We start from the raw sequence: 288358 nt of genomic DNA, 5'->3' as shown, positions 1-288358 counted from the left end.
AAGACAGTGATAACAAACTATGTTAAAACTCCTGCTTAGCAAAAGTCAGCATAAATAGCTGAAGAGATGAGTCAGTAATGTGTTTGTAATGAATCAAGTGATAAAGATATAGCACATATAGAGAATTTCTACAAATGAATAAGAAAACGACCTCATAGATAACTGGGCAAAAGACTTGAACGTGTGCCTCACAAAAGAGCAGACACGACTGACTGATAAACATGAAGAGATGCTTAACCGTACTGAAAATCAGAGAATTTAAGAAATCAGAAAAAGATAACATTTCACATCCTCTATATTGCCAAAATTTGAAACGCCCAAGAAAACCTAGAACTAGAAAGAATATGGGGCAACTGGAACACACACACACTGCCGGTGGCTGGAGGACGACTGGACACTATTCGGGATATTGACGACGTGCAAACTGCATGGCCCAGCAGGAATACATCCCCGGAGAAACTCCTGCCAGATTCCCCGGGATTAGGTACAGTCACATTCAAGGCAGAACTGTGTGCAATTGCAAAACATGGGGGTCAATCCAAAAATTGTTCAAGAGGACAATGGCTAAGTACACTTCAGTAGAGTCTAACAATGAAATACCACACAGCACTGAAAATGCATTGAGCCATGCATGTTGACACGGGTGGATACCGCAAGCGTGTGGAATGAAAGAAGCTGCAGAATAATGCATACACTATAACACCATTTTCATAAAGCTCAAATAAAAAGCTGAGCAGGACAGTTGAAGGATACAACTCATGGAGGTGAGCCACGTGCTAAAAAAAAGGCGAGGATCAATAAACACCGTGTTCAGTACAGAACGAACGTCAGGAAGGAGGGAGCAGAACTTGAATCGGGGAAGGAGCGCACAGAGGCCTCTGGTGGTGTGGACAGCGTTCTTTTTCCTAGCCTGTGTTTTAGTACACATGTGCTTATCTTCTTCTTCTGCCTACTGTAAACTTCATATGCACTCTTCGAATGCACCACTTAAAAATACGAAGAAATAGTATTAAAGGCTTAGAAATGCAGTTGCTTCAGTAGGAACCTTACTAACTTCCCCTCCCCTAATCAGCTAATATTCATCAAACACTTACTTTGCCTTAATGACTCCCTTTGGAATGGAATTTACAGTGGATAAGAGGATTAGACAGCAGAGGTAAAATTGTTAACTGTTGGTAGATCTGCAGTTTTCTTTTGACATTTAAAAAGCAAAAGTTAAACTTCAGGTTTGATTGACCCCTAAATGTTCCATGAACATTTCAGTAGTGCTGCCATTCGTGAAGAAGATTTTTTCTGAAAATCCCTTTGTTGATAGAAAGAAACCTTGTTTCCAGAGACAGAAATCATGTTGGCAGCTTGGGGTTGCGGCTCAGCGCCACGGATTCCTCTCCTAGATCCCAGACCAGGCGCCACAGCCAGACCCGCCCTCTCTCCCCTGAGATAAGCCTTGAGTCTCCTGGACTGTCGGGCACCCAGGGGTAACTTCCTTCTGCCCACCGATGGGGAGGTCCCCCATGAGGGCCTCCCAGCCCCTGCTCTGCCCTTCCTTCAGCCGGGGCGTGTGCCTGCGTGACTGCCATTGCTCCGTTCCCTCAGCTGCCGAAGTCCCAGCACTGGAGAAGACAGGACTCTTCCAACTTCCCCCATCAGACTGACTGGTGTCTGGAGACCAGCTGCCTGAATAAGTCATCGGACTCAAGTTCTCACAGCTCCCGGCGACGCCTGCCGTACCTGCAGAATCATTAGCTTCTTGTCACTTGTCTGATTTCTCAAATTTGGGATTTATAGTGTCACTCTTGAGCGTTTTCTCTTGGGAAGTAATTTTTCAATTTACCTAATATTCTGAATGTCTTTACTCGCTGTAGTGGCCAGTGAGAGGTAGTGGGGGAGGAGTGGAATAAGTAGAAATCTTACCACGAAGAGGTCAGAAGAATCTTCACCATTAATTACTGTACATGCACTTGCTGCCGACAGAGGCCCACCTACAACATGGCAGGCTGTGTTGGCTTATCTTTTCTGTTTGCACGGAACCTTCACAGCAAGTGTAATTGAGGTTTAAATACCTATTGGTCCAGGTCACGTAACTTGTAAAAACCTAAATTCATTGCTGACTTCATCCCTCTGCAAAGCTGCTCCCACTTGGAAATGCAAATGCCTTTAAGGGCGGGAACAGCTCCAGTGCCCGGTGGGAGCGCAGGGCAGAATGCGCAGTAAGGTTGGATTCCACTCGCTTCCAATGCCCTTCTTCCGTGGTTAGAAAATCCGTAGTTCTGGAAAACAATATTTCTGGTGGAACAATAGCTGCCTCTTGTATGTGTCCGGACTGGAAACCAGACCCACAACCCAGGTGTGTGCCCCGACCGGGAACTGCACCGGTGACCTTTTGCTTTGCAGGCCAACACCCAACCAGCTGAGCCACACTGGCCAGGGCCTTAGAGACGCATTTTTACGGCATGAAGTTTTTGGGGTGCTTATTGAAGTCCCCAAGATGTCTCAAACTATAAATGTCTCCATTTTTTTTTTAGCCCACAGCTTAAGCACAGCTAAGAGACTGGAGGCCAAGCTTCAGCCCGGAGTCAATTTTTATGACTTGAGCTGTAAGCCTATGAAATTAGGAGTTTAAAATGGAAATGCTGACACAATCTTTGCACTTCGTAGAACGCTGAGTGCTGGTGGGGGTAGTGCTCTCCTCCCGCTGCGCCGGCCTCTGCGGTGCTGGGGAACTTCCTGTCCAGCTTTCTTCACTTTGGGGCCTCTTGTTCTCTCAGATCTCCCCAGGCCTCCCTCTGGCCCGACTAGGAAAAGCAGCTCAGATACAGGTCCATCTGGAGACGTTCAGCTTGAGGCTGGACTGGCTGCACAGCCCAGCCTGTGGAAGCCTCACTGGTCTCAAAGCTCTCCAGTGCCGCCCTGGACCGCTGTCTACCAGGCCCTCCAAGTCTCAAATCTCTCACGTGAGAGGCACGTGCACTGAGCCCTCATCTTTCTAGGGCCACCCACCACCTTCCTGTGAATCCATGCCGGCACCATCCATGAGATATCCAGGGCAGCCCCTTGGATCGACCAACAGCTTTTGGCTAGTGCTGAGTTTGCATCCTCCTGAGAGAAAACCTCTTTCAGAATCTTCTTCCTTCGTGCCACCAAGAGTGGCAGGTATCTTCGGCTGCCTGAAAGCTAGCTCAGATCAGCATGGCTTAGAGAAGGTTGACTTTGTCAGACTGCCTGGCTTCAAAGCCTCACAGTACCCACTCACAGGATTGTTTTGAAGATTAAATGAGGTAATACACACAGAGTGTTTGACACTCATGAGGGGAGTCCGAGGTGAGGGTGGTCCTCTTCTGCCCGGAACCAAGAGGCAGGGTCAGAACTAAGAGGACTGGCCCTGAGAGGGCTGCACCTGAGTGAACCCAAGCAAGAGGAGGATGGAAATTGATGACTTCAAAATGCAACTTTCTTTGCATGGTGCTTTACAGTTTATGGTGTTACAATTGAATCAGACTATCCTTATGAGGTCAGTTATCTCCATTTTACAGACTGTGGTTCAGAGAGGTTAAGTGACTTGGCCAAGGTCATACAGCTGGAAAGTGAAAAGCCAGGGCTTGAACCATGTTCTGATCATAAGTTTGGTAATTTTTTCACGATTCCATGGATTTTATGAAGCTGGAAGGAATGGATGGTGGTGAGAGTAGAGTCCTCACCACCTTATGGGATCTTAACTGATTAAGGTAATCTTAATCACTTAAGGTAATCTTAAATTAAGGTAATCTTAACTTAAAGACTGATTTTATCCCTTTAAAAAAGACTCACTGTCTAAAGAAAGATACCTTACATTTTCATCACTGAGAACCCCAGAAAAGTACTTTGGAATTTGTACAAACCAGGTCATAAATGAATGTCTAAGTTTTTAAGTGGAATTAAATTGAGTTGCCCAAATTAATTCCGCTTTCTCTTGTATTTTTCCAATTTTAGCTTTAGTAATTTTCTTTTCCTCAGATGTTGTGTTATAAAGCCTTTTGATCCATGATTACAATTTAATTAGAAAACAATAGAGTAAAATGACATAAAAACAAAAAAACACATCTAGGAATTTTTTTCGTAATTCAGTAACGTGCTTAGATATTTGATGTCCACATAGATATGGGCCTGAAATAATTAAGCAACAAAACTCCAGTTTGCTGCAGTCAGAAAAAATATCTGGTGTGACACCAGGACTATTATTTCTTCTGCACAGAAGACAAGACTTTTAGGTTGCTTTTTCCTTAAGAAAAGACACAGAGAGAGACAGAGAAAGGGGGAGAACACGAACAAGGCGGGGAGCAGGAGGCAGCAGAGCCGTGCCAGAGAGAGCGGGTGGTCGTGGCGCGCACGTCGCAGGGTGCGCGGCGGAAGAAACAGAACCTGCGTACATCACAGCTTTAAATGCTTCTGTCCGGAGCAGATGGGCAACAGTTTTGCCAGTGCTATGGAAATACAGTTCCGAAGACTGTAATTAAAGACAATTTTGAGCAACTGCAGTCAGAGAAGCTGAAAATTCTCTGCCGTTAGTTAAAAGCATTTGAACAAGGCAGAACAGTGAGGACTCGAAGACAGCGTGGGATCCAGAAGATGGGCACACGGTGACCCACCAGGCAACGCACAGGACCCGGAAAGAGCCGCCCCCAGTGCTCATCCATGTCAGACTGCATTATTTACGACTATAGATGTGTTTACAGATTTATGTTTAAATTAACTATTTAATAAAATATAGTTCGTTCTATAACATATATTTAGTCACTATCAAAAAATCCTCTTAAAAGTCTTTATGAAGTTCAAACTGACAAAACCCTTAACTGTTGATGATACTTGAAACAACTGGGTTCCATCTTACAAATACAGTCAAGATTTTATGTTGAAAATTGGTCAACAAGATAAACAGCTCAGAATGGTAGTGCCTGATTAAGGATGACCACACTTGCAACTGTATATGTTGTATTAATGTTTGTTATTGCTTTTTAATGCTATAGTCTTCATATAATTGCCTTATCATCTTGGCATTTATCTTCCTTTTTTATTTTATGGGTGGAAAATTACAGTCATACTTCACCTCTCAGCTTCTTATAGTCTCAGTTTTCTATGGTATCAGTCCACCCCTATCAGAACAAACTCCAAAACTGATACCATTAGAGGAGGATATATCTCACCTGAGGCAGTTATAACCTAACCAGCCAGAAACACAGTGAAAAATTAGGAGGAAAATTAAAAAATGAAGGGCAAAGTAAAAAAAGAGAATAAAACTTTTAAAAAGTTTAAAAAAAGATTTTATTTATTTATTTTTAGAGAGGGAAGGGAGAAAGAGAGAAAGAGAAAGAAACATCAATGTGCGGTTGCTGGGGGCTGTGGCCTGCAAACCTGGCATGTGCCCTGACTGGGAATCAAACCTGCAATGCTTTGGTTTGCAGCCCGCACTCAATCCACTGAGCTATGCCAGCCAGGGCTGAGAATAAAACTTTATGTATGGCCTACTATGTGTCCTGGACTCCATTGTAGACTTTATATATATTTCCTCATTTAATCATTGTCATTTTGTGATACAGGTTTTATTTTCTCTATTTTAGAGATGAGAAATCTGAGGTTCAGAGAGGTCAAGTAACTTGCCCAAAGTCACACAGCTAACAAGTAAAGGAGTTAAGATTCAGACGGAGATTTGTCTAATTCCCAAACTCATATTCTTTCCACTGTACCATACTATTTTGTGAAAGGGTCACTGAATAACCAAGACTTATGTTTCAAAGTGTAAGCCCAAAGTACGAGATCATGTATTTTATTCACATGCATAGTCTAAAACCCTCCTGCAGGACTTGGTTGCTCTCACACAGAGTTTTAAGTCATGGTCATCCAGTTTCTAAGTCCAGAGCAGATTACAAAGAGGTAGCAAATGACAAGATGGGAGAAGGGTTTTAGTGAGCAAGCATAGTGATTACAGCGGGGAGAGACAAGTGACACCTTGACTGAAGACTGAAAACCACATTAAAAAGCAGATATGAGAATGAAAGCATAAATATGAATAAAAGCTTCACATTAAGTGATGCTAAAACTAAAGAGCTGTCATTTAAATAGTATCTACTAAGCGCCAGGCTTAGTGCTAGATGCAACGATTTAAAAAACTCAGAGTATTTCCACTTTTACTTCTTCACAATGGGGCTCTGCATGCAATTTCATCTGGAGGAAAAATTTTGGGGTGAAAAACACTTAAAAACCACTGTGTTATATCACTTATTCTTTAAATCATCACTGCTAAATTGGATTCCACCATTCCCATTTTAGAGATGAGAAAACCTTAAGCAACCTGCCCAAGGTCACCCAGCTACTGAGAGCAGGAGCCAGTTCTCAAACGCAGGTCTGCTGACGCCAGAGCCTGTGTTTTCTCCACTGTCATCCTGCCCCCACATTCATGGGCATGGCTCTGAGTCATTAAAAGAAGCTTAACTTAAAACGTTTAAAAAGCCAGGGGTATTGCACTGGTTCCACTAATGGAAAAGTGTACTTAAATGGCAAGTCCCCAGCTACCTGGAAAACAGCTTTCTGGAATGAGCAGGTATATAATAACAGGAGCTACTACATAATAAGGATCCCGACACCTCTCCCAACTTGATCTCTACATTAGTGCGGTTTTGTAATTTGCACATCTCTCTTCCTCATCGATGATCTTACGCAGGCATTGCAGTGGGCATTCTGAAGGAATTCCAACTCAATGGATTTTGTCATGGTAATCACAAGACCTGTACACTTTTCAGTGGGGGGGTGTTTTCCTGCGTTCTTGGCAATTACTTTATCGAACCGCTATTTATTAGTAGAATATGTACAGACACATAAATATAATTTAGGAATTGTTATTAATAAAAAGATCTTTGTGAATAACAATCTGTGAACTGCATTATCTTTCATGACATCTTTCTAATGATATTGTTGGAGGGAAAAGGAGTGCTTATAAATCATTCCTCAAATCCCCTAAAGGGTGAAAGGCAAGTAGTAACTAGTCATCTTCAGAACTCATTGGATTTACAAGTTTATCCTTGAATAGGTTCACGACTGAAAGTAAGCCTCATTAATCTTAATCATATCAGAGCACCCAGTAAAGTCGGGTCAGAAACGGCTGCTATCAGAGGCAGTCAGGACAGACTTCAGACAAGAATGCACTCACTCCTTAGACTCGCATACCCAGGCCAGATAACAGCCAGGGATTTAGGAGAGATTCACTGGAGACACAAATAGTCTCAGTAACGACAATAGCTACAGAGAGCATCCCAGAGCCAAACACACAGCTAATAAAACCACTGAGCTGCAGGGTCAGACCAGAGTTAACCGCAGAGTCATCCAGAACACTGACTCTATTTAAAAAAAAAAAAGGCAACGGAAACCTCGTGCACAACAAGTGGCCTGTTTGCAGCACCAATGGGTAAACTCTGAGTGTCCCAGCAGACAGGGCTGGCCACCATCAAGGTCAGGAAGAACTGTGCTCCGAGTCTTCCATTTAGATGTGGAAGATCAACACAAGATGATTAAAAAGATTAAAAAGGGAGAAAGGAGAACCACATAATATAAGCAGATGTTTTCATGTGTCGGAGGATCTAAACTCCGCCAGTTTAGATGGACCTAACCAGAGAAGTGGAAAAGAGTCATAACCCAAACATAACAAGTCGGGTTAGCATTTTTGATTTTTTTTTTTAACCTTGTGAAACATACAAATTTGCCAAGAAACTCCAGGATATTCTCTTCTCCCTGTCTCTTCAGCCCAAATGGCTTGGTCACTTGCTCTATCAAATTTCTCCTAGATATAAACTCTTTTATTTTAAAACCTGTTTTATTGATTATGATATTATAGTTGTCCAATTCCCCCCCTTAACTCCCCTCCACCCTGCACACCCCCTCCCACCCACATCCTCCCCTTTAGTTCATGTCCATGTGTCGTAAATTCTTTAGATTCTACATTTCCCACACCATTCCTGCCCTCCCCCTGTCTATTTTCTACCTACCATCTATGCTACTTATTCTCCATACCTTTTCCCCCTCTCTCCCCCTCCCACTCCCCTGTTGATAACCCTCCATGTGATCTTATGAAATGTTAAAGGGATTTATTTAAGAAAAAGAAGATAAAAAATATGAACAGTAAAATGACAGCAAACTCAATTATTAACAACCACACCTAAAACAAAAACAAAAGCAAACTAAGCAAATCTGGAACAGGAACAGAACCACAGAAATAGATGTAAACTCTTTATGAACAAGAAAATCATACTTTATTCATCTTTGTTTCCCTTGAGAAGTCTAGCATAAAGCACACAGTGGGCTCTCAGTAACTGGATTTTAACCACCTCGCCAATCCCCTCCTCCTTCATTGTTATCATTGACCTTTACCTCTCAGTCCTAATTTTTAGAAGAAGTGTAAAGAAACACAGGACTTGAAAGTGACAGTGGATGCTCTTGTGATATAGAGAAAGGTCCCAACACATCAGATCTTGGGTGATTTGATTCTGGCCAGTCTGGACTTTCTGAGCTTTCAGATTTGTACTGCACTTAACTATTATTATTGTTTGTTTTTTAATTTTATTTTTCAATTACAGTTTACATTCAATATCATTTTGTATTCATTTCAGGCGTACAGCATAGTGGTTAGACAATCATGCACTTTACAAAGTGTCCTACCCAGTATTCCAGTCCTGCCCGGCACCGCACGTGGTTATTGCAGTGTTACTGGCCGACTAGATCCCCTACGCTGCACTTCACGTCCCCAGGACTATTCTGTACCTACCGATCTGTACTTCTTCACCCCGTCACCTTTCCCACTCAGCCCCCCACCCGCCTCCCCTCTGGCAGCCATCAGTCTGTTCTCTGCATCCGCGAGTCTGTTTCTATTCTGTTCATTTATATAGAAGCTTCCTATTTTGCTTTATTCTTTTTAAACACTTGGAGAATTTTTATTTGATGCTTCTTTGTAACAACAGGAGTAAGTGCTCTAATGATAACATTCCCTGCCTCTGATGCATTTTTTAACAGCTTTGCCTAGATATAATACATGTACCATACAACTCACCTATTTAAAGAGTACCACTCAGTGATTTTTCATATATTCACACAGCTGTACAACTATTACCATATTCAATTTTAGAATATTTTTATCATCTCGAAAATAGACCCTGTGCCCTGGCTTGTGTGGCTCAGTGGTTTGAGTGCTGGGCTGCGAACCAAAGGGTCACCAGTTCGATTCCAAGTCAGGGCAGGTGCCTGGGGTTATAGCACAGGTCCCCAGTTGGGGGCATATGAGAGGCAACCATACATTGATGTTTTTTCTCCTTTTCTCTCTCCTTTCCCCTCTCTCTAAAAATGAATAAATAAAATCTTTTTAAAAAGTAAAATAAATCCTTAAAAAAATAAACCCTGTATCCTTTAGCTGTCACCCCCTCAATCCTCACACACCCCAGCCCTAGGCAACCATTAACTGCTTTCTGACTCTATATTTGCCTCTTCTGGACTCTGCATGTAAATGCATCATACAATGCATGGTCTTTTGTGACTGGCTTCTTTCACTTAGTGTAATGTTTTCAAGTTTCTCCCATGTTGTAGCGTGCGTCAGTATGTCATCCCTTTTATGGCCAAATGATATTCCACTGTATGCATAGATTGTTTTTATTTAACCATTTATCAGTTAATAAGACATCTGAGTTGTTTCCACCTTTTGGCTATTAGAAATAATATTGCTATAAACACTTAAGTACAAGTTTTTGTGAGGATACATGTTTTCATTTCTCTTGGGTATATACCTTGTACTAGAATTACTGGGTTATATACTAACCTAACGGTTTGAGAAACTTCCAGTTTGCCAAAGCGGCTGCACCATTTTATTCCCACTGGCAGTGTACAGGGTTCCAATTTATCCACATACTTTGCCAACCCAGCACTGGTTATCATCTGACTTTTTTGATTCTAGCTATCCTTGCTGATGGAAAGTGCTGTCCCATCGTGGTTTTGATTTGCATTTCCCTGATGGCAACGATGTGGATCATTTTCAATGTGCTTCTTGGCCATTTGTACATCTTCTTTGTAGAAATGCCTATTCAGACACTTTGCTCATTTTTAAATTGGGGTATTTATCTTTTTATTGTTGAGTTGTACAAATTCTTTATATATTCTAGATATAAGTGCCTTATCAGAAATATGGTTGCAACTATATACTCCCATTCTGTCACTTAGCTTTTTATTTTCTTGACAGTGTTGTTTGAAGCACAAAAATTTTTAGTTTTGATGAGGTCCAATTTATTTACTTTTTTCTTTGTAGCTTGTGCTTTTGGCACCATCTGAGAATCCATGGCTAAATCTGAGTTCATAAAGATTTACCCCTATGTTTTCTTCTCAGAGTTTTATAGTTTAAGCTCTTACATTTAGGTCTTGACCCTTTTGAGTTATTTTTTGTATGGTAAGGGCCCAACCTTACCATGTATTTTTTGTATTGTAAGGGCCCAACCTCATTCTTTTGCACGTGGGTATCGTACAGTTGTCTCAGCCTACTTCTTGAAAAGACAACTATTTTTCTATTGAATGGCCTTGATGCTCCTGTCCAAAGGCGTGTGAGTTTATTTCTGGACTTTCCATTCCGTCCCATTGATCTGGATGTGCGTCGTTATGCCAGTAGCACACTGTCTTGATGACTGTGGCTTTGCGGTAAGTTTTGGGTTTGGGAAGTGTGAGTCTTCCAATTTCATTCTATTTTTTCAAAATTGATTCAGCTATTTCAGGCTCCATAGAATTTTGATATGTATTTTAGGATTAGTTTGTTGATTTCTAACAAGAAGCCAGGTGAGGCTCTGATAGAGATCGCACTGAATCTGTACATCAGTTTGGTGCTGCCATCTTAACGATGTGTCTCCTGGCCTGTGAACATGAGAAATGTTTCCATTTATTTAAGTCTTCTTTAATTTCTTTCAACAATTTTTTATAGTTTCCACAGTATAAGTTTTGTACTTCTTTTTAAACAATTCATTCCTAAGTATTTTATTCTTTTTGGTGCTGTTGTAAATGTAATTTTTTTGATTCTTATTTTTTAATTGCTCATTGAAAATGTATAGAAATACAATTGATTTTTGTATGCTATTATATGAAAATGACATACAGTTGATTTTTGTATATTGATCATGTCTCCTGAAACCATGCTGAACACATTTATTAGTTCTAATAACTGAAGAATCTTCAGTGGATTCTCCAGAATTTTCTACGTAGACCCTATCATTAGCAAATAGACATTTTTCTTCCTTTATAATCTATGTCTTTTATATCTTTTTCTTGCAATTCCCTGCCTAGAACCACCAGTACAATGTTGAATAGAAGTGTCCAGAGTGGACATTCTTGTCTTGATCCTAGTCTAAGGTAAAAAGCTTTCAATCACTCACTATTAAGTAAGGATGTTAACTGTGGCTATTTTGTAGATGCTGTTTATCAGGTCAAGGTACTTTCCTTATATTACTAGTTTGTTGAGTGTTTTATCATGAAAGTGTGTTGGATTTTGTCAAATGCTTTTTATGTATCTATTGAGATTGTCATGTAGTAGTATTTTTTACTCTATCGATATGATGTATTATGTTAATTGATTTTCCAATGTTAAACCAACCTTGAATTCCTGGAGTAAATTCCCACTTGATTGTGATCCATAATGCTTTTTATAAGTTGATGGATTCAATTTCCTTGAATTTTGTTACAGATTTTTATGTCTATATTCATAAAAGATACTGGTCCATAGTTTTCTTGATATGTCGTTGTCTGGTTGTGGTGTCAGGCTAATAGTGGCTTTATACAATGATTTGGGAAGTGTTCCTTCCTATTCTATTATTTGGAAGAGTTGCTGAAGAATTGGTATTAATTCTTTTTTAATATCCTTGATAGAATTTATCAGAGAAGACATCTGGTCCTGGGCTTTTCTTTGTGGGTAGTTTTTTGATTACTAATTCAATCTCTGTCAGTTCTATGATTTGTGTGTCTCTTGGCATCTGTCCATTTCATTTAGATTATCTAATTAAGTGGCATATGATTCATAGTTCATAGTATTCGTTTATAATCCCTTTTTCCCTATAATGTTGGTATGATATCCCCCTCTTTCCTTTCAGATTCTAGTAATTTGAGTCTTCTTTTTCCTTTTATTTCCCCCCTCTTTTGCCTTTTCAATCTAGGTAAAGGTTTGTTAATTTTGTTGAACTTTAAAAAGACTTTTGGTTTCATTGGTTATTTTCTATTGCTTTCCTATTCTTTAATTGCTCTAATTTTTATTATTTCCTTCCTTCTTGCTTTAGGTTTAGTTGCTCTTTTTTTCTTGTCATAATATGGAAGGTTAGGTTATTGATTTGAGATCATTCTTTCTTTAAAAAGATATAGCTATTGGCTGGATTGGGAGTAAAAAGGAGAAAACTGTATTTGAACAATGATTAAAATAAAATTAAAAAAAAGATATAGCTATTTTAGAGCTATAAATTTCCCTCTAAGTATTGCTTTAGCTGCATCCCACATGTTGCTACGTTGTGTCTTTACTTTCATTAATCACAAAATATTTTCTAATTTCCCTTTAGATTTCTTCTTTGACCCATTGGTCACTAAGGAATGTGTTAATTTCCACATACCTGTGAGTTGCCCAAATTTCTCTGTGTTATTGATCTCTAATTTCATTTCATTGTAGTAGGAGAACATACTTTGTATTATTTCTTCTCTTTTAAATGTATTGAAGTTTGTTTTACGGCCTACCATATGGTCCTCCTTGGTCCTCTTTTCTTAAGCTGTAGCTAAAAAATCCTTAGATCATGGAGAATCTGAATATGAGGGAAAAAGCACCATCCAACTGGGTTCTAAGCCCAGCTTCTCAAGTTGCCAACAATATGGACTTGGAGAGTCCATTTCTTTCTCAGGGATTCAGTTTCCTTGTTTGTATAAAGGGGACTGGTTTAGACTAGAGGGCTCATAAGGCCATATGATTGCTTTTAAATTCCAGTTTTCTCACTAGCTTGAATAAACCCCTTAATCTCTCTGAAGCAAGTTTCCCTATTTCTAAAACGGAGACAATAATATCTTAATTTGCTGAGTTGTCTTAAGAATCAAATAACATATGCATAATTACTGGTACATGGTAGGCCCTAAATAAATGAGGGGTATGTGTGTGTGTGTGTGTGTGTGTGTGTGTGTGTGTGTGTGTCTAATGATGATAATTGTTGACTTTTTTCTATGGTTCAGGTGAAGGGCCTGAGAGATTCATCCTGGCAGCAAAGAAGCAAGTTCTCTGAAGCTGTTTTAGGAGTTGGTTTGGAGTCACTTGTCTCTCAGTGGTTCAGGCCTACTGTGACCCAACAGACTGAGTTCATCTGACACACAACTTCTCTGGCTTTTGCCCTCTGAAGCCACTAACTAGAAGTGAGCCTTCTCATGGCAGAATCGATGTGACCCTCAGTGAGAGTTTTTTTTTTACATAGTGATGTTTACTATTTTATACTCAATGTCTATTTTCCTCCTTGGAGATCATGATGTCTCATAATTGTTTTCTTTATACTTACTTAGGCAGAACTTCTCTCTTAGCTGGTGTGCAATTACTTTTTTTAAGATGTGGACAGGCAGCCAGAGAAACCTGGAACTCAGAGAAGTACTGGGACATACTAGGCCGTACTCCAGAAAAAAAAACAACCCTCTCATTTTAATGGCTTTAACAGCCAAGTTTGTATCAGCTCCTTGTCTTTAGTCAATCCAACTCAGCCTGAGGCAAACAAGGTTGAAATCCAGCAGAAAGAAAGAAGAAATACCTGATCAGAACCCTACACTGCATGTAGAGATAAAATTTACCATACTACACAGCACATGTACATACAAGGGGTTAAACCTCACAATAGAAGTTACAGCACCAGACGGAGAGATCTCATAAATATAAAGTAAAAAAGGAAAGGTCGTTGTTGTCTGATGCTTGCTGAGATTACCCAGATACTGATAAAAGAAAAATCAACTCAAGTTTGAAGAGTGATTGTGGTTTACAGTTCTTGGGTAGAAAACCTGAAACTCCCTACTGTGGGATACTACAGTAGGGAATGACCAGGGGAGTGGAAGGCATCCTCTCGGCATTTAAAATATGTTTTTCTGAAGAAACCTGGCTATCAGATGTGCCAAAAAATATGAATTTGCTACCAACCTCATTTGGGTGGTGAAGAGGGAAGAGGAAGGAACTGGAAAAAGAAGTTATCTCCACACTCTCTTTCTTTCCTAAAATTAAGTCTGTTAACAACTCCAGTATTTCAATAATTCCAAGTTTTGTTAACACAGGAACACAGTCAAGTATAATTTATTCCTGGACGAAAACCTGCCAGGAGTCTACCAGGTGCCCAATCCCACATCCCAGAGAACAGCAACTGCACTAGAGGAACTGGCAGCTCTTCCAAACCTCTCCACCGGACCAGGCCTCCGAATGTGCCGCAGCCACAATGCTTTCCTTGGACCGGCCTCCAAGCTTTCATTAGCTTTTTGCTGTTTTTCTAGGTTAAACCCATTGGAAATTGGATTCCCTTTAAAAAGAAGTCCATTTTGATTGAGAATACAGAGTATATGGTATAAGCAAGTCAGGTAATCTCTGGGGTTTTGGATTAAGAATTCTCTGTCCTTAATGTATCATATTAAGTTTTTTTTTTTTTTTTGGTGAGTGGCTAGTCTAAGAAATTGTATAGAAAAATAAGCAATGATAAATTTGGAAGAATAGAAATGATGCCTGACTTAAGTGTTCAGTAAATCTTGAGGATTCTGGCTTTGTCCTTTCTGCTTGTTTCACGTTGACAGGTGTTTCCAGAAAAATAAGTCATATTGTTTAAGGCCAGTATTGGAAGCCAATAAAAAAGGCTGGACTTTTTGGCTCTCAGGTACAGTGTGATTTGAGGTTTTTCTCTCTAGTACATTAACTATGCATTCCTTAAAGAGTACTTGGAGTCCCGCAATGAATGTAAAATGTCAACACTGAACTAAGATCACAAAACTCCTGGAATCATAGCAAACATGTTATTAAGGATCACACTGAGGATGTGCAAATCAAAAACAGTAATTTAAATATACTCTCAGCTTTTCAGCTCATCCTAAAAACTCAACTGTTGCTCCCGATACAGGGCAATGGCCCCGCCTTCCTCTTCTACGTACTTCTCTGAAGAGCTCAGAGCACTTCCAGACGTGACTTCATTCATTCTCCCAGTAACTAAGAGTGCAGGAGGGGAGAGCAAGAGTAATTCTCTCTGTTACATGTTGAGGAAAATGTGGCTTAGAAAAGAAATTATGTTGGCGTTTCATAGGAGGTCAGGTGGAAGTCTGTGAGCCTCTCATGTCTCCTGACTTGGAAAGGCAAGTCTACAGAATGTGGAAGTTGGGCAGTAACTTCGATGCCACCCAGCACAGTGGTTTCCAATGTTTTGAATTCTATGTACAAGTAAAATTTCACAATAACTTAAAGGATTAACTATAATTTTTTTTCCAAAAAAAAGACATCTGAAGAACAATACCTGTCATCTCATGAAAAACGGGGTATTATAACACCCTGAGACCAAATTGATAACACCTGGTATAGAGGGAGAAGAAACTTTGTGCTCTAAAGAAGAAAGTAATGGAATTCAGAATAATAAAATTAGAATTAGAAGTGATGTTGAAGATGGTAGGTACCCCAGTTATCCATTAGTATAGTAGAAGAACCATCTCAAAGTAAAGAACAGTCTCTCTCAATGAAGGACCTTTGCAACTTTATGTCAACACATGCACACAAACACACTATATATTCCTAATTTTTATCATTTTACCTTCAAAGATCAGCATCAGCACAAGGGGAGATACAGGAATCTAGCCTACATCTATTTTACTAATGAGAAAATTCATACCTGAGAAAGGAAGTGGGGCTGCTAGATAAAACACAGGACACCCAGTTAAATTTGGATCCCATGCAACATTTGGGACATACTTATACTAATTATCTATTGTTTATCTGAAATTCAAAATTACAGGGCATCCTGTATTATTTTTATTTGCTACATCTGGCAACTCTAAAAGAAAGTGGCTTCTTGTTACTTGACTTGAAGTAACTGTTGCTTAGTGGTAGAATTAGGAGAAATTAGTTCTGACTCCAGTGATTTAAAAAATACACGGTGTTATCTTTTAATACATCATAGTCCTGCCCTGATTCAACACGACCAACCAACTGTACTAACTCATAGTTTTCATGCCTCCTGTCTTCAACCCCCACCTCTAACCCTAATAGTTATTCCAAATTCTGTTACTTCAGCCTTTAAACCCCACAGTTTTGCCCTGGCTGGTGTGGCTCAGTGGATTGAGTGCTGGCCTGCAAACCAAGGGGTCGCTGGTTCGATTCGGAGTCAGGGCGCATGCCTGGGTTGTGGGCCAGGTCCCTGGTGGGGGGCGTGGGGGAGGCAACCATACACTGATGATTCTCTCCCTCTCTTTCTTTCTCCTCCCCCCCTATCTAAAAATAAATAAATAAAATCTTAAAAAAAATAATAAACCCCAAAGTTTCTTCTCCCTCTTGACCCACCCACAGTTCTCAAATTTTTGTGTCAGGATCCTTTACTTTTAAAAATAACTGAGAACTCCAAGGAGTTCTTATGTATGTGGCTATGTCTATCAGTGTTTCTTACACTAATACTAACATTGAGAAAATTATGTATATTTATTATTTAAAAATAATTAGCCCATTACATGTTAATATGAGTACCATTCTACTTAAAAACTATATTTTTCAAAACAAAAAATAACAGGAAGAGTGGGAATGCTTTATATTTTTGCAAATCTCTTTAATGTCTGGTTTTAATAGAAGACAGAGGATTCTAATATCTGCTTTTGTGTATGATTTACTTGAAATAATTTGGTTGAGGCATAGGAAGAAAAAGCAATCTCACGCAAACACACAATTGAAAAAGAGAAAAGTGTTTTAAGTAAGCTTTGAGATAATTTTGGCTGTTTTTCTTTGATGATATACTAAAAATGAATAAGTGGGAGTTTCTTAAATGTTAGTTGCAAAATAGAATCTGAAATCTTATGAATAAACATTTGGTTTATTGATAAACCAACAATAAGGCTCTGCTACATTAAGATCACTGGTCTCTCACGCAACTATGAATGGTTCATTTACCCATGAATGATTTCGTACCATCACTCATTGGTAATTTGGAAAATACTTGTTCACTGAGTTATGCAGAGCTTCTAAATGTTGGCACATTGAATTACACAACACCAAAAAAACACACGTTACTATCATTATTGATATGATAAAAAAAGTCTTAAAGTTTTCCAAAATTCTCTTTTTGCTTAGAAGCTGTACTTCAATCATTGGCAACAAGTACTGTATTAGTTGCTGGCTCCCTTTTTTCATCATTGAAAAAAAAAATGTCTTCCAAATCTGAGTAACCATAACTTTTCTCGAAGTAGTTTTTTCAAGCAAAAATAAGGTTTTGTGAAAGAAATAGCTAGTTCAACTTGCAACTCAAACAACTGCCCAGTAACTTCCCTTGAGGCAGCCATTGTGCGCTGGTGCAGAGCAGAAGCGCTTTACGTACTTTTTGTTACACAGACCATTTAAATGGTGCTGTCGTCAAGAGCCGAGATTTAATAAAAGTAATAATTTTCACTGCTTCATCAAGATATTCTTGAGTGAAAGTGGGTGTTTCCATCTGTTGTTTTGTCCTCCTATTCACTGTGAGAGTGTGTTGATGAAGAATGCAATGATCACTATTTTATCTATCATTGCTTTAGATCATCAGTGCAAATGTCAACATAGTGAAAAAGCAAACAATGTCTTAGTATTGTTTTAACAAGTTGTTCTGCTTTACGGACTCCCTAAAAGGATCTTGGGAATTCCCAGGGGTCCCTCCAAGTTGAGATCCACTGCTCTATATCACCTTTGTTCTCACACACCCACAGCCAATTGAAATCCTGAACAAGAGACTCAGTAAGTCCAAAACTCATCAGGAGGGCCAACCCCTTTGTTCCCACTCGTTAACAAAGTACATAGCCTGCAGAGAAGCCTCAGAAGCCACTTTCTTTCTAACTTATCCAAAGACAGCTGTGGCCTACATGGAGGAAACTAGACTGTGAACTGCTCCCAAACACATACTGTTTCTTGGGCCGAGAATATTCCTTGACCCTTTCCTACCCCTAATAACTACACATGATCTTCAGTTTCAGTGGAGGCATTCTCTTCTGGGAAGTTTTCTCACATCCCCTAAGACAGTATTCCCAAAGCATCATGTTTACCATCAAGGGGAAGGGTTAGGATGCAGGCAGGGAGAGAACAGCATTGTGAAGTGCCTACCATATTTCAGTCACCATGCAGGACATTTAACATCGAATACTTACAAAAAGTTTCTGAAATAATCTCATGGGTGAGGAAACCAAAGTTTAGCGAGGCTGAGCACTGTGGCCAGCAAGAGGAAGAACCGTCTGACTCCAAAGCGTATGTTCTTTGCATTTGGTCATGGCTCAGTGTTTCCTGCTTAGAGAAATTGGATTTCATTAACAAAATTTCCCATCTAATCATTTATGAAATGATTTAAATCAATAATCTCTGATTCCTTTTAATATTACAATTATCAAATTTAAAATTTGCATTAAAGGTTTATAAATCTTGGCTTTTTAAAGAGGAACTGATCTTTTATTTGGCAGTCTCTATAGAGATAATCATAATTTTTTACATTTTGCTGAAAACCAGAGAGGCCGGAAGAAAGGCCGAAATGGAGGTGGGGTAGGGGAGGAGGAGAGAAAGGAAAGACGTATTCAGTCCATTTGTTGAAATCACCAGATGGCCGAGACTGAAATTAAAGTAAAGTCACACTATTAGAAAAGCCAGAAATAACTACACTATCCAAGGGCATAATTTTGAAAATCAAGGTGGAGAAATTTGTCTTACCAAAAAATCAAGATCTATTATAAAGCTATAGTAATTAAGGCACAAAAAGCATAGACTACAAAGAAAAAAATAATAAATGTGATTATTTTGAATATTAATACTTCAGTTTATCAAATGACACGCCACAGAAAAGCTGAACAGGCAAGATACCAACTAGAAAAAGAGACTTGTAGTACACAGAACCAACACAGGTATGTGGTCCAGATATGCAAAGAATTTCTGTAAATCTGTATAAAAAAGACAAATAATCCCTTTGTTCTCCAAAAGGACATAAGCTATAAGCCTATATTTCACAGAGGATGAAACACGAATGGTCAATCAGTAAACAACTATTAAGCCTCCTTACATAATCAGAGAAATGAGATCTCACACCCACCAGGCTAACAAGAACTACAAGTGTCGGGACGCCAAGTGTTGATGAGACAGTGACACAGTGCCGGCGGTGGAAGTGTAATTTGGTTAAACCACTTTGAAGAATAAATTGGTAGTAAGCAGGAAAAGTGAATATTCGTTTACTTTTGATATATGACCCAGCAAACTCTTGCACGTGCGCACAAACGGATATGCACGAGAATGTTCCCAGCAGCCAGGTTACTAAGAGCAGACAGTAATAAACAAGCTAAATGTCCCTCAACCTGACATTCATAAATATGGTGTAACCATGCGCTGTCATACCAGACAGCAGTGAAAATGAACAAATTGGAGCTAAATTTATCAACGTGGATGAGTCTCAGATATAAATTTTGAGAGAAAAAGCAAGTTCCATGACAATACTCATGGTATAATAACATTTACATAAAGCTTAAAAAAATGGATCCCACTCCTATATATTGTTTCGGGATACACACATGTGTATTAAAAATGCACAGAGTTGCCTGCAAATGATAAGCACCAGGAGGAAGCAGACGGGGAGGCAGGCACACAGAGGGCTTCGATTTTATGGCAAATGTTTCATTTCTTAAGATAGGAAGTGAGTAGAGGTGTTTGTTGCATAGTTTTTTACAGGGGTTTGTATATGTCATAGCACATTTTTAAAAACCCAAAGGCAAACGTCTAAAAAGTCATTCTTTCGGTATAACAATAAATATATTCTCTAGGCAGCCAAGAACTTTTTTTCTATATTCAGAATATTGGATTTTAACTATTGAATTGCCCTCAAGAATAGTTTTAGGCAAAATAACACAAAACCTCATTCTCACTAGTTAAGTTTCACATTATGTGCCTTCTGGATTAAACTAATGCAATGCGGAATCCAGCTTATGTCACGTGAGGTCAGGGGAAGAAAAAATAATGATACCTGGAAAATAGCGTGGGGAAACAGACCCTGTGTGCACAGTTTATTTGTTCAGGCTTGTAGCAAGGAGTAAGGGAAACATGAAAATACCTGGTCATAAATTGTCATGTAAAAGACAAAGAGAAACTCTGGAATATTATGAAACTATAAATTACTTCTGCTGAAAGGGTAGAATTTGCAGTATCCCCTTAACCGAGGTTTCACCTCCCCACTTTTGACAGAACAACTCCTGTTCTTTGGAGAAAAACACATGAAATAAATGTAAAACCCGAGAGGGAAATCATCTAATGTGTACACCACCTGCCTAATAAAATGAGAATAAATTTGACTGTTTGGCTAAGTAGATTTACTTATGTTTTAACTTAGTTAGAGGCACACGCCATCTAAATTACATATATATTTTTATTTCAAAAAGCCAACGTGAAGGGACAAAAAATAACTTCAGAATTTTTAAATGGGTTCTTTCAAAGCAGACACCATACAATAGAATTCATACTTCTCAAATAAGCCACAATCAGCTCTTAGCTTAACATGGAACGATGTCCATTTATTAATACCACTAATGGGATTCTGAAACAGCACAGTTTGGGGACGCCAGCTCAGTCCTGGGATCTCCAACCCGTAAATGCTGAGGTCCATGCAGGGCTCCACCGCCATATACTTTTGCTCCAGACACTGCCAGCAGCTTAGTTATGGAGCTAATGGCTGCAGGTACCAAACAATGACTCTTAAAAGTAAACATCTCTACTCTTTTAAAACTCTCTTTCTCCCCAATCCTAGAAGGTGGCAGTCCTCGTGAAGAGCTACCTGCAAAATCCTTCCTTTGAAGAAATACACAAATGAGTCAATCCCTGTTAAAGGATTTGCTAAAAACGAAGTTCCAGGAAACCACGTAAAAATGATTTGTGAGGGTGCTTGATGCCTGACATTTAAAAAAAAAATACCCCTTCTATGCCCCATTTCAAAAAAATGCATCTGCAGGCAACTTGACTGCTATTTAAAGCTAAATGCTGGTCTCAGATGTGTATTTGAGGCGTCTACTCAATCTGGAGTTTACTATAGCCAAGACCTAAACCATAAAAATAGAGTTGGTAATGAAAACAGGGAAAACTTCAGAGCCAGAGCCAGATCCCTATCCTGACTCCTCCAGCACCTTTCACTTATGAGTCGTTGCTGCCAACCGGGAGCGTGCCTCTTCCCTGGCCAGTGTGATTCGCTCCACTGGAACCCTGCAGCAGCTGGGAGCTGCTGGTTTTTGCAGTTGTGTTTGGTAAGACATGAAGCTAGAACTTCAAAAACCCATGCGGAAGGTGTCGCTTTGGCTCAATTCACTATATTAGATGACACAAGCAAGTATATATTTTCCAACGTTCTGTATTCTGTACAAGAGAGAGAATGGCCAGTATTTGAGTGTCAAAATAGAACCTCTTTTTGGTACCGACTGGTTCTTATTTTGATTGTTGGGAAGAAAAATTACAAGCAAATTAATTCGACAAGCATTTACTCTGAAAAATCATAACCATCATTTTTTTTTGAGGGTTTACAAGTTAGCCACTCTGCTTAGTGCTTTTCTGACCCTGAATTGTGTGATCCTCCTTAACATTTCCAACAACAAGACTATCATCTCTGTTTTATAAGTGAGGAAAGTGGGGCTCTGACATTAAGTAATGAGATCTAGATCACGAATTTACTAGGCGGCAAATGTTAAAACCATTTGCGCTACACTATAATGCTTCTTCAGAGTTGTTCTGTACGTGAGCTACTAAGTAACGCTTGGATCCGTTACAACACATCTTGTTTCCCTAAATAATGCACTGTGTAGTGGCAGGTTCCGAAAGCTCCGTTCTGCAGTGGGGATAAAGTGCGAGGCAGTTGGTTATTTAGTTTAACATTACACTGTAAGGAAGAGCTGTGGGCTTGACTTGACCCTTTGACTCTACTGCTCTAAGAAAGTTATAAAATACTCCTTATATGACTCTTTATTCTACCCCTGTGTTTGATCTGACAGCAATAGTTTACAAAGCCTCCTTTGTTTCAAAACAATGTTAAGTCATAGAAGGGAGAAAATTAGTCCCCACCCCACCCCCAAAGTCATGTACAAATAAAGTGGCTAAAAATACCAAAAAAAAAAGTATGAGCTCTTTTTGGAATTCATTGAAAGAATTATTACAGTATCTATATCCCTTTCCATCAACCTTCCCATCTGGAATTTATTTTTTAGGCACTCATTGCTTCTCACAGGTTCAATGTTACCCATTTCACACCATTTAACTATTGAAAGCACTTGAAATTCCGGACCCTAGAAGCAGAGCCCGTGTCTTTCCCAGTGATGCAGCTAATGTGTCAGACTTGTAAAATAGCTCTTAGTGGCGGGCCTCCATTTAGAGAAAGACGGAAACTAGCTTTAAATACTTAGAGCTTTAATATCTAGTCCATTATACTGAAGCAGGGTCTTGTAAAGAGTCAATTATGGGATACTTCTGATTTGATCCACATGCAAGGGAAATCCGCTTCTTTGCCTTTAAATCCCTGTTATAAGTGTCTTGTTTAAATAATTAGTGACACTTTTTCTTTGATCAAATTGATTCATATTGTTACTCTTCTATGCTAACTTAAAACTTAATCCATGTAAAAGTCTAAGGCAGATTTTAATCTCTCATGGAGGAAGCTTTCCCCCAAGATGGAGTTTTCCAGAAAATATTAACTGATTGAAAATAAATTTACTTTTCTATTAGGGACTTGTGAGTCAATGACAAGCCAAGATGGAAATGTTATTTTTTTTGTATGTGATGTATTTCATACATATGCACATACGCAATACATAATATATGCTTACTAGCATGTTAAACTACTAATATTACACAGAACTCTTAAGGCAATCAAAGTAATCTCATATTATGGCTTCGGACTAAAAACTTCATGTGGATTTGCAACAAACTGTCAAAGGGTTAACATCCTTAGTATTAATTTATTCACAAGCAAAGAATTGATAAGTACAAATAAAAACAAAATGCCAGACTTCACTTAGCAGATTCATATCTTTAAAAATTGCAGTTGGTCAGGGCCCTGGGAAACTGATCCTCTCATGAGCTACTGCTGGTTATTAAATAATAATTTACTGAAAGGCTTTTGGAAATAACTTACCAAAGACCTAGGAAATGCACACCTGTGAAGTGCTGTTTGATCCAGCAACAGTACTAGCAATTTAGGAATCTAGTCTCAGGAAATAATCACAATAAGAATTTTGTTAGAGAGGTATTTCAACACTGAGAAATATTGGGAAAAATTTTTAAGTATAACAAAAGATTGATTAAATACATTATATTTTTATTCACTATTGTATCCCTAGTATTTCCCTAGTATTTATTGAACAAATGAAGGAACATATATCCTTTTAAAAAGGATAGTGTACACAATATTTTTACGGTAGGGAAGATGATCACAAAATAAAATGCCATTTTTACTTTTAAAATGCACATATGAGAATTTAAAAATTGGCAGGTTATATATCAAAATATTAATAATATTTTGGGGGGCTTATAGGCTAATTTTTATTTTCTTTTTTCCTCCTTTGAATCTTCTGGATTTTCTATAATAAACATGATTGCTTTTATAAGGGTGTCATTACAAACATTTATGTAAATTTTAAAGTATTTACACAAGAAATATATTCTCACGAAAATTTTAAAAATATGTAAGTAGGTAACATAAATATTGAAAAGTTCTTTCTTCTTTTTTCTATCCCCAATTCTACTCCCATTCCAAGATGTAACTACTATTAATAGTTTGGTATATCCTTCTTGACCATTTTCCTACATATTTAATCTTATATATGTGTGTATATTTTTGATTTTTCAAATTATGTTTATAAATGAGATTGCATTTCATGAATCCACAGAACCAAAGTCTACTTAACTCCATGAATAGTTATACTTCTCTTGTGTATTTTGCTATTATAAACAATGCTTCAATAAACACCCTTATACATATTTCAACATATGCTGGCTCAAGTATTAATCTCGCATAACAACCAAGAAACTGCAGTGGTAGGGTGATGAAAATGGTTAAAGAGAACTTAAAGTCAGGCTCAATGATTCATGTGAGTGCCTGCCTGCTGCTTACACTCACTAACAGTGGACATCACCTCATTTTTTTTTCTTGGCCAATCAGATGAGCAAAAAAGTTGCATCTCATTTTGCTTTTCCTGATTGCTAGTGCAATGAACATCTTTTCAGATCTTAATTGGTCTTTTTTATTTGTCCTGTCAATTGCCCTTTTTACTCTTAGTCTACGATTTCTCCAACTGCTTTATGGTACTCTTTATATTTTGAACATTCTCATTATTTATTACATATGTTGCAAATACTTTCTCCCTGCCATTTTTTCATTCCCTTTCATAAAAAATTAAGGTATAATTTACATATGGTAAGTATACAGTTCAATTTTATAAAAGCTCACTTTTGTGTCATTTGTAAACACTGTGTTTTCAGTTGTACAGAAGTTTTTATTTACTATCTATTTTATGGTTTCTAAATTTTCATCATGCTTAGGAGGGACTTCAACAGATCAATTTTAAAATATTCTTTTAGTTTTGGCTGGTGTGGCTCAGCGGATTGAATGCTGGCCTGAGAACCAAAGGGCAGCCAGTTCGATTCCCAGTCAGGGCACATGCTTAGGCTACTGGCCAAGTCCCCAGTAGGGGGCACACAAGAGACAACCACATACTGATGTTTCTCTCCCTCTCTTTCTCTTCCCCTATCTCTCTAAAAATAAATAAATTAAATTTAAAAATTAAATTTAATTTAAAAAGAATATTCTCATATATTTTCTGATATTTTTATTTTCTATATTTAGCTTTCTAATCTATTTAAATTTAGTTTTGTATTTGATGTGAGATTGTGATATGCTTTTATCTTTCTAAATTGACAGTTAATTACCTCAGCAGTATTTGCTCACACATTTAAATAAATTTTTATCATAAACTAAGTTTCTTTGTATGAATGTGTCAGTTTCTGAGCTCTTTATTTGTTCCCTTAACCTAATTGTCTATCCTTGCACAAGTGTCCAATGTTTTACTTATCATAGGTTTACACTATACTTTCATATCTGGCAAGGCTATCCCCTCTCATGTAATCAAATAGTTTTCTTACAGTCTTATTCTGTTTCTCTTCAATAAATAATTGATAATCAGCTTCCACAAAAAAATACTTACTGGGATTGCACTGAACGTATGGGGCAGCTGAGGATAACTGGCATCTTTATAATGTTGGGTCTGCTAATCCAAGAATGTGGTATTTATCTTCACTGATTCTTTTTTTTAAATTACTTTCATTGAAGCTCAGTAGTTTATATAGGTCATTCACATTTCTTGTTAGGTTTATTCCTAGGAATTTATTTCATGTAATTGCCAGAATATGAGAAATCTATTGACTTTCTATATTGATCTTTAATTAGCTATTTTGCTAAATTAATTTCTCTTATTAGTTTTAGATCTATTGATTTTTCTAAGCACACTATCATGTGGTCTGCAAACAATGCAATTTTTGTCTGTTTCCAATATTTATCATTCCCATTTTTTTCCTTTTCATATTGCATTGGCTTTCAATATAACATTACAGCAGTTATTGTGGGCATCCTATCTTGTTCCTGATTTTTTAAAAAAGATTTTACTGATTTTCAGAGAGGGGAAAAGGGAGGGAGTAAGAGGGAGAGAGAAACATCAACGTGTGGTTGCCTCTTGTGTGCCCCCAGCCGGGGTCCAGGCATGGGCCCTGACTGGGAATTGAACTGGCTGCCCTTGAATTCAGGGCCCCTTTGGTTCCCAGGCCGGCAATCAGTCCACTGAGCCACACCAGCCAGGACTCTTGTTCTTGATTTTGAAGGAGATGCTTACATGTTTGCTGTGGATTTCTAATTGATAAACTTTATTAAGTTAAGGATATTTACTTCTATTCCTAACTTACTAAAAATGGTTATTTTTGTGTGTTTAGTGAGGAATGGTGCTGAGTTACATGAAATGTTCTTCTTTGAGGTGGGGACTGTTGCAATTACCTTCTTCTCCTCTGTTAATCTGATGGTTTGTAGAATATTAAGTTATATTTGCATTCCTGAGATAGATCCTAATTAGACATAATCACTCATCTTTCAATATATCACTGGGTTTGCTTTTTAAATATATTATTTAAAGTTTCAAATTTTACATAAATGACACTGGCCTATATCTAAGTGTATACTGCCCTTGTCTAGTTTTGGTTTTAGCTTAGGAGGCTGGGTTAGAAAGGTTTAATCCATTCCCTATGGTCCAGAGCACTTTATTTATCAAAAGAAATAGTGATGCCTTTAAGGTTTAGTAGAATTCATCTATTAAGAAACTAGGTTTGGAGTTCTGGCCAAGATGGGGGCATAGGTAGAAACTCTTTGCTTCGTCACACAACCAAAAGGAGGATAACAACCAATCTAAAATCAAGAAACAACCAGAAGTGCCAGAAAATCAAATTGCATGGAACTCCGACAACAAAGGAATTAAAGAAAAAATCTATCAGAGCTGCCCGACTGGTAAGGCGGCGGACCACGAGGGCCAGCTTGTGGAGAAAAACCACGGCGACGCTGCGGACTGGGCAGGCGGGGCTGCTTGCGGCCTGTAGGTAAAAGGCTGCATTGGCAGAGCTGACTGAAGAGGAAACTGAGACTCAGAGTTGATTCGGTGGTTGCTCCGGTGGGAGAAACTCCCAGTCTCACCCATTGGAAAGTGTGATAGAGAGGAGCAGGTGAGTTGCCTTGTTCCTTCTCTGGCCCCTCCCCCACAGGCAGTGCCTGCAGCACAGCAAGGAGATTGCCCAGCTGAATTCCTAAGGTCCCATCCCCTTAGAAGTTATCAGCTGTGCCAAGACAAAGAAATACATCCCAAATGAAAGAACAGATCATAACCTCAGAAAGATACCTAAATGATGAGGACATAGCCAACCTGCCTGATGGAGAATTTAAAGCCCTGGTCATCAAAATGCTCACAGAACTGATCGAGTTTAGTCGAAACATGAAAAAACAAAGGAAAGACACCCAAAATGAAATAAAGCAAAATATTCAGGGAACCAACAGTGACAGGAAGGAAACCAGGACTCAAAGCAACAATTTGGAACAAAAGGAGAAAATAAACATCCAGTGGAAACAGAACGAAGAAACAAGAATTCATAAAAGTGGAGACAGTCTTACAAACCTCTGGGATAATCTGAAACGTTCTAATATCTGAATTATAGGGGTGCCAGAAGGAGAAGAACAACAGCAAGAAATTGAAAACTTATTTGAACAAATAATGAAGGAAAACTTTCCTAATCTGGTGAAGGAAATAGACTTTTAGGAAGTCCAGGAAGCCCAGAGAGTCCCAAAGAAGTTGGACCCAAAGAGGAATACACCAAGGCACATCATCATTAAGTTACCCAAGATTAAAGATAAAGAGAAAATTCTAAAACAAGCAAGGGAAAAGAGAGTTATTTACAAAGGAGTTCCCATAAGACTGTCAGTTGATTTCTCAAAAGAAACCTTGCAGGCAAGAAGGGGCTGGAAAGAAGTATTTGAAGTCATGAAAGTCAAGGACCTACATCCAAGACTACTCTATCCAGCAAAACTTTTATTTAGAATGGAAGGGCAGATAAAGTGCTTCCTAGATAAGGTCAAGTTAAAGGAGTTCATCATCCCCAAGCCACTATTGTATTAAAGGGACTTATCTAAGAAAAAGAAGATGATCAAAAATATGAACAGTAAAATGACAACAAACTCACAACTATCAACAACTGAACCTAAAAGAAAAGAAAAACAATGAAAACAAAAACTAAGCAGACAACTAGAACAGAAACAGAATCAGAGAAATGGAGATCACATGGAGGGATTTCAGTGGAGAGGGGGAAGGTAGGAATAGGGAGAAAAAGGTACAGGGAAGAAGCATAATTGGTAGGCATGAAACAGATGAGGAGAGATACAAATGGTATAGGAAACAGAGGACTCAAAGAACTTATATGTACAACCCATGGACATGAACTAAGGGAGGGGAATGCTGGAGGGTTGAGGGGTGCAGGGCGGAGGGGGGATAAAGAGAGAAAAAATTGGGAAAACGGTAAATAGCATAATCAATAAAAATACTTTAAAAAACAAAACAAAAAATAGATATGATGTTTTCTTACAGGATGACTTCTTCCCACTTTTAAAATTTATTTTATTGTTGATATATTAAATTGTTTATCTTGTGGAATAGATCTTGCTAAATTATACTTTTCTAAAAAGACTTCTGTTTCATTTAGACTTTCAATTTTTGGTATTTAAGCACAACTTTAAATCTTTTCTAATGTGTTTATCTGTATTTTTTTTCTGGATCAGATTTGCCAAAGCTTTATATATTTTATTGGTCTTTAAAAACCCTCCAATTTTTTGTTTTATTGACTGGATCCATTAATTTGATCAGCACATTAATTTCTGCTTTCATTATGACAAATTATTTCCTCCTTTTAGGGCTTATTTTCACCCCTACTTCTCTGAGTTGAATGCCTAGTTAATTCATTTTAAATCTTTCTTATTTTCCTGTTTTGAAATAGTTTTCTTTTATTTTATTTGAGAGAGAGGAGAAAGAAAGGAGAAAGAGAGGGAGAGAAACATTGATGTGAAGGAGAAACATGGACTGGTTGCCTCCTGCAAGCGACCAGGTACGGAGCATGAAGCCTGAAACTCAGGCATGTGCCCTGACTGGGAATCGAACTGGACACCTCTCTGTTTGAGGGATGATGCCTAACCAACTGAGCCATGCCAGCCATGGCAATCTTTCTTATCCTCTAATAAATGCAGCTAAGGCTCTAAAATTTCCTTCAAATTTCACTTCGTAACTACTAGATAAGTTTTGCCTTTATTGGTTTCCATTTCTAGATAATCTGTGATTTGATACAATAGCAGTGTTTAATTTTTTTTTGCACAGAGATTTTGGGGGGATACCCTTTAATGATTAATTTCTAGTCACTGCTTTTACTGCACTTTTGTCAGAGATTTGTGGAATGAATGATTTTTGTTATTCTAGTATTTCTTAAAATTTCCATTATAGTTTACTACTTGGCTAAATTCTAAGAATTTTCTATGACTATGAAAATAGGTGCATTTTGTCCTTGTTGGGTATAATATTCTATCTGTATCTTTTAGAACAGGCTTGCTTGACTGTGTAATTTAAATTCTTCTCTGTATCTTTTCTTTTTGTGTGTGTACTTGATTATCTGATTTTTGAGACAGGTTGTTAGAATCTCCCACTCAATAGATTTGTGAATTTCTCCTTGTATTTCTATCTATTTTTAAAAAGATTGTATTTATTTATTTTTAGAGAGAGCAGGAGGGAGGGAGAAAGAGAGGGAGAGAAGCATCAATGTGTGGCTGCCTCCAACACACCCTCAACTGTGGGGACCTGGCCGACAACCTAGGCATGTACCCTGACTGGGAATCGAACCGGGGACCCTTTGATTTGCAGGCTCAATCCATTGAGCTACACCAGCCAGGGTCAATTTTTAATTAATACTGTGTATTTAAAAATTATGTTTTTAGTTGATAAAAGTTCAAAATTCTTATTTCTTTTTGGTGCATTGTAGTTTTCATCAATATGAAAAATCCTTCTTTGTCCTTTTGGTTACTTCTCATTTTTAGAATGAAACTAATATTTTGTCTGAAATTATAGTTGCTATATCTACTTTCTTTCTGTTAGCATTTACAGGGATATATTTTTGCATTTATTTATTTTAAACTATCTTTACTATTTTATATTATACATGTTTCTTGTAAATAGCATATGGTAAAATTTTTGAAAAACCCAACTGGATTTTTCTATCCTTTAATTGGAGAATTCAACTTATTTACATTAATTGCTATTGCTGGTATATTTAGGCTTAATCCTGCTGTCCGTATTTTATGTTTTCTATTTACTATGATTTCTTAGTTTTTCTTTCTTCTTCTTTATTGTCTTTGTTGGATCAATTCAGTTTTTCTTTTTCCCTTTATTTTCTGGGAAAATATATATTACATTTTTCTAACGGTTACTCTTACATATATAACATTGATTTAAAATGATCTGAATAGACATTTCTCCAAGGAGGACATACAGAGGGCCCATAGACACATGAAAAGATGCTCAACATCACTAGCCATCAGAGAGATGCAAATTAAAACCATATTGAGATATCACCTCACACCTGTCAGAATGGCCACCATTAATAAATCAACAAACAAGTATTGGCGAAGATGTGGAGAAAAGGGAACCCTAGTGCACTGTTGGTGGGAATGCAGACTGGTGTGGACACTGTGGAAACAGCATGGAATTGCCTCAAAAAACTAAAGATGGAACTGCCTTTTGACCCAGTGATTCCATTGCTGAGCATATACCCTAAGAATCGCAAGTCACCAATCGCTATTTACAATAGCCAAGTGCTAGAAACAGCATAAGTGCCCATCAGTAAATGAGTGGATCAAAAAACTGTGGTAAAAAAATAAAAATTAAAATTAAAATAAAAAAATAAAAATAAAAATAAATAACTGGTACATTTACACAGTGGAATACTGTGCAGCAGAAAGAAAGAAGGAACTCCTACCCTTTGTGACAGCATGGATGGAACTGGAGACTATTATGCTAAGTGAAATAAGCCAGTCGGTGAAAGACAAATACCACATGATCTCACTTATATGTGGAATCTAATGAACAATAAACTAACAAACAAAATAGAACCACAGGCATGGAAACATGGAACAGACTGAAAATGACCAGAGGGAGGGAGGGGCATAACGGTGGAAAGAAGGGGAAGGCCTAGACAAAGAACGTGTATGAATGACCCACGGATACGGACAACGGTGTGGGGACTGACTGTGGGAGTAGGGGTGGGCTGTGCAGAGGAGGGCAAAGGGAGAAAATTGGGACAACTGTAATAGAACGACAATAAAGAAGGATTTAAAAATTTTTTAAATAAAAAAAGTAAAAGTACTCTGGAAAAATAAAATAAAATAAAAACCCACAGCTCAAAATCTAAATAAATATGTTTTTCTGTCATTTTTCTCTCAATTAGTTTATATATCCACATACTTTCTGTCCCCAACAACACAAGAATCTTAACAAGCATTCATTCACTTCTCTCCACTTTCATCTCTCCCCTTCTTTGTCCATCCTAAAATTATCTGTTACGTTAGTGCCTGGTTGTAGTTAGTTATTTTTCATCATCCATGAACATCATTAGACTTACTTCAGGTTTGTTTCTTTGCTTACCACTTTTTAAAAAATATTTTTTACATTCCTTTGAATTCCTTTGGTGGAGAAGCTGAGTTACATCATTTAGTAATTTTCTAAAGAGAAGGTTTGTGGGTGAGAAGCTAGCTTCCAAGTCTTATCATGTCTAAGAATGTCTTAATTTTGCCCTCTCCCTCCACTTAGATGTGAACTTAGCTGGAAATAAGATTTTAGCTTTAAAATAATTTTCCTTCATTGTATTCAGATATTGTTTCATTGTCTTTGGCATCAAGTTGATATCTAGTCCTTTGTAGATTGTTTTTCCTCACCTTATCCTCGGTATTCTGAGCTTTTTCTTTATCCTTGGTGTTCTGATGTAGGCCCTTTCGATCTGAAAGCTTCCACTTTCCTTTAGATCTAGGGAACTTCCTTCGATTATTTCTTGGATTATTTTCTTTTATCCTTTGTATTCTCTTTCAGGGATTCTTCAAAACGGGTAATCTGGTTAACTTTTCCTTCTTTTTAATATGTTTTCTTACATTTTATAATTTTGTGGGGAGGAGAAGTAGGCTCATAATCAGATCACAATTTTAATCCAATCTCTCTGTGCATTATGAAGGAAATTTTAAAATAAATTTCAAATTACACCTTTAAATGTGATTGAATCGGGCTCTGGCTATTTCCTCAAAGAATCTTACTTGTCTACCTTTGGACGGATTCTCCCTCCAGAGACTCTTACAATATTTCTCACTCATTGAACCAGTGTTTATTTAGTGCCAAAGTGTTGTCTGGCATTGTTCCAGGTCTTGAGGGTCCTAAGCTGAAAAAGAGGCACAAGTTTATGGTCTGGCATAGTTTCTCAATCTTGGTATTTATTTATTTATTTATCTACTTACTTACTTACTTACTTATTTACTTATGCATTTCTAACCATGCATCAGTTACTCCACAACAAAGCAGTGCCGCACGGTGGTTGCATGCTGGCTCTGAAAGTCAGACCATACAGGTTTGAATTCTGGTTCTATTATTTATTGGGTCATCTTGGGCAAGTTACTTAATTTCCCTGTGCCTTAGTTTTCTATCTATAAAATGAGGATAATAACAGTACCTTCCTCATGGGTTGTTGTATTAAATAATACTTTCACAGCACTTAGCACTCAATGGATTTTAAACATTCTCAATAAATGTTACTTCTATCCTTCCACACATCGCCATCAGCCTTAGGTTTTTTAACACATGCTTTGTCAATTTTTTTTCCTTATTAATTCTTGTTCCCAATGATCTTGGAGACAATGACTGTTAAAGATTATGAGAAGCTGAAGACACCCCTCCAAGCCACCTTCATGGTATTTTGACCAACTTTAAATAGATCTTACCGAGACAAGGTGTCAGTAGCAAATAGCAAAGTATCAATAGCAGATTGAAAACATACTTAAAGTAATTGTTATCCGTCTCAGCTTCAGAAATTAAAAAAAATAGAAAATAGAAGATAAGTGACAGTGTTGAATGTAAGGGAAAAGCTGAGAAATAAGCACAGAGTCTGAGCAGACTGTAATTGTTTTAAAGAAAGTATGCTCCTTCTCATCGGATTCATATGGGGAGAAACCAACATATGTGAAAGCAATTTAGATTTACTTTGGATATAATTACACAATTTCACAGTATTATTTTTGCCATCAATTGCTCTCCCAACACCCCTTTTCTGTTACAATCACAAGAGGGAAGCAGACGCGACTGAAGAGTTAGGAGAGGGGGAACAGCCAACTCTCCCGCAGCGTGCTCACATGGAAGCATTTCCCGCGGCTCTGTGTGCCTGCCTTTGTCTCGGAAAGGGAGAACAGGCTAGAAACTTGGCTTTGCAAGCCTCGGCAACCTGGGGATTTCTAGCCTGTAAATAGATCAGGAGGGAATCTTGAGTCTGCTTAATTTGGTGAAAGTTTCTTCCATTTCTGCCCAGCAAAGGCAGCCAATTGCCCAAACAAAAGGCCGAGTATCTCAGGCTGTCATACTCGGCATCTCATACAGTCCTGGTCTGAAAAGCATGCCTATGAGGAAGGAGCCCTGACCTTTCTCTTGGATCTTGCCTGGGCTGATGGTCAGTCTCCATATTCTCGTGGATGACTTCAGAACTCATGGAATCATACCAGCCATGTACCAGCGGGTCTAGGACGATGTTCTTATATTTTCTCACCTTGTTGGTGTTCTCCCAGGCCATAGCTCCCAGGCCTCTCATCATGATGTAACACTTTTTAGCACGGGGGTCCCAGCTCTTTCTGCCAAGATGGAAAAACACATTCTTCAGAGGCTCCAGCTTCTGGAACCTCAGTTTCTAAGAGACCTTAGGAAAAAAGACACCATCGACGTCCTTTACTTCTTGCGCCAGGAGGTGGGGATGGAAAGGGGCTGTCCCAGGACTCCTCTGCCTTTGGTCCATGGAATTAGATTCTCTTGCTCGGAGCTCCAGTGCTGAGGCAGCAGCTTGAAAGGTGCCAGCAATATATAGGGAGGAACTGAATTGTCTGGCTTCAGGGTGAGAGCTGGGTGGCAGCTTTCTCCCAGACAGAAGTGCAGGCAGAGGCCACTGTTCCTTTGCTGAGCCCTCCCCAAGAGCCAGCAGGCGGGCGCCATATCTGAGTCCCCATTGCCCTCAACCTTGGCACTATTGACATTTTTGACTGAATGATTCTTTGTTATGGGAGACTGTCCTAGGAATTATAGAATGTTTAGCAGCATCTCTGGTTTCTACCCACTAGACACCAGTAGCACTCCCCTGTGTGATAATCAAAAACATCTCCAAACATTGCCAAATGTTCCCTGATGGGCAAAATTGCCCCCTCTCTCCCCAAATCACTGGCCTAGCAGGAGAAATACCTAATCTAATATGGGGAGTATGTTAATGGAAAAATATACACAGCACAGTATTCACACAAAAAGGTTAAGAGCTAACCCTGCCTGGAAGAGATAGGTGCTTGACCAGCAAACAGGGAGAGACAGAAGAATTAACAGTAGTATTAGAGAGAAAACCAGCATGTAAAAACAGGAAGGTTGATTGTTTGACGTGTTTGAAGAACTCTAGTTCCGTTGGAACACGGATTTGGGAGCTGTGCTGAGGGAGAAGGAAGCAACAAAGATAAAGAGGTAGAGACAAGTTATAAAAGAACTCGCAGACTATGCTAGGAAAATTTGGGCTTTATCGAGTCATGATAGTAAACCACTGAAAGTATTAAGCAGGGACATGGCATTTGAGAAAGGTAATTTTTTTAAAGAGGCGGGGAGTGGTTTAGAAGGAGATAAGATTGGAAATAGAGAGCTCAGTTAGGGAACAGTTGCAATAGCTCAGTGAAGGGTCTAAACTGGTGCCGTGGGGCCTAAAGAGATGGGACATGGCACAGTCAACACAGAGGGGGTAGAATCGATAAGATTTAGTGGTTGCTTAGCTAGGGAGAGGAAGGAATTGAGAGGAGTTAAGGACAATGTCAGATGCCGGTGGAAAGAGATGGTAAGTGGGAATGTTCTTAGTGAACTGTGTTCACAGGCAGATAATTCAAATAGAATAAAAAACAAAGCCCACCCTAAGTATCTTTCAGATCCATAGTTCTAAACATAATAGACAGCAAGTAAATTGGCTGTTATTACAAAACTGGAACTGACCCCCAAGACTCCCCCAAAATCTTTGCTGTTCTTCATCTTGAAAAACTTCAAAGCATTTTTAAACATTTCCTCATGGTCTTCTTATTTCAAAATTTCAAGAGAATGGCATATATATATTTTTCAATGTCCCACTGTTGAATTAACTCATTTTTGACACATTATTTTGGCTATCCACAAGATTGTAAAATTTTAAGCCAAGATAAAACAAGGACTATTTTTTTCATTTATTAATGACTTATGAGTAGACAATTACAACCATAAAATGACTAAGTTCTTCAAGTACCATGAATGTCAAATAATTCAAGGATGGGATACTTTTTCAGCATCTTAGTGGAAGAACTGTGGTACTGAGGACCTCTACTGGTGAGAATATGAATAGCTTCAATATTAAGATCAAACGTTCAGCAAATCGTCAGCCAGGCACGGGCAATCTACAGTCCGCCCAAAGCTCAGGAATTACTTTCAGAGGCTCACGGGTAGTTGTACCACTGGAGCCCGTAGGGTAGAATGGAGGTCTCCTCCCATCCCTAGGATTACTTCTTCACCTCCGAGCGCCCAGCACCCTAGTGCTGTCTTCTGGCACCAGAAGAATCCTTATTGGGCCTGATTCCTATTGGGGTGGGTTTGTTTGTTTTGTTTTGTTTATTTTGCAGCTTTTTTCTGGGGGCTTTTTGGAGGTACAATTGCAAAGCAAATTTAATGTTTATGCGATTTAAATCCACTGATGCTAAGAGCTGGAAGTAATCTATTATCTAACTTCTCCCAGTCTGTGCTTAGCTCCATTTAGAAAGGGAAGAGAGCGTTCCTTCTGCCCAAGCCCTGCCTCTAGAAAAAAGAGTTCCACCTAAAATGGTTAGTGATTAGAAATGCAAAAACGGTTAACAGAAATATTCTCTTTTCTAGGTAATTTTTCCTTTACGTAGTCTACCCAGATGCTGATATGTTGGCTAAAAGCACCAGCTTTTCCTACCAGCTACTCCCCCACAAAGTCTGAATCCAAAAGATGTCCGATTCTGCCAAGAGACAGAGCCTAGGACACATATTTTCCTTCGGACTTCCTCACCGTTGTCACAATAGATGTTGAAACAGTACAATTATTTTTAAAGTGTTTTCTTCTTTTTAGTGAAAAGCTTTTCTCAAGTGTCACACAAGCTATAGGATTGGGAAAGACTTCTACTGTAATTATATTTAATATATGCCTGGATATGGCCCTTTACATAGGGAGTCTTCCCTTTAAGGGAGACTTAGTTCCATTATTTACATGATACTCATTGATAGCAACTGAATGGACCCCAGGGCCTCCCCAGGTATAGTCTGGCTAATAAATTTCAGACATACTAGGGTTTGAATTTGGGCTCTGCTATTTATTAATTTACTGTTTGAGTTACTTAACCACTCTGACTCTCAATTTTCTCCTGTGTTAAATGGGAGAAAATAATATTTATCTTGCAGGTTTTATGAGGTTTGAATAAGTTAACATGTATGAAAAATATATGACAGAGACTAGCACAAAATCACTGCTGAGTGTACCTAAGTTTCCCTTCCTTTTCTTTTCCTTTATAAAGAACACGATAAATAATCACTTCAAAGTGAGAGCAATCTTTGCTACAAAAACATGCCTGGGTGAGGTCCTTAATCAACATCAGGTTTTCAAGCCAAATGTGAGTCAAATCAAATTCTTCTTTTTATCAGGCTGTGTTTTTACCACAAGAAAAGCAGTCAAATTAGGCTGATACTGACAAAAGAAACTGCGTATTAGAGGGTTTGGTTGCGCACACAAAGTCCCAAAGACATAATGCGTTTTGTGTAAGGAATTCAATAGAATGACGAAAGAGTGTAGCCAGCCTCAACGCTCACACGTGAACATGTCGTTTGGTGCAGGGGCTGCTGAGGGAAAATGCCCGATGGACGTTCGGAATGAGGCACCGAAGCCCCAAACGCAGAGGAGGCTCACGCCAGCCCCGGCGCCGTTCAATCCCATTCACGACATACGACATGGGCATGTACGCAGTCTCTACAAGGGAAGTTCAACATGCCCATGACATTTGTCACACACTTTTCTGTTAAAAGGATATCTCAAACCACATGCAGAGAACCAGAGGCAATAATAAGTATTCAGGCTAGCACATAAATGTATTTTCACACTGCCAGGAGATTTAGTTGTTTTTAATGCTTGGGGTGAAGTGTGAAAGCTAATGGCTCCTATTCATTCTGAAAATGAGGAAGGGGCAGCGATCGGGTTGGAGGAGTAGTGGGTCCGCAGTCAGGAGGTCGAGGGTCTAAACCTTCCTCTGTCGCTGCCTGTCCGTGGGCCCCGGGACCAGTCCTCTGAAGGCAGTGCTTCGGTTTCCCCACCAGAACGCTCTAAGTAACAACTCCGGCCTGACCTCAGAGGGAAAAGATAATAAGCACGGAACACTTTGCAATCGTCCTTAAGACAGTGTTACACAAATCCCGGTCATTACCACTGCTAATACGCTGGGATGATAGTACCTGTGGGGAGGTAATCGTCACCCTGGAGAGAGCGAGTAAGCTATTAATCACCTCAAAGCCCTCAAGTCGTGTGTCAAGTCAAGGACAAGTGAGAGATAGGCAAACTGTAGTACTGGTGTCAGAACGATTTTCTGTCAGCCTCGAGCCTTCCCTGCAAACGTGCCGCTTCTGAGAAAATGATTCCGAGTTCGAAGTAACCTCATTTCTGTAAGAAGACATAATCTTGACTAGTTCACCTCTCTCGAGGCTTTACATGTCGGCAACAGCGCCGTGCCTCCCACTTAAGCCGAAGTCCATGGGCAGGGATGTGCTGTCAACATGACCAGGAGGGAAGAGGCTGACGTTCACTAAGAGCACCACACGCAGTTTAGGGTTAGAAAGTGTCTTTCTAAATCCAAATTGTAACTGGTAACTTAGATTTTGCCTGTAGTTAATGTGGTCACTGCAGATCAAATATTGAGATTGATAAACGTGACTTACTTGTGCAAGGGACCCAGGGGTGACTGACTAATCGGCTGGAGAGGGAAGACGAGCCGGGGCAGCCTGGTCTGTCCCTGTGCCACTCAATCACACTAATCCCTTAAGGAGCAGGGCATCTGCACAGCAGGAAGTTAAACACGGACAAAAATAAAACCAAAGCTCCCAAATCAGTTTAGACACCTGTTTCAGAGAGTAAGTGTGATAAGATTGTCTGTGGGGAGCAATTTTTTTCTGTAAACATTCTTCAGATTTTTTGACCCAAATAAGTTAGGGCTCATTTTCATAAAGGTTCTGGGTTTTCTATAATGTAGATAAATGTTACATCCCAGGTAAAAAGCTGACCAGATTCTACCTGAAAGCAAGGGGTATCCTCTAACTGTGGTGACTAAACCATAAGCAATATACTTCCTGTTTCAGAAGGAAACCAATTTAGAGATTTCTCCTAGCTGCACCAAAACCACTAAATGTGATTCACGTTTCTATGCATACACTTAACCTATCTGATTCTGATCAATTTTCCCTCACAATCCTTACACTGTTTAAATGAACTTTCTGTAAGGCAGACTCTAACCTTTTAAAGTCCTAGTATATGAGAGGATTATTTAAAGATTTTTTTATCTATATGAAATATACCAATTTAAAGACTTTTATTTTTTCTTAAAAAATACAGCCAGTCTTATGCCGTCATTTGATGACTCTTTTTCCCCTGTGTTCCATTTCTAATTAAAATTACAGATATAAAAACACGTACAAATCTATTAAACATTTGGAAAAATATTAGTGAAAAAGTAAAGTAGAAAATGCTCTCTTCCGAGAAAAACCTACCGTTTACAGGCAGTGCTAATTAAAATGCTTTTACATTTAAAAATAATTTAAAATGGAAGATCTTTCACTAGAGTTAACTTTAAGCAGAATTTAGTTGTCCTTTAACAATGCAAATGTCCAGAAAATCCCGGAGATACCCGAATGCATGAGGCACCTATAGAGTAGCCGCACCCCAGCGGACACACTGGGAGAGGACCCGTGGAGGGGTTCCGTGACTACTGGGCAGACGCAGCCCAGAGCGCCACAACTCTTCACAACACACCAGAGTGGGGAATAAAGCATTCAGACACGAAATGGGCACTCAGCGAGAGCTGCAAGAGTCTTTTACCTAATTAAAAGCTTAAATTTACAGAACTTCAGAGCATTGCCGGTTCAGCTTAACTTTGCCAAAATAATCAAGCAGAATAAAGCAAAACAAATAGGGGAACAACAAGCCTACCACTCTGGTTTTGATTTGCTGCCCATTACAGTTGAGTCGTTTGGCCTGCTTAGGCTAGACTGCTTTCAAACGTCTTCCAAATGCCCTATAATGACACCTAATTTTACATTTAACTCTTGGAGGAAGAAGTTGTTTTCCTTGTGATAGTATTTGTTCTATTTGACCATTATCAAACTGTTTGTTCTAAGCTGTTGGAAAAAAACATAATATATTAGGCTCATCTAAAGGCTTTTCCTAGTTAGGAAGGTGACAGAAAAGATTTAGCTCTTTAGGCTGTCTTTAAATCTTCTAAATGAAAGATGATTTACAATTAAGCTATGAAAACGTGAACACTCTCAAGTCTGGAAAGTTTCAGTCTGAATCCAATGCAAAGGACTCTGTCTCACCAAACCAAATCTTACAAAAATCAGCCTCTATGGTCAAATCTTGTTAATAAATTATAAAGGGTTTACATACCGTGTCTAATTCAGCTGGTTCCAGCTGCAACATTATCAGTATTTCCCTATAATGTGCCATGGAAAAATAATGGGCTTATAGTTAAAGACAAAATGGCAAAAGTACTAGGAAATTGTCACACGAAAATCATTTTCCTGCTCTTGAAACCTATATGACCCGATTAACCAAAGCCACCCCAATAAATCTAACACAAATCCTTTTCCTTAAGAAAAAATGATTACATTTCTCATAATTTGATAAAGCAGAACAGAAAGATAAGGTTTGGTAGGCTCTTCAGAAGACCTCTCCAGGTTTAGTTGCAAATTAAGGTAAATTTTTACAAACAGAATCTTCAAACGGTTTAAATTTTTAACAGGTTTAGGATAATCAAGTCTGGGGGGTTCATTAGCATAAATTCCTTGCTTTTCCTTCTTTGCACTCAGTCAACATCCTTGCCCTTGTCCTGAGAACTTTTTCATTCAACAGGCAATACCAGTAGCACGGTAGAAAGTGGTTAGAACCCTGGGTTTGGAGCCAGGCTATACACATTCTTGTCACCAGAGCTCATTTTCCTCATCTGGAAAACCATGGAATTAGACTAAGCGTCTCTAAGAATTCATTCCAGTTTAAAACTCTGAGTTCTCGGCAAAGGAAGAGTACCAAGCAACGGCACCCACCTCTCACATCATCCAGGTCTCTCTGTAGACCTTTGAGTAAATGCTAAAAAATGACCCAACTAACTGAATATTGAAAACAAGAATGAAAGATCAAGAAACCTGGAGATTGGGGGGTGAGGCGAAGAGGGTTAATAAGTTAGACAAATAAAATCTAGAGAGAGAGAACATTGCATAGGAAAAGTTGTTGTACACAGTATGAGTACACGTAAGTTCCACTTCAGAGAGTAGGAGGAGAAAAAAGAGAATATAAATCCAGAAAGAAGACTTTGACAAGAATGAGATTTACAAAACGGTGTCAGAAATGACACTTCCCAAAAGTGAACACATAGAATTTCTCGATGCAATTTACTGGGGTGATGCTGGTGAATACAGATCGCACAGGCTTCAGGTGCACAGTCCTGTGAAGTACCGCCTGTGTGCCTCCCTGTGTGCGCACCACCCAGAGTCTGACCTCCGTCCGTCACCACACGTCTGACCCCCTTTCTCCAAAATGAGGCTGAGGCACTCACACTTTTTTGTCCCAGACACAATGGATGTGGTGGCTAGAACACGGAGCTAGCACTCAGAAGAAAGACTCTATTGCAGTTTAGACTTCTACTGTTCATTAAGAACTAAGTTACTTCACCCATCCAGACTATCATTTTACTTACCTGTTAAGAGGAATAGGTGGGGCTCAATCTTTAAAGTCCCTTAGAGATCCTAAATTATATAAACTGACATAATTAAACAAAAGCATTCTCTTTTTTTAATTTTATTTATTTATTTTTAGAGAGGGAAGGGGGGGAGGGGGGGAGAGAGAGAGAGAGAGAGAGAGAGAGAGAGAGAGAGAGAGAAACATCAATGTGCGGTTGCTGGGGGTTATGGCCTGCAACCCAGGAATGTACTCTGGCTGGGAATCGAACCTGGGACACTTTGGTTCCCAGCCCGTGCTCAATCCACTGAGCTATGCCAGCCAGGGCAACAAAAGCATTCTTAATGAAAGTTAGCCAAGATTCTAAGACTTAAAAGTTGAGATAATAATAGTATTCACTTCATACATTTTGGAAAACTTAATGAAATGGTGACTGTGAAAGTGTCTTGTAGGCTGCAAAACGCTGTATAAACTATGGCAGTGAATATTATTACTTATCAGCATTTTAAATAAATGAGGAGTAAAAGTTGATAAAATTTTGGCAACATGACAGTAGGTAGTCAACACGTGCTTTCTGAGTACATAATGGATTCAAAGTAACGTGTCTACTGTCATGATGAGAACAGCTGATGAACAGATTTGCAGATATCAGGGGAGGGAAGCTCACAGAAACGCTGTGGAGAATGCGGGAAAATAGGGAGTCTAGTTCCATAACAAAGCAGGAGAATGTCTGGAAGAATTTTAGGGGGTTGGTTGGTTGGTTTCTTTTCCCCACATTAGACTTTACCTTGAAGATCCTTTGGTTTCAAAAAACACTGTGTCAACTATGTGCAAGACTTGAGGTTAACTTCTTAAACTAGACAGTAGGTGTTTGGGATAAATAAGACAGTTCCTGCCCTGAAGCAGCTTACAATCAATTCCGAAGAATGGCAAATACATACTAACTATAATATAATGTTACAAGTACTATAATGGATTATTACACATGTAAGACCTTTCACTTCTACTTTTAAAAAGTCATGTGCAGTATAAAGACCTTTAGGTCAACTGCTGACCTAGGTTTGTCCCATAAGATTCCAATGGAGCTAAAATTTCCTACCAACTAGTGACATTGTAACTGTTGCAACACAGTAGTGCAGCACATTACGTCTGAGTTTGTGGTGATGCTGGTATAAACAAAACTGTTGAGCGGCGAGTCATATAAAAGCACAGACCATACAATTATGTATAGTACGTAACCCTTGATAATCATAAAAGTAATTGTCACTGGTTTATGTATGTACTACACTATCATTTTTATCATTATTTTAGAGTATACTCTTCATACACATATTAAAAAGTTTGCCGTAAAGCAGTAGGCTGTGTTACTCCAGCATCAACTCCATCCATCCTGTGTTTACCGCATCTCCTGACGGCATCATTTTCTCTTGTGCTTCATTTAATCTTGTGTTGTTTTGGACAGTGGCATGCTGTACACTTGTAGCCTGGGAGTAATAGGCTGTATCATATACCATAGGCGTGTAGAAGGCTATAGCATTTGGGTTTGTGTAAGTAACTGTGATATTCACACAATGATGAAACTGCCTAACAACCTGTTGGGAACCGCCCTGACTGGTATTAGAAGCTGAAACCCCCGCCTAGGCTAAGGCTAAGGGAACGCCCTTGGAACCGTGAGCCGGCAAGGAGACAAAAGCTTATCTTCCTGGCAGGAATGCTGTTTCTGCTGCTGAACCCCAAAAAGCTTGGTCGGTTAGCCAAAGGCGGGTAAGATTCCCCACGAGGGGAACAACCCAAGCCAGGCACGATCACTTTGGGAGGCCCCCCAAAAGAAGGACTTGGGGGGGCTGCAGCAAAAGGGGGTGATGGACCCTCACTCCTCGGCTTTGACAAAGTCTGAGTTCTCAGCGTCCGGAAGAAAATCTCCTTATCTCTCGGTGGCCTTAGTTCCCGCGCTCCACCTAAGCCTGAAACAATGACGGGGAAGTACAGCTCGGTACTGGGAAGTGCGGATTTCCCGGGGTGATCAGGCCTAAGAAAGAACATGTAAATTACTGTGAAACCTTCTTTGTTCAAGAATGCTCTCAGTTGAATGAGGAGGGTCTTAGGAGGAAGCTAGTTTGTTCCTCAGCCTTACAGCTCTTTGACCCCCCAACTCAATAGACCGGCAGAGTTCTTTGTTACTTCCCCCTAATGAGTATTGTACGTTACCTGAGTTATTATGTAGCATGAGCCCAATAAAAGCAGGTATGGACTGTAAATCGGCGCGCTCCCCACTAGGGGGGGGTGGCCATTCTGTCCCTACTTCCCCACAGAAACTAGTCTGTCTCTGTGCATGTTGTTATTTCTCGCGTGTTTATTGTCGAGCCATCCACAGTGTTCCGTGGTCACTGCTGGCCGGTGACCCACGCGCAACAACAACCCATTTCTCAGGACACATCCCTGTGTTAAGAGGCACACGACTGTACTAGAACCTATGGAACCATAAATTAGGGAAAATAATTCTGCTTGGGAAGAATGAAGGGTAGGGAATGGAGAACAATTTCTTTAGGTGATAATAATTAATATTCCTTGAAGGATAGAATAGGATTTCTTTAAGCTAAAAAAGTAAGATGGCTGAAAGAGAGTACCAGAGTGGAAATATAAGTGAGAACCAAAATCCAAAAGGCAAAAATTGAGTATGAGGGTGACTACGCTAAGGCTAAAGTTTTCATTGTTTGAGACATGACAGAAGTCACCCTCCTCACAATCATGATGCGTTTTCTAAGGGGGGCTGTTCTTGGGCAGATTTTTAAAAAATCTAACAGCATTGTTAACTCCAAAAAGCGTTGATATGAACACATGTGTTTTGCTGGGTATTTTACAAGGGAAATTACAAAGATAAAAAAAAATAATCTCTTCAGAGCTTAAATTTAGACTAAGGCAGTTGTGAGGACATCATATAGCTTTTTTCTTCTTCTTCAAGATTTCATGTTTTAATTCAAACTCTAAAATGGGCTTACAGGCAACATTGCCTGTAATAAACTGCACCAAAAACTATATAGCTAAATACGTGTAGTTAGGGCTTGGACTCTCAGTTTAACTCAAATCACATTTAAGCACTCTCAAGTCTATTTTGAAAAAGCAGGAGGCATGCAGTGGAGCTAACTTTTCTCCCTATGGCTCAAGCACATTACCTTACTTATTTCCATTTGTCCCTCCAGTGCATTCTTTCAGCTCCTTTCCGGCGAGGTGGCATGTACTTTACTCACTTTGCCGTCACATCTGACTGCCTGCTAACTAGCCAGGTTGAAATATCTTTTCAAACTTATCCTCACCATGAGTTCATCGTGACTTTTGAGGGCTGCAATGTAAGGCATACTATCCCTGACACGTTCTCAGATCCTGCTGGTTTGGGTCCAGAGTTTGGGGCTGGAAATTCAGTCAGAACAATGCTTTCCTATGGAATTTGACCTTTATATGATTTTTAACACATACAGTCCAACAGAAACAAACAGCATGAAAAGAGCTTCATCTATTAAGCACATGGAAAGCTGAGCGGTAAACATCCCATACCATGCCAAGTATATAGCTGCTGTGGGTAACGTTATCCAGCAGGTCTCTCGTGCGGCAGGTTCACTCAGCATTTTTGTCGTTGGAAGACATAAGCCTGCCCACCTGAATATGGCTGAGCTACACTAACACAGGTGGTCTGCTGGGGGTCCTTTGGAGAAGATGGTTCTAGTGAGACTCAGAAAAAACCCTGGGCTTTTCTTCAGTCCTTCTGCGTGTTCCACTAAGGTCAATCAACCTTTATAAGTGGAAATGAAAAGTGAAAAATCAGCACAAAAATTAAATCACCCCATTTTCTCACCTCACCCCACCAAAGTCAGGGTAGTTAGAACTCATATCTCCCCATTTCAACTAAAAAGTGGATCCCAATTTAGGATTTTATAAAAAAAATCTCTATTTCATATGCAGTAATTCTTCAGAAGAGGATATAATGCCGGTATTATTTTAAAAGAAGTAATGAATTAGATGATAATGAATAATAAAGAAAACAAAGGATACTTTGATTATTGAATCATTATTCAATTTTTCATTGATTTCCTTTACTGACTGTAACATATGTGTAAGTACATTCAGTGTATGTGTGGTTCTATCTTTAAATACACACCTATTAAAGAGGCAAACACATTATTTCTAGGTGCCAATCCTGAAAGTCCTCACTCGTATGACAGGTATGTCTTGTTCTGTAACACTTCCTTTTGCTGCCAGATGGAATAAATGCACTTTGTTTAAAGCATGTATAGTTTCAGATATGTACAATGTAATGGGAAGATTTATGTGGCAAAATTCACCTGTAGGGAGCACACAGTAACTATATTATACGAATTAATATTTGGGAGGCAGCATAGCATTGTGGGTAAGCAGGCTGGCTACAGATTCAGACCGCTGTGCTTGAATTCAGGCTCTCCCACCTACTATACTGTACAATCTTTCTTTGCCCTGGTTGTCTTATCTTCAGCGGAGATTACAACAGTACCAAGTATTAAATTAATTAATATGTATAAACTACTTGGCACTATGTACAACACACACCAGTGCTCCAAAAAGATAATTATTATTATTTGCATAATATTATGTGCTTTATTTTAAAATTTTTATTTATTCTTAGTAAGAGAGAGAGGAAGGGAGGGAGAAAAAGAGGAAGAGAAATGAAACATTAATGTGTGGTTGCCTCCTGGGCACCCCCAACTGGTGACCTGGCCTACAACCCAGGCTTGTGCCCTGACAGGGAATCAAACCGCCAACCCTTTGGTTTGCAGGCCGGCACTCAATCCACTGAGCCACACCAGCCAGAGCAATACTGTGTGCTTTACAACTGTCCTCACTAGCACCTCACTTGGTCCTCCTGATAACCTTGCTCCTGTGATGCAGCAGAGTGCAGTCATTAGAAGTATGGATTCTAGAGTCTGACTACTTAGACTAGAAGTCTACCTTTCCCACCTACTAACTAAGCAAAATAGCTGGATTTCTTTTCTAAAGCTTCAGTCTTTTTATCTGTAAAACAGGGATGATAATAGTAGCTACTTCATAGCATCATTGTGCAAACATGCAAAGTACTTTGAAGAATACCTGTAATATAGCAGGTGTTTAATAAATATTAGCAATTATTATCTTCATCTTAAGATGGAAAAAACTATATCAAAGAGGCAACTGCTTTGCCTAAGGGCAATTAGCTTAAAAAGTAATAAAGCCATAAACAAGAAAACAATACCTAGTAAACTCTTATAAATGTTTATGTTTACTCTAGAAAACATACAAACATAAGCATTAAGGTTAGGGTTAGGCACTCATGACATAAAAAGAGGACCTATCCTCTGTATACACAGAAATGATTTGAATACAATACGCTAAATGGAGATTTGCAGAGATCATTATGGGATCACAGAGAAAGGGACTTTTAAAGTACAACCTGGGACCTCAGGAGAGTAAAAGGTGGGTAATGATTAGCCAGGCAAAGATTCATGGGAAGGGCAATCCAGGTAGAGGAAACATAATGAGAAAAAAAGAAATCCGGTCTTACTAGAGCATAACTTTCCAGATGGAGCGAGGGATGCAGAAAATAAGAATGAGCCAGGAAGGGCCAGAGGTCTCAGGTGCATATATGTGAAAGAACTTGGGCTTTATCTAGGTGGCAATGAGGAACTACTGAAGCTGTAAGCAGGAAGTGGTAGGCAGATCACTCAGGACCCATTACGTGGGGCGGACTTAGAGGGCAAGATTAGAGAGAGGCGAGAAACTGGCTAGGAGGCAAGATGTGAAGCAGGGCTGAACTAGCAGATGAGCAGCAGAAATGGATGGGCTGCATCGACAGAGCATCGCAAAACTTGGGAAACAGGGAGCCTGGTCAAAACATTTTGTAGCAGTGATACCATCGTAACACGCTAATATATCACCAATATTGCAGTTTTTAAAAAATGACTTTTCTAATTGTTGACAGTTTGCCTGGCTATTATTTCGGTGTCATGTATATCTGGAACCCTATTCACACTGTACTAGTATATGTTTAGGTCGTTTCCTCAGCTAGACTGCGAGCTCCCCGAAGGCACTAACCTTTTCTAACACAGTACCTAGTCCATCACTAAATACGTAATGGGTGTACTGTAAATACTTGATTAGTGAACCTTAATTATTATATTAATATAGTGTGATCTTACAAGGAAAGCATCATTCTTACTATAATAAAGCCTAATATCAGGTAAGTAGTTATTAACTTACCTAAATATGAGACATTCTAAAAGTAAAACATATTCTCAGAATGGCCAATAATTAATTTTCAAATTACTTTAATGGGAGCTATTTTTAAAAAATAAATAATAATAATAATATTAAGAATTTCCAGCAAGGGAAGCTATACCTTTAAGAAAAGTTGCTGTGACATATCTGGGAAAGAAAACCTTTTCGCAGACATGATCAAAGGATGACCATGTTCAGTTTAGAAAGCAACTTGCACACCTGCTGAAATATTACTTTTCTATTAATGTTTACAGGGTACTAGACTCTTTAGTGGTTTCCTTACAGCTCTTCTATGGGATGGAGAGTTGACAAAAAGTTATTTCTTTGTACCTTTTGAAAATTCTACTTTTATTGAGAGGCTGAAACTTCTTTTGTCCCTCTCTTTTGTTCTGTTGTACCCACTGGTGAATTTTAATTGAAGTGACTCACCATTGAGGCAACTTGTGAAAAGTTCAACATAACTGGTAATTAAATGGAGGCATTTTGGAAAACATTACAACTTTTGTGTTAATGGGCGTAACCCAGAAGATGGGCCTCGTGAATATTCCCTTTTATGTATTATGACTCCACCACATTAAACCAGATGATAAGTAAACACCAAATACACTTTAAAGTGCAAGGTATTATCAAGCAGAAATCATTGATCTTGTACCTAACATGTTAACAATGACCAAACAATATCACCTGTGAGTAAGAGAGTACTGTATTCTATATAAATTGTAAAATGTTTGAGCTCATTCAAAAGTATTTTCAATTTGCCTTGAACTTCTTTTCACTGCCAACAGGTATTACTAGGAACTATTGTCTCCATGAAAATTAATGATGAAAATGAAGCAAAAGCAAACTGAAAATTCCTTAACAAACACTTATTTTCCTATAGAGCTGGAAGGTTGAATGTTTTAAAGCTAAAAGAAGTTTCAAGTACCTAGAACATTGAAATTGCCTTCTTTGTCTGGTTTTAAAACCTGTTGGTCTCCAGGACAAGAAACTGTATGGTAATTAACACAGGTTTCATTTCAAGTCAAAGGTCAAGAAAGAAACACGCTTTGGAAGGTGTTACAAAATTATGGTGACTAATTCTACATAAGAACTATTAGGTAGCTTTGTTTAAAATGTTTTATGTGCATTTTGGTTACTCAAAGCTAACTTACTTTAGATGTTCTGGGGAGCTCCTGGTGGGAAGCATTCCCTGCTTACCTCCACCTGTCTCCATTTTTTTTTAAACTTCCAGACTCAGTCACAGTGAAAAGAAGCCAGGAAAAAATATTACAAATGTGCAAGTCATTACTATACGCACTGAAAATAGAATGCTTCTACAGGCTCAGATTAGCTCATTTATCTCCTCTGCATTTACCTAACTACCACGCCTATGTTGACATAATGATTCACGGAATAAAATAAGAACCCATATTTAAGCATAAAGATCAACAGCAAAAATACCACGCAGGGAAAATATTGTTATGGAGTCAAATCACGAGTCAATCAGTAGGATGTATTAATGATTTGACAACCTCATGGCTCTGGTACCAGAGGATACTAATTGGAGCCAAACCTCTGGTCCATCTTTGAGTTCTGGCAGCGGACACTGTGAGCACGAAAAAGGGGCGGAGTGGGAGAAGGGAGGGGAGGACCAAGGACTTGCACCGGACTCCAGGCCAGAACAAGTGCCTTTCCTGAGTCAAAGGAGAGGTCTCTTCGTCACATACACAAGGTATGAAAAGTGGCCAGACTGGGGCAGAGCACACAGGTACCTGAGGGATGTATAAAACCACTGCACGCCAACGTCCACCCTCTGATAAAATTCATTTCTCACAGAAAATACGGTCAAAGATTAAGTTCGACCTGTTGCAAGTTCTCAATCTAAAAATATGTCACCTGAATAAGTTTAATTAACACTTAGAAAAAGATATAAACACACAGAGCCATGTGTAGATATTAAATGCAGTTATGATCTAGCCCATAGTTTTGACTTTATATGGTTATCTAGATAGATTTGTCCCTAAATTATCTGAATATTTTGAATGTACTTGGACTTCTCAATAGCGTTAATTTTTACAAAATGCTTGGGTTACATACATGGCTAATGTTCCCCAGAAAATGAAATATAATTAAACAAAAATTCTTGGGTATTTATTGTACATTATGATTTTCTTTGAATGCTTTGTCTTATAGCATAAATTCTGCCAGTTGGAACAGAAAAATATGTAGACCATAATGAGACTCAAATATCCACCAACTGGTGAGTGGTTTTCACTTTTTGCTATTTGTGAATAGTGTTCCCATGGACATCTGTATACAAGGTTTTGTGAGAATTACAGGTTTTCAATTCTTGAGTGTGTAGCGGGGAGTGGAATTGCTGGGTCATATGGTGATTCTGTAACTTTCTGAAGGACCACTAAACTTCTTACCACAGTAATTGCACCATTTTATATTCACCCTAGCCATGCACAAGGGTTCCAGTTTTTCATGTCCTCACCAACACTTGTTATTCTCCTTTTAAAAAAATTACTATAGCTCTCCTAGTGGATGTGAAGTGATATTTCACTGTGGTTTTGCTTTGCGTTTCCCTAGTGAGAAATGATATTTAGCATCTTTTCATGTGCTCACAGGCCACTATTTTAGTCCTTTACCCATTTTTAAACTGGATTGTTTGTATTTTTGTTGTTGGATTGTAAGAGTTCTTTATACATCCTGGGCACTAGACCTTTATCAGATACATGATTCGCAACCATTACCTCCCACTCTTGAGGCTGTTCTTTCATTTTCTTGACAGTGTCCTGTGATGTACAAATGTTTTAGATTCAATGAGGTAAATTGATCAGTTCTTTCTTTTGTTGCCTGTGCTTTTGGTGTCATGTCTGAGAATCCATTGCCAAGTCCAAGGCATAAAGATCGACACCTAAGCTTTCTTCAAAGACTTTTATAGTTTACATTAAGGTTGTTGATCCATTTTGAACTAATTTCTGTGTATGGTTTGAGGTAGGAGCCCAACGTCATTCTTTTGCATCTGGCTAGCCCCTTGTCCCAGCACCATTTGTTGAAGAGATCATTTTTTCCTCGTCTTGGCCCTCTTATAAAAAATATGACCATGGACACATGTATTTCAACACACTCAACCCTGTTCCATTGCTCTCTCTGTCCGTCCTTACGCCACCTCGCTTTCTTAATCACACCACAGAAGACAAATGGTAAACGCTTCCACAATGACATGGGATCCTTACTGCTAGTCTCACTTCGCCTTCAGGGTGCACTGCACAGCAATAACACCAGACTGGTATTTTGAGTAATTTGTATTCTATATGGTTTTCTATCTTCCCCTTGCCAAGAGGTGCCATTTTTCCTTTTTGCTATAACAGGGGGCTGGTCATAACTTAAAATCTCATTGTTTCCTTCCTAACTCATTATTTTTAATGCCTCTGTGAATTCAGATAACTGAGCTTTATCCATTCAATAAACATCTGAGCATCCACTATTTTCATTTTTGAGGGACTCCTAATGACTTTCATACTCTACGGTGAATATGAACATGTCCACAATTTGACAGACATGTATGTACGCAGCTCATTGTAACATAAAATGCTAAGTGTACTAATAAAGGTAAGAATAGTGTTGTGGGAGTATAAAGAAGAAAGTATGAATTTAACTCAGGAAGACGGGAAAGTTTCACAGGGTTGGTCACGTTGAAAGTATGATTTGAAAGATGAATTGGATTTTGTCAGATTTTATGAGATAGAAAAAGATGGGAAGTACATTTTAGGGAACAGGAGAACATACTATGTTTAGGGAACAATGAGTATTTTAGGGTGACTTCAGTCATGGTAAAAGGGAGGAGAATGAGAGGGACAGAGGTGGGGAGGAGAGGGAATGAGAGAAGGAGAAGGAGAAGAAGAAGCAGGAGAAGGCAACGGAGGAGGAGGAAGTATTCACTATAACCCCTTAGCATAGTGAATATTTTAAGTTGAAAAAATTTGAGAAACAGCATGTGCAGGAAGAATTTTCTGACCGTCCCTTGAAGAAGGTCATAAGACCATGCCTGACGTGAGAGGTGCCCTCAGTAAACCTGGGAGGAAGGAGAATCCTTATCTCCAAAGACGGGGGACACAGAGAGGAATCTGAGTAACAGGCCTTACTAACTTCCCCCCAGTTCACTACACTTAGCTTCTGCTATTTTTGTCCTATCACATTTTCCACAACTTTCCGCTCTTCATCACACCAAGCATAAAATCACTCAGATTTAATCGTTTCTATAGATCTTCATTTTCTTAGGAAGGCTCCCATGTCATGTAAAATTTATGTTAAATAAATCTGTACGATTGTCTCTTGTTAATCTGCCTTTTGTTAGAGGAGCCCCAGGTGAGATCTTGGAATGGTAGGGGGAAGGACAACTTTTCCTCCCCTGCAAAGGCATAAAAAGAGCACAGGCTTCCCGGTCACTAGAACCCCAGCTCGGGCTCTCCCAGCCCTGATTTGCCACGGGCAAGTTCCTAGCATGTTTAGGCCGTCATACAACAGATGCATTCACGGTAACATCACGGAGTTAGTGTGAAGTACTGAGAAAGCATGAGTGCTATTTAACAGAGGTCACTTTTCTTATCCTTCCCTTCCCAGGTTCTTCACTATATTTTTGATGGTTGAGATTGTCATTTAATTAATTGTCCTTGAGATTTAGTATGATCCAACGATTTCCTAGGTTATAGTTAAGGGCTGGTGAGAAAATAGGGATCCTGTCTCTTCGTTTTGAACTCACTTTTTTTTCTAAAATTTTCACTGTAGTATTAGAGCTAAATTATATTATTTAATGCACATAACATGCTTTGGTTTATGCTGCAGCTCTGTTTGGAACACCCTTCCTTTATCCCTTCCACTTGGCTAGTCTAGCCCATAAGATAAAACTGAAATATCATTTCCTTCGGGAAGACTCTGCCCCTCTACCCTGGGTAGGTTTGCCTCCTCTGGGTTCCAGTATGACCACATCATACAATGCAGTCAACGCAGTGATAGAGCACGCTGCTGCAGTGATCCGTGTGCACGCTGGTTTCCCCTAAACACCGGCGAAGGGCAGGAACTGTATATCACAGACCATGTCAGTGTTTCCTCAGTTCCTTCCTCCACTGGCTCCGGTACACAGCAGACATTTCATAAATATTTATTGAATAAAGAAAACACATTTTAAAAATCACCCACCACCCATTCTAAGTGCTTGCAAATTATATCCATTTTTCTGTCTTAAATCTCCCATGTCCTACCCACCAGTGTGTCTTTCTCCTTAGAGAAGCAGTTACAATTGCTCTGGAGAAACTGATCTTAGAATAAAAGAGACCCTGCATTACAGCCTGGCCCCACCTCTGTCAGCTGTGAAATGTTGGGCAAGTCATTGAATCTCTTTGCCGTTGCTTCTCCTTGTGCAAAGTAAGAACGGCTACGGGTTTGTAACAAGGGTTAAATATTATAGGGTATAAAAGAGCCTGACATTGTATCTGTCACATAGTGAGTTTTCATCTCTTATTACCTATGTTTTCCTTTCGTTAAAAATTTAAGTTAGAATATAGCTGGATGTAAAAAATGACTTTTTGTGAAAAACTGGGGTCTTTCATGCAGTTAACTGGATTATTCCGATCATCCAGAGAAGCCTGTAAAACCGCTTTTATTTTTGGTTCTAACTGTTATCACTAGCACCAGGATGAACCTGTTAACAAAAATAAAACAAAGTAAAACACCCAACCTCAAAGTCATTGCCAGTCATAAATATCTTGAAAGTTATTTAAATGAAGATATATTGCCTCTGTAATGGGGTGCTGTCTATAAATCAGGAAGAAAAGCAAACAAATAAAAGACCCATTAATGTGAAACGCTGACAAATCTGTGTTTTCAAAAGCCCTGCGATTGGTATTTTTAGACGTTCTAATAAAATACACATTCGTGGTGTCTTCCAAACACCACAACAAAAGGAACGCGCTCAACGCTTTCCGAGTGCGGCGAATTTGGAGGTGGACGCTCGCAGAGCAAAGGAAAGTTTATACCCTCGACAAAGGAGAACGGTGGCTGGTTTTCAGCGAAAGAACTGTGGTCCTCCGGGAACCAAAGAGCACTTCAGCTCTCCTTCAAATTCAACTTGGGAGGCTGTAGCGAGGACGCGCCAGTGTGATGCTGCCACCTACAGCCAGAACTTCCCATCTGCTTCCATAAAACGATGAAAAATAGCAATTCTAGGCCTGTCCGGAGAGCACACACTTTAAATAATCTTTTAGCCTGCTTAATTGAGTAAGGGAGTACTCATCAGCTCCAAAAGAATTTTTGGCTGAGGTTTCTTCCGATTAACAAGGAACCTATCTCAGTTTCACTTCAAAAGAAATCTCATCCAGAAGACACTTCCACTTCATACGAGTTTTCCTCAATTTCCACGGCACACCTTTCTTTCAGAGGGCATAAGTACAGAAATGCTTTTTAAAGAATTATGTCTGAGCACTCTAATGAGTATGTAAACTCAACTGAGGGTGAAGTTATAAAACAGTCAGGACAGGCAGCCCACGGGGGCGCGGACTCCCGAACATCCCAGCGCCGCTCCCTGACCACCGAGGTGGGCTCTCCTTTCCCCTCGCGCTGTGACAGCGAGCAGAAGGAAGAAGGTGACAGCAGAGGGCATCGGTCTTTTTCCTGGAGAACACCACCGCCTCACTCAGTAGCGTCCAGCTAATATATAAATCACATTTATAAAACACAGAACATTCACAGAAATAGCCAATCAATTTTACAAAAACGAAAATCACGCCCACTATTTCTAGCCTTTACCTTGTTAACAAGTTTGGTTGTTTTTAGGTAAGTAATTTGTGCTGACTGTCCCACATTTTTTTTCTGATTTTTCTCTTATGGCTCATTATGAGTCCTCTTATTTTCCTCAAACTACATTTGCTTCTCGTGTATCTCAATGCTCAGTTAAAAACAAAATAACGAAAATCAATAATCTCTCTCAAAAATACTAACATGAGTTAGCTTATCTATACCCTTGCAGTGTTTCAGTGTATTTTAGATTAAAACTTCAACTGGTTTCCCAAATGTGAACCAAGGTATCATAAAGAAACATGTATGTCATATCAAAAATATTAGTTTGTTGATGTCTTTCCAAGGCACAGATTACATGCAGTTACTTGATGTTATACAACTACTTTTGGTCATCATTAGCAGCCGTGTAACTAGACCATTCTTTACTCTCATTTGGCAGAAAAATTAGACAGGTAAAGGTTAAATGACTTACTCAAGATCATTTCAAGTAATTCGTGTAAACACTTAGAGAAGAGGGTCTTATCATTAAGGTCTGTACCGAAGTCCTAGCAAGAATGTTAGGCCTCTGCTTTTTTACTTCAAATTTCCCACCTGTAAAATAGGTTATCAACTTATCAAACTGACAGTGAGAAGAAAATTTATGACAGCCCATATGATTCCTAAGAGATAGAAGGGAGGAAAAATGATGCCATGTTGGAGAGTTCAAATTGGAATGTTAAAGAGAACAGGTTTTATCTAAACTTATGATGATAGTGTTTTATTTTCATACCTTCAGTAGTACAAATCACTAAAAAGTCATTCAGTGCAGGAATAAGTTATTCACTGTCTTTATAAAACAGTTTCAAAAAGATTACTAGGAAGCCCATTGCAAAGACTTAAGTAGGAAAATCCAGTCGACTCTCCCAAAATCATGAAATCCTTAGGATAAAACATAAATGTCTCAGTTATAATTTTTCAATTATACCTATGCTTTCTCAAAACATAAGCAGTTTTTTTTTATAGCTTGAAGAGAAAAGACAACCATTACCCCTCTGTCACCTTCAGATTTTTTTGTCTGGCCATGATATGCAATCATCTGTTTGAACTGTAAGTCAATGAAGGGAGGCAAATTTTTAAATTACTCTGAATATGTAAAACAAGTTCAGAGACATCTGAATTCTTCCTGGCCTCTTATTCATCTTTCATTGTGTTGCAAAACCATCAAACACACAGACTTTTAACTTTTCTACATGATGTAAACAAACAAGTAGGATTTGGTAGATGGCAGATTTCAAATTAAAGTGAAGATGTGCCCATAACACAGACAGTTATTTTATTAACTCTGAATAGTTCAAATTCTTACAACAGAACAACATCTTGAGTGAAAAAAAATCTCTATACATAATATCAAATCTGCTGAAGAGGGACAAGCAATTGGTATATTGTCCTCACATTTTCATTTTGTTTTTAAAATACAATCTATAGTGATGTTTGTACAACTCTGTGAATATACTAAAAACCACTAAATTACACTTGAAAGGGGTTAATTTTAAGATATATGAATTCTCTCAATAAAAACTTATTTTTTAAAAGTATAACCAAATGTGCCAAAGGAAAATCCTGCTAGGAAATAATATATGATTTTCCCCCTATTAGCATCACATTTAAGCATGTATATAAAAGGGAAATAAGCAAGAGAACTGTTCACTGCAGCTCAGATAAGGTGAGACTATCACCTTACCATTTACAGTAGGGTATCTTCTGCACTGTAGTTACGAACCCAAATTCTAACCTCAGAGATCTGTGTGAAATTCCCACTGAAACCAGTGACCATTACACTACAAAGCTTAAGGCATAATTTGGCACATTCTGCCATATACTTATATTTTTAAAGGATTCTTTGTTATAACTTTCATCTGTTTTTGTTTAACTGACAAAAGGATCAAGCAAAAGTTATGCTTTCGTCATGATATTTCTTTAAAGTAAATCTGGATAGAAACATGAAAGTTAACCCAGTATAGCCATATAGATTTCAACTCACTGAAAGTTTTTGGAAATAAATATTGCAGGCACTTTCCATTTGGATTTTGGAAGAAGTAGTTAGAAGGGTCATTCTTTTGTGGGAAAAATAGTTTTGATAGCATCAAAGAATCTTAGAGTCAGAAGCACTTCAGAGATAATCTGGTTAAATCCACTGTCCTCCTTGATGAAGAAATAGAGACCCTATGAGGTTAAGTGCCCTTGTGTGCAAGGTCACGCAGTATGCACGCAGAAAGAGTAAAATAAAGAATGGATCTCTCGATTCCCTCACCAAAGCTTTTCATCCTTTCATGCCCTAGACTACTATCATCTGGGGAAAATAAAAATGTGTTAGGTGTTTCCAGTTTTTTAAAAAATGTATGTAGACTAAGTCCATGTATAGAAGGAGCTTATTTTTAAATTATGAGTAATTTTTTTCTTTATTTTTACTGTTTTTTTACATAAAGTTTTGTGAGATATTTTGCAATTCATCTCAAAATACAGAAAAGTATACAGGGAGAGCTTGGGGGGGTGTTAAGGAGAGGGTCAAACAGCAATCACATTTTTTCTAAATATCACTATGCTTCATGAAATGCAGGAGAGTTTTAAAAATCAGCCATTTGAATGAACCATGAAATGAACACTGTCACACTCTGCTAGAGAGAATGTAAATTGAAACAATCATTCTGGAAAACAATTTCACAATTTCTATCAAAATCCTTTCAAAAGTTTTTATAGTCTAACCTAATAATTCTATACATGGGAACTAATTTTATAAATATAAACCAAAATCCAGAGATACAGCTTTTCAGAGAAATGTTCATTGCAGTATTACTTATCATGATAAGATGTGATAACAATCAGTGAGGCAATTGTTAAGAATACCATAATAGCCTTGGCTGGATGGCTCAGTGGATTGAGCACCTGATTGCAAATCAAAGGGTCGCCAGTTCGATTCCCAGTCAGGGCACATGCCTGGGTTGTGGGCCAGGTTCCCAGTTGGGGGTGCTTGAGAGGCAACCACACATTGATATTTCTCTCCTTCTCTTTCTCAGTCCCTTCCCTTCTCTAAAAATAAATAAATAAAATCTTAAAAAAAGAACATCATAATACACTCATTTGATGATTACCATTATGGCTAATAAAAAGAAAATTTAGAATAATTTAACATAAAAATTAAAATGATATGTTAAGTTTAAATAGCAAAATATAAAATTTTATATATGGTATATTTTTAAAATATAAAAACCTATGTTTAAGAAAATGATTGTTTGCCTTTGGGAGTAATAATATAGTTGGTTTTTCTTATATTACTCAATTTTTAAATAAAAATATGCATTGCTTTTATAGTTTAAAAAATCTTTAATAGATGCTATTATTAAATGTAAAATGAACCAAGCAGTCAAAAACCAAATCAGAAAATGCAGTTAGATTCAGAAAAATACAGTTCACTCACTTGAATGAAATATTTACAGGCTGTGGGTTCAGATGCCTTTTGACTACATCACATTATCCAGGGCGTCACTTCTCATGTCGTGGCCCAATGCTGTTCCATACAGAATCACGTACAATTACTACCTAATATAATACGCAGTCTGTTGAGATTCTAAGGAATGCCAGTCACTCCAGAACTTATAAATACTTCATTCCTTTGATGTGCTTGATCAGACTGCGCCAGTTAAAACCAAACTGCACGTCTCTCCCAAACTTAGTTCAGGTGGAGATGCTCCTGTGGTTTCTTAATTCAAGTCGCTCCCCTCTTTTGCTGTCCGTGGTAAAGTCGTGTTTTCTCTTTGTACTATGACAGCAACCAAACTCACACAAAAGCAGGAGGGGTCATCATTCCTCATTTCCCAAAATCCCAAGTTAACCAAAGTTGTCACACACTGGTCTGGAAGGATGCCGAACACTTTAAAGGTAAAAGCAACCGTCTAAAAAGACAGTAGGACATTGTTTTAAACAAGAAAAGGGCTTCTAATGAACTGTTAAGTAAAAATGTTCTTCATTTAAAGAAGACAACTTGTTCAAGGGGATTTCAAAATTCGTGAGTCTCACACTCGGAAAAACTCCCCCTGTTGCTCACACTTTGGAATTATAAGGCCAGATGGGAGAACCTTTTACTTCTGTCAGCGTGACTCACGCCCCAGCATTTGAAACGGAGAAGATCCCTTCCTGACCAGATCTCAATGGGACAACCAGGAAGGCAAGCTGACAACCTGGGTTTCTGCTGTCAGAGATTTGCACGTCAATCAATGAGACTCCATATGGCATCTGTTTTCAGTGATCATGTCACTTACCATCAACATCACATTAAGTCCTTGCGGTAAAAATGGGTTCTTTCCCCCCTATTCACAAGCAGATGAGCTGTGATTTCATCCTCAGGCCTCCAGGGTTGGGGAGAAAACAGTGCAACAGTGTCTCCTGCTGCCCATTATCACGGTGACTTGACCCAGTGCAAGGGAGGGACTCTTCCTGATGAAAAATGATGAAGACTTAATCCTTGGCAGTGCTGGGCTTCATTCCAGGGTATACTTTCTCTACATTCAATTAAGCTGTGTTTTGAATTGTGCGCTGCTCATTTCAAAGTGTAAGAATACCGTGATCTCTGGTATCAGAACTCTTCTATTATTGAGCGATTTCTCACATTCATTTAATTTTGTGCATGTTTATTTCCATACTTGCCTATCGGCACTCCTACTCTCATGTCACAAAAGTAATACAAAGTAGCTCGTTAAATCTGGAGAGCAGCTCTATTGACAGAAGGACCCGCATTTTAGATGCCCGAGAGAGAATGACTGGTGTCAGGACATATCCTCACAGTTCCGCAGGTTTGGCATAACATGAGTGGGAAATCATTCTGGATGAGTGCCAGGAAAACCCACACAAATACAAGCTGGCTCTTTAGTATTATTTTAGATCCTTGATGGAGGAAAAATACATGTCTGGGAATAATCACACTCAAGCATATATCTTCCTCTGATGCAATTTTGTGAATCCAACGTGATAAAAAGAAGTTGTGACTTCTGACATTACTAAATAAATTCCGAGGTACTGTTTGAATCAATCAGGTTACTTCTTCCCCTAAAATAAATCCAGTATGTTTACACTTACCATATGTTAAAAGAATGCATTTGGAAATCTCAGGAGTTGATTTATTTTTTAAAAAGGTGGTGGCAAGGGGGAGACCTCATGTAGAAAACTGCACGGTGTTGCCCCAGCTTTTTTTTTTTTTTTCTTCCATCAAATTTCCAGGCCTTTTCTAATTTTGAAGATCTGCTCCTGGGGAATGGCTAGTTGTTTTTTTCTTATATTATTATTATTTCTTGCTTTGGGAAAATTTGACAGGCAGGGTCGCACCCATTTTAGATGCTAATGTAACTGCCTTTGACCGTAAGGGTAGTATGTTCCAGATGTGTTCAGCGTTAGCTGAGGAAGGGCAATTGCCTTCCCCGGTCTCAGAGTAACTACTGGAGTAGTTAGGGTGCAACAAAATCACGGTGCTTTCATGGCTCCCGTTTCTAAGCAGCAAAACAGCCCCTCTGCTTTAAGATCAACGATAGATCTGGTTTTCTACCTTTCTACTATGATCTAGAGCACTTATTGTCTATTTTGGCACATAATCACATCCAACCTATTTTCCTTCCAAAAATGGGTTTACTTAAGGGTATCTTGAACGTGCTGTGGTCCCTCCAGCCCTAAGCACACTCGTTGAAACAATCTCTTCTTTCTTTGCCTTAGAAATCTCAGTGACAACGCTAGCAGACTTTAAAGAGTGTCATTGAATCAATCTGTTAATATTAGTACAGCACTTAAATAAAGTACTAGTATTGCAGTGGGTAGCAACTTAATAAGATAATTATCCAACCATTTCTAACTTGAAACTAAGTATGGACATGTTTTACTTCTGAATATTTCATTCTTTCTTCCTTTTATTGGCTTAAGCATAAGACTGCACATTCTGATGACTCAGTTTGAGGGGAAAAAAGAGACATTTTTAGTTTGAATAAGAATTACCTTACCATACACCAACATCATTTTCTCTCAGTATACAGAATGGGCTTTTTCTTTTTCATTTTAACATGCCATTTTCTAATGCCCAGAGTACAAAGACCGTTAAAGGTAAACACCTGAGTTAATCTCTAGTTAGAAAAGCATTTGATCACTGGCTTTGCTTTACATTGGAACAAGGACACTCTTTACAAAGACAACCAATCCCTCCCAGGTAGAAAGTGACTACTCATTCCTGCTGTATATACAGTTAAGCCTTCTATTATGTGTCCTGCTCATAATTATATTTGCTTTTGCAGTATGTATGGTGTCCTGATCTCTGAGCTCATACCTATTATAACCCTCCCTAAATAAATAGCATTTGAGTTCCAATCTCCTGGCAGAGACCATTTCCCTCCATTTTTTTCAAGCACTCTAGGGTCCAAGCATATAATGAGAATCTAAAATTATTTTAAAGCAAAAAATTGAGTGAAATGACAATCAGGAGCCACTACAAATTCATAAAATGTTTAAATGCATTCATCAATATTTTTTTGGCAAGGTATGATGTTTAAACAGTAAGACACTCTTAGTTTAAAGCATATTGAAAACAGGTAAGCAAAAAATAAATGAAACAATAATTCCAAATCAATAATAGAAAAAATAAAGAAAATCATTAGAAATAAATATTTTAAAATAAAAATTATAGTCTCATTCATCTTGATGAACATCAGGGTTAATGCTTTCATTACTGTAATATTACTCTTAAGAGAGAGTTCATCTTATTTTGTATCCTCAAATGCTTAACACAATGTCTAGAGCAATGAAGGCACTTAATAAATATTTGACAAGTGAGAAAATGAATAAATAAATGGATAAATGGCCAACATACTCTAAATATACACTGCAGTTTATACATATGCCTGTACCTTACCACAGATGTTGTTTATAGATGTTTCTCAGAGAGAGGAGAAGGGAGGGAGAAAGAGAGGGAGAGAAACATCAGTGTGTGAGAGAAACTGATTGGTTGCCTCTTGCTTGTCCCCAACTGGGGACCTGGCCCACAACCCAGGCATTGTCCTGAGTGGGAATTGAACCAGCAACCTTTCAGTTCACAGGCCAGTGCTCAATCCACTGAGCCACACCAGCCAGGGTAATTTATAGATGTTTCTGAAACAAAGATAAAAGAGGCAAACATAAAGAATCAGAAAAGGCATAATCCTAGGTATTTGGAAGGCCTTAAGTAAATTCTTAGGTTAAAGTTGGTGAACTTTATTGCTAAAAATTCTTCAAATTTTGTTTTGAATAACTTTTAATACTATTTCACAACTTCATTCAATCTTATACTATATGCAGATAATGTTTATACAGGTAAAGGATCATATTTCCCCAAAGTATACTTAATTTTCAAAGTCATAACCACATGGGAAAAAGCACAGGGAAGCTGAACAACATTTGGAGTCCTCACTGAGATCAGGGTCAAGAATACCCCCAGAAGTGTGTTTATTGAGGGCAATACGGAAAACCTTGGCATATGTTATCAATTTGGGAACAAGTACATGTATCTACTTTGGCATCAGGCAATTTGTTAGACCCAGAGGCAGGATTCTAAGTGATGTACTAACAAGGCAGAAATAAGAAAACCATTTAAAAAGTACATCATTAGATTCAGAATAAAAACACTACCCCAAATAGTTTATACATAAAACATACCACCTTGTGGAATAAAAGATAAATGCTTTACTATGTTCTGCCACTTGTGAATGATGTCATCACTGTGATTACATGGAGAAGTAACTTCTTAGCTCCAGATGTTCACCATTTGCTCTCTCTGGTAGCCCTGGTATTCCTAAGTCAGTATAATCTTTGTTCAATTCAATTGTGTAAAAAACACTCTGCCTTTCTCACTGATGAGGGTGGATGAGCACCTTGTCTTATCTTATTATTCTCTTCAGTCTTTGCTGATGTGTTTTTCTATCTGATTTATTCCGTTAGTATAGTGATTATAAGCTTTTCCTAGATAACCAGAATGGACTTTTTAAAACCTCCTTTCTGTTAGTTTCTAAGGGGATCAGAGATTTTGTGGGGGGGTTTTAAAGTGTTTATTAAACTCTCTTGCATTCAAGCAAAGATACTGCTTTACTTCCTACCTAGATGATGAGAGGTACCCACTAATTAATGTGGAAAGAAAAGAGTATGTAATTCTTGTTTGTTAACATTTATATACTAAATAACTATCTCAAACCTATTTCCAAGATGCCACAGAATTGAGAAACCACGTGGTTTAATATCATCATTTTTGAAACTAGGAAACTGAAGTTAAGCAAATCCCCCAGAGTCGCACTATCGGTTAGTGACCGAGAGCAGCTCCGCGCTCTTCCGCGCGCTTCCTGCCGCGCTTCCTGCCGCACGGCACACACTGCCGCTCGGGAGCAGAGCGGGTTTGAAATGGGCTCTGCAGACAGCGAAGTTCATTTGGTTTAGCAACTGTGCAACTTATGCAAAAGCTATTGATCTCTTCCGATTTTTATATTTCATGTCTTAAATGTAATGCTAAAGTTTCACTGTGGTTACTAGCTATTTTATTTATTTCTAAGTTGCAGTTTTTAAAAAACATGCATTTATTTTGAGACTTGCTTTGTTGTATGTTCATTTTAAAAACAAAGAAAACGGAAACACTTCTGATTTTTCCATTAGCTGTAAAAGCAATGTATTTGCTTCAAGACGAGAAAACATTGTAGGTATTTACTCTATTGCACATACGGATTCTGCCAGATGCTTGGCTGATCCACATTACATAAGTTTGATGACAGCTATCTTGCAATTTCTAATTGAAGGAGCTTTAGGTAATTGTGCTAAAGCCATGTTCAGTGTGTGCAGTGATGAAGAAGCCCAGACACTGGCGAGGAACCTTTCACTGGAGCCGTTAATAGAATCCAAATTCCAGTTTGCAAAGCAGCCAGCTGCAACCCACTTGTGATACACCATATGAAGAGGAACAGATGAATTTGATAAAAATGATTTATTTATGAAAGCAAAAATCTGCTATTTAAAATTCACACTAGTTGATTAAAAAAATACATCTTTGCTTTCGGACTATTTGAAATAAGAACAAGCAAACTAAGTAAAAATTCTTCGGCATCCTAAAATATGCAACACTGAGCACATATAATTTCCTTCTTTCAAAAAGTTTTTTTAAAAATATGGAATTAGAATATCAGTTGTATTGTTTCCTTTGTTTTAAAAAATGGGCATAAAATTCAGAAAAGACGGTTCTTGTATGATTTATATCTGGTAAACAAAATGTACATTCCCAGTTGAGTCTTACAATGAAATATGAATTCAAATACACTAGAAAATGTACATATTTGTCAGGAGAAAGAAGGATCATGTTAAATAACCTCTCTTATTACACTTGACTTGGATAGCTTATGTCATCATTTTCCCTTCCTTCCCCTTCACCTTGTTCTTCTTATTCTGGTAACTGTTGACAATTCAAAGCAGTAATTTTCTAATGATAAAATTTGTCCATCTTATCGGGTCCTGACCAGAATTTCTAAAAATGAAATAAAAATAGCGTCAAAGGGCATTATGCACACTGGGCATGGCCACGCTGAGTCTGAAGATAACAGGTATTTCTGAACTCGCAGGGAGCTGAGGAAGAGCAAACACGTGGCAGAGAGTTCTGGCTGAGATCAGGGTGTAGGTAGAAACCTTTTGCTTCCTTGCACAACCAAAAGGAGGATAACAACCAATCTAAAAATCAATAAACAACCAGAAACACCAGAAAATCAAATTTCATGGAACTCCAACAACCAAGGAATTAAAGAAAAAATCAACCAGAACAACCAGGCCGGTAGCAGCAAGGAGGGTTGCCCTGCCCGGGTGAATACCTAAGGCCCCGTCCCCTTACAACCTATCGGCTGCAACAAGACAAAGAAATACATCCAAATGAAAGAACAGATCATAACCTCAGAAAGAGAGTTAAGGGATGATGGATCAGATAGATCAGATAGCCAACCTATCTGATGGAGAATTTAAAGCCCTGGCCATCAAAATCCTCACAGAACTGATTGAGCTTGGTCAAAACATGAAAAAACAAAGGAAAGATACCCAAAATGAAATAAAGCAAAATATTAAGGGAACCAACAGTGACAAGAAAGAGACCAAAACTCAAAGCAACAATTTGGAACAAAAGGAGAAAATAAACATCCAATGTGAACAGAATGAGGAAACAAGAATTCAAAAAAGTGAAGACAGTCTTACAAATGTCTGGGATAATCTGAAACGTTCCAATATCTGAATGATAGGGGTGCCAGAAGGAGAAGAACAACAGCAAGAAATCGAAAACTTATTTGAACAAATAATGAAAGAAAACTTCCCCAATCTGGCAAAGGACATAGACTTCTAGGAAGTCCAGGAAGTCCATAGGGTCCCAAAGAAGTTGGACCCAAAGAGGAATACACTAAAGCACATCATTATTAAGTTACCCAAGATTAAAGATAAGGAGAGAATCTTAAAAGAAGCAAGAGAAAAGAGGAGAGTTATTTACAAAGGAGTTCCCATAAGACTGTCAGCTGATTTCTCAAAAGAAACCTTGCAGGTAGTATGGGGCTGGAAAGAAGTATTTGAAGTCATGAAAGGCAAGAACCTACATCCAAGATTACTCTATCCAGCAAAGCTTTCATTTAGAATGGAAGGGCAATAAAGTGCTTCCCAAATAAGGTTCAAGGAGTTCATCATCACCAAGCCATTATTATATGAAATGTTAAAGGGACTTATCTAAGAAAAAGATGACCAAAAATATGAACAATAAAATGAGAACAAACTCACAACTATCAACAAATGAACCTAAAAGAAAAGAAAAACAATGAAATAAAAAACTAAGCAAACACCTAGAACAGGAACAGAATCAGAGAAATGGACATCACGTTGAGGGATTTCAGTGGGCGGGGGGGAGACTATGGGGGGAAAGGTACAGGGAAGAAGAACATAAGTAGTAGACATAAAATAGATGGGGAGAGGTCAAAAATGGTGTAGGAAACAGAGAACTCAAAGAACTTACATGTACAACCCATGGGCATGAACTAAGTGGGGGATGCTGGAGGGTTGGGGGGGCAGGGTGGAGGAGGGATAAAGGGGGAAAATTGGGAAAACTGTTATAGCATAATCAATAAAAATACTTAAGAAAAGATAAAATGTATTTCCTACTATGGGTCATGGTTTACAAAGTTTCAAAGGCACTGATTTAGAGTAAAATGTTGCTAGCTTTCTTCAACATTTTGTGCATCATTTTTTTAGTTTCCTTCTTGGTAACCCTTGACTATTTTATCATTAATTGTCATATTCTGGAATTTACTTTCCACACGTAAAACTTTGCGGAAGGAAGAAGCATGTACACTCATAGATAACACATACAGCAGGTCCTCAAATAACATCATTTCATTCAATGTCATTTCACTGTAACATTGAGGAAATGTCATAGGAAGTAAACTCTTGTTTATATCAATTAGCCTATGGTAAAACTGGTTTTGTTGTATGTCAATTTGCTTAAGGTTGCAGCACCTGTATGAACATTGTTAAGTGAAGACTTACTGTACTGACATACATATTAGTATTCTAATGTAGACTAAGATAACTAAGGAACATGGAGCTAAACCCCCCTAGAAGTCAACTTATTTTTAGTAAATAACTAACTAGGAGTCAGGATATCTAAATATTGCTGCTATAATTGTCATAAGACTTTGTACAAGTCCTTTTGTGACATAGTTCCCTTCTATATTTGGTGAGAATAATTCCTGTTGGTAAATTACTTCTGAGAACCTTTGGAGAATTAGTACTAGCAGACTAGTCGTACTGCAGGCTGCTCTGAGCAAGACGTAGGATGAATACACGGACGGAGAGCCCTGCTAGAAGAGCAATTTAAGGACCCCTATTAATTCTTTCCATTGAATATCTTTTCTAATTGTTCCTTATATCCTTAAAATATTTCTCTTAAGAGTTTTTTTTTTCATGTGTTTAATCTTCTCATTACAATCTACGAAGCTTTTTCCTGGAATGTAGAGCATGACTTAGAGGGCTCAATAGGGTACTAAGACTCAGAAAAAAGCACTATGAAGAGATGTAAGAGATGTTTATAATGAATAATTAAATCATGATGAAGAATGAAGGACAGGTGAAAAGTTAAAATTCATGAGGAGCTAGAGGCAGACTCTACCCTCTTTAAAACAAACACCATGAAATCAGTCAGGAATAGACACAAGAGGAAAACACAAAGAAGTGTGGAGAAAGCATGCTAGTTTGTAAACAAGTTGAAAAAACTGATTTATAATTTGGCACGTATTTTAATGTAATGCTGATTTTATGACACACAGATTTAGTTATTTATTTCTAGTTTCTTTTAGTTGGATGTTTCCCTGCCATTGGGGATTAAAGGCTCTTGCATCACAGTATAACGTGTCCACCTACCTACCTGAGACAAGTCATGCTTCCCTCCAAGAGCCTCATCAAGGTCATCAAGTTTAAAGTGGTAATTAGATTCAGTTCCATCTACGTAATGGCACATTCAAGATGGAGAAGTGGCATAAACATTATGATGGTCAATGCATTCCTTGGGAGACTGACTGACAGAGCCTGGTAGCGTGGGTCTCACCCGAACTGGAGTCTGTGCTTTGAGACAAGGTATGGGTACCAGATTCAGTAACTGGAAATGTTTCACCGACACTCCCTTCTCCCACCCTTTTGTCCATATAAGGCTCATGGTCAAATGACAAGAAAAGTTCCCCATAGAGAAGGATCAGTGCACTGCCATTCTGTTGGAGGCAAAGGTCATGGGTAGTTGGTTTCCAGAGGGCAGGCAGTCAGAGGAAGGATCTGGGCCTCAGTAATGACTTTTTAGGCAATGAGGTGAGAAGTTGGGCATAATTCTTCAAGGATGGTTGAGAACACCACGAGAAGATGCTCCATGTTATAGTAAAAAGTTGAAGAAAAAATACTTAACAGAAAATTCTTGAGGCTCATTTTGAAGAGAGTAAAGCTGCCAGCATACTGTGACACTGGTGAGAAGATGGGCACAAGAAGAATTAGAGTGACAGAAATGGTTTGAAATGTGCCACCTTTGTACATGATGAAGGCCTGGCTTTAGTCCATTGTGCACTCTGAGTACAGTGGGAAGAACTTGGCGTTTGGGATCATGTAGACCAGGAGTCCTCAGTCTAGCTCTTCCAATTGCTAGCTGTATGACACTGGGAAAATTAACTAATCTCTCTTAGCTTTGGTTTCTGAAATGAAAAAACATTACTTGCATATTAAGTACTTAGCATAATTTCTGGCACATAGTGCAGGATCTAATGGGAAGATGGATTTATTTCTGTAGTTCAGTTCTTATCCATGATTTCCCTTGTGACCAGTGATACGTATTTGTGAGATGTCTGACCAGAGTCCGAAGGTACCATCTGTGGCAGCTGGACTCACTCATTAGCTTCATTAAACTGAGCCAATCTGATCTCACGGTAGTTGGTACCCTTGAGAGCTATCTCAGTCCGCAAAGGGTTATTCTATGTTTCACTATTTTTGCTGGGGGAGGTATTTAAAGGAGGTGTGCTAAAGGCACTTTACTTTGTGGTGATGTGTGGTCAAATTGCAATGATAATATGCAAGTGCTTTGCACATCATTAAATTCTCAATAATGATGATGATAATATTTACTAAACATTTCTGGGCTCTTTAACTATATCATGCTCTCCCTGAAGCTTTTCACAAGGCTTATGTGTATGTAGAAATTGTGTCTAAAGAAAACAAGAATTATTAAGCCAAACCAAACCAAACCAAACATTTCTGACTGTACACTCCTAAATGAGCAGTACCTCCGCAATGGAGCTCCCTTGAGAAGGCATGCAAACATCCCAACAGTCCTGCCGTTGCGTAAATGCACCGTCTGAACTTCTCTTCTGAACCTGCCGTAGGAGCCAGTTTATGAGATACATGGAAAAGTCAGAGTCATTAGTTCATAATCTCACATATTCTTGCACCTCTCATAGTACTACACAGCTTGATTTTCCATCTGGGCTCTGAGTGCTTTTGCTGCTTCCAAAGCAAAATCTAACCTCAAGGGGTGAATATGTGTCACCATCTAGGGCATTTAGAAGAATATGGAAAATGTTTTGAAGGCAATCTCAAAAAGAATTCCAGATGTTTGAATAACATTTCTCATGGCAATGAGATTGCTGAGCACAATTCTTCTCTGAATAGAAAGTTATAGTGTATTTTTTAACAGAATGTTTCATTCAACAAACTGTTATTGAATGCTATTGCCAGTTTGTTCATTCATTCAACAAGCATTTATTGAATACCTACTATGTGATGATAAGCATCAGGCTGTGGATCCAGTGGTGAACAGGACAGACATGATCACTTACTCTTACAGAAACTTCCTATAGTCAAGAAGGTAAATATTAAACAAGTAATTTCAGTAATGGGAGGTGTAATGGGAGAATGTTTCAGAGAAATCTAAGCTAGTTTAGGGTTCAGGGTTAACTCTCCTAAGGAAATGACTTTAAAGCTGAAATTTAAAAGATGAGTAGGAGTGTTCTAGATAGAACAAATAGCATTTAAAAGCTTGAGGACAAGGAAGAAGGATGTTGCAAAAACTGAAAGAAACCCAGTAGGACTAGACATCTGGGGACAATAACAAGAGAAGGCTGGTGGAGGCCAGAATGTGCAAGTCCTAATAAGCCATATTAAGGAACACAGACTAATTCAGCTGTAGAACAGATACACAACTCTGGTTGCCGAAAGGATAGTGAGAAGAGAGACTCAAAGTAGGGAAATCATGTAGTAGATTATTATACAAACTAGGAGAGAATAATGGCAGTGTGGATGGGGAGAAGTACATGAATTTGAGAAGTGCTCAGGGGAAAGCAACAGAACTTGAAGATTTATGGAATGTCACAGACAAGGACAGGGAAGAGTTTAGGATGATTATCAGGTTGTTGTCTTGGAAATTAGGGATACGACACTGTCACTCACTGACACCATCATTCAGTGGGGGAGGAGTAATCACTTCTCCTTTGGATATGTGTGTCTGGGTGTCAGACATTTATCCAAGTAAAGGTGTTAAGTAGGCAGCTGGACATACAAGTGCGTGTCTCAGAACAGAGATTGAACTTGGAATTATAGGTTTGTGAGTCATCAGCAGCAGGAATGGATCAGATCATCTAAGATTAGTATACAGAGTAAAAACCCTGTCCAGTGGAAACCCTTCTATTTAATGTGTTGTGAGTAGGAACTCCTAAAACTCAATAACAAAAACCCAAACAACCCAATTCAAAAATTGGCAAAGAACTTGAATAGACATTTCCCCAAAGAAGATATACAAATGGCATTTAAACACATGAAAAGATGCTCAATATCACTAATAATCAGGGAAATGCAAATCAAAACTACAATGAGATACCACCCCACATCCATTTAAGATGACAACCTTCAAAAAAATAGAAAACAACAGGTGCTGATGAGGATGTAGAGAAATTGGAACTCTGACACACTATTGGTGAAAATGTGAAATGGTACAGCCACTATGGTAAACAGTTTGATGGTTCCTCAAAAAAATTAAAAATAGAATTACCACATGATCCAGCAATCCCACTTCTCCGTACATAACCCAAAGAGTTGAAAGCAGTGTCTCAAAGAGACATCTGTACACACACATTCATAGCAGCATTATTCACAATGGCTAAAACATGGGAGCAATCTGAATGTCCATTGATGGGTAAATGAGTAAGTAAATGTGTTATATAAATGCAATGGATTATTATTCACACTTAAAAAGAAATAAAATTCTGACATAGACAAAGAGAGACAAACAACATGGACAAATCTTGAGGATATTATCCTAAGTGAAACAGGCTAGTCACACAAAGATACTGTATGATTCCTCTTAGATTATACAGAATTACAGAGACAGAAAATAGAATGGTGGTCGCCAGGGGCTGAGGGGAAGGAGAAAATGGGGAATCACTGTTTACTGGGTACAGAGTTTCAGCTTTACAAGATGAAGAGAGTTCTGGAAACGGGTGGTAGTGATGGTGGCACAACATTGTGAACGTGTTTAATACCACTAAAGTGTACACTGTAGTTACACTTAAATAGTTAAGATGGCAAATTTTATGTTATGTGTTTTTCACCACAATAAAAAAAGGAAAGAAAAAGTACTCACAAGGTGATCTGGGCACAGAACCCGACATATTTATGATCTTCCACAACCTTTTCTTGCTCAGCCCAATCCAACGAAAAAAATTAAAGCTGTTTTCCTTTTTTGAATTTTCCCAAAATGTTTGATTTAATTTCACAAAAACAACCATTTTCTTTTTCCTATTTTTATTTCATATAACAATTATGTAATGGTTTACTTACTAGTCAGCTAAATGATGTAATTTCTTTACCCAGCATAGAAGGCTGAAAACACAACTGATCCTTGGTAAGTCTACCGGTATCCAGTGGGAACAAAACTCCACGTGTATTCTAGGCAGCAGCACATCACTCACATGCGTTCAGTGTGTTGTGGGCGTCGGCCAGGATGTCTTACACAGGTAATGGAGAGTACCTGTTAGTTTGTGTAATGTTGGTTAAACAGAGGTTAGTTATAAGAGTTTCTACTTTAGTTCCAGAGGATGACCAAGAGGAAGTCAGAGTGCAGTGTAGACAGTAAGTAGAATTTGAAAGAATAAAAAGATTGAATTAGACCATTCTTTCAAGAAGCATGATTGTGAGGGATAAGAGAATGTAACATCTGAAGATATAACTATCATTGGTGGATAGATAAGTACACATTTTTCTTTCTTTTTAAAAAAGATTTCATTTATTTCTAGAGAGAGGAAGGGAGGGAGAAAGAGAAGGAGAGAAATACCAATGTGTAATAGATACATTGGTAGGTTGCCCCTCACATGGCCCCAACTGGGGATCTGGCCCACAGCCCAGGCATGCACCCTGACTGGGAATCGAACCAGCAATCATTCAGTTCGCAGGCTGGCACTCAATCCACTGAGCCACACCAGCCAGGGTAGTACACGTTTTTCTTAAGACAGATGAGCAAGTTTAAATACTAGAAGGAGTAGCTAAGTACAAAGGAGAGAGAGAACATAGTCAATAAATGCTCTGAGAATTAGGCAAGAATGGAATCCATTGCATACACAGAAAAATTCATCTTGAATAATAGGAAAGGCATTGTAACACAGAGACAAATGTCTTTTTCACTGTAAGAAGAGGGGAGGAGGAAAAGATGAATATGGGGGTGCAGGTAGGTTTTAGGTTTAGTGGCACAGTCAAAGGACTTCACGTCTGATAACTTCTACTTTTTTCCCCTGAGAAGTCAGAAGAGCTATCTGCTGACAGGAGGGGAAGACAAGAGAATTTAATGTTTATGGACAATGGAAAATATTTTACATAGTTGTTGTAGAGGATGAAGAAAATGATCCCTAAAAAGCCCAGTAGGATTTTAACTCTGTTGAAGTCCTAGTTGACAGGTAAGCACTGTGTTTTATGTTGGGTTGAAGAGAGTTGGAATGGGAGGAGTATGCAAAAATAAATGACATTGTTCCTGTTAATCAAATGGGGAAGACAGACACATAAACACACAGTTTAAAAGAATATATAAATTATGGCATATTGTTAAATTTAGTGAACTATGGCTTCCACAGCAACATGAATGAATCATAAAAATTTCATGTTGAGTGAAAGATACATGGCACAAAAGACACATACAGTAAAATTCCATTTCTGTAAAGTTCAAAAACAGATAAAGACAAGCTATATATTGTAGGAATCCATGTACAAACATGTGATAAAATACAAGGAAAAGTAAGGGAGTAGTTACCATGAAAGTCGGGTCATGGTTACCTGTGGGGGAAAAAAGAGGGCGATAAGGAAGGGAAGTATGGGAGACTGCTGGGGTGCTAGTGATATGCTATTTCTGAACCTGGATGATGGTGCATTGATTCATAGTCTCATCACTCTGAATTACGAAGAGAGATTTATTACAGGAATTCAACCTTGGTAATTATGGGAGGAGCTGGGGAAGTGAACTTCTTCGAAAGGGATGTGGAGGACCAGAGGAGTTACCAGCCAATCTGTCCGAGAAGCCAAGCAAATCCAGCTGCTGCAGTATGACTGCAAGGGAATAACTAATGAAGAAGTCTACGGGAAGTGATGGCCTCTGTAGGTCTGCAGCCAAACATCTGGGAATAGGCATGGGGTTGCTGCAGGGAAGAAGAGCTGCGCGAGAGCAGAGAAGAGCAAGGACAGGTTGGAACCAATGAGAAATAGATGCTGCTTCACCTCGGACTCCCAAATCTCACATAAGCTTCTCTTTAGGCCAGCTCTATAGCAGAGCCACACAGGCAGGGAGATTCTGGGAAACACAGTTCCCAGATTAATCAATTTAAAAATAAAATGATCCAACACAGGTGGTCACATGAGTTTCACTTTGTAATTATCCATTACATACATCTATGGTAAGTACTTTTCTGGCATTATTATAAATCACAATGAAAAGACTGTCAATCAATCAATAAAAGAACAAAAATGCCATTTCAAAGGCCCTTTATGACATAGTCCCATGTGATATTAGATTATATATAAAAGTTCTATGAAGCTAAAGGAATAACTCTGCCTGATAGTGTCAGGAAAGGTTTCACAGAAAAACAAACATTTAAAAATAGGAATAAAATAAATAGCTACCATTCATTGACTGCTTACAATGTGTCACACATTATAATATGCTCTTTACTTATATCACTTTGTATGATTTTCACAATAATCCTATGAGATAGATATTATACTTCCCATTTTCTTTATAAACTAAGGAAAAGGGAAATAAATTAATTTGCCCAAAGCCACATTACCTAATAAGAAACAGAGTAGTAACTTGAACCCACCTTTGGTTTAGCACAACTACCCTTAACCACTGTGCTCTACAGCCTTCCCTGAGGCTAGGCAGGTAAACACCCGGCAAGCGAAGGGGATGGCCTGCGCGAAGAACTGGGGATGTGAGGGAGTGTGGTTTGCTTGCAGGACACTGAGGAGGTCGATGTGGCTGGTGGATGTCTGTGCGGGTTAGTGAAAGAAGTGCAAGGGAAGAGTTGTAAAGTTTGTTTCAGGTTTTTTCCCAATGCCATGATAAAGTGTTCTAAACTTATGGGAAACAGAGTTTCACTGGAGTTTAATTAGTGGAGAAATTGCATCATTAGACTTATGTTTTAAAATTCAGGCAGTAATTACTTAATAGTTATATATACCTTTGTATATAAAAATAACCTCTTTCATCTGGACACTTCTTTATTCTTTACACAGAGCTTTCATGCACATTTCCTTTGCTTCTCCTAATTAGCTTATGAGGCTCAGTTATGTTAAATAATTTGCCCAGCGTCACTTGGCCAATAAGTGGCAAACTCTGGATGAGAAACCAGGTTTCTCTGACTCCTTGTTTTTTCCTCTTCTTCCTACCTCATACTGCCAAGCTTGACCTAGGCAAGTGCAAAAATAAGAAAAAACCAAATGAATCTAAATCCCCAAGCATATTCCAGTGAGTTGCAGCCAGATCTGGTGAATTTTCTATTTCTTGAATTCTAGAAGCTGAAAACTAATTGGCATCATCATGTTTTGAGAAATTGAATTTTACTCATGAAATTTCTATTTGAACTAAAATTATATGATTCATAAATATATTTCCAGAAAACTAAAAATGAAACTGCCTTTTGACCCAGCAATTCCACTGCTGGGATTACATCCTAAGACCCCTGAAACACCAATCCAAAAGAACCTATGCACTCCAATGTTCATAGCAGCACAATTTACAATAGCCAAGTGCTGGAAGCAACCTAAGTGCCCATCAGCAAATGAGTGGATCAAAACACTATGCTACATTTACACAATGGAATTCTACGCAGCAGAGAGAAAGAAGGAACTCCTACCCTTTGTGACAGCATGGATGGAATTGGAGGGTATTATGCTAAGTGAAATAAGCCAGGAGGTGAGGGACAAATACCATATGATCTCGCCTTTAACTGGAACATAATCAACAAAAGAAAAATACAAACAAAATATAGCCAGAGACACTGAAATTAAGAACAATCTAACAATAGCCAGAGGGGAGGGGGAAAGAGACAAAGAGGAGAAGGGTTTTCAGGGACTGCTATAAAGGACACATGGACAAAACCAAGGGGGAGGGTGGAAGCAAGGGAGGGAGGTGGGTTTGGCTGGGGTGGGAGAAATGGTGGGGAGAAAATGCAGACAACTGTAATTGAACAACAATAAAGTAATTTTAAAAATAAAATAAAAATAAATAAATTTTGATTTAAACCTAATGACAGCACATTGGTTTGTGGTGGCAATATAGTAATTCTGAATAAACATAAATTGTATGTTTCAAAATGGAATAAAGTTTTCTAATTGTAATGAGCAAGAGAATGTAATTAGTGCCAACTGACTAATGAGACACTGTGTCGGGAATTTCAAGAACAGAAACAAAAATTGTATTCGACACGCACGCAGGGGAAAGAACGCTTCCAGGGGACTCTGAGACTCTCCGTGGGGAGTGAGTTCCTTCAGTTCCTTTAATCTGCCTATCTGCTCCTTTCATCAGCATCAAGAATCTCCTCAATTTTCAAATTTCTGGTTTAATATTCTATGTTCCTTTATTAAAGTTTCTGGCATTGCCCTGAAATCTCCTCAGTTTATAAAGCCTAAATTTACCAAGGTCTTGAGGATGTTGTTTTCCGATAGTATGAAGTTTTTTCTTTTAATGTAACCAGTGAGGAAGAATACAAACAAGGACTGGACAGGGCCCACTGGCAAACAAAGAAATTGCACCTTTTTCTTTATCTCTTGCTTATCGTCTAAGAAAATGCCACAGTGTACGTCCCGGTAACTTGCTGTGACTGCTGAAGCATCCCCCTAATCCTGAGAATGATTATGTTGCAACTCAGAATCCCACCCCAAGACAACTTCTCTCAACTCATCACCCTTTCAAGAACATTACAACTGCATCACTTTCCGGAGAAATCAACAGCAAAGCAATGCAGAAAGTGACACCTCAGGTTTCTGTCTATTCCAGTGTATATTCCTGGCTCTCTGAACTGGCTTTTTAGCTACTATAAGTATGCATTCATACTGTCTCTTTGCCAAGCTGCTTAAGTCTAAAGGTTTAAAAACAAAAACAAAGAAGAATACATATATATTCTCCAAGATAATGAAATTTTCTTCTCATGCACTCGGAAACTGGGGATAGGTGTCAAAACATCATGTAATTCTAGCATCTTATTAAAATTGGTGGGGTTTTTTTTTTACCTACAAAGGCTTTCTCTCTTTCATTATTCTCACTAGGCTTGAAAGACACTGCTTTACACCCAGCCAAAAATATGAAAGACTCAAGTACCAAGCACTGAAGCAGTGAGTATATTGCAATGTGTGGTGGTGGCTTCAGCAGCCTGTTGGCTCCCATCCATCAGAACTCAAAATGGAAAATGTACCTAATGAAGGTTTACACATAACTTCTGGGAAACCTCTCTAGATTTAATTTTAAAAAATTTAACCCTATTATTCATTTCATATAAGTGGTCCCAGAGAGATCTGTGCTAAGTGGCCTGCTTTAATTTATACGCCTCAGGGATTCACAGCGCTATAGATGGAAGGGCTGGCCCTGGGCTTAAAATAACAGCTCCCTTGGTACAGGCACCATCCAGTAGTTTGAAATTAACCAAAATTAACAGAGCTGTATATTTTACCCCTGCTTCTTTAGCTACCTGAAAGGTTATTCTAACTGCATCTGGTCAAACATATTAGTTGAATTAGATTTAATCCATTGTTCAATACCAGTTCCTTTAGTGGTATTAGACAAATTGCCTAAATGTCCTGTCTTCTCTCAGTGTATAAATGGAGATTACACTCTTGCATTCTGTGGTGACATACTAAACCCCTGCTTTTGTTGCCACCACCCAAGGGCTTCGAGTTTCTTCCTGTGTTCGTGGCTTGGGAAAGTAGCCCTTCCTTTCTCTCGTACTTCTCGTCTTAAATTGTCCATAGCATCGCACCCTCAAAATACTTATCTTCTTTGAATGGGAAGAAGTCCTTTACTATTTATTGAGATTTATAAATAAGAAAAGTAAGACTAGATTAACATCACAGCAGATAAAGTCCCTCTATAATCCAGCATTTTGCAGCACAGGGAATACACCTAGGAAGAGATCTTGTTTCTGGGCACCTTTATTCAGACACATGGTCAACCTCTCCACTTAGTCTAATCTAGATCCTTTTCTGGTCAATTTGAAAATGAGATAACATTAGTCCAACCTTTTTTTTTTTTAACTTATGAGTAGGGCTTTTGTGCTTTGACTTATGCTCTTCCCTCTGCAGTTACACATTAAAAAGTTACTTAGAAGTTTAAAAATGAGTTAACACATTTAAAGCAGTTAGAACAGTACCTAGTACACAGCACTACATTGACATTTACTCTTATTAATATACTTCTATTTCAACTCCTTCGTGAAAGTCTTCCCTGTCCTCATCTGACCTCTCCTCCCTGTGCAACCATATGCTTCAGGGGCTTATCTTCTATTTAAACTTATATTGAACTTAATTGTTTGTGTTTCCCTCCCCCTCACTGGGCAGTAAGCTATTTGAGAGCAAGAACCATGGATCTTCTTTGTACTGGCATCCTCCCTGGCGCCCAGCATATTGCTTTTCAGGCATTGCATCCTTTATAAAAAGTGTTTTTTGATTTAATTGTTATGATGACCTTCAAAACCAGTGGGAGAACATATTTGCTGATACATCTGATAAGGGGTTAATATCCAAAATTTATAAAGAACTTATAAAACTTAACACCAAAAAAACACCAAACAATCCAATTAAAAAATGGGCAAAGGACCTGAATAAATGCTTCTCCAAAGAGGACAAACAGATGGCCAATAGACATATGAAAGGATGCTCAACGCCACTAATCATCAGAGAGATGCAAAATAAAACCACAACAAGATAGCACCTCACTCCTGACAGGATGCCTATCATCAATAAATCAGCAAACAACAAGTGTTGGAGAGGATGTAGAGAAAGGGGAACCTTTTGCACTGTTGAAGAGAATGCAGACTGGTGCAGCAACTGTGGAGAACAGTATGTAGTTACTTCAAAATATTAAAAATAAAACTGCCTTATGGTTCAGCAATTCCACCTCTGGCAATTTATCCAGAGAAACCCAAAACAATAACTCAAGAGAATATATATGCACCCCTATGTTCACTGCAGCATTATTTACAATAGCCCGGAGATGGAAGTGTCCAAGTGTCCATCAGTAGATGAGTGCATAAAGCAGCTATGATAATACTTAGTGTAAAAAGGAAAAATATTTTCCCCTTTGCAACAGCATGGATGGACATGGAGAACATTATGCTAAGTGAAATAAACCAGTCAGAAAAAAACAAACACCATATGATTTCACTCATATGTAGAATCTAATGAACAGACTGAACTAAGTAGCAAAATAGAGACAGGCTGACAGCTGTCAGGTCATGCGAGTGGGTGGAGAGGGGAGAGGGTTTGAGCAAAAGAGAGAGAGAGAGAGAGAGAGAGAGAGAGAGAGGAAGAATTAGGGACACAATGCGTGACTGGCAGGGGTGGGGGCGGGAGTAGGTGGAAGAGGGTATGGGGGGATTAGTGGTGATTAATGGTGATGGATGGAGACTTGACTTGGGGTGGTAAACACACAGTACAGTGTGCAGATTGATGTGTTGTAGAATTGTATATCTGAAACCTGTATAATTTTGTTAACCAGTGTCATCCCAATAAATTCAATGAAAAGGGATAAATAAATAAATAAATAAATTTAAAATGACTTAAATCATACATATGTTTTCTGACCACATTGCACTTTAATCAGAAATCAATAACAGAAAGATATCTTTAAAATCCCCAGATATTTGAAAATAAACAATATATTTGAAGTATAGAAATAATTCATTGGTCAAAGAAGAAATCACAAGGGAAATTAGAAAGTATTTTGATTAGAGAGAAGTTTTTAGTACTAATATCCTACATTAGAAAAGAAGAAAGGTCTCAAATAATTGACTTATCAACTAATATGTTAAGAAACTAGAAAAGGAAGAACAGATTAAACCCCAAATAAGCAGAAGACAGGAAATAATAAAGAACATGAGAACTCAAAAAATAAAAGAGAACAATAGAGAAAAATCAATAAGATCAAAATTGGTACTTTATCAAAATCAATATAATTACTAAACCCATAACTAGACTAACTGGAAAAATAAAAGAAGTAGAGACACAAAATACTAGTTATCAGGAGTAAAAGAGAGTGTGTTGCTACAGATCCTACAGATATTGAAAGGAAAACAGGGGTGAGGAAGACCTTTCTTAGCATGCACTAAATCTAGAAACTATCAACAAAAAAGACTAATAAAATTGGCTACATAATTGACACATAACATAAATTAAAGGACACAATTTAATAAGATACACAAAAGGTTAATATCTTCACTAAAATCCTGTTAGAAATCAATCAAGAAAAAGATAAATACTTAATACAGAAAAATGAAAAATAAACATGCACCTCCTGGTATTTCAAAAATGAATAAATCTAAAATTGTCAACAAATATATAAGATGCACTACTCTGTCATATTGAATTGGCAAATATTAGAAACATGGATCACACACAGAGTAGATGAGAGTGTGGAGTCCTCTTACACACTGTCGGTGGCACTGTAAATTTGTATATTGATTCGCTTAACTCAGAGTAATTTGAAAACATACATAAAAATTTAAAATATCTAAATATTTAATCCAATAATTTGAATTTTAAAAAGTTTATCCAAGGAAATCCTTAAATAAATGCAATGTTGTGTATAAAAGCCCCAAATTGAAAACAACCTAAATGTCCATCAGTGGAGAGATTTATTAAATAAATTGTCAATTACCTACATGGAGTTGACTATGACCAGAATACTATATCATCACTAAAAATTATCACTGATATCTACATGTATTGATATGGAAAGATATCCATGATATATCAAGTGAAAAAAATCAGTTTGCAAAGTATTATGCATAATATAACTAAATTTTAAAAAGTATTTTATAAATTTAAAAAACTAGAAGAATATACAGCAGAGTATTAACAATGGTTTTCTCTGAGAGGTAAGATTATAGATAGAATTTCCAATTTTGAGATTTTTGTATGGCTTGATTTTCACAACAAATATATATTTTAAGTGTTAAATATCAGTAAAAGATTTCCATTTTGAAAAATTCTGTTCTAGTGTTATTTAATAAGAATTTCATAAAATTATGAATAAAACTCACTCTAACTTAGGTTTTAAAATATTCTAACTGGTTCATTGAAAGCTTTTAGAAACTGTTTCTTCTACTGAAAGATCATAAACAATTTTCTTGAATTGTGATTTTTAAACATTTACAAGCAATGGTTCTTAACCAAATAGTTTTGAGCATGAAAAGTACACGATGTTGGACGTGTATAACCAGCTCTGAGTAAAATACATCTATCATCACTTTGTGAGATGACTTCCCACTAAACAAACACCTGGGCTAAGAAAATTAATGGATAAACCAATATTGCAAGCCTGGGCTACATTCATATATATTGGATTAGTTTTCATTCACATCATTACCACTTGTTGAAAAGTATTCCTCTTAAAGCAGTTTAAAAATTCACTTTTCCCAAAATATTGTCACATTTAAATATACACTAAACTACTCTGGATAATGTTATACAAAAACTACAAAACCCTGAAATTATTTTTGAAAAGATACTATATAATAATCATCCTTTCTAAATATTTGTATATGAAAACAAAGTACTATGAGAAAAACTAGTTATTAGGATAATGTGCCTCTAAATGAACTATCTTCAAATTTAAAAACTTCACATCAGGGAAAGTTGGCAAAATCAAGGCATGATTAAAGATAATAATAAGTTATACATCAAATGTGAATTGCATCACTACTCTGCACCAAATTTTATCACTGCTGCCCATGACAATTTAAACAAAAAAACCTAAACACATTATAAATCATGCACCCTCACACACACTCTCTTAAGCAAAAACACCTACCAGGTATACAATCAAATTAAAACTGTAGGAGAGATTTATTAGCTTGTAGATGTTCCTAATTATTTGAAAAACGTGTCTTATGTTCAATAGCAACATCTTTCAAGAGCATATTTCAGTCTTAGGAAAGGGGATCAAATCACCGTAAGAGTGATCAGAGAGTGTTTATTAAATCAACATTTCAGGGCAAAGCACATTTTTGGCAAGTATTGTGGGTTATTTTCTATAATACACACCATAGCATTCTGCCTTTGTCTTTTCTAGAAAACCTGCTATGTATAGGAGATACAATAATATAGAAGGTATATGGGGTGGGGGCAACATAGAGGGAAAGGGGGAAAGATTTATTACCTTCAATTATTTTTGTTAAAAATGCTCCTCAGGGCACAGGCACATAATATATTGTACTTTCCATTACTTAGTGCAAATGTAAAACATATCTAAAAAACACATTTCATTCTTATAACATATTAAAATAACAAGTAGGATGTCATGACGTTAATTTGACAGATGGACTGTCATTTAGCAATGTTGTACAACATTAGTTAACAGCAAATTAATATCATCATACCCAATTTTTCTTAACATCTAGAAGGTATCAGATTGAAAAAACTTTCCTAGTAAGGTATCTTTGATTTGCTTACTAATCTAACGAGGCAAAATAGCTAGCTAAAAATATGCAAATGTAATCCACATGTAATTTAAAAATGGCTTTCAAAAAATTTTAAAACAAATGGTAGAATAATCTAAAAACTCTGCTCTTAGCCACTATCCCCCAACTTTATCCCTCACGAAGGTAGTGATTTCTTTTTGACAAGTTCACATGTACATTATGAATCGACTCATAAAAATTTTCAGCATATCGTACTAGGTTTATTATAACCACCCTTACTATATATTAAGACCAGTATCTTTTCATCAACACCAGCTGTTAAGCAAACTCAAGTGACATAGTAGATTAATGATTAGTCAATAGAAAAGAAAGCAAAAATAGAGTGACATAAATTTCATTTCATTACACTTTGGCATCTAAAGCCACAATTTATGCCCCACTGACCACAAATGACCTCTCTATTGTAAAACAGTCTCGATATATACAATTCTAGTAGCAACAACATTCACCAAACGTAGGTTAATTTTCAAGTCTTCATAGCAAATATTGATGTTTTCTCAAATAATTGTAATAGCATTGGAATAACATGGGAAAATTATTTCTTGCAAATTTATCCCCATTGATAACTCAAATGTTTCTAAAGATGCTCTCTGTTAATATTCTTTCATTATCTAATATACAAAGGGGAAGGGGCAAAAGAGGAAGGAGAACTTCCAGCCTAGTATCAGGGTTTGAGTGAAAACATCAGCTTAGCTTGAGCTGGCTCTTGGAGCAGGAACAGGAAGAGTTGCAAAAACAAGGCTTTAAATCTTTAGAGCTACATTCTAGAAAAACATAAAAGAGTGATGTTATAGCATTAAAATAGGCCTGCTTCTCTGTTAAAAAGAATGGTAGTAACCATGCAGAGAAACCTATAATTTCCTAATGGAAACAAAGAAGACTTGATTTCAGGAATGACTGTATCAAACCTAAGGGAAGAATTGCATGCTGTTTATTTAAAAGTTGCAAATTTTACTGCCTTCAAGAAATTAACTCATTCCATACCAGTACCATATAACTTATGCCTCTAGTTGTCTTATGCATGTTAATTCAGTCACTCCCATTGGATTTTATTAGTACATTCTTTGTGCCCTGGCTGGTGTGGCTCGGTGGATTGAGCTCAGGCCTGCAAACCACAGGATCGCCAGTTTGATTCTCAGTCAGAGCACAGGCCTGGGTTGTGGGTCAGGTCCCCCAGTAGGGGGAGTGAGAGAGGCAACCATACATTGATATCTCTCCCTCTCTTTCTCCTTCTCTTCCCCTGTCTAAAAAGAAAATAAATAAAACCTTAAAAAAAAAAAAAGAAAGAAAACAGGGACCATGTCTTAAACTTCCCATCTTTCCCTTTATTAGCATAGTGTTAAGCACAGGATACGTACTCAATAAATACTTGACTATGAAATTTTAGCAATGTTTATCTGTTAAAATATCTAGATGTATTGTTTTACCCCAAGTCCAATTTTATTAGATAAGTATGTCTTCCTTTTTCTGCTTATGACTTATTTTAACATTTCCTTCATTTTATCTATTCATTACTCCTGATCTTTCCTTTTTCTTTTTCCTCCCACTCCCGGGATATAGACATAGATGGATACAGATATAGATCGAAGTATGCACACAGACACAATACTAAGCACATAACACTCTCACAAAATTATATATAAAATATATTATAATTTTATGTAATTGATTTAATCATAATGAGTATACTTTGTTTCTATCTTATTGCTTCAAAAAAAATCTAGAAAACTAAATAAGGATGATTTTTTTAGGTTATCTTAAATTGACTTTTCCCACCAAAATCATTGGTCCGCTCTTCTAACGGTTGGTTTTTATAATCCCAAAATACAGCAATGGTTTCACTCAAATGTTATTATTCCCTTCTTAAAATATTTAATTTTATTAATTTCTTTAAAAATATTTTAATGTGTTTTTTGATTTGAGAGAGAGAGGAAGGGAGAAAGAGAGAAACATCAATGTAAGAGAGAAACATCAACCGGTTGGTGCCTCTCACAGGCACCCCGACTGGGGAGCAAACCCACAACCCAGGTTTGTGCCCTGACTGGGGACGGAACCCCCATCCGTTTGGTATACGGGATGACGTTCCAACCAACTGAGCTGCACCAGCCAGGGCAGTTTTATTAATTTCTTGATACCTGTGTGTTTTGCTGCATTTGCTGATTCCATTGGAAGAAAGTGATGGTTGTTATTAATAAAAGAGGATTAAAAAATAATTCTCAATTTCTTCTCATGGTGGTGTTAGCAATTTTATGTCAGCTTTAATGCTCAGTCTTTTCTAGATTATACAATAAATCCTCATATCTTTCGTGATTTATGATCACTTTAGGATAAAGGAGGTACATTTAGTATAGTAATTGATACACAGACCTAGAACTTATTAGGAAATCTAAACTCAATTCCTACTCTTCTAATAACACAAACTGTGGTTGCTCAGTTTCTGTGTCTATTCAATTTGAACACTATCGTTCATTAGTCATAAGAAAATCTATTGTGTCAACTGGAAGTGATATCAATAAAAGGACAAATAAGATCTAGTAATGCAATCATTATTATATTATGCTATCACTGGAACATCAAAATATTTTACAGAAAATTATATTTAGTGATTTGAGTCACACTAGGAATAAGTGGGTTGAGTGTACAGGCTAATGGAAAGTTAGTATTCAGATTTGAGATTCTGGCACTAACAATGTGTGGCTGAAGAAATAAATTGATCTTTATTACAAGTTGGCTTATGATAAATAAGAAAATTTTCAGTGGGTAGAAACTGCATATTTCAAGTAACCTAAATGGTGTTTGGCATTTACTTTGTGAAGTTTAAGTTTTCTTAAAATATAAAACTGGAACCAGAACATCATTTTCATGATTCTTTCAAAGATCCATAATAACTGGTTACTTATTTCTGTAACATAGAATTTAAAACATTGCAACTCCCAGAAGAAACTGTCTAGTACATGTTGCCATTAATTAGCTGATTATCTCTGCATGTGAAATTCCATCAGAATTATCTTTTGAAATATCTCTTTGTTTTTTATCTCAATGACAAGTTTCTATAATTATAACCATTATGATAGGCAACTGTGGTATAATTAAAAACTGTATTTGTAGGGGGCGGAGGGATGGAGTAAAAAGGAAAAAGGACTCTGGACATGGATGACAGTGTGGTGATTCCAGGGGGAAAGGCAGGTCTACGGGGGGTTAGATGGTGATGGAAAAAATACAATAAAAAATAAAACTATCTTTGACCTTTGTCCCTGGTTCATGGTATAGAGCCTCAAAAGCCTTGGAATTTCCTGAGCTACAGGAGTGTCTTTATTATACTAGTGAGGTGACTTCAGCCTGGGCCCTAGACAGTTTTAAGACGAGGGCTAGTTACCACAAAGACCAATCACATTTATTAGGGAGTTGGAACTTCGGGCCAGCTCACCTTCAGGGAAAGGAGGAAGGCGGATAGTTCGATCACAGGGTCCTATGATTTAATCAGTCATGACTGTGTAATAAAACTACCTGGACACCCAGGCCCAGGGGAGCTTCCTGGTCGGAGAGCATTTCAGTACACCAGTGGCGCACTCGGAGGCCACAAGGACAGAAGCTGCGGTACTCAGGACCCTTCCAGACCTTGCTATGTGTCTCTCCATCTGACTGTGCATTTGTATCCATTATAATAGAATGGTAGTCATAAGTATAGTACTTTCCCACATTCTGAGAGTTACTCTAATTAATTATTGAACCTGAGGATGTTGTGGGAAGTTCTGCCTGAATTTGGAGTAGGCCAGGCAGAAGTGTGGGTGTTTGGGTGAGACCCAAAACTTGCGACTGGCATCTGGAGGGGGGCACCCCTGTGAAGGACTCTCTGTCCTAAACCTGAGGAGTCTGACTCGAATGTTGGGTAATTGGTGTCAGGACTGAATTGAACTGTAGGACACCCACTTGGTGTCAGAGATTTGGTGTTGGAGCATAACAACAAACATTTTTATCTTAAGAATTATAAACTTTTGGATTTACTTCTATTCTGCCCCTGCAATATGTAACCAAGAAATTTAAAGAGCCTTTAAAGGAAGTATGTCAGAGTGATGTCATAGCTATTCCTCTAGTTGCTTTTTCTAAATGTTTGAATCTTAAATAACAAAACACAATAAAAAACCCAATCTACTTATAATACATATGCTGAATGCACAGAGGATGAGAATAAAGTCCATTGTGTATATATTCAATGGTCTTTATTACAATGATTTTTATAAATGTCATAACTGAAGCCCATAGACTTTGATTTAATGGAAAAGAGCTAAAATGCCAAAACCTCAAAACACTAGCAATATAAAAATACAAAATACATTGCAGTTGAAACATTCTGTTTCATAAATGCCTTTGTAAACATGTCCTTGTTAACTATAGAATATTAATTATGTAATTTAAAATAAAGTTTATGTTAAACCTTCGATAAAAAAACACTTTGCTAACTTGTTTTGCTATAAAAGATGCACTTCACTGAAACAATTGAATTACAAATTAAGAGAGCCCTTGTATATGAGGCTATACTAAGAGTTAAAAAATCTTTGTAAACATTGGTGAATGCCATGTGTTTTAAAGAATTATCAATTTTAGAGACTGACGAGAAACAGATGAAGTACACAGTCAAGTTGTCACAAGGGCTAAGTAAAATCCTGGCCACTATTTTTACCAACATTTAATAATAATAGTCAACAACTCTAAAAACATTTGCTAAATTTACTCAGTAGAAACTGAGGGATGTGGAGAGTTAGTTATAAAGAAGAAATGCCAAAGATTAAGGGAAAACGTCAGCTTCTTTATGATACAACGCATGTCACAATTAAAATAATCCCTCTGGTGGCAGAATCTGAAAAACACATTTCCCAGCACACCTTAGGCACTTATCATAGTATAGAAAAATACATGGATTTCAGTTTGGTGATTTAACCTATAGCTTTAAATCTTTAATAAATAAATTTGAAATTCCAAACTTTAATAATGAAAGGGCCATAGCTGAAATGATGTCAACCCTGGATATGAATCTCGAACCAACACGATGAAAGCCCCACTCGTGGGGCTGCACTTCTGGTCGCAGCTGCATTCTCGCTGTAATGAAAGGGGAAAGGGTGCCGGCACGCCAGTGCAGTCCAAGACACGGCTGCTCCATAAGCAGCAGGATTAATTGCTTTTCCAGAAAGCTGGAATAAGCTCTCCTTCCACCGTCCCATCAGGATCAGCCTCCATAAAATAAGTGTAATAAGATAATGTATTACATACGCCAGTAACTCCTACCACCAGTATTCAGCTGAACAAAGCCATCCGTATTTATATCAGTCAATAAAAACTTCATTGCTACATATATTTCAGACATCACATTTTAGCTATGTCTTTTAGGTGGAGATAAGGGAGGCTGTAAAGACGCAAAAGTATACATCCTTACTCCCTAAAGGATCTGCCCACCTTTCTTCCAATATCTTCTTTGGCTAATGAGATGAGAAAAAAGAAACATGTATTAGGGATTTTGAAAAACAGCTCTACCAATATGAAGGATCTTATTTACAAAAATAAGAACTACAGATGTTTTAATTGGCACCAAAATGGCCATACTGATCATAATCAGCATGATTCCATGATTGATGAGATTTGGAGACATCATTTGATTATCCCATATACAGCCATGAGAAGGTACATTTAGGTTATGATGTACCTTGATGATTCCAGAGGCTCACCTTATCCTTTGGAAGTAAACATAAATGAAAAAATTATGTCTAATTAAAAATAGCACAGAAGGAAGCAAGACAAAGGCCACACTCCAATCAGAAAAAGAACTCTTTTCTTCTGGTTCCACAGTCTGGATGGAGCTTATCCACTAAGTCATTTGGATTTCCAGACCAGAACCGAAATATACCTTCTTGTGGTTATATATAAGATAATCAAATAATCTCTCCAAAATCCATCAATCATTTTGTAAACGATTGGAGAGCCTAAAAACCATAGTTTACTTTGTGTATACAAAAGTTCTGAGACAATTTTTGAAATTCTGGCCCATTTATGAAAATGACATGATGTAATATATTAGAAACTGCAGTCTTCCCATGATAGCTTTACGTAAAATAATGTGTAGAATAATACTATTTTCAAAGTAAGCTATAAGCTACTTTAAATGTTTTAGTAGTGTCAACCCAGCATTTTCTAAATTCTTGATAAAATTACTTTTTGTTGTAGCCTTTACCTACCCTGAAAAAATATACAATACTACCATCCTCTATTACAATGTCCTTGATGGTTTCCAAATGTTTCCTTGCTATGCAGTAGAAGTATATGATTTCTGATCCAGATGCTTTAAAAAGCAATTCTAACAAAGAAACTTAATCTGAGCTGAACTTGGCACAGACTCTAAAACCTATAGGATGATGTTTTGGAAGCTGCTCAAACAAAAACTGAAACAGAAATATGCATCCACAATCATATATCCCTGGCTGATAGCAATAAATGAAGGATACAGACTTTTTCCGTAAGTATGGGTGAAAAGAAGTTAATGCTTACAAAATACAATGTAAGTACCAAAACAGTATTTGAGATCGATGCGTCTTTTTTTAAAGCCGAAATATCCATTTATTTCACAAGAAGGTATAAATCAAAGAAAGATTATACTTATTCTTTTGAAAGCCAGTCAGAAGTTTTGCTGTTCTTCTTAAGAAATTATTTTCATTATAATATTTCACAAAGTCATAGTATAATATTCTAAAAAATGCTAACATAGATGAGGGCACTTTGAGCCAATTTATTCCAGTGAAAATGGAATACCTCCGGTACAGAAGTTCTGAGACTCCTTTTGAGTACCAGAAGAAGAGGAAAGGGAGAATGAGACAGAAAATATTTGATAAGATGGTACCTAAGGATTTTTCCAAACTCACAAGAGATATCAAGCTACACATTCAAGAAGTGCAAATACTTCAGGAGCAATATGTACAAAGAAAAGTATACTAGGAGCATCATCATTAAAGAGCTGAAAACCAAAGACAAAATCTTAGAAATAGCCAGATGAAAGTTCCTATATTTCAATGAAAACAATGGAAGTGAGAAGACAAAAAAACCATCATTTTCCAAGTAGTTATAGACAATAACTCCAACCTAGAATTCTATACCCAGTGAAAATACTCTTCAAAGATGAATGCAGCCCTGGCTGGTGTAGCTCAGTGGATTGAGCGCAGGCTGCGAACCAAAGCATCGCAGGTTCGATTCCTGGTCAGGGCACATGCCTGGGTTGCAGGCCAAGGCCCCCAGCAACTGCACATTGATGTTTCTCTCTCTCTTTCTCCCTCCCTTCCCTCTCTAAAAATAAATAAATAAAATATTTTTTTTAAAAGATGAATGCAATAGAAGAGATTTTCAGACAATTAAATATGAAAAGAATTCATCAACAGCAGACAAAAACTAAAAGAAATGCTACCAAGTAAAATATAATTTAAATAAAAACAATACATTATATTTTTGATGTTGTATTGTGAGATGTTGTGAAAGACACTGTATTAGTTCTAGTAGCCTTTTTGTAGATTCTTCATGATGTCCCACATAGGTGACATGTTGTCTGTGAAAAAGAAAAAAGCTTTACTTATTCCTTTACCTTCTGATGCTTTACTCCCTCCCCGCCACCTTTGCACTGGCAAGGGCATCTAGCACAGTGCAGAGGATGATAGTATCGTGTAAGTGGTTGGAGCGTATATCCTTATTTTGTTCCTATTCTTGGGTAAAACTATTTGATCTTTTGCTGTAATTAAGTGTATTACTGATGGTAGTTAATCATAATTACACAAAATCCATAAGTTACCTTAGGGTTTACTCTTGGTGTTGCACACTTTATGGGTTTGGATAATTATATAATGACATGTATCTTTCGTTATAATATCAACAGTGTATTTTTTTTTCCTGTTCTAAAAATCCTCTGTGCTCTGCCTTTCCATCCCCCATCCCAGTCCTGACAATCACTGATCTTTTTACTGTTTCCATAGTTATGCCCTTTCCGGAATGTCATACAGTTAGCTGGATTCAGAGCATGTAGCCTTTTCAGACTGGTTTCTTTTACTTAGTAACGTGCCTTTAGGGTTCCTCCACGTCTTTACATGGCTTGATAGTTCATTTCTTTTAGTGCTGAATAATATTCCATTATCATATTTCACGGACTGGATGTACCACCATTTATTTATCCATTCACCCACTGAAGGGATACCGAAGGCTTCCTTCGGTATCTCTCTTCGTTATTTCTTGGTTGCTTCCTACTCCTGGCAATTATGAATAAAGTTGCTATAAACATCCACGTGGAGGTTTTTGTGTGGACATATATTTTTCAGCTCCTTTGAGTAAATATCAAGCAGTGTACTTGCTGGATTGTATAGTAGAGTATGTTTAGATGTGTGATAAACTGTCAGACTTCTCCCAAACTGGCTGTACCATTTTGCATTCCACCAGCAGTGAATGGGGTCCTGTGTGCCACATCCTTGCCAGCATTTGACACTGTCAGTGTTCCTGATTCGGGTAATCTAACAGGTGTACGGTGGTATCGTATTGTTGTTTAATATGCATTTCCTGGATGACAGGATGTTAAGCATCTTTTCATACGCTATCTGAAACCTGTATACCTGCTTTGGTGAAGTGTCAAGGTCTTTGGCCTATTTTTTAATTGGATTGTTTGTTTTCTTGTTGAGTTTTGAGAGCTGTTGGTACATCTTCCATAACAGTTCTTTATCAGATGTGTCTTTGGCAATTGTTTTCTCCCAGCCTATGGCTTGCTTCTCATTCACTTGACACTCTCTTTTACAGAGGAGAATTTTTTAATTTCAATGAAGTCTAGCTTATTAGTTATTTCTTTCATGGTGTTGTATCTAAAAAGTCATTGCCATACCCAAGGTCTTCTAGGTTTTTCTCCTATGCTATCCTAGGAATTTTGTACTTCTGTGTTACATTTAGGTCTGCAGTCCATTTTGAATACTTTTTTTGTAGAGAGTGTAAGGTCTGTGTCTAGTTTCTTTGTGTGTGTGTGTGTGTGCGTGTGTGTGTGTGTGAGTGAATGTCTGGTTGTTCCAGCACCATTTGTTGAAGAGTCTACCTTTGCTCCATCATACTGCTTCTGCTCTTTGGGAAGTATTCATGTAAATGGTATTGTTTTTAATTTCAGTTTCCACTTGTTCACTGATGGTATATAGGGCAGAAATTAAATTTTGTATACTAAACTCATTTACTACAACCTTGCTATAATCACTTATTAGTTCCAGGAGAACTTTTTTGTTTTGATTGTTTTTAAAATTTCTACATGATGATCCTGTCACCTGTGAACAGGAAAATTTTATTCCTTTCAGATCTGTCTACCTTTTATTTCCATTTATTTTCTTTTTCATTAACCAGAACTTCTAGCACAAAGTTGAAAGGAAATGGTGAGAGGGGACATCCTCGCTTTGTGCTTCATTTTAGTGGGAAAGAGTTGAGTTTAAAGACTATTCTTTTTTTTTTTAAATATTTTATTTATTTATTTTTAGAGAGGGAGGGGAGGGAGAGAGAGAGAGAGAGAGAGAGAGAAACATCAGTGTGCGGTTGCTGGGGGCCATGGCCTGCAACCTAGGCATATGCCCTGACTGGGAATTGAACCTGCAATGCTTGGTTTGCAGCCCGCGCTCAATTCACTGAGCTACACCAGCCAGGGCTAAAGACTATTCTTAACCCAGTTGAGGAAGTTTCCTTGTCTTTCTAGTCTACTATGAGTTTTTTTCAAAATTATAAATAGCTATTGGATTTTGTTTACTGTTTTTCTGCACCTATTGATACGATCATGTGATTTTTTTTTTAGCTTGTTGGTGTGAGAAATTACATTAATGATTTTCAAGAGTTGGACCAGCTTGCAAATAGGGACAAATCCCACTTGGATGTGGCATATAGTTCTTTTTATACATTATTGAGTTTGATAATAATATTTTGTTGAGGATTTTTCATCTGTGTTCATAAGAGATATTGGTCTACAATTTCTTTTCCTTGTAATGTTTTTTAATTTGGTTTTATCAGATATTAGAGTAATGCTGGTTTACAGAATAAGTTAGCAGCTTCTCTCTTCTCCTATCCTCTGACACAGATTGTGGAGAACTGGTATAGTTGACTCCTTCAATGTTTGGTAGGATTCACCAGTGGGCTTGGTGTTTTCTGATTTGAAAGTTATTAATTATTAACTTAATTTATTTAACAGATATAGGCCTATTCATATTGTGCAAGTTATGGCAGGTTATGTATTTCCAGGAATTGCTTCATCTTGTAGGTTTTTCATAGATACCCTTCCTCAACTTGTTTATTGAGAATAAATGAATGGTGGATTTCTCCAAATGGTTTTTCTGCATCTATTGAGATATCATGAATTTTCCTTTTTAGTCTATTAATGGGGTATTTACATAAATTGACTTTTTAAAGCCATTTAAAAATAAGTAAAGATTCACAAGAAGTTGCAGTGATAGTATACAGGGGTCCTGTATATTCATTCCCCTGTTAGGTACATCTTACATAATTATAGTACAATATCAAATCAGAAAATTGACATTAGTGTAAAGTGTATATATTGTTCTATGTTGGTTACAGCAAGTATAGATTTATAATGCCACTACCACAATCCAGATCCAGAACTATTCTTCTCAATGGACTGAGCTTTTAGTGTCAAGAGCTGTTTCTTTAGGTCTGGATTCTAACTCCTGTGTTTTTTTTTTTCTGAAACTTTATGGCTTCATGTTTTACTTTTTTAAAAAAAAAGATTTTATTTATTTATCTTTAAAGAGAGGGGAAGTGAGGGAGAAAGAGACAGTGAGAAACGTCTATGTGCAAGAGATACATTGATTGGTTGCTTGTTGCATGCCCCCAACTGGGGACCTGGCCTGCAACCCAGGCACATGCTCTGACTGGGAATCAAACAGCAATTTGGTTCACAGGCCAGCGCTCAATCCACTGAGCCATACCAGCCAGGGTCTGTGCTTTACATTTAAGTCCATGATCCATTTTGAGTTAATTTTTGAATAATGTTTGAGGTTTAGGTCAAGGTTTGTGTTTTGGCCTGTGGATTTCCAAAAGCTCCAGCACCATTTATGGAAGAGACTATATTTCCTCCACTGGATTTCTTTTGCACCTTTGTGAAAAATCAGTTGAACATATGTGAGTGTATTTCTGGATTCTTTATTTTGTTGCATTGATCTATGTGTCTGTACCTCCAGCAATATCACTGTCTTAATTATTGTAATTATATAATAAGCCTTAATATAGCCTAGAGCACAGGTAGCAAACACAAGGCCTGCAGGCTGAAGGTGAGGGCTCGGGCCCTCCACCTTGTTTTATCCAGCCCAGCACCTCGTTTCTACCTAGAGGCAACACCGAGCTCCTTGCCCCTAGTTAAGAAGTTACGTTTACACAGTCTTAAAACTACATGCGGCCCTTTGAAGGCAACCATGAAGCTGATGTCCCCCACAGTGAAAATGAGTTTGACACCCCTGGCCCTAGAGTGACTCTTAAACCACTGTATATTCTTCTTTGTCAAGATTGTTATAGTTATTCTAGTTCCTTTGCTTTTCTACATAAATTTTAGAATGATCTTGTATATATCTCCAAAAACTCTTGCTGCTATATTGATAGGTATCACATTAAACCTGTATATCAATTTGTGGTGAATTGACATCTTTACTATAGTGAGTCTTCCAATCCATGCACATGATGTGTCTCACCATTTATTTAGATCTGCTTTTACTTCTCTCATGATTATTTTTTTTTACTTTTCAATATACAAGTCCTATACCTGTTTTGTTAGATTTGAATGTATTTCATTTTCAAAGCAATTTTAAATGGTATTACATTTTCTATATAAACTTTATAACTGCTTTTTTTTGATATCTACAAAATAGTTTTCTGGGATATTGATTTAGATTGCATTGAATCTATAGATTAGGTTTGAAAAGAAATGACATCTTAATAATATTGACTTTCCATCCGTGAACATGGACTATCTCTCCATCTAGATCATCTTAAACGTCTTTCATAAGAGTGTTGTAATTTTCTGCATACAGATTTTATATGTATTTTGTTAGATTTACATCTAAGTAATTCATTATTTTTGGAACTACAGAAAATAGTATTATTCAAAATTTCAAATTCCAATTGCACATTGCTGATATAGAAAAACAGTTAATGATTACATATTAACCTTGAATCCTTCAACTTTGTTATACTCACTGAATTAGTTCTTTTTTTTCAATTTTGGGGATTTTCTACATAGAAAACCATGTAATTAGTTAATAAAGACAGATTTATTTCTTCCTTTCCAATCTTCATATCTTTTATTTCCTTATCTTGTCTTATTGAACTGCGGTGTCCAGTATGAATTTAGGAATGGCTAGAGAAGATCTGATCTCATGGGGAAAACACCCAGTTTCTCATTCTTACATCTGATGTCAAATGTAGGGTCATTGTTCAGTGTTCTTCATCAAGCTGGGGAAGATTGCTGAGAGGTTTTAATCATGAATGGGTATTGAACTTTGTCAAATGCTTTTTATGCTTCAAATGCAATCATCATATGATTTTTCTTCTTTAGACTGTTGATGTGGTGGATTGCATTGATTTTCAGATGTTGACCAAGTCTTGCATACTTGGGCATGATGTATACTTCTTTCATACATTATTGGATTTGACTTGCTGGTATTTTCTTAGGATTTTTGCATCTATGTGCATGAGAGATAATGGTGTATAGTTTTCTTTTTTATAGTGACTTTGTCTGGTTTTGGTATCAGGGTAATACTAACTCCATAAAATGAATTGGAAGTGTTCATTCCTCTTTTGTTTTCTGGAAGAGACTGTGTAGACTTGGTGTTGATTCTTATTTAAATGTTGGATAAAACTCTCCAGTAAAACCATCTGTATCAGTAGATATCTTTTTCTGGAGTTCTTAAATTATAAATTTAACTATCTTAGTAGTTACAGTGCTATTTAAATTATTTATTCCTTATTGATTGAGTTGCAATAATTTTTGGTTTTTAAAGAATTGTTCTATTTAACTTAACAGGTTCACATGTAGAGTTGTTTGTAGTATTCTCTTATTTTCCTCTGCAGACTCTATGTGATATCCGTCTCCTTATTGACATTGGTAATTTGTGTCTCCTCTCTTTATCTCTGTGTCAGTCTTTCTAAATGTTTGTCAATTTTATTGATCTTTTCAAAGGAGGTTCTGCTTGGTTACTTTTACTATTGTTTTTCTGCTTGCAATTTCATTGATATTTGCTCTTATGTTAATTGCTTATTTCTTCTACTTGCTTTGGGGGTATATCGTTCCTCTTTTTTCTAGTTTCTTGAGGTGGAGCTTTGATCACTGATTTGAGGCTTTCCTTCTTTTTTTATTGAGGTATAATTGACATAACATTATGCTAGCTTTGTGTGTACAAAATGATTTAATATTTGTATGCATTGTGAAATGAATACCACAATAAGTCTAGTTAACACCCATTACCACACACGGTTACAAAATATTTATCTCATGATGAGAACTTTTAAATCTCCTCTTAGTAACTTTCAAATATGTAATACAGTATTATTAACTATAGTATGATGTACATTACATTCCCATGATTTATTTATTTGATAAATTGCAAGTTTGTACCTTTTGACCACCCTCACCCACTTTGTCTGTCCTCCCCAGCACCTGCCTCTGGTAACCACCAGTCTGTTCTTGGTAACCTATGAGTTTGCTTTCTGTTGTTTTTCAGATTCCACATATAAATGAGATCATACAGTATTTGTCTCTTTTGGCCTGACTTGTTTTACTTAGCATAATGCCCTCATGGTCCATACATATTGTCACAAACGATAAGACTTTCTTCTTTTTCATGGCTGAATAATTTGGTGAGATATATCTGTCCAGAAAGTATCCAGCCATTCATTATGAAAAATACAGGCATTTATTGAAGAAGATACAAGAAACATTGCACACAGGACAATGACACCTCAGTTACCTTCAAAGCAGGTACCTTGGGACCTCACACAGTTCTCCCAGCAGAAGAACCATGTTCCTTCTGCTCTGGTAGCAGAAACCTTGGAACAAATTTTGCCACAACACATTTCATGCCAAGATCTTGTGTCAAAATCTCGGACACAGTTCTTGGAATTCCGAGATCAGCTTCTAGTTCTCACACTCTCAGTCACTGATCTTTGTTGATTGCAGCCTGTACATACTTAACATTCTCAGGTGTTCTGCTCATTGCAGAACGTGGATCACTTGCAACAGATTCTCGACCATATTTGAAGCATTTGTGCCACTTTTATTTGTGCTGCACAAATTTCATCATCCTCAAAAGCCTTCTGAATTACACTAGTTCTCATAGAGAAATGTTCAAGCTTAAGGCAAAATTTGATGCAGATTGGTTGCTCTGCTCACTCAGTCATTTTTAATATATTTTATTGATTATGCTATTACAGTTGTCCCATTACCCTCTCTTCATTCTCCTCCACCCTGCACACCCTCTCCCACCCACATTCCCCCACTTTAGTTCATGTCCATGTGTCATAGGTTTTTAGCTTCTACATTTTCCATACTATTCTTGCCGTCCCCCATTTTCTTCCTACCATCTATGCTACTTATTCTCCGTACCTTTTCACCCTCTCTCCTCCTCCCACTCCCCGTTGCTAACCCTCCATGTGTTCTCCATTCTGTGATTCTGTTCCTGTTCTACTTGTTTGCTTAGTTTATTTTTGTTTTTGTTTTAGATGTGGTTGTTAATAATTGTGAGTTTGCTGTCATTTTACTGTACATGTTTTTTTATCTTCTTTTTCTTAGATAAGTCCCTTTAACATTTCATATAATAAGGGCTTGGAGATGATGAACTCCTTTAACTTGACCTTATCTGAGAAGCACTGTATCTGCCCTCCCATTCTAAATGAAAGCTTTGCTGGATAGAGCAATCTTGGATGGAGATCCTTGCCTTTCATGACTTGGAATACTTCTTTCCAGCCCCTTCTTGCCTATAAGGTCTCTTTTGAGAAATCAGCTGACAGTCTGATGGGAACTCCTTTGTAGGTGACTGTCCCCTTAGCTCTTGCTGCTTCTAGAATTCTCTCCTTCATTTTAATCTTGGGAAATGTAATTATGATGTGCCTTGGTGTGTTCCTCCTTGGGTCCAACCTCTTTGGGACTCTCTGAGCTTCCTGGACTTCCTGGAAGTCTATTTCCTTTGCCAGAATGGGGAAGTTCTCCTTTATTATTTGTTCAAATAAGTTTTCCACTTGTTGCTCTTCCTCTTCTCCTTCTGGTACTCCTATAATTTGGATGTTGGAACATTTAAAGATGTCCTGGAGGTTCCTAAGTTTCTCCTTATTTTTTTGAATTCTTATTTCTCTATTCTTTTCTGTTTGTTTGTTTGGTTCTTTCTTCCTTCTGATCCACTCTGTTGTTTTGAGTCCCAGTTTCCTTCCCATTACTATTGGTTCCCTGTGCATTTTCCTTCATTTCTCTTATTGTAGCCTGCATTTGTTCATCTAATTTGTGACCAGAATCAACCAATTCTGTGAGCACCTTGATCACCAGTGCTTTGAACTGTGCATCTGATAGGTTGGCTGTCTCTCAGTTGCTTAAAAGTACTGGCTCTGGGGCTTTCATCCTGTTTGAGCCATCTTTTTTTTTCCTTTGGTCTGGTCGCGCCCGTTAAGCATGAGGGGCGGAGCCTTAGGTGTTCACCAGGGTGGGGCACCTCATTCGCTGGGTTGTGACGTTGTATGTGGGGGCGGGGTCCGAGAGGGAACAAGGGTGCTTGCTCCGCTCCCCATCAGACCTCAGTCCCTTCTGCCACTTCCCCCAAGCAAACTGGGCCCCTCTGGTGCCAATTCCCATGTGGGTGGCCTTTGCATGCAGTGGGTCTTTCCAAGGGCCTCTCCTGTGAGACTGGGAGTCTCTCCCTGCACCTCAACCCCTACAGGTGTTTTCAATCAATTTCTGAGGCTCTACTTCCCAGCACTGTGATTCTGGGTTGTGCACAGTGCCTTGCTTCACAATTCCCACCTCACTGGGTCTGCCAGCTGCCGCTTGCGTGCTCAGGGTCCACCCACTGCAGACTTGCACACCCCAGATGCCTCACGTGCCCAGTCCCAACGTTCTCTGCTGTCCATGCTGGGACCCGTGCCCAGGTATCCGACTCCACCCCTCCTACCAGTCTGGATGAACGGGTCTATTTTAACTTCTTGGTTGTCCAACTTCCATACAGTTCAATTTTCTGTCAGTTCTGGTTGTTATTCTGCTTCTAAATTACTGTTGTCCCTATCTTGGTTGTGGGAGGAGGCACAGTGTGTCTACCTATGCCTCCATCTTGCCTGGAAGTCCTCACTCACTCAGTCATTTTGAATGCAACAGCCACACAGTACATACACATGCTCACTCAACAGCATCTATTGTCCCCCTGACTAGTACTGAAGTCATCATTATTCACACATGTGCATTCCAGCCCACTCTCCTTGGCTGCCAGGTCACATCAATGTCGCTCAAGCCATTCTCCTTATATTAACAATGGGTGGACTTTTCCCCAGTTGTGGGTGTGTGTGCACACCACTCTTTCTTTATTCATTCATCTGTCAATGGACAGTTAGGTTGCTTCCATATCTAGGCTATTGTAAATATAGAGGTGCATATATCTTTTCAAGTTAACATTTTCATTTCCTCTGAATAAATATCCAGAAGGGAATATTTGCTAGATCATGTGTTTTTCATAGTAGCTGCACCAAGTTACATTTCAACCAATAATCCATAAGGTTCCCTTCTCTTTCCATCTTCACCAATACTTGTTGTTTCTTGGCTTTCTTTTTAAAGGATTTTATATTTTTAGAGAGAGGGGAAGGGAGGGAGAAAGAGAGGGAGAGAAACATCAATGTGTGTGGTTGCTTCTCGTGTGCCCCCAACTGGGGACTTGGCCTGCAACTCAGGCATGTGCCCTGACTGGGAATCAAACCAGTGATCTTTTGGTTCACAGGCCAATGCTCAATCCACTGAGCCATACTACCCAGGGCGTTTATTGGCTTTTTGATAAAAGTTCTAACAGGTATGAGGTGCTATCTGACTGTGGTTTTCATCTGCATTTTCCTGATGATTAGTGATGTTCGGTACCTTTTCATGCACCTGTTGGCCATCTGCATGTCTTTTTGAAAAAATGTCTATTCAGATGTTCTGCCCATTCTTAAATCAGATTTTTTTTTGGGGGGGGGTTGTTATGAGTTGTATGAGTTACTTATAAATATTTAAATATTAACTTCTTATCAGATATGTGGCTTGCAAATATTTTCTCCCATTCAGTAAGTTGCCTTTCAATTTCAATGATGGTTTCCTTTCCTGTGCTAAGTTTCTTAATATATTAATATATGCTAACAAATTGAATTTAACCTAGTAAATCATTCAAACTGTTGTTAAAAGCAATTCATTTTTCTGATAAGCTATGTAAGTAACATTCTTGGCACAAATACATTTGCAACTTTAAAAATTCTAAAACTTTATTTAATGCCCTTGATATTTAAAAGTTAGGATGGCTGTTTCCAAAAACAACTTTAACAACAACAACAACAACACAAGTGCTAGCACGGATGTGGGAGAAAAAGAACCTTTGTACTCTAAGTGAGAATGTGAACTGTTACAGCCATTGTGGGAAAAAGTATGGTAGTTCTTAAAAATTTTAAAATAGATTCCTGGGTATATATCTAAAGAAAATAAAACCACTATCTTGAGGGGACTAGTACACTCCAAGTTTATTGTAGCATTATTCACAATAGCCAAGATTTTAAACAGACTAAATGCTGTCAATGGATAAATGGATAAATGGATGACATATACAATGGAATATTATTTAACCTTAAAAAATAAGGAAATCCTGCCATTTACAACAACATGGATGAACCGGGAGGACCCTAAGCTAAGTGAAATAGGCCAGACACAAAAGACAAATACTGCATGATCTCACGTACGTGTGGAATCTAAAAAAGTCTGACTGGCTGAACTAGAGAAGAGCATGGTGGTTGGTTACCAGGAGCGGGGGAATGGGAAAGTGCGGGTCAAAGGGTACAAACTTTCAGGTAAGAGATAAATAAGTTCCAGAGACCTGATGTACAACAAAGGGACTATATTTAATAATAATTTATTGCATGCTTGAAATTTGCTGAGAATAGATCTTAATTGTCTCACCACATATAAAATAAGGTAACTATGTGAGGTGATTGATACATTAATTAGGTTGCTTGTGGTAATCATTTCATAATATGTCAAATATCGAAACACCATGTTGTATATCTTAAGTAAATGTAACTTTTATTTGTCAATTTTATCTTATAAAACTGGAAAAATCCCAGATGTACCGTAAATCTAAATGAGAACAGTTAAACATAAAGGTACTAGAGAGCCCTGGCCTAGTGGTTTGGCTGGAGCATCATCCCGTAGACCACAATGTTATGGGCTTGATTCCCCATCAGGAAACAAACCTAGGTTGTGGGTTCAATCCCGGTCAGGGTGTATATGGGAGGCAACTGATGGATGTTTCTTTCTCACTTAAGTTTTTCTCTCTTTCCCTCTTCCTCTATCTTTAAAATCAACAAACATATCCTCGGGTGAAGATTAAAAAGAAAGGTACTAAAGAATGTTTTAAAAAGTGAATATTTTCACTCTTAAATAGAAATAATTATGACAGCCCATAGTAATCACTTCATTTATAAAATGTTGAACAATTAACTCATTCCTAATATAATTTGCAATATATAAATTTGAGAAGTTCAGTTCCTTAATAAAATATAGAACAATTAATATTTCCTCGCTAAAACTCCCTGGTCAGAAAACAAAAAGGACAATAACCATCTAATTCCATCTACTCAAAACTTTTAAACCAGATTAAAAAGCTAAATCCACCTTAACCCTTAACTGGTGAGGATTTCATTTCTAAGGCTGCAATAATTTCATTTGTAGCCAAGTCTCAATTCCAGGAGCAGACAGATTACCAAAGACATCCTGAGATCAGTATGAAGCACATTCTGCTCAATCCAATTATGATGAAATTGTCAGAGTGCACAGGACAGCCAGTATCATGCATTTTCATAGCCATTAAACTTATTTGATCACTAATATTATAAATTAAACAAGAAAGATGTCACACATACAAATCTTTTGAAAAATCAAAACCTCAGATGAAGGTTTTACAAACAAAATTCTGTGGGTCAGCAAGTATGATTTTAAGAAAATATGTTGTTGGAAAAATGTAAATTGATAAATATATTATTTAAAAATACTTTTATGATTAGTTTCTGCTTATTTCTATCTCATTGATTAATTTTAAGAGAAAACTAACATGCAAGTTTAATTAATGCATTTAGTATTTTCCCTGTTTCATTTCATCAATAAAAGCAGAAAATAAAATATATCAAGGTAGAAGAGCAATACTTATAAAATTCTTACTTTTGTACACTTTTAATACATAGATTCTGCATGCTGTTCTATAATATACACACAAAGAAACAAATAAATATAAATAGCAATTATTTCATGAATCCTTCAATATAAAAGCCTGTTTTGAACTCAGAGAAGAGGAATTCATATGTGCTTTTTCTAAGTACTTTATAGTGTGTTTGCATAATAATAAGATCCAATCTGTTAGAAAACAAGTAAAGGACAAATTAATAAGGTCATAATTTGGACTCATGGTGCTTAATACAGTTTTAGCAATCTGCTCAAGACAAAGGTGGCCACCCAGACATAGACAATTATGCATTTGTGAGGCAGATGAAATCTTTAATGATGAAGCTGATTAACATTCAATAATAAACACACAGCCTGAGAAAATGGCCAAGCACCTCCTGCAGACATCAACTGAGGCTTTGTTCAGATTGAGGTCAGACTGGTATTCCAGAAAGGCGCATTAGGATAGAAAGTTTATCAAATGTGTTAACATGGGTTCCCCTAAAATAACACAAAATCCCTATTACGCTAAGGTCACCTTTTAAATTTGTCTGATCAGTTAGGAAAATAATAGACCAAACTTCTTCATGAGTTATATGTATATAATTTTTTAGAGAAGTTTTAGTTTGGTTTGATCTCCAAACACTGGAAATATGATAAAATCATGTCATAGGACATTTTGCAGTTTCATTGCTTAAGTTTTTCTATCAATGATCGATCCTTCTGAGTAACTTGAAGTGATTCAGTTTTGCTTATACTTATATATTCCTAAAAATGCCTTCAATCCAATTAGGTTTGATAATTGTTTGTTATCTAAGTAAGTACTAATTAATAAAGTATGAAAGAAATTAGATGAGGATACCACAAATTACATTTTAAAAGTGTTGTATTAAAGAATAGCACATGTATAGAAAAGTACACAAATAAGAAGAGCTCACTAAGTTTTCACAGTGAACACACCCACTAACCAATAACTGGATTTAAAAGACTAAACATCAAGAAACAGCATCCTAGAAGACCCTTCCAGCCACCAGATCCCTCCCTGCCAGCACGCTAACCTGACTTTCAACAACATACATTAGTTTGGCCTATTTATGAACTTGTGTCTGTTTTTTCTCTCTCAACATTACGTTTGTGAGATTCTTTCAAAGTTTTTGAGCACAGTTATAGTTCATTCATTCTCTTTGTGCAAATATACCACAATATATACCCATTCTGTTGCTGATGGTGAAAATCTGAAAGCTCTTCCCCTAAGATCTGGAACAAGACAAGGATGCCCACTCTCATCATTTTTATTCAACATAGTATTGGAAGTCCTAGCCACAGCAGACAAGACAAAGAAATAAAAGGCATCCAAATTGGAGAAGAAGTAAACCTGCAACTATTTGCAGATAATATGACACTGTATATACAAAACCCTAAAAGCACTACCAAAGACAACTATTAGACTAATAAATGAATCCGGTAAAGTAGCAAGATAAAAAATTAATATTTAGAAATTGCTTGCATTTTTATATGCCAATAACAAACAGAAAGAAAAATTAAGAAAACAATCCCATTTACAACTGCATTAAAAATACCTAGAAATAACTTTAATCAAGGAGGCAAAATGCCTCTACTCTTAAAACTATAAGACATTAATGAAAGAAATTGGAGAAGACACAAATAAGTGGAAGGCTATACCATGCTCATAGATTGGAAAAATTAATGTTAAAATGTCCATATTGCCTCAAACAATCTACAAGTTCAATAAAATTCTACAAAAATACCAATGCCACTTTCCAGAAGTAGAGCAAATAATCCTAAAATTAACATAGGACCACAAAAGACCCCAAATACTTAAAGCAATGTTGAGAAAGGACAAAGTTGGAGGTATCACATGCCCTAATTTCAAACTATACTACAAAGCTAAATGAATCAAAACAGTATGGTACTGGCATAAGAACAGACACATAGATAAATGGAACAGAATAGAAAGGCCAGAAATGAACCCACATTTCTTAGTTAATTAATCTATGACAAATGAGGCAGAAATTTAGTGAGAGGACAATGAACGGATAAGACAGTCTCTTTAATAAATGGTGCTGGGAAAACTGGACAGATAATATGCAAAAAAGTTGAAGCTGGACCACTTTCTGATATTGTGTATAAAAACAAACTCAAAATGGATTAGAGACTTACATGTAAGACCTGAAACCATAAATCTCCCAGAATAAAACAGGACTAAACTTTTTGACATCTGTCTTAGCAATATTTTTTTTTGGATGTTTTCACAGGCAAAGGAAACAAAAGCAAAAATAAACAAATGGGACTACCTCGATCAAAAAGAACTTTTGCACAACAAAACAACCAAACCAAAAAGCAACCTATGGCATGGGAGAACAATATCTCCAACAACAGGTTAATACCAAAAATATATATGGAACACAACTCAACATAAAAAAAAAAACAAATAATTCCCTGGCTGGTGTAGCTCGGTGGACTGAGTGCAGGCTGCGAACCAGGCATTGCAAGTTTGATTCCCAGTCAGGGTACATGCCTGGGTTGCAGGCCATGTCCCCCAGCAACCGCACATTGATGTTTCTCTCTCTCTCTCTCCCTTCCCGCTCTAAAAATCTAAAAATAAATAAATAAAATCTTAACAAAACAAAACAAATAATCCAATTAAAAGGTAGGTAGGGGACCTGAATAGACATTTCCCCAAAGAAAATATATCAATGGCCAACAGGCATGTGAAAAGATGTTCAACATCAGTAATCATCAGGAAAATGCAAATCAAAACCACAGTGAGATATCACCTCATGCCTGTCAGAATGGTTATTATTAAAAAGAAATAACAAGTTTTGGCAAGGATGTAGAGAAAAGGGAACCCTCATGAACTGTTGGTGAGATTGTAAAGTGGTGCAGCCACTGTGAAAAACAATATGGCAGTTCCTCAAAAAATTAAAAATAGAATTGCCATACAACACAGCAATTCTACTTCTGGGCATTTATCCAAAGAAAATAAAAACACTAATTCAAAAAGGTAGCCCAGGCTGGATAGCTGAGTTGGTTAGAGCATCATCTGATACACCAAGGTTGATCCCCAGTCTGGGCACATACAAGGAGCAACCAATGAATGCATAAATAAGTGGAACAACAAATCTATGTTTCTCTCTGTTTCTCTCTCTCTCCCTCTAATCAATTTACAAAATTAAAGAGAGCATTTTAAAATCATAGAAGTGAAAGAAAGCAAGTTTTTACAAATTCCCTATTGAACCATTACTCTTGTTGATCTTAGGATACAATCCATGATTTTTAGTTCATCCCTCTTCATGCTTCAGAGATACTGTTATGGCCGTGACATAAAGATCCCAGCGTGTGACTAGTTACGAGGCAGAAGTGCTCTCTTAACAGAGGAGGGTTTGTTTTGGATTGACACAGTGTTCTCTTTTAATAGTTGCTAAATAGGATGCAAGTGCTTTCTATAATATTTTGGGTTTGGTGTGTGTGTGTGTGTGTGTTTGGTTTTTTTTTTGTCAGATTTTCTTCCTTGGTATGGATTTATTCTTGGTCTTCTAGCACGGTTTCCACTAAAATGAAAGCATCAAACAATTTATACATAGGTACATCATCAAGCCACATGTATAAAATGTGAAAATATTCCTACTGCCTTTACTACTGAAGAGTGTTACACTACCTACAACAGACAAAATATTTTTATGGAGTAACATAATTTTTACTGATGCAGTCATTGAAGGAACACTAGTAAGCAAACCCTAATTTGCCATAAATAGTAAGCAGCAAAAATAATTAAAAAATAGAACTATAAATAGGCAAAATGAGAGAAATAAGACAAGAAAACAAATTTACAGAAAATATAAAATTAATACTTAATGGATGTATTTAAGCTAAAAGGAAAAGGGGATAGGTTAAGAACTATAAGTCAGAAAAAATGTAGTTTGTTTCCCTCAGCCTGGTAATAAAAATATAAAGAAATATTTTCCACAAGCTATTAAATTATATATGATGTATCTGGGTTAAAAATATTAGTATCTCTGGAGCACACCTTATTTTCATCGATAAGTTGTCAACAAAAGCTATAAAAACCACTTTCATGAAGTCAGAAACAGCACAATTAACCCTTCATTTGCGAAGTACATTTGCATGTACGGTCACTTCAGACTTTAGATTTCCAAATAAATTCAATATTTAAAAAGAATCATTATATTAAAACAAGTAAGAAGGTAATATCTGAATTTTGTTGTGCCACTGTTAGGGAAGATTGAAAAAGAGAATAAAAAGTAAGTTATCTCCAGTAACACATGATGCTTCTATTCAGTTAACACGTAAGATGTAATTCCCTAACTCACTGATAAAAGTGTGTGATATGGATGGATATGATATGGACATAACTATAAAAGAGAAAGTTATATTTTAAAGCTAATTTCTACTTGTCCCAACCAAAATAAGGTTATGCTTACTCTCCTGCCTAAACTTCTTATCAGGCAAGACAACGGAACAAAACCTTGTTACAAAACTTTTATTACATTTTCAGTTGGGAAGAGTAAATTTAAAAAATAAAATACATAACCCTGCCAGAACTTTTCAATGATCCCTTACTGCCAATTTTACCTTCCATGGAAGAAAGACAAGTTTTATTTTTTTTTCCCCCACAGAGAAGTATTCATTGTAAGGCATAACTCACCAGCCCACAAAGGAACAGTACTCTTCCTGTGAGCATTCAATTAACTGCATGCTTATAAATGGCATTTCCTCTAAATGTGTATTGAAACTCACCTTATAAAATCCACAACAGTAGAGCAGTTCTTGTTGCTGAGGGACTATGATACTATTTCATGACACTAAACCAGGAATATTAAGAGTTTAAACAGTTCATGTGCCTAGCCATCATCAGACAATTTAAGTACTAAAACATAAATATTCTAACCTCTAATTACATTATTTAATGTTGGGATAATGAATAATTCTGCACTTTTTAAAAACTAAAGACTTTTATAGTAATATCAATAATAATAATAAGGCATTATTATCAATATGCTTATAGTTGCAAGAGCTCTTATGTCATGCCAGGCACTATTCTATGTGGTTTATAGGAATTAACTCATTTAATCCTTGTAACAACTCTACTGGTTAGGTATTACTACTTCCCCAGTTTTGCACAAAAGGAAACTAAAGCTCAGAGAAGTAACTTACTCTAGGTCAGGGAGCTAATAAAGAGGCAGAAGTAGAATTTGATATCTAACCAATCCATTGCAATGTTTACATTCTTACTGTCACACTATATTGCTAAAAAAAAATTTTAAAAATCTTATATTCAGTTACCTGGGATTTGATGTTTTTTTTAGAGTGACAGTATTCATAGTTCTTTAAGAACTTACCTAGTCTAATTCATAGAACATATTTGCTGAAAGTACTTTCATCCTTTGGTGGAACTGTATTTATACCCAAATTGTTTACATTATCACAATACACTGTGAATTTCCTTGGTTTAGGGCTGTGCAACAGCAGTTTACGTGGAGTGGAAATCCGATCCTGATTTTACAAGGCTAATCTTTGGCTCACGTCTTTGTCTCCAAAGTGTATTTTAATCCTGATTAGGCTTACATGCACAGATTAAAAAACACACAAAGAGGTAAAACAGAATGGCTTTAACAATGCAAGTTTTTAAAGTGTAATTTCACTGTCACGTGGAAACATAATATATCTAATTTTTCTATGCAGCTGCACTAAATGGCCTTTTAGTTTTGGCTTTAATGCCAAATTTACTAAAGTACTATATCTAGGGATAGTGCATCTTTAGTAGTATATCACACTTATTTTTTTTTTAGTTTAAAAGAAAGAATGGGCCTTATTAATATACTTATCTGCAGCACAGCAGTAGTTCATATATCTTAATCATAATGTAAGTATAGATATGCACAAGCAAGTTCCGCATTAAATTTCAAGAACAAACATATATAAACTTACCCTTGATTCAGCAATGTTTTTAGGGTCACTGATTTCAGCACCAATTAAAGGACATGAGAATAGAGACTGGTTGATACAATTTCTACACTGTAAGTAGCTGGTTAAAGAACATTCTTTCATATTCCAGATGGCATTTAAAGATAAACCTGTCTCCATGCCTACAAAAAACATAAAAAAAGGCCTTTCATAAACCCTGAACTACCAGATTCAATCTCAATTTCACTTATAAAAGTCTAACAGAAAATGAAGTGGATGTTAAGATTGGATAAAACTTTTGAAAACCATTAGTTTAACATATTTAACTTTTATAATCTTTGATCTAACATAGAAGAGTACAGAAAATAAGTTTAAAAACAGTAATAGCTTACATTTGCTCATGCCTATTATGCAAATTCATTACTTTATTCTCATGGCAACTCTGTGAGGTATCACTGTCCTCATTTTGCAGGTGAGGAAACATTTTCGGAGAGTATAAATTAAAGTTAGAAAGCAGTAGGCTGGGATTTAAAATGTCCAAAACTCATGCTCCAGTTTCTTTGGCTTGGTGCCTTCCTAAGAATCAAAATTGTTTTCGAGAGAAAAATGTAATTCTTTGTTTTCAAATAAAACTACATATAATTGGAAACACTATAAATAAATCTCCATATTCTACAATAAGAAAATCTGTCTATATGAATTGTGAAATGGTACTTTTCGGACATTTAACAGCAGTTTTATTTTTTTCTGTGACTGCATGACTTTATTTAATTTTTTAAATCTAATCTTCATTGTATTTTTTTTCCATTACCATTTAGTCCCCATCTACCTCACTCCCCCCAGCAACCAGTTAGTTTTAAAACAGAAATTTGTTTGCCCTACACATCTATGAGAATGTAACTTCCCACAATTAGAAAAGCAAAGCGCCTCTGCTCAAGCTTCCACACTGTGACACATCTGCGGGAGCAGGGTTCCTTTTACAGAACATTCATAACCATAATAGATGTCACTAGTACGTCTCCGGTTTCAGGACAGAGTTTTCCTACATCCTTTAGTTGAACAATCCACCAAACAAATCTCAAATGTGCAAGGACAATCTTCTTTGTGTTGGACTGCCTTTTGTGTAAAGTGAGGAAAACTCAAGTTTTTATGGGGCAAATGAGAGTTCCAGGTGTTGCACGAGCACCGCCACCTTCTTTCTGCACGGATTCGTGGTTAGACAACAAAGGTGTACAGTTCTGGCAGAGAAGAGACAACAGACCCAGAGAGAACCTCTCTCGCGCATTGCACTCCCCCAACCTCCTTTGCGACTGAATTACATTCGTGTCTGGAAGTCACTGTAACAACAGGAGTGGAAACTCAGAATGAGGAGACATTAGAAGATGTAGTTCAGAAAAAAATGAACAGAGCTTTTTTCTTGAAGCTCAAGTGTCTGCAGTTGAAATGGAAGAATTTGTGTAAAAGATGACTATGAATCTATGCAGAGTTGTAGCTCCCTCAGAAAACTTCTTACAATCTTCCATATTACACTAAGCCAAGAAATTTTAACAACCACATATTCATTTTTTGATAAATGAGTACATTCCCACAAGAAAGAATTTCCAATTCCAGAAAAAATATTGAAATTGGTCAAAGCTGCAAAGTACTAACGGGAACATTATTAGAACCATATGATCTGACCATATGTTTCTGCAGACATTTGTAACCAAAGTAAACACACAGACTTGTATGAATGGTCCACCTTTGAGGGGGTAGCTGAATGGTCCACCTTCGAGGGGGTAGCAACAAGAAAAATCCCAAGTTTTAGTTTTAAGGTTCTTTTATAGTAAAGTACTGAATGAGTGGGTGTTATCATAGAGCTTGTTACCTTCAGATATTAAATGGGTAGAAAAGTTTCGATAAATTAATTCATTGATGTTGAAAACGGGTAAATAATAGATGCCTGTATTATTTGAAGCCAGCATTTTGGAATACAAGTAATATACTTCTCCTTGTCCCTACTGCTTCTAGGAAGAGTGGAGCTTAGACTTATTTCTCAGTGAGTGGGATATATTTGGCCTAGTCCCTTTCTACCCAACATTAGAAACATGTATTGGCAGAATTAAAATGAACACGACGAGCAGACTTGAAAGTAGCTGGGAAGTTGTAAAAGGGCAGTAAGCAACCTGAGACATAGTTATGCAAAGGAAAAAGAGCTCGGGTTTATGGGCCATTTGTGCGTAAGCATCGATCCCACTGTTTTCCAGGGACAGCTGGTGGAAGCCAGTTGCTTTCATCCTGGCGGCTGCTCGCATGAATAGCTGCCCACCCTGCACCCAGCTCAGGCCTGCCAAAGCGTGCGTGGGATCTGGGCACGTGCGCCTTGTGATGCTTTTTGGGGAGTGACCATCAGACACAGACCCTGCCTCATCTGTCCTAATGGGACATTTCCCATTTACACACTTCGTTGTTTTGAACAGAGTTTGAAATTCTGTTTTATTGTTTCCTCTGCAATTCTTAAAACAGTGAAATATATTTTTAAAAGCAATTTAAAAATTGCCTTTCATTTGAGAATTCACATGAAAATAAAAAGGTGCTTTATGAACATTTGAAGGATTTAGAAAGCGACAAGAAAACTGTGTAGCTATTAAACAAGTTTACCTTCATTCTTTACTGAAGTCTGATAAACCACTAATGTGGTTTTTAAGTGGTTAAGGGCAGCACTGTCACCGATGACATAAAATACATTTTCTCCTTCTGAACTGTACTTGGACTCAGTTAAGCAATGGCAAGGAGACTTTGTGCAACTTAATTTAATATTCAGGAAGATTCTTTGGATTTTTATCAGCACGGCATTCTTGGAAAAAACTTTTTTAAAAATTCCTATAAAAATGAAGTAAAAAAAGATTTAGGAAAGGCATATCAAACTAACAATTCTATTAATTTCCTAGAAAGATACTGCTGGTTGCAGTAGTTTATTAAAGTCTGTTTGTATATGTATGTTAGTCAATCAAAAACAACTCAATGGAGAATAATTACTGTACATAGTGGTAACAATCAAACAACTAATATATTGTCATTAAAATCTATCATCACTTCTCATAGTAAACTCTATGGTTAGATGTAGTTACAAAGAATATGATTGAGTGGCTTTTTAATTTGTTACCTTCTTGGTCATTTACAATTATACCTTTCTCTACGAATGCTGTGAGAAAGGCTAAGTGAAGTTAGTACGAACTAAACTACATTAAAAAGAGTGTAGTGTGTCTCCATCAATGACTTTGGTCTGAGTAGTAAATCTCTCTGGAAACCAGTTACTTCATGTTTAATATAAGAAAAGGAAATGATATCTAAAGTTCTGGCCTACTCTAAAATATTAAAACAGTAATAAACAATATAATGACAAACCAAAGCAACACCTAAATAAAAGTAGCCAGTCTCAAAACAGCATGGGTCGGTTCAGTTGGCCATAAATTTGGTGCTTACTATTTTAAAGCGTGTACCAGATACAAGAGTGACAAAGACAACCCTGGTCTCACTTTGCACAAGTGTGTAAGTCCAAACCAGAAGAGAGCAAACATGTAAACAACACAGTGTTGACAATACTATCTTGAAGTCATGAACTGAGGGGCTGAGAAAGCTAGATGACGTTCACTCAATCAGCTGGGAGGTCCAGGGGGACGTGTTCAGAGGGATGACTTAGTTGAACTCCTCAGAGTGAGCAGGGGTTTGCCAGATAAAGAAGGAAACTCTGCGTGGGCGAAAGAGCATTAGCAAAGGCAATGGGGATAAAACGGCAGGATCTGGTTTTAAAACTGTTAAGTATAAAGTTAGCAAAGGCTGGCACATGAGGCTGGCGACGTTGGCAAAGACCAGATCACAAAAGGCCTGGCATGTCCTCATTGGGAATTTGACTTGGTCTTCTACAGGGTGGGGGAAAGTAGGTTTACAGTTCTGAGTATGTGAAACACAGTGTTTATTCTTGTATTTTTATTAATTATTGTATTGTTTTCATATGAACAACTGTAAATCTACTTTTTCTCCACCCTGTAAAAAGAAGGGTTTTAAACAGGTGAGTGACATAGTCAGATTTGCATTTGAGATTGGCTACTTGGCAACAAAGTGGAAAGTGAACTTTGGGGAAAGGACTGGTGACAAAGTAGCTAGTTAAGAACAACTGGATTTCCGGTCGAGATGGTGGTGTAGGTAGACATGGCTCACCTACTGGCACAACAACCACCACACATCAAAATTACAACTAAAATATAGACCAACCATCACTCAGAAGCGTCAGAAATCGAGTTAAATGGAAGTCTAACAACTACGAAATTAAAGAAACCACATCCGTCCAGACGGGCAGGAGGGGCACAGATGCAGAACAGGCTGGCCTCACACCCCCGTGGATAAAAATTCTGGAGGGATATCTCGGGAGCGAGGGGTCCTAGCCCCACACCCGGCCCCCCAGCCGGGGTTCCAGTACTAGGAAAATAAGTCCCCACAACTTCTGGCTACAAAAATCAGTGGAAATTGAGTTGGAGGAAGAAACTTCCAGGGTCCTAAGCAGTGTCTCTTAAAGAATGCATGCACAGATTTAGATCACTCCTTATGAGCTTCATCACCAGGGTAGCAGCTTGAAAGGCACCAGTGGCATATGGGGAGGAACTGAAGAGTCTGGCATCAAGGTAAACAGTGGCCATTGTTCTTCCCCCACAGAGCCACAGAGCGAGCAGGCTGGTGCCACATCTCAGACTTCATCAACCTGGATAACACTATCAGAGCTCCCCTAATCTCCTGAGATCTTCTGAGATTCTGCCCCACCCAACTTACAGGCCCACCGAAGCTGTACTGAGTGGCTGCTCTTGGCTCATGTTTCATAACTTCCTAAATCCTCTCAAACAAGCAACAGCTAGCCTCAGTGAGCCCCCAGCCCCCATACCGCTTGTTAAGTGGCCTCAGGCCTGGCACTAGCAGCAGCCAGCCTAGGTACACAGCTTGGCTTCACCTGGGAATCTTCTAGTCCAGAAAAAGTAGCAGCCATCTCATATTACTTTACAGCTCAGGCAAGGTGGCCCTGGGCAAAACACAGGTGGGGGTTGATCTTGGCTTGTACCACCCAGGAAACCTCAGGGCCAGCGCAACCAATGGGCAGCTATAGACCACGTCAGGACACCACTACCCTGTCCCCCCAACACACAGCTGATCCTCCATGAAGGGTGGAGGTTAGTGGTCAGTGGTCACAGTCAGTCCTTGCAGCTGACCAGCCTGGATAAATCTCTCGCACTGACCTGCCAACAGGAATCAAGGCTCAACTACAGGAGGAAGGTGTATTCAGCCTACAAGAAGGGTGCATCTAGAGTACCCAGCTTGAGTGATAGGGGAGGCTGTGCCACTACCTACAGGACACCTACTGTATTAGACCACGCTACCAAGACAGGGAGTCATAGCAGCTCTACCTAATACATAGAAACAAACACAGGGAGGCTGCCAAAATGAGGAGACAAAGAAACATGGACCAAATGAAAGAACAGATCAAAACTCCAGAAAAAGAACTAAATGATGGAGATAAGCAATCTATCAGATGCAGAGTTCAAAATACTGGTTATAAGGATGCTCAATGAACTTAGTGAGGACCTCAATGGTATTAAAAAAAAGTCAGAAATCAAAGGTGCACTAATTGAAATAAAAAACGATTTACAGGGAAACAACAGTAAAGTGGATGAAAATGAGAAATCAATGATTTGGAATACAAGGAAGCCAAAAACAACCAATCAGAACAAGAAAAAAGAATCCAAAAATGAGGATAGTATAAGCAGCATCTGGAACAACTTCAGGAGGTCCAACATACGGATCATAGCGGGGTACAAGGAGAAGAAAAAGAGTGAGAAATTGGAAACCTATTTGAAAAAATAGTGAAAGGAAACTTCCCTAATTTGGTGAAGGAAATAGACCTGCAAGTCCGGGAAGCACAGAGAGTCCCAAACAGGATGGATACAAAGAGGTTCACTCTAAGACATTATAATTAAAAGGCCAAAGGTTAAAGATAAAGAGAGAAGCAGTTAGTTACCTACAGGGGAGTTCTCATTAGACCATCAGCTGATTTCTCAAAAAAACTTTGCAGGCTAGAAGGGATTATCAAGAAATTTTTGAAGTCATGAAAAGCAGGGACTTGCAGCCGAGATTGCTCTACCCCATAAAGCTATCATTTAGAGTCAAAGGGCAGATAAAGAGCTTCCCAGGCAGCAAAGAACTAAAGGAGTTCATTGCCTCTGAACAACTATTACATAAAGTGTTAAAGGGACTTATTTAAGAAAAAGATGATCAAAACTATGAACAATAAAATGGCAAAAAATACAAATCTATCAACAATTGAATCTAAAAAACATACTAAGCAAACAAGAATAATAGAGAGTGAATCATGGATACGGAGAGTGCTTTGATGGTTGCCAGATTGGGGAGGGTGTGTGGGGGAATGGGTAAAGAGGTGAGGGGATTAAGAAGTACAAATAGGCAGTTACAGAATAGCCATGGGGGTGTAAAGTACAGTATAGTAACTGGAGTAGCCAAAGAACCTAGACACAAGACCCATGGACATGAACAACGGTGATTGCCTGAGGGAGTGGAGGTTGCTGGGTGGACAGGGGCAAAGGGGGACAACTGTAATATCATAATCAACAAAATATAATAAAAAAAGAATCATTACACTAGTAATATATTCTGAGGGTCTAAATTAACATAATCATAATGAAGATGGAAAGTAGGAGAGTTGAGCAATATTTCTCAACTCTAAAACTCAGATGGTTTGTTAGTTTAAGATTTGAAGAACGAGATGCATGATGATGTCACCAGCTGAAACAGCAAAGACCAGATTTCAGAAAAGACTTGTTTTGTGCAAATTAAGTTTGAGATGCGACAGGACTTCCAAGGTGTTGCGCAGTCAGATGGATGACAGGTCAGGAATCATCAGCACACAGTTCAAAGGAGGATAAGATCAGCCAGGGGAAGCACATCAACTAGAGAGGGAAGTGGCTAAGAAAAGAAGTCATATGTAAGTCTTGTCCACTAATGGTGGGTGAGGGGAGAACGAGAGAACTAGTCAGGGAGAATACATGAGATGAAAAAAAGTGTTAAGAATCCAATTAAGTCTAGAAGCCGTGACGCTGTACTTTATCCACACTACTACACAACCTTCATCAGCAGTGGCTCAACTTTCCAGAAGTAGTAACAGCAAAGGCAGACTGTGATTAAAGTAGGTTTGGCAATTTTCCAGGACTGAGATAGTAGAACGACCAAGGTACACAGGAGTTCAGGACACCAGTGAGAGAATAGTTCCAGTGACTATGAAGTACTTAGATACAAACTTGGCAGGAAGGAAGCGAAGACTGAAGGCGGATGACAAACTCGGAGAGAAGTGAGGGAGTAAGTGTATAAGGAGGAATGGAGTAAAAGCTAGAACAGAGGATTAAAAAGATAATCAGAGAGAAGGATATTAGTTTCAAGGTTACATAAGCAAGAAAGCCTTAGGGTCTAGTCAGTGGAAGTAGGTGGATGAAATGGGAGTGAGTTCATAAGAGGTGAAGTCAAGAAACAGAGGCTTTGGTATTACATAAGTTACTAAGTTGTTAAGAATCTGGAATTGGAACTTAAAAACCTGGGCACTATTTCTGGCTCTAATGTCACTAGTTAGCAACTTTATCTAAAGTGATGTTATCTAAAGCAACCAATTTTGGGGTTGTTTTGAGAAGATTTCTTCTCATAAAAAAGTATTTCCTGCCCTGGCCTGTGTGGTTTGGTTGTTTGGAGCATTGCCCTGTAACCAAAAGGTTGCAAGTTTGATTTCAGGTCAGGATACCTAGGCTGTGGGTTCGATCCCTAGGCCAGGCGAAACGGGAGGCAACCAATTGATGCTTCTCTCTCACATCAGTGTTTCTCTTTGTCCCTTCCCCTCTCTCTAAAAGTGATGAAAAAATGTCATCGGGTGAGGATAAAAATTTTTTTAAAATAGATTTACTAAGCACTCACTCTGTGTCAAGTATTATGCTATGCTCCAGGACTGTGTCTACCTTCAGAGTTTATATTCCTCAATGGATGTTAACATATTTTTTATTTATGTTATTAAAATACTAGGATTCTAGAAAGTACTCCTTTGCAAAAAAAGTAAGAGGATGAGGCTTGCTTTCAGAATTCTAAGACTATGCCTTTCACAAAGAGATTCTGGCAAACAAAGGTGAACTAAAATCAATATAAAAGTACAAAAATCGATCAAAACAGTGGATGCCCTTGATTGTGGTCTCATTACAATGTTCCCTTTTCCTCAGTCGGATAATACCAACTGTACTGCTGACTTTGACGGGCTACTTTGAAAACCTAATGAGTTAATGGTTGTGAAAGCTCCATGGTGCACTACACGGCACACTCAAAACCACCACAGAAGATGTACCTGCTATGTCCTTGCCCTGCTTTCCATCTTTTATTTAATTAAGTAAATAATACAGAGTAGACAGGCTAGGAGATCTGAAGATGGGATCATCAGTGGGAAAAAGCCTATCTTGAATTTCCTCAAGGATATATTTTAAAATTCTCAGTATATTTTCATTAAAAATTTAAAAGAAAATCTGTCCAGATATTTCCAATTAAACAAATTTTGCTGTTAACTTACAGACCCTCTAACTAGAAGCATAACTGCACTTATCAGTATGCATACACTCAGCAAACACTGCTGCGTGCCTTGCCTCTATTATAGACCTTACCACACTGTGCCGTGTGTTTACTATTATGCGAATTAGGCTATGAATTCCTGGTGAGTATGATCCTTGTACTACTCACCTTTGGTATCCCTAGAGCACAGCACAGCTCCTATTGCAAAGCATGCTCTCAAAATGTTAGCTGAATGGGCAGATGGATGAATAAATGCTAGGTAATATGGAAAGTTGTCCATATTCAGTATGCCAGAAATACAGACTTCTACACAATTAACTGCAATATCATATAATAAGTATTATACTGGGAACAAGCAGGAAAAAATAATTTCTCCCACAGTGGTAATGGGCTTCAAAGGCTCATGAAATAGTGACAATTTGGCTAATCAATTAGTTAATACAAAATTCATTTTTAGAATCCAGTTTATGGACATCTTATACAGAATTTGCAAAAGCCCAACATTCTTTTTTAGGTAAAGTTGGTAAATGTACACCCTTCAGAGTAAAAAAGAGAGAAAAGAGAATCTCTGGTCCACAATGGATAGAATAGAAAAAGTACGAGGCATTTCATGCTGGTAAGGCAATAAGAATAAAAAATTTGGAAAGAGAAGGGTCACTAGAGTTTAGAAATTGGTCAAATGAAAAAGGTATTTACAAGACCCGAGTGTCATATAACAAAGTCCTGACAGAAATACACACATTAATATAATGTTCCATTCAAGTCACAGTCAGTTAACACAGTGTTGGAAGTACAGGGGTAAACAACAGAGACCTCACCCCCCACAAAAAAAATCCCTGCCTTGCCCCATAGACTTACATAGAATGTTCTCAATGGATTTCAGTGTTCCTTTGGTAACTTGTTTTGTTTGCAATGTACATATACTTTGCAATATAAACATGAAATGTAAAAAACAAAATAAATTTTCACAATATTTAAGTCTTGCTAAGTAAAAGAATCACTACATCAAATTATTTTTTCAAAGAAGCTTTACATGCTTCTCAGCCACATGAACAAATTTTGAAGGTGCAGTACCAGGATGCTGAGGTAATAATTGCAGTAGATTACTGTTTCCATTTCTGAACAACTAATAACATCGAGGCAATGCTCCACAAATTATAGAGCACTTCCATATATTGTATATCATCTCATTTAATCCTCACAATAATTTTCTTAGGTTGGTATTGCTCAGCTATTCCCCCCTAGAAAATAAAGCTGAGGCTCAATGAAGTAAAATCCTATGACCAAGGCCGCTCAATAAACAGTAGGACCAAAACTCAAACTCATCCCTTTGACTGCAAATTGTTATCTTTCCCTTTGCCTGATGTTTTTTTAAAAAGCTTTTATGTACTCTATGGCATTGCAATTCATAATGTTTAATTTATTTCTTAAGTGATTCATTTCCATTTTAAAATGAAAAGACAGAAATTCTGAGAAGTTAAGTAACTTGCCCCCAGTCAGTCAGCAGGCAGACCCAGACACACGTTTCCCAGTCTGAGAGCAGAGTCCACGTGTGCTGTTAGTCACCTTTAATGACTGATACGGGGAAACAGTAACACATCAATCTACTTTACTGCTATTTAGGTGAGCCCGTACTAAGGATGGCACAAAGTAATTTTTTTGTATTTCCTACCTCCTTCTGCTTTAGGTAATAATTCAGTTCCACAAGCAATACAATAAAGTCCTGACTGGCAAGGCAGGTTACTTGGGTCCTTTTACAACAGATAAGAGAGATCAATGTTTGAAAGAATGGTTAATATTTAAATATGAATACCATAGGACAGTTTGGAAAAAAAATATATCAAGATAATACTTGATGCAAAATACTAACAATGGGGTGGGGGAAACAGGAGGGAGGTAGGGAGGGCTGGGGGGGGTGGGCTGGGATGGGGTAAAAGGCAGAAAACTGTACTTGAACAACAGTTAAAATATAAAAAAGCAAAAAAAAACCCCCCACAAAATAATAATCAGTATTTAATATCCTTAAATCTTTTCAACTACTATGAATCATATATAAATGATGACACCTAACTTAGTTTGCATTAATGATATTCTACTTATATAATCTCAAACTTCATAATAGCAAGAAACCAAATGAAACATTTTAACATCAAGTTTTGTAAATAGTGGAGTAAAATAATTTAATGTGAAATGATGACATTTTTGGGAAAAAAATTGAGAATCAAAATCATATAAACTGCTTAGAAAAGAAAGACCAAGATTTAAAAAAAAATAGAAATCTATTATGAAGAACACTAAGACATCTATATGACTTTGCCTTGTTAACAAATACTCCCTTTCATCAGTATTTACCATTAGATTTTCAAAGGTCAATTTCTAGAAACAGTAGGTTTCATACAACTTTTCTTTTCCTTCTAAAACATTGAATCTGTTTATTATAGTGTAGAATTTGGTATAAGATGGGTTGTTTTGGACCCAGTCCAAGAGTTTAGCTACTGAAAGCACTTCATTATTAGAAGGTTTCACCCATAAGGAGATCCACTGGCTCGGATCCCTTGGACATTGTAACAAGGCTCTTTTGTAGAGCACAGGAAGCCAGGCGGTTAATGGTTTGTTCTATCAAGCGAAAGCTTAAGAAACAAAATTCCTTTTTTTTTTTTGGCAGGCATGAAAATCATTTAGGGCTAGATAATCAATAAGCCTAGGTCATCTGTCTAAATTTCCATGTCCTGAGGGATGTTCTTTTTTTGCATGTTTAATAGCTGCACGGATACTTCATGTTACGGTTTTAGCTTCCTCAGACATTCGCTGTCTGATGCAGTTTTAAATTTACTTATTATTAAAAATTTCAGAATATTGACTTTCTACTTAACAAAAGATTGACTGCATTTGTCTATGTAGATAAAAAAACTACCAAGAATTCATAAAAGTTAAAGTAAAATCTTTTTGAGCTCACTAATAAATCTGAGATTAAGAAGAGCATGAGCGAGAGAGAGTGTGTGGTAATCACATACAAAAAAAATGACATCGCTGAGATCAAGGGACTCCAATAACGAGTCTTTCAAGCGATTTTACATCAGGCACTTTGATTTCATGAAATTTTATCAGCAATCCTAAGGAGTGAAAATTTCGATGTATTTTATTATAGGGAAATAACATGACAAAGTCTTACTGCAGAAAAAAAACATGGGAAAGCCTTTTAAAAAATTAATGTCTTGGAAGATCATAAGGAAAACTAAAAACAAAGCCTTATGTGAACTTTGAAACAGTGCCAAATAAAAAACCACGTAATAATTAAATGCATAGTAGTAGCACAGTAAGAGTGGTCATTAATTACCAACACAGCTATAACAAGTTTTAAATAATTCATCTAAATTTCAAAAGTCAAAACAGGAAACATCTACTCTTTACATTGTACCTTTCTTCCATGAATAAAGCCCTTTGTCCAACTGGTAGTTTTCCTGGTTCGTGGCCTGTATGCTCTACATACTTTCAGCCCTTGAATAAATTCAGTATTAGATAATTATTTCATATGAATAAAATGGGTAAAGCAAATTATCTGATAAGCAGTTTCTATCTTAAATATCTCAAAAGTCTTAAAGAATAAACCAAATAAATTTTCCTTCCTAGCACACAATGATTTTTTATTGTTGGTTTATCTATATCTATCTTCCTCATCAGCATCAGGAAAAGCTGTATATAAAGCAAGCATGCACTCCAGATATGTGATTGATTTACTAGCTAATAACTGATGGCTTACCACGTGCCAGATAGTCTTTTAAATGCTTTTACCTGTTTTAATTTAACTCTTTCAAATATCTCTTTAAAAAGCATGCAATCACTAATGGGCCCTGGCTGGTGTAGCTCAGTGGATTAAGCATAGGCCTGCGAACCAAAGCATCGCCGGTTTGATTCCCAGTCAGGGCACATGCCTGGGTTGCAGGCCATATCCCCAGTATGGGGTGTGCTAGAGGCAACCATGCATTGGTGTTTCACTCCCTCTTTCTCCCTAAATAATTTCTTCCCCATCTCTCTAAAATAAATAAATAAAATTTTTTTAAAAAAGTTTAAAAAGCATGTAATCACGAATGAAAATATTTTACCTCCTACGCTATTATAAAGACTAGTACTTCTTGCAATATCACCTTGGTCAAAGTTATGATATAAAGAGATACTTGTAAGTAGATACCTATTTCAAAAATTTTCAAACACCTCTTAGATTTACTAAAAGCTGTGGCACATCTCTACATACAAGTAACAGAAATTTTTAGCCTTAGGCAGAATTTGGAAGGAATATATATATATATTATCTAGGGAAACAGGATGGTATTTGAGATTAAGTTGAATAATAACACTAAGGTATGACTACAAAATAATGTGCTTGGTTTTTCTCATGTAGTTTACCAATTCTTCTAAAGGCAATCTTAAGGGCACGAAATGTTTTAACCACAGCATTGTTAAAGTAAATATCTTGGTTCCCAAGTTATTATGTATATATTCATAAAATTATTTCCTAAAGGCAGATGAGTATTATTTCACCTAGTCTATAAAATGATTTGCTTTACTTTACTCATTTTAGAACCAAAACAATTGAAAATTAAATGAGGATAAAATAACATATACTCCTTGAAATTATAGATTTTTAAAGCTAAAAGGGATTTGCATGATTTTATAGTACTAAATTCCGCATTCCACAGTTAAAACATTACCCAAAAGGCATAGTAATTGTCAACATGAGTAAGTGATTATGGGCAGGGCCAAGAAGAGCTGAAGTCTCTTTCCCTCCTCCACCTGGTATCTCTCTATGACCCCACTAACCTTATCTGTGAATTAAAAACTATACCAGACAAGAGAAATGATTATATCCTTTCAAAGCAACTTAGAAATGACCTTCTAATATAATGCTTTACAGCTCATTACTACAAAACTGAAAAAATATGTAATATTAGGTGGGCTATAATACATCCCAATCTATAGATAAATTCTTTAACTGATAAATTATCAATTTAAATTTCTTTGAATTATGCTTAGAATTGTAACATCTTGGCCTGTGGAAAGAGTTAAGCTGTATTCAATCTAAACACCATCAAAATAAAAGTAAACATATGCATATATAATAATTCATTTATCCAAATAAATAAAAGAAACCTGATTGCTGGGAATTTTGACTTAAACATAATAAACCACATCCACAACTTGAATGCATAAATTTTCTATTTACATTACTCACAAGAAGTCTAAATGCCCACAAGATAACAGATGCTTCTTAGAAAAAGATCAGTGAATGTAACTTTGGATTGGTGTCAGAGAAGAACATGTTTTATAACCATTTTTGATAAGAAATATAGCTTCATTAACAAAAAATATAAAGTCAAAACTTACAGAAAGGCGTACTGAGCTTTAAAGAAGCATTTTTTTCAGCAACAGTTACATGATTACATGTGTTTACCAAACTTACATGAGGTTTCCTACCTTAACAGTTGCAAAATTACAACCTTCATGCCAATGTCAGAACATGTCACTTTCCCCCCAATGATTATGAAGCTAGCTACTTAGGACTGAAAATTTGGAGTCCTTCATTTGCCATAACTTTACATAGGTTTGCTTAAAACATGCTTGATTTGAGTTTATTAAACAAACAAATGTAAAATAATGTCAATTTAAAAAATGTATGCAGTTTTCTTCCTTAATTCTTAATTATTAATGACTAGGCAGCTTAATAGAGGAAACTTTTCAAGAGAACTTTAATTTCTAAAAAAAAAAAAATGTCAGACCAATTTGAGGTAAAAAAATCTATAGTGAAACATAGCTAAATTAGACTGCTATTAATTTTTAGGTATGATATGAAAACAAATGGATGAAGACAACTACAAAATACAAATATTTATGTAAAATTTAAAATGCCCTAGACAACTGTATATCTTTTAGATTGATTTTGAATTGCACTTAGGTAAAGAAAACATTTTGTATGAATTGCTTTATCAAGACCCAAGGATAGTAAAACTTGCATTTCCAAACGTAATACTTTTAAAACTCTAATAACAATGAATTAAAGTAAAAACTATACCTCAAATTACAAAAAACCATACCACTTAGCCAATGTATAAAGTATCATTTATAATGGAGTTTAATGTAAGTCCAACAACATATATTTATAGCTTGACAGTTAAGTATTACTATCTAACACCAGGGAACACACCTTTATTTTTGGAAGGAGACTGTTTAAAGTTCTTTATCTCCATTTCATGAGTTTCCTCCAGTTCCAATTCATTTTTGTGAGTTGTTTCTATATTACTACCAATGTCATCAACTGCACTTTCTTTAATACGCACGGCTCCATCTGACTTTGTGTCTGGGCAGTCCTCAGCTTTCCTTTCCCTGACTGCAACTGCTTCTTTCACGGTCCTGATTTCAGTGAGATCTTCAGCTAAAATACAATTTGAATTATTTCCACCAGTTTCAGCTGGTTCATTTTTTTCTCCATTTGCATCTGCAGGATCATAAAGTTCAGGTGTAAAATAGATAGATTCATCTTCTGCTTCTGCTTCAAAAGCTCCATCTGAAGTAGAAAGTCCGTCTTCTTCACTTACTGGAGACAATTCAACGTCTGGATCCAGGGCTTCTTCACAGCAGAGTGGCTGCTTGGAATGATCGTTTTTAAGAAGAGCAGCATCGATCTTTATTGATGGAATAACCGTTTCTGACTGAGGGCCTGGTTCAAACCATGTGTTTACTCTTAGAGATGGGGACTCAGATTTATCAGTGAGTGGCAAGCCAGGTTTACAACCCTTTTCTATTTTGAAAGTGGAAGAACGAGAGACACAGTCCTCTGATGGCCTAAACTTAGGTGTTGTGGTCAGAATTTTACCAGTGAGATACTGTCCCGAAGAATTAAAGCTAGAGCAGCTGACTCTGTTTGTTTGTTTGCTGAACGTTGGACTTGAGGATCTGGAAATCACAATGTTTTCTTCTTGCACTGCCTGGCCAGCGTCCTCCAACAATACGGGATCATCTATGAATACAAAAATTCAAAAATGTTAACTTTCTGTTCCTAACATAATTGTTCTATTAAAATGATTTTGTTAGAAATACAGTAACTGTATAGAATCCATGATTTTGAGCCTACAAACAGTAGTAGCAAGATTTCTATTTTAGAATGTAAAGCACAAAATATTAACTCTGAGAAAAGTCTAGGTCTCCGGTGATTCCTAACCCAAGTTATAATGCTGTATGGTACATTTTCAAATTCCACACTGTGAACCTCAGGAGTGAATGAGAAAAGGTGGGGTAAAAAGAAAGAGGAAGAGGATGGAGTAAAGGAGGGAAGAAGTTGTAAAAATTTGCCTTGAAATTCCACTAACTAGTGACTGAGCTAGACTAATTCCCTCAAGGAAACTGACAACTACATAAACTAAGACATAGAACTGGTTAGTAATCAGACCTGGCCTAGAACCTAGGTTTCCTGATCACCAATATAATGACCTTGAATTCACTATAACATTTATTGCGGATAGAAGAATATACTACAAAATAAGTGTTTAAAACTTGATATACTATTATATATTGATTAAAACAATTGAAATATCCCATGATATAAACCACAGTTTGGCAAACTGTTTCTATCACAGGCCAGACAGTAAATATTTTAGGTTTTGAGGGTCATGTTGTATTTGCTGCAACTACTCAACTGTGCTGGTCCAGCGTAATACATGCCACCACTCAACTCTGTCTTCGTATATAATATGCAAATGAATGGGTGTGGCCATGTTACATTAAACTTAATTTATAAAAACAGATAGTAGGCCAAATTTGGTCCACAGGCCATAGTTTACCAATCCCTGATATGGGCCATTATACTTAATGTATTTTAAAATATTATTTTTTATTGTTTAGAATAAATGACTTTCATTACCCTACACTACGAAATTCATGTAAAAGGATTCTCTATAAACTAGACACTATCAAATGTGAATGGACAGAACTTTTCATACTTCTGTCCTTTCTGGAGCTGATGTCACCTGCTAGTAAAGGACTTTCAGTTACTCATTTTGGGACATCATGGTTCTTGGATACACAGGTTTGCTTTACCTTCCCTGGCATTTTCTGGTGATAGATGACTTGCTGCTTCTGATAAATAAACTGAGGTGCTGTCCTTCAAACACGCCATTTCAAGTGCAGACTCACTGCACTGAACAGACTTTCTGTTCTCTTTGGGTCCATCAATGACCTTCTGGTGCTTTTTGGAAAACTCAGCCAAAGACTCCAGCGCACTTTCAAAGGTTGAATGGTGCTGAATTTGCTGCCGTACCCATTTAGAAAGTCCTAAGAAAAAAGTAAACCCAGGGAAAAACTTTGGTTATTTCATTATTAAGATATTATGTACCGAGAAAAAACTTGGATAATTTTTCTAATAAAGTAACCTAGAATTTAGAACATATGGAATGGTTCTCAATACTCTTCCTGCCTTTTTACCCTCACACGTACAAGGTGCTCATACTCCAGTAGCATTTCCCTCCGTACGCAAAGATCGTCAGCTGGAGAGAGAGAGGCAATGGGAACAGAGTGGGGAGGGGGAGATTTTTATTTGTCAGTTTAGAGTAACTGGGGAATAAGAACTTATTCAAATTTAATTTCACAACTGCCCACAAAAATTGCCTGTCTTTTAATTGTAGGGAAACTAGAAGTTGTAAACAACACAATTTTGCATTCTGAATTTCTAAATTTGACTCCTTTTGCAAAAATAAGTTCGAGATTCCTGTCTCACAGTTTTTTTGTTCCTCTTTTCCCTGGATTCCAAATATGCCTTAAACTATTCTGGAGGGTAAACGGAATAACTCTTTTTTATGGGCAAATCGTGTCCCCTCTAAATATTACATTGTTTTTAAAATATATAAATGATCAAGTTGCAAGGGACAAAATTTGACCAGTGACATATGAAAACTGCATACAAATGAACTATACTGAATATAAGGTGTTTATTTTTGTAGTGATTTTAAAGAGAAAAACATGGATTTGCTATTCCACCTATTTATGCAATCACTGGTTGATTCTTATATGTGCCCTGACCAGGGATCAAACCTGCAATCTTGGCGTATGGGGATGAAGCTCTAACCAGCTGAGCTACCTGGCCAGGGCTAACGTGTTTTATAGACTCACTGCAGAATGAAATTCAAAATCAGATATTTGAACTTTTAGAAACTAAATGTTCTCTGCTAATATTGCTAAAATTATCCCCTTTTCCAGTAATTAAAAAAGTTACTGTGATGTTTTAAGTTCAAAGAAAGGTAAGACCACTATCTTATCTTCAAACAACTTGAACTACCTACTATATTTCTATTTCAAATACATTCCTTTAGTTTGTTGTTTTAATGGAGTTTTTCTATCAATCTATATTTAGAAAAATTGAATTTAAACAGAAATCAGTCATCAGAAGAAATCTGTATGTTGTGCTTTTTATTGCCTAGATAAGGTTTCACACTTTGAGTCTCAGAAAAAATAAAACAAAACCATACAGAAATAATAAAAAAATTTAATGAAAAAATTAACAAATCTGAACTGTAAGGTAAAAGTTTAAGTTCTAGATTTTAAAATAAGAAAAAAAGTAAATAGTAATTTCCCTTAAAGTTCTTTAGTTTGGGTTGCTAGAAGAAAATTATTACACCACATAAAAATATGAAATTTTCCAAAATTGAAAAATTTTTGTATTATAGTTACCTCTTCCATTTCGAGTATTTTGTAATCAAAGTAAGCCTTTTCAGTGTAAAATGTCAGTTTGCTTTTGAGACTTGAAAGGCTCTGAGCTCCACCTGCTGACTAAACATTAGCACTTAATATTTTGCTTTTAATTATGTCTTGACCTAAGCACAATGGCCTGCTTTACATCTAAGGGAAGAAGACTAATAAAGCAGTATTTGCTGCTTTAATCCAGGTAGATATGTTTTAATATCAAGCTAAATATAGTAATTAAGCTCTGAAGTGGAAAAAGTATAGTCCATACCATACCCATAGATAGCTAATTTGAAACAAATTTAAAATTTAGCATCTTTTCATTATGGTATGGTATGAACTTTATAACAGTAAAAATAATAATAAAGATGCAAATAATTCCAACAGTTCTTTAACAACTGATGGATTCCTGGTATCGTCTCTAAAGGGACTGTTTTACTGCAAAAAAACACAACAGATGCTCCTTGACTCATGATGGGGTCATTTCTCAATTAACCCACACTAAGTTGAAAATCTGGTTAAGTAGAAAATGCATTTAATATACCTAACCTACCAAAGATCACAGCTTAGCCCAGCCCACCTTTAATGTGCTCAGAACACTTACACTAGTCTACAGTTGGGTAAAATCATCTAACATGAAGCTATTTTATAATTCTCAGCATCACCACAGAGTATCCTACCGCACATCACTATCCCAGGAAAAGATCAAAATTCAAAGTGTGTTTTCTACTAAATGCGTATAACTTTTGTACCATTGTTCAAGTGGAGGAAAAACGACCACCTATTTGATTTTGCAGCATGCAATGGTGTTTTTCCATTTATAAAATATTAGCTCTGACTAACATAAACTCTAGAGTAACTGAAGCATTTCTAAACAAACCAACAAACACAGCAACAACTTCAACATAACCCAGAATGAGAGAATATAGAACCCTAAGCAGCCAAAGCAGATGTGCTTGTATGTTTAAATGTAAAAAGTTAAGATTTCTTAGAAAATTCATTTCTGTAGAACAGCCTTTTCCCTGACATGCTAAATAAATTATTATGTTACTGAGTCAGATCTCACATTCTATAAAATTGAAGTATCCTAAGTGTAAATACTATTTTGATAACTAACCAAATTCTCCTCTATAAAGACTTTTTTGCAATCGCATAAGCATTAAAAGGCTAGATTTTCAGTCAATATTAATTTTCCATGTTTGATCTAAGTATTCAAATTCTCACAATGCAATATACAGATGTCCTATGGTAGAATTGCGCACTTGAAACCTATATAATTTTATTAACCAATGTCACCCCAATAAATTCAATTTAAAAATTCTCTAATTTTTTGTCTTTAAAAGTAGAAGTCACTAAAGATTGTTATTTATTGTTACTTTAACCCCAGCTGAGAATCTTACCAGATATATATCGAGTTGGATTACTCCTGAAGCGGTCATCCACTAGAATAAGAGCTCCCCAATCATTTTTATGTCGAATACATCTATAAAAAAATAGGAAGAAAGAAAAATAGACATAACTTTGAAAATAAAGCTAAATTTCTAATAGGACAAATAAAATACTGAGAAAATCAATGATATGTCTTTGATTTATATTCCTTTCATCAATCATTATTATGAACAAGGTTATAGAAACTACTAGTTTGCTACTACTACTACGACCACTACCACTACATGGTTTTTGACGTTTATAAATTACGTATTGACTCTATTTATCTTATATTACTGATTTGTCATCACCTCTCTATTCCAATGGAGGTATCACAATTCTTAGATAAATCAATATTCAGGGTATTACCATTTATAAAGGTGAGTTACATGGTGCACTATGATTTTATTTCCTTTCTTATACAAGATTTGTTGTCTTCCTTGGAGTTAATAACCATCTCCATTTTTTTTGCTAATTTCTATGTTTTCTATCATTAATTAGTTCCCAAGCTTTGCCACAGTTGTAAAAATTCTTCTCAATATGGTCAAGCCCTCCACCCTCATAAACCGATCTAGACTGGTGCGGACGGGACTAGGGGACTGCTTGCTGCACAGCTGTCATCGCAGGCTTCCCTTCCTGATCGGTTTTGTGAATTCTCCTCCTTTCTTCTGGGTTTAAACTCCAGTTTCCAAGCATCCTTGATATTCTTCTTTCTGAATTTTCTCTTATTCCATGGAGCGTATCTTCCAGTAGCATCTTGAGAAAGTGTGCATTTTAAGCAAATGCTTCAGCATCCTTGCACACTGTCTTAGGATTTATTCTGTCTTACAGTTTATGAATCAACTGGGTTGTATAGAACTTAGATTGCAAGTCTAAACTTACTCTAAAAAAAAGCCCTGGCTGGTGTGGCTCAGTGGATTGAGTGCCAGCCTGCAAACCAAAAGGTCCGGTTCGATTCCTGGTCAGGGCACATGCCTGGGTTGCAGGCCAAGTACCCAGTTAGGGGGTGTGTGCAAGAGGCAACCAATCGATGTATCCCTCATACATCTACGTTTCTCTCTCTTCTTTCTCTCTCCCTCCCTTCCCCTTTCTCTAAAAATAAATTGATTAAATATTTTTAAAAATTACCCTAAAAAAATTGGAGATAATGTTCAACTGTCTTTTAGTTTCTACTGTTGGTTTCAAGAAGTCTGTTTTAATTGTGATTCCATATCTTTTGTATGAGACCTGTCTTTTTCTCTTTGGAAAGTTTTAAGACCTTTTTCTTGACCTCAGGTAATTTTAAACTACACAGTGCTGTGTTCTGTATCTTTTTCTACTTTACTGGTGCTTGAGTGAGCCCCTTCAATTAGAAAATTATGTCCTTAATTCTGAGCATTTGTCTTAAATTATTTCTCTGATATGTTTCTTTCCTCTACTTTCTCTAGTCTCTTCACGTGGATCATATCAGAGGTTGGCTCTTGCATACCGATCTTCTTTTAGTTCTTCTTTCCAATTTTGGCTTTGTTTTCTTTAATCTGGGAAATTTCAATTTTATCTTTTAAGCCCAATTCTGCATTTAAAATTTGTTGCTGTCATGTGCCTGGCTGGTGTAGCTCAGTGGATTGAGCTGGACTGCGAACCAAAGGGTTGCCAGTTCGATTCCCAGTCAGGACACATGCCTATGTTGCAGGCCAGGTCCCCAGTGGGGGCCGCATGAGAGGCAGCCACACATTGATGTTTCTCTCTCTCCTCTTCCCTTCTCCTCTCTCTAAATAAATAAATAAATAAAATTTGTTGCTGTCATGCTAATGTCTAGGAGCTTTTTCTTATTTTGTTCTTTTATGAAGTCACTATCTTACCTCTCACTTTTAAAACATTTATTTTATTGATGATGCTTCTACAGCTGTCCCATTTTTTTCTCCCTTTTATCCCCCTCTGCTCTGCACCCCTGTCCACCAGCATCCTCCCCCTTAGTACATGTCCATGGGTCGTACACATAAGTTCTTTGGCTTCTCCATTTCCCATACTATTCTCACGCTCCCCCTGTCTATTTTGTTCCTACCATTTATGCTTCTTATTCCCTGTACCTTTTCCCCCATTCTTCCCCCACACCTCCTGGGTGATAACCCTCCAATGATCTCCATTTCTGTGATTCTATTCTTGTTCTAGTTGTTTGCTTTGTTTGTTGTTTTTGTTAGGTTTAGTTGTTGATAGTGGTGAGTTTGTTGTCATTTTACTGTTCATATTTTTGATCATCCTCTTTTTCTTAGATAAGTCCCTTTAACATTTTATATAATAAGGGCTTGGTGATGATGAACACCTTTAACTTGACCTTATCTGGGAAGCAGTTTATCTGCCCTTCCATTCTAAATGAAAGCTTTGCTGGATAGAGTAATCTTGGATGTATATTCAACCTTTTGTGACTTTGAATACTTCTTTCCAGCCCCTTCTTGCCTGTAAGATTTCTTTTGAGAAATCAGCTAATAGTCTTATGGAAACTCCTTTGTAGGTAACTGTCTCCTTTTCTCTTGCTGCTTTTAAAATCTCCTTATCTTTAATCTTGGCTAATGTAATTATGTTATGCCTTGGTGTGTGCTTCCTTGGGTCCAACTTCTTTAGGACTCTGTGAGCTTCCTGGACTTCCTGGAAGTCTATTTCCTTTGCCAGATTGGGAAAGTTCTCCTTCATTATTTTTTCAAACAAATTTTCAATTTCTTTCTCTTCCTCTTCTTCTGGCACCCCTATGATTCAGATATTGGAATGTTTAAAGTTGTCCTTGAGGGTCCTAAGCCTCTCATTTTTTTGAATCTTTATTTCTTCCTTCTGCTCCAAATCATTTGAGTCCCAGTTTCCTTCCCTTCACTGTTGGTTCCCTGTATATTTTTCTTTATTTCACTTTGCATAGCCTTCACTTCTTCCTCTATTTTGTGTCCACTCTCAATTGTTTCTGCGAACATCCTGAATACCAGTGTTTTGAACTCTGTATCTGATAGGTTGGCTATCTTCTTGTCACTTAGTTCTTTTTCTGGAGTTTTGATCTGTTCTTTCACTTGGGCCATATTTCTTTGTCTTCGTGTAGCTGTTGTGTTGTAAGGGGTGGAGCCTTAGGTATTTGCCAGGGTAGGGCAACCCACTTTGCTGCGCTGTATGTGGGGGAGGGGTCAGAGAGGGAACAATGCCACTTGTCCAGCCCTCTACCTGCTTCTAGTCACTTCCCCTGCTACTTACAAGCAAATGGGGCCCTTCTGTTGCTGATTCCTGGATGGATGGGTTTGTGTACCTTCTAGGACCCTGTGGATGTCTCCAATGAACTCTCCTGTGGGGCTGGGAGTTTCTGCCACCACCACAACTCCCACAGATTTTTACAGGCAGAGGATTTAGTTTCCCACACTGGAACCCTGGGTTGCATGGTCTGCCTCGCACCCCAGTTGTTTCTCTTCATCCGCACACAAACGTGGGACTGCCTGGTCCTCCACCCACTGCCTTCCTGGGCATCCTCTCCACCACAACTGCCTGTCTCTTCCCTTCCTACCAGTCTGTATGAATGTTTCTTCTTTAACTCCTTGGCATCAGACTTCTATACAGTTCAATTTTTCTGGAAGTTCTGGTTATTTTTTGTTTTTAAATTTGCTGTTGCCCTTCCTTTGGTTGTGTGAGAAGGCAAAGTACAGCTACTTATGCCTCCATCTTGGCCGGAAGTTTTTACCTCTCACTTTTTTATTAAGTTTTCTTTTACCCGGAGGTCAGCCAACTATAACCCATAGGGAAAATCTGGTTCATATCTCGTTTTTATACAGTCTGCATGGTAAAAGTGGTATTTACACTTTAAAGATGTTATTTATTTTCAGAGAAAGGGGAAGGGTGGGGAGGAAGAGAGGGAGAAAAACATCACAGTGAGAGACAACAATGGGCTGCCTCTCGCACGCACCCAAACTGGGGACCCACCCACAACCCAGGCATGTGCCCTAAGCAGGAATCGAACCAGCATCCTTTTGCTTCATGGGGATGACACCCAACAAACTGAGCCATGCCAGCCAGGGCAGTATTTATACTTTTAAAGGGTGAAAGAAGAAACAAAGAAGATGGATGCAGACTGTATATGGCATGAAGAACCTAAAATATATACTATCTGATCCTTTGTAGAAAAAGTTTGCTAACCACTGTTCTATTGTACTGTTTCTGTTTTCTTCCATCCTGTTTTTATTTTATTGGTATCATTTTGTATTGTTTTGGTTTCTACTTTTCATGTTGAGATATTCTTTGAATATCTCAAGACTCTTTGGACTTATGTAAGAGTAAGGCACTAAAATGATCACTGGCAGCTTGGCATACAAGGTGGGGACTTAGAAGCTGGGAGGCTTTGCAGTAAGGTAATCTGGTAGGAATAGGGCCACTCTGTTACTATCTGCACACCCTTACTCCACGGAGTGGTCCGTTTCCCTGAAGAGAAATACTGTACCTTCCTGCCTCAGAGATACAAGATTGTCAGCCTACTCAGAGCTGAGAATAAAAAGGAGATGGAGTTCTCACATTCAGTAGGTAGACTTTCTTAACCCTCATCTTTTTTTTTAATGTTTTTTTTTAAAGATCTTATTTATTTTTAGAAAGGGAAGGGAGGGAGAGAGAGAGAGAGAGAGAGAGAGAGAGAGAGAGAGAGAGAGAGAGAAACATCAATGTGCGGTTGCTGGGGGTTATGGCCTGCAACCCAGGCATGTACCCTGGCTGAGAATCGAACCTGAGACACTTTGGTTCATAGCCCACGCTCAATCCACTGAGCTACACCAGCCAGGGCTAACCCTCATCTTTAATACATCCTTAGCTGTACCTGGAGTTGAAGAATATATAGACTCTAGTTTAATCTCTCCAGAGAGTAAGCCTGGGTAGGGAAAGGGGCTGTCCAACTATTTTTTTATACGAACTTACAACTGATCCTCTTGTGTTTAACCCCACTTTAACTGAAACTTTAGAGAGCCCCCAGGCCCTAAGCTTTTCCATGCCTGAATCTGGAGGATCTTACTAGCTTTCATGACTACAGATTAAATTTCAGGTTTTTTTGCTTGCTAAGTCATGTCACTATTCATCTGTTTTCCAGTGTTCAAAATTTGTTGACATCTCATCTGCTGTTGTCCCTTCTATCATGCTTTTTAATTTTGTAGGTTTTGCATTTTTATTCCTTTATCATCATGGGGTTTAGAGAGGGGGTGAAAATTAACATGTTTGATTTTTTTCCCCACAGAGATTTTTTTTTAAATCTAACTTTTATATGACATTCTTTTTTGATATAACTTTTAAGTAGTCCATGGGTTCCAAGGTGTCAGACCCTACACTTGGGCAGGACGGGAAGGTGGATGCTGCCAATATTATAGAATGGTGTTGAAAATTGACAGAAAGGCAGGATGTCACTCTGTTTGGATCTCACTACGGGTTATCTTTAAAGTGCCCTATGAAAGAAAGGCATTTAACAAAGCAGTTCAGAAACAAAGGTTTCACCTTTTCATTTTCCCATGGTTTTCATACTGTCGTCCTCAAGTGAATTATGCCCACTTGAGACAAAGATTATACTTTTAGTAAAGCAGACCTGTTAGGAAATTCATAGTGCAGTTGTAACCTAGTCACAAAACCATCTGGTCCATTCCCAAAGGCTGTTATTACATTTCATGGACTTATATTACTTCAAATACGCTAATAGTCCCACGTGGCCTTAAAAAAAAGACAACACTTTTTAAACACAAATTGTTTCTGTTTACTTTAGACCCTCTGGACAGATTCCTTGTAAGGGGAGTGCCTGAATATAAGCACCTTTTATGTCAATCAATACACATTATGAGTTTTATCAAATGAAGTAAAATATTTACTTGATTTTTAAATGGACACATATCTTTGTAAGTTGTTACTTGTGGATACTGTTTCCCTTCAAATCAGTACAGTGACAGTTGAGCTAACCATTTTTAATTAATAAAATACTAAAACTACAGTATCATATATCAATATTACAAACACATGCTTTTCATTAAATTTAGAAAAGTATGTTTTGAGGCTCTAGAAGCTCTCTGACCTACGTGGTATAATGAAAACATGCACGGAGCCTGGCATTGTTTAACAAGCATTAATTGAGCATCTATGCCCCAAGCTGGGACATGGTTATGGAGAATCCAAAAACATATAATACATGTGTAGGGAAGGAGGCAGAGAAATAACAGGCTATTATAATACAACGAGATATATGCTATAATAGAGATAATATAGAAAATGCTATGGGTTTCCTAAAGAATAAATAACTTTAGTTTTAGAAGTAAAAAGAATCTTCATAAAGGACATGATTTTCAACTAGGTTTTGACTGGCATACTTGCCAAATGAATTGTATGGTAGCTTGTACACTAAGGCAGAGAGTAATGAAAGGACACGGTACATTTAATAGTTTAATAGTGAGAACTTCAGTGGATGGAAGTAAGGAATAAAGATGAGAAAAACAGGTGTTGAGGTTTTAAAAAGAGGCAGAGTCAAGGTATTAAGATCCATTTAGTAGCTATGTGAAGTTAGATAAGTATGGTAATTTCATCTTTCACAACAGTATACGTAAAAAGGTTTACAAATGACAAAGATACAAATGTAGAGTCACGCACCCCTTAACGATGAGGACACGTTCTGAGAAATCCATCAGTAGGTGATTTTGTCATTCTGCACACGTCAGAGAGGACACTTGTGCAAATCCTGGCTATACGGTCTAGCCTATCGCTCCTAGACCACAAACATGCACTGAATACTATGGCAACTGTGACACAAATACTTATGTATTGTGTATGTAAACAAAAAAAGATACAGTAAAAACATGGTATCAAAGATAAGATGATACGCCTATACGGGGCACTTACCATGCGTGGAACTGGTAGGACCGGAAGTTGCTCTGAGTGGGCGGATGACTGAGTAGTGAGTCAATTATGAAGCCTGGGACACTACTGTGCACTACTGTGCACTTCGTAAACACTGTCCTTCCGACAGGGACAGAAATAGAATATCGAAGCTGTCCATGCTGCTTCATGGACAGGGATGTGGCTTGGACTGACTGTAATTATCCAGGACAAACTGGCTGGGTAAGGTGTGTATCACCTTAATGGTAACTGTCAGGAGGGAGCGAAAGGTGGCCTGAGAGTCAGTAGGAATGAGAAATCAAGATGGAGAGAGGAGGAACACAGGGGACTGCCATGGCCATGCAGTTTGGGCTATTGCACCTTGGAGCAGAAGTCAGATTAGAAACTTCTTGGTTTTCATAAAAAAAAAAAAAAAAAGAGGGTATAAACATGGAGAGGGTATAGAACTGAGAACTCAGTATTTTGACTTTGGAAAATTATTTGTGGTTCCACTGAGCATATCTGGCATAAAGGGCTCTTTCTGGCATTGAATTGATGGAAGAAATAAAACTTATCTATACTTTACATTATTACAACCTGAAAATACTTCTAAAATACAGGCACAGGCTGGTTCCACACTGCCACAGAAAGATTTACTAAAGTGGCAGTGACACTTACTTCCTATTCAATAGCTCCTGCGGACCTGTGTCCTAGTCCAGGCTCCCAGGTCCTCAACAAACAATTTATACCAATGAACTCTGAAGACCATCAAGCTAGATCTGGGAGGGCTGTGACACCCTCTGGTACACAGTGGTGGAGGGACAGGCTCCTCTGTGCTAAAACAGGTCAGGGGCTGACCCACTGGGATGTATGTAATCTGTGCACTTAAAATTGAGGTACTGTGAGTGTGAGGGAATCTATTCTAAGCCCCACAGATTTGCTCCCATTAGAGAAAAAAAAAGTCCTCCTGAACTACATATCCTCCCATTTCTGACAGGAAATCTCCACTCTACTCTCATGGGACCACCCTCGTATATGTGCTCCATTGTTGACCAAAAGGCTGTCCTTTTACTTCAGACAGTTTCTTGAAATTTAAGGCATTGCTTATATTACAAGGAAAAATAATCAACTGAGTAAGAATATTTTTCTAAAATTAAGTTGGTAATTTTACACAAGTATTTATTCTCCCCTCAAAACTATTTGCTGAACATTAAAATTCCAACAAAACAAAACAAAACAAAACAAAACAAGTCAATGAACAGGAAGAGACAAAGTAAGCAGATGAAATGCTTCAAGAACAACTTGTGGTGCAACTTGATGCCAAGTATCAGTGGAATTCCTAGGCAGAGGAGGGAAACAGCTTAACGAAGTCAGCACATTAACGACAGAGCTAGAGCATTCAGCTTGAAGTGAAACACCGACAGAACATCCATCTGAAATAATGGGGAGGGGAGGGGCAATGTGCCCTGGGACTTACATCCAGCAGGTGCAGTCCTATGTCATCAGCCACATGTAAATCTGAACTTAAACGCATTCTGCTCTGCTGATGTGTAAATGGGCTAATGTGAGTGAACAAGACACTTGAAAAAAAATCTGCGTTCTGAATTTGGCTAGGTCAGATAATGGTTAGCAATGGGTCTTCTGAATGAACTGAAAATATGTCAGATGGTCATGTTTTCATGATTTTACTTTTAACCTGTATTCTTTCATTCGATGTATCTAAAAGCCTTTTAGCCTCACAGGAAAAAAATTACTAAACAGTTGAACTAATTAGAATTTCATAAACAGAAAATATAAAATATTAAATTGGATTATTTAAAAATCTAATAATTATAGTGTTTAAAAATTAAATGTTGGTATCCTGTAATATGGAATTATGACATAAATGGTGATTTTAAAACCAGTTCCACAAAGTACAAATCTCAATGAATCAGAATCCTTAGGAAAAGGAGTATTATAATTACATTTTATTGTTAATTGGTGGTAATTCTTTAGGGTCACAAGCATGGTTTGGTTTAACCCTTCTTGAGGGGTTTACTTTTTACCCATAAAACCATCATGAGTCTGATGGCCATAAGATAAAAATTTTATTGTTTGGTGGTAACTTAAATAAATATTTACTGAACACCTTTGTGTGACATTCATTGTCTGAATAATCAAAAATCTTCTTTAAACTTTAGCAAGTTGAGTTTTGTTTTGGTTTTCATTTACTTCACTGATTCTTTTCAACTTTCACTTGGGCCATCTATCATTGAAGGATACCAGTTCCTGGGGTTCTAGTGAAATGAACCGGAAGGGTCGTCAAGGAACATGTACAAAGGACCCACGGACAAAGCCAAGGGGGACAGATTTATGATAAGGAGTAAAGCAGTAAGACAAGCTCTACGCAGAGCCCTGCTCACAGATAATGTTGCAGTAACACTGTGTTAAACTGCACTTCACTTACCTACCCAGGGCCTGGTTTAAGGCCCTGTATGCTTGGATTTCGTACCATTGACGACCGGGTAAAAGACCTCTCAATTTTGAATGCTGGTCATTATACTGGCGTTTTAGTTCAACCTAATAATTTTAAAATATAATAAAAATAGAGTAGATAATTAAAGTTCATTTTAAAACATCATATTAATTTCAAACATTTCAAACATCATTTTAGTAAGGTAGAGAGATTTTGTCTTTCAGTACTAAATTTGTTTCAGTTCATTTAAATATTTCTAATTTTTAAACTTTTTATTGAATTTATTGGGGTGACATTGGTTAATAAAATTACACAGGTTTCAGGTGTACAATTCTATAATACATCATCTATATATTATGTTATATGCTCACCATCCTAAGGCATCTACTCATCCTCACATTCCCTAAATTCCTAAATGCACATAAATAATTCTGTGTGATGATATAAGTTATATTGAGAAATATGCATACGATAAAATCCACAAACATTCAATGTACATGGAAATAAGTTTTGACAAATATGTATAGTCATAGAATCACCATCAGATTCAAGAATGTAGAACATTTTCAACGCCCTCAAATGTCCCTCCTATCCCTTTTCTGTTAATTGCCAGTACTGCTGACCCTGTTAACTAAAATAATCTGCAGTTTTGTGTTTGCTAGAATTCCATGTAAAAGTTATACAGCATGTAATTATGTCTGTCTTTTTTCATTTAACATAATGATTTTGGAATTCATTCATCAGTAGTTCATTCTTTCATGTTTATCCAGTCTGATAATCTCTGCTTTTTCTTTAGGATGTTTAGGCCATTCACGTGTAATGTGATTACTGCTATAACCTGGCTTAAATCTATAGCAGCAGAATCCACAGTCTTCTCAAGCACACATGTAACATTTTCCAGGACAGATTATGTGTTAGGTCACAAAACTAGTTTTAGAACTTTAAGAAGGTTGAAATCATACCAAGTATCTATTTCAACCACTAAAGCATGAAATTAAAAATCAGTAGCATGAGGAAAATGAATATTCATAAACATGTGGAAATTATCAAACACCTAAGCAACCAATGGGTCAAAGAAGAAATTTGAAAAATCAGTATCTTGGTACAAATGAAAATGGAAATCAAAATTATGGAATGCAGCAAAGTCAGTTCTAAAAGAAATGTTTAAAGCAATAAATGACCTAACTTTATACCTTAAGAAGACAAACTAAAGTCAAAGTTAGCAGAAGGAAGAAAACAACTAAGATGGGAACAGAAATAAATGAAATATAAACTAGAAAAAAATCATTGAAATTAACAATTCGTTTTAAAAAAATAAACAAAACTGACAAACTTTTGCTTAATAAAAAAACCTCAAATAAAATTATAACTGAAAGAGCTGATACTACCAAAATGCAAAGGATCCTAAGAGAGTTCTAGGAACAATTATATGCCCCAAAATTGAATAAACTCAAAATAAATAAATTCCAAGAAACATATAACCTACCAAATAAATAAATCATGAAGAAATAGAAAATCTGAATAGACCTAAAATAAGTAAAACAGATTGTAGTACTAATAAAAAAATCTCTATACAAAGAAAATTCCAGGACCAGACAGCTTCATTGGTGAATTCTACAAGCATTTAAGGAAGAACTAACACCAACCCTTCTCAAATGCTTCTGAAACATTGAAGAAGAGGGAACACATCCCAACTCATTTTAGGAGACCAGGAGTGCTCTCTTGCCAAAGCCAGATAAAGACAATATTCCTGATAAACATAGTTACAAAAATCCTCAACAAAATACAAGCAAACTGAATTGAACAGCACAGTAAAAGAACCATACACCGTGATTAAGTGGGATTTATCCCAGCAATGCAAGACTGGTTCAACATACATAAATCAATAAATGTAATACACCACAGTAACAGAATGAAGGATAAAAATCATATGATCATCTCAATAAATGAAGAAAAAGCATTTGACAAATTTAACACCATTTTATAGTAGAAAACGATTTTAAAAATTCAGTATAGAAGGAATGTACCTCAACATAATAAAGACCATGTAGACAAGCCTACATATAATATCATAGATGATTGTGAAGAGCTGAAAATTTTTCCTCTAAGATCCAGAACAAGACAAAGGTGCCCACTCCCTCCATTTCTATTCAACAAAGTACTGAAAGTCTTAGCCTGAGCAATTAAGCAAGGAAAAAAAAAAACATAAAAGGCATCCAAATCAGAAAGGAAGAAGTAAAATTATCTGTGTTTGCAAATGGCCTGATCTATATGTAGAAAACCCTAAAGACTCTATCAAAACAAAACAAAACAAAACAAAAACAAACAAAAAACCCTATTAGAACTAACAAACAAATTTAGTAAAGTTGCAAGACATAAAATCAGTAAGACCAAAAACTATAAAACTCATAGAAGGAAACCCAAACAGTAAACTCTGACATCACTCTTAGTCATATTTTTAAAATATACCTCCTCCAGCAAGATAAACAAAAGAAAAAAACAAATGGGACCACATGAAACTAAAAAGGTTTTGCACAGCAAAAAACCATCAACAAAAGGAAAAGACAACTTACCGAATGGGAAAAGATATTCGCCAATGATACATACAATAAGTGTTAATATCCAAAATACAGGGATGAGCAAAAGTAGTTTTATAGTTTGTTATATGGAAAAAGACATACAGGTTATAATTATTACAATAGCTTTAGAAACTCAAAAGAATATCACCATGGCACTTACGAGATTATACATAAGTATACTATGACATTGTGACATTCTTTTGAGTTAATAAAGCTTTTGAAATAATTATAACCTGTATGTCTTTATCCACAGGAATGAACTGTAAACCTACTTTTGTCTACCCCTCTATGTAAGGACCTCATACAACTTAACATCAAAAAAACAAAATATAATTAAAAAATGGACAGAAGACCTGAACAGACATTTTTCCAAAGAGGATATACAGTTAATGGATATACAGAAAAAATGCTCAACATCACTAATCATCAGAGAGATGCAAATTAAAAACAAAATGAATATTACTTCATACCTGTCAGAATGGCTATCATCAATAAATCAATAAACAACAAATTTTGGCGAGGAGATAGAGAAAAGGGAACCCTTGTGCACTGTTGATGGGTTGCAAATTTGTGCAGCCACTATGACAAATATGGAGGTTCTTCAAAAAATTAAAAGTAGAACTACCATATGACCCAGCACTCCCACTTCTGAATATTTATCCGAGGAGACCCAAAACACTAATTCAAAAAGGTATATATGCACCCCTGTTGGTTGCAGCATTATTTATAATACCTAACATATGGAAGCAACTTAAGCATCCATCAGTAGACGATTGGATAAAGATGACGTGGTACATATATATACAATGGAATATATTTCCCCTATGAAAAAGAAGGAATTTTTACCATTTGTGACAACACAGATGGACCTGGAGGGTGTTATGCTAACTGAAATAAGTCAGACACAGAAAGACAAATACCATGTGATTTCACTTGTATGCGAAATTTAAAAAACAAAATAAATGAACAAACAAAACTGAAACTCAGATTAAAAAACAAACTGATGGTTGCCAAGTGGGAGGAAAGTTGAGGAGCTGGGTGAAAAAGTCAAAGGAATGAAGAAGTAGAAATTGGTGATTCCAAAACAGTCATGGGGATGCAAAGTAGAGAACACAGAATATAGCCAATAATACGGTAATAACTACATGGTGTCAGGTGAGTACGAGATTTACTGGGTGGATCACTCTGTAAGTTATGTAAATGTCTAGTGACTATACTGTACACCTGAAACTAATATAATATTGAATGTCAACTAATTACAAAATTAAAATCTTTTAAAAACATACAAAATTCAGTTGTATTTCTATTCACTAACAACAAACTAGCCCCCGAAATTAGAAAAACAAACCCATTTTACAACAGCATCAAAGACAATTAAATACTTTGAATAAATTTAACAAAAGAGATAAAAGATCTTTACACTGAAAACTGTAAGATGATGAAAGGAATTAAAGAAACACAATTAAATGAAAAGATACTACATTTATTTATGGATTAGAAGAATTAATATTGTTAAAATGTCTTTAGTATCCAAAGTGATCTAAAGACTCAATGCAAGCCCTGTCAAAATTCAAACAGCATTTTTTATAGAAATGGAAAAATAATCCTAAAATTTCTGTGAAACCACAAGAGATCCTGAACAGCCAAATATTGAGATATCGAGAAACCTGGAAGCATCACAATTCCTTGTGTTAAACTACATTATGAAACTTTAGTAATTAAAACTAAAATTTGTATGGTATTTCCCTGGCTGGTGTGGTTCAGTTGGTTGGAGCATCATCCCATAAACCAAAAAAGATCACAGATTCTAGTCATTGAATTAGATATTATAATCATATCCCTTTTCAATGAGACCCAGAATTAACTATAGGGCATAAAACTACATTCCTATTAAAAGCAATGTCACACCAAAGGATATTACAAACCCAGCTTTCATCTGGTCTTCACAAAAGTCCCACAAGTGAACTACTTTTATACAAAGTCAGAATATATGCTATACATATTCAGACTGAGCTATTCAGATATATAATAAGCTTTTTTCCTGTAAAAAGCTCTCCTATAAAAAGTAAAATGCAAGTTCTGAGTGAAAGGAATTTCTGTTATGATTTTAATTTTTCATACACTAATTGAATGAAAAAAAGGGACTTATATTTTAAGCAGCTCTCAAGAATACTAGAGTTAACTATACCTTAAAGCTTAAAAAAGAAAACTAAATAAAAATGCTGTTAAGACATTAAAAATATAACATTTAAAGTAGAAAACTGATATAATGGGAAGACATTTTTGGTAGCTTAAAGAAACACTCTATTCAGTTCAATATTTACAGTTTTGGCTGTGTGTAAGGCATCTGTGAAAGGCACTGGATATACAAAGATAAGTTAAAGATATTTTCTGCCTAGTAAGAGTTTACAAAGATCAGGAAAAGATATGAGTATAAATGGCCACCAAGTAAATATTGGTGTTAAAATATTAACTTGGTTACAGTACACAGAAGTAAGAGAAGCTGAGAAATGATGAGACACTATGATTCTGGTGCAAGAGTAGACAGAGGGCCCTTCCTGGAAAGGCAAAGTAATGAAAAAGAGGCCCAGTTTGTAACACTGTGGAGCTACAGAATTTAAGTGACAAAGTAGATGTGGGGCTTATTGAAGAGAGAAAAGAAAAAAAATTACTCCAAAGCTTCCAGGCACTGAGAGAAGCAATCCAGAAATCCACTAAGAGAAGACAAGAATAGAAGTTCAAGGAAGAAGATAATTTGGATTGTTCTGTGTTAAAGGAATAATTTATAAACCAAGAACATAAATTGACAATGAGCAAGCTAAACAGAAAGTCAAAATTAAAAAGTTTCAAACCAAAGATCTTATTAATAATAAATGATAAATAATATATATTGAGTTCCTATAATGTTCCATGTGCAGTGCAGTGCTTACTACATATTACCTCATTAAATCCTCACAACAATGAAAAGGTAGATGTTACTACCCCATTTTACAGTTTAGAAAAATAAGGTTTAAAAGACTAAGTAGCATGTTGAATGTCACCAGACTGTAAGGTATAGAGCTGGGATTTTAATCTAGGTCTGCCTATCTCTAGAGCTTTTCTCTTAAAACTGAAAATTCTAGAGTCAACACACTAAATTGCTTCGTCGAGTAATCTGAAGTAGTCAGTTCTGTTAGGCTTATTTTTTGTATTTAAAAATGGGATGAGCCCTGGCTGGTGTGGCTCAGTGGACTGAGTGCCGGCCTATGAACCAAAGGGTCACCAGTTCCATTCCCGGTCAGAGCACATGCCTGGGTTGCAGGCCAGGACCCCAGTAGGGGGCGTGTGAGAGGTGACCACACACTGATATTTCTCTCCCATGCCTTCTCCCTCCTTCCCCTTTCCAAAATAAAGAAATAAATAAATTTTTTTAAAAAAATGGGATGAGTAAGAAAATCTAATTACAATAAAATAAAAAATAGTTCTCAAATTCAATGACCAATAACAGTTAGTATATAAACTCAAAGAAATTGACTATAATTCCTAGCAACTAGTTAATCCAATGAGAAGCAGCATGAATTGCCACTTTCAGTTTAGCTTTTAAAGATTCCCCTATGCAGTTTCCTGATAAGCCTAATTAAAGTTATGAGAAATTTTGTTGGAAAAAATTTTAGATTTTGAAGATAAGTGAACTTATTGTTTTAAGAAGTTGCATAACTACTCAAAAAAACAGTCTTCTGAAATCTATAATACTAATAACCTTTATACACAAAGGGCATGCTTTAGGAGAGAAAGCAGAAGAGTACACTTCTAACAAGTAACTTTCAAATTGGTAGGAAAGAAATTTTATTATATCCACTCACAAGAACCTGTCACATTTCCAAATTAAAACTTTATTAACTAGAATATAAAGAAAATTAACCTTTATTTGTGTCATAAACTGTGTTTTTAAAAGCAATATAAATAGTAAATAATCTTTTAAAAATATTTTAGAAAATATGCTTTAAAAATTCTACCCAACTGGGAAAAATAAACATTTCCTACTGTCTCTCAAAATCTAACTAAGCAGTTTCTCTACATTCTATAAGAGTATTCCTCCACTTCTCTTAACCTGGCAATTAATTATCCTTTGTCATATGTAATAACTTGAGGATTTTCAAAATTCCCTAAACCATATTCAGACAAATACCTTCTAATACTCACCGTGCCCAATGACAACAGTTGCTCTAGGTAGTATTAGTTATAAATAAAATAGACATGATGTAGCAACTATTAGATTAAATAAACAAAATTATATTATCTTTTCTTGGTCTTTTGTTTTTCATTAAAATGAATCAACTTATATATAAATATATCACATCAATTTCTTATAAATTTTCAAATACTCTTTAAAATCCAAATGGTAAGGAGTAAATGAGGTCCTGGTCAAGATGTGGGCACAGGCAAACACGGCTCACCTACTCGCACAACCACAGCAAAAATTACAACTAAACTACAAAATAACTATCACCCAGACTTGTAAGCAAATAAATAACTTATACGCATAACCATGGACATGAACTAAGGGGTGGATTGCCGGAGGGAATGGGGGTACTGGGGTGAGGGGGACGAAGAGGGAAAAATCGGGACAACTGTAATAGCATAATCAATAAAATATATTTAAAAAATAAAATCCAAATGGCTTTAAAAATACTACCAATATTTTACCTATTGAAATTAATTTAGGTGAGAAGAAGAAAGCTTTTGAAAGTAAATATATATAAAGGTTAACTTTAAAATACTTTTTATTATTCAAGAAATTGATTTTAAAAAATTAACAAATTATCATTGGGGGAATACATCTAATCAGGGAAAAAGCAAAACTAAGGATTTGGAAAAGGAGGGAGCCAGCATACCTCCTTTCACTCAGGAAGCATGAAAACCACTGCCCATTTTAAAATGACATAAAGCATATGTGAAAAAGCCAGTTTCTCCTGCCAGCAAATAGCCTAAATGTTAAGTAAACCAAAGGCTGGAAGGGATTAGTTGAAATGTCAAAGACAACCTTTTACTTTTACCTGCTCATCCTTATAAACTCATTCTCATCCCTCGGGCATGCTTTCCAAACAAATAGTTTCAATGTGCAGCAGCAAAAGGCCGATGGCAAGCTCTGCCATCTTGTAACTGTCAAAGAGATTAGTCTTTGATCTATTTGGGAGGTCATGTCCACATTCACATTAGCTGTGCAGTCCAACGATATTATACCTGTTGACCAATGCTTCTTAAATGCCTAATGAGGCAGACAGTTTAAAGTATTGGAAGTTAACTGTGAATGTTTTTTTCTAAGTTTTGGCAGAAAGTAAACAGCATAAACTGAGCAAGTGTGGTTTAGAAAAATGATCTTTTAGACCAGTTAACATTACTTTTCAAATACATTTTACAAGGCTTTCCCAAAATAGAAAGCTATATTTAATTGTACTCTCTGGAAGAGATTTAAACCAGTTGGTGCCCACCCCTCCCCAATAAATTAGTGTATGTGTAATTTTGGAGGAGTTTGTGAACAGCAGAGAGACGGCAAATTATTTTATCAGAGGTTGCAAACTGACGGGCCAAAGTTTGTTTTGCAAGGCCCTTACTGTAGCTTAAAATAATGTGAGCTGTTTGCCAACCCTCAATTAGTTCATTCATTTAAATAATCTGTTTAACTTCCATAGTGGCTTCAGTTTTGCAACCTATTGATTCAGATGTTGCATTAATTCATAAAATACTTTTTTTCATAACTGGAGTTCAAAGTTCACACAGAATAAAAAAAAATACTCTTAATGTGGTAGATTCTAGACAACTGAAAATACTTCTGCATCAAAAGCTAACCTGATATAAGTAGAGATGAGATCCTGAATAGCAAAAAAGAGATGAAGCAATACTGAAGTGGTACTCAGAGAATTATGTAAAAGTACCCATATAGCATATAGGCAGGAGTTATATGGTTTTGAATTCTGATTTTACCATTACATTACAATATACATGAGATCAAACAATATGCTCCTGAAGTCCCTCAATGACTCAGTTTTACTGGAGACAGTATAAGTAGTGTACTACTGATAGTAGTAGTACATATGAAATAACCAAAAACATTATATTATATACGTCAACAAGAAACTGAAATCATGATTTTGAATATTAGATTTTTTCAACATAGTCAAACCCAACAGTATCGGGCTTAAATAGCTCTCTTCAAGAGTAGCCTTTTATAAATTTTATAAGTAGCTTCTGAAGAAATAAAGGGTGTGATACACATAATTGGAACTATAAATGCATCTCTTCACTTTACTACTGCCTCATGTCCCAATTCATATAAATATGCATTATTATTTCAGTAATAAATGCCTCCCTAAAAGCAATCAATATAGGCAGACTACATATTTTTTCTTGTATGTCAGCTCTACCACAAGAGTTCAAGCCTTAAAATAAGACTAAGAACAAATAATCAGCTAAACTTAGTAATTAAAAATATTAAGAAAACTTTGCTTCAGAAAAATAAACACATTTGTCTAGCAAACACTCAAGAAGAATAGTTTTATCCTGAGCCAAGATACAGAACCTAAAACATAAACATTTATAGCAAACCAAATCTGGAAGACAGAGACTGTGCATTAGAGGCATTTACCGCTCCATAGCCTCACAGTGTAAACACTTTTATCAGGGTATCACAATATAAATTCCAATGGTTAGAGTTGTAACTCAGCATAAGATCTTGTATGTGAAATAATTTAGCTAGATAAAAGGAATATAACTGGTTTTATTTCATCTGGCACATTTTCAAGATTTCTGAAACACCAAGTTAACCAAATATAGTATACATTTTTTTAAATGGGGAAAAATGGGTTTCTGCCAAGAGTTAAGAAGCCAGGCTCCCTTTTAGATTTAAATTTTTTTTTAAAAAGGCACAGTAGAAATGGTTTTCAATTGTTATGTACTTTCCTTGTTATGTTAGGAATTGACCAAAATAATCTACCAAGAAATAAAAATCAAGAAATAGTAACAGACATAGTAACAGTAATATAACTTAACTCACATATGCTTTCGGGCTGCTTTGAATAAATTTTTTTCTTTTTTGCAGAAAAGTCTGTATTAAACTTTGTATTATAAATTGTCAGTAATGAAAAAAATAGCCTAAAATTTTCAAATACAAGAAAAAGAGCCAAATATATCCCCCTTAAATAGGCATCTCTTGTTTTCAACATACATACAGGGTGGGGCCAAAGCAGATTTATGGTTGTGAGGCATGAAACACAACAGAGCTACTGTAAAAATCATCACCTGCATGTCTTTTTCCGCACGAACAACTGTAACCCTACTTTTGCCCCTCCCTGTATGTATTGAACACATTCAGCCTCACCTGGTTATAATTTAACTACTACCCAGAATAGTTTAGTAACACTTAAACAATCTTAAATAAATGCTGTAGATAATAATAATGCAAAATCAGCATTAGATTTCATTTTTTTAACCATAAAAACAATTTGTCAAGATAAGAAAAGAACACAGGGATAAAAAAACAGAAATTAGTATGTTTCTATTAAAAGGTAAAAAAAGACAGTTAATACTTTAAGACATGCAAAAAACCTTAATTTTAATATGCTTATTCTATAGAGGGCTAAATTAAAAAAATCTTAAAAAGAGTAATAGGCTTTGTGGCAATTTAGTTGGGCTATCTACAATAAAATATTGTCTAAATAAATCTGAAAATGCTTAAATTATCTACCATCTGTAGTAAATGCCATATGTACATATATGTCCCCTCTTATTCTATAGCCCAGGGGTGTCAAACTCATTTTCACCAGGGGCCACATCAGCCTCATGATTGCCTTCAAAGGCCTGAATGTATTTTCAGCTCCTTAACAGTTAAGGAGTAGTTAGTTACATTTATACAGTCCTAAAATTATGCCAGCCCTTTGAAGGCAGCCACCAGGCTGGTGCGGCCCCTGGTGAAACTCAGTTTGACACCCCTGCTCTAGCCCATTTTAAGGGAAGGAGGTATAATGAAAAAAGCACATGGCACAGAGACAAGGCTTTGAGGCTTAGTAATTGTCTGACCTTGAACAAATCACAATACGCCTGATTTAGCTTCTTTTCTCCATTTATTCCTCTGTAAATGAAAGAAAACACTCCTGCCAAGCTTATCTCATAGAGTTGGTTGAAGAAATAAATGACAATGGACATGAAACAGTAAAGCATCATATATTAGAGGTAAGTGGGGAGTCATTATTTATCCCCCATTTCTAAAACCCACTGTAGGTTTGGGTGGGTTTTACGTTCTGTCATCATGTGTTGCTGCATATATGGGGGGGGGCAAAAATTTATAGTTGTTAGTATGTGAAACAGAGTTTATTCTTGTATCATTATTTATCAACCGTATTTATTTGTATTATAAATGTAAACCTACTTTGCTCACCCTTGTATCTGAAAAACAAAAAACAAAAAACAAAAAACGATAGAGGCAATGTAGGCCATCTAGCCAGTGCTGGCCATCCACTTCAGGCTGTTCACCTCAAATTAGGGTTTTCACATTTGTATCAACTCTCTCTGAAACTGTTTAACCTAGTTACTCTCTATATAGACACATTATTTTACGTGACTTATAAAGTAAGTTTCTTCGGCTTATGGAATGGCTACTTTTTTGCCAAGTATCAATGAAAGGACATATGTATACTAGCAGGATACACAGAGTTCAGTATTTAGTTTTGAGACACTTTTTTCTAAATGACTTCTGCAATTGATATTATTTTTTCTGAGAAATTGTAACACTGGCACTCTTTAATATCCTTCATAATGTTTTTTAAAGATTTTATTTGTTGATTTTTAGATAGAGGGGAAGGGAAGGAGAAAGAGTGGGAGAGAAACATCAATGTGTGGTTGTCTCTCATGCGCCCCCCACAGGGGACCTGGCTGCAACCCAGGCATGTGCCTTGACCAGGAATTGAACCAGTAACTCTTTGGTTCACAGGCCGGTGCTCAATCCACTGAGCCATACCAGTCAGGGCTCCTTCGTGGTATTTTTTTTTTTATCACTTTGCAACCTATGAGCTGTATTTAAAGCAGAACTATATAAAATATGTAAGTGGTGTAATCTATAGAGTGAGTACACGATTGGTCCTCTATTAGTCTAAATATGATTCATATCTTATAATCTAGAACTTCCTTTGTTAAAGTCATGAGACTTTTAACATTATGAGAGCCAAATAACTATGAATAAACCCTTTTAGCAAAAAAAAAAACCCACATAATGAAATATTATCTTACATAACAGAGCAAGTTGAGGCTGTAAATGGAAACCTAGGCTCTTAAAGGAATGAACCAATATTAAAAGGCTTTGTTAGTGCTGCATTCAGCAAGTGACAGAGACCTCCACCTTCTCCTCCATAACCAACCCTAGAGGATGGCAAGATCTCTCACAGAAGAGGCTTACGGATGCTAGAAGATACAATAAGTACTGTGCCTTGAGGAGGTTGCACACAAGCTTGGAGGCAATGGCAGGCATAGACAGTGGAAGATAACCCCAGTGAGAGGAAGCTCAGATTCAGAATTACATGATTACATTAAATGCTGTGACATTTAAAAATGAACATAAGCAAGAGAAAGTATACAAGTAAAAAAAAGATTACATGAATACTTGAAATACACTTAAAACTATAAAATTCTGTTTATCATCTCCATGGCTCAACAAATGAGGCATCTTGCCATCTACATTTTTATTAATACATTCGAATGTATCTTTCAAACATAGATACTCTTTTTTAAAAAAAAATCACTTTCTAACTCAACAATATTGTTACGAATGTTTGATGCAGAGCTTCACAAATGTAAATGTAGAGATAAAGAATATAGGATCATAATACTTTAAAATACTTGATCTTAGAAAGTAATGAAAAATTCTGGTTTCAGGAAGGCCAAAAAAAAAAAAAAAGACAGTTCTTCTTCCCTTGCCTCTTAAAAACTAACCCAAAATTAAAAGACAAATGAGAAAGCGAAATACAGTCTCCATCTTCAATTAAACCAAGGGACATCTGTAACCTCAAACCCCTGTACCTGAACGTGAAAAGCAGGTGGGCCAATGGTAAATGACAAAGAAGGGAGGTAAACGGTCAAACTGAAGTAGCCACAGAACTATTGATGGGAAATAAGCCAGTTAGGCCAGCCGGAGTCTAGAGAGAGTCAGGAAATAGATGCACAGGGAAACCTTTGGGAGATGTACACTACACAGATGAAACAGTAAACAAAAATCGGAAGAAGATCTGAGACCCAAGAAACTTGGGATCTAGCACAGAAGACATGCAAATCAAGACCCTCGGATGACAGCCAAGGGGAAACCTCGGGATGCTGGCAGTTAAGTGGGCTGAAAGAGTGACTTACTTAGTCCTGATTGAAGGAGGGGATCAGGAGGGACTGAAGGAGGGATGCCTTCAGGAGGAAAAGAAGAAGAACTGACCTGCTATCTGTCAGGTCTGATAATAAAATTACATTGAGAGGCATTGCACAGATTTACTAAAGGAAGACAGAAGACTTATTTAAAGATCTTTTGTAAAAAAAGAAAAGACATAAAAAAATCCAAGGAAAGAAAGCAATCATTTGACTATAGTGAACAATATTTTCATAGTTATCATAATGTATGTTGGCTATAAATTTAATACAAACTTTTGATAACATTATCTGGGAGTATAAAAAAAGAGAAAGGTAAAGTAAGCTAAATTATTATCGCATATAGGAAGTAAATAAAGTCTAAACCTGATTAAACAAAGATAAAATATGGAGGTAAAAATACCAGATAAAATAGGTAAAAGAAGTAAAAGTCACTGCTCCTCAGAAGCAGGGGCTGGGAATGGGGTAGAAGCCAAGGGCTGTTGCTATAAGAAGCAATCTGCTGTATTTAGCATAAATTAGGCCCTTAGGAAAAGCTTTATTGGACTTCTTTCAACTTGACAAAAATAATTTTAAAAGATTCATTTTAATTCATGACACGCGCTTGTATATCTTACTATAAAGCAATGGTGTTAAACCAGAAGATGCTGGCATGGCAAAGTCTAAAGACATTTTTTGTTGTCACAGCTGGTGGAAGAAGGGTTTGCTACTGGCATCTAAACATCCTACCACACCCAGGATACCACTCACAGCAAAGAATTATCCTGCCCAAAGTGTCATTAGTGCCAAGCTTGAAAAACCGTGCTATAAAGTAATTTCAGGCAACAAATTTGGAAATTTTGATGTGATAGGGAAATAAGTTGTGCAGCTTATTATATTCCCAGGCACCTCGAGGCTATTTGGCCCTCAGTCGAAAGCAGAAACCGAACTCATTCCCAAGGCATCAAAAGTTTACTCTCCGTGAAAAGCAAGAAAGACACGTTAGAAACAACAGGCAGTGATGTCTAATACAGCTTATGTTCTCTGAGACCCTGAAGTTTTACAGTTGGAAAAATATCTAATGACACACTCACTTGAAGTCCATCTGCATATCTACACCCTCAAGAGTGGCCTTTAGGGGGATCTAAGTAAATATATTAAAATCTACTACAACCAAAATTCTACTCTGGAAAGAAAAATTAAAGTTATTTCAAGAGAAGTTTAAAAACAACTCTACTGCTTCTCTTGAATCAGTGCTGCTGATTATGGCCTGGGCCAGCGGAAGTAGTTAAGTGTCAAACAACCTTACAAGCCCCAAGGTGGTAATTTCACTTTTAAGGCCTTCCACCTATTACGAGAGCCAAAGTGAAATACAAAGGTCAACAAAGTTCTTGTTCTCTCTCCAAAAATAAATAAAGAAATAAAAAGAACACAAGAACATAACTGCAGAATTTTTCAAAAACAAAAGTTTTTGTTGGTTTCATGACTTTTTTCCTAATGAAATACAATGACATGAGTATTGAGAGAAAAAGAAAGAGGCTATTAACCAAACTTTTAAAATTTTGTTAACTTTTAAAAATTTTTATTTTTCAATGACAGTTTACATTCAATACTATTTTGTTATTTAGTTTCAGGTGTACAGCATAGCGGTTAGACAATCATATCCTTTACAAAGCAATCCCCCCAATATTTCAAGCACCCACTGACACCACACACACTTATGATGATATTATGGACTATATTCCCTACGCTGTACTTTATATTTTGTAACTACCAATTTGTACTTCTTAATCATTTTACCTTTTTCACCTAGTCCCCCAACCTCCCTCCCTTCTGGCAACCATCAATCTGTGAGTCTGTTTCAATTTTGTTTGTTCGTTTATTTTGTCCTTTAGATTCCACATATAAGTCATATGGTATTTGACTAAAGTTTTGTGATTTTACGTGCTTCCTCCCCTGATCCCAAAACATTCCTTTAAGATATATGGGATCTTTAAAAAATTTATAAATTAAAAATATCTCAGCAATTCATCCATTTATTTTATTTTTATGTTTGTTTTTCAGGAGGGATAGGAACAAAGGATTTAGTTATTCTCATTTTTCACTTTAAAGGAATATTACAAATTATCAACCTAGATGGCATACTTAGATTTAAATAATATTTTAATTTTAGTTCATGGATTGGAAGAATTAATATCATCAAAATGTCCATACTACCCAAAGCAATTTACACATTCAATGCAATTCCTATTAAAGTACCAATGGCATATTTCACAGACATAGAACAAACACTTCAAAAATTTATATGGAATTATAAACGACCCCGAATAGCTGCTGCAATATTGAGAAAGAAGAGTAAAGTAGGAGGGATCACAATACCCGACACTAAACTATATTACAAGGCTACTGTAATCAAAACAGCCTGGTACTGGCATAAAAACAGGCACATAGACCAATGGAACAGAACAGAGAGCCCAGAAATAAGCCCAAGTCTCTATGGTCAATTAATATTTGACAAAGGAGGCAGCAATATAAAATGGAATAAAAATAGCCTCTTCAACAAATGGTGTTGGGAGAACTGGACAGCCACGTGCAAAAAAAATGAAACTTGAGCACCAACTTACACCATATACAAAAATTAATTCAAGGTGGATAAAAGACTTAAATATAAAACATGACACCATTAAAGTCCTAGAGGAGAACGTAGGTAAGAAAATCTCAGATATTTCACGAAGAGACTTTTTTACTGACGTGTCCCCTAGAGCAAGGGACATAAAGGAAAGAATAAACAAATGGGACCTCATCAAAATTAAAAGCTTCTGCACAGCTAAAGAAAACAGTATGAAAATTAAAAGAGAACCAACTGTATGGGAAAACATATTTGCCAATGACACCTCAGACAAGGGTCTAATCTCCAAAATATATAGAGAACTTACACGAGTGTACTCTAAGAAGACAAGGAATCCAATTAAAAAGTGGGCAAAGGACTTGAATAGACACTTCTCCAAGGAGGACATACAGAGGATCCAAAGACACATGAAACGATGTTCAATATCACTAGCTATCAGAGAGATGCAAATTAAAACCACAGTGAGATACCACTTCACACCAGACAGAATGGCCATCATAAACAAAGCAACAAACAACAAGTGTTGGAGAGGTTGTGGAGAAAAGGGGGACCCTAGTGCACTGTTGGTGGGACTGCAGACTGGTACAACCACTATGGAAAGCAATATGGAACTTCCTCAGAAAACTAAAAATGGATCTGCCTTTTGACCCTGCAATTCCACTACTGGGACTCTATCCTAAGAATACTAAAACACCAATTCAAAAGAACCTATGCATCCCAATGTTCATAGCAGCACAATTTACAATAGCTAGATGCTGGAAGCAACCTAGATGCCCATCAGTAAATGAATGGATCAAAAAAACTATGGTACATTTACACGATGGAATTCTATGCAGCAGAAAGAAAGAAGGAGCTCCTACCCTATGCAACAGCGTGGATGGAGCTGGAAAACATTATGCTAAGCGAAACAAGCCAGGCAGTGAAAGACAAATACCATATGATCTCACCTTTAACAGGAACCTAAATAACAAAACAAAGAAACAAGCAAAATGTAACCAAAGACACTGAAATAGAGGACAGGCTGATGGTGACCGGAGGGGAGAGAAGAGGGAATTTAAGGGGAAAGTGGGAAGGGTTCACAGGAACAAACTTAAAGGACACATGGTCATAGACTAAGGGGAGAGTGGTAATGGGAGGGAAGGGGGGTGGGTGGGAGGGGGAACTGGATTGGGAGTAAAAAGGAGAAAACTGTATATGAACAATGATTAATAAAATAAAATAAAATAAAATAAAATAAAAAAATAAATAAAAATAAAGGAGTATTACAAATTATCAACCTAGATGGCATACTTAGATTTAAATAATATTTTAATTTTAGAATGTCAAAATGTACTTAGAACCTGATTTAATCATACTTTTGGCCAAACTATTATTATTATTATTATTATTATTACTATTACTATTACTACTATTACTACTATTTTTATCCTCACTTGAGGGCATGCTTATTGGTTTTAGAGACAGGGCAAGAGAGGGAGAGACAGAGAGAAAGATGTGACACTGATGTGAGAGAAACATCAATCAGTTGCCTGGCTGCCTCTCCTACACACCCCGTCCAGGGACCAAACCCACAGCCTGGGCATGTGCCCTGACCAGGAACTGAGCCTGCAACCTTTTTTTGGTTTATAGGCCAACGCCAAACAACTGAGCCACACTGGCCAGGGCCCAGACTATCTTTTTAAAAATAAAGCTAAAAAAAGAAAGTTTTCTGAGAAAGAAAAAAAGGTTTAAATAATTGAAGATAAACTCATTCTAGATTTTCAGAGGCAACCGGTTTTTCTTTCATATCTGTGATTTGGCCTAAGTGTTTCCAACAATTTCAACAGCAAATTGCTGGACTCACAAATGTCGGAGTTCAGTGTTGTGGCCCTTTAAGTTTACGTGCACGGCCGTCTGTTCCCCTGGAGCCACATGTTATTATCCAGGCAGGTTTCTGTATCAGATGCTACACTGTAACAAGAACTCCGCTACACTCTGCCTCAGGCTCTATTCCTGGATTTGGTTTCCCATAATTTACAATAAAATCTCAAATCCTTAAAATGACATACAGGGGCCCTAAATGACTTGACTTCTTAATACCTCTCTCAACCTCTATTCACATGTCACCCTCCCCAAACTCATTCTCGACCTCAGCTTCTTTCAGTCCTTGGAAACTGCTATCCTCCTTCACACCATAGGGCCTTAGCATATGCTGTTCTCTCGGCTGAAAACACTCTTATCCATTCTTTGCACCCATATAACTCCCAGCCTTCTTCCCACTGTCAGCTGAGATATCACTTCCTCAGGAAGTCTTTCTTATCCCCCCAAAAGAGGACAGGATCCTGTTATACACTCTCTGAGTTCCTGTGGCTTTCTCTTACAGCTTTCATCACAACTGTGAGTAACTGTTTCTTCTTATATTAATGTTCATATTCTTCACCAGACTGTAAGCTCCATGAGACAAGGGGCTATAACTAGGGCAACACTATGTCACCAAAGTCTATTAAGTTACTGGTAGTCTAGCCAGATATTCAGAAAATAGTTGTTTAAGAATAGTTAAGATTATTCTGAATAATCTTAATAATCTGTATAGGTTTATAATCTGGCCTTTGATGAGGCCATTCCACTTCATCAAATGTTTGTATGTTTGAATCTCAATGTACACAACATTCATATCTTATCTTTCTGGCTCCTCCATCTATTTTAGGAAAATCTGTAAAGGTAAATGAATATTTGGATGGAAAGTGAAAGGTGTTGCTCAACCTCACCTTCCCTAAGCAACTGAACACCCAGATTATAACCCACCAAAACATTCTGTTAAATGTTTGAGTCCTTTACTAAATGATGGATATCAGACTTCCAGCCAAGATGGAGGTGTAGGTAGATACACTTTGCCTCCTTGCACAACCAAAAGAAGGACAGCAAATTTAAAAAACAAAAAATAACCAGAAGAGCCAGAAAGTAAAACTGTATGGAAGTCCAACAGCTGAGGAGTGAAAGAAGAAACATTCATTCAGACTGGTAGGATGGGTGGACACAGGCAGCCAGGGCGGAGAGAACGCCCAGCAAGGCAGCAGATGGAGGACTGGGAGGGCAAGGCGAAGGCTGGCTACTGGGTGCTCCCACATTTGCGTACAGATAAACTGGGGGGAACAACTGGGGAGCCAGACAGATCATGCAATCCAGGGTTCCAGTTCAGGGAAATAAAGCCTCAAAACCTCTGGCTGTAAAAATATGTGGGAGTTGTGGTGGCAGGAGAAACTCCCAGCCTCACAAGAGAGTTTCTTGGAGAGACCCACAGGGTCCTAGAATGTACACAAGCTCACCCACCTGGAATCAGCACCAGAAGGGCCCAATTCACTTGTGGGTAGCAGGGGAAGTGACTGAAAGCCAGCAGAGAACCAGCAAGCAGCATTGTTCCATCTCAGACCCCTCCCCCACATAAAGCACTATAACACAGCAAAGTGGGTTGCTGTGCCTTGGCAAATACCTAAGGCTCCACCCCTTACAATGGAACAGACACACTGAGACAAAGAAATATGGCCTAAATGAAAGAACAGATCAAAGCTCAAAAAAAAAAAAAAAAACCTAAGCGATGAAGAGATAGCCAGCCTATCAGATGCAGAGTTCAAAACACTGGTAATCAGGATGCTCACAGAAATGGCTGAGTATGGTTACAAAATAGAGGGAAAAGTAAAGGCTATGCAAACTGAAGTAAAGCAAAATGTACAAGGAACCAACAGTGAAGGGAAGGGAGCTGGACTCAAATCAACAATATGGAGCAGAAGGAAGAAATAAACATTCAACAGAACAGAACGAATAAACAAGAATTCGAAAAATGAGAAGAGGCTTAGGAACCTCTGGGACAACCTTAAATTTTTCAACATCTGAATCATAGGGGTGCCAGAAGGAGAAGTGGAAGAGTAAGAAATTGAAAACTTATTTAAAAAAATCATGGAGAACTTCCCCAATCTGGTGAAGGAAATAGATTTCCAGGAAGTCCAGGAAGCTCAGAGTCCCAAAGAAGTTGGACCCAAGGAAGCACACACCAAGGCACAACATAATTACATTACCCAAACTTAAAGATATGGAGATCCTAAAAGCAGCAAGAGAAAAGGAGACAGTTACCTACAAAGGAGTTCCTATAAGACTTCCAGCTGATTTCTGAAAAGAAACCTTGCAAGCTAAAAGGAGCTGGAAAGAAATATCTGAAATTATGAACGGCAAGGACTTACATCCAAGATTACTCTATCCAGCAAAGCTATCATTTAGAATGGAAGGGCAGATAAAGTGCTTCCCAGATAAGGTCAAGTTATATGAAATTTATATGAAATATAAATGAAATTTATATGAAATATAAAAGAAACTTATCTAAGAAAAAGATGATAAAAAATATGAACAGTAAAATGACAATAAATTTACAACGATCAACAACTGAACCAAAAAAACCCCCCAAAAACTCCAAAACAAAAAACAAACTAAGCAAACAATTAGAACAGGACCGGAATCACAGAAATGGAGACCATATGGAGGGTTATCAGCTGAGAGAGGGTGGGGGGAAAGGGGAAAAGGTACAGGGAATAAGAAGCATAAATGGTAGGTACAAAATAGACAGGGGGAGGTTAACAATAGTATAGGAAATGGAGAAGCCAAAGAACTTACATATATGACCCATGGACGAACTAAGGGGTGGGAGGGGAATGCTGGTGGGAGGGAGGTACAGGGCAGAGGGTAATAAAGGGGAGGAAAACATGGGACAACTGTAATGGCATAATCAATAAAATATATTTAAAAGTATTAAAAAAATTATACATATCACTAGTACAGAGAGAGCATCTTGTTTATTTTTGCACCTACTATACTTAGTACAAATTAAGCACTTAGTAAAAGTCTGTTAAATAAATTAAAAAATTAATGCTAAAATACTCAAAATCATTAACACAATTATGAAAGTGGTTCAAAAGAAATACATAAACTTACTCAGAATTATTAGATTGTTTTTGAAATCGTTCGTTTTGATATACCATAGCCCCTTGCATCCCTGCCTTCACTCACCTACTTGTGAATATTTACACTGCTGTAAATGCAACAAGAAAGATGAGCAATATCACTTTCCTTAAAATGAAATGCTGGATTTAAGAATTCTAATACTGCTATCATCTAATAATATTCTGACACTAGAAAGCACTGGTTTAATGTACACTCTCTTTTATTAATGATGTTAACCTTTGGGGCAAGCAAAGGCCTTTTTCTGAGGTATATAAAACCCCAAGAATTCATGGAAGGCTATAAATTAATGTATTTGTTATAAAGTCAATCACTAATTTAACAGAACTAAAATAGATGCCTATAGTTTCAATCATGAATGTAATTTTTCAAAATTAAAATAATATACTCAAATAATAGTTCAGTACCTTCAGAGCTAAGAGGTTTTCCTAAAAAAAGAATTCATAATGGTTATTATATGTCAATACTAAGACAACTAATCAGATCACTATCTGAATTTTAAATAGTTTCTAAATGAAATTATTTTGGTAACTCAATATACTATATTATTAAAGAAATATAGTACAAAAATATGAAATTATCTTAATAAATTATTTTAATAACTTACGTGCCCTTCAGATATTGAATATTACCATCAAATTTTATTAAACCAATTACAGTATTTAAAATTATAGTATATAATTTCAATTATAAAAATCAAACAAAATGTAGCCATATTCCATGTTTTCATAATTTTTTCCTCAGAAAAGTAAAGGCACAATACCCATGAAGGGAGAATATTTCTCTGTGCTCCTAAACTAAACTATGCCAAGAAATACAAATAAAATGCTATTTTTAAAATCTAAGTATTGTACTTTATAATGCCTCATAAATTATGGCCATGCTACCAATTTGAGATGTATGTCTGAATTATGAAGTTGAAGGCTTTTGTAGTTTTCAGATTATACTAATTGGCTACAGGATTTGCTTTAGATATCCACTAAAAGGGAAACCTTGTTATACTGTGACTTAATTATATTGTAAGAAAACAACTTTTCTTTTAGTTATACTTTTCCACCAGCATCTGATCATATAAAATCCTTGGTTCACTCTTCTGCCCCTCAAATACTTTGGCTTAGTACATAGAAAGTTTTCTTTTTAATTATCACATGATTAAGAATATCCTTATAGAATGATCAGGCGCATCTGGAAAAGGTGGATGTGAAAAAAATCCTCACTGGGAAAGTTAGCTTAATGCTTGCCCTTCAGAGTGGCCCATTATCAACATTTCATAGTGGGTTTCTTTATTTCAGGTCCCTGAGGTACGTGCAATAAATTATGACTTGAACTAAACAAGTCACACTTGGCTCCAAAATGAAATTTTCCTACCTCTACTTTCTAGTCCCCAAGGTGGGAAGAGGAAATCCTGGTCACAGCCAAAGAAGTCATATTTTTGGCTCTAACATACATTTTCCTGCTTCTCTAAAAGCCAAACTCCGCAATTGAGACTACAAAAGTCTTAAGTTAGTACTTTAAACTGTACTTTAATTTTTACTTCCATAACCTGCGCCTCAAATTTAAGAAAAAATTTTAGTATCATAAAATTAACGTCATTGCCTTCTTTTCCCCACTCAAATCACTTTTCCAACTCAGACACTAATCTTAACCATTCAAAACAAGAATTCAGTGCTCGCTTCAGCACCACATATACTGAAATTAGAATGACCAGAATCATTGAAATTAAGAACAATCTAACAATGGCCAGAGGGGAGGGGGGAGGGGACAGTGGGGAGAAGGGTTTTCAGGAACTATTATAAAGGACTCCTGGACAAATCCAAGGGGGAGGGTGGAAGCAAGGGAAGGAGGTGGGTTTGGAGGGGGTGGGGAGAAAATACAAACAACTGTAATTGAACAACAATAAAATAATTTAAAGAAAAAGAATAAGATCATCAATCTTAAAAAAAAAAAAGAATGATACAGAGAAATTAGCCCCTGTGGAAAGATGACACGTAAAAGAAAAATTCAAATGAAACAAGAAAATAATGCAGAAATAAATTGTTTCATTTTTATAAGATAGAATGTTTAAGGTTTGCACTTATAAATAACTTCTACTTATTCTTGCATGACAGACTGAATATTAATGCAGAAGGAGACAATAAATCCTAATCTGTGGCCCACTAATTTCAGGCACTGTGATAGTTTTGGAAAAGCCATTTACAGAAATCATTTAATTCACCATCCCATTTTACAGAAGACAAGAATATGGCAGACAGACCCAGAGAGTCGTGAGTTCTTGTATAACCCCCTCACCTTGAGTGAGAGAAGAACCTGTGACTTACTTCGAGGGTGATGGACAGTCACTCCCTTGGTTAGGTTATATTACACAGAGAAGGTACAGGGAAGTTAATTTGTGATTAAGTTATGTGGCTCCATTTTAGTAGGCTGGAGCTAGAGAATAGCTTGTTGACCCTGAAGAAATAACCTACTATGCTGTGAGAGGGTCTGGGAGAAGGCCCCATGGCAAGGAACTCTGAGTAGCCTCTAAAACATAAGAGCAGTCCTGGCTGGATCAGCCAAACCACCTTAAGGAACTGCATCCTGCCGACATCCTGAATGAGCCTGGCAGGAGACCCCAAGACCCAGATGAGACCGCGGCCCAGCCAACACCTTGGCTGCAGCTTTGTGGGACCCTGAGCAGAGGATCCAGCTAAGCCAAGCCCAGCCTCCTAACCCATGGAAACTGACGTAAGAAATGTGCATTGTCTTAAGCCAATTTGTTTGTGGTAATTTAAAACACAGCAATAGAAAACTCATATAAAATTGAGTGAAAGCCAGTATAATCAATATAAGATACCTTACCCCCTGTATTCATTATGTTCTACTATGCATTATACTCAGTGTAAATGCTATTGGGATTGAGCATTTCCCTTCCGCAGCGCCTTTAATGATTTACGATTATAACAATGCACTGTATTGCCTCATTATGTCATATTAATATTTACTTCTGTCCTTATTATCATCACCTAATCATGATTACTACCATTATTATGCCTTCATGAAGTGCCTAGATATGAAGGGTTGTTGTTTTTTAACAATATCAAGTAAAACAAACAAAACCAAATACTATTCTAATAACATATTAAATATAAGTATATTAAATGTATATTTAACTTTCACTTAAAATATTCAATATATATTTCATACTTAAATATAATACATTTAAACATATAACTGTGTATATTTGAGACTTAAATAATAAACTTATATTTAATCATTAATTAAACCAACATTTATTGAACACTCATTATATTACAAGGCAGTATTTTAACTACAGAAATGCAAAGATGTTTAAGAAATTGTCCAAACTTCAAGGGACACCATCTAACAGATTATAAAACAAACCTGTAAACACTAAAATATAGTATAATGAAGGCAGTGCAGAATGTGCCTGAAGAAGTAATAAAAGACACTGGTAAACAGGTAAATATAAAATCTAGTGGTTTTGTTTTATAACTCTCCTTTTTTTCCCTATATGATTTTAAAAGGTAAATGCATAAAACAATAAGTATAAATTACACTTATGAGCATACAATGGAATAAGATGCAATCTATGATAATAACAATATAAAAAAGGTACAGAGGTTAAAATATTACTTGTAATCCCCAAGGTAACATTTAAAAAAATTAAAATATACGCTAAAAGAAAGAAGGGAATCAAAACAGAAACAACAAATATCAACTTACTACAATAAAGGTCAGGGGGCAATAATGAAGGAATTAAGGAACAGAAGCACACAGGACACTTAGAAAAACAAATAGCTAAATGCAGAAGTCAGTCTTTCCTTATCAGAAATTACCTTAAACGCTCCAAATGAAAGGCGGAGATTGGCATAATTAATTATGAAAACATGATATAACTAAATGATGTCTACAAGAGTTGAAAGGAATAAGAATGTTGGACACACATCTTATGTCACAGACAAAAGTTTATTCAAAATAGATCAAATATCTAAATTTGCTACAGCATGGATGGACCTAAAGAGTATTATGCTAAGTGAAATAAGCCAGTCAGAGAAAGACAAATACCATATGATTTCACTTACATGTGGTATCTCATGAACAAAATAAACTAACAAACAAAATAGAAACAGACTCGTAGATACAGAGAACAGGCTGCCCCCTGCCAGAGAGGAGCAGGGTTGGAGGGCTGGGTGGGAAGGTGAAGGGAGTGAGCAAACAGAGAAAACCCTCCCAGACACAGACAACAGTACGGGATTACCAGAGGGAAAGGGGGTGAGGGAGGTAGAGGAGGGTGAAGGGGGATAAATGGTGATGGAAGGAGACTTGACTTCGGGTGGTGAACACAGTATACTACATACAGATGATGTGTTATAGAACTGTACACTTGAAACCTATGTAATTTTATTAACCAATGTCACACCAATTTAAATAAATAAACAAATTTAAGAGCTAAGACTATATGAAACTCCTCAAAAAAAAAACACATTAGGGGCAAATCTGCATGATCTTGAATTTGGCAATGGTTTTCTAAATATGACACCAAAAGCACAAACAACAACAAAAAAATAAATAAAGTAAACTTCATTAAAATTTCAGACCTTTAGCCCTGGCTGGTGTGGCTCAGTGGACTGAGACCGGCCTGTGAACCAAAGGGTTTGATTCCCAGTCAGGGCACATGCCTGGGTTATGGGCCAGGTCCCCAGTAGGGGGCACGTGAGAGACAACCACACACTGATGTTTCTCTCCTTCTCTTTCTCCCTCCCTTCTCCTCTCTAGAAATAAATAAAATCTTTTAAAATTTCAGATCTTTATATGTGTTTTATATTCCACTATAGTATACAAATAAATATTTTCAATAACTTGGTTGGTCATGCATGAATTTTAAGAAACCATTCATAATGATGCTCTAATTTACTTCAGATATTAGATATTTCAGGCATTAACTTCTATACTCTGGTCAATTCCAAATTTCTATTAAGAAGGAAAAAAGGACTTCCTAATTATTAGAAAAAATGCATACCTACACTGGTAAAGGTTATAAACATTAGTCTTTTGGATGGATGTCTTACAAATATCCTTTAGTTATTAAAAAAAATACATGCCAGGATATTTTGAAAGTCTTAATTCTAAATCTTTTGCCAAGTGTGGTGGAGAATTACTACCCCACCCCACCACCCTCATGTTCCTGACTTTGGCTTGGGCATAAGTGACATGCTTTGGGCAAAGGTTAGTAAATGTGCAAGTCCTTATACAGTCAAGTCTGCCCTCTTGTATTTCTGCCATTGCAACAATATGTTCTGGCTACTCTGCTGGTCCATGAAGTATGAGATACATATGAAGGACAGACCTTACCCAGGTGAATCCAATCTAAAATGGTCAAACCACTGCAGGGTAACTAAACCCAGCCAAAATTACCAAACTGCCCAGCCACACCCAGCCTAGATCATCTACTGCCCAAGCACCCGCCAGCCTTAGACATGCGTCTCCTAGTAAATGGTTGTTGTTTTAACTCATAGAGTTCTAAAATTATTTGCTACATAAGAACTGATAACAAGAAATACACTTGCCTTACATCTGGTATTGCCAGTAAAGAATTTCTCTTATCTGTCCCTTGTCCCTGCAACCTGGACTACTTTTGGGTCTATCTTATTTGGCCCTTTCAGGAACCACAGGGAATACTAGGCAAACTAGTAAACCTCTTTAGAATAGCCCTCCTCCCCCCAATCCAGACCTCACTGAATCTTCTTCTGTTGTTTTGCTGTTTTGCACAATTGGGATGCAGTTAAGTAGAACTATGACACGCAGGAAGATTACTGAGGAATGTCAGAGCAGGCTACTGGGCGTCATTTTTTTTTTGTATGACAGAATGACATGCTGCCTGGGAAGAACTTATTATGAGGAAGTAAAGTGTTAAAAACCCAAGACTGGCATAACAACAATGCCCAGAATCACAGCTGTTGGGAGAGAGGGTGGAGAAAATAGAAGGTAAATGTAATGTTTTTTTCTTCACAAGTAGCATTTTATTCAATTTTAAGTATCTAGAAAGAATAACATAACAAATGTCTATATTCTCCCCATACTTTCTTTTTTATTATTTTTTAATTTCTATTGAATTTATTGGGGTGACATTGGTTAATAAAATTACATAGTATTCAGGTGTACAATTCTATAATACATCCTCTGTTTATTATATTGTGTGTTTACCCTTTTCTTGATGCTTGCTTTTTACTAAAATAAACAAGCATTATAGAAAAAGCTAAAGTCCCTTTGGTAACTACCCTCAACAGCATTTCTCTCGTTCTCTATTATAATCACTATTAAACTCATAGTCACTATTATGAGTTTAAAACGAATCCCTTCAGGTCTTGTTACTTTGTACTTAGTACAAACTAGTATTCACTATAAAGTTGTCTTCTTTTCCCCACTTTCAAGAACTCATGTATAGGTCCAAAAAAAGAGAGAAGATTCAAGCCCAAATTGGAAGAGTTAGTTTTAGGGAGGAAACCGTATTTCAGGCATTGGGAGAATGTATGGTTCAGAAAGAAGGGGAAAGGAGTTCTTTCCACTCTAACAAAGCAGCATCAGTGCAATAAGCTGGGCCAAGGTACAAAATAAGACAAAAGAGACAAAAAAAGAGACAGTACCACTGCCAACAGCAGTGCCATCAGCAGCACGCAGCTTCAGTGGGCTGTAGCACTAAGACTGTTGACGGTGAACACAACAGCTCTCGTGTGGGTGTCAACTCTTTCATCAGCAGCGACAGCCAGAGGCAGCACTGGCCACTTTAGAACTGGAACCCGGGCGTGGCCATCAGCGTTCTCAATGGTAGCGCTGGTAGCTGCAGAAAGGTGCTGGAAGCCACAAGTGACTATAGGCTGAAAGGATTATACATCCCTTGAAGACTTTCGGAAATTTTGAGGAGGTCCAGAGGTTAGGAAAGAGTAGGAACTAACCAGAGAAACACTGATTATTATTGTTAATATTATAGAATTCAAAGTGTCTAGTAAAATATTAACAATAAAGATAACTGCTTATAGAAAGTAAACAAAAATCCTCCCTGATCGAAGATAATATCATCTTTGGCTTCAAATTATTGCTACAAATAATTTTTCAAATATAATGTTTAGCAAACAATCAGTGATAATGAAGCAAAACTCCTGTTTCTGGCCAAGACCAGAATAAATGGTTTGGGAATATCCCTCCCACTATAATTAACTGTAAAACTGGACACGATAGATAAAGCAACAACTTCCAGGGGCCAGGCACCAGGCAGCAGGGGACCAATCTCAGAGATAAGGGAAATCCATTAGGTGAACTCCGTGATTCTCAGCTCTCTTCCTGAGTGAAATGTCCTGACAAAGTACCGAACACTGAGGAGTAAGCAGCATACAGTTGTCCTGCCGAGCTGAAGTGAAAGAGAGAAGAATTTGGAGAAGCTAACTGGAGAGAAGGCAGCTGGATAGGAAAAGGGCCCCACAACTCTGGGGGACCCGTGTGAGTCTGTGGCTAAGAGCTTCACAGAACACATAGCTGGGCTCTGCCTCCATCATTTCTGATTCAGTAGGTCTGGATGGAGCCTGAAAACATGCATTTCTATCAAGTGCCTAGGTAATGCTGATGTTCCCGACCTGGAGCCACACTTTGAAAATAGCTCTTGCTGAACAAAACACAGGGTAAGTTAAAAATATTAAACCTTTCTCACTCATTGAGTGAACACAGAATTACAATAAAATTTCTGAAGACACAAGAAAAAGATATAACTAACTTTACGCAAAATCAACAACTTCTATGATAAGTAAAATTTCTTAAGACTCTGAAGGCCTACCTGAAGATCTTTCACATTTGGAAAAGGAATTCCTATGGTTATGACAGCGCGGGCATTGTCGTCTGAGAAATCCAGCCCCTCACTCACTTTCCCACGGCAAACCGCTACCAGGAGGGCTCCATCTTAAGCAACAAAATATAACATTTTTCAATGCATGCTCAAAATTCTCCCAAATTGCTTATTATCATTTTGAAAAGCTGTGATTTTTAAGTAATCATAGTAGCAAACTTAAAAGAATCAAAATTAAGACTATTATGAGATAGAATGTAAAAAGTTCAGTATCTTTAAATAGACAAGGAATACAAAATTACACTTAGGTGCAATGTGGCAGGAACCCTACCTTACAAGCTGTGTATCACCCAGAAACTTAAATGGTAAAACCACATAAGAGCAGCAACTTGCACATGAACTGAGCAGTTGTGAACCAACCGTTTTACCTTTAAAAACTGAAATTGCAATCATTACCATTACCACCAGCATGCAAAGTTCTCAGAACTATTTAAATTACTCTTAATTCATACAATATATCATACTGAGTCAATATTATATTGAAAACTATGTAAAATACACACAGAACACTCTATTATACAGGGATATTGACAATCATGTTATAAGATCTTTACGATCTTGCATTGTTCATAAATTATTACTATTAGTTCTTCCTGTCAACCTCCTTGTGGACATTCTCTAACTTTGATATTGAGTCTTCAGTTATGTTTTGAAAACTTGAGTTCACTTTATGTAACAGAATATAAGCAGGGCTCATTGGCTAGTAAGATACTTGAATTTATGCATGCTCTCTCTGCCTTCTTTCGCAACACATTGTAGGTAATATAGGGAAGACTATAGAATAATAGCTGAATATTTGCCCAAGTGAAAACATTTATAGGAGACAGCTCCAAATAAAGAATTTCTTTAACTTATTTTCTCTTTACTCAGGAGTATAAAATACAATTCTTTTAAGTTCAATTCATTTAGAAAGATAATACCGATAAAGTTCTAACAGCACCAACTTATTTTATAGTACAAAATATTTTTTCATTGATCATCCAGTAATTTCCAACTACCTTTCTCTCCTTTGTGCTTGATTGCATCATAGTACACCTGCAGTAATTCATCGAAATTAGTTTTTTCTCCTCCCTGTGGTTCTGCAATGACTGTCTTCACCAACTCCAGATTATGCCATAAACCAGTGGAGAGCCAACGTTCTTTTAACTTTTCTAGTAACTGAAAATGAAAGGGAAAATTAATTTTTGTGTGTCCAACTGAATAAACTTACCTTGATTTGTTTAAAGCCAATGTGGCTACAACACGACTATGGCAACCATATTAACACATTCCTGCGTATTACATGTCTCCCCTACAAAATGAGGAAAATGATAATATGTCACACAGTCATGACCGGGTTAAATTCATTAACTGATTTAGGTAGCTTTGCACAATGTCTGGCACCATGAATGTTAACTGCTGCTGCCGCTGCTGCCATTACTATTACTAGTAACACTGCTGCTGCTGCTGCTGCTGCTACGACTACTTCTATGGTTGCTATCTTGGGAATTTCAAAAGCAGGAAAAAAATGACTTCTATCAAAGTTGACAAATTTTAAGTTACCTTTTTAAACTTAAGGTGAAGTTCTTTAATATTCTTAACTAAACATTCTTTACATGAAAATTCTTTAAGACCATTTTACCTAATCCATAGGCAGCTAAGCTGTTTGAAAATTTGTCATATACAAAAAAAAAACCAAATAGATATATGAACAGAGACTGAGATAACCAACAAGCACAAAATACATAGACAAATAGAATATTCACAAAAATAGCCATGTGTTAGACTACAAAAGGATCTTCAAGAAATTTCAAAGAATCTTTATCAGATTAACCACATAGTCTAACAACAGTGCAACTCTGATTAAGAGTCAAGCCCCGAACATTGTGGCTTAGCTGGTTGAGTGTCAGCCTGCAAAGGGAAAGGTTGCTGGTTGGATTCCCCGCCAGGGTTCAGGCCTGGGTGGTGCTTTTGGCCCCAGGTCGGGGCATGTATGAGAGGCAGCTGATCAATGTTTCTCTCTCACATGGATGTTTCTATGTGAGAAACATCCCTCCCTTCCCCTCTCTTTCTCCCTCCCTTCCCCCTCTCTAAAAATAAATAGATGGAATCTTAAAAAAAAAGTCAATAATACAAAGTTAGTGGGGAAAAAATAAAAGCCCCCTGGCATTTCTCATATCCAATCTATTAAACTTGTTAATTTTTGTTTTCTTCTAAATATCTCTTCATATCCAAAGCCACCAACCCAGTCCTAGCTATCATAATCTCTTGAAGATCTACTCCTAAACGGGTTTCTTGGGTCTTACCTATCACTTTTAGGTCATTTCAACTGAAGCAATATTTTCAAAATATGAACTCACTCACATCTCCACTTTAAAAATTCAACAGGGGGTACATCAACGGGCCCTCCTTGCCCCTGATAGAAATATTGGTTCAAAAACAATAAACAAACCAAATATTTTTATAAAAAATCCTGAAACACCAATTCAAAATAACCTATGCACCCAATGTTCACAGCAGCACAATTTACAATAACCAAGTGCTGGAAGCAACCTAAATGCCCACAAGTAAATGAATGGAAGGGGAAAAAAAACCCCAACAACAGTACAGTTACACAATGGAATACTACACAGCAGAAAGAAAGAAGGAGCCCCTACCCTTCGTGACAGCATGGATGGAACTGGAGAGCATTAAGCTAAGTGAAATAAGCCAGGCAGTGAAAGACAAATACCATATGATCTAACCTATAAGTGGAACCTAATCAACAACAAAAAAAATAAGCAAGCAAAATGTAACCAGAAACACTGAAATAAAGCACAAACTAACAGTAACCAGAGGGGAAGGGGGAGAGGGATAATGGGGGAAAGTAGGGGAAGGTCCATCAAGGAACATGTATAAAGGACACCTGGACAAAGCCAAAAGGGGTAAGTTTGAGGGTGGGAGGCAGGGATGGGTGGCGCAGGGCCGAGGTGGGGTGAAAATGGAGACAATTTTACTTGAACAATAAAAAAAAAATTGAAAAAGTTAAGAGGTTCCTCCCTCCCAGATGAGCAGGAAACCAACTGCCTTAAAGATGGTAGGAAAATTAGTAGCACAGCTTAGTCCCTCCCCTCCAGCTCAGCATGGTGCAAATAGGAAAAAATTTCCAACGCCTGGATTCTCCCTGAGTAGAGAAAGGGAAGACTGCAACATATGTCCAATGTGTAGACTTTTAGGGAAGCCACTCAAGGGACTGGTTTCTCTCTTGCCTGAATCTAAACACTCATAAGAAATAGCACAAAAATTAACAGGATATAATGGAGAGACAGGCAATTCTACAATAATGGTAAAAGACCCCAACACCCCAATTTAGATAACGACCAGACGGAGTTCAATAAGGAAAAAGAGAACTTGAAAAACACTGTAAACTAATTAGACCTAACAGGCACGTATAGAACACACCTCCCAACAAAGCAGAATATGCATTCTTCCCAAGTGCACACCGAACATCCTCTAGGACAGGTAACAGGTTACACCACAATACAAGTCATAACACATTTTAAAAGGACTGCGTGGTTTTTCTGACTATAATGAAATGAAACTAGAAATGAATAATAGAAGGAAAAGTGTAAAATTCACACATATAGGGAAATCGAGCAATACATTCTTATTGCTTAACTGGCTCTAATTAGAAATCACAAGGGAAATTTTAAAATATTTTACTAAAAATATTTTTGCATTTTACTAAACTGCAAACAAAAAACAAACAAAACCAAAAGATATTTATAGCCATAAACACATAATTAAAAACAAGATCTCAAATTAAAACTAACTGTATTCCAGTTGTCTTACACACTGGAAGCATCTTCTTACACATTGGAAGATGCTTAGCAGCACCCCCTGGTCTCTATCCACTAGAAGCCCATAGTGAGAGAGAGTGTTAAAAAAAAACAACTATGCAAACTTGAGAGGAAGGAAAAATATGCAGCAAAACCTCTCAATTTCATATGCAGGCAAAAACCTATCCAAGCATTATATAGGGAAATGGACTTGACCAAACTCACTATACACTGTTAAGATCCACACTTAATGAAATTATTTGAACTTACATATTTTGTTTAGTAGAAATGCAAATAATTTCTATCTAGGAGAACAGATAACCCCAAAGGTTACAGTTTATTAGCCTGTAGTACATTAACCAGTTTTGTATCCAGGCCGGCAATCTTATATTCCATTCCTTTATTTAATTGCCTGTAAGAACATAGCTCCTTTCAATATTCTCTGAATCACCCTTAATTAACATCTATTCATCCTGTTAATCAATTAATTGAATAAACTCTTTGACAGATGTTCCCCTTATATTTATATGTAAGTCATGATCGCACCTTTTTGAAAATAATGTTGTAGAGAAAGTGAGCAGTTTATAAAATACTGGATTGGCCAAAAAGTTCATTTGGTTTTTCTCCATAAGATGGCGAGTAGTGCTGAGTTGTCTTTATTTCATTTGAAATAATTTTGTTAGACTGTATTGTGACAGCTGTCATATCAGCATGCATTTAAAAAGAAACTTATCAAAATTGGTGAATTTTTTAAACTTTTCTTGTTGTTCAAGTACAGTTTTCTGCCTTTTCCCACCACCCCTCCCCACCACTCCAGCCCTCCCCACCTCTTTTCCCTGTTTCCACCCCCCCTTGTTATTGTCCATGTGTCCTTTATAATTGTTCCTGTAAAGGAAAAAGGGTGAAGGGTTTACAGGAAAATTGGTAAATTTTTATGTAGCCATTTCAACATTGAAGATGGAAGAAAATACACAACATTTTTGACGTATTATGCTTTATTACTTCAGGAAAGGTAAAAACGTTAACTGAAACATAAAAAAAGATTCATGCAGTGTATGGAGAAGGTGCTGTGACTGATCAAATGTGTCAAAAGTGGTTTAAGAAGTTTTGTGCTGGAGATTTCTCTCTGGACAATGTTCTGCATTTGGGTAGACCAGTTGAAGTTGATAGCAATCAAATCAAGACATTAACTGAGAACAGTCAATGTTATACCACATGGAAGAGAGCCAACATACCCAAAATATCCAAATCAATAAAGTTGTTGGTGAAAGTGAAAAACGTGCCTTTTATTTTACAGAAAAAAAATGTAACAGACTTTTTGGCCAACCCGATATCAAAATTCAAATGATCTTGCCCTCTGGTTATCAGATCAATCCAAACACAGATTGTGGTACCATTCACTCATAAAGGCAACAGAGGAAAACAGCCAAGATCGGGAGGAAAGTTTACAAATGTGTTGCTTTTCAGACTCTCAGATACGTTGATCTGACATTGAGTGTATGACTGAAAGTGATATTGTGATTGATACTAAGAAATATATACTTGGTCTTTATCCCTACTCTGTAACGGAGCTCCTAAAACCCTCAGGATTTCCTGAGCAATAAGAGCTGTAGGGACATCTTTTGTTCCCAGATCCTAAAATAGCCTCAGAGCCATAACGGCGAAATTATTTATAAGAAGTCTCTTTCAACCACATCTGAGAGTATGTTAAATAGACTTTTAGACAGTCCTCAAGTAACCTAAGGATGGTGGCTTGCTGTCAGGAGAATCAACCACGTTATTAGAGGGTTGGAACTCTCAGCCCCACACCTGACTGCCAGGGAGGGAAGAAGGGCTAGAGGTTGAACCAATCACCAACGGCCAATGATTTCATCAATCATGCCCACGTAAGGAAACCTCCATAAAAACTCAAAAGTGCAGAGTTCAGAAGGCTTCCTCCACATGCTTGGGGGAAGAGGGGAAACACTCCATTCCACGGGGACAGAAGCTCCCATGCTTGAGATCCCTCCAGACCTCACCCCATATGCTTCTTCATCTGGCTGTTCATCTGTATCCTTTATAATACCCTTTATAATAAACTGGTAGATGTAAGCCAATGCTTCTCTGAGTTTTGTGAACCATCCTAGCAAATTAACTGAGCCCAAGGCAGGGGTAGTGGGAACCTCCAATCTGGAGCCAGTCAGTTAGAAGCAGAGATACAATCTGAATCTGAGATTGGCATTGGAAGTGGAGGCAGTCTTGTGGTTGTGGGACTGAGTCCTTAATCTGTGGGATCCAATACTACCTCTAGGTGGGTAGTGTCAGAATTAAGTTAAATTGCAGCTGGGGTCAAAGAATTGGTTGATGGGTAAAAACCCACACATCTAGTCATAAGTGAAGTTGTGTTGCAGTACATTGCTGAGAATAGAGAAGACACACACAAGTGATTTTTTCCCTCAGAAACTGGAAACCAAGACAATAAATGTTACTGAAAGAATGTACATAGGCCATGGCTGGTGCAGCTCAGTGGATTGAGTGCTGGCCTGTGAATCAAAGAGTTGCTGATTCAATTCCAAGTCCAGTCCAGGTCCCCAGTGGGGGCATTCAAGAGGCAACCACACATTGATGTTTCTCTCCCTTTCTTTCTCTCTCCCTTCCCTTCTCTCTAAAAATAAGTAAATAACATCTTTTTAAAAAATGTACATAGGTGAGATTGACCTGCAGTGACTACATACACAGAAAAAAGCCCGCTAAGAAAACCTTACTCCTTCTTTCTATCATACTGCACATCCAATCTATCAGCAAATCCTGCTAGCACTACATTCAAATACACCTAGACTCCAAAAATACTGCTGCCACAGTGGTCCCAGGCAGTGCTTCTCTCACACGACATATCGCAGTGGACTCTTACACAGTCATCTCACTCTCCACAGTCCATTTCCATACCAAAGCCAGCATAACCCCTTTAAATTAAGTCTAAAGCCTCAAATGGTTTCCTACTGCATTTAGAAAGTGTAGCAAAAAATATTGATTATGTTGATGACAATAGTCTACAGCAAATCTTCAGTCTGAGCTAACAAATATGTTTATGACTACAGCCTTTCCATTACCGCCACAGGTGGTACTCAGATGCCACACTTACACATCCTAATTACTCCCCTTGCCGGAGAAATCACACAAATAACTTAAACACACACAAAATTCAAGAGATTTTTAAATTCTCTTAAGTATCCCAACTAGGTACCTAAATGTCAAATACCTTAGAGGGAAGTACCGTGACACAGAGCCATCGCTTGGGTTTGATGACTTACCGTGCATGAGAAATGTGGAGTATGTCTGTTATAAAATCGCTTAGCTCATAAAGAACAAATATTACTCACAGACTGAGAGACTAGCCCTCATATAGTGACAGATGATTTAACCTACGATTTGGTGTTCACATCATTTCACTTGGATTCGGTAAACTCAGAGACTTTTTTTTTTTAAGTCAGATCTCACAAATTAAAAGACACTTTGGAATGTTATTTCCTTATCTGGTTATTGTCATTTTACTTTTTCAAACTTCTTAAACCCGGGATCTCACTAGGGAGGCAGAGCGTTAGAATGCAGCCTAGCGGGGAAGCCCTGCACTTGCTCACTGTCTGCGGCTTCTGCACAGTTCCAGATGTTCGGCGCATTAATAACGCACTGACTCAAAGCCTCTTTTTGAAACTTTAGAAAGTGCAAATTGCATTAAAACCTCTTTGCCCTCATTAATGGTATTGTTACAATCCTAGTCCTCTGGAAAATGTTTTTTGGCATGTGTTTAACTTTATAATATTGCCATTTACTTACTTTAATAGCCAGTACTCAAGTCTTAATGCTTTTAATAGGCCTGCCTAAACAGACTACCATCTTTTGTAATCTTTTTCACATAACTTACTTACACGTAAAACCTGTTAGATTTTTCCATCCATAGATGATTCTTCACTATTCATTTCATGAGGTACTAGTATTTAAGAAATGTTTACTTCTTTTATTCAGTTACATGTACCTATAGATGATACATGTTAGGAATAAAATATAGTTCCTTATAAATAATAATAATTGAAAATAAAGTAGTAAGGTTTTTATATAACTTTTTAATTATAGTAAAAATGAATATACCCTTAATTCTTGCTATATTCAAACATAAAATATAAGAAAACCAAAAGTATGAATTTCTATTGAAGCAACTTCCTAACTCTCACTATTTAGTGATATCTGATTCAACACTTTCACCTTAAGAGGCTCAGCCATATTTCAGGATCAAACTTTCAACAAATTTGGATGCAGTCAGTAAAGCACTAGGAAGAATGCTATGGAGGAATACCATATGAAGTGAAAGTAAGATCCCTTTTACTTGTTGCCAATCTAAATAAAAATGAAAGGTTCTACAGTTCTCTCTCGTAAGGAAAATTCCCTCGAATAATTTTGTTAAAAGAACAAGGACTCTGAAAAGGTTAAAAGCTGCACTACTGAAACTGATATGCTTATTTACAGTCATTTATTGATATAGTCTGATAAAAATGCACAATGATACTTACAATGTAAAAAATTCAAATAAAATAGAAATTCAAAAATAACATACATTTCCTCATGATAATCTACTTTGTTGAAATCTCTTGGACAGAAAACAATAAAGATCCAATAGCTATTTACATATGGAACACATTCCTGATTCTTTAAAACATAAAATCTGAATTTCTTTTGATTGATCAACATAGTTAAGTTCATCAATGTCTGAAGAAAACATGGTTAAATGCATATATCTGACCAGTTTTGCTACTTTAGAATTAAGAAGTGTTGGCTTACTAAATGTTGGCAGAAATCTGAACAAATGCCCTGGCTGGCGTAGCTCAGTGGATTGAGCGCGGGCTGGGAACCAAAGTGTCCCAGGTTCGATTCCCAGCCAGGGTACATTCCTGGGTTGCAGGCCATAACCCCCAGCAACCACACATTGATGTTTCTCTCTCTCTCTCTCTCTCTCTCTCTCTCTCTCTCTCTCTCTCTCTCTCTCTCTCCCTCCCTCCCTTCCCTCTCTAAAAATAAATAAATAAAATCTTAAAAAAAAAAAAAGAAATCTGAACAAATAAATTTAGTCACACATTCATCTATATGTTTCATTCCTTACCTGAGTAGATTAATTGTATGCAAAAAAAAAAAATAGCCAACTCATTTTCTTTCTATTCTTCTATTAAAAGACTAATAATTAAGTAAACTATGATGAGGTCAATGCACCTGTATTATAATTGAGTTGGCCCAAAAATTCTTTTGTTTTTTTCCATAAGATGGTTCTAGTAGCACTTAGTTTTCTTTAAAGTTGTAACATGAAAACAACCCATTTATTCTATCGAAGTTCCTGTAGATCACAGGAGTAGGCACAGCACAACTGGATTCCCTGCTCAGGGTCTCACTGGGCTGAAGTTAAGCTGTCTTCTGGGGCTGCAGTTCTCACCTGGGATTTGGGGTTCTCTTTCAAGGTCTGGTGGGTGATAGAATTCACTTCCTACTAACTATAGGACTATTGTTCCTTTTTCTCCACTAGCTATTGGCTAGAACTGCTCTCAGCTCCTATAGGCCACCTGCACTTTCTTGCCACATGCCCCACCTCTCCTACCAGTCAGTTTACAACACAAACATCTGGTTTCTTCCAGGACAGCTAGATCATGTCTCTCCGACCTCATCTTCTGCAAAAATCATCACCTGTGATTAGATCAGGACTAACTAGAAATCTCTTCCTATCTTAAGGTCAACTAATTCATTCCTTCCTTCCTCCCTCCCTTTCTTCCTTTTATTTAATCTTTATTATATTTTTTCCATTACCATTTAGTCACCTTATAACCCCCAGATTTCTTATACCTTCACAGCAGTACCCAGATTAGTATTTGATTGAATAAATGGGAGGAGTGTGCACACCAGAGGTCAGGAATATTGGGGGGCCATCCTAGAATTCTGCCTACCACACATAGGTAGATATGAAAATGCATGGCGGTTCAAGGCATTCATAATGCAATGTGCCTTTAAAAGGCACATTTATACATAGGATAGGGGCGTGCTAGTAGTAAAGCCAAAAAATACCGATGCTTTTAGGCAATGCAAAAGATTTCAGGCTTTATCTTTCAGAAAACAAAGAAATACTAAATGTTTTTAAACCATGGTACACTATTAGGGTCTGATGGACCCACTTTTCAATTTTAAACATTTCTAACTATTTGTAAAGATTGATATATCACCATTTTTCCTTAGAAACCCCCCCAAAACAAGCAAAAATTTACTGTAAAAATTGGATAAAACTCAATTGTATTTTGCAATGACCATGTAGTTTAACGAAATTCATTTATAATTCTAAGATTAATTATGGGATCTTAATGACATTATTTTTCTTATATTAAAACATTCAACTGTTTCAATATCTTACAAATTATTCCATAATTAGCCATTATTACTCATCAATTATTTCTAATAATGCTAAAAAAACTAAAATAAGAAAACAAGAAAGATGGAATCAGCTAGGATAATGGAATAATAAAGCAGAAAGCCCTGCACACGGATGTTCACAGCACGTTTACCAATAACGTAGAAACAACCAAGACGTCCTCCAGTAGGTAAATGAAGAAACTGTGGTGCATCCAGACAATAAGGTAATATTCAGCACTAAAAAGAAAGAGCTATGAAGCTGAGAAAAGACATGGAGGAACTTAAAATTCATAATACTAAGTGAGAGAAGCTAATGTGAAATGGCTACATATTGTATGATTCCAACCATATGAAGACAGTAAAAGACGAGTGGTTGCTGAGGATTGGTGACAGGGAGGAATGAATAGATGGAGCACAGAGAATTTTTTAGGCCAGTGAAATTACTGTGTGTGATCCTGTAGTGGTGTATACCTGTCAGTATACATTTACAAGAACTCATAGAATGTATAACACCAAGGGCAACCCTAATGTAAACGAAGGGCTTAGGTGATATAAATTCATCGAATATAATAAATGTACCGCTCTGGAGAGTGGCAGTGAAAATGTCAGAAAAATGCACGTGTTGGGGTAGGGGGCAGATGGGAGCTCTCTCTACTGACCACTCAATTGTACTGTGAACCTAAAACTGCTCTAAAAAATAAAGTTTTTTTTTTTAAAGAAACAGACATGACCTATAGCCTTTTCTACATGGAACTGCTATCTGTAGAACCTTTCCCTTGATGATATTTTTCCCTTTACTATCTGTCATGTTACTCTGACTTCCGAGTTATACCATCTTCAAGCTAACATTATCTCAACCAGGCAAGTGAGGCTAACTTTACATCTAAAAACTCTTCAGAAATAGTACTTTGTACCAAGGCAAATACGGATGCATTGGTATGAGTTCTATCCATTCATTCACCATTTCCTGTAGAAAGTTCTGCCTCTTTTGAAAGTTTAAAAATGTGGTAATCATAAGTATGAGGAACCTTAAAATTGAAGGCAAGAGACTTCACATCTATAATTTGCATATTTGTGATTATTCAAATTCTATTATAAAAGATAAGAAGCTAAATGGATAGGTAAAACTCATAAGATGTTTACACCATAGCTAGAAGCTGAAAACCTGTAAGATACATTAAACAGATAAAATAAGTATAGCATGTCCTTATAAACACAGAAAGAAATGGATGAATCAAGGAAACACTTAGTATTCAAGATATACTATATATGCACGGATCACCAAAAATTCAAGACATAGTAAACACATCTGATAAACTCTCAATATTCATGAAATATTAATTTAGCCACCTGCCGTGGTCCATGTATACTCTGCACAAGTAAGGCACATAAAATCTACAGTTGCTCAGCAGGCCAACTGGTGAACCACAGGGGTGGCCAATGCACTTGACCCTACTTTTCCCTAATAGAAGTGTGTGTCACTAGTCTTGAGCACTTTCCATCTATTGGGTCACCTTGCTCAAACCTCATTTCTAGTCTCTATAAACACACTACCTACAAGGAAATCTCATGTAACAAAGAAAGAAATCCATAACTCAGGATTTAGGTAATGTGACCCTTCTATCCACTTGGAATCTATCCTAAATGTGTTCCCTCAACTCTTCCCCTTTACTCAGTGTGTGTTTTAAATTTATTCAATAAACTATGTGATTCAAGCATCTTAATTTTTGGCTTGCCAGCTTCTCTCTGTCCCATTGCTTCTAAGATACCCTGATAAGAGTGTTTGGAGGCTACCATTGCATCAAGGTTATTTTCCACTAGACAATACCCCAAATTATTTAAATTCAAAAACTGCCAATCTGAAATGTCAAGCCAAAAAGAAAGTCCATTGGTCACTATTATGAAGATTAACTATACAAGAACATTAACGATTGTAACCAAGGCCCTAGCCAGGTAGCTTAGTTGTTTAGAGCATTGTCCCAACACTCCAAGGTTGCGTGTTTGATCCCCAATCATAGCACATACAAGAGTCAACTGATGAATGCATAAACAACTGAGTAGAACAACAAATTAATATCTGTCTGTCTCTCTCCCTTCTCCCCCCCTCTAAAATCAGCAAATAAAAATTAAAATAAATTGTTTTTTAAAAGAAGGTGGTAACCAAGCCCTGGCCAACTGGCTCAGTTAGTTGGAGCATAGTCTTTTACACCAAAAGGTTGTGAGTTTGATTCCTGGTCAGGGCACATACCTAGGCTGTGGGTTCGATCACCAGTCAGGGTGCATATGGGAGGTAACTGATCCATTCATTGATGGGTCAGTTTCTCACTCACATTGATGTTTCTCCTTCACATCAATATTTTTCTGCTCTCTCTCCCCATTTCCTCCCTCCCTTTTCCTCTCTCTCTCTAAAAATCAATAAAACACATAAGTTTGATAATCCTCACATAAGTGAGGATTAAAAAATGGTTTAAACAATAAGTTTTATGTTATGCATATTTTACAACAATAAAAATAAATAATGAGAGGAATAGATCACAGATTCAAGGAGCCTCTGTGGAACTGGAAAGGAGGAAGAATGAGGCAGGGAATTATTGTTTTTCACTATAATCATTTTATTATTATTTAATTATGTATGAGAATCAATTTGATAACAAAAGCTTCAAAAATTACAATAATGAATTCCATAACTGAAAAACTGGGGAAATTTTGTATGTATTATAGAGTTAATATCCAAGCAATATACTAAAAAATCTGTTAAAAAGTATATTTAAATGTTATAGTCTCTAAAGTCACCCAATATGCAATAGTCAATTTCAATAACTATAAAATTAATATTGTGTTATATCTGTTCCAAAAAATCAAAGTAGGAGGTGACATTCCATTTATTTACAGAGTATTACTTTGCTTCTATCAAGTGATAGTATTTTACCCCAATATGTCAATAATTAGAATACATTTTAAACTCCTAAGCTGGCTCATGAAAATTAAATCACTTGAGAGCACTGGCACCAGAAGGTAAGGTGGTAGGTATGGTGTGTTGTTCAACAAACAGGCTGTTTTCTTTTCAACTGTAACTTTTTCACTGACAATTATATTATTGTCCATTTAAATAACTTACATAAGATGTGGTTCTCCTCTATACATACTGAGAAAAAAACAAACCAAGATGGTTCCTTGCATATAAAGAATCATTCTTATCATGTCTTTGAAGCCTAGCAAAAAAATGAAATTGTTCATTTAGTCAACTGGGCATTTCCTGGCTCACTTTTTACAACTGTGATTGGAAAATATAAAAGGTTTTATTAATGTGTTGAAATTTTGCTTTACTTTAGTTCCAGGCTTAATTATTGGTTTTCTTTAATATAACTATTGAGTGTAGATGTTCACAGGAATAAATACTGCTTTCTATTAAGAATTTTTAAGATGTTTATGTCCATTTTATTTTGAGAAATTCTAATAAAAAACAATCTGATAAAATTTCTTCTAAAAGCAATTCCTTTAGTTTATCTACAGGAGGACTAATTACTGCATCTCGAGCTAACAAAGTATGTCTCTTAGCCCCATTCAGGCTGCTATAACAAAATACTCCTGACTAGGGAGCTTACAAACAACAGAAATTTACTGCTTACAGTTCTGGAGGCTGGAAAGTCTAAGACCAAGGCACTAGTGGTGGTCACATTTGGTGAGGGCCCTCTTCCTCGTTCACTGCTGGCGCCTTCTTGCTGTGTCCTCACATGGCAGAAGGGGCAAGGGGTCTCTCTGGAGCCTCTTTTACAGGACATTAGCCTTAATCATAAGGATTTTTTTCTCATGACTTAAGCACCTCCAAAAGGCCCCACCACCTAAGGTCATCATCACCTTTGGGATTAGGACTTTAACATATAAAATTGGGGGGGGGGGCACACTCAGACCACAGCAGTATGTATATAGATGGAGAGACAGCAGAAAAGCCAAACCCGATGTTTACATTCAAATATATTGCTTATACTTTGTCCTAATATATATAACTTCATATGAGAATCAAAATTGCCACTTCTCTACATTAGAACTCACTTTGATTTTTTTATTAAAGATTTTATCTATTTATTTTTAGAGAAAGGGGAAGGGTGAGAGAAAGACAGGAAGAGAAACATCAATGTGTGCTTGCCTCTCGCACAACCCTTACTGGGGATCTGGCCTGCAAACCAGGCATGTGCCCCAACTGGGAATCAAACCAGTGACCCTTTGGTTCGCAGGCTGGCACTCCATCCACTGAGCCACATGAGCCAGGGCTTAGCTTTGATTTTGCTAAATATATCATTGTCAGAAATTATATGTGGTCTTAATTCTTTGAATATTAGGACTAAAATATATTATATAACTCAATTTAACTGAAGAAAATATTAAGAATCAGAGTGAGTCTAAAAACAAGAAAGAAAATCATTTCTTCTAGCCAGATACATGAAGTACACAGGCAACAAAGAAAGTTGATTTTAGATTCAGATTACTGAAACTTTCAAAAGTGTAATTTATGATAGTAGGAAAGAATGCTACTTTTCTCTTAAACTATGAGAATATCAAGCTGCCCCTAAAAATAAAAATCCCATATGCATAAATTGTCCTCTTACGAGGGTATATAACTAACATTGCTTGTAAACTTTTTTAGTCTTTTAGACTGTCAAGTAAAACAGTGAGAGAACAACCAGTACCACAATCAATAAATAAGGAAAACAATATATGATGTTTAGGAAACTGTAATTCCCCTGCCTTGCTTCTGACCCTAGGAAGCTCATCAGGGTAATCCCACATGATTTTTTAAAGGCAAAATATGGCAGGAATGCAGACTGGTACAGCTACTGTGGAAAGCAGTATGCAGTTACCTCAAAAAATTAAAAAAGGAACTCCCTTATGACCTAGGGATTCCACTTCTGGGGAATTTATCCAAAGAAACACAAAACACTAATTCAAAAGAATATAAGCACCCCTATGTTCATTGCAGTATTATTTATAATAGCCAAGATTTGGAAGCAGCCCAAGTATCTATCAGTAATGAGTGGATAAAACAGCTGTGGTAGATTTACACAATGGAACACTACTCAGCTGTAAAAACAAAGAAAATTTTTCCCTTTGCAACAGCATGGATGGACCTGGAGAACATTATGCTAAGTGAAATAAGCCAGTCAGAGAAAGACAAGCACCATATGATTTCACTCATCTGTGCAATATAATGAACAAGCTGAACTAACAAGCAAAATAGAGACAGGCTCATAGACAGAGAGCACAGCTGGGTGACAGCCCGGGATAGGTGAGGGGGTTGGGGAGTGGAAGGATCAAGCAAAAAAGAAAAGAACTCATGGACACAGACATGACTGTGGTGATTGCCGGGGCGGGGGTGGCGGGCACGCAGCGGAGGTGGAAGACAGTATAAGGGTGATAAATGGCAGTGGAAAAAAAAACAATCCAAATAAACTATTAAAAATGATAATATAAAATTAAAAAATAAATATTCCCCTACCTTGTAAGATGGCAAGAAACACAAAATGCCTTGGCTCACAGTCTGGCACACAGACAACACCAGCGCTCCCACCTCATCCTGGAACTCGAACGTTTCTGTGTGCTGGAAGGTAGCACAGAGATTCCGACCCTTGGGGCCTGAGCCAATGGTGCCAACCCAAACCTAGAATATAAATACATCAGTATTAAAGTTATGCCTAGACCAGGCAGGCAAAATAGGATTTAGATGGGAGCTTTAATTACCTACATGTCAAAAGAAAATCAAACAACAAGTTTAAAGGAACTTTACTTCTAAGTTGTTGGAGTTTTTTCTATTACTTTTATATAATTATATATAGATTTCATTTATAGAAGTTTTACTTTTAGGCAGATCATTGAATTCTCCTATGATGAAAGCAAAAAGGGTTTCACTTACCTATCCCCTAAATAGTTTTACACGACTAAACATGTAACAGAATTTTGTTGGGTGATGTGGACAAATGAAATGGATAAATTAGAAAGAGTTACAAAATATTAGAGGTGAGGGCTGGGATGAACTCATATAAGCAAGTTTCTAAGACTCAACCAGGAAAGAAACTGCTCTTTCACAAATCCACTGATGCTCAGTGACCTGCAGTCATAAAACGTCGAGCCCACCAAATTTTACAGTTCTATGCAATTCTTTTAACTCATACAGTTCTAGTCTTAGTGTAGTTAATTTGATCAAGAGAAAGAACAAACTTTAGCAGTAATCTACAGGCAATACGAACACTTCAGGTTGCTGAAAACTATAATAGTACTGTATTTTGAAATGATGTATGAGGCTTCCGGCCAAGATGGAAGCATAGGTAAATAACCTTTGCTTCCTTGCACAACCAAAAGAAGGACACCAACAAATTTAAAAACAAAAAATAACCAGAACTGCCAGAAAATCGAACTGTATGGAAGCCCAACAACCAAGGAGTTAAAGAAAGAACATTCATACAGACTGGTAGGAAGGGCGGACATGGGCAGCCGGGCGGAGAGGACAAGCAGCAAGGCAGTGCCTGGAGGACCAGGGAGTTCCACATTTGTGTGCGGATAAGCAAGGAAGAACAACTGGGGAGTAAGACAGACCACACAACCCAGAGTTCCAGCCCAGGAAACTAAAGCCTCGAAACCTCTGGCTGTAAAAATCTGTGGGGGTTGTGATGGTGGCAGAAATTCCCAGTCTCACAGGAGATTTTGCTGGAGAGACCCACGAGGTCCTAGAACATACACAAACCCATCCACCCAGGAATCAGCACCAGAAGGGTACAATTTGCTTGTGGGTAGCAAGGGAAGTGACTGAAAGTGGGCCAAGAGCTGAGCAAGGGGCATTGTTCCTTCTCTGACCCCTCCCCCACATACAGCACCACAACTCAGAGATTTGGGTTGCCCCCGCCCCAGTGAACACTTAAGGCTCCACCCCTTACAACATAACTGGCACCCGGAGACAAAGAAATATGGCCCAAAGGAAAGAACAGATCAAAACTCCAGAAAAAGAACAAAGTGATGAGGAGATAGCCAACCTAACAGATTCGGAGTTCAAAACACTGGTATTCAGGATGCTCAAAGAAACAATTGAGTACGGATGCAAAATAGAGGAAGAAGTCAAGGCTATGCAAAGTGAAATAAAGAAAACTATACAGGGAAACAGCAGTGAAGGGAAGGAAACTGGGACTCAAATGAAAGATTTGGAACAGAAGGAAGAAATAAATATTCAACCAGAACAGAATAAAGAAACACGAATTCAAAAAAATAAGAAGCAGCTTAGGAACCTCTGGGACAACTTTAAATGTCCCAACATCTGAATCATAGGGGTGCCAGAAGGAGAAGAGAAAGAGAAAGAAATTGAAAACTTATTTGAAAAAGTAATGAAAGAAAACTTTCCCAATCTGGCAAAGGAAACAGTCTTCCAGAAGTCCAGGAAGTTCAGACAGTCCCCCAAAAATTGGACCACAGGAGGAACACATCAAGACACATCATAGTAAAATTAACCAAAATTAAGATAAGGAAAGAATCTTAAAAGCAGCAAGAGAAAAGGAGACCGTTACCTACAAAGAAGTTCCCATAAGACTATCAGCTAATCTCTCAAAAGAAACCTTGCAGGCAAGAAGGGGCTGGAAAGAAGTATCTGAAGTCACAAAAGGTTGGATATACATCCAAGATTACTCTATCCAGCAAAGCTATCATTTAGAATGGAAGGGCAGATAAAGTGCTTCCCAGATAAGGTCAAGTTAAAGGAGTTCATCATCACCAAGCCCTTATTATATGAAATGTCAAAGGGACTTAGTCTAAGAAAAAGAAGATGATCAAAAATATGAACAGTAAAATGACAACAAACTCACAACTATCAACAACTGAGCCTAAAAAACAAAAACAAAGCAAACAACTAGAACAGGAACAGAATCACAGAAAAATGAAGATCACATGGAGGGTTATCATCCGGGAGGGGTGGGGGAAGAATGGGGGAAAAGGTACAGGGAATAAGAAGCATAAATGGTAGGAACAAAATAGACAGGGGGAGGGTGAGAATAGTATGGGAAATGGAAAAGCCAAAGAACTACGTGTACGACCCATGGACATGAACTAAGGGGTGGGAGGGGAATGCTGGTGGGAGGCGGGTGCAGAGCAAAGGGGGATAAAGGGGAGAAAAAATGGGACAACTGTTATAGCATAATCAATAAAATATACTAAAAAAATGAAATGATATATGAAGTTGAAGTACATTTTACAAGATGACATCTAATAAATACCATAACCAACTAATTAAATGATCAACTAGTAATATGAAAAACTGATACTATGTTTCCTGATATAATGCAATGAAAAGTAACAATACAACAAGTATAGTATTCTTATCAAACTGTTTAACCTGAATCTTATCATGAGGAAACAATCAGATAAACCCAGATTATAAGCCATTCCTCAAGACACCTGGTGATTTAAATTCTTAATGAAATGTCAGAAAGACCAGAAAAAAGGGCAAGAAAACTGTTTTAAAGACTAAAGAGACACAAAAACCAAATGCAGTATGTAGTATTTATTTGGACCCTGGGTTAAGAATAAGAAAAATAAACAGGTTAAAAGGCATTTTGAGAGTAACTGGAGAAATGTAAATATTGATTCCATTGTATCAATATTAAATTTCCTGGGCACGGTCATGGTATTGTGGTTACGTAAGACTATGCACTTATTCCTAGAACAGATGTGCTAAACTAATTAAAGGCAAGGTGTCATGATGTTTCCACGTTACTTTTTAACAGTTTATCCAGAAATGTGCCATATATGTATCACATACATATTACACATATGTAATTTTTAACATTTTGCATTATTTCTCCTCTCTCTCATATATATGTATGTATATATATTTTCATATATATACACACACACACACAAAATGTTAACAATCAATGAATCTAGGTGAAGAGTATAAAATGTTCACTATATGAATATTGTTTTCTATTTTTCTAAAGTTTATAATTTTTAAAATAAAAATCTGGGGAATCAAATGAATGAACATACAGGCTCATATACAATGCATTTATTAATAACTTCCAATATTTATTTGAGCCTTTAAAGACAGCAGCTTTAAAATGTGAAACACATACTTTTCCTTCACTACAGTTTACAGCAATGTTTGTAAACAGGAGCACTCTGGCCTTCTGGAAAGCACAATTCTTAGTGATATAGGAGCTTATTCGGGCTCTCAACTACTAAATGCCAATAGTCCCACCCAAGTAACTGTGAGAAACAAAAATGTCCCCACAAATATACCTTGGTTGAAAACTACATCTTCATGAAGTATTAGAACACTGTTAGACACAGAGGTGGTGTTAAACATGTAGCTAACTGCTTTAAATTACTTCTTAAAAAACAAACAAACAAACAGAAGACAGATCGACAAATGATAATTAAAGCATTCCTAGGAAAACTAAAATAACATTTATATGGCATTGTTATAAAAATTAAAATCTTAAGTCACAGGACTCACAAGAGTACTTCTAATTCATTTCAGATATCGAACATGTGCTGAACAACTGCTAGCTAAGGCCAGGTATGCATCTAGGTGCAGTGGGAGAATGTGGACATAAGGAGAAGGAAAAGGATACACTATAGTCTAATGGAAAAGAGAAACACATCAACAAATCATTAACAATAGGAACTATAATAAAGAAGTTGAATTTTTTTGTTTTTAATTTTCACTTAAAAACAGTAAAACATTTAAATTAGGAAACTGTAATACAGTCTTTGCATCCAAAGTGTATTTTTTACTCACTGGGTTGAAGGAATGCATTTATTAGTAATTCCTTTTTGTTGACACTAGCAAGACAGATTTTCTTTTATTCCAAAACTGAAATGTTGAATTTCCTATCAGGATCTGTTTGCTAGTACTTAGGTACCTTCCAGTGTGTTTATGTAGCATTATACTAAGATCAAAAAAAGACGGAAAGCCTTCAAAAAAAATCCTAACCTGTGAATTATTAATAACATGATTAGCTTCCAGTTGGATAGTAAATGTAACACCAAGTTCTGATGAAAAGGATTTCATTGGTGATAATGTCCCAGATGTCAAAACAATCGTCCACACTTTGCCATTAATATCCGAAAAGGCCTAGAAGGAAACAACATTTGATATATAAAATCATCTTTAAAGAAGTCGAATATGTTTATTTAATTGTTTGTATTGAGTTAGAAGACAGAATTTTCGTATGTAACGATCAGCTTACCACAGCTGGATTTAAGCACCAAAAGTTTAGCACATGAACTGCAGTTTTCTGTCGTGAACGTTTCTTATTTTTTGGTACAGCAAACAACCCATTTTTATCTGAAGTATCAGTCAGATTTATCCAAGTATATGTCTGTTGAATAGCAACTTTAAAATCATCTGCAAACCTAAATGAAAGTAAAATAGTAATTAAATGGCATAACTTTATAAAACATAAAATGTCCCAGCTACATACAACATAAAAACTGGTAACATTAAAACTATAGTGAGAATCCTGCTATCTTCCCACTCAAAGATAATATTCTCCCCACCACACAACCACTATTAATTAAATTCAGTAATTCTGACAGAAAATAAGCCATTGTCTTAGAAGCAACCCCTCTTACAGGGACTGGGCATCATCGAATGACTCGCCCTCCACCACTGCCCCTCCCTATGTTCAAACACTACACACCTCCTGGCAGAATCGGAATTTAAATCCAAGCCTCCCAACTCCTAGTCCAGAGATCCCTGACCTCTGCCCGCACCTTAGTACCTGTCCATGGGTCGTACATATAAGCTCTTTGGCTTCTCCATTTGTTATACTATTCTTAACCTAACACTGTTCTACTTTGTGCCTAATTTACTTCTTATTCCCTGTACATTTTCGCCACTCATTCTCCCTCTTCCCCTCCCCACTGATAGCCCTCCATGTGATCTCCATTTCTGCGATTCTGTTCCTGTTCTAGTTGTTTGGTTAGTTTTTGTTTTTTAAGTTCAGTTGTTGATAGTTGTGAGTTTGTTGTCATTTTACTGTTCACAGTTTTTGATCTTGTATTTTTTTTAGCGTTATTGTTGTTTGAGTACAGTTGTCTGCATTTGTCCCCACCACTCCCCCTGCCCCAGACAACCCCACCTTCTTCCCCTGATTCCACTTCCCCTTGGTTATGTCCATGTGGATCTACTTAATGCTACTGAAATGTGCACTTAAAAATAGTTAAAATGATAAATTTATGTTATATACATATTACCACAATTAAAAAAAGCAAAAATCCTAGACCCATGCAGCACTATAACTTAACAAGGGGTAGTGTGAGGGAAGGTGATTGCTTTCATTTTCTATAATTCACTAAACAGAGGCTTCATGCAATAAGAAAAAGACTTCCTAATACTGGAAGCAACATATGTAAACTATATTTAAGAAAAAACATAAATGCTTAAGGTTAGTCCTAGAGGACTATAAATTTCATGTGTCTTAGTATATTTACTGATTTTAATATTCATGTCCATTAATAAAGACTAATTTTCAATTAATCTTAATCTGTGCCAATAAGAGTAATATTTATATGACTTATTTATGATTATCCCATGTACTCATAAAAAGAATGCATTAAACACATGCTAACACTCAATAAGGCTGATATTTTTACGAGAAAATATACAGATCAGATATCTTCATTTACCTGCTGTTTTGCCTAAAAAGATAGTCAAGTACCATAAAAAGTCCTTTGAGCATTATTTGAGTTGAAGCACTAATAATAGGCACTTCTATTGCCTCCTCTTTACCATGAATTGATAAAACTTTTTCTTCTTTTTGAAGGACAGCAGATAAATGTCCCTATAAGAAATTATAATAGTAAACATACTGGGGGGAGTGGTGAAGGAGTAAAACAAACTTTTCAAAACTACAATGAAACCCAAATAAAATATACATTGAAATTATAGGCAAACATTATTAATACACAAGTGCTAACAATATGCTATAGATTCCCACATGGTCCTAAATTCTCTTCAAAGACCTTTAATAAAATTATACATTTACTTCTTCAGGCAATTCAGGTATTATTTAGTGCCCTTCAAAAGTAATCAACTACATAAAAATGTACTTACCAAATGGTTTCTCCAAGGAACTTAAAAGAGTTGATAAGTCTCCTAAATAACAGAATTATTTCCAGAGTACTCTGATGCTTAGAATAATATGACTACTTATAGTATAAGAAAAGTTAAAAGAGCCCTGGCTGGCACAGCTCAGTGGATTGAGCACAGGCTGCGAACCAGTGTCCCAGGTTCGATTCCCAGTCAGGGCACATGCCTAGGTTGCAGGCCACAACCCCCAGCAACCACACATTGATGTTTCTCTCTCTCTCTTTCTCCCTCCCTTCCCTCTCTAAAAATAAATAAATAAAATCTTAAAAAAAAAAAAGTTAAAAGAATGACTCAAACCTAATTCTAAAATTCAAATGGCAGAGTAAGGCCAAGATAGCCAAGATGATTCCAAAGGAAAAGAACGAAGTGAGAATATATGCCCTAGCAGATATGAGCATTTTTCTAACAGTATTAACAAATATGACAGTGTAGATAAACAGATTTATAGGATAGAGTCTAGAAATAAATTCACACATGAATGAAAATTACATATGCAAGAGAAATGGTATTACAAACAGAGGGAAATGATGGACTGTTTAGTAAAAAATTGTAAGAAAATTCACTATCGATACAGGAAATAAAATGGATTCCTTACCTCACAAGATAAACAAAACTGAATTACAGACTGATTGAAAACCTTTATAAAAAATACTTTAACACTTTTAGAAGAAAATGTAGAACAGGATAAGGAAAGACTGCTAAAACTAAACTCAATCACGACAATTCATTTAAAAAACACTGATAATTGTGAACACACTAAAATTAAAAAATCTTTTGAAAAATACACCATAAATAAACCATAGACACAAGAATATACACATTCATTGCAATAGCAACAAAAAATTAGTACTTAGAATATATAAAAGAAATAATGAGTGATATATACAAAGATATATTTACAAGGATGTTCAAATCAGAATTGTTCCTTATTCTGGGAAAACTGGAAACAACCTATATTTCAAATGCAAGATTAATCAAATAGTTTATACTAAATGCACTGACAAAAATGTTACACTGAAGCTAATATGCAAAATAATATTTTTCTTAGGAAAATACTCATAATTTATTGTTAATGAGAAGAGGCTACAAGTAAAAATGTATCATATTGGAAATATATTTGTGCTGAGCTAATATACGCACAGAAGAAAGCATAGGTGGACATAAATCCAAAATAATAACCATCTTTAAGATGAGTATTTTTTCTTTTGTACTATTCTGTATTTTCCAATTTTTTTTCTTTGGCATATATTCATACATTTTTAATTCAAGAATAATATATAGAGTGCCCTAATTTTGTATACACAGTCCACTAAACACACATACACACACACACATGTAACTAACACTCATTCAGGATACAAAATGTTCCTTGATCCCAGATAGTTCCCCCTTACTCCTTCTCAGCCCAAACTGCTCCTTTCCTCTACACAGTGGTAACCAGTATTCTGATTTCTATTAGCCTAATTATGTTTATCTGTTCTTGAAATTCATAAAAATGAAATCATACAGTTTATACTATTTATTTATTTATTTATTTATTTATTTATTTATTTATTTATTTATTGAGCGACGGGAAGGGAGGGAGAAAAAGAGGGAAGGAAACATGGATGTAAGAGAGAGACATCAATCGGTTGCCCCGACTGCAGACTGAACCTACAACCTAGGCATGTGCCCTGACCGGGCATGGAACCGGAGAACTTCAGCTTTGCAGAATGATGTCCAACCAACTGAGCCATACCAGTCAGGGTCAGTTTGTGCTCTTCCTGTCTGGTTTCCTTTTATTCAACATTATGCCTGTAAGATTCACTCACACGGTTGTGGCAGCAGCGGTTCATTTTTTAATTGCAATGTAGTAGTCTACTATATGAATATCCCACAATGAACTTATCTATTTTACTGTTGATGTAAATAATCTTTAAAATGTACAACTTTTATGAAAAAAAAATCATAAAAAGATGTCACAATATTGCCCTGGCCAATGTGGCTCGGTGGTTGGAGCATTGTCCTGTAACCAAAGGTTTTCGGTTTGATTCCCAGTCAGGACATATTCCTAGGTTGCAGGTTCATTCCTGGTCCAGGCACAAGTGCACACGACCTCCAGTCCAGATGTGATCCCCGGTCCCAGCATGGATCCCCAATCTGGGTGTGTACAAAGGCAACCAACCAACGCTTCTCTTACACTGATGTTTCTCTCTCTCTCTCTCTCTCTCTCTCTCTCTCTCTCTCTCTCTCTCTCTCTCTCTCTCTCTCCCTCCTCCTTTCTCTCTCTCAAAAAAAGCAAATGTCTGTTTCCCTTTCTTTCTCTCTCTCTCTCCCTCTTTCTCTAAAAAAAAGCAAATGTCCTTAAGTGAGGATTTTAAAAAAAGATGTCACAATATGGAAAAACACTTATAATACTATATTGCATTTTTTAAATGCAGGGCAAAATTATAAGTAAAGTTTGATTAAAACATTTTTTGAATACTCATATGCCCAAAATGTTAGCAGTAATCATGTTGTCAATAGTTGTTACTTTCTTGGGTTCAAAAACTTTTTAAATCAATAAGGAAAACTACAAAACTCTAATTTAAAAAATCAAAGAAAATCTAAGTAAATGGAGAGATACTCCATGTTCATGGATAAAAAAATTTGGTACTATTCAGATGTCAGTTCTTCTCAGCTTGATCTATAGGTTCAGTACAATCCCAATCAAAATCCAAGCAAGTCCTTTTGTGGATACTAACAAACTGATCAAAGTTTATACAGAAAGATAGAAGACCCAGAAGAGCCAAAACAGTTATTGTAGAACAAAGTCAGGGGGCTGACACTCCCCAACTTCAAGACTTACTGTCAAGTACAGTAATTGAGACAGTGTGATATTGGGGAAGGAGCAGACAGAAAGATCTGTTCCTTGTTTCTGGGCTTCACAGAGAAAAGAACAGGGAGCCCAGAAACATATCCACATAAATACTGTCAACTGACCTTCAATAAAGGAGCAAAGGCAATGAAAGGGATCAAAATTAGTCTTTTCCACAAATGGTGCTGGAAGAACTGAACACCCATATGCAAAGAAATGAATCTAGACACAGACCTTACACCCTTCACAAAAATTAACTCAAAATGGATTAGACTTAAATATAAAATGCAAAACTATGAAACTGCTAGAAGAAAAGATAGAAGAAAATCTAGGTGACTTTAGGTTTGGTGATGAGTTTTTAGATGCAATAACAAAATCATGATCCGAAGGAAAAAAAACTGGTAAGTTGAACTTTACGAAAATGAAAAACTTATGCTCCATGAAAGATGTTAACAGAAATAAAAAGACAAGTCACAGGCTGGGAGAATATATTTGTAACACACATGTGAAGAAGGACATATATACAAATATACAAAGAAGTCTTAAAACTCAGCAAGAAAACAAACTACTCAATTGAAACACAGGCAAAAGATCGGAAAGAACAACAGGAACTTGCATTCGCTGCCCGTGGGAATGTAAAATGGTACAGCCACTTTGGAAGACAGCAGCAGTTGCTTGCGAAGCTAAACTCATTCTAACTGTATAATCCAGCAAACATGCTCCGGTCTATCCCAATGAGAAGTAAGCATGTCCACAAAAACAATGTACAAAAATGTTTACAATAGCTTTATTCATAACTGCCAAAACTTGGAAACCACTAATATGTCCTTTAGTAGTAGAATGGATAAACAATTGTGGTATAGACATACAACGCATATGGTTCAGCAAGAAAAAGAAACAAGCTATCAAGCCACGAAAAGACATGGAGGATCCTTAAATGCGTACTGCTCAGTGAAAGAAGCCAGTCAGTAAAGACCACATACTGTATGATTTCAAATACATGACATTCTGGAAAAGGTAAAATATGAAGTCAGCATAACAAAAAAAATCCGAGGTTGCCAGGGGGGTTCAGCGAGGGAAGTGAGATGTAGTGAAGGAATGAGTAAGTGCAGCACAGAAGACTTTTAACGCAGTGAAAAACTCCTGTATATTGTACTGGTAGATAGATGACTATGTTTTTTTATCAAAACTCACAGAACTATACAACACAAAGTATAAACTATAGACTTTAGTTAACAGTAATGTAGCAATATTGGTTCAATTGTATCAATGCACCATACTACTGCATGATATTAATGGGAGAAATAGTAACATCTGTGTTGGGGGCGGGGTTTGGGGAGGCTAGTGTATGAGTAATGTCCTCACTGCTAAATTTTTCTGTAAACCTACAATGACCACTCTAAAATGTAAAGTTTTTTAATTTAAATAATTAAGAACAAAAATGAAAACATCCTTTTTTTTGGGGGGTGGGGGCGGAAGCCTCTCTGAGAATATATGTCACGAAGCTTCTATTCAGAAAATGTACAAAAGTACACAGTCACAAAATTTTACATAGAATTTCATAATGTTCACAGTATCCCATGTTCCACTCAGGATCTCCATTCACCCAGGTTTATAACCTCTAAATTAAGGAGAACAAAATATAAGTCTATCCTTTTTTCCCCAAATTTTTAACTTTTACAATTAACAAAATAAACTTACAACCTAAAAATAGGTTGTAAACCTATTTTTAGGTTGTAAGTTTATAACTTTCTTTTGTCTTTGAATAAGCAATTAATTCCTTTAAGTCTTATTTCCTTCAAAGTAAATAATGCTACTTTTTCATCCATAATTTATGCCATCACACACAAGATTATAGAAATTTTAAAACAATTAAATTGTTACTGTTTTTACTCTAGATAAACTTATTCACTAAATGAATTTCCACAGGTGGGAAAAAAATCTTACCTGCAAAATGGGAAAAGTAGCAGTGGTAATACCCATTTTATGTAAATCTAAGAGCATTTCCCTTCCACTCCATATTTTACAGGATGATTCATAATCCCGTTCCACAAGATGTTCAGAGTTTCCTTCTAACCAACTGGAATGAAATAAAACAATTCCATCATCCAGTATTGTCCTATGTGCACCATTTTCATAGAACAGAGAATTGAGATACCTTAAGTCTGTATTCCTTGAAGCTCTTAGGACACAAAAGTGTCCTAAATTAAGACATATTTTTAAAAGCATGCATATCTCAATTTGCAAAAAAAAAAAAAACACAAAAAAAATTTACATAGCTAAAAAGCAAGCTTTTATCCAAAAAAGAAAAACATGCATGTCATTTCCCAGTTGTGTTTTGTGGATTTACACTGCTTTACTTGGCTGTCTCTCCAGAAGAGAGCCGTGTCTTAGGGCTCATCCCAAATGCTAAAAGGAAATATAAAACAACCTAATAAAAATTACATTTAGCCCTGGCTGGTGTGACACGGTGGAATGAGCACAGGCTGCGAACCAAAGGGTCACCAGTTTGATTCCCAGTCAGGGCACATGCCTGGGTTGCAGGCCAGGTCCCCAGTAGGGGGTGACAGAGGGGCAACCACACATTGATGTTTCTCTCCCTCTCTCCTTCCTTTCCCCTCTCTCTAAAAATAAATAACTAAATAAATAATCTTTTTTAAAAAATTAAATTTACATATTAACACAAAAAAGAGAATTACTTAGAAAATATATATATTTATTAATATATATACACATATATTCAATAAGGGCTTAAATGTCTATTATTATGCCAGACACTATACTAGGTCATAGAAATACAGCAGTAAATAAAATAGACAAGGCCCTTATATCATGGATATTACATTCCACTAAAGGGAGAAAGAAATTTAGAAGCAAATATATAAACAAGAAAATATCAGGTAGTAATAAGACATATGAGGTTAATGTAATCTAATTGCTACTTTAATTTGAATATCAAGAAAACTCTACCTAAGGTGACATTTATTTTAACAGTTGAAGGCAAAATGTACCCAGTCATGGGAAGATCAGAACAAACCATGCAAAGATCCTGAGGTGGTTAACAAGTTATCCTCATTGAAGGGCCTGAGAGAAAACCAATGCAGCTGCAGCACAATGGGCAAAAAGGAATAAAGGTATAAACAATGTTCAAGTGATAAGCAAAAATCAGATCATATTAGGCCAGGATAAGAAATTTGAATTCTATTCAAAGTACAATGGGAAGGTTTTAAATAGAGGATTGTAAATAAGAGAGAGACCAACTATTTTAGTGTTAAAAGATGATTCCTGCCCTGGCTGGCGTAGCTCAGTGGATTGAGCGTGGGCTGCGAACCAAAGTGTCGCAGGTTCAATTCCCAGCCAGGGTACATGCCTGGGTTGCAGGCCATAACCCCTAGCAACCGCACATTGATGTTTCTCTCTCTCTCTCTCTCTCTCTCTCTCTCTCTCTCTCTCTCTATCTATCTATCTATCTATCTCCCTCCCATCCCTCTCTAAAAATAAAAAAAAATGAATAAAATCTTAAAAAAAAGACCAAGATATATTAAAAAAAAAAAAAGATGATTCCTGCTTCAAAGTCAGAATGGGTTACAGGAGAAAGGCAAAAGTGAAAGCAGAGACCTGTTAGGAGGCTGTTACAGTGTTCTAGTTGGGAAATGATTGTGGGATGGTAGATATGAAACTGAAGGATTTCAGATATATTGTGCAAGTGGCATTTACAAAACTTACTGATAAATTGAATGAGGTGAGGCAGTAATCAAGAATAATGCTTAAATTTTTTATTTGAGGAACTGGTTAGTACTGTTTGCTTAAACAAGAAAGACAGGAAGAGTAGGTAGTGGAAAGGAATAAGCTTTGTTTTGGAAAGCTGAAATTCGATAACCAAAGGAAGATATAAAGTAGAGTGGGATATATGAAAATAGTATTCCAGGGAGAGTTGGGGCTAGCTACAAGTTCAGGCTTCAGCAGTACTGCCACAGTACATGTAATTCAGGGAAAGTGCATGGCTAGGGATGAAATGAGGTCCTAGGACAAGTCCTGAAGCACGTCAATATTTAGACAGCAAATAAAATAAGAGCTATCAAAAAAATGAGAAAGAATAAGTTGTGAGGAGGAGGAAAACCAGGAGATGTCATAGAAACTGCCTAGAAAAAACATTCCTGTATGTCTCCTCTACTCTTACTACTTCATTTCCGAAATCTCTGGTCACTAAATGTGGGGTTTTTCTCCTTACACCAAGCAATTCGAGACACCAGCTGGCTGTCTTATACAGGCATGTGTCACTTAGTGACAGGGATACATTCTGAGAAACATGTCCATAGGTTATTTTGTCACTGTGCAGAAGGAAACTTCCAGAGGTGAGGGGTATGTTTATGGCATAGATTGTGGTGACAGTTTCACGGACGTATACTTATCTACAAACTCATCAAGGTGCATACATTAAATATTTACAGCACTGTGTATGTCAGTTATACCAAAACAAAATGGTTTTAAAAAACATAAAATGTATTTTTATGTTTAAAATGGGGCTGACAAAAATGTATATATAGTATGCCATCACTTGGATAAAAAAGAAGGGACAAGAGCAAGTATTTCCCGTGACTCATAGATGCATAAACATGCACTGAATGGTAAACTTGTGTAGGAGGACAAGAACTACGCATATGGAGGATGGGGCGAGAAGGTTGTTACAACACAAATCTGTGTATGCCTTTTCTATTCACACAGGTGACTGTATAACTTTCAAATTTTTTGAAAAGTATACTGTAAAGGGAACAAAAAATGCTGCAGTACATGAAATGGGATTTAGAGTCGGGGATGTTTTTTTCTAAGATAAACAGATAAAAAACCTAATGTCTAATGAAAGAGAAATTATTCAATGTAAATTTTATTTTATCATTGTTTTTTATGGATTGTAAATTTTAATAAAATTCCTACTAAATATGATTTTACAGTATTAAAATCTTGATTAACTGAAACTCATTAAACCAAAATCCTACTCAAACTGGAGGATAAAGAGATTAATTAAAGCCATGATCCAGAACTTTAAAATGTTAAATGAGACCATTAGTTTATGTTCAGCCCAGAGTCTTATACATAGCCTATGGGGGTGTTAAAGTATCTATCCTGTTCAATTAGGATTAAGATTCACAATGATCAATTTAAAAGATTGATTCTGCCCATTATATTCTTTTGAATAAGACAAAAGTTTTGGACTAGCCAATTTTTAAAAGTTTAACTGTCAAGGAACAATCCATTTCCAAAGTGCCTGGTCAGTTTACTAACTGCAAATACTCTGGCCTAACAGAACATGTTCTTAACTCAAAGGCAGCACAAATGACACGGACAGACAAAGGTTCTCACTTAATGAGGCTGCAGCACACAGCCTGCAGGGGCGCATGGTCTTTCCTCCTTATGTTACTGTTGACCATACTATCCAGTTCGTCTCGCGCAAACCGCAGCTGAACTTCCGTTATGCTGTAACTCGCTGACTCCCGGGCACAGTCCTCAATGTTATGAGCTTCATCTAAAATGACAACCTGTTCCTTCAGATTGATATCCATCTATAAGATTAAAAAAATTTCCTGTAAAACTTTCAAGAAAAAATGGATTTAACAGCAGTAGGCATGACATTTCATTTTAAAAAATCACACTATAGGCCAATATTGCAAGTGCAATTACATAAGCAACTGATCCTAGGTCTTAAAACTTCTAAAGTACTAAAGCCAACCAAATAATCAGCTCAACATTATAGAGTTTGCCACGTTTCATTCTCAAAATACTTTGCAAACTTATTACAACCAAAATAATGTGTTAAGTGAAACAGGATCAAAGTACAGCTGACTACACAAAGGAGTATACAAATCCCACTATAAAGGAGTCTCCAACATCATTTAAAAAGCAGAGTAAAAAAACCTTCAAAACTAAAGCAACAATACAAAATTCAAAAGACTCTGGAAATAATATTGTAATATGATATGTATCTTTTGTTTAGTCTGTCCTGCAACATTTCATTCTGACAAGCGCTCTTCCCCAGCCCCCATGTGATGTTGGCAGGACTGTTAATCTATTCATCAAGGACATCTCCACTCTGACAACATGGGCAGGCTCAGAGGCCAGGCGTGTCAATTAAATCAAGTATCCCATCCCTCCATGGTCACAGCGACTGGTTCAAGAATGGATATGAGATCTAAACTAGGACAATCAGGGTAATCTGGAGATCAAACACTTTTTTCCAGGTTAGCTAGCTACCTATCTTTACCTTTGTTCCCATCAGAAAGAACTTGCCTTGAGCTAAAGCCATCACGAGGCTGAGTTAGTAGTTTTTCTTAAGCTTTACTGAAGCTGAGTTTATGACACTTGCAATTGGGAGAGTCCTGACTTAAGAAATGTCGCAAAGCAACTGTCAATGAGTTACTCTGAGGAAATAACACCACATGGAGGGTTGAAGATGACCACACAAGAGCTGGGAATACACCAGGGTTTAAAGAGGACTAGGATTTGGATTTGGATAGACAGAGAGGAGGGCATTTCAACACAACTGCCACCAAAACCAGAGATAGGGGAAAGAACCAGGAACCCTCAGGGGACTCTGACGTAATGTGTGAGGGGTTCCAGTAGGAGGTTTGCAACTGAGAAGGCTGAAAGGGTAGATTCAGGTCAGACTATTGAGCAACTTGAAGTAAGCTTAAGAAATATAGACTTTCCCCCATGAGCAAAGGGCAGTAAGAGATTTTTATGCAAAGGAAAAATTAATAAAAGTAATTTTAGAAGACTGACCTGTCATTGATCTGCAATCACTCAAGAAAGAGACCTAGCTAAGAGATAACCAATTAAGAGGTAGGACAGTAGGGATAGTAAACAATATCTATTAATTCCAAACTTAAGAAAATAGCTAATGAAAGTTTTGCAGTCAGATCTAAAGAGAGAAATAACAATTCAATATAGCAAGTTACTCACTTTTTTTGGTCTTATACTGTAACAACTAGAATGTTTCTAAGAAAAACCAGGCAAATATACACAAATGCTGTATACAAAGTTCACTTCTCAAAAGCTCAGAAAGCATAATTTGCAGTCTGCATATTCTCCCAAAATAACTTCTTCAAAACAGATTCTTCAGATAAATGTTTTAAAATAACTCTTTCTGCCCTGGATGGTGTGGCTCAGTGGGTTGAGTGCTGGCACACGTCTGGGTTTCGGGCCAGGTCCCCAGCAGGGGGCGTGTGAGAGGCAACTGCACATTGATATTTCTCCCTCTCTTCCCCTCTCTCTAAAAATAGGCAACTAAAATGTTTTAAAAAATAAAATAATTTTTTCTGACTATCCATAAATGGAAAGAGTGACAGCTATAAATGGGTCTCAGCTGGGGGCAATCTTGCCTCCCCAGGTATATTTGGCAAAGTCTGGAGACATTTTTGATTGTTACAACGTGAAGGTGCTGGTGGCATCTAGTGGATTAGGATGTTGTTACTACAAATGCACAAGATAACCCATCACAACAAAGAATTATCCAGCCCAAAATGTCATCACTATCAAGGTTATGAAAAACCCTCCTATAATCCTACTTCAGTATTGGTCCTTAAAAGTACAATAGTTATTATTTTGGGAATTAAAGTGACAAGGTCTAAAATTCAGTTTTTATTATACCTTAGAATGATTTCAGTATTCTAATCTGTTTATACACTTACATAAATTAACTATAAAACAAAAAATAAAGTAAAAGACATTAAAACATCTAAAAGCTTTTACATTCACCCTTATATCCCAATAAGTAGGAAAAATGTTCTAATTTTTATATATCTACTCACACTTTCCCTTATTTGTGCATCTAGAAGATAGTTGTAGGGACAAAATACTATATCAGCATCTTCCATTAGTTCTCGTGCTGTGTAGTACGGACATGCCTTTAGTTTTTTGCCCAAGCTGACGAGTTCTTCGATATCCCAGGCCTTGCACATCCCCTGCAGGGTCTGGAACGTCTGCTGACCACTAATTTTATGAACACCATGATAAAAATGGCAGGATTTTCCCTAAAAACAAATATGCACAACTGAAATGTGAATCCATACTGGAAAAGAAGAAATAAAACAAGTTTATCTCACAACTTCAGGAACATTAATGCCAGAAAGCGAAGATTTTATAAAGGAGACAAATTATACCATACCTACAATCCCAACCTTTTAAAAGACACTATATTTATTAGTTGACTCAATAGAGCTCCAGAACAGTATAGTTCCAGATACCCCAAATTAATTTGAGAAATATATTTTTAAGATTATGCTTGTTGTGGCTTTGTTCTGATCAAAGTGATATTAGGCAAAAATATTTCTGTAAGGATACACAAGAGCAATGGTATCACTAGTTGCTTTCAAAGATGAAATTCCTAGTGACTTAGGGACAGGAGAGGGAGAGGTTTTTCTCAACAGACACTTTTGTACCTTTTAAGTTGAGACATGAGACAATATTACTTAATCAAATCTAAATAGAAAGAAAGAAAGAAAGAAAGAAAGAAAGAAAGAAAGAAAGAAAGAAAGAAAGAAAGAAGGAAAGAAAGAAAGAAGGAAAGGAAGAAAGAAGAGAAGGAGAGGAGAAATGAAGGAGCTAGAGAGGAAGGAATGTCCCAAGGGAATAAAGAATGTTCACTCCAAATATTTGAAAAATACATAAGAGTATCAAGGGGAAAAAAACCTACATTATAATTCTATCACACACAAAAATGTATTATTAACATTTTGATATGTTTCATTTCATATATCTTCTACAGGTATATAGTACACATGTACTGATGTCTTTACAATATAACCTAATATTAAAATAATGAGAATGAAAAAATTCTCCCCAGGCACTGAGGATTATTAATAATCCAGCCATAATAATCACTTCTCACAAAACTAGGATCTCTTTTCTCTCTGCCTGTTTTAGTAAAACTCCTATAAGAAATATTTTCTCATATCACTAAGGATTTTTTCATTGTTGCCCACATCTGTACATTGAATTGATGTGCCACAGCTGATGAACCCATTTTATTATTATTGAGCATTTAAGACTGTTACTAATTTTTGCTTTATAAATAGTGCTGCAATGAGCATTTGTGTACCCACTTCTAAATATTTTCTTGTTATACATTTAGTATGGAGGTAGGTGCCTTCAGAGACTGATTAAAAACTGTTAAATTTCACATTAACGAAAACAGATATTCTTCTATATCTAAAATAATTTTTCTAGAACTATTTCTGGGCTAGTTGATTTTTTTTTCTTAACTGAAACAAAATTAACTTTTAAGAGAATAAATCCATTGCTTTTCCAGCATAAGAGAACTTTAGAAAGAGAAACAGTGAACAAAAACACATGTGCCTTTGGATCAAGCCAAAAAATCAGAAAGTTTACACTTCAAGGGCACTTAGAATGACACTCCTGTGCAGGCTGATAGCAAAACCAGAAAAGCTCATCGTTTTAGCAGTGTAACACAACCCTGAGCGGAGTCTGTCAACTGAAGTGTTATCACACTTTAAACTCTTTTTCACTCAAACTGGCAGTTATCTATTTATCATTTCTCTTTGGTAATTCAGCCATGGTAAAGACAGACACCTATGGTGACTATGTAATTGGCCCTCATTACAATACCAAATTACCTTGAGGGCTGGGAACTAGAAAAAGAATGTTCGTGTATGCCTAGGAGCTAAGCATTCTGAGGCAGAATTAGGTCAAAACAAACAGCCACAAGCAGCTATCTCCAATTATGTATATTCCTAATGTTCAAAAAAACAAAAGACTTGTTTACTTTAAAACAGAATGTAAATGCCAATGAAATATTCTGACCATGCAAGTCTATGAGATTACTTTTTATTTTTCCATGATTCACATTCATGACAGTAAAGATCAATCAAAAAACATAACCAGCACTACGGGGTTCTAGAGGATTACATAAAATAAGACTATCTGCTTTCAACACACAATCTTAAACTTTATAATTGCTTTTGATAATGAGACAATAAACTGTTATACTTTCCCCGATAACAATAAAAAGATCATGGCAATGCCAGCAAGTCTCCTTGCACAGACTATATAGACAAAAACAGATTTCAAGAATTTGAGGAATCCTGTAGATAAACTAGCCATTTATGGAAAGATGTCTACTTCAGCATAAAATTTACAGGGTTTTATCACTAAGAGCCTTTTATCTACTTTATTACTTTTTTAGCATTTGACTTTTCACTATTTTCATCTCTCCTTGAAGAGAACTTCTTAAATATTTTGAAAATTTCACAGTTCCTCAGTTAGTTAAAAAGAACTTATCAAAATAAATATAAATAGAATTTCAAAAATGGTTTTTTGATTCATTAATTTATATTTTCTTCCTAGCTCTGAACAAGTCCCTTAAGTTTTTCCACTGAATTTCCTTAGTAGTTATACTTCATTTACATGAATGTCTATTGAAGCATATTTTGAATGTCCCCAAATAAAATGAATAAATTTCCATCTAATAAAAGAAAGCACTGGGAAAGAAAAGCATAATACAAAATAAATTTATTTAAATTATAGAATAGAAGGTGATATATCAGTTAAACAAAACTCCAAGAGCTATGGCTCATAGCCTTTTGTGTAAAAACAACTTTGACAAGATACCAGTGAAAGATAGAACAGCTTTCAAAAACCATTAAAATATCACTGGTCATTTCATACACTATCAATTTATGGTTTACCAATAATTTCTGGATGCAATTCCAGACTCAGAACTTCCATTTCAGAGTAAACTAGTCATCAAACAGGTACACAGACTACCAAACTAATGCTTTGCCAACAATTATTTAACAATTATATATCTTTAGTAAGAAAGACTTCTCTATATCCACCTAGTCCAAATTCTTGTTATTCTAGATTTCCCTGGAAAACTTCAAAACCATCAATGACATATCTTTAAAGTTAATAATTAATATAATTTTTAGGAAGAGAAATTTGTGCTAATTAGAATGAGACAGGGTAGTCATTATATTTCTCATTCACTTATAAAAAACATTTTAAAACTTGCTCAGAGAAAGCCTAAATAAACAATCTTCCTTTGAAGTTTTTCAATATGTATAAGACAGCAATGGAATCTAATTAGACTAAATCACTTAAACACTTTTATCTCTTCATATGACGTCATCCATGTTTGACTATTTTTGGTAGAAGGACTTAAAAGAAAGAAGACATCTGATTAAAATGGGTATTAATTCCAAGGAATTAAATACCTCCAAACTTTAGGACAAAACCCCATAATTTTAAACTTCAAGATTTTCTTGTGGTAAAATTATTTTTCAAAAATATCAATACTAGCAATTAATTCAATTTTCATACATTATTTGATTATCACTGGAAATGTACATATGAAACAAAATGAACACCAAAATTTGAGTGACTTTAACCCTTGCAGCCTTACTTTTTCTCTAAAACAAAATAACTTTACTCACATTTTTCCCATCCAGCAATTCCATGCACTTCTCGTTTCTGTTGAAGTTCCCTACGACTTCAGGGTGGACACAAGTGTGATCTCTGCTGGAAAGAATAGTCATCGGGACCCCTGAGTACGCTGTCCTCCGGAGCTCTCTGGTAATCTGAGCGATCTGCTTGTGTGTACGTGTCCCAAAATATATTTTTGGTACCTTGGATTTCCCCCCATGATCCTTCTTAATGGCATTTGAAGAATCTTGACTGTTTCCTTGTTTAGTAGAACAGCAGCACCTAGAACAGTGACCAGATTGCTGTTCAAAAAAGAAAAAAAGAAAGAAAAAGATAACTGATGTCTGGACACCATAAAAAATGTTACGAAACCTCTCATGGAATCAGAGCCCATGAATCACAACTGTCAAATAAAGAGACATTTCAAGATACCATCTAAAAACTGCCATTAAAGAAAAACGACAAATTCCATTTCAAACTGGTTCTCTTTCACTCTTAAAACTTATAAATGATGTGTCCATATTTGTACTGGTTTCTAACATACCACTCCAACTCTCAAATTCTCAAATGTTTTAAGTACATTTAAACTTTCCTCTTTCAGGAATTATAAAAACAATCAGACAAAACTGAGGACAATCTTAATTTTTGCTTAGGCTTCAAGTGAATTTGTGATACTACAGCGTAGAGGTAATAGTACTGTTTTTGTTCAGAGCACAGTCCATTTAAATATCCTAAAATATACCAATATTTTTCAAAGTATTTAAAATATAGCTTCCAAAAGAACAGAAATGTCAAGTTGAATCTAGAGTATCACTGAACAAGAAGCGAACACTATTCTCTAGCAAAGGTATGAAAATGGATGCATATTATTAATATTTAATATGAAAGGCAGGTTGCTTGTGTGAAACAAGTACATCTGAAATCCAATTACCTGTCATAGAATGCAAATCCATCAGTAGAATTATCATTCAAGATAGGTTTTCCTGGACAATTTTACTCATAATTCAGTTTCATAATTGAAATGGTTATATGTCTCCGTAAACACACTATATGTAGAGCTTCAGGAATATAGTCTAATGTTGACCTGATTTGTTTTCTCTCCTGTTTCAAACCTCTCAAAAATGAAAACAAGTTTAATGCTATATATTAGAACCTTCTGAGTAACTACTACCTAACAACCTTAATTTCGGACAGCGCAGCCTCACTCAGAGAAATACTGGGAAATGGTTAGTTTATAGACATGGTCACTGTTGGAGGAAAAAAGCTAAGTAGCACAGTAGCTTAAAAGAATTTGTGCTGGAGGGTGATGGTTTAGCAGAACAAATCTGCCATTTAACTGAAGTTTTTTTTAAAAAAAATTATAGTCAGTAAGATTAGCCTTCATCAACAAATGCTAAGTCATAGCATGTTACACCACAACACTGGGGCTCAAGCTGTCTTTTAGCCTCGACCCAGTGGAAAAGCAAGTTCAAATTACTCTCAGTCTCGCTCAACCTTGTCCGCCATTAAATATTACAATACATGATAGAATGGATGTAAATGTGACCCTTCTGGAACTGTCACTCACTGGGATAAAAGGTTCACTGATGTGCCAAATAAACAGTCAAAGCAGATAAAGTTACAGCTATGCTGGAATTGTTACATTCCCCTCTCAGGTTGCCAGTAACAGCAGATTTCATTACAGAGTGCTGCCACATTAAATAGCCAGTTCCAAATATCCTGCCTTCTATATTGAATAATTACTTATTCACTGAAAGGATAAAAAGAAGAGTTATGAATGGGTCTCTTGTCAACAGTGAGGCAGGAAACAGCTGACATGTGGTTTATGTTACATATGTTGCAATATCTAACAATTTATGGTCACAGAGAAAATGGGATGCAAATTATATCATGATATTTCTGACTGAATTCTCCTTTGGCCTTGGCAATGATCACATTAATTAATTAACATACTAAAAGAATTAAGGTAACTCTAGGTGGCAGAATTAGTTTACTTTTTTATAACCTTCAATCTTTTCACTCAATTATACTATTTCTCTTCCCTACCATACAGTTAAGCTCATCCTGAATATTTGAATGCTAGGGTCCAATTCATTGTTATATACTATGTGAATATATTATATCCAAGAATAAAAGTAATCCATAAAAGCTAGAAAATCATCTACTTTTTGATGGAACACTTTCCAATACCAATTCCACTTAAAACTTTACCGCTTACACCTTTTAATTCCTTTCTTGTTCCTGACCAAAAAAATTCAAACAAAACAGAAATAAACAAAATAAATCAGACAAATAATTCAATATAAGTTGCAAATAGTTCACTCTAACTTGCAAACCATCATATACGTATAAATACATCTTTCATACAATTTTTCAAACAAAAAAGAATGCTATTATACAGTTTTATAACTTGCTGCTCTATATTCAAACTTTTTAATTTTAAAAGGTGTACATTGGGCACTAATAACTTAAAATAATGAAATGTGTTTATATTAAAATGTTATGCTAGTAGCTGCACTAACAAAAACAAAAAATTGAGAATTAGTTTCAGAAAATGTTTCCCACTAGAGCAGTTTTATTTAGGTAACTTAAATTTGTTTTTCACTTCATAATTAAGAAAATTATAAACCATGGCTGATTTTATATTAAACATGTTTTTGTTCACTAAGATTTATTTATTTATTTATTCTCAGAGAAGGGAAGGGAGGGAGAAGGAAAGGGACAGAAACACCAATGTGTGGTTGACTCTTGCATGCCCTCCACCAGGGACCTGGCCCACAACCCAGACAGGTGCCCTGAATGGGAATCAAACCAGTGACCCTTTGGTTCACAGGCCAGTGTTCAGTCCACCAAGCCACACCAGCCAGGGCTGTTTGTTAAGATGAAGTGCTCTTAGCCCTGGCTGGCGTAGCTCAGTGGATTGAGTGCGGGCTGCGAACCAAAGTGTCACAGATTCAATTCCCGGTCAGGGTACATGCCTGGGTTGCAGGCCATGACCCCCAGCAACCACACATTGATGTTTCCCTCTATCTCCCTCCCTTCCTTCTCTAAAAATAAATAAATAAATAAATAAATAAATAAATAAATAAATAAATAAATAAATAAATAAATCGTAAAAAAAAGATAAAGTGCTCTGAAATCATTATACCACCTATGAACTTAAGGTGACTCCTCAAGAAGATGATTTTTCAATGGGTGGATGGGCAAGTAGAGTAGAAGAAAGAAATTAAGAAAGATGATTCTTTTCCTTTTGCTATATTAAAGAGGAATTATTTCTTTAAAAGTGATCTTCTATTGCTGTTTCCATTTAAAGGATTTGGTACAATCATATCTGAGAATGGAAAAAAATTAAATGTGGCAAAAGAAAGGCTTGAAAAAGACATTTAATAACAGAAGAATTATTTGAACCCAAATCAGCCACTTTCAATGCTGTAAGAAAACTAAAGAATCATAATAACAGCAAAGACAGGAGGTTATAGGACTCCAATTCAATTAAGGGCTAACACTTTAAAAGACAGATAACACACTTCAGGAAAGATAACACATGGGCTCCCCAAACCTGTGGTTGCTAAGCCCTGTAAACCGGCCACACTGAGTGGCAGCCGCAAACCCTTTAAGAGATGGCTTCTTCTCCCAGAGCTGGAAACTGTCTAGAGTCCTTTTATTTCCACAAAAGGCAAGAAAACCCAATCCAAATAACAGCATACATGTGAGTGTTAACAGCTATATTATTTCCATATGTAGAATTCAATTGTTTAAAAATACATTTCAAATCGACAGTAGCCAAAACTGTTCTTAGATGATCAGCAACCAAAATTTTTTGGAATATGTTCCTCTAACAACTTCTATATATTCTCTTTCTTGTCCTGGTATATATAGACATAATCTAAATGGCTTAAAAGGATGAAGAAGGATTTTAAGATCTGATCTTAAAAGAAAAGCCAACTGCTCAATCCTTGCCAGTATTTCTTTCACAAAACTACAATTAGAAGTTCAAGTAGATTAAGATACTACAATGTCAACCTGTAACATTTCATAACTTTCTCCAACCTCTCCCCACAACAACAAAAATATAGCTATACCTAAATACTTGAAAAGAAAAAAGTAAAAGACAATCTGTTATTTTTCAAGGCTAAAAAGAAAAATCATCTTGTTATGCTAATACTTGGGTCACTGTAGTTGTGAGTGACAATGACAAACACATATCCCGATATATTCATTATTAACAGTAATGACCATTTATTAAAGCTGTCCCTGTGCTAACCACCTTATATGTACTATCACATTCATTCATTCATTCATTCACCCTCTACCCATCCATCCATCCAGCCATTCAAGAAACATTAGAATTCCTGACATATCAAGCCAAGTAGAAGATAATAACAATAGCCACCTCATCTCACTTACAGAGTTTCACTCTTTAACTGTTCTATAAAGTCAGTTTTTGCAATTTATTAGTATCAGTTTCACTCATGAATTAAAGAATTATTAAAGTTAGTACTCTAAGTGCATTATTTTCTGAATATAATTATAAAATATTCTTAAGGGTAAGCTATAAAATTAAATTCATAAAAACTAATTTAACTTATTAGCTGACATTTAAATCAAATATTCTCTAACAACATTCCCATTATGTTCCACAAGGGAAAAAAAAAAAAAACAAAAACTCTCAAGAGACTCTTTAAAGCAAGAGTCCACAATCTCTCTGTAAAGGACCAGAGAGAAAATACTTTAGGTTTTGTAGGCCATATGATCTCTGTCCCTATACAGGAAAAAATCTTTTATGATCCCAATGTAGGGAAGGATTTCTTAAGCAGTACACCAAAAGCACAATGACTGAAAAAAATAATCTTGTTAAGATGTCAAATTTCTATTTAAAAAGATACTCCCCTAAAAAAAATAGTAAAAAAAGGGCACAAACCAAGAGAAGATATCTGCAATGTATAAAACCAACTGAAGATCAATATTCATAACATATAAAAAATTCCAACAAATCAATTTTAAAAAGACAAATCCAGTAGATGGCCAAGAACAAGAAACCACAGGGAGGAGAAAAAAACTCCCTGAAAGGCCAATAAACATCTGAAAAGATGTGCAAACTAAGGCTCAACCTCATAACTAATTAGGAAAATGCAAATTAAAGCCATAACTAGATTCTATTTCACACCCACCGGATTGGGTGTTAGAAAAGGGCATGAAGCAACTCTCACAACTGCAATCCAAGTATAAACTGGCACATCCATTTTGGAGAGGAAACTGGTGATCCAGTTAAATCAAATATATATAAGCCCTCTGACACAGCATGACAATGGTAGGTAAAAATGCTAGAGAAACTCTTGTACTTTAAAGGAGATACAATAGTGATATTATTTGTAGCATTGTTTTTCTTAATAGTGAGGAAAACAAGCTAACTGCATCAACTGAAGAATGGATGGATAAAATGGGGGGAGGGCTCAATCTATGGAATACAATATATAATGAAAAAGTATAAACCAGGGTTGCATGTACCAACACAGATAAAATATCAAAAAACAATGCTGAGCAGGCTGAGTATGACTTAAATATTATTCTCCCCATAAAATTCCAAACTAATTGATCATAGGAATAAAAACATAAAAACTTAGTAAAGAAATAGGGATCCTCCCTATGGTAGATAATCCTCGGCACTGATGGCTGCAGTGGATGATACACTTGAAAACGCTACACGTGCTGCACAGAAAGCACAGCACAGCAAATATACACTGTGCTGGCTCTTCCTCGGCTGCTTACTACCAGTAGACTGCCTTTCATCGTAATCCCTCTGACCAAAAATTTTTAACCAAACTCATTAGGAAATAGGTTCTTAAATTAGGGCCCATGAACTGTTACAGAGGGTTAGAGATGACCCAGGAACTATAGGCACAAATTTGTCTGCATTTTTAGAAAGTGAGTCCATAACATTCATCAGGTGCTCAAAGAAGGTTGTGACTTATTTGGGTGAGGGCTTTACCCGCAAACTTATGTCTGATTTTAGGTGGAAATCAAATGAAAACATCATTTTCTTTACAACCAACCTGGCCAGACACAATTACTCTGCAAAGTAATAAACAAACTGATAACTCAAAGAAGATAATTTTATAAAGGTTCCTCTACTACTTGTAAGTTCAATTTTCTTTTAATGTTTGCTGGTTACCTAATTATTAACATAATTCTAAAACAGTTCATTAATTTTTAATTCCATTTTACAGATGGAAAATATCTAGAAAATTCTTCAAATTACTATAAAACACAATAAACTTTTAGAGAAGTTGGAATTTATAACCTTAAATCTTAAAACTTTAACAGAATTATTTTCATTAGCAATTAACTTGGCAAAAAACAAAATACTGCCCTTTTTATTTCAAAAAGTCATGCATGTATAAAGCTAGTGGTAAAAAGCCAATGAATGTAGAATTATACTATGATCTTTGGGGCATAAGAAGCAGGGTTTATTGTTAATCTTTATCAACCATTTGCTGTTGTCCAAGCCATCTAAACAGGTATTCAATGCCTGTTGTGCAAAATCTCACATAAGCACACACTCTGGTAAGATAGCAAAAGTGACATAACTATACCTTTTCAACTATTCTTTTTTAAAAATTCAAACAGTAGTAGTACTCTACCGCCACAGTTTCATGATTAAACTGCACAAAGCAGCTGTTTATCCACTCGCAGGAACCAGCAGGTGAACCTGATTCAATATTTATCACAGGCTTTCACAGATCACTGCTAACCAAGCAAACGTTTTAATTAAGCTGGAACTTGCTTCAAAGAGCTCATTCAAGATGTCAATCAGCAGGTAAGGGATCAGATACAGTGTCAGGTGAGAGTGTGTAATACAAATCCACAACTTTCTTCATCCCATCGCTGTAAATTAGCCTGCTCTAAAGTTCAGACTCTGATTGTAACAGACTGCCAGTCTCCTGGAATGTGTAACTGAAGTCACTCAAATTCTATTGTGAAGGTTGTAAGCAATATGTTAAACTGCAATGGGCTAGCACATTAAGACAGATCCTTTTCACGGTTGTTTTTTGATACCATAAGTGTTTGTTACCCTACTCTCCACTTACTGTTTACTTTCTTGCCTAGTGTAAATGGGAATTCCTGAACACAGTTGCCCCAGTTTCTGAAAAGCCTATGTTTCAGTAGAATTAATCAAGACAGACCTAAAGTGATATAATTTTTATCTAAGTTAATACTTGAACAATCTTATTCTATAAGAATTCTCAGTTTAAGTCAAAAACATAAAAATGTTCAACCTGCTATAAAGTAAACATTCTCCTGGATTAACAGCACTTCACACAGATGTGACTATACATACCAGTGAGTCCCAAAGTATGGTGACCAACTTCATAAAAAATACCTGGGGTGTTTATATGAAAAAAAAATGCGGGGGGGAGAAGCACTACTCAATAAAGCTTTCTGCAGTGGTAGTATGTTCTATATCGACACTATTCAATACACTCGCCACTAACCACATGCAGCTATTGAGCACTTGAAATGTGATTAGTGCAGTGGAGGAACTAAATTTTTAAAAAAGATTTTATTTATTTATTTTGGAGATGGGAAGGGAGGGAGAGAGGGAGAGAAACATCCATGTGTGAAAGATACAGGGAACAGCTGCCTCTCGCACACCCCCACCTGAGGACCTGGCCCACAGCACAGGCAAGTGCCTGACTGGGAATCGAACCCACGGCCTTCTGGTTACCAGGCTGGTGCTCAATCCACTGAGCCACACCAGCCAGGACTGGAACTGAATTTTAATGTTAATAATTAAAACAATTAGTTACATGTGGCTAGTGGCAAGTGTATTGAATAGAACAGTATAGACTTAAAGTATTACCACAAGTTCTGCATTTAATCTGGAAAATAAACTACTAGTTGGAATAACCAAAACATTTTAGAAAAACAAAATGAGAAAGAATGGTATATATTCTTATATATGTAAGGCTTTTGTGTATATGATAAAGATACTATGCTAGGCAGCTCTTTAGACACGTGTCCAAACCTTTATTCTGAAAACTGGTCATCATCTATAGCCTCTGCTGAAAAGGTTCACCGAATATTTACATTAATAACACATGACCATGCCCAAACTCAATGCCAGGCATAACAAGGCCAATCAGATTCACTTTCCTAGGAATTGGTACTTGGGACATGTAAATTCAGTTAATTAACTACAGGTAACAAACCAGAACATCTTGTAGTCTTGAAGCCTTCCATTTGGAGATGTCATGGTAAGGTCACATGAAAGAGGATATGTAAGCCCTGGCTGGCATAGCTCAGTGGATTGAGTGCGGGCTGTGAACCAAAGTGTCGCAGGTTCGATTCCCAGCCAGGGTACATGCCTGGGTTGCAGGCCATAACCCCCAGCAACCGCACATTGATGTTTCTCTCTCTCTCTCTCTATCTCCCTCCCTTCCCTCTCTAAAAATAAATAAATAAAATCTTAAAAAAAAAAAAGAAAAGAAAAGAAAGAGGATATGTATCCAGAAAACCAGTCTACAAAAAAATAATGAGAGAATTCTATGGAGAGAGGCAGGGATGACACACTTGAGGTCCCTAGAGAAGAGAGAAGTTAACTAAAAACTTTTGAGTTTTGATAAATATCAGACAAATGATATTTGGAGAAAAATTAGTTAGATCCTGCCTCCCGCCTACATCAAAATAAATGAACAAACAAAACAGAAACAAACTCATAGATACAGAGAACAGATTGACAGTCACCATCAACATAAATGCAAAAAGCCACAAAACATTATCATATCAAAACAAACAATGTGTAAAAATAATTATATACCCAAACCAAATGGATGTACTCCAGCTGTGCAAGGCTGGTTCAACATCTGAAAATCAATTAATGCAATCCATCATATCAATAGACCAATAAAGACAATGCACATGGTCATATCAATAAATGTAGAAGAAGCATTTGCCAAAATCCAACATGCAGTCATAATAAAAACTCAGTAACCTAGGAATAGAAGGGAACTCCTCACCTTGTTAAAGAATAACTGCAAAAACCCTACAGCAACCACAATGCCTCACAGTGAGAAACTTAAAAGCTTTCCCACTAAGATCAGGAACAAGGCAAGGATGTCATCTCTCACCACTCCTTTTCAACATCATACTGGAAGTTCTAGCTAATGCCATAAGACAAGACAAGGAAATAGAAGGTATACAACTTGGGGAGAAAGATATAAAACTGTCTTTGTTTGCTGATGACATGACTGTCTACATAGGAAATTAGAAATAATCAACAAAAAGACTTCTGGATCAAGTAAGTGATTATATCAAGATTGCAGGATACAAGGTTAATATGTAGAAGTCAATTACTTTCCTGTATACCAGTAATAAACAAGTGGAGTGTGGAATTAAAAACACAATACCAATCATATTAGTACTCCCAAAATGATTAGGTATCAGTAAATCTAACAAGATTTTCATGAGGAAAACTATAAAACTCTGATTAACGAAATCAAATAGGAACTAAATAAATGGAGAGATGTTCATGGATAGAAAGACTCAATATTGTTAAGATGTCAGTTCTTCCCAACTTGACCTATAGATTTAATGCAATACCAGTGAAAATCCCAGCAAGTAATTTTGTGGATATTGACAAACTAATTATAAAGTTTATTCAAAGACATGAAAGACTCAGAATAGCCAAACAGTACTGAAGGAGAACAAAATTGGAGGACTATGTGGTCCTACTTCAAGGCTTATTACAAAGTACAGAAGTTAAGACAATGTGATATTGGTGAAAGAAGTGATAAATAGATTCATGGAATAGAATAGAGAACATAGAAATAGAAGAAATAAACTGACCTTCAATAAAGGAGCAAAGGCAATAACGTACAGTGAAGTTAGTCTCTTCAAAAATGGTGTTGGAACTGGACGTTCACATGCAAAGAAATGAATCTAGACACAGTCCTTACAACTTCACAAAAATTAAGTCAAAATGGGTCACAGACCTAAATGTAAAACACAAAAGTATGAAATTCCTAGAAGCTAACACAAGGAAACCTAGATAATCTTGGGTGTGACTTCAGATTCAACACCAAAGGCATGATCTATGAAAGACATAACTAATAAGCTGGACTTCATTATAATTGAAATTTTCTTCTCTGCAAAAAATCATATCAAGAAAATAAGAAGACAAGTGACAAACTGGGGGAAAATATTTACAAAAACATCTGAAAAATGACTTATCCAAATATACAAAGAACTCTTTAAAACTCAACTAGAGGAAACAAGCCAATTTTTAGTGACTACGTTACTCCTTTTAGACCTTATTAGACCCTCACTTTTTCATGCTTATTAGAAAGCTCACCAAAGATACAAAAATGGCAAATAAACATATAAAAAGATGCTCAACATAATGCGTCATTATGTCATCAGGGAAATGCAAAACAAAATGACAGCAAGATATCATTACACACCTATTAGAATGGCCACAATCCAGAAAGCTGACAACACTAAATACTAACAAAGACGTGGAGTGACAGGAACTCTCCTTTATTGCTGGTAGAATATAAAATGGTCCATAGTGGCTACTATGGAAGACAACTGGCTGTTTCTTAAAAAACTAAATATACTCATCATATAATCCAGCAGTCATGTTTGCTGGTATTTACCTAGAGGAGTTAAAAACATATGTGCACACAAAAACCTGTACACAGATGTTTATAGCAGCTTTGTTCAACACTGCCAAAACTTGGAAGCAAACAAGATGTCTTTCAGTAGATGAATGGATAAACTGTGGTACATCCAGACAACAAAATATTTAGCACTAAAAAGAAATGATCTATCAAGCCATGAAAAGACATGGAGAAACCTTAAAAGCATATTACCACATGAAAGAAGCTACATACCATATGATTCCAACTATGTATGAAATTCTGGAAAAGGCAAAACTATGAAGACAGTAAAATGATCAGTGGTTAAAGGGTAGATAAATGGTGATGGAAGGAGACCTGACTTGGGGTAGTGAATACACAATACAATACATAGATGATGTATTACAGAATCATACACCTGAAACCTATATAATTTAATTAACCAATGTCACCCCTATAAATTCAGTTTAAAACAAAGATCCCTGACTGACAGTGGTTCTGGGGGAAAAGGATGTGATGAATAGGCATAACACAGAGGATTTTTAGAGCAGTAAAAATACTCTATATGAAATGATACTGATGGATACATGTATTATACATTTGTCCAAACCCTTTAAGTGTACAACACGAGGAGTGAACCATAATATAGAGTATGACTTTGGGTGATTGTAATGTGTCAGTGCAGGTTCCCCAACTATAGTAAATACACCACTCTCATGGGGCATGCTGATCATGGGGGTGGCTATGCATGTGGGGAGGCAAGGCCTATGTAGTAAATTCATGTACCTTTCCTTCAATTTTGCTGTGATCCTTACACTACGCTATAAAAATAAAGTCTCAATAAAAAATAAAAAATTATGAAAAATAACTGATGATTTAAAGCAAAAATATTAACAAAATATTGTTTTTTATAATATATAGAAAAGTAACATATATAACAAAAATTGCACAAAAAATGAAAATGGAAATGAAAGCATAGTGGTAGAAGGTTCTTACACGTTACATGTGAAGTAAAATATTCGCATTTTAAAGTACAGTGATAAATTTAAGATGAAGTTATAAACCCTAGAGCAACCCCAAAACAAATAAACCTTTGCAAGGTCACTTTGTAACCCTTCTCACCAAGAGGTAAACTCCATCCCTTGAATCTGGGTTTGGCCATGTGACTTGCTTTGACAACTGGGATATCAGCATGCATGACACATACAGGAGCTCAAAAGGTATCTGTATATCGGGGTTTCTTCTCATGCTGCGCCTGGAACCCTGGGGCCACCATATACACATACCAGGGTTAGTCTGCTAGATGATGACACCTACTCCACGGTCCCAGGGGACTGCCAACCAACCCCTGCAGCAGAGCTGCCCTGCTGACTTGCAGCTGACCTGCAGCTGACCAGACGCATGAGTGGCCCAGCTGAGATCAGCAGAAGAAATGCCCAGCTGAGCCCAGCCTAAACTGCTGACCCCCAGAATAATAAGCTAAATAAATGGTTGGTTTGTTACACAGCAATAGATAACTAATTATGTGTGTGTATGTGTATAAAAATAGGTAGCAAGCAAAATATCAGGGGTTAATACTAACGGGATAGTTGAATTAATAATTAATGTTAATAACTTAATTATACTTTGATGGTTTCCAAATTTGCTCTAAGAAACAGATGACTTTTCATATACAAAAAGTCATAAAATATATAATTCAATATCAAAAAATTATTTTTCATTATTTCCACCTAAATACCAAGAATCTAAAAAAAGAACATGTTTGACCTAGTACATTTGAATGAATTGACAGATTTTAAGTTGTATCAGAGTTTGGATATAAACAGTTATGATAATATAAAAAAACTAAATAAATGCCAAGGCAAATATTAACACTAGAAAAAAATAAAACCTGGTTCGTGGAAAAAATATATAATGGCAGTATAATATTGGTTCAGTTTTTATAATACTGACAAAAAGTTACAATAACATCAACAGCAAATATTGGAAGGGTTAAGGGAAAGAAGGAATGAGAAAATTAGAATAATAATAAAGCAATAGAAGGTATCTAAAACCAAAAATTTCAAGACAAAAGCAGTTAAGCATGTTATTTTTAATCAAATAAATAAATATCAGAAGAAACAGGTAAAATGATTTAAAATTATTGACTTCAAATAGTGGAAATTGGTAGAGAATAGAATTAATGCAAGGGTCTACTAATTTTTGTTTGAAGCCATATAGAAATCTTTAACTCTGACATACTATATACATACTTTGAAAATGTAAAAATTTAAAAAGGAAAAAAATGTCCAGGAACCAATTCAAGTATATATTTGGCATATGATAATTGCAAAACTTCCTATCAGGAAAAAAACTACACTTTAATTGACAGCAGGACTACAGATCATCTGTTTGGAAAAGCACACAGTGAAGAGCCCGGCTCATACATATATTAAAATACATCCTACAAATAGGAGAGTGAAATGTAAAAAACAAAAATTAATTATAACAGAACTATGAAAAATATCTACTGTGAATTTATACAAAAAGTCCAGAAAGATTCTCATTAAAGTGTTTTATGGTTTTACTTCTGGGAAGCAGAAAGAGGTGTGGGAGCAATATTTTTGAGGGAAAATATTTTGATTTTCACTCTTTATTGGTTTGTATTGTTAAAGGTTTTTCAAACAATTTTTTAAATTTGAGTTTTAAATTTCCTTTGACAAGTCTTTAGTAGATAAAAACACACCACTGTAGAAGATAATTTAATCTTTCTCCAACTGTAGATTGACTATTTAGTAGAAAGTATTTTAATGCCAGACATATTGAATAATAAAATCTATTTTCTCTTGCACGGTGCTTTCTTTTTTCCTCACCAGCCAACAGGAAAAAAATTTTTTTCCTAGCCATTTCTTTTCCCTCCGTTCCCCCCATTTATAATCATGAATCTATATTCACTCGATTCTAGAACTAGGCTCAAATCATGGTTCTACTATTTACCTGGAGTATAACCATAGTCAAATAATCTAATATTTTCAGGCTTTGATTTTTCTTATGTGTAAAATGAGATAAATATCTGCTGTGTTCCTCCTGGTGTTGATATAAAAATTAAGCAAGAAAACATAAATTTTCCTGGCATAAGTATATATTCCAAAAAGCTATCATCATATCATCATTAATAACTTTTTAGGAAATACAGGTTATTATTTTTAAGCATCTGGCATGTAATAGGTTTCAAAAATTTGTCTGCCTTGAATAAATTGTACTTCAATTAGTTGGCAATATTATTTAACAACTTGTTCCGAGTAGCTACAGAAATCAAATGTTTCTAATCTTTTGTTTATATTCAGCACCAATTTACCTGTTGGTCCGTGAAGTCATTGTTTGACTTTTATTTTTGTGTTTTAGTACATAAAAACTACAACAAAAATGTACCATAGAAGAAGAAAAAAACATTTTAAAACCTGCTTTAAGTTGCTTGTATGTAGAACCATCACACCGCATTAAGTACATGGATCTGAGTAAAATTTGTAAGTTACAAGAAATACTGGTAAATTATGCACGTCCTTAACTTTGGCCATTTTTTTTCATTCATTTATTTAACAAACATGTGAGTATCTACTAGGTACTGGTCCTCTGCCAGATACTGGTTATAAAAAAGTGAACAAAAGAGACATCACACTTGTCCTTACGGTTATCCTGGCAAGAAGACAAACAAAACAGTTAAGCCTACAAATAAGTACATAAACTTTGTTAAGCCTTATAACGAAAAGAACAAGCTGTTGAGAGACTAAATGAGGACCTACCTTAAATGAATTACCTATGTGGTACGGCAGACAACATGACCTAGAATAGTGCAAAACCGAACTATCTTTCCCCCAAAGATCGTCTGTAAGAGTCTATTCAGAGGCAGAACAGTGAGGTGGTTGAGAGGATCAATTCTAGAGCCGATGGCCTGGGTTTTACTTTAAACCAGCCTCTACATATTAGTTTTGTGCCATAAACAAGCTATTTAAATTTTCTGTGCCTTAATTTCCTCATCTGCCGCTGAGGAAAATATTAATACCTTTCTCATAGAGTTATAATAAGAACTGAGTTATACAGTTCTGTCTTATTTTGAAAACTATCAAATTCACAAAAAAGTTAAAAGCATTAACTCACACGAATCTGTATTTACCAGGTAAACTAGTATTTCTACAGTGCTTAGAAGTGTTGCTGGCACATAGTAAACATCGTATCACTACATAAGCAGTTATGTTAAATTAAATTAAAATTATGAGAAAGAGACTTGTAAAAGATTTTTCAGAGAAAATTGGTCATTTTTTCCTAAGATCCTAGAGAACATACCAAATATTGAAAAGAAGGAGGGAGAGAGAAAGGAGGTGGTGTGAAAGAGAAAGACAGACAGAGACTGAAGGGAAAGAAAAGGCAAGGATGTAATACAAAAAGGCACAAGGTTGTGCCGACACCACTTTATCTGAAGGTCAACAGCGCTCTCTGCTGGGCCCATATCCTTTCTACACACTAAGCCAAAGTAACACACTACTACTACACGAAATCAAAGAATATCATCACTTTTGTAAAGGAATATAGACAATGTTAGCATTTATTTAATGAACAAATAAAAAGTAAATATAAGCATAATAATGAATCTGTGAAAATATCTTACCCATTGTGAGGATTTACTAAAAGAATGAAGAGGACAAATAAATTCTAGAGACAATGGTTATAAATAGTGGAACAAAGTAATATCAGAATGGTATGTTCTATTTTAAAAAACAATGTTTTCTCAACTATATTTTACCCATATGGAGACTAATTCTTCGACATATAAGTTATCAGTACAAGAAAAGAATCTACATATCCATTCTAGTGGACAATGCAAGGTAATTCAAACAGAGGTACTGACACCCTTTTCTGACTTGAAGAGCATGTGAGCAGACTGAAGATGACAGGAAGCTAAAAAAGTAACTATTTAATTCTCCAAGTTGAAAACCAAATTAGTTTAATAAAAACTGAGAAAGTTTGAAAGAAAACCTAAAAAGTTTAATGTCAAATTTAGAGAAAAACAAAAATCATTAAACTAATTTGTCATTAAACTTATGCAGAAAAGTTTTTCAAAAAATAATACAACTACAGATTTCAAATGTATAAAGGTATAACATTTATATCTTTGTAGAGATAAAAGAACGAAATGTTATTTATGAATCCAAATAACCATTCTTTTAAAAAATAAATACTGTTCTCCCTAATATCATCTTATAAGAACCCAAAGAGGAAAAGTATCCTTAGAATTTAGAGGTGTTAAATATGAATGAAATATAAGGTATAATAAATCTAGACCCACCTTTTTCTTCCTATTGAAGGGACAGGTCCTAAAAAAGAAATGTTACTGTCCAAGTCCCTCAAATTACCGCCTTTAAGATATTTAGATGATCTAGATTAAAATATGATACATAAGCCCTGGCTGGTGTAGCTCAGTGGACTGAGCGTGGGCCTGAGAACCAAAGTGTCACTGGTTCAATTCCCAGTCAGGGCACATGCCTGGGTTGAGGGCCAAGTCCCCAGAAGGGGGCGCGTGAGAGGCAACCACATATTGATGTTTCATTCCCTCTCTTTCTCTTTCCCTTCCCCTCTCTCTAAAAATAAAATAAAATCTTTAAAAAATATATGATACATAAAATGTGAGGCATATGCTTTCTCAACATAAGTTCTAACATAGACTGCATTTTTAAAAATCACTTTAAGGGGTTTGGTGATAATTTCAGAAGTTGATATACAATAAATATTAAATCTTATGAAACTTACTTTTCTTCTACTTCTTTATTCCAGGATTAACAGAAAATGTTTTTGTGACTTATAATACTCTGCAAAGATTAAGAAATGTTGTACAATGAGGGAAGAACAGTGTCTTCAATAAACGGTGGTGGGAATACTAGACAGCCACATGCAAAACAATGAAATTCAACTATTTCACAACATACAAAAAAATAACTCAAAATGCATTAAAGAATTTAAGACCTAATATCACAAAAATCCTACAAGAACACATAGGTGATAAGGTCCTCAGCCCAGGTCTTGGTGATGTTTTTTTAACTGAAATAGAAAGCAACAAAAGCAAAAATGAACAAGGCTACTATACCAAACTAAAAAGCTTCTGCATAACAAAGGAAACCATCAACAAATGGATAGGCAATGTACTGAATGGGAAAAGATATTTGCAAATCATACATATGAAAAGGTGTTAATACCCAAAATATATAAGGAATGCATACAACTCAATAGCAAAAAAAATTCCAATTAAAAATGTACAGAAGAGCCCTGGCTGGTGTGGCTCAGTGGATTGAGTGCCAGCCTGTGCACCGAAAGGTTGCCAGTTGGATTCCCAGTCAGGGCACATGCCTGCATTGAGGGTCAAGTCCCCAGTTGGGGGGCCTATGAGAGGCAACTGATTAATGTATCTCTCACACACTGATGTTTCTCTCCATTTCTCCCTTCCCTCCCTTCTCTCTAAAAATAAACAAAGAAAATCTTTTTTTAAAATGCACAGCCCTGGCTCTTGTGGCTCAGTGGATTGAGTGCCAGCCTGTGAACCAAGGGGTCGCTGGTTCAATTCCCAGTCAGGGTACATGCCTGGGTTGCAGGCCAGGTCCTCAGTGGGGGCCGCGTGAGAGGCAACCATACATTGATGTTTCTCTCCCTCTCTTTCCCCTCCCTTCACCTCTCTCTAAAAAATAAATAAATAAAATCTGTAAAAAAAATGTACAGAAGATCTAAATAAACAGTTTTCCAAAAAAGACTACAGGTGGCCAATAGGTACATGAAAAGATGCTCAATATCACTTATCATGTAAATGCAGATCAAAACCACAATGAGATACCACCTCACAACTATGACATTGGTCAGAAAAAAAAGAGTGGGGAAGAGGAAAAGGGGCAAAAGAATGCAAAAAGTTTATAAAGGCCTAAACACTGAATAGGTAAATAGGAATTTTATAAGCCATCTAAAGACTTTTGAAATTTATTCCCAAAGTTAATGTTTTCTCATCCCCTACCTGAAAAAACAAAAATACAGACAGAATATATAACACAATAGTTTTTAAGATACAGGACATCAGGTTCGGAAGAATGATCCCTGAGAGACAGGAAACAAATGAGATAAGCCCTGTGACTGCCTCAGTGTATCTATCGTCTCGAGGGAGTTTCCAGTCTACGGCATAAGAAGGGGAATCCAGACATAGCCCAGGAACCCTGAGTTCCAGAGACACGGACTGCTGAGAGCCCAGGGAGACCACAAAGACTGACGTTCACAGGGACAAATACCAGAGTGGGGAGAGCTACACAAATGAACCCTAGAGATTTGCAGAGGGACCTCTGAAGTATCTGGTAGAGTATTGATCAGCACATGCCAATGGGGAAATAATCCAAAACAGTAGCAAGAACCTCCTGAAAAGATGGGGCATTCTCACAGGGCAGGGAATAGTACCTGTCCCTACCAGACAGGCTAGAAAAACCTCCCAATTCATGGAGCATGAGTAGATGACTCAACAGGAGCCAGCTTCTATTGAGCCCCAAACCAAACCTTGCTCAGGTCCCACCTAACAAATCTTAAAAGTAAGACCCAAAGGATCACACCAATTCAAAGTAACTTAACTGCATTTCAGAACAAAACTCAAGAGTATTTATAGAAATACAGTACAATAACATCCAGCACCCAAAAAGGTAAAATTCACAATACATTCACACACCGCCTCACATTTCAGTCAATAACCAATTACATACACAACGGTGGTCCCCTAAGATTATAATGGGGCTGAAAAATTCCCACTGTCTGGTGACACTGCAACATCAGAAGGCACGATTTGACCCACATCTTTGCGGTGATGTAGACGTAAGTAAACCTACTGTGCTGCAGTCATATGAAAGCACAGCACACACATTTATGTACCGCACACACTACTTGTTAATGATGACAAACCATTATGTTATGGTTTAGTGTATTTACTGTACTATACTTTTATCATTATTTTAAGAGTATACTTTTTCTAATTATAAAGAAATGTTTGCTTTGAAACAGTATGCCATGTTATGTCAGTAAAACCTTATCCATGTCATGTCTCCCAACTGCATCATTTTCTCTATGGTTGATTTAATTTCGTGCTGTTTTATACAGCAACAAGCGATACAGGCTTGTAGCCTGGAAGCAACTGGTTATATACCACATAGCCTAGGTGCGTAGCAGACTACAACACCTAGGTTTGTGGTAAGTGTATTTTATGATGCTAACACACTGATGAAATGGTCCAATGATGTTCTCAGAACATATCTTCATCATTAAGCAACCTATGACTGTATGTGGAACTCAATAAAAAATTACCAGGCATGGAGGGAGAGGGAGATGGGTGAAATACATGAAGATGAATAAGGGGTACAAATTTTCAGTTATAAAATAAGTCACAGGGATGTAATACACAGCATAGGGAATATGGTAATAACCTTGTACAGTGACGGACAGTTGTAGACTTATCGTGGTGGTCACATCGTAAGGTATATAAATGTCAAAGTACTATGTTGTACACCCGAAACTAACAATAATGTATGCCAACTATACTTTAATTTTAAAAACTTTGATAAAAATAAATTTTTCTAAAAAATTACCACCCTGGCTGGTGTGGCTCAGTGGGTTGAGTGCCGGCCTACGAACCAAAGGGTCACTGGTTTGACTCTCAGTCAGGGCACAATCCTGGGTTGTGGGCCAGGCCCCCAGCAGGGGGCACATGAGAGGCAACCACACATTGATGTTTCTCTCTTTCTCCCTCCATTCCCCTGTCTATAAAATAATTAAATAAAATCTTAAAAAAGTAAAAAGATTATTAAAAAAAATTACCAGGCATAATTCCTTTTACAGTAGTCCTCCTTATCTGCAGGAAATAGGTTCCAAGACCCCCACTGGATATCTGAAACTACAGATAGTACAGAACCCTGTATACATTATGTTATTTTCCTATACACACTGATAAAGTTTACCTTACCTCTGATAAAGTTTAATCTATAAATTAGACGCAATAAGAGATTAATAAGTAATAATACAATAGAACTACTAAAACAATATACTGTAATAAAAGTTGTGTGAACATGGACTTTTTCTCCCTCTCTTCCTCTCCAAATACTAACTACTCTGACAACCGGGACATCCACTGAGTGACTAACAGGTGGGTGGTGTGCACAGCACGGAAACAAGACACAAGGGGCAAATTCACATCCCAGCTGGTACCAAGTGGAACACAGCAGAGCACACAATTTAAAACTCTCGAGCCATTTATTTCTGGAGTTTTCCATTTTTGTAATGCAATTGACCATGGATAACAGAAATCTTGAAAATCGGAACGATGGTTAAGGATCACTATATATAACACTTGGAAATGAAAACTAATCCATAGTCACTGAAATAAAATCTGTAGCTGCACCTGTTGGAATGGCTATCATTAAAAAGACAGGAAACAACAAGTATTGGAGAGGACACAGAGAAAAGGGAGCCCTCGTGCACTGCTGGTGGGAATGTAAATTACTACACAGCCACTATAGGAAACAGTATGGAGATTCCTCAAAAAATTAAGAATAGAATTTCCATATAATCCAGCTATTCCACTTTTAAGTATTTACATAAAAAACATAACACTAATTGACGAAGACATATGCACACCTAGGTTCACTGCAGCATTGTTTATGATAGCCAAAATATGGAAGCAACCTAAGCGTCCATGAATAAGACAAATGGATAGAGAAGAAGTGGTGCACCTAGACAACAGAATATGACTCAGCCATTTAAAACAATGAAATCTTGCCACCTGCAACAAGATAGATGGAACTAGATGGTATTGTGCTGAGTGAAATAAGTCTGAGAAAGAAAAATACCATATGATTTCACTTACCATACATGCAGAATCTAAAAAATTGAATAAATGAACAAACAGACCAGAAACAGACTCACAGGTCCAAAGAAGATTTTGACAATCGCCAGATGGGAGGGGGGTTAGGGAGATGGCAAAAAAGGTAAAGGGGTTAAGAAGCACAAATTGGTAGTTACAGAATAGCCATGGGGATGTCAAGGACAGCATAGGGAATATAATGAATAATACTGCAGTAATTATACAAAAGGGAAGTAGGTTTACAGTTGTGAGTGTACAAAATGCATAATTTATTCTTATATTATTTATCTGTATTACAACTGTAAACTTACTTTTGCCCACCTTTGTGTGGTGTCAGATGGATACTAGATTTATCAGGGTGATCACTTCATAAGTTACACAAATGTCGAGTCACTAGGTCGTACACCTTAAACTAATATGATACTGTATGTCAACTGTAACTGAAAAATATAAATTACTTTTAAAAAAGAAAATCTGAGAAGAAATGAAGAACAGAAAAAGAATAATAAAAAATAAAATCACTGTAGCTATAAAAAAATAATGACCATCATTTTCTGACAGTCGTTCTTTCAAGTAAAAAATGATGTTCCATGAAAAACTGGCTGGTTCAGTGCATAATCCAAACTGCCCCAACAGACGCCCACCCTTGTCCTGTGCGAATGTGTTGTATGAGTATCACTCACTTATTCACACAGAATGTTAAACATCGCAAGCACTGAGATTTGATAAAACTAGTAATTTTTACTGCTTTGTCGAGGACATTCTTAAGTAAAACCGGCCTTTTTAAACTGAGTACTAATGATGGCGGAGAAAACTACTGTGGGCACAGGTTGATGCCACCACCACCTTGATTGTGCCGCAGCACCAACAGCTTTACCCAACACTGCTTCTGCTCATGAGTGCAAATGTCAAGACAGTGAAAAAAAAAAAAAAAAAAGCAAATAGCATCTTAATAGAACTATGAAAATACTTTTGGCCTCACAGAGCACCGAAAAATATCTCAAGAATCTCCAGAGCTCTTCCCTCCAACCCAGAGCACTCCGACTGCGCTGCCACGCCCTGCAGGCCGTCCTCAAAGGCAGCCTGGACCCGGGGATGATGGGCAGTGAGGCAGCCGCTCCCTGCCCTCCCTGTCCCTCCAGGAGCACCCAGCGGACGCTGAATTGCAGACGGATGAATACAGACAGCACTATTATGCAGCCCCACCGCTACTTCATGAGAAGTGCTGCTCTAAGGACACGGGCAGGACTTCAGGGACGTGGGGTTCACACAGGCGTGTCCAACCTTTTGGCATCTCTGAGCTAGAATGGAAGAAGAGTTGCCTTGGGCCACGCAGCAAATACATTGCAACATGTAATGGCAAAAAAAATAACCTCATGTTTTAAGTAAATTTATGATTTTGTGTTAGGCTGCATTCATAGTCATCCTGGGCCGCATGCAGCTCGCGGGCCGCAGGTTGGACACCCCTGTTTGAAGAGACAGAGGACGCTCAGACCTCTCTCAAGTCCCATTCTAGGATTTTAGAGCAGAGACATGATAGCACTTAACAATTCTGAGTTGTTTCATACTGTTCTTTGCATTACAGCATTCTTCCTCTTTCTTCAAAAACAGATTTAGCAAATTCCACATTCACCTTCTTTAAACTGAACAATGACATAAATACATACATTCTGTGCAGAAAAGGAATTGATCTTTCTTGGAGAGCTGAGTTCTGTGGTCTTTCCTGAGGCAACTTTTGTATCCAAATGGTGTACTTCCTTTTCAAAACAGTGACGTTTTCTAATCTGTAAACACAAAACCAAAATAAAGTTATAGTAAACTAAAAGTTTGAACAGCCTAGTTGTTCTCTAAGGTCAAAATAGCTATAGTTGTGTTTTCAGCATTTAAAAAAATTACTATTTCTAACTGGCAACAATCAAATAATTTTTAAAAATACAAATAGACGCCTCATTACAAAACTTAAATAAAATAGAATACAGTAATACCTCTGGAATCCTAACCAAATTAGCTTTAATTAATGATATGTCAAAACTACAGTACTGAAAAATTATCTTCCCATAAAATAGTTCTACCATATGAATACCAAATATGTATCATAGCAAAGTCCAAATTACGTATCTAATTAAAAACTAAATGCAAATAAAATGGAAACCTCATTCTATATTAAAAGACTCAGAATAAAAAATGTAAATGTAAATACTCATAATTTCCTACATGATAGAATAAATTATCTGATTACTATTATTACTACTACTTACTAGATAGTTGATAATCTAAGTTGTATTTGACTAAATTTCTTTCATAAATAACACAAAGTTCTATTTTCAAACTGTGCTTTTTCCTACTTGCCAAAACCCTGTTTACTTAAACTATAAAGCAGGGGGAGGTGGCATTTCTACTGATGATCCCGTTCCTACCGAAAGAGGAATGAGACCCAGTGAAATCAGGGAGTGAATGTTGTATGTTCATCCCCTCCTCACAACATCCAACTCTACGTACACATTTTTCTGGGAAAAATCTCTAAAGAGTCATGCTTCATTTGTAATTGGTGCTTTTCCAAAAATAAATTATTAGTTTATTCTAGTTCTAAAACCTCAGTTTAATTATGGAAGTTAAAGATTATACATAGAATAAATAGACTACATAAGAATGCAAGCACATTGAATATATTCAGTTAAAAATATACAATTATGTATAAATGACATGTTAATTAATAATCATCTTTTTTATTTGTAACTAAGTCTATTAAAGTCCCAGCCTCCCTATCTCACTGACATCAACTCTATTAAAAAACAGAGTATTCGCCCTGGCTGGCGTAGCTCAGTGGATTGAGTGCGGACTGAGAACCAAAGTGTCACAGGTTTGATTCCCAGTCAGGGTACATGCCTGGGTTGCAGACCATGACCCCCAGCAACCGCATATCGGTGTTTTTCTCTCTCTCTCTCTTTCTCCCTCCCTTCCCTCTCTAAAAATAAATAAAAATAAAATCTTAAAAAAAAAAAAAAAAGAAAGTGTGGTGGGAACATTTCACTTTAAAAAAACAGAATATTCATCTATGAAAAGTACATGTCATTTAAAATATCTAATAATTTAGGTTTTTAATAATTTTTAGAAATAAGCATATTTTATCATGTATCAATATTAAAAACCCAATAAATAAGAGTAAACCTTGTAAATGTACTGAAACTATCAATACCAAAAACATCCATGATATAAATATTAATATCAAAAGTACTTGGCCAAAAAAAATATGCCATTATTAGTTAAAAACAAGAGAGGAATTTAAAAGTACAAAGTAGCTACAGTATTAATAAATGCCATAAGTAAATATTTCACTATCAAATTCCTTGTATAGAAGAAAGCACCACCCTGGCTGGTGTAGCTCGGTGGACTGAGTGCCAACCTACAAACAGAAAGTTTGCCAGTTTGATTTCCAGTCAGGGCACATGCCTGGGTTGCGGGCCAGGTCCCCAGCCGGGGGCGTGCGAGAGGCAACCAACATCTGTATCTCTTGCACATACAAGTGCCACTGAAAACTAGATTATACTTGATGACCTTGTTCAGCTATAACTAATGGCGGATTATTTCACTGTCAATAAACTATTCACCTGCTGTGTAGTTTCTAAGGATCGAATTCTTTTCTTCTCTATTTGAAAATCATCATTTTCATCTCTGCATACAGATGCTTGCTTCCTGGCAGATAACTTTGCAGCCAGCGTAGTTTTTTCAGGAGAGTCTTACAGAAGAAATAATAATAATAAAAAATAGTACAAATAACTTAGGCAATTTTTCTAGAAAAAAACTGGAATCAAGGTATAGGCTGATTTCTGAAAATAACATATTCAAAAACATGAATTGCTAAACAAGTTTAAAAGCACTTCTTTACCATTCTGTTTACTTCAACAAAAATACAGCAAACATTTTAAGAAACATGCTTTCAATAGGCAAGTCCTATTGATTTAATAGGTTTATACTTTTGTAGACCACTCCCAATAATGGGATTTTTTAAAATACAACTGTAAGCCCTGGTCAGTGTGGCTCAGTTGGTTGGAGTGTCATCCCGTAAACTGAAAGTTCATAGGTTCGATTCCCCGTCAGGGCAGATACCTATGCTACAAGTTTGTTCCCAGTCAGGGTGCGTCCGAGAGGCAACCGACTGATGTTTCTCTCTCACATGGATGTTTCTCTCCTTCTCTTCCTCCCTCCCTTTCCCTCCCTGTAAAAGCAATAAGCATGTCCTCAGGTGAGGATAAACACATATATACTGTATAAACATATATACATGAGGACATATATAAAACAGTAAGATTAAAGAAAATGTTTCATTTCTATAAAAAAACTTTCTTTAGTGTCTCAATGTCCTTTTCCTATTAAACTTCTCAATCTTCAGAGGATTAAAAATATAGTAAAACTTATAATCTACCTTTTAATCTCCCCAATCCTAAAAACTCATTCTCAAGGTCATCAGTGGCCTCTTAATCACCAAATAATATTATCTCCGTTTTATAAATAAAAACACCAGGTTTTATCTCTTGTACACCCCCAAATGGGGACCTGGCCTGCAACCCCGACACGTGCCCTGGCAGGGAATCAAACTGTCGACCTTGTGGTTCCCAAGCCAGTGCTCAATTCACTGAGCCACACCAGCCAGGGCTGAACACTAGGTTTTAAAGACGCCATATAGCTAGTAAGGGGCAGAGCCTGGACATGACTAACTTCTGTTGTCTGACTCCAAAATCCAAAAGCATAACCTCTAGGCATAAAGCCAAACATAACACCCTGTCTTCTGGAACACAAACATATTTCCTTTTTCTTTAATGTCTGTAAAACTGTTTTTAACTATTCCTATACATTAGTTTCTCCCTTTCTCTAAATGTGTTCTTAAAAGTATGTTACTTTCTCTTTGCTCTTCTCTACATATTACCTTAAATTCATTTCGCAAGCAAGCATTTATTTTATCGAGTCCATACAATTCCAGACACCATGGAAATACAATGAAAAAGAACAGTTTGCAACCTTAAAAGACTTACAGACTATTAGGGGAGAAAGCCCTATAAGCAGGTCTAATACTGTTTTCAAACAAAGTTTATCTATATAAACAGAGAAGTGAATCTATGCTACAAAGCATTGGTTTTTCAAGATTTTTTGGAGGACAATATTCTTATTAAATTGCTTTTAATTTCCAGAATAGGATGAAAAAAAGACCTAGAACTTCTTTGATCCACCACTATCTTCTTCCCCCTACAAGTCATGTTTTTTCCTAAGATTTGTAGGAACATAGTTTGAAAACCACTATATTTCATTCCCACAAATGCCAGGACAGAGAAAGAATCCATCAAACACAATGAATAACCAAGGTAACAAAGGAATTCAGAAAGAAAATTAAATATCTGCAGAAAATAAACTTAAGTACCTGGGAGACTACCATTTAAATGACAGAGAATTTAAGATTGTAGTTCTGAAAAAACTAATGAGATACAAAAAAAACCTCAGAAATAAAATCAACAAATAAAAGGAGTACTTCACCAAAGAGATTTAAATGATAAAAAAGGATCAAATTCTGGAATAGAACGCAATAATTGAGATGAAGAATGAACTAGCAAACTCAGGAAATAGAGCAGACCAGATGAAGTAAAGAATTAGAGACAGTGAAGATAGAAATCTAGAAATCAGCCAGATGTAAAAAGAGAGAGAATCAAGAGTGGGAAAAAAATTGAAAGAACTCTATAAGAACAATCTGACTCCACTTCCAGTCAAGATGGAGGCATTGGTAGACACACGTCATCTCCTTGTATAACCACAACAAGGATCACAACTAACCTCAAAAACAAGAAATGTCAGAAAATCAAACTGTATGGAATTCCAACAACCAAAGGTTTAAAGAAGAAATATTCACCCAGACATGCAGGAGGGGCAGAGACAGGGAGCCGAGACGGAAGGGGCGCGATGTGGTGGCGGTGAGTCAGCAGCAGTGGCGGCCAGCGGAACGGGCAGTCCAACATTCACGTGTGGTAGACGAAAATCAGGAGGGGCACCTTGGGAGCGGGAGATCCCAGCCCCAGGTTAGAGCAGAAGAAACGACCAGTCTCTCAGGAGAGTCCATTTAAAAGGCACGCAAGGCCCTGGCTTGCGTGGCTCAGTGGACTGAGCACCGGCCTGCAAACCCAAGGGTTGCTGGTTCAATTCCCAGTGAGGGCACATGCCTGGGTTGCGGGCCAGGTCCTTGGCTGGGGGCATACAGGAGGCAGCCACACACTGATGTTTCTCTCTCTCTTTTTCCCTCCCTTCCCCTCTCTCTAAAAATAAATAAATAAATAATCTTTTAAAAACTAAAGGGCCGACACGATCCTAGAACATATGCAAACCCACCCACTCTGGGAACCACCACCAGGGCAACAGCTAGAAGGGTGCCAGTCACACACAGGAAGTGGGTAAAGTGATTGGATTGGGGTAAGTGCCAAGCAAGCCCCCAGCAGCCAGGCAGCCTCACTGTCCCCTCTCTGACCCCTCCCTAACACACAGAGCCACAAAGCAGTGACGTGGGTAGCCCCGCCCTGGCAAATACCTAAGGCTCCACCTCCTACAATGTAACAGGTACGCCGAGACAAGGAGTCAAAGCAGCTCTACCTACTACACAGAAACAAAACACAGGAAGGTTGCCAAATTGAGGAGAAAAAGAAATAAAAAAAACAGAACAAACCTCTAGAAAAAGAACTTAGTGAAACAGAGATAGCCAACCTATCAGATGCAGAGTTCAAAACACTGTGATAAGAATGACTCAGAGAACTCACTGAGTATGGAAAACATATAAGGGAAGAAATAAAGGCTACACTGAGTGAGATAAAGAAAAATCCACAGTGAACCAACACTGAAGGGAAGGAAGTCAGAGTTCAAATTAACGATTTGGAACATAAGGAAGAAATAAACAGTCAACCAGTATAGAATGAAGAAACAAGAATTCAAAAAAATGAGGAGAGAATAAGAAGACTCTGGAACATCTCTAAAAGTGCCAAGATCCGAATCACAGGGATGCCCAAAGGAGAAGAGTAAGAGCAAGAAATTGAAAACTTATTTGAAAAAATAATGAAAGAAAACTTCCCTAATTTGGTAAAGAAAATACATATACAAGTCCAGGAAGCTCACAGAGTCCCAAAGAAAATGGATATAAAGATGACCACACCATGAGATACCATAATTAAAATGCCAAAGGTTACAGATAAAGAATCTTCTTTTAAGATGTTACTTTTTATTTACTTTTAGAGGGAAGGGAGGGAGAAAGAAAAGGAGCGAAACATCAATATGTGGTTGCTCCACTGGGCATCTGGCCCATAACCCAGGCATGTGCCCCAAATGGGAATTGAACCAGCGACCCTTTGGTTTATAGGCCAGCACTCAGTCCACTGAGCCACACCAGCCAGGGCTAAAAGAGAGAATCTTAAAAGCAGCAAGAGAAAAGCAGAGAGTTACCTACAAAAGAGTTCCCATAAGACTGTCAGCTGATTTCTCAAAAAGAAACTTTGCAGGCTAGGATACTTACTAGCAAGAAGTATTCAAAGTGATAAAAAGCAATGACCTACATCCAAGATTACTCCATCCAGCAAAGCTACCCTTTAGAATGGAAGGGCAGATAAAGTGTTTCCGAGGCAAAGTAAAGCAATGGAGTTCATCATTACCAAGCCATTATTACATGAAATGATAAAGGGACTGATTTAAGAAAAAGAAGATCAAAACTATGAACATTAAAATGACAACAAACTCACAACTATCAACAACTGAATCTAAAACACAAAAACAAAAATAAACTAAGCAAACAACTAGAACAGGACTAGAATCAGAAATAGAGATCATTTGGAAGTTTATCAGCTGGGAGGGGAAAGGGGGAATGGCGGAATGGGGGGAAAAGGTACAAGGATTAAGAAGCATAATTGGTGGGTACAAAACAGACAGGGGGAGGTTAAGAATAGTATAGGAAATGGAGAAGCCAAAGAACCTATATGCATGACCCACTGACATGAACTAAGGAGAGGGGGTGATTGCTGGAGGAAAGGGGGATACCAGGCAGATGGGGGGAAGGGGGAAAATTGGGACAACTGTAATAGCATCATCAATCAAATATACTTTAAAAAAACTACCTGACTCATTACAAAAAAGCAATATAAGAATAATGGACATACCTAAGGAGAAGAGATGGAGAAGGAGGCAGATAGCCTAGTCAAATAAATAAACAGTGAGAAACTCCCAAATCTATGAATAAAACTGGGTCCTCAAATCCAAGAAGCTAACAGAACACCTAATTATCTCAATCCAAAAAGGCCATGCTCTGGCTGGTGTGGTTCAGTGGATTCAGTGCCGACCTGGGAACTGAAAGATCGCTGGTTCGATTCCCAGTCAGGGCACATGCCTGGGTGCCCAGTTGGGGGCATACAGAGGCAACCACACACTGATGTTTCTCTCCTTCTCTTTCTTCCTCCTTCCCCTTCTCTCTAAAAATAAGTTAAAAAAAATTTTTTAATTAAAAAAAAAGACCTTCTCCAAGACACATAATATTAACATTGTCAAAAAGTAACAACAAAGAAAGACTTCCCAAGGCAGGCAGGTAAAAGAAGATGGTAACTTACAAAGAAAACCCCTTTAGATGATTATCGTATTTTTCAGTAGAAGACTAGCCCCAGAAGTTCAGGCAAACTTATCAAGAATAAGTGAGGATAATCAGATTTTGTCTTACAATACAAATTAATATGTTTTATAAAATTCTATTATATAATTAACAATACTACCTACAAAGAACATTGATTTCTGAATATCATTTTTTCTGCCTTGGTTTCTTCAAAAAATAATTTAAGCTAGCAAAATGTCTGAATAAATTAAAAGTGAAGAGAAGAATAAAATAGTCCAAGGATTTCTAACCACTCTAAATTGTGCAACAATAATTCCATAGAAAATATGTGGAAGTTCACAATAAATTATGCTAACCAATACATAATATATCTAAATAAGGTCTCATAATAGCAATAAATAAGGCTTCTATTAGGACACCAACAGACCCATGCAAAACGTGAACTACCTCGCCAGGGTGATGCAGTGCCGTTTCTTTCAGAAGGGGGTGTACTGGGACTATTGAAATGATGCGAAGTTCCTGGGTTCGTGTCATCATTTGTAAAACTCTTTGAATGGCATGTACAACAACAGGACAGTGGTGCTTCAGCTTTTTTACTTAAGCTTTCATCCACTGGCTTTCCTAAAAAAGTAAAAGACCCTATAGTTATAATATTTCTAAATTAAAAACCATCAATCTTTCTGTGCAGGTAGGGTAAGCAGCCACACCAACTTGCCCAGGATTGGGAGGTGTCCCAGGATGCAAGATTTTCTGTGCTAAAACCAAGAAAGTACCTGGCAAATATAGACAAGCTGGTCACCCTATGTGCAGCAACAAACTGGGCAGGAAAATTATGACTGAAACACGTAGAGAAATTATTATATACATAATTTATACAAATCTAATAAAAGTAAAGAATTCATTCCCACATTATACTTCTATGTCAAACAGAAACATGTTTCATAATGTTATTGATTCTGATACATGTATCAAAATACATTTCAAGGTCAATATTCAAATTAAATAAATCAGGTAATTTTTAATACTTAAATACAGAATTGTAATGTCTATACTGTATGTCTATGTAACAGATATTTTTAAAAAGCCGAATAATGTATTTTGTTTTCTCTAAAGAGTACTGACATTATTTCTTATCTCTACTACATAAATACTACTAATTCTATTTTCCAGAATCTCTCATTAAAATTTTAAGTTATTAACAGATAATCTCATTTTTCCCAAAGATTAACATCAGTGAGAATCAAAATGGACAATCAAAAGCTTATAAATATTTGCTTTTTATTTTTAATATTTAAGTCTTATCAGTAACACAAACATTTCCTTTTAAAAAACATTATATATACATACAAATACACACATACACATATACAAACACACGCACACATACACATACATACACATGCACACAATGGTTGACTTTAAATTCTGGTAACTCTTAAGTTCAAAGCAATCCAATTATGTAAGTGAAGTGTATTCAATATTGTATTTTAGATTCATTATGTATATTAGATAGTCTTTCATAAAAATAAATATCACTAGGCATCTGTTAGCAAATAAAACAAATGTAATGGAAAATAATATGAATTCATAAAAACAATATTATACAAATGCTCATATGGCATCCAAACAAGGAGGAAGATCAACTAGAATGTTTTCTTTAGTATATATTCCATGTTTTAATGTAATGAGAAAGTAATAGATAAGTATATTAAAAGATTTACCAGAACTATATGTATATGTATTCCTGTATGTTATAGCATCATGACAACCCCTCTCTTATGTCTTTTACATAAAAATTATAATTATTTTGATAAAAATAAGCATTCCAAGATTCTTAGGTATACTCTGAACTATCAAATAAAGGACCATATTATGTTCAAAACTGTTTTGGGATTCACTGGACATATTTTGCCATACTGAAACTCTTTTGGAAGATATATAAACGTTATAAAGGAGTATCCTAAAAGAGAATACTTAAGTTAGCTAGAATATAGATGAACCATTCTGAATGAAAAATACTTTATTCTATCTCTTCATGTCCTGGTAGGACACCTGAAGGCAGCGTCCACTACTCACCGCTAAGAGACTGTTGCCATGCTAAAGCGGAACAAAGTAAGGCTAAGCTTTTCCCACTTCCTGTAGGGCTCTCCAACAGACAATGTTGCTTACTGTTTAATCCTCTGACAATCTGTGGATACGAAAACAATTTAAAAAACCAATACACAGGTCACTTCATTAGGGTCTCTTTCCATCAGAAGTACAAATACAACAACAATGAACATAATGTTGCACTCCACGGGAAATAGCAATAGACCAAGGGAGAACTAGTATTTAGTTAAATCCAGACTTTATTCCTTTATATCACTCCCTAAAACTATGTTGAACTTAAAAACGTATCATGCACAAAAGAGATTTAAAAAAAAAAAAGCAACCTGTGCCTTAATTATGCAAGCACCATCATCTCTAAAACTAGAGTAGTCCTGGCTGGTGTAGCTCAGTGGATTGAGCGCGAGCTGTGAAGCAAAGGGTCACTGGCTCCATTCCCAGTCAGGGCACATGCCTGGGTTGTAGGCCAGGTCCCCAGCAGGGGGCATGTGAGAGGCAACCACACATTGATGTTTCTCTCCCTCTTTTTCTCTCTCCCTTCCTCTCTCTAAAATAAATAAATAAAATCTTAAATAAATAAATAAAACTAGAGTACACTAAAATCATTGCTGAAAACTTAATGGGGGATGTTGCTAGTGGGAGTATAAATTGTTACAAGCACTTTGTACAGAAATTAACAATTTCTAGCAAAGTTGAAGATACCCAACTCCAGTAAGTCCAGTACTATGTATATGCCCCAAAACTTTTCCTCACAGACACAAAGAAACTTGTATAAGAACATTTCATAGCAGGCCCTGGCCTGGTAGTTCAGTTGATTACAACATCATTTAAACACACCAAGGTTGCAGGTTTGATCACTGGTCAGGGCACAACAATCCACAGGGCTACATCTTAAAACAATGTTAAGTGCAAAAAAAAAAAGTTTTACACTTTACACAGGATCAGTATAATGTCATATCATTGTCCAAAGTTCAAAAACATATAAAGTAACACTCTACGTTGATTGTGGATACATACATATATAATAAATGTATTAAAACACTGCTAGGAAACAAAAAGAACAAATTCAGGATGCTAGCAATCCTGTTATTTGTAAACAAGGTATAAAGTAAATATGGCAAAACATTAAGATATAACAAAGCTGGAAAGTTGGTTTACTCAAGTTTGTTTCTTAATTTCCTATATAATTGAAGTCTCAAAAAATTATGATGAGAAATAGAGTATTCTATGTGAAGGACAGTAAACACTTTGCAGAAAGCAGTAGTTCTGTAGAGCAGAAGTTCCAAATGAGCTCAGGACACTGTTCAGAATGTTCTCCTTTGCCTCCTAACTAACCATGGACACAGTTTAGCAGTGATCAGTATTATTTTTCCAAAGGTTAGATGTCCTTCAGTGAACCCAGCAAACATTTTCAATCCATTTACTATCTGAGAAACCAAATGTAGTCACAGACTCGATATATGTTATGAATTTAGGCATATGTATCTGAATAAACATGTGAAATAACCGCTGAAAACTACTTACAGCATTCATCATAGCAAGCTGCGACGGGTAAGCTTTACAGGGAAAGTTAATCTTCACCCCACCAATTGTATATTCAGACCATGCTGAAGACATCATGCTTTCTTGTTCGTTTCAGATTCCTAACTGCAACACAAACAAAAATCAATACTGCAACAGTGCCATCCAAGGAAAACTAGATACCCAACACTAGGACTGAAATCTGGAAATAAAAACTGGAATAAATATATAAAGCAAATGGAAGTAAAAGAACGTCTCAGTCTCCCCAATCACAGGGGTTGAAAGCTCCTCTGGGAATCTGACAGATCTCTCTGGGTGTGTCTCCCTCCTCTGCCAAAGCTGCGCGGACCTGGAGTGAGGAACCAGAGGTTCTAGATCCGGTTGTGACAATGCAGATGCCACCTTGCCGAGGTCTCTTCACTTCTCTAGACTAAGATCCTTCATTTAAAAACTGTTGTAAGGCGGGAAAAACTCCCTGGCATACAGAAGTAGGGACTCAGTAATTCTTCCTTAAGGGTCAGTATGCTACAGTGGAAAGAAGGGCGCTTTGGAGTAAGGCCAACCCAAGTCCGACTTCCACTCTGCGAATCACTTAACCTCTCCGAGGTTGTTTCTTCGCCTGTGAAATGGAGATAATACTATCTGCCTGGTGGGTTTTTATGCCAATCGGCCAAGCACTGCGTTCACAGTAAGGCAATGTACAAAACGCATCTGACACAGAGGAAGTGACCCACTTGAATCCCTGCACCTTCTAAACACCTTTAACCTCGGGTCCGCAGACGTTGCTCAGGGACCGTGTGACCTCTTCACAGTGTGTGCAAGTGTTTCTGTGCACAGCTGCATTTTTCTGGAAGAGAAAGTCCACAGATTTCTCATTCCCAGAAACACAGCCTAAGTAAATAATTGAAAATAGAGGGGGAAATGATACAAAGTTTTATCAACTGAGGGATCATTTGCAATAATGAAAAAAAAAAGGTAAATTCCATCTGGGAATGAAGATAGAGTTAAAACAGCAATGCCATAAATTATGAAGCCAGTAATAACCTTAACCATGGTTCAAGTGTTCCAAACAAGTTAATAAGCACTATTCTAACCTATTGTCTAGTTCTAATATTTTGTGACTTTATCTCTGAAGCTCTTAAAAGATCTGGTGGAATCTCGCTTCCGTTATCCGGAACAGAGAGCGCTGGCCTAGTGACTCTGATATTACCTAGAAATCAACCCATCCCCCGCCCCAATTGAGACAGCAAGCCTCTCAAAATGGGGTAGCTTCCCCCAAATATTGAATCAAGAAAGAAAAACAAAAACCAAAAAAATAAAAATAATAATAAGAAGAAGAAGAAATCGATCGCCCCCTGCCGCCAAGAGTTAGCGCGGGGCCCCGGGCTAACCACAGGCCTTCGCTCCAGGCAAGTGAAGACATGCTCCCTCCGCCCCAGGTTTTCTTCCTCAAGCTTCTCCCCTCCCTCAGCCACTGGAGATCCCTGAGGCTCTGGTGGTCCCCACAACACCGATGAGCCTGCCAGGCGGCTGGCGAAAGCAGAAAGGGTCCTTCGTGTCCTCCCCACGGGAGATAGACTTGCCTGGTCTGAGGCAAACCGAGGCGACGCTGACCCGGCTCCGATTCACGCAATCAAAGGAAACCGGTATCGGCGAGCACAAATGGCGGAGCCCTGGCACCGAGGAAAGGTCCCAAGCCTCTCTCTTCGTCGCTGGGCTGCTACTCCCCTGGCCAGGTCGCGGGCTCGCGGCCGCTTTATTTTTTTTCTCTCCTCCAGTTTTCATCAGTATCCTCAACAACTCTTCCCGACAAATTCCCGCCTCCCACCCCTCGACTCCCACCACCCAATCGTCGGTCGAGCTGAGACAACCAATCACAAGCCAAGGCAGTAGCTCAAGCAACCAATCCTAGCGCAACGTTAGGACAGGAGACTTCTGCACCCAATGGAAGCCTCGCAATAAGAATAGACCTAAGGTAATTGGCAGCACCGGAAGACGAACCCGGGAAATGTGAACGACTCCGCGCAAAACCCAGGGATTTCAAGGAGAAGAGGCTTCTCCGTTTGACTTTTTGAAACTGGTGATTTAACCCGTGTGTCAGTTCCTTTGGAAACTCAAAATTTTATTCTTAACAGTCTGTAGGTAAACGGAGAGGAAACACCTTTAAGCCTTGCCGGGTTCTTCGCTAAGCGTTCTTCAACGCCATTGGATTCGAATTTCCGAACTTTTAGAATACCCAGGGTATGGAAAAGAATGAGGGGAGAATTGCTGGAGTACTGAATCAACAAACAAGGTGAAAAGGATTGTTGACAACGGGCTACAGTATCTCAATAATCAAGGCTCTCCGAGATACCAAATTCAAACAGAGAAACGCTTTCGAGGTCTCTCTCCAGCACCAGATCACTTCTATCTCCATTAAGGCTTATTCCTCCTAAAAATAAGTTTCTTCTTTGCAAAGTACACTTCAGTTTCCTCAAAGGTAGGCGGTTAATCATGATCTCGCCAAATATATATTTTTTAATTCTGTAAGTCAAAACTTGACTCATAATAGTAGCGTACCAAAAAAGGAAAACCTGACTTTCTCAAATTCGAGAAAGTACTTTAGGGATAGAGGTTTTCTTCAGGAGAGAGAGAGCAGGAAAGTCAATTTGTCTCACCTTTAAGTTTACTACATTTTTCCCAAATGACAAAACTTAGTCATAAAAATAAATTCTACTGTTTAATTTAGTAATTTCAGGCTCAAATTTCTCCTAAAGAAGTAATCCTCATGAAAAATTGGTAACAGCGCCTATTGTATTACTGGGGAAAAAAAATCATATCCTTCCCAGCCTAGTAACAGGGAGATGGTTATGGTGTATCAATTCAATCATTATGAAGCCAATAGAATAATTATAAAAGCTAAACAGCCTACAAATTCCATCTAAAGTTAAATTAAAAAAAGACTCCACACTGGCTATTATGAATTCTGTTATGTGAAAATATAAGCAAAGATGAAGGGAAGGTATAAAGCTGTAATTTACTGTTAAGACAATAGAATAAGGGATAATGTATAATAATAAATCCCTGAAAATACCTTGAAATTGTTATTCTTTTACAGATTTTTAAAATGTCAAATCTTTTAAGTAACTGCTCCAAGGTAACTACACTGATTTTTCTCTCCCCAATTCCTAAGGTTCTCACCTGCCTCTAACCTTGTGCTGCCATTTAATGATGTGTGGGCTTAAGAGAAACGGATCCACCTAGGCTCTGGACCCAGAACAGCCCTGGGTTCCAGTTCCTTGAAATGAAACAAAAAACTACAAGTTCATTTGATAGAGAATATGAATGTTTATAAACCAATATTCAAAATAGCTGCACACATCTGTTTTCACTTGAATAAAAAAATCACATTGTGACAACTTTTATAACCTTAACTTAAAATACATGAATATTAACATTTACTAATATATTTACATATTTTATTTACATCATCAACAAATCTGAAGGAAAACAACATGTTATTACTTTAACACAGCAGGTGTTGACCAGTCTTTGAAAATTGACCCAGGAATGTGCGCTGCATTTAATTAGAAAACATATTTCACCTTTTCTGAATTCCTAGAGGTCACCTACTCACACAAAATGTTCCAAAGCCTCAATTTAAAAACAAAACAGAAGCAGGTGTATTTAATCTTAAAAGACTACAAAACTGCCTTGTTTAAAAATATGAAAATTCTTATGGTATTTTTTAAATGCTTTTATTTTTCACAAAAATTACTTAATTGAACATTAAGCATCTACCATCTATATGACACTGTGCACTTCATGATTTGAAACAGCTACAAATCAGTTCTCATATAATACCCTTATGAGGTAGGGCCAGTAGTAATCCCGTTTTACAAAGGAAGAAAGTGAGATGTAACTATTAGCTAGTAAAAAGGCTGAAGTTTAATTTCTTAAAACCCGTGCTTGATTAGCCTGCCTAATTTCTTTTACCAGTGAAGAGGTCTGTTTCAAGTGGGGGCAGAAGGCGGGGTTGGGGGCATTGTCTGTCATTCAGGTATATCTCAGAAAGCAAAAAGAAGTACCTTTTACAGTGGATACTTAAATAAGGAAAAAAATTAGTATTATGGACTACCTGAATGCATCTACCTAATAATCAATGGACGTTACTAACAGAAGACTGCAAAATCCTTCAGCAACATGGTATTTTCCTGTTTGTTTTTTTCCTGAGGACCAAACACTATATATTTTCTTACTCAAAGATCTTCTAAAATTATAATGTGAATTGTAATCTTGATGACATACCAAGAGCTCTTTAATCCAGTGGGTTTTCTTACTCTAAAATTTAAATAGGTACCAATGTATTTCTGACCATTAGATAAGTTAGTAAAGCATTATAAAAATAAATTTTAAAAAAACTAAATGAGACCCTCCTATCAGGTTCTTCTCTGCACAAAGATGTTTCTGTACACATTTTTAAGCCAGTATCTTAAAATCCCAAAGTATTCAAGTATCTCTTTAAACATATGGCTTTACATATTAGTAAAAATTGAAGCAAATATGTAAAAATCTTAAAATCCTTATCTGTAATTCTATGGAAATCATTTACAAAAAGCTATTTTCCTTTTTTAAAGCCTTCTCAATACTGCTTCTTGAGAACTGGCATTCTATCTGCATTACTATTACTTGCATTGCAAGCTTTAGAAATTTCTATTCGGGTATTTAAATTCCTAATTTTTCCTGAATTCTCCCTTTTTCTCCCTCTCATCATTGCATCATTGTCACACCCTGTTACTAGTTCACACAGGTTAAAAAAAACAAACAAATAAAAAAACACTAGGGCTACCCACAAACTCATTTTTTAGGAAATTAAATTAAAGCCATGGCAGTTTTTCTTCACTTCAAAAGCTAAATATAAGGACAAATTCACTTTCCAGTAATGAGTTTCTTAAATGTGCACCCAATGGGGAAAAAAAGCTCAGCTGGTACAATATAAACATACCAGTGAAGGAGATCCAAAGAACTGCCAATCGTATACAAGCAAGCATAATTCTCAGGAGAGTTCTAAATTGTATTCATGTTGAACTGAATCATTTTAGTGATTCAAAGATGTTACTGTTCCCGTTCAGTTTACAGTTGTTATGAGATACAAATTTATATTGGGCATATGCAGCAAACAGCTTCATTTTTTGTTTGTTTTTTTTAAATTCCACTAACACTCATGTTTATTATTTCAATTATTGTGCTTTCAATACAATGACAGAGCTGTACATCAGGGTCCATGCTTCCGATGTCCCTGGATCCGTTTTTATAAGATGGATCTTTGCAGACTCCAGACCATCTACTTGGTTTCTCCTTTATTTGTTGAAGACCTAAAAAAGAAGTAAAGAGAAAAATTAATCAAGACAAGAAATCTAAAAAGAATTTTGGTTTCTTTGTGTGTTTGAAATATTAAAACAAGTCCAAAAATAAGTTAGTACTTACGTGTAATGATCGGATCAATGTCTCTTGTCTGGGTGGCAACATCAGAGGCGCAGACTTGCCCTATTTGGATCAGCAAAGACATAATATCCTCATACAGTGGGGGAAACGCTCGACAAAAAGAAACCAAACTTGGCAGAGTTGGCATGAAAAAAGCATATCGCTTAGCCTGTGTTAAAACTGTTGGAAAGAATAAAAGAGAATTTTTGTCTTTATAGGTGTAAATTCAATACATGGCCTATAGTTTACAATACACCAGGAACCAGGCTCCATGCTGAGAATACTCAGTTTTCTAGGGTACGGCCAGACCCAGCCTTTAGGGAGCGCACAATCCAGTAGTCCGCCATCGCCCAGCATGTAAATCCTTATGCCCACGCACTGAGGTAAGTGCATCACACACACGATTTTATTTGCTTCTCACTACCTTCTCAATGAGGAAAATACTATAATGACACCTATATTCAAGAGGAAACTCTTAAATAAAACATAGAGAACTTAACAAACTTGTTCAAGGCCACATAGACAGTGGTAGGGATGGGATTGAACTTGAGCAGTTTAAGCTCTTAACCACTACAAATAAATTGTAACATGAGATGAATTCAATGAAAGGGAAAATAAACGGTATTATGGGAGCCCTGAGAAAGTATGAAATTAACTAAACCATTACTTTAAAAAATGCAGTTATAGTTCATACATTTTAAAGTAGTTTATTTTCATACCATTTCACTCTACAAACCAGAAGGTGCTTAAAATGTTAAGGTATGTTTTAAAACTTCAGGAAACAATATATTTATCTTATTTGTACATATTATATTTTTTAAAATTCTAAGCATTTGTAATGATGTAATTACATTCAGAAAGTAGATTTAATTTCCATTTATAAAGTATAGGAAGCTTATTTATTATAAATCTGTACACAGTCATTCACAAAATGAAAACTACAATTTGCCTACCTATTCATCTCTACACTATAAATCACATTTGTAATAGAAAAGTTTTCAGAAATGGCATAAATTAAACTATCAGTCACACAGAAATCAGTGTCACTAACTCCTGTATGTCAGAAGTTTCGTCATTGACACTGGCTGGCCACACACCTGTCAGCAGAGTCCCCATGACATTGACAGCTAAGCGAGCCACGCTGAGCGACTTGGGTAATGCGTACTGGATACACAGATGAGAAAGCAACTGGATGGCAAATATCTGCAACAAAAAATCCAAATCATATGTGTTTCTGAAAAATGTCTTTAAAAATTATAAAATGTTTTACATAACTAGAAAGACTGGAAAGATATCGAAATTCCCCTACAGCTCTAAATGCTCGTTACCTGTTTTTCAAGTTCTGGCTGTGCAATAAGCTCAGGTATGAAATCCAGACAGATGTGCATGGACGGAATACCCGCGACTGTCAGAGGCAAAAGTTCACATGGATAACCCTGTCCCAGCAAGAAAGAAGGGGAAAGTTGTAAGTAAAATAAGTGTAAATCAAATACAGATAAAAATATAAAGGAAGGTTTCACTTCCTTTATGTAAGAGTTGCGCGGAAGGCCACAGTGCCCCACATCCCTCCTGGCATTTCACCTTTCTGATGCACTAGAATAGAGATAAATTACCTGAACATTTCAACAGGCTAATATAAAATCTAAAAATGTTCATTTTTCTCCATATTGCAAAAGAGCATGATTAGTTGTGTCATCTCCAGTTTCCAAGCAACCCCTATTTAGTATTCAACCCCTAAGACCCCCAAAAAGTTCAACCATAAAGCATCATTCTTTGAAAACAGACCTGAAAGTGAACAAGCTTAGCAATGTTGGGATCCGCAATGTACATTTGGTGCAACAGACAACAGATAAGGCACTGAACTTCTCGAAGGTTACAAAGCAAATTGTCTTCTCCTTCTTCCGTTCCCTTACTTGGAGTGCTGGTAGTAATTACACTTTGAACATTCCTTAGCAAGCTGTCTGGATTGGCACCCTTTGCTTTCTCCTCTTCAGTAGGTAAACAAATCTCCAAGAGAATCTGGACAGCTGCACTATCCTACAAGCAAATAAAACCGTGAATTTAGGACGCTTCTGAGAAGCCCCGGCCTAGTAGTTAAGTTGGTTAGAACATCATCCCAATATACCAAGGCTGCAGGTTCAGTCCCTGGTCAGGGCACATACAAGAATCAACCAATGAATGCAAAAATGAGTGGTGGGGAAAAAAATCGATGTTTCTCTCTCTCAAATCAATAAATTTAAAAAAAGTTTCTGAGACGTTTGTTTGAAGATAAATCTGATTTTGTTTTCACATGAACAGAACTGATAAAAATAACAGTTACTTCTAGGGAAAAAAGTGAGCAATCCATAGGGCAGTGGGCCTCACCTTTTTTAGGGTTATAAGCCCTTTTAAGAATCTGTAGAAAACTATACACCCTCTCCCTATAAAAATTAACATAAACAAAACAAATTGCATAATTTCAGACTGGTCACATGTCCCTAAGGCAGATGCATGGACTCCAGTTGAAGAATATTGGTAGAAGATTTTTCTGATTCTATGACATCCAAAACAGTCCTTAGGCAAAAAAATGACTTCTACCAAAATCTCCTTTCCTACTTCTCCCAGGACCCTATCCTGCAATGCCCTCTTTCCCAACTGACTACCAAGTAATTAATTCCTCTAAAGATGGTGATTGATGATTAATGCCTGAAAGTCACTTCCCAATGCTTTTTCCTTTTAATTTGAAAATGGGCTCTTCAAGCCCTGGTTTTGCAAGGAAAGATTCTACCTTACCACCCATTCCACCTGCACGACTCAGTGCTGCCCCATCTGCAAGCTGGAGTGTCATTTCATAGAACAGTAGTTTCTTAGGGGGTCCTTTACTTGACACTCCTACATGTAAAGAAGACCTATAATCACTCTCACCCAGGAGGAAGGAGTTAAAATAAAGAATATATGACATTCATCTCCGAAAGACAGGCATTGCCTGAAGAAAACCATTCCTTCATCTGATTAAGAACATGATTATAAAGTAAGGTTATGCCTACATTATAATCACTTATAAAGTGAGGTCAGTTTTATTTTATAATCATCATTTTGGGTGGAGGGGTTTTTTGTTTGGGGTTGTTATTGTTTTGTTTTGTTTATGTCTGTAGACTCTGGAGCCAGACTGCCCAGGCTTGAATCCTGGCTCTCCCACCTACTAGATGTGTTGTAACCTTGAGCAAGTTGTTTAACCTCTCTGGGCTCATTCGCCTTTAAAAATGGAGATAATATGCCACATTTTGTAGGTTGGTTGTAAAGATTAAGTGAGTTAATATAAATAAAGAACTTAGAATAGCACCCTACATATAGTAAGCACTATATAAGTGGTGGCTATTATGATTCTCAATGCCTTATTTGAAACTCTGAGAGTCAGATTTATTTTAGAACTCAGAAATTTTTTTTGAGATTTTTTAAATTGTTTTTCTATTACAGTGGTCCCAATTTTCCTCTGTTGCTCTCCCCTGCCCCACCCACCTCTCACTCCCACAGTCAATCCCCACCCTGCTGTCCATGTCCATGTGTCATTTAAGAATTATTCTTACTGAAATATTATATAATACCTCCAGCAGAGACTAGGGGAGCACATTATGATCAAACATATTAATATTTCTGCAGCAAAACATAACAATATTCACATTAAGTGGGATAAAGGCCATAAATAGGTTCACGTCAATTCAGGTCAAGTTTTGTCACAAATGAGGTCACATCAGGTCAGGTTTTTCTGCCAACTGAAGTATCAAAAAATGTTTCAGGGGGCCAAGTCCTTCTGATCAAGGCCCCCCACCCAAAAAAATTCTTCAGATAATTCAAATTCATAGCCTTTTGTGTATCCCTAATACAGAAAAGGAGTTATGGACCTATTATTGCTGCTCTAATTCCTTTTAAAGCCAATGAAAAGATTTCAGGAAATATATTTTAGACTAAGAAAATATTTCTACTTTGCAGACTTCAAATTTCTTAACATTTAATCATCTTACATCTCCTTTATTATTCAAAATGGCTACTTAAGGCTTCAGTAAAATTCTACATTGTTGTAAAACTTTTCCAAATATAAGAACTGAATTGCTAATGCCATTGTATTTAACACTGCTTGACATTTTATTATACAGAGGGGTGGGCAAAAGTAGGTTTGCAGTTGTTCACATGGAAAATAATACAATAATTAATAAATAATACAAGAATAACCTGGCTGACGTAGCTCAGTGGATTGAGCGTGGGCTGCGAACCAAAGTGTCGCAGGTTCAATTCCCAGTCAGGGTACATGCCTGGGTTGCAGGCCATGACCCCCAGCAACCGCACATTGATGTTTCTCTCTCTCTTTCTCTCTCTCCCTCCCTTCCCTCTCTAAAAATAAATAAATAAAATCTTAAAAAATAAATAAATAAATAATACAAGAATAAACTTTTGTGCAACTCACAACTGTAAACCTACTTTTGCCTACCCCTGTACCCATACTTCTTGTTCTATTTGTCTCTGTCACTTCATTTATTTCCACCATTTGACTTTAAGGAGTCAAAGTCTTATATTTTGTTAAAATGTAAATCTTATTTCAATGGCTATTAAATGAACATCATGAAGATTATTCCTGATTTTAGTAATACAGTCCGTGTGAAATTCAGAAGTGAAGGTAATTCCACGGCAGCATGCTCTGTGACAAAAGGAGCACGCCAGGTGTCACCGTTTGCACACAGACAGCATAATATGCCTTCCACTTAACTGATTATATTAACAGTGAAGCCCTTGCCCTTTCTGACTAAATTTTACTTTATTACCTGAGCAGCCAATAATGCGTTTTTCAATTCTTCTCTAGTAACTTCTGGGCCATCCGTCTGTCCGATTAAACCTAAGGTATTGTTCTGGGAAGGTCTATCCTGCTCTGCGGTTTCCTTCAGGTGCGCACTAAGGTAGGCCTTGGAAGCAAGAAGATAGCCATTCAGCATGTGGAGAGTAATATCCATCAGTGGGGGGCATCTAGATACAGAAGGAAGGAAAATACATGAGAAAGAACCCGAATTTATAAATGAGCCAGAGCACGATCAATCAGTTTAACTTGAACAGTACCTGAAAAACCTGAAAAGAGCAGTAAAGTAACTCTTTCCCTATAAAGTAACACTTTTCCCGTTGAAATATTCTTTCACAAAATAAAAAAACCTGAAATGCCACTTCTCAGTCTACCACAGAGAGAACTGCATGTGTGCATAAGCAGGCGTTACAGCTTTGTTCGTAAGTGTGAAACATGTAAGAACTTAAGTGCCCATCAGTGTGTCAATGGTTTTTATGAAATGTCCAAACTTTCTGTAATAAACATGTATGTATTTATAGTATAAAAAAATATGTCAATGGTTAAAGAAATCATGGCAGCATTTTCCAAAATTGAAGATAGGAATCACCTGGAGTACTTATTAAAAAAAAATTCCAAACTCCATTCCAGATATTCTGTATTAGTTTTTGGAGGAAAGGCCTTAGTAATCTATAGTAGATAGAATACTATGCAACAGTTAAAACAAGTGAAGTTGAACTATGCACACTGATGTGCAAACCATGTGGAGAACATTAAGTTTTTTAATGTTTTTTAAAAGTTAATTGACTGATTGATTTATTGGTTTACAGGCGGAGAAAGAGAGGGAGAGAAACATCAATCAGTTGCCTCCCATATGCACCCCAAAACATGCCCTAACCAGAAACTGAACCAAGAAACATTCAGAACTGAACCAGCAACCTTTCACTTTGCAGGACAACACCCAACCAAACGAGCCACACCAATCAAGGCAAAAACAGTAAGTTTTTAAAAAACAGTAATAGCCTTGGCTGGTTTAGCTCAGTGAATTGAGTGCTGGCCTGTGAACCACAGGGTCACCAGTTCGATTCCCAGTCAGGGCACATGCCTGGGTTGGGAGCCAGGTCCCCAGTAGGGGGCATACCAGAGGCAACCACACATTGATGTCCCTCTCCCTCTTCCTCCCACCCTTCCCCTGTCTAAAAATAAAATAAAATCTTTTTAAAAAGTAAAAATAAACAATAATAATTCCCAAAATATACTACTACTACTATATTTTAAAACCACCCAAAACAAAAAGTAAATATTTCTATTTATAAATGTGTAAATACATAGAAAATAAAGCTACATACACACCATTTATGACAACAAAGTTTCCTCTGGAGATGGAACTGGGATTGGTCAAAAGAGGACAAAGAGAAATTTTGCTTTAGCAATGGCAGCATGGTAGATACGAGTAAGAACAAGACTGTTCACTGTAGATCTTTTTCTTGTTGTTAAACTTGTTTATTCACTTATTAATGTGTATTATAAAAAATTTCATACACACGTAAAAAAGGGGCCATTATAATGAACCTCCAAGAACTCATCACCCAGCTGCGACCGTCACCCACAAACAGCCAGTCTGACTGCATCTACACCTCAGTCCACTCCCTCCACCACCACAGGGCTTGTGCAAAGCAAATCCAAAACATCACATATTTTATATGTGGGTATGTTTTCATATTGTTTGATTTTTTTAAAACACATGTGAATGATCACTGTATAAAAAATTAAATTTTAAAAAATAAACAAAATTAAAAGACAAAACAATAGAATAAAGGAAAAGACAGCACATATATACACACAAAGGGCTAATATTTATTAGAAGGAGTTCTTTAAATAAAAAAAAGATAAGCAATCCAATAGAAAAGTAGGCTACAATATAAAGAAGAAATACCAGTAGCCAATAAGTATATTAAAATATTTAATCTAAAATATAAATTGAAACAGGAATCCATTTTTCACCTGTCAAATTGGGAAATCTGTAAGATAGTGTGCAAAAGTGCACAACATCAAACTCAGTATGGGAGCGTAAACTGGTTCACCATTTCTGGATGACAGAATAAACATAGGAATCAAAAGTCTTAAAAAATGAGCATGTTACTTTTGCCTCAATAATTCCATTTTTAAGAATCTATTCAAAGGGAACAGTACATGGAACAGTCACCACAGCACAAATAAAACATAGGAATACACAAAACAGAAGATTGGGCTAAACATACTATATCTATGTGAATACCATGTAGCCAATTTATATAACAATATCTATTAACATAAGAAAAGGTTCACAAGTTGTTTTAAAAAATCCAGGGTACATGCCCTGGCTGGTGTGGTTCAGTGGATTTAATGCCAGCCTGCGAACCAAAAGGTCACAGGTTCAATTCCCAGTCAGGGCACAGGCCTGGGTGGCCAGGTCCCCAGTAGGGGCCACGTGAGACGCAACCACACATTGATGTTTCTCTCCCTCTCTTCCTCCCTTCTCCTCTGTCTAAAATAAATAAACAAATAATATTTTTTTAAAAAATCCAGGCTACAAAACCATTACATACATATGACAGCATAATTTGACAACTTCTGAACAACTGGAGGCAATTCAGGTGAAAAGTTACCTACTTAAGTGGATTTTTAACACTGCTAAATTGTTTTAGCAGTGTTATTTACTATTATTTTTCTTTTATTAGATACTTAATGTCATTTATACTATTTAGTCTTCTGATTCCTATTTCCTATGAAACCTTGATCTCACCCATTCATATCTGGCTGATTTTGCACATTTTGTCACTTCAAGAATATCACCCCGAGGTTGGAGGGCAATGAGTCTATTCAAAGTATATCCTAGTCTTCTTGACTCCAGTTTCTTTCCCCTCTAAACCGCCTGGTGCAAAGCTTCCCTTCTTAAGTTACCACCTAGAAGACCTTTCAGCCTACTAGTCAAGGCTGTCCATACTGTGACCCCAATCTAGCTTTCCACTTCTTAAGTCCATTCCCAAAAACTTACCCCTCCACAGAAGTCATTTTCATTCTTTCTTCTACACTTTTGCTTATACTATTCTTTTGCCCACAATCCCTTCCTTGACCCCCTACTCACCATCATTATAGCATCTGGTCATCTAAACCCTATTTTTATTCTTTATAATACCATTCAGGTCCCACTTCCTTACCTCTTTCCTGAACTTTTAATAACATCCATTTACTATACCATTCCTCTACTTATGACCACATTTTTTAACTTTTCATTTATTGATCTTACTTCCCCACACAGGTGGTAATCACTTTAAAGGCAGGCCCCTCAACTTATATATATTTGATATTATTTAGTAGAGCAACTAGAAATTCAAATATTAACAATGTGAATTAATTCTGCCCCTGAGGTGAAGCTACTTCAAAGCAATTAAGTTCAGCAATTATCAATAAATTATAGACAAATGTGGGCTCAATGAAGCTAACATCACAGTTGAGGATGCCAAAAAGATCACAGTTTTAATGCACTTAATGGTTCACAATAAACCAGTCTTTTAAAAGCCTTTCCAACAATGCCAGCGGACATGGTATTATTCTGCACTGGTCTTGCTCTGAGAGAAAGAACAGCCATTATTGAGGGATGCCAACACCAAGAAGGACATTTCTTTAAGGCTAGGTTTTATTTGAAGCTGAATAGATAGTTCACGAACACAGACAACTTAAAAAAAAACCTCAAAGGTTGCACTGCCAGTTTTCTGCAGGAACATCAGATATAAGTTTAAACTGAATTTCAGTTTCTTTGACTCTCCAGAGCATAACTCTCTAATAAAAATGAAATTCAAATGACACATACCTGTGTACCCTCTGATCACATCTTAGGACGATGAGAGGATCTATCATCAGGTCGTTCTGAGTATACTTTTGTTGTCGAACAAACTTTATTGAAGGTTGAAGTGCATTAACTGTCATCACCCACAGCCTGGTAAGAAAATAATCACATGTTCAAAAACAGCTATATTATAATTGAAACCTGTAGCCATTCAGTCCTTTCTATCTTAAAAAGATTATTTTCAGGAAGAAGAATAGAAAACTGGTGTGAATGAACTTCAAAAACTTAAAAACTATAGAAATCTAACCTATTGTTATGTATCTAAAATAAATGAAGATAAAACATTAAACACAAAGTAGTTTCAAAGATCTTCAACACTGTAATGGAATAATCATGGCATATAAAATAAAAATTTGAATTCAATTCTCAGTAATACATACTTGCTATGACTCTATGTAACTCACCAAGCCTCTCTGAACAGTTTCGTTTGTGAAACAGGAATGTAAGAGTCATAATAACGTGCACACTGAACATTGCTTTAAGTGAAAATTCTGAGACAACTGTTGGGAGAAATGGAGAAGGGGGAAGTGTGTATTGGTGGAAGAGGGATTCACAGGGGAGGAAGGAGGTAAGAGTATTAAATCTTCATCTTGTATAGTAGGAAGTCCAAAGGTACTTTCTAAATCAGAAAGTTAGGAAATCATAGTAATTATAGGCATATTATTATGATATATATGGGGAAATATAAATGCCAGAATAAAAAGATAAAAGGTGGCCCTGGCTGATGTGGCTCAGTGGACTGAGCACCAGACTGTGAACTGAAGGGTCACGGGTTCAATTCCCCGTGCGGGCACACGCCTGGTGCAGGCCAGGCCTCCAGATGCATCTCTCACACATCGATGCTTTCTCCCTCCCTTCTCATCTCTCTAGAAATAAATAAACAAAATCTTAAAAAAAAAAAAAGATAAAAGCTGCAAGTATTTGTCTCTAGGGAATAATATTCTAAAATGGGAAGGTATAGGCAGGCCTTAGATACTATTTAACTTCTCAAGTTATGTGCATTTATTAATTTAATATGTTAATTTACTTATAATTAATATTAAAAAGTTAGGTGCTTATGATTTAATTTTTTTAACTTGAAAAGTATAAATATTCCCAGACCTACTGAATCAAATTCTCAGGTTAAGTCAGCCTGGTGTTTTTAGAGCGAGCCAAGAGTCTTTGGTACAATCTGTGGGCCAGTAGAGAGAGCATCACATGACTAAAGACAAAATAATTAATCCAGTGCTCTCTAAACTTTACTGCTCACTGATGTCACCTAGGGAATCATTAAAAAAATACCAGTGCTTATCTCTACCCACAAACCTGCTGATTCACTGGCATGGCTTGAAACTCCAGGGTCAGGAGCTTTGGAAGATCTCTGGGTAATGTTAATATTCAGCGAATGTGGAGCCACTGAAAGGACGATCGCAGCGCTGATCTCGGTGACAAGCAGCCACAGTGGCTTCCTGAGGGCTCACTTTTAAAGAAGCTCTCACATTGGACATACTTTAAGGTTTCTCTCTGTTTCTTAAGATAAAGTTTATGCTCTTCATTAAAGTTACAACAACTCTTTAATGGTCTGCAGGAAGGATTTATACTGTCAAATAGAATTTTTTAACATTTAAGTTTAGGTTATTGCATATAATCACTGCTATATATTTATCTATTTACACGAAAAATTACCTTCTAGGCATCACAGTATTCAGAACCATCCACAGTTTATTGACCGTTTGAAGAATTCGCCGCGGAACCCCTGAGTTCAACAGCTGGTTCATGTTGGATGTTAATACTTCTGCATACGGTATAAGTTCACTGGCAGAAAGCAGAGTCAAGTGTTCCAGAATCTGCATCACTTGTGTGTGACTTACTGGGACAGCTGAAAAGGCTAAAAGGAAAACTTAGCCGTCATAATCTAAATTCCATACAGCTTACCCAATAAGAAGTATTATTGCTCTATCACAGCAATTTCCAAACTTTTTTCATCTCATGGCATACATACACTAATTACTCAAATTCTACAGCACACCAAAAAATATGGTTTTTTGTTGATCTGACAAAAAAAAAATAGGTATAACTCTGATTCATTCCCAGCTACTGTTTTGTTGACTGTTGTCGTTTTTTTTCAGTTTGACAGTCTAAGGACAGAGAGGTCAGTGCCCCCGACCAAAGAGTCAGGTACAGCACGTTTCAAACACTGTTGCAGCACGCCGGGTGCAAACTGCTAGTCTGTCAGACTGCTGGCCAAGCAAATCAAGAAAACAACGTTGCTTTTAAAAAAGTAAAACTTTCAATCCTAGCCATAGTTTTGGCTATACTTAAAATAAAGGCATCAAGAAAAATTCATGTTACATGTAGTCATTTCATAAAGAACAAAAAATAATCTCATGTTTAAATGCATGTTAGTGACTCAAAGATAAATGTCATTTCCTTGGTGATTCAGACTGATTTTAAAAATTGACTGAAACAAAACATGAAAATATACCCTAGTACTGCTTTTGGTAAAGCATTCATTTGAAGGATTCAAATTTCTCCATAATTTCTTCCGGGTGCTCCCTGTATAAGCTGGAAGCACCCGGCAGACTGCTGTTAGTAAATAATATCGAGAATTGCGCTGCTAAAAAACAGTCTCTGGCCACATCTGGCTGTTGAGCACTTGAAATATAGTTGGTCCAAAATACGATGTGCACTAAATATAAAATACATACTAGACTGCAAAGACTTAGTATAGGAAAAACAGTAAAATATCTCCTTAATAGTTTTTTACATTGATTACATGATGAAATGGTAACATATTAGATATATTGCGTTAATAAAATAATTACTAAAATTAATTTTGCCTGCTTTAAACCTTTTAATATGGCTATACAAAGTTTAAAATTATAAGTGGCTCGTATCATATTTGTATTTGATAGTGCTGAGCTAGAACGCCATACATTCAAAACAAGTTCACCTGCTCTATTCCATAGCACTCATTTCTGACCATGTTAGGACCTTCCTAAAACCACATGACCTGTCTCATGACATAACTTAGGACTTACAAGGAAACAGGCAAAAGCACGTCACAACAAAATGGTTAAAACTCAAATGCAAAGAGAATTACTTAAAATACATTCACCAAAACACTGTTGTATCCCCAGGAAAATTCTGCATGATTTTACGATTTTAAGGAGCTTAACATTTCTTTATACTAGTAAAGGGGTAAAAAGGTTATCAATTTACTGTACCTTCTTGGAGTTGTTCAGGAGAGTGGTTTTTGGCATTGCTAGTCAGAAGCATGCGCCTTAACAGAGCATCGGTCCCTGTGATTTCTTCTTCACAGATCCAATCGTCCACGATGCATAAATGTGGATAATTAGTTGCAAGGAGACGTAGTAAAGCCGAATGCAACCCTTGAAAATTTACAGAAAGTCAACTGAATTCTTCATTCTTAAACACTAAAATCTTCCCTCTCCTCTCTCCCTTCTCCCATTAATTTCCAGCCAGTCAAAGGAGTCTGCACACTACAGTCTGAGAACTCCTGTTTAGTAGTTCAGGTGGGGAAATCTGCTTAAGATAACCAAGTGATCTGATACACGGGACATTGAAAACTACTTCTTTTATCAAAATTTCTCAAGTTTTCTTCCTCCCTATCCCAACATAAAAGTCTCCCACCGGGAAAAGCTGTTCAATATAGCAGTAGGTCAAGAGTTGAGAGGAGAGGAAAGCAAAGAATATCCATTTGGGGGAGATTACATGTGGTTTGAAAAGACCTCACTCAGAAATTCTTATAGGCTTCTATTGGAGAATATATTTTTTCCTCTAACCCAGTTGAGAATCATTGCTATAGATAGGTAAAATTAAAGTTGCCCACTTCTGAATACTTAAAAGTTCTCAGGCACTTTATGTACATTTTCTCATTTCACCCTAACATGCTACAAGGTAAGCAATATTGTCTCCTTTCTACTGTAAGGGAACAGGCTGTAAACATTTATTAAGGTTCCCAAAGTCACACAGCAAAGTACAAGGTCTGTCTGGAAAAAGCCCAGCTGTTGCTAAAATAATGAAAACAGTTTACACCACATCATGTAATCTGACAGCCAAAGGGAGTGGACTGGAATACACATGCATGAACAATGATGATTTCACTGCACTAATAGTCAGTGGGAGTGGTAGACACTGTTGAGTGAGCATGTGTACTGTGTGGCTGTTGCATTCAAAATGACTGAGTGAACAGAGCAATAAATCTGCATCAAATTTCACATTAAGCTTGAACACCCTTCCACAGAAATTATTTGGATGATTCAGAAGGTTTTTGGGGACAATGCAATGGGTGCAGTGCAAATAAAAGTGTGGCACAAATGCTTCAAAGATGGTCAAGAATCTGTTGCAAGTGACCCATGTTCTGGAAGGCCTGTAAAAAGCAGAACACCCGAGAATGTTGAACGTGCCCGGGCTGTAATCAACAAAGATCGGCAACTGATAGTGCAAGAACTAGAACCTGACCTGGAATTCCAAAAACTACTGCGTCTGAGATTTTGACACAGGATCTTGGCCTGAAACCTGTCCTGGCAAAATCATTCCAGGATTCTACTACCAGAGCAGAAGGAACATCGTGCTGCAGTTACTAATGACTTGATTCAAACCACTAACAGTGAACCAGATTTCCTCAAGGTCATGACTGGAGATGAACTGTGGGTCTACAGCTATGATCTGGAAACAAAGGCCTGTGGTCCCAATGGAAGTTGCCTGGTTCTCCAGGCCCAAAGGAGGCATGGCAAAATCACAGCAAGATCAAGACCATGTTAACTGTGTTTTTTGATTGGGAAGGTGTTGACCATCACAAGTATGCCCCTCTAGGCCAAACAATTAATAAGGAGCACTACCTCAGTGTTCTTCATCAGCTGAGAGAAGCAATACAATGAAAACGGCCACAGCTATCAACAACTGGTGATTGGCAGCTTCATCACGACAACACACCTGCTCATACATCACATCTTGTGCAGTTTTTTGGCAAAAGATCAAATCATTCAGGTGACTCAGTCCCCTACAGCCCAAATTTGGCACCCTACAACTTCTGGCTTTTCCTAAAACTAAAATCACCTTTGAAAGGGAAGAGATTTCAGACTGTTGATGAGATTCAAGAAAATATGATGGGGCAGCCGATAGTGAGTGGGAGAACTGTGTGAGGTCCCAAGGTGCCTACTGTGAAAAGGATTGAGGCATCATTATCCTATGTACAGTGTTTCTTATATCTTGTATCCTCTTCAATAAATGTCTCTATTTTTCATAGTGCGTGTCTGGATACTTTCTGGACAGACCTCTATGTTGGCCAACTGAAGCAGTACTGATAGTATCCACAAGAGGGTGCATTTGCCTTCTTTCAAGAAGAGTTAAGGACAAACTGAGCATTTCCAGAGGGATACAGGTAGGGGACTGGGCAGAAAAGGGGAAGGGGATTAAGAAGTACAAATTTCCAGTTATAATTCACAAAGCTGGAATGTACAGCACAGGGAACAGAGTCAATAAATTAACTATGTACAGTGATGGATGGCTGCTAGACTTATTGTGGTGATCACTTTCTAAGGTATATAAATGTTGAATCACTGTTATACACCTAAACTAATAGTTAAAAATAAAATTTTTTAAAAGGAAAAAGTAAAATAAAGTCTATTTTTTAAAAAAAGGTTAAAGAAGCCCAAAAGAAGTGGGAAATCTTCCTTTTATTAAATCAAAGTCATGTTACTAATCTTTTGCTTATAGCATAGTATGTTTATTCATGACTATTATTGAGTAATATCAATAATGAGAAAATAAATGATACTATAAATCATTCCTATTTAGATAGACAAAATACCACTATGTTTGGCACATAAATATCTAATAAATATTGTTGTTACTATATTGTTAGTATCATCATCCTCATCATTAGAGTTGAAAGAGTAGTAATGATAGTATTAGTAGTAATAAAAACACTTTAGACCCAGTCATCCCCTTATTATGCAACTTTAATCGACTCCTAATACCACTGCTCAGTCCTAACAGGGACAGCATCTGTTTCCTTTCTCACAAAAAGTGCTTAAAATTACTGTTTCTGTTTGAAAGGCACTAACAATCAAAAGTGGTATTATTTTAAAATTTAAACATCTAAATGCACAAGTATGTGTAAAGTTAAGACTATCCGAAAACAGTTACAGAAATGACTGCTTACAATAGTGCAAATTAATCTACATTTCATAATCTCTTCAAGAAAATGTGTTAGTTGCCAACTGCTGCCAAATATAACATTTCTTTGAAAATAAATTAAGCAAAGATATAAACGCAGACATCTGCCTAAAAGTGAACAAAGAATGTTCAAGTTCTGCCTTGAAACCAACAATAACAAAGAAAAAAAGAGGAAATTACAGCTTCGAAGAAACAAGCACACAAAAACCCCCAAACTCAAACATTATAAACAGAAATAAGGAAAATTACAAATTTCAAAAAATATTACCATATTCTATTTGACAGTTTTACAGTAAAAATATCATAGTAATTCCATGCTTTGGAATATGTGAAGCAGGTAAAACAATAAAATAGATCTACATGTGCTGATACGAAAAGATTTCCAAGACTACAAAAGAAAAAGCAAATCTCAGAAGAGATAGGGTATGATACCATTTATAATTTAAAAAATAATTTTTACTCATGCATCTATGAGCTTCAACCATATGAAATTGCATTTTTGAATAGTTGAATACCTGCAATTTCATATGGATCAACTTGGAGGAAAAAGGTCTGAAATTAGACACCAAAACAACACAGCTATGATGAGGGGGGCTGAGGTCAGGAGGTACGACAGTGAGAGATGTAAACAGGGATTTCACTCTGGAATATCTTGAATTTTTAACACTGAGCAACCTATTAAATTTATAACATTATAAGAGAGGAAATTTGTTAACATTGAATGTTAGCAGTAAAAGCACGTAAAACAAATACCTCCCAACTCCTGCTGCAGCCCTTGAGCTTGTCGAATGAGGAATTTGATAGGAATCTGGTCCATTAAAGAAGACGAATATGATTTTGGCTTTCTTTGCATGGCAGCTGTGAAGGATAAAAAGCAAAAGAAAAATAAAGTGTCAGAAACAAGAGAAATCTTAGCCTTCAATCCAAATGGGATTGAGTATCAATATCAAATTAGTTTTAATTCACTCAATCTGAGAATAGAGCTCATAAAAGATGAAGAATTGCTACCAAATCAGTGGATACTTAGTAAGAACAAGAACATACCTAAGAGCAACATCTGGAAAATGCCCAGAAATTGAAACTAGTGGGAGAAAAATCATAATGGGTAAGAGAAATCATCTGCAGAAATTCCTTGCACTAAAAAGGAAAACCTGGTAAGTGAAGTCTCCCAAATCTAATTAGGAAAACCAAATAGAGTCATGACCACATGACTTACAGCTTCATGGCCCAGTAGCCTTAATTTACCCTTATATCATTGTGGTGACTGACACTTTTTAAAAAATCTTTACTCTATTTTTTCCATTATCATCTAGTCCCCTTATACCCCCCATTCCCCAGCAGTCACCACACTGTTGTCCATGTCCTGAGACCTCTGTCCTTTTTGTTCAATCCTCCACCCCCTCACCTCCCCCGCTTTTTAAAGAAAGTTGAACAACTGAATTTGACTTCCTTTTCTCACAACTTCTACCTTCAGCCAGCTAACGATTCCATCCTGGTTTTTTTTTTTTAAACATGTCCATCTTAATTTCTGTTCTTTTTCTGCTGGACTAATTTAGGGTCTACAGGCCATCTCTTTAAACATCTATTATGGCCCAAGTTCCCTGACTCCAATTTCTCTTCTCTTTAACTCATCCTTCACACATAGATTTGGCCATATCACGTGTCTCTGGTTGTGTCCTCAAAGACCTTGAGTGGATCCCCAGATCCCACGGAGAAAGGTCTTGCTCAACGCTTTCTTGCTCTGCCCAGCTCACCATATTCTACATGCCTGGCACCCTCATCTCCGTCCAAGGTACTTTGCTTACACATCACAGAGCTACATGATCAGCTCAACCAGGATGGTCATAGAAAAAGCATATCCAATATATGTATTATTTTTCAAATACAAACCACAAAATGTAAAGCTCAACAAATTTTTCTTTTGGTTGAAGACAGTTGGTACTGCAAGTGGAAGGAAAAAGGTTGAGAATCATTGCCTATACAGACTATATACCTCTTGATTAGATGTAACCCCACTTGTAAATTAATAAATTAATATCCTAGTTTTCCACAGCAATCTTTTATGAACTGAGTAAGAATATGTTTCAGATGGTTATTAAAACAACAGAGGTTCCAGGGACACTGAAATCCTGGTTTCGACACTTACTAAGTAGAGAAGTTATTTAACTTCCCTGAGTCTTGGTGCTCTCACCTCTACAGTAAAGGTAACAACAGTTCCCATCTCAAAATTTTAAGAGTTCACAAGAGTTAGAGTATAAAGTGTCAAGTAGTGTCTGCCATGTAGCAAGCACTCAAATTTAACTAGTGTTATTAAGATCTTGAGTCCCCAAGATCAGCTTAGGGTAAAGTACCAGTATTTAAATTTCTAAGCCCTGGCTGGGCAGCTCAGTTAGTGAGAGTGTTGCCCCAATTCGTCAAGGTTGTGGGTCCAATTCCCAGTCAGGGCACATACAAGAATCAACCAATGAAGGCATAAATAAGTGGAACAACAGATCACCATTCCTCTCTCTTTCTCAAATGAGTAAAATCTTAAAAAATATATTTCATTTTCTAGACCTAAGAAACTGAAGACAAAATTCTGATCATATTTTAATGATCCCATCAAAGCACTAGCAGCCCATGAAGCTCTCCCTGAAGCAATTATTCTCTTTAACATCTCTGTAAAAATGCAAAAAATATTTTTTGAGAAAAAGAGAGAGGAACATCTATTTGTTGTGCCATTTATATATGCATTCATTGGTTGCTTCCTGTATGTGCCCTGACCAGGGATCGAACCTGAAACATTAGTGTATCAGCACAACGCTCCAACCAGCTGAGCTACCCAGCTGGGGCTTCTGTATTTTTCTGTGTTAAAAAAAGTTTTTTGCTAGAGATTAGTTTAAATAAAAACTAAGGGAGTATCTTGGTCCCCTGCTATAATATTAATGGTCTGAGTTCTCACTCAGAACACCTCCTTTTATATAATTCACTCCTCTACTATCTAGTTATTAAACCACAAGTGTCATATTCCTTAACAGACTTTCTTATATGTGAATAAAAGTGAGAGGCCATTATCTAATGTTTATTATTAGCCCACCTTGTCCCTAATGTGACAAAGACTATAATTACAGTTATGGGATATCAACTGTATAACCCTAACAATTATAGTCAGGAAAGAAAACAATTGAGAAATTCACAGTCTATTTAAAACACAATACTTCAGATAAATAAGTGAAACTGATGTGCCAAACACTGAAAAGTGACCTTCATTCATAGCTCACAAAAAGTCAATCACTCAGCTGTGCCAAAATAAATACCCGTACAAGAATGCAATTTCCCTGCATTATATACTCAATGTTTATAGTTTAATGATACTCTTTTTGGTTCAGGTATGGAACTACATACATTTAGAAAGCCTAAAATACAGGTGAGTTTTCTTTTTCAAATATAGGAAAACACACTACTTTATACTGATATCTTCCCCTCTAAATCTGACCTTCTGATATTGTATGAAGCAGCTAAGTGAGAAAACCCTGTTCAGTGATCATTTTAATGGCAAAAGACTTTAATGGCAAAAGTCTTCTGTTGTTTTTTCTAATGCTTTTGATTAGACTGTTATTCTTCAGACTAATGGAAGAAAGATACTGCAAAAAATGAAATCAAGAAACCTCTTAATTTATATTTCATTAATAAGGTCACTAAAGTTGTTAAAATACCAGCAATTCAGTCCTCTGCTAAGTCAGCCTGCTGGAAGGAGGACTGAGCCTTATGAGGGGTTAGGAGCCCCCACGGGGACATATTCATGCATCAGAACACACGATGCCCACACTGCAAGGACTATACAGAATGGCGCTGAAGGCTGGTAGAATATTTGACCTGACTTTTTCAAGTAACAGCTGGGAAAGTAACAAAATATAAACAAATAACATGAACCATCTATCAGTAGACACACTCCCACATGCACAACTTACCTAAAGTCTTCGTGTTCGCCAGCAGAGCTTCCTCATAAGACAGAACATAGTAAAGCACCAAAAGCTGTGCCGTGATACTAAAGCGCTGGTTAAGGCGGATGTTGTCGCTCTGGAAGTAACAGAAATGCTTTAAAATAATGTTAAGTTTCATGGGTGCTTTTTTGATAGCAAAATATTCAAAATAGACTATTCCCAAGCTCAGGTAAAATGGGAGAAATGTTGCTGTTTCCATTCCTCAAAGAGACAACTTGAAGTTTAAATTAAATTTTAGATGGTGTGGGAAATGAAAAGCAACATGCTTTAACAGTCTCTAAAACGGGGAAAAAAGGCTTCATCTGCTACTCAACAGAAATCCCATCAGGCTGCCTTGGGAAAACGCTTACAGGGGTCTCAAGTATTGTCTGAAATTACACATTAATATATATTTGTAAAACATGTGACTAGTTCTCCTTCTAACAAAACGGAGAGCCCCCAGCTGATATGGCTCAGTGGATTGGGCGCTGGCCTGAGAACTGAAAGGTCACCTGTTCAATTCCCAGTCAGGGCAGATGCCTGGGCTGAGGACCAGGTCCCCCGTTGGGTGCGTGTGAGAGCCAACTGATCGATGTTGGTCTCACACATTGATGGTTCTCTCCCTCCCTTCCCTCTCTCTAAAAATAAATAAATAAAATCTGAATCTTAACATTTTTAAAAAATGGGAAAAAAGTCTTCAGATCTTCCATAAATGAATCTAGGTATGTCTGAGACTCACGGGAAGCTAAACAAACCTATGCTGAATGTGTCTGAATGCCACACAGTCCTTTGATAAACAGTCTCCAGGCTACTACTTAGACTTTAAAAGAATTCCTCAAAAAAAATGCCTCTTTGACAAATTACTTGGAACTAAAATCATTCTTTAAATTTTTATAAGGAATCTAAAGAAATTTAACCCCATTTTAAATTCAGAACTTCTAATAATCAGTAAAAAAATATATAGAGTAAGTCAAAAGAATAAACTAAAAGAAAAATGTTAAAATAAATCGGTATCTTACCCCAGTGACTCCTTGGAAAATATTGAGTATCTCCTGTTCCGTGACTGGCTGGTTTGTGGCCTCTGGATTAGACTTGGACGCAGGAGTGAGCACAGAATTGATGTACACGTCAATCAGCGGAAGTAACTGAGGATGGAGCGGAGTGGAGGTTTCGCAGAGCTGTCTGTAAATCCAGTCCTAAAGAAAGAAGGTTGCAGGCACTAAATCAACTATAGCAATAAGAAAAAGCAAGTGAAATTTTAGAAGCACATACAATTTTATATGATTTATCAATCGTGAAACTATTAGCTTTTAGCAGTTAGAAATATATTCTCCAATTTCACATTGTCTTTGATTTTAAAATATTAATTACTTTTATATCCTAATTGAGAATACTGTCCATTGGAAGATAAATATAAAATGGTGAGTTTGGGTTTTGAATTTGAACTTAATGTTTCTAATCTAGTAGTTTTTACACTGTGGGAAAATGGTAAGTCCCTGTCCTCGCTGTACTTAGAGCACCGCGTGCTGTTGCAGAGGACCCCACGGCAGAGAGGCACTCAGGAAGAACAGCTCTTCACAGCAAACCCTCAGACAGACTGAGAAAGGGGCTCTGAGAACCACTGCAGGGAGACTATCACTGAACTATCTACACAGACTGAGGACATGCGGAAGTGCTGGGTGTGCATTTAGACTCCTAATTCTTTTCTGTTTCACTTGCTAAAAATATAAGTAGAAGACATCATGTAGCTACAAAATAGCTTCACTAAATCATAAAAACAAGGATAATTAAAAGTGATATATCAATGCATATATTGTTTATTGTTATTTATAAATAAAAGGGCCTCTAGAAAAGGCTCAAACAGATTTCTTTACCTCCTGGGATTCAACCTTTCCTTTGAGGATCTTTTAACCGTACGATTACACCAACTGTAGCAAACTGAAACCATATCAGTGTGTACCAGTGAGGTGTTAGATGTCCTCGCAGCAGAGGCACAAACAGTTGTTATGGGTGACTAGCAACTTTCTCAGTTTGGTAAACAAAACCTAACCATAGAAAATGGCAATTTCTTACTAAGGCTTAATGAAATAGTCATATACTATTATTGAGGATATAAATGAATTAGTAACACTATACATTTGTGAAATAATTATGTTATTTAAAAAAATCTAAAATTAAGTTCCTAATTACTATAACTATATAAATGACTAGTAACTAGACACATTTCATACACAAAATCCACAGCAAAGGCCCACAAACTGAACTAGAACTGGGAAAAAAACAATAACTTAGGTTGTAGCTTGAAATACAAATGTAAGGTCATACTTTTATTGACACTTTGTGCTTGGTGAAAGAACGGCTCCTGAGAAGCTGATAGATACAATGAATAGGCAAAAACCCAGTAATGTTGGCACTCAGGTTGCTGGTGACAGGGACCCGAACTGCATGAGCTGTGACAACCTAAGAGGGAAAAACAGTATCAATACACACGACAGAACCGAAAACAAAATTACCCCGAGAGAGGGAGGGTTAGCAGGTAGACTGTCCACACTGAATACAAGCGTGGGCCCTGGGAATGAACAACAGAACCAGTTATTACATGACTGAATTATTTCTGAATGATGAGGTAACATACACTTAGGGATCTGTAAAATCCTCTAATTTTTTTGCTTGTTTTCAAACACAGATATGTTGATGGTGGTGCAGTAAGTTGAAAATAGATATAAAATCAGACTCATAGTCTGTGCTTAACGATGTTACTTTGGTAAGTCATTTTATCTTCTGACTCTAGTTTCATATCTACAAAATGGGACAATACTTACTTGCTTCAAAAGGATTTTGTGAGGTGGAAAAGTTTTTTTAGAAAACATATGTGAATTATAAAGTAAAACATAAGTATAAACTGGAATTGTTACTGTTATTCTCCTCGTGTGATGCACAGACCTCTGTCTTTCAAAGCCCCTCCCCTAAGTTGTCTCCCAGTTCGTTCAGATTAAACAACAGGCAATTCTCCTGAGTCCCACGTGGGACCGGTGCGTGGTGGTGTATGTGCCCTGAGGGGCGGAGGGAGGCTTTGCTATGGAAATGAGAAATTACCCTAAAGGAAGTAATGACTATGGATCCATGAGGATTTTCAAATATTTCATTTTTTAAGACATATATTTTTGTATTCTGAGATTTAACTTGAAAAATGGATCTGGGAATTAATGTTAAATTTTACAATGGTCTCCTTCACTGAAAACATAAAATATCCTTGGAAATAACCAGGGGAAAAAAGTGCTGAGGCCAAATAAGAACATGTAAATACAAGAATAAGGAATTTAGACTCTAGTTTATAATCTAGTTAGGAATGAATCTTACAGCCTAAAGGTTTAAATAGGTCTCTATTTCATTTTTCTTCTGACAAATCCAAATGATTACCCCAGGTGAGATCCCTGCCATCACAAGACCTCAGACTATAATCTTAAGTATCTACTCAAGTCTCTAAAATATGTAAATTTAAAACATGCTTTGATATCTATTAAGTAGCTTTAAAAGTAAATTTTAAATGGGATTATTCTTTACAGATGTTGCAAAGATGAAATAAATCATCACTGGAAACTAAAAACTAATAGAAAAATGCTTTATTATTCTCTTAAACTGAGATAGATAAGTTGCCCCCAAAGAATGTTATAAAAGGAAGTTAAAGAACTACCTAAGAATAAAGTTAAAACAAGCCCTGGCTGGCGTAGCTCAGTGGATTGAGTGTGTGCTGCGAACCAAAGTGTTGCAGGTTCGATTCCCAGTCAGGGCACATGCCTGGGTTGCAGGCCATGGCCCCCAGCAACCGCACATTGATGTTTCTCTCTCTCTCTTTCTCCCTCCCTTCCCTCTCTAAAAATAAATAAATAAAATCTTAAAAAAACATAAATAAAAAAATTAAAAATAAAAGAATAAAGTTAAAACAAATACCTGTTCAGTAAAGATTTCCTGTGTGAAGATAGTCTTCATCCTGCTCAAGGAGCTTGGCTTAATTACAATCTAAAACAACCAAAACAATTCCAACAGCATATAAAAATATGTGAAGCACAATTTTCTCTCGTATATTACCACCTAAAGAGACTGGGATGTACAACATCAGCGTTCAGATACTCTCTTTCAGAAGTGGCTTCTCAGACTCAACATTAAAGTGTGCTTTTCCTTGGAAAATGAACCACCATATGAAAGTACTTGGTAAATACTATTGCTGACATTGCCAGTCAGTGGGAAGAAGTGGATTATTCAATAGAAAGGTGGGACCTTTCTGGGGGACCTGTATAGTAAGTACTCACTTAACACTGTCGGTAGGGTCTGCAATGTTAAGAGAAATGACATAGAGAGGTGGGCAAAAGTAGGTTGACAAAGAATAAGACAAATAATACAATAATTAATAAATAATAATACAAGAATAAACTTATGTTTCATGTATTCTCAACTGTAAAGCTACTTTGGCCACCCCTGTAAAATGAAAACAATTTTACTAGGGGCTAATTAATGGTAACAAAGAGTTAGGTTCCTGTAGCTTCTCTTCACTGTATAGCAAAATGACATTGAACGTGATGTTACGGGACCTGCTCTATATTTGCACACGACACCATTGCCAAAATAAACTCCAAATGTATTAAAGATTTAAATGTAAAACTTGAAGCCACAAAACACTAGAAGTAAATATAGGCGACCATTTCTATAAACCTGAGGAAAGAAAAACATTTCTAAGCATAACAGCAAAGTAAGAACCACAAAAGAAATAATATACTACACACACAAAAAATAATCATTTCTGCATGGCAAAAACAACTGAGAAAAAATCTATTGCAACATGATGTACTTTTCCACTTTTGAAGACACTGCGGATTATAAATACATACCTGATTTAATAATAGCTTTTCAAGAAAAAAAGGGGGAACACTACCACATTAATATCACACAACAACTATAAAATGAATCACCCCAATTCAACTGAATTGGGATGATTCAATACTGAATATGTCTTGAAATTGATGAAATATGATATATAAGGCATAATGCCAGGTCTTTTTATTTATATATAAAAAGCCCTTTTGAATTGGTGAAATAAAAATTAAATCTTACAAATACCTGAAGAAAAATTTGGACATCGATAAGTTTTTCACAAAACAGATAAACCACCCTGGCTAGTGTGACTCAGTGGATTGAGCATTAGCCTATGAACCAAAAAGTCACTGGTTCGATTCCCAGTCGGGGCACTTGCCTGGGCCTCGGGCCAGGTCCCCAGTTAGGGGTGTGCAAGAGCTAATTAACTGATGTTTCTCTCCCTCTTTTTCTCCCTCCCTCTCCTCTCTCTAAAAATAAATAAATAAAATCTTTAAAAAAATAAAATTAACAGCCAAAACACATAATTTTTTTAAATTACAAAAAAATCATTATAAACTATATAAAAACTAAAAACCAAGTTTCCCTAGTAATCAAAGAAATGCAAAATAAGTGAGACCATTTTTCGTCAACCTAATTTCGGTAATGCCAATGACGGTGAGAGGAGAGGAAAACAGTCCCTCTCGCGCACTAATGAAATCAGTGAAACTGCTGTTATCCTCCTGGAAGATAATGTGGCAGTACTCATCAAACTTCACATAATCATACTCTTGTACTTAGTACTGCCTCCTAGAAATTTATCCTTAGTAAGTAATACAAAGAGCATCTGAAGATATGTGTACATATTTACATAAATAAGGTTCTTTAAACTAAGCATTTTTTCCAAAATTAGCAAATTGGCATGGCAAATAAGAAAGGATCCATTAAGAAAGTCATGATTGGTCCATATAATGGACTACTATAGAAAGGAATATTTGGTATTAGAATTAATAATATGGTATTGGAATATAATATGGTATTAGAATATTTGATATGAGGAAATGGTATTAATAATATGGTATTAGAATACTTGAAAGCCCTGGCTGGTGTAGCTCAGTGGATAGAGCATGTGCTGCAAACCAAAGTGTAGCAGGTTCGATTCCCAGTCAGGGCACATGCCTGGGTTGCAGGCCATGGCCCCCAGCAGCCGCACATTGATGTTTCTCTCTCTCTCTTTCTCCCTCCCTTCCCTCTCTAAAAATAAATAAATAAAATCTTTCAAAAAAAATTAGCACTGTTTTTAAAAAAAATAGAATATTTGATATGAGGAAATGCTCATCATATATTGCTACGTTCCTTAAAATTATAAAATATGTATGTCAATTTAAAGAAAGAACAGACACCAGAATGCTGACAATAGTATATCTGATACCTCTGAACAATGGAATTCTATTTTTCCCTTCTTTACTGTGTTTTCCAAGCTTTCTACATTGAACATCTATTACCCTGATAAATAAATGTTTTCACAATTCAATTTTTCAAACAGTTCCTGATTTCAAACTGTTAAGCTAAAATTACTTCAAAATGAAAACCTACTTACTTTACACCACAAGAAAATGCCCAGCTGAGAGACAATTTCTTTAGAAGGAAAATAAAAGAGAACTCACCTTCATGCCCAAAGTGGAGCAGACCAAGTCAATGATCGCACTAAGCTGGTTGCTGTGAAAGTACATGGCAACCAGGAGTAACATCTCCCCAAAAGAAGCAGACACACCTGAAGTGCTGTTGAAAGAGAAAAGAAAACATGAATTTCCAAACAGAGGATAAGAAACATTTACTCAGCTAATTGAAACCAAGGAAGTCACCTTACCTCTCAAAATAAGCTTCTTCTTTTATCATCCAACTTAGCCACACTACCATTAGCTGTTCCTGTTCAGGAGTACTGTATAAAACATACCAGAATGTCACCAGATTAACTTAGATATACTAGCATAAGAATCAGAAAGTATTCTGAAATTATTTTAGGTAGAAATTATTTTCTCCTCTATTTTGAAACATCGATTCAAATTAACAGCGTGTTGAATTGGCCACTGCCATTGAAACATGAAGTAGTTGGAGATATGAAGAATGAGGACCTTCAACAATGTACTGTAAATAGTCAAAAATCTCTCAAAAGTCTTAGTTATTACATATGCAAGCTGGGGAGAGTGAACATCTCACATTCCTTGAAAAAGCAAAGGTCCTTTGAGATTAAAATGTTAAAAGGACCATATTAACGGCTGATACTTAATGTGTATAGAAAAAATCTAGTGTTAAAAATTAATCTTCAAAAAGTCACAAACTGAGTACCAGGACAGTAACAAGTGAGTTCATCTTTTACCTGGAAAATGAAATTTAACTTGTAAAAACATTTTGAGAATTTGAAATTGTAGGAAATAAGTGATCAACATTCAAAAAGAGAAAAAAGAAATAGAAAAAAGAGACAGCCACTGCTCATCATGTATGTAAAATGGTTATAAAAATATACCAACAATGACTTTAAAAGAAAATTCCCAGTTGAGATTGAAAAGTACAAGTTAACTTTGACCTGTGAAAATAATTTTCATCAATCTCCCACTTCATTGCAGTATAAATGGGGAAAATTAAAGGCCACTGAAAAGCCTGCTATTCCAAGCTAAGAACATTTGAAAGGTCATTCTCAATCACACCTAAATCATTTCACTAATAAAAGAAAGTGTTATGTAGCAGAAAGATTACACCCATTAGAGTCTGCAAGACAGACCTCAGTGGTAATGCCATCTATGCTAATTACTGGTACAGTGACCCTGAAAAACAAATTTAAATAATCTTTTTGAACTGAAGTTCTCCTCCCTATAAAATACAGATTAAAAATACCCACCATACAGAAATAATGAGAATTAGATATGTTTAGAAAGTACTTCGGGTAAAAGGAAAGGGCCCTGGCTGGTGTGGCTCAGTGGATTGAGTACTGGCCTGCGAACCAAAGGGTTGCCAGTTCCATTTCCAATCAGGACACATACTTGGGTTGCAGGCCAGGTCCCCAGTGGAGGGAGCACTCGAGAGGCAACCACACATGGATGTCTGTCTCCCTCTCTTTCTCCCTCGCTTCCTCTCTCTCTAGAAATAAGTAAAATCTTAAAAACAAAAAATACATTGCAAGACTGAATTTCATGCCACACAGGATGTGGACCACAGGGCTCAGCTTTAAAAAAGAGAAGGAAAAAAAAGAATGAAAGAACTGAATTTCATGCACCTAATTTCATGCCCTCCTGAAACTCCACTCAAACCACATTAAAGGGATTTCCTTAAAAAACCATAAATGCATAAGATGATGCTGAGGGACAACAACACAAAAATCCAAAAGCTAGAGTACATATGGATGAGTGGTAACTGACTTCGCAGTGGCAGCGTGGAGGAAGCAAAATATTGGACTGCCAGGAGGAAAAACCAATTTACTTTATACCACAGAATCCCCAAATGGTTCAGAAATGGCTTCAGGCGGTTCTTTAAGCGCTAAGAAAGAGACTACATTAAAAATGCTGGAGGTCGACGTGAGGAGCAGACCTCTGAATCACCTCCTCCATTCTACACAACTAGATGAACCCCCGCGCCCGAGAAGAGAAGACGGGAGATGTATTCTCCGGAGATGGTAGAAGGGGCTGTCTCAGAATGAGGGTCAACCAGGGATTCCTCAGAAAGTAGGGTAATTAATACCACGGTCACTATACCGCAGGCTAAGATCTCGCAGCCGTTAGCCCTGACTTTTCAACTTCATTTATAGGACTTTCTGTCAGACCTGCACTCTCCAGGCAAGAGGACAGCCTTCTCTAAGACTCTGATAGGCCTGAGGGCTTCCCAAAGACCCACCTATGCGCTTAGAAGTTCAAATCTGCTTTTAAGCTTCCCACCCTTAAATATGAACAAACAATCAAGAATTATCAAAGCCCTGTGCTAAAAAGCTCCTAACCTGAAAAATAAGGACCATAAAGAAAAATAAGGGGCAAAAGAGAAGAAACTGAAGAGAAAGGAAAGCAGGACAAATAAAACCCCTTCAGTCATTATGAAAGATACCAGAGAAACCATGCCACCACGGAGCAAAGACCCTGTACAGAAGGAACAGAGAATGGAAAAGAGCTCTTAGAAATTAAAAACTAAATAGAATTACAAGATACCATTGAGAACAAATCTTAAAAGGTAAAATGAACATAGAATGAGCAGTATTTTTCTGCAGTGATGAAAATGTTCTAAAATGTGATGGTGGTGATGGTTGTGTTAACTTCCTAATTGTACTGAAAACTATTGAATTATACACTTTAAAACTGATGAATTTTATGGTATGTAAAAATCAGCTCGATAAAGCTGATTTTTAATTTTACTTTTCTAAGGTTTTTATTTATTTTTAGAGATGGGGAGGGAGGGAGAAAGAGAGGGAGAGAAACATCAATGTGTGGTTGCCTCTTGCACACCCCCAACTAGGGACCTGGCCCACAACCCAGGCATGTGCCCTGACTGGGAATTGAACCAGTGGCCTTTTAGTTCACAGACTGGGATTCAAGCCACTGAGCCACACCAGCCAAGGCAAAAGCTGACCTTTAAAAAGGAGAACAAGCCTTTGTTCTTGTTCTTTGTTCTTGGCTAGGTAGCTTAGGTAGTTCGTCCCAATAAGACAAGGTTGCGGGTATGGCAGGGCACCAGTGAATGCACAAATAAACAGAACAATAAACTGATTATTTCTCTCTCCATCTCTCTCTCTCACCCTCTTTCCCCAACCCCCTCTCAAAAATCAATAAATTAAAATAAATAAACAAGCAAACAAACATACATAGTTTGGTACATATGAAGCACATTGTAACCACAAACCAAAAATATTCAAGAGATACACGAGATATAAAGAGAAAGAAATCCAAACACAACAGTGCAGAGAGTCAACAACATACAAAAGAGAGCAAGAGAATAAGAAAGGAACAGAGAGCTACAAAAACAATCAGAAACAACTAACAACATGGAAATAACTGCATACCTATCAATAATTACATTAAATGTAAATGTATTAAATGCTCCAGTCAAAAAACAAATGGACAGAGAAATGGTACATATATACAATGGAATACTACTTGGGCCTAAAAAAAGAATGAAGTTTTACCATTTGTGACAACATGGATGAATCTAGAAGGTATTGTCGTAAGTAAAATAAGCCAGAGAAAGACAAATTACCATATGATTTCATTTGTATGTGACATTTAATACACAAAATAAATGAGCAAGCAAGACAGAAACACACTCCTGGACGCAGAGAACAAACTGACAGTTGCCGAATGGGTGAAAAAAGTGAAGGGATTAAGTGGTACAGATTGACGGTTACGAAACACTTATGGCTGTGTGAAGTGCAGCGTAGGAACACAGTCGATAACACTGTAATAACTATACATGGGTCAGGTGGGTTCAAGACCTATTAGGGGGAATGTACGTTATAGAAATGTCTACCACTATGCTATACCCCTGCCACTAATAAATATTGAGTGTTGACTGTAACTGCAACTTGCAAAAATTAAAAAATGAACAAAAGCAAGCCCTGGCTGGCGTAGCTCAGTGGATTGAGCGCGGGCTGCGAACCAAAATGTCACAGGTTTGATTCCCAGTCAGGACACATGCCTGGGTTGCAGGCCACGGCCCCCAGCAACTGCACATTGATGTTTCACTCTCTCTCTCTTTCTCCCTCCCTTCCCTCTCTAAAAATAAATAAGATCTTTAAAAAAAAATGAACAAAAGCAGACCTTGACAAAAATAAAGCAACTTTGAAAGTACCTACCTGACTAAGGTAGAAAAGGCCAGCAGCATACAGAAGGAGAGCGAGACAAAGCGGACCCCGGCCGGTGTGGCGGGAGGGCGGCTCGTCATCAGCTGCAGCAACTGCTCAGCTTCCTCCTCGGTGGGCCTAAACGGGGAGCACATGACTAGGCTTTACTTTTTTCTACTTGAGGAAGGGAAAAGAAATAGGAACTTACCAACAGGTTAGCCATTCAGATACAAATTCTGAGCTTTGTAGTAACGTCTCCCTATTTATGAAGTCTTTAACATCTTGAGTTGCCGAAGCACAGCTGTGGAGTGTACGACCAATGTTCCTCCTCAGGCACAACCACAAGCAGTGCTCATTTTGCACACAGTGTGGAAGCATAGAGATCACCACACAGCCTCAAACTCTGCACCACGATCTTAATAATCAATGCAGAATAGTTTGCCAGTAGTACCATGACTTTTAAATTTTTTTGTCAAAACATTAAAAACTCTTTGTCGGTTATAGTGCTGGGGATATTAAAAAATAGTACAACTAATATTTATATTGCACTTTATCATTGAAAATATTAGACTCATTGGGAATTAAAGTGATTTCTTTGTAAAAAAAAAAAAAAGGAAAAAACTATCAATAGGTTGAACAGCCCTTGTCAAAACAGAGTGAATGTCTTCTCTAAGCCTTAATAAACTGTCGTGCCCTCTGCTAAGTTTGGATCAGCTCCCAACATTTTATCTTTGGCACTTCCAGTCATGAAACAGCTGGGAGTTCCTTTCATGGGAAGATTCTGGCCAGCACCACTTCCTCTGAGACTTCATCCTTTCTGTCACAATGACATTCCCCATCTACGCTGACAAGCTGTCCTTTACTAAGCTCATCTGGCTACACACCTAGGGTCGCTCAAGTGGCAGCTGTGCCAAACTTCTCATGAGTCAGCTGTCTCTTCTGTGACGTTCCCCGCGGTCACTTTCACCAGCACCACTATTTGTTTCTTTGCTTCCCTTTCATCTTTACTGGCTAAGTCTCTCTTTCAGTGGGGACTTATCAGCCCACATAGGTTGATCGCCGATAAGGAGACAATAAAACTACCTACCTTGCTATCTAATCATAAACTGAGTAATAGATGTGTGGTGGCCAGTTGCTGACAGACTTAAAAAAAAAAAAAAAAACAATGCAACTGGCTACTGATCATGACGTGCATGTTATTTACACAGTGACACTGGCTTAAAGAGCGCTCAGCAAACTGGCAGTTCACACAATGATGTGGCCAATGCACCAGGCTATCAGATGTTGAGGGAATGGTGACAACTAAAGAGTGGTAACTGAAATTCGCAAGTACCAAAGACATGCAAAGTGTAGACCGTGTAAAACAGTTGAGGACGTTATTGAAAAGGATATAGTGCACTGACTAAATAAACCTTGTGCTTAGTAATCCCATCATATCAATGTTAAGTAATTTATGATCTCAGTTGTAATAGGACACAGGGAAGAGATTTACTTCAACTAGCTGCACGGACTAGATAAAGCATCACTCACAGACCATTCGTTACACTCATGTCAAGCTGTGGTGAAGTCACATGTTTCTTAAACCACTTTGGCCATCCCATATTTACATAATTATATTTACAATCAGACCAAACAGACAGACACATCCCAGCTAGGGATGTTTTGTCTTAGGTCTTTATTCTTGATCCAGGCCAGGCCACTAAGCCTGACAGAAAACCCAAATCCTCAGAATAAAAGGCCTTTGGCTCCCTCTCTTGAGGTGAGATGACAAGAAGGTAAAATGACAACACGGTAAAATATCAAATCAGTGAATACTTGAGTCCAGCGATCCCCATCAAAGCACAGTAGAGACGCAAGAGCGCACTGGCTTTCACAACATGCTCTTCTTTCAGCCCCGAGCACACAGTCACGCTGGGCTCCGTCTCCATATCAGCTTCCTCCACAGCGCGGGCACTTCTCACTGTGGGAAGAATGCCCATCAGCTCCAGAAGAAGCTGCCTTCTCATCTGCCAAAGGACAGAGCTACTGGTCTCTCTTTTTCTCTGTAAGAAACATGTGCCACAAAAAGAAGAAAGCATGGAGCACTTAGTAAGTCGAAATGACGTTCAAACAAAGCTCCCTAGCTAGACGCTTGAAATTGGCCCCTTTAAGGAGGCTGTCATAACTGCAGAATCTCATTTTAATCAAATAGAGAAAACTCGAAATTCACTGGTTCATTTTAAGAATACTCTACTCACCCTAATTTGGATTGACTGTACAAAAAATACTAAATTAATTATAAACAATTTGAGTTGTAAAATATCATTTGAATGGTACTTTCAAATACATAATGGCTAATGGAGTCATGTGGTAACGTAGATAGTGATCCTATTTTGGAGACACAGATCTTGAATTTAAACAACAGCTCTGCTATTAAGTACTGTTAGATACATTAGTTAACCTCTCTGGACCCCAATTTCCTAATGACAAGGAAATGAATATCTGATTAATAGTATTTATCTCCCAGGGCTGCTGTAAGTTAGGAATCTATAAGTCTGTCACCTCCACAGCTTTTCAGGCAGGGATAATGTCTTAGTCATCTCTCGGCAGGGCCTATCATTGCGCCTGACATACGGCAGGCACTCAACATCCATTAAATAGACAAACAGATAATACATGTAAAGGCAGATCCAACTGTAATGGACTAGGCAAATGTTCGTTATTATTTTTAGTGTTTCCAAGTAAAATATGATAAACCTGCTTGAATAATAATATTATGTTCAAATAAGAAAACTTTACTGTACACAAAGGACCATTACACAGAAGATGAGCATACCAAGTGCTTAGCGCGGCGCCTAACAGATAGAAGGTACACAATAAATGTTACCTTCCTTTTTAAAAGCAAAGCTTAACATTCGTTTCCAAGCGGACTAGAAATGAAGCAAAACTTGGATACAGAACTTATTTGATGACCTAATGCAGCAGTTCCCATGGGTCTTACCTAGAACCCTAAAGATTCCCAAACACTTTCAGGGGTTCTGGAAGGTCAAAATAAGTCCTTAATAATACTAAGACATTATCAGCCCTTTTTACTGTTTTCTCACAAGGGTACAGTGCAGTTTTCCAAAGGCTATTAAGCCAAACATTAAAGACATTTGCAAAAATGTTAAACACCACCACTCTTCTCACTGAATATTTTTTACTTTAGAAAATATGGCTGTCATGACCAGTGTGGCTCAGTTAGCTGGAGCATCGTCCCATAACCAAAAGATTGCAGGTTTGATTCCTGGTCAGGGAACATACACAGTTTGAGGGTTTGATCTCTGGTTTGGGTAGCAACCTGTCAATGTTTCTCTCTCACATTGATGTTTCTCTCTCCCTTCCTTTCTCTCTAAAAGCATTAAAAAACAAATGTCCTCGGGTGAAGAGTTAAAAATATATACATGGCTATTTTTCATTAAAAATGTTAGGTTCAGCCTTGGCTGGTGTGGCTCAGTGGACTGAGTGCTGGCCTGTGAACCAATATATTACCAGTCTAGGGCACATGCGTGGGTTGCAGGCCAGGTCCCCAGTAGGGGAAGTACGAGAGGCAACCACACATTGATGTTTTTCTTCCTCTCTTTCTCCCTCCCTTCCCCTCTGTAAAAGCAAATAAATAAATATAAAACAAAATGTTAGGTTCACACATAATAGTATTATTATTTTTAAATAAATATTTCAACTATTTCAGTTTTCATTTCTAATATGATAAATATCAACAGAAAAAAGCATATAAACAAAAGTTCTTTGGTATCCTCAATGATTTTGTAAAATGTCAGGAGGGTCCTGAGGCTAAGATGTTTAAGAACCACTGGTCTAATGACATCATTCTAAAAGTGTTTCTTCCTATTTCACAGATTGCCTAAATATCCTGATCTTTATTGGCCTATACAGGTATTTATCCCTCACCTGCTGTCCATTTCGGATAAAAGTTCCAAACCAAGTCCGGACTTTCGCATTTGTTCCAAGAAGCAAACCACTAACAAAACAAACCAAGTCACTCACTCCATCTTCATTGACTTCATTTTTAGTGTGATCCAATGTCAAAGCTACTCCAAGGCCTGGCAAATGACATTCTTCCACCTAACATAGCAAAGAAAACAAGTTAAACTCAGTTTCATAAGGAAAGGGGCCAGGATGCTTCAGAATCTAAAGCCTCCAAAGTTTAGAGGAAGGTGTTTCACAAAACATAAAAACCAAGAGAGGAAAGTAATACATCGAGTACATATAACTACAATTTTCTGCAACATTCTAAAACCATCTTGAGAAAAGTTCCTGGTCCTAATACAAAGCCTTTTGTCTCATAAAAATAAGATCTCTTACCACCATGCCCCGGACTTTGAGGGCCTGAGAAGGATTCATTTTACATAAGAAGCGTAAGGCGTCTGTCCTGCGTCTTCCTCCAAGGCTTTCTTCATCTTGTCGTTCTCCATTTTTGATCAGGCCCCTACAAACTGAATAGTGAATGGCCTCTATCACTTTAAGCTTTGTAAGTAAAGCATTAGAAAAATATTTTCAGCCTTGAGAATCAATCAGTTATGCAGATTAGACGCTACAGAACAAAAGGATCGGGAAACCTGAAAGCATAGCAACAAAAACTGGCCAGTGAAAAGAGACAAAAAATGCACAGTGACCTGTGGGACAATATCAAGTAGTCAAACATACTTGTAGTTGGAGTCCCAAAAAGAGAAAGAGAATAGAAGACAAAAATATATTTTCCAAATTTGATGAAATCTATAAACCAAGAAACTCAATTAACTTCACTGATGAGAAAAATCTTAAAAGTAGCCAGAAGAAATAAACAAAGTAACCAGAAGATAAAAAGAAACATTATATACAGAGGAAGAGGGGTAAAATTACCATAGAGAATAGAATGACATCTTTAAAGAGCTAAATGAAAATGTCAAACTAAAATTTTATACCCAATGAAAATATCTTTCAGAAATAAAGGCAAAATGAGTTTTGGGGTTTTTTTCCGAGATAAAAATAAGCCCTGGCTGGTATGGCTCAGTGGATTGAGCACTAGTCTATGAACTGAAAGGTCTCTGGTTCAATCCCAGTCAGGGCACACGCCTGGGTTGCAGGCCAGGTCCCCAGTTGGGGGAGTGTAAAAGGCAGCTAATTGATGTATCTGTCCTACATCAATATTTTTCTCCTTCTCTTTCTCCCTCCCTTCCCCTCTCTCTAAAAGTAAATAAGTAACACCAACTGGGAAAATTTGTTATCAGCAAACCTGAACTATAAGATATGTTTAAAAAAAGTTCTTCATGCTAAAGGGATATTATACCAGATGAAAATGGGTAACTACAAAAAGAAATGAAAAGCACCAAGAAATGGTAAATGTGTATAAAGAAAAAGAGTTTTTTTCTCTTGTGTCTGTAAAGTCTTTATGATATAATTACCACTTTAAAGCAAAAGTAGCAAAAATGTACTTTTATATATGCTGTATGCAAATGAGTTTTATAACACATGTAGAAGTAAAATCTATTACAACAATGGCACAAAGGACAAGAGGCATAAATAGAAGTCTAGTACATTACATATGAAGAGGTTTAAAATCATTTGAAAGCAGACTGCCAAAACTTAAAAATGAATACTGTAAACCCTACAAACATAAATAAACAAATAAATAAATGCAAAGAAAAAAATGAAAGAAGTATAGCGAATAAGACAGCAGTGAAGCCCTGGCTGGTGTAGCTCAGTGGACTGAGTGCAGGCTGCAAACCAAAGGGTCGCCAGTTTGATTCTTAGGGCACATGCCTGGGCTAGTATGGGGCGCTCGAGAGGCAACCACACATTGTGAGTAACCACACATTACTCACCCTCTCATTCTCTTTCTCAGCCCCTCTGTCTAAAAGTAAATAAATAAAATCTTTAAAAAAAAGTATGCTATATGAGTGTCTCTGAAACATATATTCAAAAAAAAAGAGCAGTGAGATAAAATGTAATTGTAAAAGTTTCAATCCAAATAAAAAAACGAAAATGAAAAAATGGAAGGAACAAGTAGAAAACAAACAGCAAGATGACAGACTTAAATCTAACCACCACAATAATCACATTAAATCATCTACATAAATAATCTAAATAGGCCAGTTCAAAAGGCAGATTGCCACTGAATTTTTTAAAAACCTACCTGTCCATAAAAAAACCCATCACCAAGAAACCTGCCTTAAATATAATGAAACAGACAGATTAAAAAATTTTTAAATGGAAAAACCTATATACCATGCAAATACTTAAGTGAAAGAAAGCTGATACAGCTGTGTTAATTATCAGATAACATAGACTTGGGATAAAGAAGGCCACTCCATAATGAAAAACAAAAAGGCTCGATTCATCAAAAAGCTACAACAATCCTAAATGTACATGGACCCAATAACAGCTTCAAAACGCATGAAGCAAAACTGTCAGCCTGAGAGGAGAAATACACAAACCCACCAATGTCTGCAGGCATCAACACCCTTCTCTCAGTGACTGATAGAAAACGCACACAGAAAATCAGCAAGGACACAGCTTCCAAAAAGCTTTCACATATCATGTGATGTTCAATAAATCTCTTAGAAATATGAGGAAAATATTATCAATATCTCCACTTTACAGATGAGAAGTTAAATATCTTCATAGAAATCACACAGAGTAAGTGACAAGCCCAGAAATTACAACCCCAAGTCCAGTGCTTTTTCCTCTCTGGCTCCCAATTCACAAATTACCTTGCTCAATAAATGTTTTCATTTTTATATCATTCATACCCAAATAATAATTCTCAATCACTAGTAGTTTGCAACAGATGTCAAAATTTCATTTGATTTTTCTCAATGTCCTCCCTACACTCCCCTGTGAACTGACAGCAATAAGGCTGAAAAGCAAAGGTGTAACTGCCGGGCTCCCGACCACACACAGTGCGCACCGCGCACGGGTTGCTCTCGGGCTATGGCACAGATGTGTCTTCTCTCCCCTTTGCTCCCTGAACATAAGATCGTATCTTCCAGTTCTTCGGTACTTCTTGCTGTCCTATGACAGCACTGGCAACTAACGACAAACAAATTTGTGCTACATACTCGCTGTATTTAAATTGTTAATCTCAAAACAATTTTGAAATCTCTAAACTCAACATTTCTACAATTAGTACTCACTAATAAACTTCCGAAAGGTAAAATATCAAATAAAACCCCATAAGTATTTTTTATCAGCTCAAAAATAGGTCCTTACATGCCCAGGTAAATCTCTTCAATATCCCATTTTTAAATCATATTTACCTTCATTGAAACTATCAGGAACATTGGCCACCAACAGACACAAGAACCAGGCACCGTTTCTGACATGCAGCAAGGCTTCGGCTACATCAACTATAGGAAGCAGGGAGGGGAGCTCTACAAGAAAACAAAGTCGATGCTACTACCAGGGAGTGATATTTCAGTGCATTATACATTAAACACCTTGATATTTCACTGATGACACTTAAGAGCACTTAAATTAAGGCATTTTATCTTCATAGTCTAGAGCTGAACTGTCCACTAGGACAGCCACCAACCACATGTGGCTATTTAAATTTAAATTAAATAAAGTGTAAAAACAGTTTAGTTCTTCAGTCATATCAGCCACATTCAAGTAACCCATAACCACATGTGGCCAGTGGCAACTGTATTACCACAACAGAGAACACTGCCACCGCTACAGTGCAGCAAAGAGTTATTTTCATTAAAATCTTCTTTGCATTTTTATCTGCCATATCTTTTTTTTTTAACAGTAGGGTGTACACTGCCCCACTAGTGATATCAGATGGTCCACTGTGTGTAAAAATAATGCTGGGGAATAATGATTTTTAAAAATGAAATCCTGAAAAGGGCAGTTAAAGAAAAGAGACCAGGACTCTCTGGATGCCCGGGCAGAACTCATGGCATCACTTGCAGGTGGGGTCCTGCAACTATCCAACATGGGGAGTGTGACCTGCTCCGTGTTCAGCCTGAGCTGGGTCCCCACTCTTTAAACAACAGGGTACCCCAGGAGTCTCCCAGGAGCCCCGCACTTGTGCCAGGCCCAGTGCGGATGCCTGCTGTACCCAGAGCTGTGTTTCCCAGCCCTCGGGGACCCACAATCCACTGGCCTGAGCCTCTCCAGGAGCTAGAATGATAGGCGAGCTGCCACCCAGCCCAGCCACTGCTAACCTTAAAATGTGACTGTACATACCTGTTACAAAACTAGCTCTCGTCCCATCAGTCAGTTAATAATCTGAAATATTTTATTTTAATGTTTAACAAAAGTGGGATTATACTCTATGAACCATTTTGCTCTTTGCTTTTTTTGGTTTTAACATATTGTGAACATTTTCCCAAATCATTAAATTTTTTTGACTATACCATTTATTGGCTGTATAATATTCCATACTATGAAATATAATTTACTTAATCATTGTCCTACTATTAGTCATTTTTGACTTAACCTTTTAAGGTACTTTCCATGTTAAGAAGTTATACAGTATCATTTAACAAAAATGTATCTAAAATGTATCTTAGCACTCATCACAGTACCTGCTTGTAAAATACAAAGGACATCTGCAGCTTCCTCTAAATAGACTGGACTCTCAAACAGTTCAGATGACTTGATGAAAAATTCTCCGCTGGACTCAGACACCTTTCATCAGAAAGAAAAGATGAACTATTAAATTCAGGTAATTAAATCTCATATTAATTTTATAATTATTTGTTGAGCTTACACACCATGTCTCTTAATACGTCATTAATATTTGTGTACTGCATCAGGCCCTGGCCAGGTTCCTCAGTTGGTTAGAGCATCATCCTGATACAACAAGGTTACAGGTTTAATCCCCAGTCAGGGCACATACAAGAATCAACCAGTGAATGCATAAATAAGTGAAACAACAAATCAGTGTCTCTCTCTCAAAAAAATTAACAAAAAATTTTTTAACTTAAAATATATATGCCCTGGCTGGTGTGGATCGGTGGATTGAGTGCAGGCCTGTGGACAAAAAGCGTTGTCAGTTAGATTCCCAGTTTGGGCTCATGCCTGGGGTGCAGGCCAGGTCCCCAATAGGGGACGCGTGACAAGCAACCACATGTTGATATTTCTCTCCCTCTCTCCCTCCCTTCCCCTCTCTAAAATAAATAAGTACAATCTTTTAAAACAATAAATAAATAATAAAAAAATAAAGTGTGTATATATATTTACTGTATCAGAATATGTAGTATTCCATTAAGTTGAACCAATTTAACCAATTAGCAGTCACATTAATTATTCAGACATGGTATATAGGTCTCTATAATTTACGTGTATATAAATATTTGGAGATATCTGGAGTTAAAGATAAGGGAAACCAAAGAAATTGACTAGAAATGCTACCTAGAAATGCTACCTTAATGCTACATTAAGTTGTAGCTGAAAAAAAGGCAAAAGAACTGTAAACTTAAAGCAGTATAACAAATATAAATTCATGTTCAATTCCAAATGAACTAGGAGAAAAACAAAGAATAAAAAGTTAATAAAAATACTAAGTTTTTAAAAAATTTCCTACTGTAGTTTCATCACCACATTTCCCACATGCTGGAGAGTGTGAACTAAAAAGTTGGGGACCCCCCATGAGAGAAGGGGCACTTATTTTATTAGAGCAATCAAGTGAGGCCAGAGAAAAAGATGTGGGGAAAATATTGGCTAAAATTAAAGACTTTCAGTACAGTATAAAAGAGTAGAAGAAAATAATAGTGATTGAAAGAAATTTTTAAAATATTTGTAACCTATCCTAAAAAACTACCTAAAACAGCGCCCTGGCTGGCATAGCTCAGTGGATTGAGCGCGGGCTGCAAACCAAAGTGTCACAGGTTCGATTCCCAGCCAGGGTACGTGCCTGGGTTGCAGGCTATAACCCCCAGCAACCGCACATTGATGTTTCTCTCCCTCTCTCTCTCTCTCTCTCTCTCTCTCTCTCCCTTCCTTCCCTCTCTAAAAATAAATAAATAAAATCTTAAAAAAAAAAACAACTACCTAAAACAGATGAACACTCCCCCACCCCTCACCAAGTATTTTATTTGAAACCAGAATTTAGTTTTTTTCTCACAATTTATAAAACTAAACTTTATTTATTATAACTGACCTTGAAATTCTAACAGTAAATAACTTTTAAAAAAATTATTTATTTATTTTTAGAGAGAGGGCAAGGGAGGGAGAAAGGGAGGGAGAGAAACATTGATGTGTGAGAGATACATCCATTGGTTGCCTCTCACACACCCCCAACTGGGCACCCAGCCCTCAACACAGTTATATGCCCCAACTGGGAATCAAACTGGCGACCCTTTGGGTCACAGGCCAGTACTCAGTCCACTGAGCCACACCAACCAGGGCGAACATAACTTTTCCTTTAAAATTCTGGGCCTCATCTCATTTAAGCCATCTTAGTATGAAGAGCCAATTTAGTTCTTTACGTGGCAGACCCCTGACATTCACAAATTTCAAATTTAGAGTTTCAACTAACCATAATTTTACCCAAGAGTCCATGACCTAAAATAATATATCATTTTGGTGAAATGAGAAGTTGAACAGTCTTCATTACCACGTGGAACAATTCAGTCATCTGGTGAGTGAGGCTAGCCAACCACCCTACATTGATACAGCTCTGACATTCCCTACGTGCTGCTATGTAACAGGTAGTCAGAGCTCATTCGGTGCCTGAAGGAACTGTGTACATTTTTCAGCTATACATCACATTTTATGGGGGAAACTGTATCATTTAGAAGTATTATCAAATTTGGTAATCTTATGTATGAAGAAGCCATTGTAAGAACTCCGTACTAAAAAAATTCCTATGATGGAAAATACAGAATATGCATAAAGGAAAGAAAACAGTAATGAGAGAAAGAAAGCCATTAAGGCAGGCATTCATCCTTTCAAGCCTTAGAGTGGCAAACATGTAACAAATAGAAATATGTGTAGAAGAGGACGCTTCCTGTCTGCTTTCTTGCCTCTTTTTTTACCTTCTATATGTAGACATCAAATCATGCATATTTTGAGCTGTGATTAAAATAAATGTACCTTTGACCCAGCAATTCCATTGCCGGGATTATACCCTAAGAATCCTGAAACACCAATTCAAAAGAACCTATGCACCCCAATGTTCATAGCAGCACAATTTACAATAGCCAAGTGCTGGAAACAGCCTAAGTGTCCATCAGTAAATGAGTGGATTAAAAAACTATGGTACATTTACATGATGGAATACTACACAGCAGAAAGGAAGAAGGAGCTCCTACCCTTCATGACAGGATAGGTGGAACTGGAGAGCATTATGCTAAGTGAAGTAAGCCAGGAAGTGATAGACAAATACCATATGATCTCACCTATAAGTGGAACCTAGCCAACAAAACAAACAAGCAAAATAGAACCAGAGACATGGAAATAAAGAACAAAATGACAGCAACCAAGGGGAAGGGGGGAGGGGGGCAATAGGACAAAGAAGGGGAAGGGTCATCGGGAACATGTATAAAGGACCCACCAACAAAGACACAGGGTGGCTGGTAAGGGAGGAGGGAGAATTGAATGTGGGAGGTGGGGGTGGGTAGGGTGGGAGAGTAATGGGGAAAGTGGGGACAATTGTAACTCCACAACAATAAAAAAAGTTACAGTAGGTTTAAAAAAATAAAATAAATGTACCTTGTTCATAATTGCCAACAGCTCACTAAGCACAAGACGCAATCGACGAGGTGAATCACTGTGTTCAAACTCTAACGTCAGACCATGCTGAAGCTGTGACACCAGGATGCTCTCTCCAGTGCCTCCTCCAAGTTTATGCCTAAAAAAGTACAAACGTGTAGAACAGCAATTAAGAGAACAGTGGCATAGAAACGATAGCAGAAAAGTTACCTTTTATTGAAATAATCTACAAAAGAATGTATGGATTCTTTTCATACATTTCACGAATGTATTACTTCTGAAATACTATTTAGTTTGTCTCTTTCAGGAATTCACAACCAATGGAAAGACTCCATCATAAATGATAGGTAACACCCACTTCCACTAACAACAGTGGCTCACTACTGGATTCACAACGAGGAGGGAAAACCAAAACATCTGCCCAGAATTTGGGGGAATCGATGTAAGCTTTAAAAAAAACCTCTCATCTGATTCCAATAAATCCTTCTACTGGAGGGGACCTTACCCTACCCAGTTCCCACCAAGAGTAACTGGCCTAATCAGTTTAGCCCGAATACATTAGTGTATATATAGTCAAACTTCTCTATGCAACATTTTATAATATGGAATTCAAAATAATTTTAATTATAAATAGAAAAAAAACTAAGTAAAATGCTCCCCAAAGTTTAGGCTCTCAATGTTCTCTTTCCTAGAGAAGTATAACCAGTGAAAGCCCAAAAAGCTCCAAGAAATATTTGATTCCTTCTTCTTTGGCGAATCCAAGTAAATACCCCAATGCACATATTGTGTAACATAACATTACCTAAGCTGCTGTTCTTTGCTGGCATCCTGTTCCAAGGCATGAAAGTCCACAGACAATAACGCGACAATGGAGTTGACAGCTTCCACTCCAGAGAGAAGGCGAAGGATGAGTTTTTTATCCTGGGCCCAGCTTTGGCTCTGGTCAGCAGGGGCACAAAGCGCCATCCGCACCAAGCAGGGCAGGAGAAGTCTTAATTCTGGATCACTTAACGATGCCAAACGCACAACATCCACCTTCTGCATTGCCTCAAAAGCAAAAGGACTTACAAACTGGAGGCTTGTACACTCAGTCATTATCACCGTTGATCCTAATGATTAAAAATAAGTAAAAGCATGGGTGTAACACCCACATTCAAGCACCCCTCTTTTTAAATACCCTGGAAAATGTGGTCTATCTGTAATAAGCCCCTATGACAATGGGTTCCCAGCACAATTAAAGTCTCCCTATGTTTCTACTGCTATCTGGCAAATGAGAAAGAAAACAGTTTACTAATGTCTCTTCTAGCCTTAGGGACCTCCTGTCCTAATACTCTTATTTTGAAAAGGAATATGAAGTAGAGAGATTAAGTAAGAAGTCCATGGGACTTCTAGTTAGCAGCAAAAGCCAAGGCTGAATCCTCATCTACCATATCCTAGTCCAAGGCTTTCTCCATTACACCAGTCACATGAGTGACATAAGGTAAAATAAAAATAAATGAATGGCACAGTAAAAGAATGCTCCTCTTCTGCGCCTCCTTAGTTTCACATGACTGCCCAACCTATGAAAAGAATGGTAGGCTTCTCTTTCCACCCTCCAAGAGTCAGCACTTGTAAATCTCCTTGGCAGTCAAAATCAATGCCAGATTCAGAACTCTGGAGGCTTTAACACTATCCTATATACTCTGGGAATAATAATAATAATAATAATAATAATAATAATAATAAAACCCAGCTATAGGAGTATGATGAGTCCCACTTGGGCACTTCTCTGTCCTCAGGAGCAATGAAGAAAAAAAAAAAAAAAACAGGGACCAGTGAGCCAATGCCATCATGGGTAACAGTCTGTGGACAGAAACGCCGCTTTGCTTTTAGGCAGGAGGAGTTGGCCTTTTAACAGAGGGGCGGGCTGAAGGAGCAGAGGTGCCCTGTGCACTCATAGGTCTCACCCCTGGGGTAACGACAACTAACCAGTCCCTCTGGCTGCGAAGAGTCAGGCGGGGTGCAGACAGGGACGGGGTAACGCGCTGAGGCCTGAGAAGCGGAAGCTTCGTACCTGAAGATCTACCCTCTAACCTCCCGGGACCCCACCCGGATTCCGCGTCTCAGAGGCGGAGCGCGGTAGAAATAGACAGCGCGGTCCGAAATTGGGCCTAGGCGATAACCTGGATTCCCAGACCCTAGCTGTGCCCCGAGTCGACCCGAGCACCAAGAAGTGACGCCAGGACCAATCAGGTCAGCGGTGCGATGAGGGCTGGACGGGGACACCGCACCAGGGCCGAACCCAGACTGAAGGGAACAGAAAGCGGAGGAGAGTGTTTCAACCTGCACCCAGCACCTTCATTCATCCCCAGCGTCTGGCTCCCGTCGGCCACCGTACTGGATTGAAGGGAAGAGTGGCTGTGAGAGGAAACCCAGGGACGTCGGCACTGATGCAACGGTGCGCGTGCGCGGCCCCGCCCCTTCCTCCCCTGCTGTTTGCCCCGCACACTCTCACCTCCGAAGTGTGTTTTTGGAACTGTGTCGGGAGTGCGTTTTCCTCACCCTAACCGCTGTCATTAAGCCCTTTTGAGCTGCAGTTTCGTCTTTACAGGATTATGCTGGCATTCAAATGACTTAACGTAGGTAAAAGGAATGTTATAGTTATCCCCATTATTCTTTGGCCGGAACAGACTGTACTCTTCTTTCCATCTCAGCCTGAGCCCTCTCTGAACCAAAGTTCTGGAATCCTAGGATTTGTAAGAGAATTTAAAAAGTAATCTAATCACGAGCCTTCTTTCGTTCTCGACCTCACACACGGTAGTTAAAGGTCTTCATTTCAGGTTTCTTAAGTTAGGGTCAGTGGATCGTTAGAGCGCAATGGATGGAGCTTCAGGAATTCTCTCTGCAGTCTGCAGAAATTTTCAGTGCCTGGCAGGTTCGGAAAGAGGGTCCAAAATTTCAACTTCTCAAAGGAGTCCGATCACCCAGAAAAGATGAAGAACCACTACCCTCTATATTATTCATACTTTTTGTAGTACCTGGTTCAATCGTAGCGTATTTAGTTAGCACCTTCCGTTTACAAAACATTGTGTTAGGAGCTGGAAACAAGAATATTTGACAGAGACGGTGTTTCATACTTGACAGTTTCCAAGGCTTTGACAAAGGGATGATCTCTTTAAAAACAAGGTCTGCTTTCATATGAAAAATCAGCAAAGAAGAGAACGAATGTGTGTTGCAGCGTTTCTTTTTTCCACCTGACGCACAGTAATACATTTCGAATTATGTCTCAGAACACATGCATATATACCCAGTTTTAAATGGAAACATACATCTTATGAAACAAATACACATACTACATGTTATGTATTCCAAGTTATCAGTCACTGCGCACAAATTGACTTCACAACTGTACAATATTGTTATTTTTAAGCTGATATTTATTAAAGACTTATTGAACACTTGCTAGGCACTGTGCTTCATATCTATTACCTGATTTAATTCTCTGAGATGATAATAATATTCTCCGTCTTTAAATCCCGGAAATTGAGATTGAGAGAGGTTAAAAAATTGAATTTCCTTGGATGTTTATTTCGCAGGAAGAGTATGAAGGGGGTATCCAAACACCGACTTGGGGGATGAATAGAGAAAGTATATGTGAACTGATTTTTAAGATCTCTTCCAGCTCTGTTTATGATCCTGAAACCATTAATGGAGGAACAACATGCAGATCCATCTTGATCCACAGAAAACAGCAGATGTCTAGCCTCAGTAAGATAGCTGGAGTGTAATGGAGATCAGTGCAGACACTTAGCTTCCTCCAAGTCCCCTTTCTTCTCCTTTCAATTCTTCTCTCAGTTAATTATCACCACCACCCAGAGTTGCTCAAGCCAGAAACCTGGAAGTCATCTGAGACTCCAGCCTCTTCCCCTCATATCCACCTAGTCAGCAAGTCTTTTCAAAGCTATGTTGTAATGTTTGCCCATGAAATCATTTTGACAATCATATGGAAATGCAGACACCCTGGTGAAAAAAAGACTTACTCATGAACTTTTGAGTTTTAGAGCTGCCTCCTCTGAGTCTGATTATCTTACTATACTACAATCAATTTAGAAAAACTGCAGCTCACATATTTAGGCAGATTCAGGGACTTATAAAATGGTAAATAATGCTACAAATGAATTCATTTAGTTGCCTATAAACCACAAAACCTTTGATTATCAGTGGAGTATCATATATTTATGGTTTACCCTTTTGTAATTATAAAATTTTTTTAGTATTTTTTAATTTTAATTGTCGTTCAAGTAGTTTTCTGCCTTTTACCCCCATCCCAGCCCACCCCCCATCGTAATTTTTAAGGAAATACTTTTTAAAGACCAATGTAGCACTGAAGCTCATTACCATTTCTCTTCACCAAAAGTCATAGATTCTGTGGTGACTTTTTTCACATTTTTAACATGTCTGAAATTGTGATGCCTTAAAATCAATAGTGCTAAATTGTACTTGGCAGCATTTTTTACTTTTAGTGTACATGAAGTTGTGATGTCTTATGGTTGCTGGTGTCTTAGATCTGATTAAACCTGCAGTGTATGTAGTCCCTATACTTGAGGTCGAAAGAGAAGACACCTTCCTGGAGAGGTACGCTTTCTCCTCTGACTGGCTTGCTTTGAATTACTCTTTTCTACTTTAATTCTCAATCAGACTGGGGAAAATAAACAAAAAAGAGAAAAAGACCTTACCTACTGTTTCAGGAATAGTAGGTGCTTTTATGTAGACTATTGCTGAGTAAATGAACTTCAAGAAGTTAGAAGACCTAGGTACTTAAAGGAGGATCAATGTTCTTTGGAAAAAGAGTCACGGAATTTCAGAAGGAAAAGAATCTCGGGAGACACTGAGCTCCAATTTTCTCAACATGACACTTTACAAGTAATTATCCTCTTCAGTGTGCCTTTTATCTTGTAAGATTTCTTCCATTGTTTCAGCCCTTGAGATGTTTTGGACTCCTTTTTTACATTGGCTTCTGCTTTGATTGATTATACAGATCATATCTTCATTGATTTTGTGGATTTAAGTTGAAGAGAATAGGACCTAGCCAAGGTTCTACAGTATAACATTAGAGACGTCCCTCCAGGTTGACATAGCCTCCACCAATCAAGCCTTTCTGGTTATGATTTTTAACCAGTTATTAACCCAACTATTTTATTAACCAATGTCAATCCAATTAATTCAATAATAAATAAATAAGTCACCCCAGCTACTAAAACACTTCTCTGCTTGGGGGTAGTGTTGATTTTCCTCAAGGTAAGATCAGACGAGATCAGGCGCATTCAGGGTGGTATGGCCGTAAACCCTCAAGGTAACATCAAAAGACAGTTTTCCGTGGCCTGACATTTAACTCTAGTCTGAACTCAGACCAAACCCCACCACGGTGCCTCCACTTTATTTTCAGCTGCTTGTTTCCCAACTCCTTCTTGGTGTTCATGGGTCTTCTCCCCACCGTTCCTTGTCTGGAATATCTTTTATTCTCCTTCCTTATGCAGTAACTCCTATGTATATATCCTTTGGTAGAAGTGGTCTCTTGCTAGGAAATCTTTCCCTGTCTCTTCATTAGATTCAAGTAACCCCTTCCTCTTTGATGCTCCCAAGCCACCCTTTGCTTTCCTTCCATCATAGTACTTGATGCAGCACACTGCAATTGTTAGAACTTGACTGTCTCTCCCACCAGAAAGTGCTCACTTTGAATGCAAGAAACTATTTCTTTGCCCTTGGTGCCGTATAGCACTTAATACTGGTTTGTTGAATTAATGATTTAAGCATAAGAATGCCATAAAATCTTAATAACCTGCTGAGTACGCATTTCTACAATCAGTTCATCAGGGCTGTCAAAATAAACTGTAGAGATTGATTTCAGCCACTTCCTCTTGTATAAGCACTGCACTGTTATTCATCACTTTAGAGGGCTGATCAAACTATGTTTAGTCAAGCATGTTTCTTGGTAGACAGAGGGCTTAAGGTCAAAGGTTTTGTATCTCACAACTAGTGTAGAGATAGATAATCGAATTAGTTTACTAAATAGTGCTTTAGTGAAACTATGCTGGTTTCTAATGCTTTTGTTTATTAAGTCAAGTAATTTTGTTAGCAGTTTCTAGGACCTAACTTTTTAAAACTATAAAAACTGGGAAAGTTACGCATTTCCATTTTTCTAGCACCTTTCAGTTTTCCCCCAGCACTTCTGAAATCTTACCTGCAAGTTCTTTCAGCACCCAGAATGTAATTCATTTGGATTTGGAGATTTTAAATCAGTTAACTATCTCAGATTTTAATTGCATCATATGCATATTTTAGATCTCAAAGACCCTTCAAGCTTATTTCTTTTTATTGGGGGTAGGTTGGGACAGAAGGGAGATAAAGGTTAAGTACTAAACACTCTACTCTTTCTCATATACCTTTGCTCTTGCCAGAACTATACTTAAAAATCCTTGTTGTTGCTGTAAGCATTTTTTTTTCTCTTGCAAACCTTAGTTCATTTTGGATGTGACTCTTCCAGAGTACATAGGTATTTTATCAATCATTCCTTACAATTTGTATTTTACAAATTTCAAAATGGCTTTTGCAATTTCCTTTGAGGCTCACAAAGCTCATTAGGAAGAAGACCTGATCTGAAGCAAGGGTTTACATGGAAGTTTGGGGGAGGCCTCCAGGCAAGAATAACCACTGGGCTTTCAAACAACTCAATGACTAAGAGGCTAAGAGGCCCATTCTGAGGCTTGTGGAGAAGGAGGCAGGGAGCAGGTCACATAAGACTTGGCATGTATCTTTAGAGCAAGCAGCAGCCATGAAAGGTTTTAAGCTATCAAGAACACACTGAAGTAGAGACCAAATTAGGAGTATGTTGCAGTGGCCCACCCAGATAAAGTTTTTATCTAATATCTATATGGCATTGGATAATGCTAATTTAGACTAAGGTCAGGCCAGGAAAGGTAGAAACGAACATAACTGAAGTACACAAGACAGTTTTTGATGACTATTTACAAGGAAAAGTTTGTGGTTTGTACAACTGAATAGATGGTAGTGCTATTCACAGTTACACTATTAAGGACTAGGTGGTTTTTGTCAAGATTGTTGGTAGAAAATACAGATTTACTCAGGAAAACAAACAAACAGAACTGCATTCTGAATGCAAGCCTGGAAAATACTACATGGTTTAGGCATTATTTAAATGTATCAGTTAAGATTATTTTTTTCCCCTCTGGTAGGTAGTGGCAAAATAAGGAAGTCTTTAAAACATCAACCTTTTAACTGCACAACAGGTCATTCTTGACACAGTTCTGTTGGTTGGTCTGGAAGAAAACATAAAACCACCCCCAAATAATGAGTTTCTATCAATCTGAAACAGACTTTTTAGTCATAGCTGCAGACTGTGAATAAGAGTTCTTCAGTTTTCAGCCCAGGATTGATAACTATCCTAGAGTATAAACAGAGAGATATTGAAAACTAGAGAATAACAGAATAAATGACTCAGGAACACATTCAAAACAATTAAATTTCTCTTTTGCCATAAGCCAAATCCATGTTGGGTTCTCTTCCTTTCTCTTGTTTTTCTTTATATGGAAACCTGCAGATAACTCATGTGCCCCTTCGACTTCTGCATTCTTAATCACTCTTAATCACATGTTCTTGGGGATGTGAGGAACTATCCTGAACCAGCTAAAGAGCAATATACCTTTAATACCTTGTGAAGCAAAGCCTGGACCTTTCCACTTAACGTGCCTGAGAGATAAGGGTTCCTACTAAATGTCAATTCTTCTCTGAAAACTGTAATATTTCAAAGGTTATTTACCCCAAATGGTTTGAGTATAGTTCAACTGCCTTTCTAACTATCCTGTAGATTAAAGTGGATGTTCTGCCTCTAGATTTCTTAAAAACCTACAATGACCAACATATACTCCAAATATTTTTTTAACAATTCAGATTGTAACAGTTCTGTCTCAGGCATTATTTTGATAAAATCATTAAAAAATTGTCAGGACATATTGTCATTTTGGTTTTAGAAATGTGTTAAATTTATACCTTGAATAAGCAGCTGGTACTATTTCAAGTCACCTCATCAAGTTAATTAACAAATACATACATCTGTGTACATAATATGCTACTGGTATCGAGGTCAAGATAGTTACCATATAATTCCTTCTAGAACATTTCAAAATGTTCACCGTTTCTCACAGTTTTATATCTCATCTGTAGTTCTTAAAGCATAAGGAGAAATCTGACAAGAAATTTTGTTAAAAAAACACAGGGAAGGAATTAACTAGCATTTTGAGCTTTCAAGTCTTGGACTTTGCCAAATATAGCAGAATGGGTCATAATGTACAAACGTTATCTGCTTAGTGCTTAGAAACATATCTATCTTTAAGCAACTTGAATTCTTAAGAGAGTATCAACATCTTATGTACAGTACAGACAAGCATTTGGTTC

At 36.9% G+C, this 288358-nt stretch overlaps 2 protein-coding genes and 1 pseudogene across 4 annotated transcripts; all 3 read right to left on the bottom strand.

Moving 5' to 3' along the window:
- Positions 1–33238: 33238 nt before the first annotated feature.
- LOC123816869 lies at positions 33239–33892 on the bottom strand (annotated as a pseudogene).
- An 84294-nt stretch (positions 33893–118186) lies between these two features.
- BRIP1 (BRCA1 interacting helicase 1) lies at positions 118187–235066 on the bottom strand. Of its 2 annotated transcripts, XM_045836825.1 has the most exons (21): positions 234848–235066; positions 233268–233390; positions 231714–231825; positions 230085–230258; positions 224629–224756; positions 222688–222804; positions 200491–200781; positions 196849–197070; positions 194405–194604; positions 190991–191123; positions 185745–185899; positions 184304–184469; positions 184048–184188; positions 179572–179733; positions 164862–165021; positions 163795–163916; positions 135411–135523; positions 126106–126188; positions 123068–123301; positions 121179–121991; positions 118187–118477 (listed from the first exon to the last, which is right to left on the bottom strand). In XM_045836825.1, the coding sequence occupies exons 2-21, from the start codon at positions 233361–233363 to the stop codon at positions 118380–118382; spliced, it is 3720 nt and encodes a 1239-aa protein (XP_045692781.1). In that variant the 5' UTR covers positions 233364–233390; positions 234848–235066; the 3' UTR covers positions 118187–118379. The 2 variants fall into 2 exon arrangements, with proteins under 2 accessions (XP_045692781.1, XP_045692782.1); XM_045836826.1 differs by lacking the exon at positions 118187–118477 and having other exon boundaries at positions 121079–121991.
- Positions 235067–236584: 1518 nt separating this feature from the next.
- INTS2 (integrator complex subunit 2) lies at positions 236585–282660 on the bottom strand. 2 transcript variants are annotated; one of them, XM_045837396.1, is made up of 25 exons: positions 282243–282660; positions 280710–281016; positions 279908–280046; positions 276778–276880; positions 275506–275619; positions 272573–272703; positions 272159–272332; positions 270047–270273; positions 268244–268369; positions 264284–264355; positions 264081–264195; positions 261517–261585; positions 259891–260025; positions 258585–258761; positions 257554–257662; positions 254357–254461; positions 250627–250791; positions 249086–249287; positions 247385–247510; positions 243524–243722; positions 240513–240764; positions 240056–240163; positions 239825–239930; positions 238731–238907; positions 236585–238618 (listed from the first exon to the last, which is right to left on the bottom strand). In XM_045837396.1, exons 1-25 carry the CDS (start codon positions 282250–282252, stop codon positions 238449–238451), a joined length of 3618 nt encoding a protein of 1205 aa, XP_045693352.1. In that variant the 5' UTR covers positions 282253–282660; the 3' UTR covers positions 236585–238448. The 2 variants fall into 2 exon arrangements, with proteins under 2 accessions (XP_045693352.1, XP_045693351.1); XM_045837395.1 differs by having other exon boundaries at positions 282230–282312.
- Between the last annotated feature and the right edge of the window lie 5698 nt (positions 282661–288358).

Source organism: Phyllostomus hastatus, unplaced genomic scaffold (genome assembly GCF_019186645.2).
Source record: "Phyllostomus hastatus isolate PE091 unplaced genomic scaffold, TTU_PhHast_1.1 phas_contig_210, whole genome shotgun sequence".
NCBI classification, from domain to species: domain Eukaryota; kingdom Metazoa; phylum Chordata; class Mammalia; order Chiroptera; family Phyllostomidae; genus Phyllostomus; species Phyllostomus hastatus.
The sequence above is the reverse complement of the archived record's forward strand: the minus strand, read 5'-3'. Positions and strand labels throughout refer to the sequence as shown.

Excerpts from the sequence above, each read along its gene's own strand:
- BRIP1 (XM_045836825.1), bottom strand. The coding sequence starts at position 233,363 with ATGATGTCTTCAGCATGGTCTGAATATACAATTGGTGGGGTGAAGATT. Across the intron at positions 179,734-184,047 it reads ATGTTATTAATAATTCACAG|GTTTGGGTTGGCACCATTGG; the intron begins GTTAGGATTTTT and ends TTTATATTCTAG. Across the intron at positions 163,917-164,861 it reads CAAGCACAAAGGAGAGAAAG|ATGGAGCCCTCCTGGTAGCG; the intron begins GTAGTTGGAAAT and ends TTGTTGCTTAAG.
- INTS2 (XM_045837395.1), bottom strand. Across the intron at positions 264,356-268,243 it reads GCCTTTTCTACCTTAGTCAG|TACTCCTGAACAGGAACAGC; the intron begins GTAGGTACTTTC and ends TGTTTTATACAG. Across the intron at positions 247,511-249,085 it reads AATACTGTGATGCCTAGAAG|GCTGTGGGTGATGACAGTTA; the intron begins GTAATTTTTCGT and ends TTTTCTTACCAG.